Genomic DNA, 206,778 nt, shown 5'->3' with positions numbered 1-206,778 from the left:
CCGGCCTGGCTCGTCCCTTCCTGAGCGGCACACGGCTCCGCCACCGCTTCTGCTGGCCGGTGCCGACTTCCTCCCATCCCCAGCAGCTCGTGGGAAACAGCCGCGTGCTGCTCTGGATGGGACGGACCCAGCCGGGTCAGCACTGGCCAGGAAAAGCAGCATGCAGCTGAAGCCGCCCTTCAACTGTCCTCACCATGTCTCCCGCCGCGCTGCCCCTGCTGGGCTCCAGGATCCCCCACCAGGTTGGGGGCCGCCCAGGTGAGGTTTCTCGCAGCTCCGTGCCCGGCGTGGGGCTGGGCCAGAGAAGAGTCCGGCGCAGTCAGGCGAGGAGCGGAAGCCCGCGGCCCCGGGGACGTGCTGCTCACGGAGTGTTGGTTCAGCACCAAGAGGTGCCCTAACCCCTCGGGCCAAATCCTGCTCCGTTTACAGGCGTGGGGCCTGAGTGCCTCTGCGGGCCCTTGCACGGACTCTGGGCTCCACGTGCCTGGCCGTGGTTCCCTTCTGCGCCGGCCCCGGCGGCTCCTCCTTGCCTCCCTGTGCCGGAATGCCCAGGCATTTGCGTGGCGCCAGGTGTGGCCCCGAAACTTTAGCTAACGGAAAACTATGGCTAGCTGTGGTTTGACGGGGGGCGGGCCCTCCCCAATAGTCTCTAGTAGTGAGAAAGCTTCTTCAGGGGGCAGAGACCCACCAGACCCTGCGACCCCTCCTTGACATTGGAGGTGTATAGCAAAGGGGAGAAGAGTTCCTGGCAGGAAAGGTGGTGGAGTGAAATAGATGTTTCCCTGGAAGGCTTTGATATATGTTGTTGGGTAAAATGAATTAATTGTAGTGGGATGGCTTCCCTCCACTGGGGATGCTCAGACATTGCACAACCAGAAATAATGCTAATGTCTTCACTGGGACTCTAAAGCACAGGGCAACTGGACTGATGGACTGTGACATTAACGGCTCTGTGACGCTTGCATATTATCTGAGAACTCCAGCTTACTTGCTGCAATCCAGGAAATGAGTAATTTAGAGAGACAGTTTTGAAGTGGTTAGACCCATTTCATTGTCACTTCCTGCAACTTCATTGGTGTCAAAGGTCATGTGACATCACTTCCTGATGTGATACCACTTCCTGTGAGGTCTTTGAATATGGCTCACCAGCCTACTGGGTGATAAAAAGTTTGTGATCTGGCCCCACATTCAAGAAGGTTGTACATCCCTGTATTAGGCTGACAAGATTTTTGCAAAAAAAAAAAATTCTTTAATTGCAAAGCTTTTGGGCACAAACACCCTTCATCAGGCATCGGAGAAAAGATTGTCAAAGTTCTCCTGGGTAGAAATGAAAGTTTGTATTTCTAGTTCATTAATGCTAGTAAGGATTTTTATCCTGGAATTACTAGGAAGTAGGAAGGAAATGAGGTCCTTCTGAAAGATAGATGCCAAATTCAGATACATCTCTGATAAAAGATAAGATATTAACATGGAAAGTTATTAGAGCTGCATGACTGCCACAAGATCCTGCTGAGGAACCTGCTGCCTGACAGCAGCGGCCAGGTCGTGCTGCGCCTCCACCTGCGCCGCCTCCTGTTTTGGGGAATTGAGTAGTCCTATCTAATGCATGCCATCGTGCTAGTCAGGGATCCGGGTTGTAGCTGTATGGGTCAGAGGAAAAGGCAATCAAGACGTGTGGTAGACATGGTATCTTTTATTAGACCAACACAATTTTTGCAAAAAAAATTCTTTAATTTCAAAGCTTTCAGGCACAAACACTCTTCGTCAGGCATCAGAGAAAAGATTGTCAAAGTTCTCCTGGGTAGAAATAAAAGTTTGTATTTCTAGTTCATTAATGCTAGTAAGGATTTTTATTCTGGAATTACTAGGAAGTAGGAAGGAAATGATGTCCTTTTGAAAGATAGGTGCCAAATTCAGATAGATCTCTGATAAAGATAAAATATCAACATGGAAAATTATCAGAAAAAGTCACCCGACTAAGTAGTCACAACAATATTATGACCAAAAAAAAGTCTTTGGGAAGGAAGACTCCTAGTTACGCAAGTTGCTGCCTTTGCCTATCAAGATTTAAATTCCACTGACTGGTTTCTCTCTGTAGGAAGCCGTGTCTTTTGATGGGAAGGTGGAACTAAAGGGATCTTGGATTTTTAGTCCATCTGAGCTATTAAATCTTCATACGCTTAGGGTCAAATCAAAAACAGTGAAGTGCCTAACATCCTTTGGAAATAAATGAAAATGAGGTACCTAAAAAGGACCCATGTAGTTTAAAACCTCCTAGGGATCTGAGCCTGAGCTTCTCCATATATATCAGCTCAAATGAAATCCTGGGTAAAAAGTATGGTTTTATACTGAAAACCAGATGCTCCCTTTGAATTGTGTAAATCATGTGCATGAAGGATTTCTTAAAAGGGCCAGTATTGTTGTTGAATAAGGCATTTATTAGACTTTTCTCCTATCAGGAATATTGTTTGCTACATCCGAAAGATGATGTGGAAAAGGAGTAGCATAAGGTGACGACAGCTAAAACAGGGTTCATGGATGGGAAGTATACTATTCAGGTGGCAGCAGAAAACAATAGAAGAAACTTGGAAGAGAGAAGTTTGTGACATGGGGAGGTTTTCAAGCTCTGGACAGTTTCATAATGTGTAAAAACCACAAGAAAGGGGGAAAACGACAAGAAGAAGTTTCATGTAAATAGTTATAAATACTACATCAGTTACTGCTTAATACAGAAACCTAAAGACAGGTATAAATATATACAAGAGATACCTGGGTTTCCATTACACTAGGGAATTCCTACTTGTGCCACTTCAGATGAACAGATGTTTAGTAGAAATGTAGTCACTGATATTTTAGCAGCTCTGGCACATTTGCCACTTTAATTTAACTTGGTAACTAATGACAGCTCTTAGTGTTTAGATAATATCAGTTCACTTCTCCCAGCGGTAGCAGCAACAGGAAGCTTTTTCTCAAATTTCCTAAGGTAGATTTTTAGGTTTAATGGCTGGGGGAGAAGAATTAAGAGTACGGTGAAAAATGCTAAAGTAGATTTAGGATAAAAACAAATGAAAGACATGAGGGAAGAGGCATGATGGATCAAGCTGGGTTTTTCTTTTTCTGATCTTATTTCTCATGAGAAACATCCAAAATAGGTAACTGGAAAATCAAATTGGATAAGCATCTCAGACATTGATAGCAACCTCTTGTGGCAAAATACAAATAGCACAATGAAAAAATAATGTCATAATTCTTGTGGCTATTAGCATGGAGAACTTACACATGACATGATGAAAGTTATGAATAGCATCAATCTAGCTGTTAGAATTTGGGTAGAAGGGTATTTCTGAGATTCACTTATAAAAGTTATTTTGCTTGCTATGAATTCTCCAGTCTAGCCAATTATTAGTTCAAATAACTTGCTTCTTATTGTGGAGAAGTCACCACTTTCATTCTTATACTTGTATAGCCATTTATGCCCATAAAAACTTAATTGTTCATCACTGCCACCAGTATAAAATGAGGAAACAATTCAGTTTGGTAACACTTTACAAAGGGAACACATTTAAATGACTGTATAAACATATAGGGTGCATTTGCACATCGCCCTATGTAACAACTCACTATGTCACTGTAGGGATCGCGTGTGTCTACAAGTGATCATGGTGACGTAGCAGTAAAATTTACCTGTGTGCTGCACGCGTGGTGCAGTAACTGCCTATACTGCCAAAAGGAAGTGTTAAAGCATAGCGCTGTAGGAACATTGCCAAACAGTGATGTGTAGATGCACCTATATGGCAGTAGAAAATTAAGCCTGGAAAGCGTTAGTATTAAAAGGACTCTTTTGAGTTGGAGTGCATATGCAATAGGGGTGTGCGAAACGGGCTGTATTCAATTTGGATTTGGCCCAAATCGGGGACAGTGATTCAGTTAGTTGATTCAGATCACTGTCCCTGATTCGATTCGGCTGAATCCAAATCTGAAGATTTGATACTGATTGAGAGAATCAGCTATTTGGCCACAGACATAGCTTTAAATGTTTCTTCTACATACCTCGAGGTACCAGGCGCAGCTTGTGAACACTGCAGTGCTGGGGCAGATGGAGCATCCCACAGGAGCATGGGGAGGGCCCCCTCCGCGTGTTCAGCAGCAAACCCAGAAGTGGACCAAAAGTACTTCTGGGTACCTCTCTAAATCGATTCAGAGAGATTAAAGGGTCTTCTGATTTGATTGAGCTCTGGAGATTCGGCCACCAAATTGGGCCAAATCTGAATACAGCCCCAACGTGCAAGTCTTTCTCAGTAACAATTCATTATAAAACAAAGACTGGATCATCAACTATGGAAGAAAAACATGACCAAACAAATTCTGCCAAGTTAAAATTCTTAAACATCTGAGGCCTTATTTACTTCTGAAATTACTCTCAAATGGATTTAAATTATTTTTAAGAACCTCAGTAAAAAAAGCACAGAACTTGTTCTTCTCTTGAATGTTTTGATCCAAAAAACAAACAAGCAGGGCTAACAGGTTTAAGTTCCTGTCCCTTAAACTTAATGTAGAATTTTTATCAGCTAATTTAATTATTTCTCTTTCATCAAATTATGCTTGGAAATCAAAAGTCTGAAGGACGAGTAGAAACAAGTTAGTGCTCTTTTCCAATCTAAATACTTTTATTACAAGAATGTTACAATTGCCTGTACATATCACTTGTTAGACCAGGGGTGTCCAAACTTTTTTAATGTGGAGCCGGATCATGAACTTTTTATCATCCAGCGGGCCAGCGAGCCATATTCAAAGATGTCGCAGGAAGTGGTATCATATCAGGAAGTGATGTCATGTGACCTTTGACACCAGTGAAGTTGCAGGGGTTGACATGGTGCTGGTTGACATGGCATGCATGCCCAGGTTGACATGGTGCTACAGGAGCCGCTTGGCTACAACCGGGTTGACCTGGTGCTAGAGAAGCTGTGGGGCCAGGCCAGGGTTAACCTGGGGCACGCCTGGCCTGCCGGTGCCATGCCCGGGTTGACATGGTACTGCAGGACCTGCCTGGGCAGAACTGGGTTGGCACCAGCCAGGAAAAGCAGCATGCACCTGAAGCTGGTTTCCCACGTGCTGCTGGGGACGGGAGGAGGCCAGCCAGGTTTGCACTGGCCAGCAGAAGTGGCGGTGGAGCCGTGCGCTGCTTGGGATTGTCCGGTCATGTCCCAAGTGGCACACAGCTCCGCCGCCACTTCTGCTAGTCGGTGCAGAGCCACAGCGCCCGGAGGGAGACTGTCCAGGGGAGCAGGTGCCACCTTGCTGTGGGGCAGGGCAGGGCAGCGGGGCTGGCTTGAAGCGAGCGGGTAAGGAGGCAGGCACGGGCCGGCAGTGCCAGCAGCCGCTGCTTGGCGTCCCGCATGGGGCCGCTCCTGTGGGGGTAAGCAGCTCCCCTCCCCTCACTGCTGGCTGTGGCCCGCGAGCTGGCCTTGCCCGCCTTGCCACTGCCACGGCTCTGCGCTCTGCGTCAGCGGCTCCGCACTCCGTGCTGCCACTCCTGCTGCCGCAGCTCCGTGCTCCGCAGCAGCAGCAGCAGCTCTACACCGCTGCTGCAGGCCAGATAAAATGGCTTGGCAGGCTGCATGGCGGCCTGTGGGTCATATGTTGGACAAGCCTGTGTTAGACAATATTTGCAGTGTCTACTTATTAGAACAAGATGTGGGAACAAATTCATTAGATTTTACACTGAGAATTTCTGAAGCAAATATAATCTTAAATATTCCTGGGCAAGAGGTTGCTTAATACATGCCCCACTTAGAATTGAATTTGAAGGTAGTGTTCCCCAGATATCACATGGAGACATTTTAATATCAGTTTTTTCCCCACCCCCGGTTGATTAATACAGACTTTATACACATTATATTATGCTTGAGGATTTACAAATTATTTTTCATGTTATAGTAGCTTTTACAAGAAAAGAAAATAGAAAAACACTTTTAGATGGGCTATTTCGGCAACAGGTTAGCCCATGGTCTTTCTAGGTATTATAAAGCTAGTTGCAGTAACAGATGGATCCAATATTTTATAAAATCCTCAGGAGAGATAAAATAATCTACCAGTGAAAAGTCTCAATTTCTTCAAATTTTTCCATGTATGAGGACATTTTACCAGGCAGAAGATTTATCTTTACCATATATTAAATGAAAATATTGATTCTAACTACTCTTTTCTGGAATCATTGTCAAATATATGATTTGTTTGTCTAATAGCAAATGCATTTCTTCAATCAGGAGCAAGTTGGTAGCTCTGTTAAAAATACTGAAAAAACTTCTTTATTCTGTTAGAAATATTAATTCCCAGGTTATGTTATTACTATTAAGAGTTGTGGATCTGTTTTCTTAACAAAACTGTATGTCACATAACTAAATCAAACTACTCACAGTTTGAAAGATGTTAAATTACAGAGGTCAGCAAAAGCATCCTTCCAATTAGGAGGTAGACTGTTTTTAGTACATCTCAGTGTTCTTGACAGTTAATCCTACATACAGTGATTGCTTTCCCCAAAACAGCCTCTCTTATTGGCTTTTTAATAGGCTGCTAGAGTGTTTGAATTGAAGTAATTACAGGTTAATGTGCCGTGGTAAAATAAATGTCTCAGAAACTATATAGTTTTATCATAATGGTTGAATAAAAGTCATGTCTTCAGAACTTAGTGCACTATTATTACTTAATAGTTCAGAAAATGTATGCATTTTTCTTGCTTAAAGACACAAATATAAATGCCTACGTCTTACAGATAAAGATTAATAAACTATGTTACTACTTCTGATTATTTGAAGCTTGTTGTATTCACGAGGCTTGATCACGAGGACTGTTAAGATTTTTGTATAAACATAGAAATTTTAATATCTCATTTTATAAAACGTTCAATTTTTGATGGATCCACATTCTGGGCCCACTCCAGTGAAGACATGTGTGTGTAAGTTTAACCATTGGACTTATTCCTGCGAGTAACATTTTGAACATGGGTCAATCTTTGCAGGATTGGACATTGCTGTAATAAAATGCTTTATTCTGGAGATTTTTTTTTTTTTTTTGTATAATCATAGAATAATAGAAAAGTAGGGCCAGAAGTGACTACAATAGTTCAGGTAGGCCTCTTGCTCTGAGGGAGAAACAAGTAAACAGTCCATCAGTGACAACATTTTTTCTAACCTCTTATAAGTCCTCCAAGATATTAACTTCCATATGCATTTTAGATAATCTGCTCCACTACTTATCTGTCTTCATACTTACAATATTTTTATTGTATCTAACCCTAAGTCTCCCTTCCTGAAAGTTAAGCCAGTTCCTTTTTATCCTATCCTTAGTGGACATGGAGAACGGTAAATCAGTCTTTTTAATAACTTTTGAAATACTTGAAGACTCTTATTATGTAGCCCCTCAGTCTTCCCTTTTCTTGACAGAACACTGTTTCTTTCATCCTTTCCTCATAGGTCATATTCTCTTACCTCTTATTATCTTTGTTGTTCTTACCTGGCTCTAATTTATCAACATCTTTCAAGTGTGGTACCAAAGTTACACACTGTACTCTAGCTAAGACATCACCAGGGCCAAATAGAACAGGTATTTAACTCCCATGTTACATATATGACAGTCCTACCAATACATCTCAGAATATTTCCCTTTTTTTTTTTTTTTTTTTTTGCAACACCAGCACATTAGGGACTTGATAGTCAATTTGTGGTCCACAAGACCCAGCAAATCTTTTTTTTTTTTGCAGCACTACTATCTAGTCACTTACTCCATATTTTGTATTTAACCATTTGTTTTTATTTTTCTATATTACTTTGTTGCATGTATCTGTGTTGTGCTTGGATCTGGCTTCAAATTTATCATCCAAAGGTCAATGGTGTTTGGGCCCACCTCTAGTGATAATATCAGCATGCTAAGAAATTGTTTAGTATTGAGTACCTGATAGACCATTGCGATCAAGCCCACTTATGTCACAGTGGTATTGTAAAGCCAGCAGGTCTGATCAAATTGGGTTTTGCTCATCTAAAATAAAGGCTGTCCAAAGCTGCATGTGCAGGATTTTGCCACATTTTCAGGTAGGGTGAAATTATTCAAAGCAATAATATTTAGAATGAGAAAGCTGATTCTTGAGACTCTGGTGATGGACAAGTAGCAGCCAGTTGACATTTAAATGGGTATAAATAAGCATAACATTTTTCATTCTCTCTATCCTTGTTATAGGGGACCTTCCTGATATTTGTGCTCACGCGGGACATCATCCCTCCTTGGACTTGTCTGCCATGCCTTGATGGGAGAAAGTAATGAAAGTACCAAAAGAAAGAAAATCAGTGACTCATGTGGGATGATAAGTGCACAATGTACTGGCCTCCATTGCTGGGCTCCAACACCCCTTATATCCTGTCAACGCCTGACCAATCCATATTCTGGAGATCTGTCTATTCCTATATCTCCAAGTTCCTCGCAACAGGGCCATCAGTAGTCCTTAGGGGTCTAAAGAGGCATCTGCCACCCCTGATTCTCCTCTCAGAGTCTCTTATTCCTCCTGTAGTCTCTCCAGGTAGCAGGGTCACAGACACCATGAGGACCCTCTGTATCCTGCTTCCCACTGGTTGTCCAGCCCCAGTACCTTCTCTCTGTCATTCGGCTACCTTGTGGCCATATGGCTGTGTTGCCGCAGGTTCCACAGCCGTCTCAGTCCATAGAGCTCTACCTTCATGTAGACTGTCCCAACCCTCTTGGTTGCCCTGAGGTCCTCTTTCTGGGGGCTCTTACCTTCTATGTTGTTACCTTTTTATAGGTCCTTCCAGCCACATGGACCAGTCAGGGATGTCTCCAGCACCGCTGGTTTCAGATGCCTTTAAAACAGCCCTCCGCAGGATGATGTCAGTTAGCTGCGCATCTATCTCTAATGAGTAAGCTCACCACATTTCTTCTTCCAAACAGAGCCCTATTACACTCCTCTGTCATCAGACAGCCACATACAGGGAATCGTTCTAAAAGCTGTGGACACTTTAAATGATTTCTTCTTTGCTTTCTGAGAATTTTTCTATTTTCTAAGGTACTTTTACAATTATACACAGTTGCAAAATAACTTTAAAAAATAAACAATCATTTGTTAAAACTGGAGGGAAAAGTGTAGCTGGCTGCAAGTTGCAAATTGAGTAGGATTGTTACATGAAGCTATTACACACACACCACTTTGTGGCAGTTTGATTAATCTGCGTCTCACTTAGATTCCCCATTAATGATGAGTAACTTCCTTTCCTTCATGAGCTGTTTTTGCAGCATTTTCCTTCTCATTGCTTTACTAAACAAAGCTTGCTGAGCTGGAGAGTAATTTGACTGTACTTGTATATCTTTGAATAGATCTAGGCCATAAATATTTCTGGTTCTCATCTTTGTGGGGGACCACTATTAAAAAGAAAGGACTGAATGCCTAAACAGCCTTTAGGGGTTTAGGTTGTAGCCGTGTTGGTCTAAGGATATAGGCAGACAAGGTTCCTTGGGTGAATTTGATATCAAATTCACCCAAGGAACCTTGTCTGCCTAAACAGCCTTTAAAAATTCTGGCTAGCTTGAGGCATAAGAATATAAAACTTTAGTGAGAGTACTGTTATTACAGTCCAGTTCCATTTCAAAGTTCCTTGTTCTCCAAGGGGAGGTAGTTTAATAAACACAAAAAGAAGTAGACAAAGAGAGGACAGCTCAAATATATTTATTTGCTTACACATCTGCATAGTCAAAAATGCAAACAAACTCATGCTTGTTAAAGAATTCAGTGAATTCTTTAAGCAGCCAACCTACATGTTTATCCCACAAATGCAAAATGCCTATACCAGGGGTGCTCAACCACCAGTTGGTGGGCCATATTCAGTGTGCAGAGCCATATAATTTGGCCCATGTAATTTGGCCTGTGGGTGCAAAAATTTGGCAGTTGGGGCGCACTGGCAATTATCACTGCCACCAGTCCCCCACATCCAAATTTCCCAGCCCCACATGTCTGCACATTGGGCCTTGGCTGGGCTAGCACCTCACCTCAGATCTGGCCCATGGACAGGATAAGGCTCGTGGACGGATCTGACACTGCTCATCCAGCCTGCAAGCCAAAAATGTTAGGCACCACTGACTTACACAATGTCCCGTAAGTGCCAAAAGCTCCAACTAAATCTGACACAGCTTCTTCCAAAAATTCTAAATATACTTATGCATTTTCAATTCAAAAAATGTTGCAGAATGGAGGCAATTACAATTGTAGGATCAGTGGAAAACAAATTTACTTTAATACATTAACTCTGGTGATCAAATGAATCACCAGAGTTATTAGTTAATTAATCACCAAAATCAGGCAAGTTATTCTTGGGCACTGTGTAAGCAAATAAATGTATGAGAGTTGTCACTCTCTTTGTGTTTATTAAGCTATTTCCCCTTCTTGGAAAACAAGGACATTTGAAATAGAGTACTGTTATTACAGTCTACTTCCCACTAAAGTTTTATATCCTCATGCCTTAAGCTACCCAGAATTTTTAAAGGCTGCTCAGGCACTCAATCCTTTCTTTTTAATAGTGGTCCCTCACAAAGTTATTCTTTTTTAATGTTAAAAATGAAACCTCCATTTTTTAAATTTGTCTGAATCTGCTGTCTAGGCTTCATAAGGCCTACCTTGTTATTGTAGAGTGAGGATATAGTTCAGCGAGGAGTACTTGACAACAACTTGCTATTTAGAATTCTGACAACTATGACTGGCAGACATACTATAGGGTGATGAAGCAGCGTGTTTAAGCCAGTAAGCTTACTGTAATTCAGGGAGTAATTTGATTAATGTGTAGTGCTCCAAGGAATTGCAATCATGATCCGCTTAGACTCAGGTCCATGGATCAGATCTTAATCCAGTAGTCTCCAACCTTTTTAAGTAGGAGATTATCTTTGGCATTGAAAAGCAATTCAAGATCTACCGTGTGTCACCACTTCCCCCCGCCTAGCAGGTAAATCTGTGGGGAGGGAGGAGGGGGGGCAGATGGAGAAAAAAATATTTGGGGTCGCACCTCCCCAGCAGGTGAATCCCATCCAGCCAGGGCCCCACTTAACTTACCCCTGCTCCTGCCTTTGCGGCATTGCCCCTCACTGTGATGGCCTCGATCTAGCTCCTGCCCCTTCTCTCCCCTCCCCCCCCCCCGATTGATCTGCTGGGCTGGGGCACACATGTGCATACATACAGCCCCCCTATCCCAACCTTGGATTGACTTCAAGAGGCTCCAAGATCTACCAGTGGATTGGTGACCGCTGTCTTAAGCATATACTTGAGCTTCCTTTCTGTCCATGGCCAGATGGCCAGCAGATTGCTTTGGCGTACACCTAGTAACATGAGTCAAGCTGGCATGCCTAGTCCATAAATTACTGCTTTTCACAGGCTTACACCTTAGTCTACATATTCTGTATGTCATGCTAGCAAGTAGTTAGTACATATTCATTAGCATTCTCTAGATCCTTCAACATATGATGAAAAACACACACTGCTGTGTCTTTCCTCCATAAAGATACTGAAGTAGATTAAAATATTTTAAGGGGGGGGGGGGGTCACTTTTCACACAACTGAAAATCTACTTTGAGTGGAACCTGGTAGGTGTTAAACTTGGCACAGCAACCCACTCAGTGGTTAGAAGAAAATGCATCAGATTGGAAGTACTTAATCTAACATTGGGTTTAAGAGCAAGGTTCAGTTACCAATTTAATGACATAGAAACAAGAAAATTGTCTGCAAATAAATAGCAATTTTGGTTCTAGCAACGATACCCATTACATACAGTAGCACTAAAAGTCAACCATTAAAATGTCCGTCAGCCCTCTATTGTTTTTTTATGGTTTTCTATGCATACCATACTTGATTTGCAACACACATTTGCAAGGACACGAAAGAACTGCAACTTGTGAAGTAACTAACCATTCAGAGGAGGTCAAAGTACTGAAAATAAAATATGTCTATTTTGGGAATCACAGAGTTATTGGTTAAAACATATCATTAACAAATCAGTTTGAAAGCTATACTTTAACTCAGCAAAAATAAAGAAGGAATCTCCAAACAAACTACCATAAAACAAACCAAACTCATAGGCCATAATTCAGGACCAGAGAAAATGAGACAGGGAAGAAATATTAACCCTCAGGGTCTTAAGATAAGTATTCCCCTTATATTCAAGTAAATACAGTACATTTTGTACATGCAAACAGAATAAAGTCCAAAGCAGTACTACATGCATTCAATGCATTTAAAGGATTAGCTTCTAAAAGCTGAAAATAATCATGAGCTAAAACAGCTCTTATTTGAAAAATATATATATATTTTCAAAAAGGTGAATGACGACTATAAACTCTTTAAGAATATTTTATTAAATTCCCCCAAATCCACTAAATCCTATAATTGAGAGAGAAGGTTACATAGTTTTAAAACAAAACAAAACAAAACAAAACAACCCCCCAAAACTGGAGACCGTGTTAATGAATTTGTGTGTGTTGTTTGTTTTGCTGGGAAACCACTGTTTCTCACAGAGGAACCACGGCAATACTGTCAAGCAGCAAAAACTCGTCCTAATGCAGACAACCACACTTGTAAGTACCTCAGAGAAAATGAGGACGCTCTAGTATCTAAAGCGATTGAGAGAATTAATGGAAATGTGTCTAGTTTGATTTTTGACAAATCCCCTGATGTGTCGGATTGCCCGATTCTTGGCCTTTTGTTTTAGTTTTTTGATTTTAAAGCCAAAAAACCTGCATTGTTTTGTGCAGATGTGACATTCATCCCATTTACTGGCAGCCCAAGCATCCAAGCAGCAGTAAATGCAATGTTAGAGATGTACCAACTGACTTGGGAAAATGTGGCCACCTCTAACACAGAGTCTGTCTCCTCTATGGCTAAGTTTTCACAGGAGATAAAACTCAATCACAGACTGGAGCTATTGCGAGTTATTTGTCCTGCTCATTTAATTCTTGTTGCACTATCACCAGCCACAACTATTGAAGAAATGAGAGAGACAAAATCTTTTGTTGTTGGATTTGGGGCTGTTTTCAAACATGCAAACAAGCTGAAGGCTTTGTTTTATCAAGTGAGAGACTACTGCAAACTTGACTGCCCATTACCAACTCCTGTTGTGCCACGTTGGTGGATGAGTTTCTGCCTGGCTGCATGTCATGTAAATAAGGCATGGACTGTGGTAATGCGTATTTTGGATCACCCTGAGTTTGTTGGTGCTAAAGCAGAAACTGAAGGAACAGGCAAATAATCTCAGTGACTGCCAGTTTCTGCGCACCAAGGTCATGTTCGCTGTTGAGAACTTGAATTCACTGTCTGAAATGCGAAAAGCACTGGAATTCTCCCATGCTGCCACCAACATGACATTTTCTAATACAGAAGTTCACCGTGTACTGACAACAAAAATATCATCCGAATTGAACACAAAAGCTGCAACAGAAACATACGGCGAGAAAACACAATTGTTTCTCGAAATCCTTTCAACCTTGGAACATGAAAAAAAAACCAAAAAAAGCTTTCAAAGACTTCAGCACTGTTCGCTGCAAAAAATGGCAGGCAACTGTAATTTGAACCCCAAAGTGTTTCTTTTTGGAATGTCATTGAGGTGTTGAGCCCCTTTCTCAAGGTGAATTTTGCAGCAGACTATAACCACTATGCCACAGCGTTTCAACCATTTGCCACCAAAGATGAAATTTCTCATCTTAAAAGTGAATACACTACCCACATAAACATGCCTATCCCTGAAAGTGTGGAGCTGGATGTGCTGCCTTTTTGGAATACCCACCAAGACACACTTCCCAACTTTACTAAAGTTGCACGACGAGCTCTGAGTGTACTCCCCTGATCAGTGGATGCAGAACGCTTATTTTCAAAACTGGACTACAGCCAAGAGAGCAAGAGGCTCAACATGAGTGAGGATACACTCAAGAAAACCATGCAAACCTATGCAAACCAGGGTTTCTAAAAAAAAATATTAGTTTTGAAGGGACACAAAAATTACATTTGCATATAAAAAGTTTAGCCTAATCTTACTGTTCTTTTTCTAATAATTCAAAATCAGTTTATGAAAACCTAAATTTTTACACACACAAAAATTTAAGAAAAATAAATATTGTTGGACACAAGTTGGACTTTATTTTTCTTTTTTAAAATCCTTGTTCATGGATACTACCATAGGGAGTTATGACAGAAGGATGGTGGTAACTTCTGGAGAGTACAACTATTTCTTGCTGTAATATAAACGTAGAAACCATTTAAACACGTATGAATTGTCAGAATACTAAAAAATATACAGGTTTCCCTCAATTTATGTGGGTTCTGTGTGGGTTTGAACTGAAAAACGGGTGTAGATCAGTAAAAACTGAATGACTTAAAAAACCCAAACAAACCAGGGAATTAGTGAAAAATCAGTTAAAACTGAGAATGTGGAACACTACTTATGAGGAAAGACTGAGGGAACTGGGCTTATTTAGTCTAAAGAAGAGGAGACTGAGAAGGGACTTAATAGCAGCATTCGACTACCTGAAGGGGGGTTACGAAGAGGATGGAGCCAGACTGTTCTCAGTGGTGGCAGATGACAGAGCAAGGAGCAATGGTCTCAAGTTGCAGCAGGGAAGGTTAGGTTAGATATGAGGGAGAATTTTCTCAGTAGGAGGGTAGTAAAACACTGGAACAGGTTACCCAGAGACATGATGGAACCTCCATCCTCGGAGGTTTTCAAAACCTGGCTAGACAAAGCTTTGGCTGGGATGATCTAGTTGGGGAAGGTCCTGCTTTGAGCAGGGGGTTGGACTAGATCAGTGATTCTTAACCTTTTTTGTACCAGGACATATTTTTAAACATTGATGGCCAGTTGCCCCTCATTCCCAACCGACTGGCCCCCACCCCCAGGCCCTAGCCCCCCAGTATGTGGGGCAGGGTGTGGGTGTGTGGGGCTTGGGGGCCCCCAAACAGCCCCTTGCAGGCTGGAAATCTAACAGCCTGCAAGGGAAAAAGCCAGTTTCCCACATTTTTTTCCTTTAAAGTAGAATCCATTTTTAAAGTTTGTTTGTGACCCTTTCACATATTCTTGTGACCCACTTTTGGGTCGTGACCCATGGGTTGAGAAATGCTGGACTAGATGACCTCCGGAGGTTCCTTCCAACCCTAACTTTCTATGATTCTATGCTCCATGCCAGAATTAGAGCTGGAGCTGTTATCGTGTGTGCCATGCCAGAGCCAGATGTTGCTGCTATGACACGAGATGTGTTCACGTCAGGAGTTCCAGCTCTAGTATGGGACACGCTGCAGGAGCTGGAGCTGCTGCTGTGTGCACCAAAGGGGGCCAGAGCTACTGCCACCCACCTGCATCAGGCTGGAGCTGGAGCTGGAGCTGTTGTCATGCCTTAGGCTGAATTTGCCCTTGAAGAAGCTCTGCAGTCCAGATCTAACCTGGGGCAGGGGATGAATTTGACACCCCTGCTGCAATGCATTCCTATTAAAGTTGCTGTATGACATACTGGATGCGTCTACACGAGATGCTTTACTGTGCACTAGAGCTAACACAGTAAGCATCTGTGTCTACATGTGCAAATGTTTACTGCACAGTAATTGGCTCTAATCGTGAGTAAATTTGCTGCCTGCAAATACAAGTAGCATATTTATTTGTGATTAGTAAATGTGCAGTAGTGCATGTGTAGACCTCTGACTGGGAGCAAATGTGCTCCCGAGCAGCAAGGAGCAGGAGATTGCTCCCTGCCCCGGAAGCTGTCTGCTACCAGGGTGGGCTCCACCACCAGAGTCTGGGTAGGAACAATGACCCCCTTCAAGCAATTGCAGGGCCAGGGTTGGGAGATCCTTATCTTCCAGCCAGAGCCCCATTGTTGTGGGAACAAAGCTGGGAGATCCTTATCTCCCAGTGACAGCTCTGCTGTTGTGGGGTCAGTACTGGGAGATCCTCATCTCCCAGTCTGAGTCCAGCAGTTGCAGAGCTGGTGCTGGGAGATCCTGATCTCCCAGCCTAAGCCCTGCAGTTGAAGGGCCAGTGCTGGGAGATCCCTATCCTAATCTCCAAGCACCTAATCCCAGCATCTTTATTCTAATGTCCCAGCACCTGCCCTGCAACTGCAAGACTGGTGCTGAGAGATAAGGATCTCCCAGCCCTAGTGCTGCAACTGCAGGGCTTGTGCTGGGAGGTTAATTAAAGATCTCTCAGTGCTGGCCCCATCACTGCAGAGCTGGCACTAGGAGATGAGGAGCAATACTCAGGGGCCAAGAAACAGCTGTCTCCTGGCAGAGGCTGGGGCGTTGCTCTCCTTGGCTGCCGCAGGGGCTGGTTTGCAGGGCCGCAGGGAGTGGGAGTAGTCTGATGATAGGAGAAGCGAATCTGCTTCCATGTCCCTGCATATGCAGATGCTTGCCCAGGAAAGTGTACTCTTGAGTAGTTTACTTGAGAGTAAATTGCTCCCACATTATTCAAAGGTATTAGACACATCCACTGAGACATACTGATAGTGGGTCTCACATCTCAATGTTGAGTTGTTTGGTTCTGACAACTAGCCAGTACTTCAAGCGCTTTCAGACAGTAGAAAAAAATGTGTGATGATCTTTTGCCTCAAAAAATGTAACAATTTATTAAAAATAGAAATCTGGAAGCAAGGATGCAAAGCAAGTTAAACTTTCCCACTGGCACCTTAAATTTCTGCTACTCAGTATTAAAAGGTTTCCATAGAAACTGTCATGCAGTGTGACTGTGCTACTTTTGAGATATAAAAACACTTTATAAACGTGTCACAGTGAATTCTACACATCTTTCTTGTTTTCATGGAAAAGAAAGCATCCACTCTCCAGTTATCCCTGTTTTCCAGCTGACATCACAACTGTAATACATTTTAGCTTATACTTTCAGAAACGCTTTTGTTAGCATGGCTGTAATCTAAATAAATAAAACAGAAATGTTATTTTGCATAATGGGATCATATCATTGCTTCTTTTGTTTATATCATTTTGGGACGATATGAATGGACCTGACAGAACATATCAAACAATTATCTGTCTGGCACTTCTGAACATGCACTGGTCACAGCTCCAGTGATATGGGCGTCACAACAGTCCCAGGTATGCATTATGACATAGACCCGGGTGCTTAACTGCAGGCCAGATCTGGCTATGGGGCCAGGTCATCCAGCCTGTAGGGCTCCCTATGGGTCTGAAAATATGTACAGAAATAAAGTCTACTATTTATTGCATATGTAGGCTGGGATTTTCAAAGATGAAGAAGGAAAGGTGGTCCAGTGATTCATGCACTTTTCTTGAATTCAGGAGACCAAGTCCCTCTACCAGACTTCTAAAGTGAAGTCTCCAAGTCACTTAGAGCAAGGTCCACAAAGGCACTTGAAGTGTGTGTTATGACATTGGGTATCAGTGCTACTAAGACTTCACAGTCTTGAATTAGCTACCTAAGTTCCATATACAACACATGGAGGTGTGCAAAAAAGTCAAGATTTGTAGGGCCAGAAATGAGAAAGAAGGGACACAACTGTTTCAGCATTTTACCCAATGAGGTGGCTGCTGCCTTTTCCATGGAGCCCTGTTAATTTGAATTAGATGTGGTCTGAGTCCATCTAACAAATCAGGCCCCTCAGGCAGCTTAGGAACACCTAAGTTTTAGGATCCTGATTGGGCTGCTGAGTTTCTCAGCCAAGGCAAGCTATAATAGAACCATCTTACCACAGCATAAGTATACATACACAACTGTGAGGCATGCAAATATTACGGTATTGAGGGCCCATACATATACAAGACAGGACAGCCACCTAGGAGTTAAGCATTCAACAGCTATTGAATGTCAATGAGATTTCAGTGCCTAACTCTGGCGCTTTGAAGTTTCCAGCCATAGGTAGTGCAGTTGAATATAATTGCCTGGAGATGGAACAAAATCTCAACCAAAAGTACTTGTTGGCAGTCCCTCGAGGTCAAAGATGAAGTTTATCAGGCTTGATTGGTCCTCAGGTGACTGAGGAGCCCAATTTTGGATGCACATTTTTCGGCAGTGGAGGAATGTTGTTGTGTGGGGGAGTGGTATTTGCATCCTTAGGTTGGTCTCCTCCCTCCTCCGCCGCTGCCATTCCGCCTTGGTATCAAGTCGTTGGGTCTTGAAGTGGCATGTGCCTTGGTGGACCAGGTGGCATCACACCGAACGGTCAGCAGCTTGCTCCTCCCAGTCATTGGTGTCGATGCCTCCATGCTTGAAGACGACCTTGAGTGTGTTTTTGTACTGTTTCCTTTGGCTGCCATTTGGGCATTGGCCAACAGAGTTGGGAGAAAAGAATCTGGCGAGGGAGGCGGTTCTCAGAGATCCAGATACAGTGGCCCATCCATCGGAGTTGATTTCTCAAGAACAAGGCTTCGATGCTGGTGGATGATCCTTCATGGATCGTGCTGGTCCGGCTGTCCTCCCATTTGATCACCAGGATTCGATGCAAGCACTGCTGCTGAAAGCTCTCAAGAGTCTTAATGTAGCGTCAGTAGACGGTCCAGGCTTCACTGCAGTAGAAGAGGGTGGTCAGCACGACAGCCTTATAAACGAGGACCTTTGTCGACTTCTGAAGATCTCTGTTTTCAAAGACATATTGTCACAGCTTGAAGAAGTTGGCACTGGTGCAGTTGACCCGATGCTGGACTACTTCATCGATGGCAGCCTGTTGAGGGCGGTGGCTGCTGAGATATAGAAAGTGCTCCAAGAGTACTAGTCTGCTAATGGCAGTTAATATTGCATAAAAGCTTTATGCCCATGTACAGTCTGATTCCCTTTTTCCCTTACCTTAATCAAGATACTTTCTGCCTTTGCATTAGATTTTTCTAATTTGATAATGTCTTGGCATTGTCATTGTATCATCTTCAACAGTTTCAACACTGAGAAATCTTCTCTCCATAATCATTTTACCTTTCTTCCTACAGTCACTGACCTCACTATGAGCGATAACACTAAAGACTGCTTTTTTGTAAGTACTTTGTGAATCCTCTTCTGTTCTCATTTTCAAGGTGGGGGAGGGGGGGTATAGATAAACATTTTATAGTAAGCCATTAAATGTTACAAGGCATATCATAACTTACCTTTCTCCCCCAATCACGTTATTATGAAAGCTTTAATTTCAACAAATAAAAAAAAAAAAATCTTCCTTGATCTATTTTGAAGCTATATATTCTGAACACACAAACAACTTCTTTGACCCTAGGCAGACTAACAGGCTTCTGTGCAAAAGCTATTATCATACAATGGCCACAGAAATCAATACACCTTACTCAGTTAAAATTACTGAAAGCATCGAGGTAATTTAATATCCATGAGCACAAATAAAACAAAGCTCATAATATCTTTAGTACTGAGCAGGCTTTCAAGTTTAATTTTCATGGAAGAATGAAAAAAAATATAACAAGTCTGACTGAACTGACATTCTCATTAAAGGAAAGCAAACAAAAGGCAGGGGGTTTGCTGGTAACAGCTAAGATCCAGTGGGATCCAGGGAACTAATTTGGCTTGAACCAATAGCTCATTGCCTGGCCTTCCTCCCTCAGTCAGCAGCTTAACTGGGTAACTGTGGAGATGACACAGCAGCAATCCTTGTAACAAGTAAAAGGCTGTAGCTCAGCTTTTCTGGGTAAATTTTATCCGGAAAAGATATTTTGTTAAATATCCCCAATTCCATTCCTTTATTTATTAGAATTTTTTTAAGTAGTAGTTAAGAAGAGTCTTCTACTGAATAGATTGACCAGCAGGTTATTTCCCCCTGGGCCAGCACCACTTTAATCTCTGCGAGAAGTCTGGATTTGGAACTGAACACCTGCACAGTCTGCAGAACATGAAGCTGTGCATCCTCTCTTGGTACTATAAAATAAAGCTGTGAAGACATAGCCATCTAAACCAGTTAAAGTAAGAATGAGAAAAGCTAACCATCATTACCTCCCTTTCTGGAAAGGTCAGTTTAAAGGTTGGGACACAGGACTGGGCATTGTATAGATCAGGGGTAGCCAACCTCTGGCATGCAACAGAAAGCAGAGCAGCAGATCAAGCAGGGGAAGGGGATCAGAGTGGCACTCAGGGAGGATGCAGGGCTAATTTGTGGCATGCCTGCCAAAAATTTAGCCCCCACTGGTATAGATACTTTTTCTTCTACTCCTGTATGTAAATCTAGGACAAAATGCATGTGAGAGCACTAAAAATCACCATTCATCTGGGAAGGATGACAGACACCATACAACTGCTTTGATTGCCAGTTGTGATGTGCAGTCTGAAGACAGGCTTGGAGACTTTTCTATATTACCATTATGCATAACGGTCGTCCCACCTGTTGGTTGCCTGGCTGTAAGATAGCTATAGATCTAGAAACTCGCATAATGAAGAGTTAAAAGTCTGACAAAATATCTTCATCTTCAAGGTATCCAACAGCAAAACCTTCAGCTGTTCCCATTATTGCAAGCAGACATAAAGTGTCTGTAAACCTGGGAATTCACAATATTATGCTTTGGAATAAAAGAAGAGACAGGGAGTGAAGTCCATACACCTTGACCCTTTACAGCAGAGCAGTTTTAAGGTTCAGTGCTAAGGGTTTTAAATTAAGCGGCTAACAAAAGGTCTGAGCAAAAGACATATGTCAACCAGTACTTCCTGAATGGGGCTTAGATATATTTCTGGCAGAAGTGAATTTCAGAGACTAGGGCCTGCTATTGAGAGCACATTGCTAACACCCTGATGAGAACAGCAAGCAGAAAATTGACCCATTTTCCTTTGTGTTATATGCATTTATACACAACACTTTCTAATAAAATAATTAAGATTTAGCTTTTTTCATTATTGTTATAAAAGGCTGCACTAAGTACATTAAAACGACTAAGCATTGATTTCTAGTTCATAAATATGCATTACAAGATTAACAGATAAGTCCATATCACATGTAAATAATTGTTTAATTAGGGTTCTACTTAATCTGTTTCCCATAGCAAACATGGCCCAGACAGGGGGATAAAAAGGTGCTATACCACATTAGAGCCTCTACTAAATGAGCGTTCTACAGTATGTATTCTTTGGTACATAAACTAGTAAAATGCAGTTTAACTCCTGGTTCTTACAATAGTCTCTTTAAGGGACCTTTCCTTTTGAGTTATATTATGTGAAATATGTTAAATTCAGTTTTTTTTACATTCAGATTCACCTAAACAAGTGAAATCTCTTAAATTAGAACCTAAAATCCTACATTTTAGTTAATGTAATGAGAGATTTGTAAGTACAGATTAGGCAACTAACGATAAGTAACTGAAGTATTGTGCTCGATATACAATACAAACTTTTAATAAATCAGGTAGAGTTTTATTTATTTCAATCTTCACCTTTGAAGGAAGGGCTGCTATGTTTATGCTTAAAAATTCTTGGCTATTTGTGCTTTGTTTTGTCTAATAGTATTTTTCTCTCCCACAGGCAAATATCAAAAGAGTAGTTTGCCTATTGCCTAAAAACCAGGTTTACTTTGATTCAAACTAAACAATTCTAGCAAGTTAGTTAGCAAGAAATCCTAGTCCAAGGGCCTTGTCACACATACACTCAGTGTACATCTACATCTACTTGAGATGCTACTGCACAATACCAATGAGCTACTGCACAGCAGCACTGGCAGGTGCTGTGACATGCTGCGACTGTGCAGTAGTAACAAGCTACTGTGCAGTAGCATCTGAACACGTGCAACAGTGGTACTGCGCAGTAATGTTACTGTGCAGTCACTTAGTACTTGCATATGCAAGCACTAAATGACTGTGTAGCAACAGCTGCACAGTCTGCTGCTCATGTAGATGTGGTCAGTATGTGTTAAATCTGTGCAGTATTGAAGTTTGAATAGGTTCTGAGCAGTTGCATAATAACGTTTACTATGATTTCTGACATGCACAGCTCCCTGTTCATTAGTGTCTGCCCCAGCACCACACCAGTCTTGTATTGGTTTCAGTATGGTGCTGGGACTGACTATCAGCTGCTTATCAGTTTTGGCCCCAGGACCTAAGCCCCTTCTGTGAGGGGAAAATATCAGAATTGAGCCTGGGGTGGGCTGTAGTACTAAAATGACATTGGGGTGTGCTGATTGAGCTCAGAGGGAAGTGTGTGTGTGTGTGTGTGGGGGGGGGAGGGGGGGGCAAGTGGGGCTGCAAAAAACAGCCCATTTCCTTGCTGTTATCACTTATAATTTGCAGTCCCCCAAAGTACCCATTCAAATTACTCATATTAATTTCCATGGAACAGTCTGGCAATAGCTGAGCATGTTAATATGATCTGGAGATACTTCTCATGCAAAAAATCCTACATTTGCTATAATACAATCGCACTTAGCATGTGTTTTACTGTTTGAACACGTGGACACTCATGTTTTAAGTGCAGTTAACATGTTCTAAGTGCAATGTGCAACACGGCCCCAAGACATTTTGCATTTCAAAAAGAGCAAGCAAACTGCTAGCATTAACTTCCTAAGAAAAGAAATGGAACATCAAAGGAGCAGGCTCTTCAGTGAAAAATTTTTTTAAAACCCACATCAATGGTTTGCAACCAAACTTTTAATTGTGGTAGCATATAGGATAAAGATGCTGGTCCAGGCAGGCTGCCAGCATGGATGAACTTTTCCATGAGTTTTAACTTTTGAAACAATTAGAGAAAGAAGTTCTTTAAATAATTTAAAAAACAACATTTACAAGAGCTTTGAGTTGTATCTACAGATTAGGTCCATAAGAATTGCTGACAGAACCATGGGAATTAGAAATAGGGCTTGCTTATCAAGGAGTTGATATCATTTTTCTTTGTAGTGCCCATTCAGCCACAGTAAGAAGCAACTGAAACAGAATAACTTCAATCCAGCCAAAATTAATCCACAGAACTATACTTTATATACAGTTTATTTCACTAGAGATTGTAATTTTATACATAGTATAAAGGGGTATCCTGATATCACACGTATAGTTACTTTACTGTACTGTTTAAGAACCAATTTTTTTTTTTTTTACATAATACAGTATTAAGTACCCTATTAATTAAAACAGTATTTAGCGATCTTTAAAAAAACTACAAATAAATGGATGTTTATCATATGCACAGTGCAAGAACGTTTTTATAACATTTTAATCACAAAATGTGAATCTAAAATACAACACTGTGATTTAAAACTAATTTAAAATTATGATGCCCCATGTGGTATCAGAAAGACTTGATTAATCCCTCTATGAATCACCAAGCAGTGTTAAATTCCAGATAAACAGCAGCAACTAATAATTAAAATTTTAAAAGATATTTCCCAGAATATCCTGAATTTTACAAAACACAGTTTGTGCTTTTTTGTTCTATTTTTGCCAATGTTCTTAGGAGAAAAAAATGGGACATACTGAATCTTTAAATTCTCTGATAGTAAACACTATTTAAACCCTGTCTTCCTTCCATGAAGGGAATCTAAGAGTGGTCACAAGTGTCAATACAGGAAGACAAAGTGAGAATCATCAGCGCTTTTTTGGGAAGCAAAGGATCCCTCTTCTTCATATTCTAAAAAAATTTGTATCACAAATCAGCTTGCAAAATTTACACAAAACAATTGTGAAAAAGCAAATGTAAACAAGTCAGAAATGGTGTCTTCATTTTCCCTTTTTTTTTTGCGAAGTGGGGCTGTGGATGATTATCCGTTAATGAGAAACAAATGTCTTTCTTGGAAAAACCACTTCCATCACACAGAACGTATGCTGCACTTGTCGATAATTGCTAACGTGTTTTGCCCTTCCCCCCCCCCGAAGTTCACAAATGCTTCAAGTTCAATAAATAGTAGAAAAATAATCCTTTACTTAAAAATCTTGAGATGCATTGTTCCAGATCCCATACAGCAATTGTCAGAGCAGCGTACTTTCTAAAAATGAAACAGAAACCAACATAAAAAAACCCTTTATTTCTGTATCCAGCACTTCCTTTGTCTCTGGCTGCACAGATTTCTCCTCTTCCAGTTAAGGAAAGCAAAACATCTCCAGCTTCTTTGAGCTCTCTTTTCTCTTGGCTCGGCTTAACAGGGTTTCCAAAGCTTCAGTTACTGTGTAAACGTTTACCCCTGTTTTTGGAGGCCTAGCATGCCTCCTGCTCCATTTTATTAAATGTTATGGCAGGTCCATTCATCAAGCTCGTTTCCCTTCCATTTCAAAGCCAACCTTAATTTTTGTAATGTGTAAAGGTTTTACATGGAATAGTTCACTCAGAAAGGTGGTTAAACTGCTCCTGGCAAAGAGCACGAGCCCAACGCTGCCCATTTCTGCATGGATTCATTGTTCACAAACTCTTTCTTTTGTTCTTTCTCCGCAAAGAATGAAGTTCATTAGCATTCTGCATCCACAGTGTGTACTGTGACTGCAGCCTGTAAGTGATGGCTGTGATGAAGAGTAGGGTGGTGCAACCTGTAGTGGTGAAACTTGTGACTTAGAAGTGCAGCTGTTTGGGGCGGTGTGTCCAGGTCTAAATCTTCATCATGATTGCCAACATCAACACCAGCTGATAATGGGTCGTTGTTACATGGAGGGTTTTCACTGTCTTCCTGAGGACTCATGGTGCTGTAGCCTAGAAAACAACACAAATAAAGACAAACTAGGTAGGTCAAAAGATCCAATATTATTAGCTTGTACACATACCAACTTGCACTGGAAGCAAGAATGTGGTCAGAATAAAAGTTCTAGGTTAAAGATTTTGTATAATTTTAGAATAACTCCTCCTTCCCTGTTGCCATCCATTGCTCTTCACATGCTCTTGTGGTGTATTAAGAACCTGACTTTGAAATATCTGCCATACCGGACATTAAAACCAAATAAACCAACCAGCTCTTATGCATGTGGACAGTGTTTTCTAGATCAATGCTGTTGGCATTGTTTTAAATTACCAAAGAAACAAGAAACATGGTTTCCGAGAGAAAAAGATCCTGAAATATTATTTGGACTTTGAAAACAGAGAAAAGAAAAAAAAAACAAAAAAACCAGCAAGGCAAAATTTGGGCTGCACTGTCTCTTTAAATTATATAGGATTCCCATTCCTGACTACAGCTTTCTTTGTAAGGCCAGCAACTATTTCATCTATATTGCAGTCCTGTCTTTTTAGTTTGTGAAGGGACAGCAATGCAACACTTCTGCAGAATCCAGTGCTGGCATCAGTCGCTCTTTAGTTACAGACAGCTCTACTCAGATTTGTGAACAGTCAAACCCATCTACTGGTGCACAGCTGAATAGAAACTTCTGGCTGCTGAATATCTGCCTATGCATACACACTGTTAAAGAGTTAGATCTGTTGGGTTCTTAAGAAAACTCTCCAGATTGGTTTATGTCAAATCTTACAGACCTTTTCTCAGGGGAGATCAGCTATAAAGAAGTGACACAGTGTGCCCAGGTCCTCCGCAGCTGGAAATCTCTGAGAAGCGCTGCAATAAATCTATCTAAAAAACCCTATAGGCAACTTGGTAACACCTGCATCTGAAGAAACATATTGCCTGACTGTACCTAAGTTCCCTGGCACATGTTCATTTATTTAAAGGTGTGATGGGATGTAATGGAATTTAATGGAAAGACATGAGATTTTGGGATCAGATCCCTGTAGCACAATTCAACAGCAAATAGGTAGAGCCCTTTTCTCCCCAGCACCACCTGGGGTGACGAGGAACAATGGTCATAAGCTGATGGAGAATAGGTTTAGGTTGGAGATCAAAAGGCAATAATTTACAGTTAGGGTGGCCAAAATCTGGAACCAACTTCCGAGAGAAATGGTCCTCGCCCCTACCTTGGGCAAATTCAAGAGGAGGTTGGACGATCATCTGTCTGGGGTCTTGTGAACCCAGCATTCATTCCTGCCTGTGGCAGGGGTCAGGCTAGATGATCTGTTCAGGTCCCTCCTGATCCTAGCTACTATGAAACTATGAAACTAGGGCTGAATCCAAAGCAAATACTAGCCGCTTCACACAAGCCACTGGCTGGTACAGGGGGAGCCCGAGCTCCCCTTGCACTGGCAAGTTGAAAGCCAGGTGCCCATAGCCTGGCTGAACTCAAGTGGTCTCCAGACCCCGACTGACAATCAGTGATTGTTGGTCCCAGCCCTGGGACTGCACTGGTTCAAGTCTTGAGCTGGCTCTGCTTATATCCTGCCACACGTTCAATGTAAGGCACAATGGAAACAAGCCACAAAAAACACACACATCTTTTGTGTGCCTGGTTTCCTGTTTTGTCATGCCATTAATTCCTTGAATGTGAGGTAGGGCTACTATTTATGGCACAATTAACAGGTTAATCACATCTTAATTGTAACATCTGCCAGGGGGCTCAAAATAACATAGATTTGGTCTAACAAGAAAGGAAGGCAATCAAAATCCATCCCGTCTCATCTGGACCCTGAAGAGGCTGCACATATCATGCAGCTATTTTAATTTAGAATACAAGGAGTGCATTTTCTCTCCGTTCATGTCATTTCCTGAGCTTCATACACTGTAATTACAAGAATAAAAACAAAGCCAAGACAGAAACAGCACTTCACTTCTCTGCTACACAAGGACGTTATGTTTTGTTACCTATCAGTTGGGCTTATGTCTTAGTCTTGACACTAACTAGCTGCTGAGCTAATTAAAGGAGTACAGAGTTTAACACTATTGATTTAATGGGCAGTTTGCTAATCATTACCCAGCTGCTTTCTGGCCTTTCATTTCTTCTACATGAATTTTCTCTTATACTTTTCAGAGAAGAGGTATCAAATTATATGGAAAACACAAGGTGATCAAAGTGCTCTGCTTGGGAGTGGATGCATGACATGTTTATCTTCAATTTACTCTAGTGTCAACTCACATGGGTGTCTGAGGTGGACCAGTGCTCCATAAGCAGGTACCCTGCAGTAAGGTTTATGATGATGCCTTGCCACTAGGTGGTAAAGGAGCCAGTAGTAGTATCTTTGTACTGAGCAAAACTACCTCAGAATGGTATTGCATAGGCCATAGTGGGTGGGCACAAACCTGGTACGCCAATTTAATAGTCACTGCTGTGTAGTTACTACTCCCTGTCTAAACAGAAGCTTTATGCTAAAATGGAGCAATTTACACCAATGTAAAGCTGCATATCATGTGATAGCTGCATATCATGTGCTGGCCTGGCCCCCACCCCACTCCGTCCCATGTCCCTGCCGCACCATCTCCTGTCCGACCACTTTTGGAGCACTCCGATTGCTTGTTTCAGTCAGTCAATCAATCGGAGTGAGAATAAAGCGTTATAATATTAGAAATAATATACCTCTGTATGCATTCAGCAGTTCTTTAATATCTTAAATGACTTTATGAGCATTAAGCAACTTCAACTTGACAGTCCTATGACCAGATATGACTAGTCCCATTATAAAGATGAAGACACAGAGGCTCAGTGCATTTACGTGTGAGTAGCAGATTTGGATCTAGACCTGCAGGATTGTGGGGGATATACAGAAGATCTCTATGGGGCAGCTGGGAAGGAGAGCTAGTGACCAGAGCTGGGAGCAAGACTGAACCTGGAGCCATGCCGCAGGGCCCTGTTCTCTGGCATCAGAGGCAGCTGTACTCCATTCCTATTCTCTTTCCCAGCAATTCCAGATAGACACGTATCCCTTTATCCAAGTGTGTTCATTTTTTGTGATTATTTTTAACTAAACTAACCACTGCTGCAAGTGAACAGTCATAATTCACAAATAGCAAAGAAAGAAACGTGTTTGTTTCTTTGGAACAGTTAGCAGAGGGGGAGCCCACAGAATCTGAGACCAGAGAACTGGGCTTTTCAGCACTGCTGAGAAGCAGCAGGCACCACAGACCATGCAATCCTTCAGCTGGGTGCTCTACTGATGAACTCTACTTTCTATCTCTGCTGCCTCCCTCTTATCGATAACTCCTCCTCTTAGCTAAGTGGAGACTCCCAGTCTGATAAATTCCCTCTGGTCAGTCAGATTCAAGCTCTACTGCTGAGGCACTGCTGCAAGCCCCATACCTACACTCCCTCTCCTCTTGGCCCAACCCTTATTAAAAGAGACAGTGGGAAACTCTGTAGTGAAGGTACCCTGGAAACAGACTTAGGACTTTCACATCCAGAGAGATGACTACAACTGAGACAAGTTAGCTTAGAGAGGAGATAAATATAAAGCATAATGTTAAGGTGCTGAATGCTATAGGGGATGTCATGTGTAATATGAGAACAATCAAGTCAAAAGGCATCATCACATTTAACCCTGATAAAGGGAGCATGCTTTTTCTTTTTAAAGAAACACAAGGCATAATGAACCTAAAGACTTCATTCCCAACAAGTCCATCATGGGGTCACGAGTTTGGTAAATTTCCAAAGAGAAAAAAGATGAGACATGTAGATGGATAATAAAAACATCCACAGTAACATTAGTTGAGATACTAAAAGAAGAGCATCATTGATTGGTGGTTTCTGCACTCAAGAAAGCATCACCTAGCTAAAGAGAAGATATTGTTTATACATCAGTCTCGCTGAGAAAGTGTTGACCAAGAGTTTTAGAAAATGACCAGGGGCTTGGGGTACCTCAATTTTTAAGTTCTCAACCGAAGACATCTACCAGGGCCCTTACTGCTAAGGAAGTATTGAATCCCTGCCTCAGAAAAAAAACCAGGCCTCATCAGAAATGTCTCCAGTTGGAGATCAATACTCATTTTTCAATCAGTGCATCTTACAGGCAGAGAAAGACAAGGAGAGGAGACTGTACAGACCTCTGAAGGAGACAAGAAGTCTGGTTACTCCTGTTTGTGACAAAGCCATTGCTGTCTAAAAGTAATATGCAATTTCAAGGATTGGGCAGGTGGTTATCCTGCTACCAGTGTAGAGCCGGGTGTTGGGCAGGGGAATTTCTAAGAGTGTAAGAAATGAAACAACAAAATCAGACTGAGGCTGAGGACACAGGAGTGCAGTTTCTTGGGAACGCTCTAGTTGCCCCAAGAAGAAAAGAAATTGTGACCAAAGGATGCAGCCCCTTAAATCAATGTATATCTGCTCTAATCCAGTAAGTTTTACAGTGGTTCCAAGCCAGAGGAGTTACTTTCAAGGATAGCTGTTTATTTGTGTGCAGGTGCTGTAAAGTGGTTACCCTCAGGCTTCTGCCTAGAGGTTTCTGTCTCAGGACAACTTTGCTCACGTAGCCATGGCCTCAGTAACATAATAGGTGTGATTTAAAACATGCAACAATGACATTCAGTTCCAGCTGACACTGCTGGCAGACAGCCCTGTCTACCCTTGTCTTAACTTACACTGAGCCTTCCTCACAGGTCAATAACATGAAGACTTAAAAATTGTTGGTCTCTGGATGTTCACCCAAGCCCACTATTTTTCATGGTGGAAAGAGATGACAAAATTCCCTGATGACCTGAAAAGGGTTAACAACAGAAATATGGGAAGGAACTAAATGTCACCATCCTAAACCCATTTACTCTATGTATAATAAATGATGATCATCTGTTTAAAGCTGACAGACACATCAAACGTCCTCTGTCACAGCAGCATGTGCTGAATGCCCAACAGAAAGGCTAAGAGAGCATCAGATACATTACAGCTTAATCCATGCTTAGTTTAGCCCAGCCACTTTCAGCACCTATTACTAGAGTGGAGATGGAGTTTTATAACAAGATGTGCAGGTCACCTTTCAGAAAAGAAAGTAGTTGAAAATGCTCACTTCATAGGGCAAGGAATGCACTCTGTTGGCGTGAAAGTGAAATTTATCATCCCTTCTCTGAACGGGTTGGAGAAGCTGTCAGGGCTGGCTAGGGGCAAAATGGTGCAGTAAACGGGGTAACATTGCTGTCTGGTTGAATTCCAGGCAGTCAGTCACCCAACAAAGCTAATCCTGTCCAAGAATGAGATTCAGAGAACAAGGCATTAAGCAAAACAGTTCATGTTAAAGTACTGCTCTTACAAAAATAGCTTTGTTGCTGGACAGTGTCATGTGCTGAGAGGTGTCAAAATTGTTTAACTCTGAAGCAATAAGGAGCAAAGTTTTTTTGGTGGCCTTATCTGCGACTTGCCAAACAACCGAATTCAGTTGAGCAAGTGCAATCACCAAGAAGGGGGAGAGAGGGTGGTGCAGAGTCTTACCATGATCGCTCTCTGTTCCTGATCGCCCCCAGTACCGACGTCTGCGCTCTGGGCTGTGCGCGTGTCGCTCAATTACTGCTGCTATAAACCGAGTGTTGCTGACTAGGAGAGAGAAGGAAACAAGGCTTGTTTTAAACAGAGCATTTCTAAGTTATATTCATGGAGCAATTCAATAGCAAGGAAGCAGCAGGTTCTGTGAGCTGTGGCTGAATTCTTATAGGAATTGCCAACTTCCAAAACATAGAAGATGGGGTCAGATAAAGGCTTGCTAAGGACAGCAGGTCATGGTCTAAGCGCTGTGAGCAGAGATTGACCACGATGAACATATTAACCTCTTCATCTCCTTTGAGAAGTAAACATTACACAGGGTTCCAAAATATGGAGACCCAGGACACATTTGCATCCTGCTCAGTTTCAAAATGAAAAGCAGGGAGGGCTCATCTGAGCTAGAAGAGTAGCAGTGGCTGCCAAGTGCCAAATTCGCATGCAGAACTGGTTCTTGAAGTCAGCAGGGTGGGCAGATTTGGGGTCTTGATTCCATCCACTACAAAGTTAGGGCTACATGGGAAATTCTGCTCTGGATTCAGACTTTCACTTCTCTATGAGCCCAAAGGCAGGTGGGCCCATCACTGTACAGTAGTATCACACACAGGACAGCCATGACTGTATAGTGAAGACTGGCAATCAGTTTCACGATTTCCTGAGTTCTTACTGAACTGAAACTTGGAATTAAAGGGCCAAACAGTGCTTGCCCTTTGCAAGGCTGCTCAGTGCTAGGAGCTTTTCATACCCTGTCAGTCAGTGACACTCTTTGGCTCTCCTTCAGCTGTTCCCATAACTAGCTGGTCATGGAGGGAGAAATCTTACTGTACTGTAACCGACAGAACAAGCAAGAAGCTCCCACTATGCACCAGGGAGATCTGAGAGGCAGCAGGTCTTGTGCCTAACAAGAACTGAAGGGCCAAAACCAGTAATTTTGGGGGATGGGACTGAAAAGACACTGGGAGTTACAATCTACATCAGTCAACTCTTTGGACTTGTTATTTTTGTTTACTAAACTGGTAAGAGAGCTCCAAGATCCTTTATGCGCTTGCAGTTCAAACATAAGCAGAAGGATGCAAGACACTCACCAACCCTCAGCCTAATACTGGCAACAATTTACAGTTATTCAACTCGGCACTTACTGATTCCTCTGTCTTCATGGCTGTCATCATCTCTCTCATCCCTATCATTTTCCAGGTTGGACATACGCACTGACATTTCTACACACCATTACAAACAGAAAAATGCAACTGTTAAGAGAAAAATTTTGGATCGACTTATTAAAGACTGTCAACCTGGTGGCATCCTGCATTATGATGCTGGAGAGCCATGCTCGGGGAAGGGGCCGGGGGACTTCCTGCTTCTGAGTCAGATGGGGATGAGGTGCTCCCTGCAGATGATACACTGAGGTATCCTAGAAATGAGCTGGCTGTGAAAGAGTCAGAGCACAGGGATGCACAAAGAGGTGGTGAATGTGCTCAAAACAAGACAGCATGGTCTGGTGGAACGGGCACTAGTCTGCAGTGTGACTAAAACAACAAATCTGTTCTCCTTCCCTTTCCTGTATATGTGTAAGTTGCCACACTTGTGAATGGCCCACAGAGTGCAAGTGGGAATCCAGGGAGAAATAACACATCCAAGCAGCAGCCCAGGAGAAAGAAACTGTTTCTTGCTGGACAACAATCTATTTTTAAAAACATTCAGGACAGCATGCAGCTGGATCTGCCACTTCTGAGTGAGCAACCCCATATTCACAGCTCCTGGGGGAAATGTTTTACAATTGTCACTCCAGGTTTTCCCCAGGAAACAGAAGGCTTAGCTCTGAATCCAGCAGAGGGCAGTGGTACTCAAGCACACCAGACACTGTTATTACAAAGCTGATTTATACAAAGCCAATAGCAGGACTGGGGTAAAGAGCATCAGGCTGGGAGTCAGAGTTCCCAAAGCACAAAAGCAGTAAAGTGGTTTCTGACTACAAGCAGGAGAGTATATGAAATGCAAGGATTTTTAGCCTTGGTGTTTATTCCACCCGCAAGAGTGATTAGCTTACCCTGTGCAGCAAGAGGTGACATGTGCTGGTGACTCCTCCGATGGATCTGGTGGCGATATGCATACACTGCCAGAACTAGCACCATAATGCACCCCATAATACCTCCAGCTACTGGACCGACCGGTGCACTTTTTATCATGTTCAACGTTATCACCTCATCTCCTGAATAAAAAAAAAAAAGGCAAATGAATACCCTGCAGAAAACTTCAGACCAGCATTCTACAAATTAAAACAAACTCAAGGCTTTCTCGAGGCCTCAGAAGCACATCTGTGCAAATATGAAATGAATCCAGTTTCAGAAGGGGTACTCCTTAATGACAACGTGTCGAGTTCCCTGGGCCATATGTGGAGGCAGTTGAACATAAAGCCACCCACATCCACCCTCCCTCCTTTGCCGCCCTAAGCACTTCATGCTTCTTGGTTTACCACAGGAACGTTGGTATGTTGGGGGATTGGACAGATGCTGAAGCAAAGCATTTACCAATTGCGAAGTACCTGTTAGTGACACCACTTCTGTACTTTAACTTAACAAAGAATGAAAAATATCTGTGGCACAAATATGAAGCACATGGCTTGAAAGAAGCACACACATGGACAGAACGTACTACCAAATACTGGTTGTGTAATGGATAAATACAAATCCTCTGTAAAACCCCAGAATTACCTATTGCTCCCATATCATCCACATAGGGGCTTTTTGCTCCCACAATGCCACCAAAGCATTCTTTTTGAGGTGCGCAGTAAGGTTTATCCAGGTGGGTTTTTCCATCACTGTCCACCACACACCACTCGCAGTCCAAGACACCAAAGCAATCTCTGAAAATTGACAAACAAGGATAGCTTTACCATAAACAGAAATATATTTTTGTTTGGCTACATTTCAGTCCATATTTCATCGCAGTCACTAGCCAACTGAAAACTGAAATCATCCTTAAATCCTCATGGCTGGTGTCCAAATGGAAAAAAACTGTCCAAAAAATTTAGATGGCAGATCAATCATATGAGGAAGCAGTGTCTCTGTCATTCGCTGACCCACTCTCCTCTCTCTCTGTAAAACAAAGGGACTGCAGACTGCCTACAGCTCTTCAGTTGGGGTGTGTTTCAGCATGGAGGAGTCCCCACCTAAGTCCTGTCCCTTTGGGTCAGGGCCTAGGGGGAAATGGTTGGGAAAAGAGCACTCTGGTTAAGTCTAGCTGGTGGACAATTGCTTAGAGACCACTGCTAACTGGCACAAATTAGAGCAACCACCAAGCTGTTCTAAAGCAGCTAGGGCTAGAGTGGACACACAATCACAGTGGTTTTAGCTGGCTCCTTGCTGGCCCTGTATTTGTACTCCACAGAAACAGAGTGCAACAGAGATGCTGCCTCAAACTTTGCCAGTCACAACTTGATCCATCAAGCCTACTGCACTCACAGCATGGATTGTTGAATGATACGCAGCTTATTTTTAGCTGACAAAAATCTGCTGGACTGGATAAGCAGTACCTAACTCCCTTGTTTCGATGATTGTTCTTGTTCTAGTGCACCTCACTTCTCAAGGAGTACAGACAAACATCCAGGCACTGTCCCTCTGGTTGCATTCATGGTCCTCTAACTAGCAAATGTTTCTCACTTATATTGATGCATCCACTTAGCCTTAATGAACCAAACAGATACTGAGATCTCAAGTTTGCTGCAGGACAGCACAATAGCACTGCAGCCATGATACCAGGCCAAGATGTTATGACATATATTCATTTAGTATCCAGGGAAAATTTATCTGTATTTAAATAAATAGCAGCTCCTATTAATTTCAAGCACTGCACATATTTTCAGAGCTAAGAAACACTGCACTTTACCCGCTCTCCATTCTCTGGTTGCACCGAGTGTTAATACATTGTGGAAGAGCATCCTGCAGGCTAGGATCAATTGCTGTGAAAGTCATTGGTTCTTGATGGACTTCACAGCTAGGATTCCTGTATTGGAGGGAAAATTTGAGATTGTGTCACCAACAGAAGACAGCAACAAAAAATGAACTGTGCAAAGTACAATTCAGTTGCTAAATTACTGTAATAAATTATGGTATATTTTACCCTGCAACACACAAGGTAACATGAGCAAACTGTTGACGTTAGAAAATGTAATAAAGATAATGTTGCTATGGTCTCAGAAGTGACATTTGTTCTCACCTGCTCTCTGCGTTGGTAAGGTTGCCAGTACATTCATTGACCTCTAGAGGGCACTCACAAGGGCATTCACATTCATTTTGTTCCATTCTTTAGAAAAAAGAAAAAAATGCTGAACAGGTCAGTATAAACCAGGTCTGAGCTCTGATCCGGCATACTGCTGGAGTAGTGCAGCTGAGCATTGGGAGCTCAGCAGCCAGGAGGAAATCCTTCCTTCCCTCCATCCCTCAGAAGTAAATCCTGTGCCCCTATTCTGTGCTGAAACTGAGGGGAAATATGCCAGCTGGATCTGTAGATCCACTTCTCTACTCCTGGATACATTTGCCCCTTTCCCCACAGATGCTAAATAGCAGAGAACATGTCCCAGAGGTTCAGACATGATATGCAAGAGCCTTCTCCTTCTGGGCAATGGAATCATGCTGATGTTACTGTTGTCTGGTCCTCCTGCAATGGGGAAACACAGGAACACCAGCCTGGAACGGGCTGTCATGTCCAGTTCTCTAATATTGGAAGCAATTCTTTATCAAGAATCCTAACAATAACCATCCACACCAAAGCCCTCCACCACCACCGTAAACACCACCACCACCGTAAAGCACATTATGAAAACAAAGCCAAAAACATTCTACAATGCACTAGAGGTAAAAAGCAGGGGAGACCAGAGCACGGCCAATGCCCAGACACTGCAATGGCAGAGAAGACCTTTAGTTAACGTGTGCGCTCAGAGGATAAGGATGCAAGCGGAGGATTCAATTTTTGCCCCTAGGGGACAATCTATGTTATTTCACATTAAAAAGCATTAATAAACCATAGGGCTTGAGGCAAAGAGCCTGATCCTGCCAGCATTCAACCCTGCCCCAGATAAGCAATCCCATTCCGTTTAGTGGAATTTAGGGCCTTGCTACATGTTAAAATTAAGGCCAGACAGAAACCAGCTATAGAGTTGTCACATGTTCTGGCTCTTTTTATAGCTGGATAGATATTTTATCATGTGATAATTACTTTGCATGTGTGGCTGGTCTAAATTAATTGTGCAATTAACCAGTTAATTGTGCGATAATTACTTTGCAGTTGTGGCTGGTCTTACTTTGCATGTATGGCCAGTCTAAATTTATTGCGTGATTGACCAGTTAATTGTGTAATAAAAGTAATGTGTAGCTGGGCCTTACTCACACACAATAAGTGCATCTACACATGTGCCTAACTCAGGAGGTGAGCAATTAGCTCCACAATAGTGTGTCATTGTTTATGCAGCATACATGCACCTGTATTAGGGCACAGTAAATTAATTAACTCTGCTGTAGGATAGTATTGTCTGGAACAAGTACTATCTTAGGGCAGAGTCATTTTGTGCGCTGAAACCCACGTGCTGTGACCGGGGCCTGAGGGTGATACAGTGCAGGGACTGCCTGCTACCTGGGCTCCCCCACTGTAGCACCCTCATGCCCTAGCCAGTCCCTCCATCACCTGACACTTCCAGTCAGAGCCCAGGGCTGACCCCTGAGCCCCCTGCCAGCCTGGATCTGTTCTGCCCCAACTCAAACAGCTGTGGTCCTAGGTTCACATGTATACACTACACCTGGGAGCAGCTGACTGGCACAAACTGCACCAGAGTTTAGTGAGCTGTGCTAACTGCATGTGTAGATGCACCCCCTAAAACTTGCATTCCTTAGTATGAGGCCAAAGGAAACACTGTAAAATGACAAAGAACAGACTATGTGTATGTATGGTAAGGGGGAAAGGGGATGAGAGGAGCGCTCAAACTATCAAAAGACTTTGATGACATTTTGAAAACATGGAAAAGTACTTTAAAAGAGTGAGCACCATGAGGAAAAAGCCTGATAAGCCCACAAGCCTGTATACAAAAGATGTACAACTCTGCCTGTTTTAAATAACATAATTTGATTAATTCAGCTAGTGTATCTGTTGTACTATGGCCTTAGGTTTGGACTGCAGCTATGAAGCTTTTCCTATAAATGACCAGTGTTCTTGAGCTTCATTTGAAATATATAACACAAAAAGATTGCTTGTACCAGTCAGTTTATTTCAAATCACTTGCTTACCTGTGACAGTTCAGACACAGCCTGTCTACCATACTACAGGCACAGAAAGCAAGCGAGTCGCATGTTTCATTGACTATTCCAACAAAGGTATTGGTTCCAGGTATTCTTGTCAGTCTGTATTTAGAACAGTGGCTGCCATGCACAAGGTTTGTCAGATCACCCTAGGGAAAAGCAAGTCACGTCAGAGATATGGCAAGGAACATATTTCCTGGTGAGCTGAAGTCATTCCTGCTTCCCAAACAGTTGTACTGAAGCACAAAACGGAAACAATCTGAAGGAACATGAACATAGGGTGCTTTTCTTCTGATACTGGGTATATAAATTAGCCTGTGCTTGTTTTCAAGAAGAGCAAAACTGATTATATACTGGTTGACAAAGCACTTTCCATGTATTCATCTTATATGATGTGATACAATGGCCTCTAGTGTAATATCCTGCCTGACTGCTGACTATTCTTCATCCAAATAATTCAAATAAATCTGTTCTCCCCACTCCTTTCTCCATGATGCCAGCTATTTGTAACCTTCACAAAGAGACTCAGTTCTGGCTGGAAAGCATCATCACAACTTGCAGAAAACTTGCTGGCTTGTGTACTATAAAAATATCCTCCAGCTGTGGTCTATTTTGTAGGCTAAGACAATCCTGATCCTGACTCTCACAACGTAATCAAAATTTGCATTCTGTCTTCCACATTCTCATTTGCTGCAAATATGGTTTTGTCTTTTGCATCTTGACTGTGAGCAAAACACTAAAATTGATTGACCTTGGCTCAGCTTTCAAACGATTTCTTGACGCTTATGTTAATAATCATCAAAAAGTGCGTTTAAATAGCAGTACTCTATCAGAGCATGTATTATTTTACATTATTCTACAGTGACCTTGTCATGATGGATTGTTTGCAGTCAGCATTCAATACACAGCAACAGACAATAGCTCTTCTGAATACTGGCTGAGAATCTTTGGCAAGACTGAGAATGGGGAAGACTCATATATGACATGGTATAACCACATTCACTCAGAATCAAAGAACTGAATTTGACAAATTTGCACTACGTGAGTCTTGTCATATTTGCTGTCATATGCGTTCTCTATTTTACCACCTGAACTTCTAGCTAGAGAGGAGATACATTTGGAAACTCTATAAATGTGAAGGGTAAGGCAAAAGTCCCATCTTTATCCCATAAGTTTGACAAGGGTGAGGATTGGCAACTGGATGTCAGGTAACAAGGTTTACTGCAGAAGAGTCCAAACTTTTTTTTTTTAATTGTTCAATAAGGACAGGAAATACAAACTTCCCCTGTTCTAGATACTTGGCTAGACTGCACCACTACCGCTCTCTTTTGGCAAGTTCCACTGTTTATAATCACTTAGATTTCAATGGACTCCTTACGCAAATAAGGTTTGCACAATCTAGCCTGCTTATTTTAGGTCTCTATAGGCTAACATGGTTCACTCTTCAGAAAGAGTTTACTTGGTATCGCTGTTGTTGTTCAAACCGAAAGTACTTAAAAAAAACAACACTTACCACAAGGCTGGTATTAAATTTATAAAACCGCTGAACTGTTCTGTCACTGAAACTGTTGCAAAGGTTTTTCTTCACAAAGTTTGGGTGATTCAAAATGTCATTTGCTACCAATGGTTCCTGAAAGTAAAAAACAAAACAAAACACATCATAATTATATCAGTACATTTCAAAGAACCAGAACTAGAAACAACAGAAGTAGAAAGAGGAGCAGAAGTCGAACCTTGTGTGTGATATGCTGCTGTTCTACTGGAGCATGACCTTTAGGATCAATAAGGGTTGGGTGTGCCACAAGATATCCTCTATCTTCCATGATAAAGCATCTAGACAAGCACAATATATTAATTATTAATAGATTTCTCCATATTGTAGAGGCAAAATATGGTCTAGAATTTAGAACTGTAAGCAACCAAAAACAAAAATACAACAAAACACCACTTCTGGCCAATTAAAAACAACTTCCTGCCCATTGAAACAATCTTTAAAAGACTATATCAGTATTTCCCTGAAGTTTGGAAACCAGACACTTTTGCAACACTGTGCTTATACCAAGATCTTGAAGGCTGAAATGAGTAGAAACAAAAGTGCATCGTCAGATCCAAGAGGAATATAAATATAAAAAAGAAGCATAATGTAGTAAGCAAAAATAAATAAATAAAAATAAAAAGTAAGCACACAGTGGTTTAGCAAAACACAGAGTGGACAGTAAAACCAAGTTTTTTAAGCTTACTGACCTAAAATATAGGTAAGGAAAGGCTAGGGTATGGACATGTGCACATCTGGAGCCATTTCAAAAGGAGAGTGTTTGAAAAGGGCAGCAGCTGTTACATTCTCACCCTTCCTTACCTGTGGCCAAGCCTGGAAGGATATAAATGTAGTAAAAAAACTGCTCCAGCTTTAACCCTATAATATGAAGCAGTGTTATAGTTGGAGCAGTTTTGCTACATTCATATAGTGGGAGGCTTGGCCCTGGTAACAGTTACAATGTAACAGCTGCTGCCCTTTTGAAATGGGTCCCAATGCAAGTGTGGATGAGCAATTACTTAGGCTGAAGGGCCACTTAAGGAGTTTCGGTGAGCTGTTGCAGGCTGGAAGAGGAGTGGGGATGTTGCTGGCTCAGTGCAGTGGGAGGGGTGGGGGGCTGTAATTGATCCTATCTGGCTCTGAGCCCATCTGCCCTGCATCCACTGCCAGGGGCGCCAGATGAAGTGGGGAGGGTCTCCACAGAGACCAGCCTGGGACCCCCACGAGCAGAGCATGCTTGGCCAGGTGGATGGGATGGGGACACAGGCAGGCAGGAAGTGGCGTCCAGGAACAGGATGGGCCAGGATCACAGGGTGGTGACACCAAGGGGCCGGCGCCCAGGTAAAAGCTATGATTTGCTCCCTGCACGTTCAAGATGGTTCTGTGAGCAGGGATGTGTGGTGAGAGGATCATGGCTCTGCCCAGGGCCCTGGCCCTGCACTGTCACCATCCCATAATCCCAGCAGACCAGCGCCTATTTGCAGGGACAAGCAGGGAGCAGATTACGGTTCTGCCCTGGGCCCTGGCTGCCTGTCATCATGGCCCTACGATCCTGGCCCCAGCCCTGCCCACCTATTCTGTTCCTGGATGCCACTCCCCACTCGTCTGTGGCCCCATCCCATCTGCCTGGCCAAGTGTGTCCTGCCCGTGGGGGTTCCCAGCTCGTCTCCATAGAGACCCTGCCCACTCCATCCAGCACCCCTGGTAATGGGTGCAGGGCGGACTGGCAGTGACAGCTGGGCAGAATGAGTTACCGCTGCAGGGAAGCTGAGTCTGGATACTACGTCGCGCCCACCGTGTGCCCGGCAGAACCAACTGCGCATGCCGTTGCCTTGGTTACTCTCCACAGCAGGTGCAGGTGGGGCTGAGGGACCTGCCGCAGGTTGGACAGAATCTCTTGGTGGGCCAGACTTGGCCCAGGGGCCATATTCTGCCCACCCCAGTCCATACTCAATAGTAGTTACGTGTATATATTGCTGTTGTCCAAGAGACACTACCTCCCCTACTGCTGAGCCTCTAAATTCGTTTTAAATGGGGGGAAAATAACTTCTACTCGATATGAATTCTTAATCAGCTCTTATTCCCTCATCACATCCCCTCCTATTTCCTGATCTTCCGTTAACTTCCTGCCTGACCTCACGGAAATAATGTCACCTCTGTGCCTCAGCCTTCCTATCCATAAAATGGTGAGATGTGAAGCTTAACTTTATGCCTGTAAATTCTTTCAGACCAGCTGCTAAATGGGCAAAGTACCTCAATCTCTCACTCTGTAGTGTCACCTTCCCTTCACGCTCTTTTTCACCCATCCACCATTTCATCCCCTTCTCTTACATTTTACTAAACCCCTCTCCCCATAGCTGAAAGAGATGCTGCTCTTAGGCTTTCAGAAGACTAAGTCCACTTCTTCCTGCACGGCCTGTTCTGTGTCTTCGTTAACCAGCAGTCCCCGTGCTCAATGTGCCTCTCTCTCCTTTTCTGTTACCATAGACACAGACAGCAGCGCTAGGGGGAAGGCAAAGGAGCAGGCATTACAGAGGGCTTAGTCTGTGCAAAGATCAAGAGAATCTGTGGCCACAGAGGGGAAATTGGAAGAGGTTAATGTAGGCCACTTAATGCTCCTGAAGAACTCAGCAGGGGTAGAGCTCAAGTCTCCAGGCTCAGCATGGCTCTGGCTGGGTCCTGCAGCTGTACAGACTTCCCCTGCCTTCTGCCGGGGGCTAAAAGATTCTCATGACTGTTTAGAGTGCCTGTGTCATGTCAATGAAATAAGAACAACACGTATGTAAGATTAAAGAACCTGCACTGGAAAACTGGTGGGGCTGCACCTTTATATTCATGAAAGAACCACAAGAAGTTTCAAGAGATTTTCTTCCTGCCTAACTTCTGGTTTTTGCATTAGACATTCAGGTCTTGCCTGCTCTGGTTCCCCTGGAAAATGCTATAGACAGCTGGAAAACTAGTGGGCTTATGATCAAAAATACCATGGAATTAACTTTGATTGACTGCCAATGCAAAATGAAATGAAATATTCAGGCTGTTTAGGGCATTATTTTGTTTAGTCTGGGTTTGTCAAGTGCCTGACAAACATTGGAAGATGTATTCTTAACAAAATAATAAAAAGAAATTCAAGAGCCTAGCACCCTCATTTAAAGGCAAGGAAAGCATTTGTTCCTGTTCCTACAACAGGCAGTTCCAAAAACACCAGGTTTGACACACCTAATATTTTAAAGGCAAAAATAAAAAGAACAAGCACCCCACTCATTTTATTATTAGAACAAAGACAAAAGAAAGGAGAGGGGGAGAAAGCACACATCCATTTTTCCAAACTTCAAGGTCCTTTTTGAATGTTAAAACCACTTTATCTAGCCCTTGCATCCATAATACAGAGGCTTTTTTGCTGTGAGAATCTTCAGTAAAGGCTGAGAGAACAGTGAAACATTCAGATTTATGTAGGTCAAGTTAAAATTAAGCATCAAGTGTAAGACCAGGCACTTTACAATACCAGTATTAACTTATTTTATATGACAAATGAAACAAAGGAGCATTTAACAGTTATGCCTCCAATCAATTACAGAGATTATACCATTTCACACAAACAAACTTTATTCTTTCATCCTGTCAGTATCACCAGTATCCAAAAATACTCCAGGATAAGAAGAAATAAAGGAAAGAATGGAAGCTGTGTTAATTTAATATGGATTTATGTCCAAGGATACATATGGATTAAGCCTATATAACACAAATAACAATGAATTACTTTCCCTTTTTATATTTTACTGATTTCTCATTCAACAGACTAATATTTTATGTTGGGTACCAAGAGTCCAGAGGAAAATGAATTCAAATTGTAATCCATTAAAGTAAACAAGCTCAATTAAAATCAATACAATAATGTTTAAAGTAGAGGTATATTGGTGCCGTATTGGATCAGCATTGATACAAGGAAAATTAACATTATCAGCTATCAGCTTCTTTGGCCTGTGTAGCCAATAATGTATCGATAAATACAATATGCCTTCTGGCCAGGGCCCCTGGACGCCATTTGCGTGAGCATAGTTGAATGTGGCTAGGAATGCAGCCTGACAGTGTACAGAGCAGTGCCCTGCAGGTAAGTCTGTGGAGAGGAAGGGGTGTGGGGGAGGGAAGTGGCATGAGGGGAGTGCAGTTCAAGGCCCCAACAGTAAGGGAAGGAGTGGGGCAGAGGCAGGGGGTGCTGCCCAGCCAGGGTGGTGAATGGGATGCTGGGGCAAGGAGCCGGATGAAGCTGTAGGCAGCTCATCTGGAGGGTGCAGGGAGGGGGGGTTGCACCTCCTGCTGCTGGAGGGGCTGGGGATGCGGCGTGGCCAGTGCGCAACTCCCAGGGCAAAAGGCAGCAGGGAAGACAGCAGCCTGTATCCACCCTCATCCCACTCAGCTCTGCTCCTAAAAGCATCTCCTGCACTTAAAAATGGTGGCAGCAGTACTTGAACTAAAGTTCATTTGACAAGCTTTAGTTCAAGTACCGCTGCTGCCATTTTTAAGCACCAGAATGCTGATCCCATGGACGATCCACCTGCGCCTCTGTCCCACTCCCCTGATGTCCCATTCACCACCCTGGTAGTGCCCCCAGCCTCAGCTCCAACTCCTGTCCCTGCCGCCCTCCTTTCTTCCCTCACCATGGGGGCCTCGATCTACCCCCCACCCCCCAAACCCCCTCCCCTCCATAGACTTACCTGCAGGGCACTGCTTTGCATGCTCCTGGGCTGTGCTCCTGTAAATCCGTTATCAAATTGGTACCAGCCAATATGCCTGGTGAATAATTGGCTATCGGTGCTGGCCAAGAAAATCTCTATTGACGCACCCCTAGTTTAAAGACATACTATATTAAAGAAAAGACTAAAGCCAATACAGTAACCCAATGCTTACCTTATTTTGTTGCCTCCATCCTGGTTACAAACTGGTAGCAGGTCCATTAGAACCTTATAGAAGTATCTCAGAGTAAAGTCAATGCCCATCACCGCCACAGAATGCCCTGAAGACATCTGTGCGCTACAAAGGAAAAAAGAAGAACCAGTAAACTCTGAGGGCAATGTTAGCAATAACTATATACCCTTTACATTGCTGAGTACAGTAGAGGGGAAGTGAGGCCTGGAATCCAACCCCTTCAACCTATGAACAACACCAATTCAGATCAGTCACCCAGCAACAAAGTACAGCTCATACCGCATGTGGCTTTGTCAAGTCTAGGACATTTGTTTATTTAATCATTTATTTATTAGATTTATTTGCTGCCCTCCCTAACAAAGGCTCAGGTCACCTTACACCAAGAGAGCAAAACATCTTACAAAACAAAGAACAAGCAAAAGAACAAAGCAAAACAGTTAAACTTATAAAAGCAAGTAGACTATTACAACTGAAGCATAAAATAATATCTCATCTTAGCCTTGCTTACTAAACCACCATCCAAACAGAAAGGTCTTACAGCACTTCCAGAAGATGTCCAGGCTCACGCTCACATGTTCCAAAGCACCAAGAATGACCTCCTGCACGTTTTCACTAAGGGGGCTTGGGCAGCGCTACCTGCTGGAGGTTGTTCTCAGCTGAGCGCAGGAATCATAACAGGCCATAAGGGAGAAGGTGGTTCCTTAGTTCTTTGCTGGAAAGCCAAAGGCTTACGCTTTGTGATGAAGTAATTTAGGCATGGAGCCAAAGCCAGTAGTTATTCATTTTCATTAATGTAGAACAATGGGAGTTAGGGTTAAAAACTCTGTAAAACAAGGAACAAAAACTCCCTTGCATCATTCTTCACAGTCCTTAGCCCCTCTTTGGCAGCTACAGGGTGAACCCAGCTGCTTTCAAGAGGATGTAGATTAAAGTACCAGAATCTTTTCAGGTTCTGGGGAACCGGGTGGCCTTCAGCCTTCTTATGAAAATTATTTCTTGGGTTTTTTAACCCTTTAATGAGAAGAAAGGGAATATAAACCCATGTAGAGAATTCATTAAACCTCAGTTAACCACAGAGTGGTCATTTCGTAGTCTGAATAACAATCTCTATATATCTACATCATTTTTTCCTCACCCAAAGCCTTGTCTTTATTACAAATCTAGTTTAAGTCTTCACAGTGTAATCTCTTCTAGTGTAAAGAGAGGTTGCCCTCCTCTGGTCAGGACTGATATTTATTCCTTCAAATGGAAAGGGAATTACAGGGCAGTGGTGTCTTCAGGTGCATTTTTCTACCTTTCACTCTCTCTTTACTCTGTTATGCAATTCTTCAAACCTCTCTTGTGCAAAGGACATTTCACATCTCTGAAAATAATAGCCTAGGCACAAACTCATCAGGGTCTGGTCTACACTGAAAAATTACCCTGCTAGAAGTAGCACAGTATTAAACATGCGGAAGTAAAAGCTGTCAAATTAAACATCCTGTCAGTTGCTCATAGTTACCCTTAAGGTGAGACTTCAGGTTAAACACAACCAGCTGATCTGAAGATAAACATGACAAGTCCTCTCTACATTTGCATATAAAACCATGCTCATTAACACATGGTTGGACACAATGACATTTCCAAATGTAGACAAGTCGCAGTTTGGCACAGTCATGACTATTTAAATTTAGGAAGAAAGCAGGTTCTTCAGGTTTTGAGGAAGGTTGAGAGGAGGAGCAGCAGCAGGAGCAAGAGCTGCTGTGAATTATAATATCCTGTCCGTACAGGGAGGTCTGCTGGTGTCCCTATTTCACTCAGCAGCTCAAGACTACGCATATTGTTACCTTAGCAACTGACACATCAAAGACCTACCAAACGCAATCTTCGGGTGGATGTGCTGAAATCTTTCCACACCAGTGCTAGGAAGGCAAAGAGCTCTTTTTCCTCAACCATTTGTTTTCAATATTCTACCATGCTGTTTCTCCCTGCAACTATTTAATATTCCCAAGAGTCCTTGGGGCAGAGTCACAGTTTTGGGGTTTGGTTAGAAAGTTCAGAGAAAACCAAAACACTGTCTCAGGGACCCGGTGTATTTACAGGGCTCATGTTTTGCCCAAGGAGCACAAGCCAGAGGAGGCTCTAGCCATGTTCCTATTATGCAACTGAGGGGCCTGAAAGTTTCAAACAAAACTATGTCAATGGGACATCACTGATTATTTGAAAGTGCCTAGTTCTGGCACATTATCGGGGTAGCTCAAAGGGACTTTAAATGTCCTGTGTAAAGGCTCTCCAGCTAGGATACAAACCCTCCCAGGCAGGATTTTACCATTATGGACCAGATTTCCATAATGATTAGTGAGTGTAAACAGCCCAACTACTTTCAAGAGCCTGATCAGCCACAATGTGGTTGTCTGTAAGGAACAGGACTAGAGTGGTTTCACCCAGTCCCATTTCCCCATCTCCAACTCTTCCAGCCACTGTCTGCCTTGGCAGAGAAGCCTCTTCAGACCAACGTGAGGATGTAACAAGAGTGAGCAATACCCCGCCTCAAGGCAACCATACCACCAGTATGCTCTCATGCAACAGGGTATGTGGACTCCAGTTTCCCATGGAAAACACACCATGGCTAAGAACAGACAATCTAAAAGCCAGAGGCTGAATTGATTCAACCTTCGCGGGTCAGTCTAACCTGCACAGATTGAACCAATAAGCAAGTGAACAGACATTCACTTTTGAAACCAGAAAGGCAGCCAGACCCCTTCAGTGGCCCATACCAGTAGCTGGGGGGCAATACAGCATGCCTCCCAGCTTTCCGGCCACCACCAAAAGAATCCAAATGCAGCCAAGCAGGACTTATTCTTGATTGGCTGCCCACCACATGCCCCCGCAAACCCTTGCATGCCCCTCCCCCGCCATGCCAAGAGGAGAACAATCCCTCTATCCTGGGGCTGGCTGGGGTCCTCAGCTTCAGAGAGCATTCTCCATTAGCTCTGGTGCAGAGAAGGGATTCCCCACCTTGTTAACAGACTTAATATTAGACTTTAGGGTAGGGGAGAAAAAAAACCCCTGCACCAGACTCCCACCTGGGTGCTGCCCCATGCACATGAGAGGAGGGTGCGGGGGAGAGGGGGAAAGCCCAAAGAGGGAGCTTTACTGCCCATTTCTGCCTGGAGCCAGGAGCAATTCCCCTAGCCATGTCCCCTGATCCTGGCTTACTCAGGGAGGAGGGGGTGGGCCGGGGTCTGCCTGTGGGGGAGGAAGACGGGGCAGGGTGTGGGTCTGCCTGGCAGAGGCAGTGACGGGGGGTGGGAAGCCCTTGGAAGCTTCCCCCCACCTTGAGCAGGGTGTGCGTAGCCAGGTCCCAGCCCAACTGGCTGACTATGAAGAGGGTGGGGGAAGGTTAAAATCCCACCCTGGCCCACACTGACCCCAGCTGGGGTCTGCCTGGTGGGGGAGGGAGGAAGAGGGCAAGGATGGGAAGCCTTTGGAGGCTTTTCCCCCCCTCCTCACTTGAGCAGAGTGGGAGCGTGGCCAAGCCCTGGCCTAACCAGGCCAGCTGAGTATGACAGGAGGGGAATGGAGGGGAGGCTAAACCCCCACCCTGGCCTGCACTGACCTCAGCCAGGGTCTGCCTGCCAGGGGTGAGGAGTGGGGGCAGGAAGCCTTCAGAGGCTTTCCTCTGCTCCCTGTTCAAGCTTCTCCCCCCCCCCCCCCCCCCAGGCTGGGTTTGGTCCGGGCCAGGGTGGGGGTTTAACCTCACCCCCTACTCGCATCATACTCAGCCAGCTTGGGCGCCCCAGGGCCTGGCCATGGCCTCCTCTGCTTGAGTGGAGGGGGGAAAGCCTCTGAGGGCTTCCTGCCCCCTCAGGTAGTCCCCAGCTGGAGTCAGTGCAGGCCAGGGAGGGGGTTACACCTGCCCCTTCCACCATACTCAACTAGCTGGTCCAGGGCCTGGTCACGCCTCTACTCTCTGCTCAAGCAGGGGGCAGGGGAAAGCCTCTGAGGGGTTCCCACCATCCCCTGGTGCCAGGTAGACCCTACTGGGGTCCAGTGCTAGGTTTTCCCCCCCTCCCCACACCCTTCTCTGCCAGTTGGAGCAGTGACATTGCTCTGGCTGGGAGCAGAGGGGCAGGGCAGACACTGCTCTTCTGCAGCAGACAGCACAGCACGGCTGAGGGATGCAAAGCATCCTGCGATGCTGGGACACAGAGTTAACTTGAGTTGGGAGAGGACTTGGGACCGAAGTTCCATACATGGGTTTGATCTAAATCAGTTAAGGCTGATACTACATCCAACCAGGTTTATCTTAAACCCGTTTTGACCATTTTGAAAGCAGTTTACGTGCAATGAACTTGTGTTTTGTTACACGTTTACACTGGTTTCTGATCACAAACTGGTTTATGTGTAACTTCTATATGGGAGAACATGCCCATTTAAATTAATAGCATTTTGATTCCCCCCCCTCTTTTTTTTTTTTTTTTTTTTAATAAAAAGTTTTATCTGTGAAGACGAGTAAAAATGTCAATGCCTAAATCCTGGAGACAATGATGTTAGCACAGCTGGGATGCAAAATGTAGTGGTTTCTTTGCTTGCACTGCAGATGCTGACCACCTGGAAACTTTTTATCCATACAAAAAAGCAGATTCATCAGCTCTACTGAATTATAAAGCCTGTTTGCACAAAATCCACCTGTCTGTATTCAGGTTCTTCTACAGCACATGCACCCGGGCCTGAAGTTTTGAAACAAGGCGAGTACTGTGTCCTGCACAGAATTCCACTGGTGCATAAAGCATACATTTGAGTTTGGGGCCGGGGGTGCAAAAATCTGTGGAAGCATGAGCAAATATCCAAAAACAACTGAGAATTCAACGTGAGCAAAAAAAAAAATGTTATTTGCATTCTCAAAAATGTTAGCCTGGACAATGAAAATCAGCTGGCTGGTTTCACTTTTATAAGTCTCTTGGCAATTGCGCTTCCTGGTAATGTGATCCTATACTATTTGAGGCTCAAACACAGAGAGGACCACTGGAACAAGGGACCAAGCAAACAACTGTTTTAAAATGTAACATTTGTGGCTTGCTAATTTTTTTAAACTCAGAATTTGGGGGCCTAATATATATGATGTTATTCTTTTGATCCAGCAGCATTCAGATGAGCAGTGAGAACAGCATCTATTTAAGTGCTCCTTAAAACAATCCAAATTCTTTTTGCTAGACACAAATAAGAATTTTGATAAATCTCAGTAAGCTGCCAACAGATTTCCATCCTCAGAAAAGACACTACACTCTTCAATGAGTTCCTTTGTGAAAAGCTCCACATAGTTATGCAGTTCAGCCTTATACTCCATTCAAGAAAGGTGGGCAGATGTTTTGTAGTGGAAAATAAGAAGTCTGCATATTTTTGTAGGAGGATTTAGAGCATCCCTTGACTTTGTAGTGCTTAGACACAGCAGTGTCCCTAGCGTCCCAGCTCAGAGCTGGCCTTTTGAACTGTGTTTCAGTTTGCCAGACTGAGGCTAGAAACCACATTCTTAAAGCTGGGAAGTTAGCTGGAGCGTGCACAGCAGGGAGCTGGCCAATGAAAATGTTGGAACAGATTCCTCATACAAACCAAAATGAGCAGCTAATATTTCTGAAATATTACAGTGTCTGTAACAGGAAAATTTAGTAGGTGTTTTACAGGCAGCATGCTGTACAAATGAAAACCAAGCCCTTTAAACACTGTCTGTCCTAATCTGATGGAATCTCTCCATTTGGTTGGATGTCTGCCCTGAAGACAAATTTTTTAAGCCATATGGTCTCTGAATAAAGGATTATTTCAATATTTGAATAGCTTTATTAAGGGAGGGGGAAAAAGAATAAATACCTTATTCTTTTCAGAGGCTCCTGACGGTAACAGAAGTACACATGCAACAATGAATTTCAGCTATAGAAACTATACTAAGAGTAAGTGAAATGCATTCTGAACATTTTCCCTGCATGGGAAGGGCTGCATTAGAAATCACTGAAGATTCATCAAGAAAATAATATGCTACTTCTTCCTACGTTGGGATGGCATCTCCCTAACTATGGGTAGCATTCTTATTTCACAAAAGGTGCTTCTGTTATGGGCTTCCTATCTAGTTGCTATTTCTTCCAATATTAATATAAATTCTTCTGCAAAAAAAGGAGAAACTTAAGTTTTCAATGGCATGGACCAGGGGCTCTCAAATTTCCTCACAGCATGAAAAGCACTTTAGTAAATAGTGTCTTCTGGAGTTAACTTCCCCATTTGCAATTGTGGAGATATTTTTATCCAGTGCTGAGAGGGAAAAGTTAACAGTCACTTACTCAAGAAAAGGAGTTTCTGGAAATTGTCTTACCAGACATTTACCGTTAACACGTCCTTAACATCACTTGATTTGTGTCCACATAGAAACAAATTATTTGGACACCCTTTTTCATGTCATTTTTCTCTTCATCTTTGTTCAGCAGTCTACCCCTCCTGACACCCTTTTTCTTTTCCTATAGTACAGACTTTCTTGTAGAAACAGGTAGAAATGAGAAGCCAGCACCAAGGACTTGGCTTCCTGGAGACCCTAGCAGATGCTCCATAAAATGAAGTTTGGGTATTATAGCAGAGACAAGGGGTGTCCAGATAATGTGTGCAGCATTGCCCACCCACAGAACACTTGAAATAAAATGACAAAGGAAGTTAAGAATGTAAGTTACAATGACCTGGAAAAATAGTGGAATTGAAGCAACTGAAGGAAAAGAAGAATGTTCTTAACCATGGGGCATTTAAAGATCTTCAGTGACACAAGCCATCTAACAGGTACATTACACTGGCACATTTGTATGAAATCTAGTTGCTCTTTTGCCCTTGACCCACAATATAATGCATAAGCTCCATGACAAACTGGCTGTAACATTTACTATGAGCACTAACAAATCTCCTCCCACGTATAAAGCAGAAGAATGTATATAGCCATATCCTGGTATCCAGGTGATGGGTCATTCATGCCGAAATGTCCTTCCCAAACTTACTTGCTTTCTTGAATATGGGCGGACAATTGAACACACTCTAGAACAGGGGTGGGCAATTATTTGGGCCCGTGGGCCACATAGGGAGTTTTGGTGAGCTATCGTGGGCTGGGTCAGCACCCTTCCCCACCCCCAGCTCACCAAAGCTCCCTAAGTGGCCCTCACGCGTGGCTGGGAGGGACATCCACGAACAGGATGGGCAGGTGAGACTGGGATCACAAGGCAGGATCATGGGGTGGTGACAGCGTGGGGCCAGGGCAGAGCTGTGATTTGCTGCCTGCACTAATCTGCGACTAGGGTACGAATTATGGGGGAGCTTGTAGGGGCTGAGCCCTCCTGTAAGATTTGAAAATCATAACTGGGAGGGGGGGGTAGTCTTGATCAGATTGCTCCTTCCAATGCACCAGTTTATTTTTTTTTCTGCAGACCTCCCGCAAGAGTCAAAGTATAATTGAACCCTCCCTGTGACAGGCACCAGTTCTGTGAGAATGGGGACGTGGGGAGCAGATCATAGCTCAGTCCTGGGCCTTGGCCCGATGCTGTCACTGCCCCAAGATCCTGGCCACCCACAACCCCATCCCATCTGTCCGGCTGCACACCCTGCCCATGGAGCTCCCACGATTGCAGGATGGTGACAGTGTGGGGCCAGAACCAAGGTCAGGGCTGGGGCCGGGGCCCTGATCCGCTGCCCACGCACCCCTGCCCCACACTGTCATCATCACCCTTTGATCCTGGGATCTTCATGAAGACTGGCTGCGACCCACGCGGGCAGGGTGGACAGCCAGGCAGATGGGATGGGTCCACAGGCAGATAGGCAGCTGTGTCCGGGGCCAGGTCTGGGATCTTGGGGCAGTGATAGCCTAGGACTGAGGCCCAGGGCAGAACTGCAATCCACTCTCTGCATGCTCCTTCCTGCAGAACCTGCGCCCATCACAGGGCCATGTGGGAGTGGAGCACGGGTCTGCCCTGGCCCGAGCCCCAAAAAAGCAAGCAGAAAAACAGCATACAACAAATGACAGAGAGATTTCCAAGTCCAAATCAAGGGGAAATAAATGTAACTAACACACATTGAATGAATAGAACAAAAAGACAGGTTGATTTACTTTGCATCCTCGTCTAAAGTCTGGTGGCGTAACAAACACTAACAATGGTGATGGAAGCTGCTTGATGAAAAAAAGGCGCTTCCCCCACCATTTCATCCACATTTCGTGTACATCAACACTCCAGTCAATCACCCAGCAACATGTTCACACCCTAGAGCCTTTGTGCAAGTTGCTCTTTTTACTTAGGTCCTGATATGCCCCAAGAAGGCAAATCTATGCCACTTCACATAAGAATGGATTTTTCACATCCAGAGCTTTGATGAAAGAAATATTTCCACTGCTTTTACGCAAGTTCCTTCCAATTGATTGGCAGCTCTGCTGGAGCAAGCACTATGGTTCCTTAAATGCGTGGCCTAGCTTCACAGATTGCAGTAGACTATGACATCTTTAAAAGTCAATTTAGAGTATTTTGTATTGACAGAAGGCTGTGATTTACCTGGAAGAATGAACTGTGTGGCTGATTGTAACAACATAACCAGCTCCTCCAACATCTAAGTAGGGGCCAGTGAAAGTAATAAGGCCTGGATTAGCTACTGCATGCAAGTACCTAGAAGAGACCAAAATAAATGTAATGCATTAGTGACAAAGTGATATCAAATGGGAAAAACTATGGCTCTAATTCTGCAAAGACTTTGATATGGGCTTAACTTTACCCACTGTAAACAGTGCTGTAAAGCAGTTCACAATGACTAAAAGTAAGCAAATGCAGAATCAAAGCCCAGTACAGTCTACTGACCAATACTCCTGTTTCTCAACATGAGCAATCACATTAAGATATTCTGTATAAAATGGTCATATTTTACTGTTAAAACCATTTCAGAGTATTGTAGTCCTATTTTATTTTGAATAGCGATTGACTTAAAACAAGCTGAGTCTCATATTGTTGAACAAAAAGTGCCTACATTCACTGCACAGAAAATTCTAGAGTAAGCACTTCTGCAACCATAACTCCACCTGTGCAAACTTATAAAGTTGTTTGAAAATGGTGAGCAGTATGTACTTGAAGGCTGCTATCAACTTAGTCACCCACACACAAATCCAGATTTCCTCCCTACTGTTGTTGTAAGTAGTGTCTATCAGTACTTTAACTACAAACATTTTCTATCTTTCCAATTAATTTATTTGCACACAATTGTGTAGGCAATTTCACTGGTTTCTGTTTTGCATCTTCTTTTATTACTAGCGTGAGCTTCCCCAACCAAAAGGAGGGAATAGGAGAGGGAAAACAATAGGAAAATGTGAATATAAACCCCATGAAAACTGGCAGGCATATCCAAAGAAGGTGTAAAAAAACTACCCTGAAATCCTTTTTTTTTTGGATCTGAAGATGACAGTCCTGAGTATTAACATCTAGAGAGGAGTGGTGGCAGTGAGGGCTGATCCATGTATGCATACATACACATATATATTTTTTTAAATAAAAGGGGGAAAAGGTTGAATAACATTACTTTGTAATCCAGACTCAAAACACATCTATCCAATTATGAAAAAAGCAAAATTACAGCAAAATTATTCCTAGTATCTGACAGCAAAAATGTAAACAGTTGAACTGGAGAGAGAGGAAAAAGTCTTGAAGGAAGGTGAGAACACAGATCAAAAGCTATGTTAATTATTTTTCAGGGAGATGAGGAGTGGAAGAGCTCCTGAAGTGGCAAAGCCACAAGTGATTTAGAGCCTGAGTGATTTAGCCAGAGGGTAGGAATCCTAAATTTGCTTACATACCCCACTCTCTTACTTGCTTGCTGCAGCACCGCCTGGCTGGCTAATTTAACAAACAAAACACATTCACACCTCTCATGGGTCAGCATTTAATCTGTAATGTATACAAGCATTTTCCTAAATCATATGCTAGTGCATAATAATGACTAGCTGCAATTAAGCCAGCAAATTCCCATTTGGAATTACATCAGGAAATCCATTGTAAACAAATGCCACTGTGTAAAATATTAACAACAAAGAATACTATAAGGGCTGTAATTAATATTTAGAGACAAATAAATTAAACCGTAATGGGTCAAAAGGGTACAACATGGACAGTGGTGTTTATTTGTATATATTTAATATTCATGTGTGCTGAACAGAGAGGTGTAAAACAGAGGCTGTCACCTCAAAAAAAAAGAAGTTGAACTTGTCGCCAATTTAGGTCCGGGTTAAATATACTAAACACTATGTATTTTACTGACCCCATAAGCATATTCTTTATCTTGCCTTAACAAATATGGTCTTTACATGAATCCTATACAAAGTATTTTCTCTTGTGTAATATCATCACCCTCCACGATTTTCCAAACCTTTGATAATGGAACCCTAAAACTCACCATTGTCTCCTAGTGGGATCAAATGCTTTGTCCATGAGAGAACCAGGATAAATTCTGAGCACCCCATTGGGCGTTGCTATGTAACGGCGGACAATGTAACTGTTCAAGCTACTCATTTCCATTTGTGTCATCCATTCATCTGTGACGTGACTGGTAGCCATTACTTCATTTCTGACAGAGAACTGCAAAACAAAGACAAACCTAGCAGGGTTCCTTTAAGGCTTGCCTGAAAAGATAATAAGCTGCTTGCAGGGTTTCCTAAAGACCTATCAGAGATAATCTAAACCCAATTACTTGTTTAAAATCTTCTCACACCAGATGGATCTAGCAAATTCCAAGTAAAGAAAAAGCTTATTATAATGAAATATTGCTGTCATTATCTGCACAGCTTTTAACATTTGCTTTTAACTGCAGGTGAATATAAATACTGCTCCATTTAAAACAAACCCAAGTTTTCTCATTTAAATGCAAAAAAGCACAAAGGTATCCCCCTCCAACTCGGTGTTTATTACAATTCTGATTTTCATATTGTTCATTCTAACAATAGTTTGTAAATGTTATTCCTGAGGAAAGGGGGCCTCTAGTTTCTGAGCCTCTTCCCCTCTGCATTTCTGTACCAGCCTTGAAGTCCCCATCCACCCAGCTGAGAAGGGGATAGGATTACTTTTCAAGCTAGTTAACATGGCTTTTCTAGGCTAGAATCATTCCTATTGTGGCTCTCAGCACCAAAAGAATGAGATGAAAATCTTAACGTCCCACATGCTTAACGCTCCTATGCCCCAAGAGACCAGTCCAAAGGACATATATGAAATTAGACTAGCATGGTAACCAATATAGAGAAAGTAATCCAAATAAATTGCATACTTTAAGTCCAGGATTAGCAATAAGCCGGGTGTTGTCACTGAGGTATGCTGTGTAGTGTTCCACCATCCGTTTCGTCTCAGGTTGGCTCAGATGTTCATAAGGAGAAGAAAAGCTACCAGCAGATAGCATGACTGTAGGACTTTCTAAAATAACAAAATGCTATATGACTAAAGACAAAGCACAATGTTCAATGCACAGTAAATTTTAAAGCATCTTGGAACACTATCTGATCTGAAATCCTGGCTCAGTCTATGGACAATGCCAGATGTTTAGAAGGAAACAATACCTGACAGAGGTATACTGACAGTGTTACAATACTACAGTTATTTTCTTCCTATTCCCAGCTGATGATCCATTCATGACCTAAAGCATGAGGATTATCATCCCAGTATGAGAGTACTTTTGAGCACAGATCATTGTTCCACATTCTTCATTGAAACGCTTCTTAAGAAGTACAAATGCCACAAAAAGGCAGGTGAAAAGTGTCTAAGTCCTACTCAAAGTCTCAATACCCTCTGAAATTTTTTTAGGGTATAAAAACTAGGCCACAATTCCACAGGACGAGGCACCAAGCACTATACTACTCCTAACATGCAAACTAGCTCATTCAGAGCTAGCTTAGGTATCCCTGACACAACACTGCTCTGTGCCCAAAAAGTAGACATACTTTTTGTTGTCCCCTACCCCAGGGAAGAACGAGAGTTGGGAGGAAAAACTAGGAGTTTAACGGTTTGGTGTTAGATGGGACAATACAGAAGCATAGGAAAATGCTATGTTCTTTAAGATCATTAGTACAGGGAGAGATACAAAAACAGAAGTCTGACAAAACTGATGGAAGGAGTCTGCTGACAGCTGTGGTTGGGGGTTGATCACAAGCAATTAGAATACTCTGGCAGGTGTTTTTCCAGTGAACAAAACCTGGGATATTAAAGATGAACAGAAAAGTAGATCGTGCAAGGCCCGTAAAGCTGATTACCGTGTCTTTTCTTGTACACTTTATAAGGAAAAAGAGATTATGGCAATTTATTTTGTTTTTTCTCTGCGTACAATGGTCCCCCATAAGGAAGAAATTCCCAGTACCTTTCTGAGCAATGAAAAAGTTCTCTCCTTCCCCAAATCACTGCATAGCTAGCAGCCATATCTACCTCAATTATTACTTAAATTTCTGTAGTATTTTCATTTACCAGAGTAGTCTGAGCCACTTATATTTTTGTTTTCATGGAGTTTTTCTTTTGCCTCCGTCTTAATTGTTTCTGCTATATGCTAATAAGAGATAACTGAAACTGGATGCTACATTGAAGATGAGGACTTTTTTTTTAATTAATGACAATAACAGTTTCCATCTCATCTTACTCTTCCACAACATGACCCAAGATCTTATTTGCTGTTTCCTGCGGCATTCAATGAACAGGTGTCGTTGCTGAATTGTCCTCCGTGAAACCTACCCATTTTGTCATGTAGGATTAAAATTAATTCACAATTCTGTTTCGCATTAGTATAAAATGTAGAGAAGGATCAATTTGAAAGACAAAAATGTCCTTCTTAAAAAGATTCTAAATTGTTCTCGCTCTTTCTACATATTAAAACTTTTTATTATAATCCGATTCTGAGGCCAACTTCTCTTTCTATAACATCTGCTCAACTACTGACAGCAGGGTTGATTAAAATAATTTTAAACCACAGAAAAGAGACACATATCCTTTTTGGGGGCAACATGCCACTGAACTCAGAATTTTATTTAGGTTCAAAAGGTCTGGAAACTCTCACATGAAAAAGAATTTAAAGATTATTAAAATTCTGATTTCCATCAGTTTTAGCTTCTGACTGCTTCGCATGGAATGATGCTATTAAATATTTATGGCTGTGAAAAATCTGCATAAATCCAATGTCAACAGGATATAGCATGACTGGCAAGAACTTTGTTGTTTTCATGTTCTCACTAATGATTTGCTCGAAAGCAACAGAATGAAAATAAATTTTAAATTAGATTTGACATTTTTAGTTCCTACTTGCCCTCTATTCTGAAAACTAAACTGCATAACTTTCTCTAGCATATACATACTAACATGAGCACGCCAAATAAAATTAATGGGAGTACTTATGAAAATACCCCCCAATGTAAGGGTTCCAGTTTAGAGAAGCATGTAAAGGTACAAAAAAGTAACGTCAGGTAAGAGACTTCCCTCAAAACAAGTCGTTCACAAGAAACAAAAACATTTTAATAGGATTTTAGTGGAAAATGTTTGCATTTCTTCCTCAGCTATATGAAAATATATGTAATCTGAATATGAACAGCGGGATTTCTTACCTAATGTTGCCAGCTGCTTGAAGTGCAGACAGGCATTGGGCTGGCCCAGCAGATCCAGGCGATGATACAGCAGCTTGCTACTAGGGACAGTGTTGAGATTCTTGAGCTGCTTAACTGGTATTTCTGGCTGAATCACCACTACACACAGAATGAAGGATGTGTCCTGAACCTCAAAAATGAGAATAAGACAACAAAGTTAGACTAAGAACTAATCTTGATTTATTTCTTATTCCCTACAAATTTTCTCTTTCTTCTTCAATTTTCTCTCGTTTCCCCTACTCTGGAACCTGGCACCCCACTAATCCATACTCTCAAGTAGCCTATTCTGTCTTCCTAAAATTAATCACCTCTACAGTTTCCTCACAATTAGTGAGCAAGGACATAATCCTCAACAGGGAATTGTGTGGGCAAGCTCTACATGAGTACAAGGTCTAAAAACAGCAGTGGCTCTGTTCACACATGTACTTTGATCAATTATCCCCACTTTATTAAAGCTATCGATCTAGGCATAAAAGATTTCTTCAAAGTGGAAGCTCAGCTTAGATCTTCTGTTTTCAGTTTTTTAAATATATCAATAGTTTTGGTTTTTTCTCTCAATTTGCACAGACTTCTAATGCTCTTACGTAGATACTGATAATGGACTAGAACGTTATTTCCAGTTAGGAAAATTCTGTCAAACTAAACAAATAATACTGTGACAATATCATTACTACCACATGTCTATATTGAATGTGTTACTTGCTTGGCTGGTTTGCATCCTGCTAAAGTGTATCAGGTTAAGAAAATGTGGGACTAGTGTAACTAAGCTATTCGACTACCTAACATACAACCTTTCAACATTGCAAAATTTATTTCTGTTACATGATGATAGGTTTGATCTCTTAAAGTCGCTCAGCATAATCTCTTAGGTTAGATTTAAATTGATACAGTGAAATGATCCATAAGTACCTGTTAAGTTTGTTGATACAACGTAGTTAGCCAATTATTCTTGGCAGCAGCAAAATCTGCTTGGATAATATTTAGTTGTAAATGTCATGTTATTCTCTTGGTCAAGATAAGCATTAAGATTTGTTCACAAATAAGTCAGAAAGCAAGGAGCTGCTAAAATCTTTTATTTGCCTGCTACTGCGTAAAAGAACTGCTCTTTCTTTATGGTAATGATACTGGTCTACCAAATCCTTTCACTAAATATGATCTGTTTAGTGATTACAGCAGAATTAAAAAGGTACAAACCTCCATTCCATTTGAATTGATTTTACTCTGGAAAGTCTAATGATTAGAAATTCTTCTAGATTATACACAGATTTTTCAGGCCCTGAGGCTTGTACGTGGAAATATTTTTCTTTAGTTGATGTTGAGAGAGTTTTACAAATTATTGCACTCTTTTTGTGTAGATCACAAAATATTTATGGGACAAAGTTCCAAATGTTAAAATAAAATACACAGGGACAGGTGGTTGTGTGTCATGTTCTGTGTTTTACACTACAGGTGCATGTCTTATCCAGATGCAACACAGGGAACATTTATATAACAAACTATCATTTGAGAAAAAATTCAAATGGTCAAATTCTTAAATGGTTAGACTGCAAGTAATGTCATTAACAGTTCTTTCTGGCTAGGGAAACAAGTTTCACATAAACTGGTTTAAGTGATCAGAAACTGGTTTAAACCCATAACAGAACATACATTCAGTGCACATAAACCAGTTTCAAAATGACTGAAACTGGTTTAAGATAAACCTGGTTGAATCAGACTTAACTGATTTAGGTCAAACCGGTTTATGCAACTTCTGTCCCAGACCCTGGTTTAAGTTAAATCTGAGTCCTCCAGTATCCCAGAATACTCTGCAGCCCTAGGGTGGGCTGGGCAGTCTGTTCCAGCCAAGCAGGGTTGGCCCTGCCCCTATTCCCCCTAACTGGGGCATTATCACTGCTCCAGCTGACTGAGAAAAGGGTGAGGATGGGAAACCCTGCTCTGGAGTGCTGCTGGGTCTGCCTGGCAAGGGGGCAGCAGACCTTGTTAGGTGCCCCAGCCCCCTACCCCTTGTTGCTCCAGCGGCAGGAGTGAGGGTGGGGCCAGACCCCAATAGCTTGAGGGGAAGTGGGGATTTAATCCCTGCATTGTGGGGGGGGGGGGGGGGGCGCGATGGTGACAACAGTGTGGGCACCAATAGGCTCTGCGCATGCACCCGGGGCCACGCACCCAGAGCTGCAGCAGCCAGACACCAGGGGCCCAGCCCTGCAGCCTAGGGGTGTAGGCAGCTACTGGCCCATGACAACTTGCCCAGAGCACACAGCGCCACTGCAAGCAGGTGGGTGGCAGGCGCCTCGCTTCTGCCCATCACAATGGTTCCCTCCACCACCACCACCACTGGGAGAGAGAGGGGTGGGCTGCCACGGGACAGTCGCTGCTTATTCCCCTGGGCCACATGGCTGGGCCTAACTGGGCTGTGGCAGTCTATTAGCTCCCCCTGCCACTACCCAAGCCGCTGGCCCACAGAAGCCCAGCCAAGAGCTCCTCCCAGTGCACTGCAGTCCAGGAGCATAGGCAGCAACTAATCCATGGCAACCCGACTCTCCCTCTCCTGCCGGCAGCGGAGAGAACCATTGTGGCATGCGGAGATGAGGCACCTGTCACCCGCTGGCTGCCTGAAACAGTCACTGCCACGGAACAGTCACTACAGCCCACCTGCTGCCATGGCCCCTGTGTAGGGCTGGAGGAGACGGGCACCGCCCCCCCACCCCCTAGGGCCACCCCAGCCCGGGCCATGCTGCAGCGGGAGGCAGTGGTGAGTCAGGCTGTAACCATGGCTCCCCCCCCACCTGCGGCCAGGTCACATTGGCCCTCCCTGCAGCCGGCTGGCCACTCCTCGGAGGGACTTGGCCCAGGGCACTGTGTTGGTGCCCCCACCACTGCTGCCTGCAATGAGGGGATCAGCCCCCCACACTTCCCTCAGGCTACTGGCATCTGGCCACTGCAGCCCCAGGTGCATGAGTGGAGCCTATAAGTGCTTGCATTGGCCCTCCTGCAATGGAGGAAATTAAGGCCCTGCTTCTGCTCAGGCCACCAGGGTCTGGGCCCACCCCTGCTCCTGCTACCTGCCAGCGAGAGAGCGGGGCTGGGGACCCCTGACAGGGGCTGCTTCCTCACTCCCTCTCCAGGTGCACACTGGCTGGGGTCCCTGCAGACCAGGGTGGGAGTTTAAACCCCTCCCCAATCATACTCAGGCCTGCCTGGGCTTGGCCGCCTCCACCCCAGCTTAGTTTTCCTCCAGCCAAGGACTACTCTAGCACCCCCCAGCTTGTGGCCTGAGCCACTGCAGGCATGTGCCTGCATTTCCGGAGTAAAAAACGAATATCTATTCACTTGCAAATTGATTCAATCTATGCAGGTTAGACTAACCTGCAAAACTGAATCAATTCAGGCTCTGGGTTTTGGAATGTCTGTCCCTAGCCTACACGTTTATCTAAAAGGTTGTAGGCAATATAGCACAGGATAGGATAAAGTCAGCATTTAAAATGATATCTAATCACCAGCAAAGAAAAAGATTCAATTAATGGCTGGTTTAAAAAGAGTGCAATAAAAAATAAAGCTATTTCTTTCCTATGTATTTTCATTAGTACCAGAATATTAATAATAAATTAAGAGTCAAACAGTATGTTTTAAGGATATATTTTTATCTTGGGTCTCTGGCTGATTTATGTTTAGTTACTTAAGCTTTGCTCTTGTTTATAATTTGACCTACAGGCAAGCATATATCTTCTTTCTTTGGGAAAATACATGGTATAATCATTGAGTGTTTATACCTGTATATAACATATAATGCACATGCATTATATGTATATGTATTTACTAGTACATATACCCTCCCCCTCATACACATGCTCATCCATGTGCGGCTCTGCGGATTACACTATAATACCTTTGAAACTGCAATTTCAATGGAATGCCAAATTCTTTACAGCAATAAGAGAAGCATTCATACTGTTTCAGTATAATTAAAATTCAAATTACTCCAGCTTCAATACATTAACATACATTAAAACTATATGCCACCATTCACACGCAAAATCTCTGTCACTTACCATTTTCCAGGCATAACTGACATTGTAGGCTTCTTTCCCAATTTCTCTCAGTTTGTTTACATGCCAAGACAGTGAGGAGTTCACTGGGACTGTAATAATCTGACTGCCCAAAGGGAGGCTATGTTGGCAACAAACAACATCCAACATTTTATTAAATATCAGAAAAAACTTGGGAGTCAAATAAATCCTCCTACTGCTTTTACATAAAATGTGATTACTTGTAAGAGAGCTGGCTAAAAGTCTGCTTTTAATTAGGTAAGAACAGAGGCATTCATCTATTTTTCCTCTTGGCATAATATTGCACAGTTTAAGCAAAAACTGGCTTTTTCAGTACAAATGAAGAAGATGAAATGACTTGGCCCTTACATTTTTATTAAAAAAGATGCATGGAAATATTGGTCATAGTTTATCCCATCCTGACTACATGTTTCTCTTGGAACGGTACTATTTTTCTCTCAATTTAAAAAGTAAAGAGTTAGCACATTTAAAATTAGTTCTAAAGTACAGAACCAGAAGGGTTTAAATTTACAGAACTGCTCATACACATTACACTGTACCCCAAGCCATTCCATTTCACTTAGCTAGTTGGGAACAGTGAAGTCCCTGCACATTGGGAGTCCTGTCTAGTTCAATATCACGCCTGCTCTTAAGAAGAGAGCAAAGCAGAAGAGCTGAAATGAGAACACAAGTACAGTATGCATTGGCACTCCTGTGAGACCATAGAGAATGTGGAGAGGGATACCAGTTGAGAAGCAGACTTCTGTATTTCTTTCCATGATTACAGGAACCCTAAGGTATTAACTGTACAATAAATGTAATAAAGTCCCATCACTATTAATCAGTTCGGCAAGGACTCAGCCAGTCAGACTGCAGAAACTCCTTCCCTTCATCATGATAAGAAACATGCTCACACCTGTTGTGCCTACCTTCCAAATGAATGATGTAAACAAACAAGTATGTGTGTGCACGTGCATGCAGAAGCTGCGGACAAGCAGAGGTGGGGGCTAGGAGGCTGCTGTGGGTCCGATTCGGGCCTGACCCAGGCTCAAGGCCAGAGTCTGAGCTGCAGCAGCTGCCTGCCCCCTACTCTGCTTTGTACACAAAACTAAGATGAGGGGGTTCCCCCCCATGCTGATTAAGGGAGGGGAAACTGTTACAGATTCGAGGAAATATGGTAACATAGCAAGCTTCCAAGATGACATATAACCTACTAGATCCAGCTAATAGTGATACTATTGTACAGCACCCTGTAATAAAGGATCTCAGTATTCCAGGGTGCCACGGCTCCCTGGTTGAGAATCACTGTCATAGAGGATCAGACTGAGCACTCATGGGGTTGGAAAGAGGGGTGGTGACTTGACTCACATGAACAGAGACATCCAAACTAGGCAAGATGTGAATACTACAAGGGGCACCATCATAACCTGAGGTGTGAGTCAATGAAGGGGGAAATGGGGATCACAAGAGGCCATAAGGTTACATGTTTTTCTGATAGAAGAATGGCAGGGAAGGGGAGTAACTTCTGTGGGGCTGCTACTTCTCACTCAGCCTTGGTGGATGAGCAGAGATTCCCCCCTCATTCCCAAAGCACTGGCTTCCATAGTGGGGCCAGCATGCCAAGGCTAGTATATGCACCAGAAATAGGACTAGCCCAGAATACCCTCCCTCTGGAACAAAGGTGAAAATCTGATCCCTGGTCTGCTCAGTGCAGCCTGGTCTGCTCAATCCCTTGCTCAGGCAAAGCCACCATCTAACCCAGGGGCGGGCAATTATTTTGGGTGGAGGGCCGCTTACGGAGTTTTGGCAAGCTGTTGAGGGCTCCATGGGTAGCCCCACTCCTCCACCCCCCCCGACAGGTGCCCTGCCCCCAAGTTGCCATCTTGGGACCACAAGTCCCGTCCCTAACCTCTGACCTTTGCCACCGGACATCCCTCCCTTTGTCCCTGGAAGTATTCCTTTGTGGAAGAGCGGGGAAAAAGATTACATACTAAAAATCAAACACCCATAATAATATATTTCAATTTATTATTGGTCTGCTCTCCGTTGCCACAGCTGCTCTGTTGGGCGGCGGTGATGTGGCAGAGAGGCAGGACTGCCTGGCGCAGGCTATGAGCAGCTGCAGCAGGGAGCACTGACTACTGGGAGGGGGAGCAGCCGCTTTTCCTCCGTGCTGAGCACCAGCTCGCTCCCCGCTGCCGCTGCTCAGTCTAGACAGGCAAGCGTGGTGCACGTTACAAGTTAACCTTCCTTCTTAGGAAGCTTTGGATAGTCATTCAAACATAGTCTCTTCCAGAAAACCAAGAAAATATTTCTAAGCTCTCCAAACTCTATTTGTTAAATGCACAAAGACCTGTAAGCCAAAAATTCCCCAGTTTAATCCCAACACAGATTTTTTTCTACAGCCTTGGGCTTATCATCTAACATCTCTTTCCTCAATTCCCATTTACAGATGGGGATCAGGATACTGACAGACTGCACAGAAGGTGTGTGGAAACAAAGGTTGTTTGGTTGTTTTTGAAACAGATCTTTGAAGATGACAGGCTCTATATTAGTCGTATGTAATGCAATTATTTTTAATTAGGACATTCTGAATTTGAAGCTTAGAAATAACAGTAGAATACAGACCGAGATTCAACGATAAAAAATGCAAGCTAGTACAGTAAAAGCTTTATTATCTAGCATGAGTTGGGTAAGGGGGGTGCCAGTTATCTAAAATTTCTCGTTATCTGAGGCAGGGGTTTTCGGCTGAATGTGGAGTGGGGGTGGCGGCAGCTGCAAGCAGAACGGAGCCAGTGCAGGGGGGCGAGTAGTGCCAGTGGCTGCCACCTGCAAGCTTCCTCACCCCCGTGTCTGGCCGACTGGGAACTCCAATTAATAGGGTATTCTGGTTACTAGAATGCCAGTTAACACAGCTTTTACTGTACATTCAGCAGGGAATAACGCAAAGTGCAAATAGCTAGTGGAAGGCAGAATACTTGGGAGCACTAACTCTGAAAGGGATGCAGATGGACAGCAAAGCACACCTGGGTTAACAACATGATAGGTCAAAGACAGATCATCTGTCTCTAGATCAGGTACTGTTGCATCTAATTCAACTTCTAAAGAACTTGAGCAAAGGAAGGGTAAAACTGCACATGCAAAAGTTATTTCATCATGAAGCAAGGAAGAGAGAGCTCCTTGCCATAGGTTTGACTTAACTCTCAAGTCAACAGAAAGATTTCCACTGACTTCAGTGGACTGTGAGGCAGGCCCTCCTATACAGTTTGGTGCAGTCCTACTGGAAATAAAACAGGGCTTCAGTTCTTGGCACCTCACTATTCAAAAGATAACAAATAGCTAGAGAATATGGAAGAAATTACAACAGAGCCATGGCATAGAAATCTAGAGAGACTGAGAAAATATTTCTAGTATCAAATAGACATGTGGTATTATAATGGCTAAGTGGTTTGGGACAGTATTGTAAATAGCTACAAACCCTGAGAAGGCAAGGAACTACTGAGGGTTACTAATAATTCTGATGGAAACAGAGAAAAGGACAATCCAGACTGAATCCCTAGGTAAACTTCCTGATCATGAGCAACACTGGATAAGAAGAGTCTCTCAAGGGAACATGTAGAAATTGCTGCTTGGCATATTAAAGATGGAATGGATAAAATGGTAGAAAAAGCTGTCCTGTATAAACAAAAAGATGGGACTTTGATTCTGATTGGATTTCTGGATACTAAAACCACTAAATACAGGAAGAGTAATTCAAGAATGTAACTCCTTTTAATGTTTTGCAAAAATGCTTTTGGCTTCTGCAAACTCTTATTGTAAGCAACAACTTGAGCCTCACTTCCTTACCTAAGGATGTTTTGGCGGACCAATTCAAATTTGGGAATGTTCTCATAATGTATGATGTCTGTGTGAAGTGGTGGTTCGGACAGCAAATAAGGCCTTGTAAGGGATGGATGCATAAGCGTGTACCCTAAAACAAGCAGAAATGGGGTTTTAGTGCAAACGTTCATTCAGGAAATGCTAAATGTAGATAAAACAAGGACAAGAATTGTGGCTGCATATGTGAGAGTTCTGTTCAATTAAAAAATCATCATACAAAGTAAACATATTATCGTGTAATAAGTCAGATTAGTGCCAACAGATCTTTAAAATTTTAAGAGCTTAGTAATTTAACTGAAAACAAACCATGACTCAGTGATACAGGCTATAAGAGAAGCACTGGAGATTGCAGGAAAAAATGTAAAGAACTATAAAAACATTTTTTTCTTCTTTCAAATGTTAGTTTTGCTTTTTTTAGCCTACAGTGTGAAAAATCTATTTCAACAATAGGAAACATTCTATATCAAGACTGATCTATAGATCTATAATAATTATAATTCCAAACTATATATCCATTTACATTTTCAGTTTGGCTGGCAATTACCATTAGACAATCAAACAACTGTTGCTAATCTTTTAATAATCTACATCATTCACTGTTACTGTCATCCTACCTTCTATGCTTATAAATCAGGATCAGAATTAAGAGTTGGTTTCCTATTTCAGTGGAACAGAAAGATAGCATATTTATATACAGTATTTGAATCACAAAATTACCTTTGTTATCAATGAGAAATGTGTATGAGGCCAAAGAATCTTGGTAATAGGTGACATCCTCCAAGATATATGCAAGGTTAACATCCACGCCAACAATCCCTAGCAGCAGGTTTCCGAAGTAACATGGTTTACTTACAGTCATTATCAGACCTTAGTATAAGAGGAATAATGCAGTAAATTAGCAATAAACAAACAAAGTCTCCACTTAATTAGTAATACAGAACACAGAGCATGTGCTAAGTGAAAACTGGATCAGGTTTACCTCAATGACAAGACAACCCTTCCATCCATCTAGCAAGGTTAATTTTCCAAGTCATACACTGCACCAGGATGGAGGGTTTTTTTTGCAAAAACAGATCCCAAGACTTAGAAATAAAATTTAAGACCAGGCCTGTAGGTGGGCATCTCTTCAGAACGCACAATTTTAAGTATTTTACTGATAATACTTATTTTTCTACTTTATTCAAAACTTGCAAGTTAAGGCCTTATGGCATTTTTCTCCTTAGGACAGACAAATATGGTGTCCCAGTAAAGTGCTTGATTCAAGAAGCACTGCCAGTGATAGACACCATATGCTGGCAGAGCTGTCCCTAGGGCATAGCTAATTAGGGCAACTTTCCTGGGCCCCATGTTTTGGGGGGCCCAGGGAGCCAGGTAGAGCCATGGGGCTGGCCTGGAGTTAGCAGCTCAGCCCCGTGCCGCAGAAGCAGCATGGGGACCCCCCCCCTTTGTGGGGGTACCACGGACTCATGCACTGTTAAGGGGGGCCCCCCACACAGGCTGATTTGCCCCTGGCCCTGCACCCCCCTAGGGTCGGTTCTATATGCTGGCAATATCTGCAGCACATAATTAACCAACAGCATTGAAGCTAATACAAGTATTGACATCTCTCACTGACACCGCTGTGCAGCTACATTTTGTACCTGCTGCTGCTAGCATAAAACTGTAGACGCATTCCATAGGATATAAGCAGCTGATGGAAAATTGAGAAGGGGCAGCTGAAAATGCATTTAGATTTTCCTCCTGATCATTAAATGAGTCACTTTCTACCAAGGCTGCACCGATAGAGATTTTTTGGGTTGATACCGATGGCTGATTTTTAATGAGCCACATTGGCCAATACCAGTCTGATTGCCGATAGCAGCCAGGCAACATGGAGAGCAGCGTCCAGCTGGTAAGTCTCTTACGGGGGAAGAAGCAAGGGGGGGAGGGACAGGGCATGGGCATGCAGATCAAGGCCCTCGCAGTGAGGGAGAGATAGGAGTTGGGGCAGAGGCAGGTGTTGCACAGCCAGGGCAGAGTAGAGTGCAGGATGGAGCCACGAGTGGCTCATCCGGGGGGGGGCAGCTTCTGCCACTATGCCCACCCCAGGTGGGCATAGGGAGCATGTGCCCTGGATCTGTGCGTAGGGCAAAGGCAGGCTGCCACTGTGGGCTGGGGCCAGGGTGATGCCAGGCTCTTCCCAGCTCAGGGGTTGGGCAGGGCTGTGCTCGGGGTGGGTGGCAGCGGCACTGGGAGTGGGGCTATGGGTGCGGGGGGGGCGGTGCCTTCAGCCACCCCCAAATTTGCTGTAAGCCTCCTCAATCCCCCCTCCCAGCACTGCTGCCCACCACCCCAAAAGCAGCCCCAGCCTAACCCCCATGCTGGGAAGAGCCTGGTGCTGTCCCTGGCCCCAGCTGAGGGCAGATTCAGGGGCACATGCCACCCTGTGCTCTCCTGGGGTGCGTGCAGCAGCGGGAGCCACCCCCTCCGCCACACACCTGGCCAAGCTGTTCATGGCTCTGTTCTGTGCCCCACCCCAGCTGTGTAGTGCCTGCCCCTGCCCTAGCTCCACTCTCTCCCTCACCACTGGTGCTTCAATCTGCTTTCCCAATGCCCTTTCCCTCCCCCCACCCCTTCCCCCAGACTTACCAGCCAGTCCCAGCTGCTTTCCTTGCTGCTGGGCTGTGTTCCTGGCTGCCTGCATGCTGCACTGCAGCTGTGCATGCATGGGGCATTTATTGGCCACATTATCAGCCACATCAGCCAAAAAAAGCTGATTGCCAACACTGTCAATTTTTTATATCAGTGCCAATCCGATATGGTACTGATGTATTGGTACACCTCTACTTTCTACATTTCTCATGGTGATGTAAGCAGGTCCATCTACCATATTCTCTTCTCTATTTTTCTTTTCTGGTACATGATTAGACAGCCATAATTAAACGCCTTAGACCACTGATCGGTATTAATATGAAGATGCAACGGAATCTAATTACAATCCCAACAACTGAGCCTCTTGCCATGCCACAGGTGAGTGGCAGAAGGCACAATTTTGGGATGGAGGATGAGATCCAAATTGCACCATACTTGCCAGTGCAGAGGGAGCCCAGGATCATTATTCTTGTGTGCATAACAATCAGCTGATTGTCAGCTGGCTCTAGGAATCCATAGGGCTGGTTCAAGCCCCTATATGGTCTTTGGAGCTGGCCAACAATCAAATGACAACTGGCCAACTGGGAATGCGCCATGGCTTGAGCCCTAGAACACTCCCAATCATCTACTGATTGGGAGCACTCCAGGACCAGCCCCACCCTGGTGATAATGGACAGTAGGAACACCATGCAGGAAGTTATGGTCCTGTTTCTTTTAGTACAAAGAGGGATGGCTCATCTTTTCACCATCAGAAAGGCACTTTCCTCCTCCAGTACTATGCCATACCAACACCTGTGGTCTAGTTACACGGCCAGCTCAGGCCATGAGCAAGTGACTGATGGGCTTGCTAGAATGCAGTGACACTGTGGCTATTGTTTTAGCCCCAAAATCTAATCCTCAAACTTAGTGCAGTTTCCTACACAAACCCAAATTACAGAGGCCAGATGTGGAGGTGTCCATGAAAGAATTTTCCTCTTGAAACTATAGCCTAAATTCATTCCATGTCATATTACCCATACTTTCCATAACAGATGTTAAAATTTTATGTGTGATCCCTGCACAAAGGGATTCACTTTGCAGTTGCCTTAAGGGCAGACCTAAAAACACCTGCTTGTAAGTCAGGTATAAATCCAGTGTAGACAGAGGCGGGGAAGATAACCTCTGTTTTACCCCACTCTGTTTCAGGTTTTTCTAAGCACTCACCATCTCCCATTTCATCTGAGAAGGGCAGACTGAAGACGGCTTCATCAATCATTCGGTTGGGGAGGTTAGTGTAAAATCGACCAACTGTGGTTTCCAGGTTACTCAGCTGGTTTAAAACCATCATGCTCCCCTTGATCACAGGCAAGGCAATTCGATCAGGTACTCCATACTTCACAGAGTTCTGCTCTGCCAGATCTCGGAGAAATGCCAGTTCTTTTAAACCGGTCACTCCCTCTGAAAGAGATATGCTGCATCCATTACGGAGAAGAAAGGAATGAATTTATTTTCAATTGAGGCTCCCATCTTATTACAAATTAACACACTACAAAATGCAGCAAAACTGCAGTTCAGCACGTTGCAGTGTTGGTTTGATTTGTAAGTAGTTTTATCATCTCCCAAATGGGAAACATTCTTATATGTGGGGAATAGCCTATGGAATCCAAGGGCCAAAACTCATTAATAATTCCCCAGACAGAAAAGCATGCTTAATTGGATTTAATAAGCCTGCAATACTCAAGAAAAGGGCTTTCATCTTTCCTTAATGCAGCAAAAATTTCTTACCATTCATAAGTGCGTAAGTGAGAATCATTACTGAGTTATTGAGGAAACTATTTTCTTCATTGATGACACGCAGAGTAGCCTTTTTATCATCCTCTGAGGAATCTTTTGAAGTAATCCCAGCCGAGAGGTAAATTATGACCATATCTGTATCTAAGCAGGAACACACATGACAAAGTACATTAGATTGCAATTTACTCAAGACAGTAATGCTGTAAAAACCCTTATGCAAGTAAAAATGATGAATGTTATCGACAGCTTTATTTCAAGAGTTGCAAGCATCTGCACTGACTAAAAAAAACACTCATTTTGTGGTACCTTTTAGCAGCCCTTCCATACTTTCAAGTCACAACATTTTAACTACAAATTTTATGCTCTCATTAGTTTTCCACTGTGGACAGGCAAAGGCTGTCCCCTAGTCACAATGAGTTGGTCAGAACCTGAAAAGGAAGTCTTCATTCTCAACCCTCTTGTGTCCCTGTGCTGGAGCAGTGTGAGTTTAGCCTATGGCTTAAAACACTATAGCTCGCTCTCTCTCTTTTTTTTCAAACTTGCTAGCAAGGGTAGTGAGAGAGTCTTAAGTTTGCATGAGGGTTCTGTGCTGCAGCTTAAGCTTTACAATTTTCTACAGGCAGTTCTCTCATACAATTCTTTCTTTCCTACACTAGCAATGAGGGAGGAGATATTTTACCTCTGTTAAGAGCCCTGAATTCTCTTCCAGTGTTCTGGCTCTAAATTTTCTCCAGCTGTGCATCTTGCTGTGCACTACTTATCTACTTAGAACTTCCTGCCATCCAGACATCAGGGGATTTCAGTGACAGAGATGTACAGATATCATTTGCAAAGTACCCTGCAATCCTTTGGGATGAAGGATACGGTATGAATATGAAGTAATTACTGAGATGCTGGTTGGCACCACTACAGCAAGCAGTGACAGAGGGCTGGGAAATACATAAGTGTTAATCTTTTCAACAAAACTCTCATCTTGCACACTAGGAAAGTCTCTATAATTTCTTCCATTATGAATTTATTTTTCTGAGTGTGAATGGCTTCTCTTGACATACCCACAAGTCCTGTCAGGGGCATGTCAGGAGAAGCCAACTATAAAACTGTTTACAAGAAAACGGCAGCGCATTATACATCCTCTTCACAAACTGCTGTGCTTCAGCCCTGCGAGTTCTGAGGTTTGCTACCCACATACATAATTTTAAAATTCTTTCATTTTCATATAAAGAGTCTTAAAATGAAAGTGTGCATGCACTGAACTCAAAGCTTAAATTTTTCCACTGTCTTACAGAGCAGCATTTCTCAAGCCATGGGTTACGACCCAAAAGTGGGTCACATGAATGTATCAAAAGGATCATGAACAAACTTTAAAAACTGATTCTTCTCTAAGGGAGAAAAATGTGGGAAACAGTGGCTTTTCCCTTGCAGGCTGGCACAGTTCCAGCCTGTGAGGGGCTGCTTGGAGCCCCCTCATGCCCCATGCACTGCCCCCATCCCCAGTGCCCCACACACGAGGGGGCTGGGGCCTCAGGGTGGGGGGCAGCAGTTGGCAGTGAGCGACACTGGGTCAGGACTGGCCACTGATGCTTACAAATGGGTCCTGGTACATAAAAGGTTGAGAACCGCTGTTATAGAGGAAAGCAAGCGCACTGAACTTGAAACTTCAAGTAATGGGCCCTTAACGTGTCTGTGCTCTAAAAGCCAACAACAAAAGTTGCATATGAAAGTGAAATAAAAATTCGCCCCAAGGGATGACAACTAGGTCGAACGGTCATAAACTACTACAAGACCGTTTCAGGCTGGACATAAGGAAGAATTTCTTTACTGTCCGAGCCCCCAAGGTCTGGAAGAGCCTGCCACCGGAGGTGGTTCAAGCACCTACATTGAACACCTTCAAGAGCAAACTGGATGCTTATCTTGCTGGGATCCTATGACCCCAGCTGACTTCCTGCCCTTTGGGCAGGGGGCTGGACTCGATGATCTTCTGAAGTCCCTTCCAGCCCTAATGTCTATGAAATCTATGAAAAAATGCAGTTTCACATTGCAGTGGGGTATACTAGTGTATTCTATTCCTAACATGCAAAGAATGCTAAGCATGAAATAGGTACTAAGATGCAGTAAAAATCTATGGCCAATAATCTTGGAATAAGTACTGATGCCTAAGTCTTATACCAGCCAACTTCAGCTGCATTAGATTTATTACAAGTAGGGGTACATTGGTAAAGATCTTTAGGGCCAATACTGATGGCCGATACTGATGGCCAATTACTGACCAGCTGATTGCTGATATGCAGCCCTGCAGCTTGGACAGCAGTGTCCGACTGGTAAGTCTGTGGGAGGGGGAAGGGGCATGGGGGTGCAGATCGAGGCCCTCATGGTGAAGGAGGGAGTGTGGCTGGGGCAGGGGCAGATGCTGCCCAACCGGGGTGAAACAGGGCACAGGATGGAGCTGCAGGCAGCTTATTTGTGGACAGTGGGGGGGAAGGGAGGGGGTCTTCTACCACTGCGTGCACCCTGGAGGAGGTATGGGGGCACATGCCCCCCAGATCTGTGTGCAGGGCAAGGGCAGGCTGCCCACTGTGCGTTCGGGGCTGGGGCTGTGCCAGGCTGGGCAGGGGCTGTGCTCAGGCTGGGTGGGGTGGGTGGTGGTGACAGTGTTTGGAGGGGGGCTACAGCCACCCCAAAATTCACTATAACCCCCTTCCAGTGCCACCACTACCCACTCCAAGAACAGCCCCCTGCTGGGAAGAGGTTGCCGCAGGCACAACCCCAGCCTCGAGCACATGGCCTCTCCTCATTCTGTGCACGGATCTGGGGCGCACGTGCCCCCCTATACCTCCATCAGGAATGTGCACAGCAGTGGGAGCTACCCCTAACCCCCAGATGAGCCACCCACAGCTCTGTCCCACACCCTGCCCCACCATGGCTAGGCAGCACCTGTCCCTATCCCTGCCCCAGCCCCACTCCCTCCCTCACCGTGGAGGCCTCATTCTGCCTCCCCCAAGCCCCTTCCCCCCCCACAGACTTACCAGCCAGATGCTGCTCTCCAAGCTGCTTGGCTGCACTCCTGACCACACGTGTGCTGCAGCTGCACGCATGCACATGGCATTTATCGGCAACATTATCGGCCAGATCAGCCAAAAAAAAACCAACTGCTGATAATATTGATTTTCCTTTTATTGGTGCTGATATGATATGGTACCTCTAATTATGAGGACACTACCTTTTTAACAGTTTGCCAGAAGAAGCTGAAGACCTGCTCTTGACAGCACCCTATGTTTCAGTGAACAAAACAAAGATAGGAGCTATTGTATATGTTAGGTCTGTAGTTCAAAAGTCAACAAAGCTCAGAGTAGCAAAAATGTAGATCCCTCTTTTCACAAATCTAAAAGAATATAATGTGTCACCTACTTCAATTTTTGTATTTTGGATGCATTTGCTAGTCTAACCGTAGTGTGTAGTTATTTCTTTTCTTTTTAATTAAAAAAGTAATAATTTGGAATACCGTTTCACACGGCTCAATTCAAGCAGGTTTTCTCTGATGAGTAAAAATTCAGTTAGGACACCACCATATTTGATATTCTATCAATTGCAGTTACTATGAATAATTCTGATGAGGGATATTGATCACTTCCAAAGAAATTGGGATAACTGGAGTACATGCATGTATGAATGTGTATTTCACTTATCAGTCAATGAAATGGTTGTGCTAATGATTACCATTAGAATGGGTCCCCTTCTAAGGAATAATTCAGAGATCTGATTACCATAATTAAATAATACAGTTAACAAGGAAGAACAGTGAGCTGGACAAGTAAATGAAAATATAATGAACAATTTTCAGCAGCCACTAATGTATGGCTTTCAAATCCAACACATGCTTTTTAATTAAAAACTACATAATATATTTAAGTTCAAGGTACTGCAGTCCCCTGGTCTCTGTCAGAGCAAACAATTCAGATAAAAAGGAACTATGCAAGCTCAAGAAATAATAAAAAGGACTGTACAATAACAGACTTACTTCCTTGGAGTTTTGTGCCATTGTTTGTGTTTCGTATCAACTGAAATGCCTTTTGAAATCCTACCGCATGCTGGGTAGGGCTGTCAGATGACTTTATACTGCTAACGAAGGTGGACATCTTCCTTTTTGTCTCACTAGTGGCAGGAGACAGAAATGTCTTATAGCACTGATCCAGTGAGCAGGTTCTTACTGTGTCTGCCACGGTTAACACAGAGATCTTAAAAGAGAAGAAACTATATTGGATTACCTTGCCATTTATAATTCTTTACATACCAATATAGCGCACAAAATGATAGGCCAACAGAAGAGTTTCTGTGGATTTAAAATTCAATTGTTAAAAAAATAAATGGTAGAGGCATAAATCCATCAAATTTGAAAAGGATTAGACTTATGGTGAGCAAGGAAAAAAAAAAGAGTCTTTGGTCTTTGTTTCTCAGATGAAGTCAGCTTCATTCAGTTCACACATAAGAGCTACCATACTGTCTGAGGCATAAAATTTAAGCAAGCTCTGGATATCTCGACATAAAATCTGCAGAGAGCATTTTTAACCAACCTCTGCTGCTTACAGAAAAATGAAGTGCTTGAGGAAGATGATAAAACTAGGGAATTTAATGGGCAAAGCACTGTTTTTTAAAAATGTTTTTGACAACGAGCCAAATCCATCACTACCTTTTATTCTACAGATGAATTAAGGCATCTAGTAATAATACTTGCACAATTAAATGTATCCAAGAGATACAGTCTATTAAATGAGTGGCATGCTTTAATCTGAGCTTTGATTGATGATGAAATAGTGACAGAATAAAGACACTGCTATACACACTACTGTGAAAGCAGCACCTGTGAAACAGATTGTAAAACCATTAAAAGATAATACAGTAATAACATTGTTGTTTTAACTTAGAAGAATAAACATTTTCTCTACAAGTATACCCAGATTCAGCAATATTACTTAAAACATATGTTTAATTTTAAGTACACGTTCAAGTGTTTTACTAAATAGGAATCACAGAACATTTTATAGAACATTTTGAAATTAGTTACATGTGCAACACTTCACTAAGGAAGTAATATTATTTCCACATTACAGATTATAAGAGTAAGTCAGTAGCTTTCAAATTATTTATACTGGGATCCTCTGTCAAAAAAAACGTACTTCATAATCCCACCCCTTTACAATTATCTGCAATTAATACATCAGTGGGAAAGATTTGAGATGCTGCTGAAAGGGTCTAGTAACACTTCTTGTGGCTGCAACCTCTAGGTTGAGAAATATTTGGTTAAGTAACTTCACTAAGGTCACAAAGAGGCAGAAATACCTTTCCAAACCCCTGAAACCCAGTCCTATCCTTCAACCTTCCTGTTCTTCTGTCCAGGATTTCTGGAAGCCTTATAAAATTTAGTTAGGTTTTACAGCATCTCTGCAAGGCAGTGAAGTAGATTTCCTCCATTTTACTAACTATACAGTGGGCTCAGGGGATATGGACTCAAAAGGAACTGCCTGAGGCCCCGCAGGTTGTCATTGGTGGTCATGGTCACTAGACAAATCTCCTAAATTCTGGCCCCATAGTAAACCTTCTGCATCACTATATGCCCTGTTAGAAAAAAGGATTCTAAGGGCTCCCCCAAAAGTTGACATATAAGCAGGGATTCAGGTTTTCCATTTCCCATGGAAAAACGGAGTAAAATGCCAATTCCCCCCTTACCGAAGTAAAACTCAGACCCATGAATTTTGCAGTTTCACAACAAGTCCTCCACAGGCTGGTAGAGTTCCAGCCTGCAGGGGGCTGGGAGGGTCAGGCAGGGGGCGCCATGTACATGTATATGCACACGGCCCCAGGGAGCCTGGAGAGCAGCTCCCGCAGGTAAGTTGGGTGGGGGGGGCAGGACTGAGGCATCCATAGGAAGGGGAGGGAGGGAGCTGGTCAGGGCAGGGCTGGGGCTGCCCAGCCTGGCAGTGTATGGAGCTTGGGGCCCAGGGCCACAATGTGCGGCCACAGGACCCCAGCGGGGAGTGGGATGGGGCCGTGGGAGGCTCATCCGGGGGGGGTGGGGGAGGGGGCCAGCTCCCTGCCACTCCGTGCACTCCTAGGGGACAGGGAGGACCTGTGCTCCCCAGAGGCGGGCTGCCTGTTGCAGGCTCAGGCTTGTGTCCTGTGGCACTGCCCTGGGGCCTCCACAGCTTGGCGGGCAGGACCCAGCACTGCAGGGCAGAGTGGGGCCACATAGGAAAGCTGCTTGCTGCTGCGAGCTTTGCACTGCCCTGGTGACATGTCCCCTGCATGCATGGCACCAGTAGGGGTGGCAGTCTGAAGTTGCGAATCTCACTGGTGCCACGCAGGCAGGGGATGCATCGCCAGGCCAGCACAGAGCTCGCAGCAGCAAACAGCTTTCCTGTGTGGCCCCTGCTGTTCCCTGAAGCATCAGGTTGTACCTTCTGGGCTACAGAGGCCATGGGGGAGGGCGGCAGGGTGGGAGCCCAAGCTCCACAAACAGATATGAGGATCATGGGTCCCCCGACCCCCTCAGGAGTACACACAGCAGCAGGAAGTCGCCCCCCCGCCCAAGCCCATAGCAGGCAGGCAGCAGGGCAGGGAGCCGGGCTCCGCTCCACTGCAGCAGGCACTGCCTCCTGCCAGGGGCAAAGGGATGTGGACCCAGGTCTCTGGCCCTATAGCCCTGGTAGCTGGGGGCCTCTCTGGCAGGGCTGGGGGAGCAGGGACTGAGAGAGGGGGAGTGAGGGGCACAAGCAGGGTTGGGAGGGTTGTAGGGGGCCTTTCATTTTAACTTCCAGATTTTGGAGTTTTTATCAGCGAATTTACGATTTCTTATCGGGGAAAACCAGGATCCCTACATATGAGTAATTCAGAAATATGTTTATTTTAGACAAATGCAAAAATGAGAAGGTAAGCACAAAACTGAAGTTGGTTAAAACCTAGAAAGAAACACATACTCATCATTTAAGAGTAATTTTACCTTATCGTGTTCATCTATAGAACTCAGAATCACTTGCGCAGCATCCTTGGCAATCTGAAGCTGTGTCTCTGTGACTGAGGCCCCATGGTCCACAATGACAACTATGTGCTTAGACTGGGGTCTGACCGTAGAGACGTAGACAGGCCTGAAATGGCAAACACCCATTAGGCACTATAATGATCACTCCTCTTATAATTTCCACAGCAGTTTAAAACTGAGAATATCTAAGGGGACTGAAGGCGAGTGGGTAGTAGTTGCCTGGCTTCAAGAAATACTCAAGAACTAACACAGTGAATTTATGAATAGGATAGCAAGTTTGAAAAGGGCAATACTGTTACGAGGTTCAGAAACAATGTGAGCAAGTCCCTTCCCCAAAGAGTTTAGAAATAATGCTTCAAATCCTGCAAGCATTTACTCTCACATTTTTCTCTTGCAGGGAAGTAATTCCATTAAAATCAATGGGCATAGTTATCTGAATAAAATTAAACACATTGAAGGGTGAGGAGGATTGGTGCCTTAATTTGGATGTGATACAAGACAACAAAGGAAGTGACAGAGGAAGAACAAGGTTGCAATAATATCACACAGTGACTGTTGACACATGCACTTCCTGAACATTTGCAGCTTGCAATTTAATTTTTATTAATTTTTAAATTTTGTTAATTCCCAGTGGTATGGTTTAAACACCTGCTATAGTATAACCCACTCACAGAAGATCCTAGAAATTGTAGAATAAGCCATGCTGCCAACACAGTGCCTAGAATATTTAGATCAAATGCTAAAAATTATGCACCTGAATATACCAGAGGGGCTCCCAATTTAAATAAAAAAGGCTGGATCTTTAGAGAAACTAAGCACTCACAACTCTTGTGGACTCTAATGGGATCTGTGGGTGCCCAGTACCTCTTACTAGAATGTTTAACTGTACATAATATTGCTTGAGTTTAGAACCCGACTTGGAACATTTGGTTTTAGCTATCGTCAGAAATCAACTGTAGGCAGCGAGTAACCCATGTTATGGAAGCATCATTAGTGGCAGTGTTTAGGGTTATTGTGTATAACTGTTATAGCTAACAAAGATCCTGAAAACAATGAGTAAGAGTGACAAGATGCCACTGCCTCATGATGAGCAACCAACACAAAGAATCTTATCTATAGGGAGAGGTAAGTGCAATATTGGATATTTGCTAGTTACATGACAAGTAAAAACCCGTGGAAGCTGTGTATAATTGCATTAGCACAGTAGGTTTGGTTTATCATTGTGAGACAAAGAATCCTGCCAAGACAGGCTTTTCTATTAATGTAATGGAATGTATTTCACACAGGTCATGCTCCACAAGTCTTTCTTATGTGTGCATTTTAAAACTGCATTGTCAAATATTGTCTAAGCTTGGTAAAGGCATTTTGCGTTTCCATGTGTATATTAGTCAACATCAAAATGTACTTCCCAGCGAAGCAGTGTTCAGAGGTAGTTAAATACTGAGAGGTATGCCCAAAAGATTTAACAAGCTGTCTTTCAAGGTTTTGAAGCTGGAACAAATTAGAAGGATCTTGGGTAAGGAAGTAAAAATAAACAGAATCCTGGCTCCTGTTTAGCTGAGACACAAAACTATTATAGTCTAAGCAGAAGTTATTGGACCTATATTTTATTAAAAAGTCCTACACAAAAATCTAGTAGGGGTGGAAGAAATGGAGACTATTTTACACAAGAAATCGAAAGCAAACAGTTTGCAAAGATCAGTTCTTAACTGTAAAACACCCAGAAGCTTTACACTAGAATTAATACTTGCACTTAAAGAGTACATGTGATCCTCAAAGTACTTAAACAGTAACTAATTAATCTACCTAATATGCCCTAGGAGGTAATTACTGGACAAAAAAAAATCTAATTTATACACAGAGAAGCCGAGGCAGAGATTAAGTGATCTGCATATCACAAAGGGATTTAGTGTCAGCATGGGGATTAGAGTCCTTTAACACACCTTTTTAAGGCTGCAGAATGTTTAAATCAAGCCCTGACTCTGATAAGCATAACATGGGCATAACACACCTACATAAATTAAGTTGCTCAATGTTGACAGGTAACCAAAAAACATTTTTCAAACTCTATGCCTGTGACTACATTAAATACAGCTGAATGAATGAGGATGTCCTCCAAGAGATTTACCATCTAGCAGGGTTAGCTAATACAGAACTAGAAGCAGTCAGACCACTGGATTTTCTCAAAAGATGTCACCAGCAGGTGTTGCCTCTCCTTATACAAGGCTGGCAAGAAAAGTTGACCTATATAGGTACTTATATATGCAACCTATATATTAATTAAAACATCACATTATTAGTAATGGTAGATCTACACTGTAGCACAAGTCAAGATATGCAAGTTAGCTTTAAACTATTTACCTTGGGTACTAATTACTACGGTGTTACAGCAGCTTGGATCAAAATCCAAGCTAGGCACTTAAGTATTTACTTGGCTTCTCAGATGGGTTTTACAATAGCTGAGTAGTTTAATCCTAGCTTAGGTAAATCTACATGAGCTACAGCCAGATCTTTCACTACTGTGCAGGCATACTCCTAGGAAATTACGGTCCCCATTCAGGCAAAACTTCCTATTGCTATGGGTGGGGATTTTTTTCCAAGTATGAATCATAGGGCTGGAAGGGACCCCGAAGGATCATCAGGTCCAGCCCCCTGCATGAGCAGGAAAGACAGGTGGGGGTCAGACAACCCCAGTCAGGTGACTGTCCAGTCTTCTCTTGAAGACCTCTAGGGCAGATGATTGCACCACCTCTGGGGGGAGCTTGTTCCAGAGTCTGGACACACTAGTTGTAAAGAAGTTTTTCCTAATGTTCAGCTTGAAACTATCTTCCAGGAGTTTGTGGCCATGGTGAACACTTGTTCACTCAGCCCCTGACGTACGCCTCTGATATAGTGGTAAGCCACAATGAGGTCCCCTCTAAGCATACTTTTCCTTAGGTTTTAGAGTCCAAGATCCCTCAGCCTCTCCTCGTATAGCTTGCTGTGCAAGTCCCTGATCTTACGGGTGGCCCTTCTCTAGACCCTCTTGAGCGTTAGCACATCCTTGTTGAAGTGTGGTGCCCAGAACTGGACACAATACCCAGCTGCGGCCACACCAAGTAAAGCGGGAAAATCACTTCTTTGGATTTACTGGAGATGCATTGATTGATGCATGCCAGAGTTTTATTAACCCTAGCTAACATTGGACCTCTGGGTCCACTCAGTTTTCCAACCATCTATTAAGTTTTCTCAGCTTGAACCAGCATTACTAAAGTTTCCTAGTTATTAATGTATTTTAGGTGAGAATGCCTGTATGTGATTTCATTTTATCTTAAAATTCTTCCAAGTGAAATTTCTACCAAAAATTTGATTAACCTCAAAAACCAGAAGTCCTAAAGATCTTTTTATAAACATCCTCACTTAGCTAAACAAATGCTAGATTGGGAACAGTACTTCAGGGTTATCCTTTTAGTTTCCCGTCTATCAAAACACAGAAAGAGAAAAATCATACCTGCTGCGGTGCTCATAGCTGCCTTTACACCGGAACTTGTGTGCAGGAAAAACAGTGAAAATACCTTCTTCTGAACTAAAATACTGCCACTTAATTCCAGGGTTAGATTTCAAGTTGTCAGCAAGAACTACAGAACAAAAAGAAAAATGAATGGGATTACAAAGAATAGGCAATACGGGGTATACCTGGCTTATTCGAAAACCCGTATTTGATTGCACCATAATAAGAATCAATGTTAGCAAGAATATAAAGAAGCATATTAGGAAGTTAATGTTTTCTGTGTCACGGTAATACATTCTTCAACTGAGGATTTGACTCTTATGGGGGAAAATTACCCCACAACTACTACAGAAAGGTTTCTTGCTTCTCCTTGAAGCTGCCTTTGGTGCTGGCCACCATTAGAGACAGGATATTGGTCCAGAGTCAGACTTGAGTCTAATCTAGCAAAGCAATTCCTAGGTTCCTGGACAAGATTAGTAATCTGGAAATCATGTGCACAGAAGGTTCAAGTTCTTGGCTATGCATTCTCCAACTCATAGCAAATGTTCAAGGTCCTTATTTCAGATTTATACATCATTTTAAGAGAGTTTCAAAGTGATCTGGAGCACAAATTCTGATGACTTTTCCACTCAACTCCTTAGGCACTTTTAAAAATCTTCCCTTTAGACAATTTGCAACTTAATAGCTATGCAGTATTAGAGGCTGGACTATACATTAGCAGTTAGTAGATGTGACAAATCTTATACTATAAGCCACCAGAAATAAAGCAAAGTTCTGAGGTGCAGGGGAAACCTCAACTGTATGATGTTTTGGTGAAAAAAAAGACACCCAATTAGAATTTTCTTGTTATTTGAGAAATTCTTATCATCATATATGCTCCTGACTTAAGTAACAAAATCCAGGCCATTCAACTTAGTCACGTCCTTAGTGACCTTTCAACATTTTTTCTGTAGAGAAAAACAGTTTTTCCTGCCCATTGTTTCATTGCCATGAACTCCTGACTCTAATATACAATGGATTGACATAACAGACTATAACCGTGCCTCTGGCCTACATGGACATTTCCTTAATACCTGCACATTCACATACAATTAAGAAACTGTTCTTTGATTTACTGTGTCAACACAGCTTTACCTAGAGAAGGTCATGCAGTTGTAAAGTATTCTGTTTTTTCTCCACTCAAAACCTGCTTTAAAGTTATCCTTTTCAAACATCCTAAATATTAGGGTAACACCTCCAGCAGGAAACCAGCTGGAGGGTGAGCCCAAACAGTGAAGAAGGAGGTTCAAGTCTATGATTTATACAAGTTTACATGTATTACTTATGCAGTGCATTCTACTCTTTTAGAAAAGATCCCTTTATTGTACTCAGTGGCCACTCATGAACATGCTGTAGCATTCTTTACATCTATATAGTCCCAATAAGTAGCTAATAGACAGTCCTTGATGACACCACAGCCTGATGTACTCTTATCATTTATTTTATATTTTGTAGGTCTAAAAAAATATATATGCATACATACACATATACACATACATATATACATACACATACATATAAAGGAAAATGTGGTTCTTTTCATTATCAGCTTAAACATACCTGGACCTATAAAAGTACCTGAAAGGGTACAAGAAGCTTTCTAGATCCCTCTTCCCAAATCTTTGTGCAGGAGATGGATATTAGTGGTGGCCCATGTACTCTGCTGACCATAAGGATCGCTGCAAGTTTCCAGCTATTACAATGCTATGAGGAACAGATTTGTAGCTTTGCAGCCCTGGCCCGCCCAGCAAAGACAGCAAGTTGCCAAGGGAAAACAAGTCATACCTTGTCAAATAGCAATGCAGTGACCACCCTCCCAAGATACTATGGTGCCAGAACCTCCTACCCTGGCCTGTGGTTTTACCACTGCTATGAGCTTTGACATTTGTGTTCCCAATTTATGAATCTATTAATTTAATTTTTCATATATAGGGCCTTGTTTTTGCTTCAAATCATAATATTAATTATAATAATTGTACGTGTCACTTTTCTAGCCTCTTTTATTAAAAGCCCTCACAAAGCTCTCTGGTACATGGCCATGCTGCTCATTTTACAGATAAAAAGGTGAGGAATGCAGCAGGTAGATGACTCATCCAAGTTCACTCCAAGAGTCAGCATTAGAGCCTTTTGGGGACTAGATCACCAACCCTACTCCAATTCTTCAATAAAGACCACTCATTCCCTAGCCTGCAATCACCACTTCATTAGGACAGACAGGACTTCAACAAAGTTTCAATTTATGAAGGGAGATTTAAGCTTTGAACTGGAATTTAATCCTGGAAAAGAAACAGCTGCTGGACACTACAGAAAAAGTCATCAAGAGACCTGTATGAAACATACACATTTACGTATAATAAATGCCATTAGTGAAACAGCCTTGGCTCAGTGAGAAACACAGATAATCTAGCCAGCCCATGATAGGAGTGTTTATAGAAATAAACCATATAGTCATGGGTATCTAACGATTGATACTAAATTAACATTACTGGGCAGAAAGGACAGGAATCTGTACTCAGTGCACTGAATTCAGGGCACTAGATTTAGATTCTCAAGATCTCGCTACCTACAGCAGAACACAGTAAAACCAGGAACTCGAAAGAAATGCAACCCCGAGACAGACACAGAACATTTGGCTTTTTTGCTTTCTAGTCATGTGGAGCTTTCCTGGCTGACAGGTAGTATGTGCATCTCCACTGTTAACAAAGGGACTGACATACAATGAAGGAAGTGACAGACATGAAGCACAATTGCTAGGTTTCTTCTACCGATGACATCAGACAACTGCAGGCCTGTTGAGTCTCTTGAGGGAAGAGGAAACCCACTAACAACTTACAGGAGAGGGGGACCAGTCACTCACTGGCACCAGAGTCTCAGATTCCCTGGAGGTCAGGGCAGTGGCAGGATTCAATTCTACTTGGGTCAAACTGGCAGCTCCACTTGCCATAAATTGAAAAAGAAACCAAACCTCCCCTTAGCATTTTGCCCAAATGAAGGAACTATATCAGCCTAATATGTCTATTATATAAAATATAATATAATGCATTATATGCAATGTACATGTGTCTACTATGAACATGGAATGCATTATATATAGTATACAGAAAACACGAAACAGATTTCTCTGCCTGTGTCCTTTGATTATTACACTTGAAAGAATTTTTTTTGGGGGGGGGAAGTGGGAGAACTGATTTACCTTTACCATTTATGGAGAATTTACTTTTTGCACTTCCCTCAGGATGGACACTGAAAATAGACTATTCAAGCTCATTTTCTGGTTTTCCTTCATTATCAGAATACTGCACTATTTGGGTTGGAATCACTGCAGGGGAATATTTCAAGTGTCAACCAGATGCCATCCTTCAAATACCTGAGTGGAGCACGGTTACTTTAAGTACACCATCCTTAACAGCTTAGCACTGTCTTGAGTTTCCCAGACAGGGCTGAGACTATATGGGCTCTCCTTCACTGGTCATCTCATGCAGTTATGCCATGCAGCCATTAATTTTTATCACTATATCATCATCATTATTATTACTAATGATCATCAGCTGCATGTCAGTAATGCCTAGAGGCCCCAACTAAAATCAAGGATCTATTATGCTGGACACTATAGAGATATATAGCAAAAGACTACTGTTGCTCTGAAGAGATTAGAGTCTAAATGGACGATACAGAAAAAGGACTGGAGAGAAAACAAAGAGAGGTAATGCAAGATGCTCAGTTCCACATTAGGACGATGGCAGAACTGGGAATAGAACTCAGGTCTCCTGCCTCCAGGTCCAAAGCCAACCCCTTTCCCCATCCCCACATTCTCCAGCTCCTCCAAACAGTGATTTATCTTTCACATAGTATTCATTTTCCTCCTGCATTACACTAGAATTTGGCCTTCCTTCTCTCTGCTTCTTCCAGAAGCTGAGCTCAGCTTGGATACTCAAGATGATTGTCCCAAATGTAAAATCAATCATCACAGCTCAGGGACTCCACATTGTCAAGGGAAGAGGGTCACGATACTGAAATTCACTTGCCATGAAAATCAACAAAACTTGTGGATGCTGCTTCTTCCATTTAAGTTGCCCAAGGATTAGACAGACTGTGGGGAGAAGGGGATTGTTTTTTTACACCCTGACATGATGCCAGTTTAGTGGCATTGTGGTAAATGGGCCACATAACTTAAAAGAAAAAATTACCGGTTGACAATGTTCTGATAGCATGGAAAGTGTAGGCAAGGCATCAATTTTTCTTAACATTTGTGTAAGGCACTTCCTCTGTGATGAGAGCTGTTTCTGAGAAGAAGGAATCCTAAGTAATCTGAAATATGACAGCATGGCCACACTTCTAAAAGACAAGTTTCATGACATTTGACATTTTTGTTTAAGTTCCAGTTTCTGGGTCATGTTATTGGGAAAGAATCTTGGTTTCCATTAAAACAAAAAAGAAAAAACAAACCCAGCAATAAAATCACCCCCAAACCACAGAGAGAATTTCTAGTGGCCTTAGTTGTTGAGAAAAGTTTAAAAACATGAACTCTAAAGGCTCAAAAGCAAAAAGGCAACCGCAAACCCATTTTTTTTTTTGGTTTATTTTAATGTAATCATTTTAAAAACAGAATTCTCTTTTTGTGAAGCCTGACTCACAATTTTCAGACACCCAAGATTGTCAGTACTGAAATTGTCTGGCAAAATCCTGGTTACATGAAGAGATGATATGCACACACACAAACCAGCATAATGTTCTGTACCTGCTCTCTATATTAAAAGGTAGGAAGTTACTCTCTCTCCTTTTTTGACTCTTCCTCATTATTTCAATTTTGCAATTTATCATCAGCTTTCCTGCCTGGCAGCAGGCTTTTCAGTCCCAGATATGGGCTGCCTGAGAGAGCTGCCTAGCTGTATCATTTAGTGCTTGCAGCTCAGAAAGTTAACAAAACCTCCAGCAAGCATTTTACTGTTTGCCTGTGGCACAGGTGTGGAATAACTGATGGAAGACCTGAGAAAGTGGTCTTTTACTTTTTTTGGTATTGCAATGAAGTGAAAATATTATAGTTTATTTGAAAATATTATTGGCTCATCTGGGTGTTCATGTCATACACAGAGCAGGAAGCTGCAAATGTTGGAGATTATAATTTGAATTTTCCCTGTGTAGGTTTGGGATTTTACAAATTTGGAAGGGAAGGGAGGGGGGCAGGGATTTCAAAAGAGTGATTAAATTGGGAACTCTGCAAATGACACTACTAATCTCTTGTTCATATAAAAAGGCTGAAACTTCACCAGAACAGAAACTAAGGGCGTGTCTAGATGAGCCCGGCTGGGTGGTATGTGGCACCGCAAACATGTCTGCAGTGCCACATACCGCACAGTCATCTGTTCTCTGTGCTGCAAGGGCACACTGCCCGGGAGTACACTGCTCCAGTTTTCTTTCCTGTGGTTGTTTTTTGACCCCTGGATAGAAAGTAAAAAAAAAAGAGGGGGGGGAACCCCCCAGAGCACTGCATACATGGGCAGCGTGCACAGCTGAAAAGCAGAGCCGGGCTGCGCAGAGCCTGTGGCAGGATTGCTGCAGCTGCAGCCCCAGGAGGCCCCCAGGACCCCAGGTAAGGCTACTGGGGCCAGCCCAGTGCTGGCCCCAGCCTCCCCCACTACCATCCCCTCCCCGGTAACTTGCCGCATGCCAAAGTGCATGTGGCATGGGCGTTCCTCAATGACAAGTAGCTGTGGCGCAAGGTTTGGGAACCAAACACCTCCGCTCGCCTGGACGTGGCCTAAAGCATTTTAAAAACCTCTCTGAAAGTTATCAGTGCAGAATCTGCGATTTAACCACTCACTTAAAGCTGACAAAGCAACTTGAACAGCTTTATTCCCAGCTTCCCCCACCCCGTATTAGAAGTAAAATAAGCATACAACATTTTAGAAAAAGTTTCTAGCTGCTGCATGGACGTTATCCTCTTTGTTTTCCTAAGGAGTGGTTTTTGGGGGGTTTGTTTTTGTTTTAAATATCACTTCTCTCCTGGGAAAACAAAAACATTTAGGTTCCTAATAAACCGATTGTTCTTAACCCTCAAACATATTATCAAACATATTATTTGCAGCCTCAATGTCCTCACTTGCTGTTCTTCCTTTTCAAAAAGTTCTGACAGTTTATTTCCTTCAGCTAGCATGTTAGTTCAATGCTGCTTTCCCCAGGGGCTGCCAATTTTATCATAACCATTGCTTATTTTTCTATGACCACAGCACACAATCTGCTGTCAGATAAGCAAGGACTACTTCAGCTGAAAAAATAAAGCTACTTTTTCCCTTCCTTCAGGTGCACTCTTATTTTCCGTCAGCTCAAGCTGAAAGAATCCCCTACAGAGACTTCCTACTTTCTTGTCGTCTCCTGTGAATTCTAAGAGATACTCTTTTTAGACTCTTTCTTACTCACCCCAAACCTTTTAATCTCTAAAATGTCTGCCTGTACTTTAGTATCCTTTTGCATCTCCAGCAAAACCAGTCTTGGGACAGGGGATACGAGCACAGGAACATGACAAGACATATTGCAAGGTGACTTGCTTGCCACCCTTCTACCTTAAGGACGCATTTTTCAAACGTATTTCAGTTCCAAGATTACAAGCTAGCAGGAGCTGGCAGGAGACTGAGCAACGGTTTTCTCTAGAAACATTATTTTCAGTGCCTCTGTAAACCTGGCCAAAACAGCAGCCTACAAAGAATTCCCCTCTTTCAGTATAAGATGCGTTTTCTCTTTCCTTTTTCATTTGTTGGTCAGGTCCAGTTTTGCAAAGGACACTTTCAGTTCTTCTCTCTATAGTATAAATAATATATAATTTATATGCATATGTCTAAAGTGACTGATTCCATCTCCTATTAAATATGAAAACAAAACTGAAATAAACCATGCCACCAATGGCCTGGACTTTACTATCTACAGCCAAGATGTGGTAGAAGCTTCGCACTCAGGTTATAGACACTAAATGTGCAGGAACTTTTGGTACAATTCCTTAATCCTGCTCTAAACATCAAAAAACGTTTAAAAGGACTAAAGCTGGCCTTCAATATGTTAGCTTTTTAGAATATAATGTGGTATTTTTCTGGTTCCAAGATGGAAAAACCCCTTGCTGAAAATAATACTTCTGGGGGCAAGGGGAGGGACTTCTGGGGGCAAAGGTCAGGGGTGGCTGACCTTAATTAGAGCAGCTCTGAGAGCTTCTCTGATTAAAGTGTTACGGCACAGTGTCTTGTGCATCAGTGCCCCCATGCTTCATAATGCAGCAGGGCTGCTTTTTAACTAAAGCTCATTGAGCGGCACCTTCACTGCCATTTTAAAACTCGGGGATGCTGATAGACAAAACATGGAGGCCAGCTGGATTGTGCTAATTATTAGCACACTCCAGCAGACTCAATTAATCCAGTCTGCTCTGACACACTCTAATTATAGCATGTCGTAGCAGCATCCTGGCAAAACTACAAGTACCCCATGTCAGCAGTTTGGGTTAAACTTACCCCCACAGCAAAGAGAATGGGCAAGGCATTCCACGCTTATGCTGATATAGAGTATAAGGGAGGCAAATGTGAATGGCTGCAAAGAGGGCCATTCTCTAAATTCTGTAAAGGAAGATCACTGCAATTCTGAATAGGCTACGGCAGTGATGTTGAACCTCTGGGCATATCATCCAGCCTTCCTATGAAAATTTGGCAACAGGGGAGCAGTGACAGTGTTAGTTGCCATTCCCCTGCTTCCAAATTTCAGGACCCAGGGGGAGCCCCTAGGGCCTGATGACATGGTCCAGTGTGCTAGATCATGGTGGCACATGGCTGGGCCAGTGCATGGGGACATTCTATGACCAGATCCAAGTGTGCAGGGCTTGGCTGGCTCACAGCAAGATCTTAGCCATGGACTGACCCCATGCTGGATTTGGCCAACAGACCAACCCTGCACATGGGATCTAGCCCATGGACCAACTCTGCACCACTCATCTGGTCTGGGGGCTAAGGCAGAAAGGTATTAGAGGGCTTGGGGAAGGCGCAGGTTGTGGAAGTTTCACTGGATCACCACTTAGGTGTGCATGAGTACAGCTTAAGGATATACATACTACTGGTGGTAGTTCCTGTGGTAGACACTCATCATGTGTCGCTGAAAGACTAGAGCTTGACCCCTTTATTATTTTCAGGGGCAATGGTCAAAAGGAAGAAAGAAAGAAAAATATTCTCAATGCTTTTTATTAATTGTACACTAAGCATTGGTAGAGAGAAAGAAAATTCATGCCAACAGCTTTCTTTTTTTTCCCCCAACTACCAAAATGAAGGTGTGTAGGTTCATTGTTGTAATTTTAGTGAAAATTTAAAACAACAACAGAAATATTCATGGGATGTTTTTAAAAAATAACCAAGAATCACTTTGGAATTTTTTATAAAATTTGCTTCCCTTTTCTCACTCAGCAATCCTGTCCAGCACTTACATCTGCTGTCTATATCCTGGATTCTCTATAGCAGCAGCTGTGTTATAGCTCTCAGCCTTGCCAGGAGTCTGTGGTATGGATTCCAGTCCCTTCCAGCACCTAGAAATTTCCCACTCTAATCCCATTTACTTAGGCTACATTTGGCATGGGCCAAGATTAATATTTTAAGATCCAAGGTTCAGGTTGAAACAATAGGGTATAACTTTATATTTTGCTCATGGCTTCTACAAACCAGGCTACTGAAACTGGGAAACTACGATTTAAAAAACAGAACTAAACTAAATGCAATGCCCAAGGGGATTTTTTCTTAAACTGAATGGCAAGTTTGGGGCCCCAACTATAGCAGGCCACTGCACTCAAAATGCATAACCTGAATTCTGGGAGTTCTTGGGGACTTCAGTTCCCAGAAGTATCCTAGAATTTAGAAACAGTGGCAAGGGAAGTCAAGGGCAAGGGAAGCAACAGAATCCCAGAGTAACCTCACTCATCTCAGGGGTTTTCTGCCCTAGAAAATTAATTCAAATGAAAGGTCAGGGATCAGTTCAAAGTGCAATTAATATTTCTTACTGTGGAAGCTTTTATTCTGGAATAACTCCCCCCCACCCCCGGCACTTCTATTCCAGAATTCAGCCTTAAAATGTAGATCATTCAAGGAAGGGATGCCACAGAACTAAAATCACTGCAGGTGACACAGAGGGGGCCAGGAAAAGGAGATTACAAAGTAATCAAGAGATGGGGGACTCTAACAAAGTGCCCTCAAACACTTGTAGCCACAACTAGAGATCTACAAGAGATAAGAGTTGACAATGCGGTGTTCTGACATCACTTGCTATCACACTGATCCATTGCATCTCCCTGACTCTTAGCTATCCTTTTCCTCATCCCGTACTTTCCCAGCACAAGCAGCCAGGAGCAGCGTGTGGGAGGGGAGAAGCAGGGCAGAGTGGCCCTTTATAGATGAAGTCGTGTGAGAGGAGAGTTAAGGAAGGAACTGAATCTTAGGCAAAGAGTGTCTCAGTTGGGGAAATGGGTTGGGTAGACATCCGGAGACGGACATTATTTGTTTATTCAGAGAACTACAGGTTGAAGTCCTCTATCCTTAAAACAGGGACAGTTCAGCCAGTGGAAGGGCAAGCTGTTCAACAATGCCCTACCAGATAGCTAACAAGCTTCAGTTCAAAGGAATCAAGCCCAGGGATTCAAGTCAATTCATATCTATTCTTGGACTTCCTACTGAGTTTAACAATAAGGTTGCCAGTTAGCAAGCAACAAACTATAGAAATGGTGTTAGTTTTGGGGATTCAGGCTCTTGTCCATTGGGAATTAGACTGATGCTGACTCAATTCCCACAGTCCACCACACAGGTACTTGGGACGGGATAATTTCACAAGTGCTTGAACTGTATATGAACTAGCAAGCTATAGATGTCTCCATGTCTCCTTTTGAATTCTTTTTTTTTGCTGCTATTTCTTTTATTTCAGTATATATACACCTATATGCTCATCTATCTATCAAGCTATTTATTAAAATGAACAAAAATAGCAGCAGCAAAAATAATTGAAAAGGAGATATATATACCAGAGACAGCAGGGTCTGAGTTTCTGCCATTAGTCTAAAAAGCATTGTGTGTATCAAACATCTTAACAGTCAGTTTTCTCTAGAAGCAATTCCAATCACACTGTTCTCAGAAGGATTAGTTGTGGCAAAAGATGATTTCTATGCTAAATCTTCTGAATGCAAAAGCTACAAAACACAAAGAGACTTTTCTCAGACAACGTTCTGTGGGTAAATGGGATACCTTTTATTAGACCAACTAAATAGTTGGGAAAGTTGTTCTTTGTAAGCTTTCAGCCACAAACACCGTTCTTCAGGCATAGGGAGTCTGCTGGTGTTATGTGTTCTCCATGATGGAATAGCAGCCAATATGCAAAATGCAGGTCTGGGGTTATCAGATGGCAGGCAGGATAACCCCAGGATAGGATATTTTTGTCTTTGAATGCACACCGAAAATCTATCATTCTGGTATACAGCTGTTCTTTGGTTTCCCCTATTACCTGTGGGGGCATAGCTCTCACAAGACAACCACTCTCTCTCCGATCTCTCAGTTCTGATCCTTAAAGGGAATTTACAAAACACCTTTCGCAGATAAGCTTACAAACTTCACTTCATAAATCTACTGGATACAATCCCCCCCCCCCCAAAAAAAAACCAAAACAAAACAAAACAAAAAAACACAGACTAAATATAGACATTGGATTTATGGCACATTATGACTGGCCTGCCATCTGATAACCCCAGACCTGCATTTTGCATATTGGCTGCTATTCCATCATGGAGAACATATAACACCAGCAGCCTTTCCTGATGCTGAAAAAGGGTGTTTGTGGCCAAAAGCTTGCAAAGAACAACTTTTCCAACTATTTAGTTGGTTTAGTAAAAGATATCACATTTACCCAAAGAACCTTGTCTGGGAAAAGTATTTTGTGTTTTGCCCTGAATTCCATGTTGATTATTGCTCAACATACCCTTTTTTCACATTTACCTCAAGCTTTCTTCATGCTGCCCCAGTCGCTTTTAACAGCCCCCTAGTTCACGCACAGCAAAGAACTCCCACCAAAATAAATTCTTTGGGAGCAATCCAGTGGAAACAGTCTGCATTCACTTTACTGAAGCACCTCTCCATTCATACTGTATCCCTCATCCTTTCTTCTCCTACCTGAATGTGAAATGGTCATAAATAGAGAAGAGTATGTGACTTAAAATTCTTTCCGTTTAATAATCTATGGTAAATAATAGTTTTTTTTCAGAGAATTGTTACTAGATATCATCTTCCCTGCATATTGTAATGTGTACTAATAAGCATCTCTTAAAATGAAGTGTTTGGCCTACGACTGCTAGCTTTTAACGTGCATGGAGGTAAGTAGCTTTCCATTCCAATTCTGGTGAGGCAGCACAGATTAGAATCCCTAGCCTCTGCGAGCCAGTATTTGTGTTGTGTATGGTAACAACTGCTCTCTGTGTAGACACTTCTGGGCAGCCTTCATTTTCCTAGCAAGCTGAAAATTTTGAGTGGACAAAGTTAGGGCATCCCTATCCCTATCCATCACAGGAGTAGTGATGCACATAGAGAGGATAAGAAGGAAAAAAAACAAGCTTCATTTTACAACCAGTCCAAAATTTCAGAGCATTTATTATGACCACAAAAATGAAATATCTAGTGGCAAGGGAAACCTTTGAAAGGGATGCACAGTCAGAAGAAGTTCTAGGCCAAAACATGGCCTTCCTTCATCATACTTGTCAGAATATGTTCAAAGTTTAAGTAGCTGCAGGGGATAAAGGAACCTACTACTTCAATGGTGAGACTATGAAAAAAATTACTCTAACAGGACCCATGAGAATTACCATTGTGTACTTCAACTGGTTCTGCATTGGTAATAAATGAACAGCACCTGGGCTAAACTGAAACATATAGCCAAAATATGAAGTCTTCTTATGAGTTACAATCTTGAGCAATCAGAAGCAGTTAAGATTCACAAACTAATGACATTTTATTCCTTTTTAAAAATTAAAATCCCTGTATCATTTTGAGTGAAAAAGATGCTAAAAAGAAAACCTTGCTGCATGAATGGACCAAAGGCTAAATTTTCCAGGGCTAAGTCACATGCCTTAGGTTGCAAGCGTATTTCCATATCTAAAGTGTGTCAAGAAAATGGGTCAACTCTCAAGATAGAAATTCATTACAAGTCAAAAAGAGGAAATATTTTAGGATGTCCCTGTACTTTGGAGTTAATGCAGATCATTGCAAAAGCAGCTTCGCATTAGCTGAAGTCCACTAAGATGATGAGAAAGGCATTTCAGTTTGGCCCCATCAATAGCTGACATTGCTGGTGCAAGAGCAGACAGGGCTAGGACAAAGCAATATGGGAAAAGGTGAGAAAGAGATAGCCCCCCCCCCCAAAACACAACAAAATTATACGTGGTATACTGGAATAAATTGTCATGACACTCTTATAATTCAAAAGTACTTAGAGTAAGGACATTACTTGAGGTATCATACCTTTCAATTGTAACATCTCAAATTAAGAACTGCATGACAGTTTCAGAGAGAAATACAAATTTGTTGCTATGATATTCTACACTAACCTAAACCAATGGAAAAAACAATAGATGCAAATAAAAATGATTCTATTACTAACCAGAGTTTAAATCACGTCCAGGATTGAAGGCTCTGCTATTAACAGTAGTAGACAGTCTATCGCAGCTAATAGTTCTGGAAACATTAGTGTTAAAATTCCCATCAAACCTGAAATGACAAATAACAAGATTAGAAAAACTAAAGTTAACTTTATTTATTAAACTGATATATCTCATGCAAGTAAGAATTTCCAGTCTATGGTTCTAGGGAAGACTTGCCATCTTGTAAACACAGAACAAGTTCTCTTTGCATTTTAAGGTCACAAGAAAGAAAATTTTCAAAGCACAAAGCTTAGTGAGATAAAACTCCTGTCCTTGGGGCTATAACCTGCTCTCTCCTCCTGTGTTTTATATTTTAATTTTATTCCCTGTGATATGCAAATAATTATGGAATCTAGAGTTGGAAAAGGCTAAATTCATCTGCAGACCAGTGCATGACTGTCCCCCAGCAGAGTATTTAGGAGGGCACTGTCCAGTCCAGTAATCCAGTTTTGAGAGACTGAAATGCAAAAAAGGTCCTTTCTGGGAGAATTGTCTATAGACTTGTAGGCCACACTATGAAGAGCTTTTTCCAGCTATTCAGCTCCTTGGCCTGATTTCATCCCATTGTTCTGTTATACACCTTTTAAATAGTTTGAATATTTGCTGCCTTGAAATACTGCATTTGTATGTGGTTCTCTCTGTGCTTCTTTGGAAGACTCTCTGAGCAGATACAGTTGCAAATCTCCTTTTTAGAGGAAGGACTGAAGGCTTCCACTGCAGTCAGAATATGAAATCTGTCGGAAGTATATTTTATTCCATTTTTATCAATTAAAAAGTTTAAAATGGTAACGGAACCTCTTTTTAGATACCAAAATATAAACCAAGCCCTTTTACAACTACTGCATCTCTTTATAAACTCAAGTCATAGAACGTTTTTGATCTTGGTTTTTAAATGGCATATATGTTTGTTCATAAACATGTTTCCTACGTGCAGTACTTAACTAGCAGTACTTCTAAGCACCAGGAATATAATCCAATAAAAGGAAACCTGGTTATTAGATCCACAAGTGTAAGAAAAAAGAAGCAACTGGTGTCATCTTACTTGCTAACATTTACTGACCACAGTCACATTTTTAAACATCAGGGGGAGTCTCAAAAGAGGAGCTTCCTAGACTGTCTTGAACAAAAGCTGGTGGAAAGCAAGCTTGTGAAGAAATTACAGCAGTGACAGTCTCTTCAACATCATCACATATTATCAACATCTTTACATCTGAAAATCCATTGACCAGTATTTTTGTTCTAACGTCAATGGAAAAAATAAGAAATCTTCCCATGTTTTATACAATATCCAGCATCTCATTCCAATTCTTTACTTTCAGCCCAAATTCAGTGAAGGACTTTAGCACCTGCTTAACTTCAAGCATATGCTTATATCTCAGAGACTACAACAGGGGTGGGGACTACTTAACTGCTTCAAGGTAAGTACATCTACAGACTCACTTTGTTAAATCATGACTTAGAATAGTAAGAGATAAACTGATTAAAACAAGTGGATGAGGGAGTGGGAGTTGAAAAGCAAATTGCTGAGCATTTTGTGTGCATTGTCATAAAAAACTAAAACAGTAAATATGGGCTTTGGGCAAGCACTATTTTCTGGGTTTTTGTCCTTGTTCTATGCTTTACAATGTTAAGCACAGTGACTTGGGTTTCCCAGTCACTACCCCAAACACAAGCACTAAATACATTTCCAAACAACCTCAGTTAGAAAACCAAATAATGTGAAAAGAAAATTAATGCCACAGACACATGAAAGGGATACCACAGGGAAAACCCAGGGGCAGCAGAGCTGTGCCACATGATATAACCCTGTGAATCAAGATAAAGTTGTGAAACTACAGCAGTTCCAGTCCAAGTTAACTTTTTCCTGAGACTTCTCTTTTTTGTGCACTGTTGCCAAGCTAAAAATGTTTTCTTTTTACTAACAACCAAACCATTTTACTTTGGTTCTTGCTGATCTATGTTTTAAATAATGAAAATGTAATTCTTCTACCAGGCCCTGCCCCACTGCAAGGCCCCAGTTAGAAGGACTGGATTCAAATTTAGGCATTTAACACCAAGCATAGTGAAAAAATAGTTTGGTTATCAATAACATTTCCAGTAAAAAAAAAAAAAAAAAAAGTTGCTTGTGGCAACACTGTTGATTTAAAAAATGGTTTTACATCGTGCTGTTCCCATCCCAGGGGTTCCCTCCTCATCCCCACACACTCATGCCCCAAGCCAGCCCCTCCGCAGCACAGAATTGGGTCAGAGCAGCCCCAGTAAGATAGGCTGACCCCACCAGACCCCTTAACAGCCAGGGCTGCTCCGACCAGGCTCAACATGCTGTGGTCCCTGGTGCACGTGCAAACACAGTGCCCAGGAGCAATAAACTCTGGTGTGATATGTACTGCAGTTTATTGCTGCCTGCTAATAGCATGTGTAGATGCACCTCATGTTACTCATACACGTCAACTTCTGCATGTTACCCAACTTTTGCAAGTGTCAATGGAGGCCTGGATGTGGGCTCTGGCCAAAAGTGAAAGCACCAAAGGTCTTCGCTTCTGTATAGCCCAACCTACATCAGCAACAAGTTGTGTACCACCCATCACCTTAGGAAGCTTTTTTTGTGATAGTGTAGGCAGCCGCAGAGGGAGCTCAAAAGCGTCCTCTTCCTGCAGAACTATATAAGCACTAGGGCTGTGTGAAGCTTCAGTAGCCCGTTCGATTCGGAGGAGATTCGGACTGATTCAGTGATCAAAACTCCAAATCCAAATCGAATCAGGAGACCAATTACAAGCTCCAAATAGGAAGCCTCCAAATGGATTCGGAAAAGATTCGGCACCGCTTCGGAGATTTGGCTATAGACTAAACAGGAAGCATTCCTCACCATGCTGGACACAGCTGCCTCCAGCTGGTAAGTCTGTTGTGGTGGGCAGAGGGGGAAGGGAAGGGGCGTGGGGGAGGGAGGGATTGATGCTGGGGCTGGGACAAGCTGCCCAGCTGGGGCAGGGGACACAGAACTTGGGGAGGGGGGCGGGGGGACATGGCAGCGCTTGGAGCGGGAACTCTGTCCTGCTGCTGCTTGCTCAGCCAGGGTGGGGGGAGAGGTAGGATGTGGAGGTGGCTTGCTCTAGGTGGAACGGGGCAAGTGGCTGCAGGGTATAGCCCACCTCTTGCCCAGCCGGGGCTGGGGGGGCAGGGCGGAGGCACAGGATGCAGGCGCTACCACCACTTGCCTAGCCAGAGCGGGGGGGAAGGGGGGGGGGGGTCAGCATCCAGGCATGGCAGCACTGGGAGCAGGGGCTATGCCCTGCTGCCACTTGCCCCCTTCCGCCTGGAGCAAGTCACTCCTGCATTATCCTGTCCCCCACCCGCCTCCACCCCAGCTGGGTAAGTGGCAGCAGAGAATAACCCCTGCTCCTAGTGCTGCCGTGCCCACATCAGCGCTGGGAGTGGGGGCTCTGTCCTGCTGCCGCTTGCCCAGCTGCGGGGGGGAGAAGCGATGCAGGTGTGGCTCACTCTGGGCACAACGGGGCAAGTGGCAGCAGGGCATAGCCTCTGCTCCCAGTGCTGCTGTGTCTGCATCCCGATCCTGCCCCCCCCCCCACTCTGGGCAAGCAGCAGCAGTGCTTGCATCCCACACACCTCCAACCCAGCTGAGCATGTGACGGGCTATGCCCTGCTGCCACTTGCCCCCTCCCACCCAGAGTGAGCCATCACTGCATCCTGCCCACTCCCCCTGCCGCCCCAGCTGGACAAGCAGCAGCAGGGCACAGCCCCAGCTCCCAGCTCCAATTGCTGCCGTGCCTGCATCCCCCCCCGGCCCCTTCCCCAAGTCCCATGTCCCCTGACCCAGCTGGGCAGCTTGCCCCAACCCCAATCCCTTGCTCCCCCACGTCCCTTCCCTCCGCACTCCACAACAGACTTACCAGCTGGAGACAGCTGCGTCCACTGTGGTGAGGACTCCTGCCCGTTTAGTCTATGGCCGAACCTCCAAAGCGGCACCAAATCTTCCGATCCGATTCGGCCAAATCGTAACAGGACAGTGATTTGAATCTCTGAATGGAATCCCTGTCCTCCGAATCAGCCGAATCCAAAGCGAATGCTTGCCACTTCACACAGGCCTAATAAGCTCTATGGGAACAATGTTCTGACTTAAAAAAAACAAACTTTTCCCATTTTCACCAAATTGGTATGTTCTACCAGCGGATGCTTAGAACTGCTGCAGCGCAGGCTGATCGACAAACCCACTGAACAGGGCTTCCTCTCATACTCACCCATTAACATAACATTTTATCTGACCTAAGTGGAGTTGATTTTAGCACTTACTGAAGGGATTAAATGTTTGTTATTTGTCAAGAATAAAACATACCCCCAACCAAAGCTATAGCACTTACTTGCCTCACAAATATAGAATGATTTTCCTGAAAAACAAGAACCCCCCCCAAACAAAACAACCCCCCCCAAAAAAAACACCTGATAGTAAATTCCTTGATAAGTCTCTGAGATATGAATTTGAAAATTATTTTTCTTTTAAGAAATATTTATCACAGGACATCAGACAGTTATTGGTCCTGTTACCATGCTAATTTCATACTAGTATTATAACCCTATTATATTAATGTTATGATCCCAATAGTGAAATGGCACAAAATCATCTTTACAGATAAACAAAACTTACCATAATCTTAAAAAAGGCTACATTTGAAGAACTAAAGCTGCTATTAAACTTAATTTAACACTTAAAATTTTTGTGATACAGCAATCATTAACAAGTAAGCTAAATTTTTTACAACTGTTTTATCTTCCCTGTCCAACGAAGCACCATAAAGAAATAAGTTTTAAAAAATAACTAATTACTTTTTAAAAGTTTAATTAAATCTGTTACAGAAAATAATGCGTTCATAGCATTATTACTGTAAGGCATTACGACACATTAGTTGGAGTGCTTGAGTATTTTCATACCACAACATCCTTGGACTTTAACTCTCAATGTTTAAGTCTGTAATGACTGTTTGGGGACTTTTAAAAACCTAGGACTTTTAGCCTAAAACTATTTATATTTAACCTTAATCTTAGCTCCATCTTAATGTACATTCACACCTATTTACAATCCTGCTGGCCTTTTTCAATGCCTTTAAGCACCCCACCCCTCTCTCTTACACACATGCATACACATACGCACGCGTGCACCCCCCCCAATGCTCACTGTACCTCTGAAATTATCACCTTTTGAATTACCTGCCAGAGAAGTAATAAATAACCTGATTTAAAATGTCAAGGTACATCAGTACATTTCTTCCTAGCGCACTTAAAAGCTGACAGACTGAATCCTGGACCTGCCAACCAGGATAAGATGGGATACGAACAACATGTCCAATTTTGATACCCCCTCTGGGAAAGATGATAACAAAAGGTATTATCTTCAATTAGCTTTCTCCTCTACTTTCCTCCTTCAAATGAATTGCATCCCATCCCCACACCTTCCTCCCTTCCTGCTGTGACAGAGGAGGAGCTTCAACTTTGAAGAAAGTGCCATATGTCACAGGAGTTGGGTGTTTCAGCAGTTACACTGCGTATTTTCATAGCAGCTTTCACTTGAGTATATCACCGTGCTTTAATATAAATAAATCAACAAATTCAGCCACAAATTTCTAAGTAGTGGGTAAATATTTTTGCATTTACTTTACCATGGGGTAAAACCGAGGCACAGAAGAATAGCATGTAGATATTTCAGAGTAGTGGCATAACTAGGGTGGGGTGACCAGGGCAGATGTGTGTGGAAAACCAGCTGCTACTACAGCTACACAGAAGAAGTGGCAATGGCAGCAACCGGAAGTCACTGCTGTCCCAGCGTGTCACCGCTGCTCTGGACACCGTCTCCGTTTCAGAGCTGGGAACAGAATCCAGGAGTTCCACCTATCATCCCTGGAGCAACACTGGACCACTGATCCTATTTTTGTTGGCATAGCCAAGCAGTTCAGATAGGAGGGAATTTAAAAATAAAAGCATATATAACATCAAAACAATTTGCAAACTATGAAGAGTAAAACAAACATGATGTGACAGTAGCTCAGACAAAATTATTATATTAATTGCTCATTAGGGTTAGACTGTGAACTGTGCCTTGAATCTATTTTTACTTGCAGTTCATACTCAGATCTTTTCCTCCACACTTTTCAACTGGGATTTACATTGAAAAGTTTATGTAAAATCAGGTTAGCATTCCCCACCCCTGCCCCCAAAATAGCCTAACACACACATATTTCAGTATTTGTAGTATGTGTTCATCATTTCTATTTGTACATACACGCTAGAGGATTTGCTGCGAGTTTCTTCCTTACATCTTTAATCTGCTTTAATTAAGGACGTTGCTAAATAATTTAGCACTGTTTCTCTGAACTAAGGCTTTTTTTTAAATTTCTGGATTTTTGAATGCTTGGCTTCTTAAACATGAGTTTGGCAATAATACTAGATTTTTGCATTTCTTATGTAGAATTTACTTATAAATAAATAAATGCATGTTGTAACTTATAACTTCCCTACTGAAAAGGTACAATCTGCATAAACATTTTACTTGGAAGCAATTATAAATCCTGCAAGTTACATTTGCAAGCAAGTATTGATTGCAACTTCCTATGGGTACAAATAAGCAAGATATCTTCCATTTTTACAGGCTGAAAACCAGGTCACAGACTAATGGAGTAAAACAGAGTACAGATTGAGGTGTCTTGACATGGTGCTTGGAATCTTACAGGTAACAATGCTGAAATCTATACTTATAAGACTCCTCCAGAATCTGCACCAGAAAAAATCCCCTATATATTTGGTTGCAATTAGTTATTGCATTTACTTACCAAAGATCAAAACACTGCCTGAAATTCAGTTTCAAGAGAAGTAACATTCACCCCCATCTCCCTTTTTTTTTTTTTTTTTTTTTATATATGTATATAAAAACCCTTCCCTTCTGGATTCACTTTAATGAACAACTGATCGAAACTGCATCCCGAGGGAGAAAACAGAACTGTGACTCCCACTTTGATCTCTTCCCCATGGAGAAATTCACTCCCTGCCTAGCTTGCAAGATGTTCATTTGATTGACGTTTGCTCTGATGTGCAAACTGCTTTGAACTTCAGACATTTAATTCCCATCAGGCTGCAGTCATTTTTATTCTCCTTCAACAGGATTTACAAGCAGGAGATCAGCAAATGTAGAAGATAAAATAAATTTGCAGAAGCTTTGAATCTTACATCAAAACAGTGTTCAAGTGAGCTCCAATTGGATTTCATTCGGCCCCAATTCACAGTGTAAATCAACTACTTTTGTGCAGTTTCAGTGTAGGAAAAAATACAAGGGAATATATATATATATAAAAATCTGAGAGATGTCTATTGGGGTTTTATTATTGTACTAAGAGTCATTTCTTTTCCTATACTCTGTTTAAAATTCTAGTAAGGGTTGTTTTGGCAGGTAAATACAGCAATGTAATTAATTTATTTAAAATGTGAATCTTATTCAAAATTCTCAAACTACCATATTCTACTGATATTTATCTATATACTTTTAAACCTAGCTGGATACCAATATTTAAATGTGGTTGGGGTAAATACTGGTTTTGTTTTCTGGTTTTTTAAATTTAAATGAAAATGATTTAACAGAAAAATCTACTGAACGCATCTCTTTAGGCACGTCTACACGTGCCCTATATGGCACCGTTGTTACTGTGCCATCATTTAGTACTTTCCTTTTGGAAGTCCTAAATGATGGCACAGTGACACCCCTTACTGCACCATGCTTGCAGCACATGGTTATTTTTAGCCCCTACATCGCCATAGCAACGCACTATATTGAAGATGTGCGTTGCTACAGCAACGTAGTGGTAGCGTCAGGTTTTTTGCCCGCAGATGCTAAACCCCTGTAGCACGCTGCCACGGTGGTATAGTGTCACGTGTAGGCATGCCCTTTACATAGCAAGGTTTTAAGCACGTGCCTAACTTTAAGCACATGAATAGTTCCACCGGCTATAATCACTGTCTGAAAGAACAAATGTTCTCTCCTCTCGGCACACTTACTGCTCAGCTGAGCGGGGCCCGCTCTGCTCCTCACCGCGCCGGCACCCCCGCGGGGAGGGAGAGCGCAGCCCCCAAGGCAAGGCGGGGGTGGGGATGGGGGCTGGGGCAGAGCTGGGCACAGTGTGGGATCCACTGGCTTTGGGGAACTGCTCTGCTCCCCAGCCCCTTCGGGCGAGCTTCACCCCGAACCCCGCCAGCTTCACCCTCAGGCAAAGGGGACTTGACTGTTCTTCCCATTAACAAACAGCTGAGAAGTACCGTGCAGGCCGAGAAGGTCTCCGAGGGCACGGGCTGGCAGGGCAGGGCTGAGGCGCAGGATTTAAAGGAGGGATTGAGTTTTAAGATTAAGAAGAGGAATCTCATCCCCAGGGGAAGAACTGGAGCCACTGAACAGAAAAGACTTGGTTCAGGGCAAGGGGAAGGTTCTCAGCTTTGGTGCAGAAACTAGAGGGAGGGAGGACTGGTAGGTCTGAGATGCTCACCAGCAATGTCCCCTCTAAGGCGTAGCGATCAAGGTTCCCTCTCAGAGGCAAGACTGAAGTGGTGCGCTCATGGATCGCTACACCTTAGAGGGAACATTGATAAGGACGTGCGTACAAATGTTCTTCCTTGCATTTTATTTATATTATTTGAATGTATATAAATAAAATGTGAGGAAGAACTTTTGCACGTGCGTGCGCGCACACACACACACGATAAATTATCTGACTAAAGTGCTTGGAAGAAATATTGCAATTCTACAGTGTTTATACGGATGCCAACTACTATAGCAACCCCCCTCTAACCCAAAGCACAGGCACGTTTCCCCGACAAAGTAAAAGATACGTTTCACAAGAGCCAGTTCTTAACTGCCTGGTACAGTTTATGAACAGATTCAAGTTAAATCTAGAGATGCCTTCTAGATAAATCTTCTAGATTCCTGAAAGACCCACAGCCATGTTTGTAATCTGGTTGCCTCCAAGTAACGCATCCAGCCTAAATTCCATTTAGTAAGATCCAGCCCATTCTCTTTGGTAAGTGGAGCTCTTGAAATATTCGAGCAATACATTTTACTCTAACTGAATGCGATTCCCCTTATCTCCCTCTTAACTCCTCGCGAGAGAAAGGATAAACAAAGAAAAGAGCCTGATAAAACCGAACTGCATTAGCAAATATTTAACCATCTGTTTAAAAAAGAGGGGAAAAACAGACCACTTCTGAAAGCAGTATCAGAGTCACAAAATAAATGATCTTTAAAAATAGGTTTGTCAGTTTACTTATTTAAACGGTTATAAAAATGGCCGTAATGCAAAGTTGTCAAGTAATATGTTTCCCTGATAAGTATTTCTCCATTCGATCTTTTCACAAATTGAGGCAGATAAAAGCATTCCTTACACTGTTATCAGCAGCCCTGACTAACGCACAAAAATACACCTCAAGCACCCCTGAATTGTATGTAAACAATACCAACTAAACAGAGGACAGCTCCATATTCTTAGCAACAGTGACACTGAACAAATACCATTACAGAACAGCTGAAGTAACTGTCTTTTGGAGATCCGTAAAATAAATGTATAGAAAAACTAGTACAGAAATCTATTTGTGTCTTGCAGGTAGAGAAACAAGGGTGCCTGTTTGTGCCCCCAGTGCATTGTGCATGTTGTGCACACATGCACATAATTCTCCTGCTGTCAAAGAGGATCCCAGGGGACATTTACAGTCTGGCATCAACAGGAAGTGGCTCAGGGTAGGAGTTTAAAGCAGGGTGGTGGGGTGAGAAGAGGGTGAATCAAATCCAAGACCAGGCAAGAGAATATTTCATTTCTATTTCAAAGGAAATCTAATCTCTTTCTTTTTTATTCTTTTTTTTTTTTGACTGACTGGAGGAAACTCTGGAAAAGGAGGTTCTGTCTTTAAGGCAAGTCAGCAGCAGCAGAACTACAGCCTTCATGCATTTATGCCCTTGTCTTTCTGATACAAAGGTTGCTGCAGCGGTGTAGGTGTGGCTTTGCAATTCTCAGACTGGACTATTGCACTGTACTCTATGGCCCAATTCAGTAAGGTACCTGAACACCTGCCAGTGGGACTGCACATTACTTAAGGAACATATTGAAATAAGGCATAGAGAAGTCTGGCTACCTTTAAAGACAAGGCAGAAAGCAAAGCAGGGCAGCACCATACAAACTACTCATTCAGAGAGGCATGAGCTTTCACCCTGCCTGGTCTTCTGCTTATCTTCAGACTAACACAGCTAACTACCTCTAAGACATCTAACTACCTCTCTGAAAAGACAAGGTAAAAGAAAATCAGTTGGTACAAAGCAAAGCTGTTCCTATTGGACTCAATTCTGCAAGGAGGAGTGTTGGTCTCTCACAGGAGACCCAAAGTATAGCTGGCCACTGTTCGGACTTGAACTTTTGCTCAAACTTTTGGTCCCATGGGCCAGAAGAATGGTATGGGGCTGGTCTGAGGGCCAAATCAAGCCCTGGGCATCAAGATCAGGCCCTATGCTACCTTCGCTTGGCCCCACACGCCCAGATCAGACGTGGGGGGCCTGCCCCTGCCCAGCCTGGGTTATCTGTCCCTGTGGCATGGTGCCACCCCTGCCCAGTCCCACACACCAGGATCTGGCCCTGCACACCTGATCTGGTAGCAGGTAAGTGGCACCATCACCAAATATCCAGACCTGTGGGGGGCTCCTTGAGCTGAATGGCATGACGCCAAGAGCCAGATCAGACTCATGGGCTGAGGACCCCTGGACTAGACTGCTTTTAATAATCCTTGCAGGCTTTCAGAGTTTATGGACATGCAGTTTTCTGTTTCTGAGAGGCGGCATATGCAGAGTGAGCTTCTCTCAGTAGGGTGCAGCTGGAAGCCTTAATTAAGCAGTACAGACATATCCCTAAGGTATCCAGAACAGGCCTCTTCCTTACCTGTGCCTTTCACATGGCACAACTCTGCTCCTCTGTAGACTGCACTACCTTCCACTTTCTTCCCAAGCAGAATTCCTGGCCCTAGTGACATCAGTGACAAAGCGCCTTCCACTTCAGTGAGGCCAGAGTTGACTAAAATGATTTCTAAGGCAGTGGTTTTCAACCTGTGTGCACAGACCCCTGGGGGTCTGCAGACTATGTCTAAAGGGGTTTGTGAAAGATGACTACGATCAAGCAAAAGTATGTGAATACCCACACACAGAATTCAAAGGGGTCCACACCTTCATTTGAAATTTCCAAAGGGTCTGCACCACCATCTGATGTTTTTTAGGGGTCTGCAAATAAAAAAAAGGTTGAAAAGCACTGTTCTAAGCTATAAAGGCAGGATACAGACATGGCATCGAACTTAAATTTAGATGCCTAAACTTCTGAAAAGTCTCTTACATCTACATGTGTTTAGCATCCTGTGAGATGCTTCCATTGAAAGCCCCTACAACAACAACGGCTCAAAAGGCCCGATTGCAAAGAGAAGTCTATCTATTCCTATTCATTTCCCTAATTGGTCCACAGAAAGGTTTTGTTGATTTTCACAGCTCATGGCTTTTGCTAAGACTCAAGTGGTGGATTAAGAGAGTTGTGATTGTGTTTGTGCACATACACATGCACAGCACTATTACATTAACATTTGTCAGTATGCTTGTTTTGTTAAATTTAATAATGCTTTATGCAAGGGGCAAGGATTTTGGGGGATGATATCTTCTATAGACAAGCCTCAGCCCTGAAGAAGAATGTTTTGCATTTGAAAGCCTGTCTAACTTTATCTCAACCATGCAGTTGCACCAATAAGATATCACCCCCCAAAAATCCTTGCCTCTCACATAGGGCTCCTATACACATGCAGTGAGGCTAGTCCAATGCACTGTAATTACAGCGCGTCATTGCAGATTTGATAATCTAGTCCAGGGGTGCTCAGCCCATGATTAGTCTAGTCTGCTGGACCATGATAATTACCACGCTCCAGCAGACTCCAACATCATGTGCATCAGCATCCCTGCACTGAAAAATGGTGGCGGGGGCACTTTGACTAAAGTTTGTTCAACAAGCTTTAGTTAAAATGTCCCCACTGCCATTTTTAGCATGGGGACACTGATACACATGATGCTCCGGGTGCTTTAAATTAGAGAGGAACCTAGGGCCACTCTAATTAAAGTGCTCCCCGCACTCCTCTCAAGCACGTATATAAAATGCCCAGAATTCCTTCATCACCATGGCTAAAGCACCACTCTGATACTACCATAATCACACATTATAAAATTCTATATGTTCAAAGACTCAGATTAGCCTTCTCTTATGCCAAATACAACACAACTCACTTCATACATGATGTAAATGTTAAATCATACAGATGTGCACACAGAGGTTATGAAGAGGATGGAGACGGATTATTATCTGTGGCTGCAAGGGACAGGACTAGGAGCAATGGCCTCAAATTACAGCAAGGAAAATTTAGGTTGGACATTAGGAAGAACTTGCTCATTCTGAGCCTCATTAAGCAATGGAACAAGTTGCCCCAAACATGATTCTGCCTTGAGGAGGGGGTTGGACTAGAAGACCTCGAGTAGTCCATTCCTTACCTACTGTTCTATGATAATATCTCTTTGGGTAGTAAATGCGCCTTCAAAAACACCAAACATATAAAAGGATATCAAGTGGACATACACACTGAGTGCTAGAGAGTCTATAAACAGCTAAATCAAAACCCCAACAGAAATGTATTTTTTCAGAAAAAATGTAAAGTAAAAGCTATCATAATTTGAAGAATATGCCCCCTTCACTGTTCACCTGAAGGATATTAGTAAGGGTATTGGGCCCAAACTGACAACTGAGGAAGAGGAAGTTACCAGACATAACTACATAGCTACAAATCACAGAAGGAATACAGGGAGGGATTGGCATTCAAATTATGGGATGTACCCCCAGAGGGAGGAAACAGAAATCAAAGGAAACAACAGTAGCATTGTTAATGTCCCTTATTCACCTCAATAAAGCCAAGAAGTGAGCTCTGCTTTATGTTACCATATTTACCCAAATCCAAGACAACTTTAAATTCAAAGTGGCCCCCCAATTATCAGATGCAGGACAGGGGGAGGGGGAGCAGGAGCTGCAAGGGGCAGGGTTCAGGGCTGGAGCTATAGCAGCCACCTGTTCCCCATCCCCACTACACTGTACTTGAATCTAAGATGAGAGGTTTTTTCCCCACATCAAATGGGGTGGAGGACCTAGCCTTGGATTTGAGTAAATACAGGTTTTTTTCTAATTTGTGAAATCTGTTAAAAGGTACATGCCCAGGTCTCAGGGAACCCATTCATCACTTAAAATTAAATAAACTTCTCAAAAGAAAGGACACAAACAGAAAACACCTCACCAGCCACTCTCTCAGAGGAAACTACCATAGGCATCTCAGCTACCCCCGGCTACTATACGACAGTGTAAGGAGACAGGGAGTTTGCAAATAGATCCAAGAATACTTAAATGGCTTGTGCTAATTACAACCCTCCTCTCTAACCAATGGCCAGCTAAACCATACTTTGAAACCTCAGGCTTAAATAGAATACATGACCTGCTGGGAGGCCCTTGCAGTGTCAGGCTACTGGAATCATGTAAGTGCAGATTAATTTGCCACAAACCCCAAACCCCCCCTCTGTTGGCCTGCTGTGGAACCGTGTTCCATGGTGTGAAGTAGATGCAGAAACAACCCGTGTTACCTCTTCCACATATAGTGAAACTGCTGCTTCTATTGAAACTTGGTCCATACTTAAGCAAGCCAGAAGATCTGGTCCTATAGGATAGTGAAACATTTAGAATACTGTAGATGTAGTTGCTTTTTTTAAGATGATTATAGTATTGGAGAAGTTCAGTGGACAGCAATCAGACTTATCCCAGGCCTCAGAGTATTTAGTTCTGCAGTGCAGAACCAGCCAAATAAACCTAATTTATATTTGGAAAAAAGACCATTTAGAGTGATGAACTCTTCAAATACTGGCATGGGATACAGGTGCATAACACTTAAAAGAACCTAATGCCATCATATTCCAAAACTTTTTTTTTTGTAGATATCACCACAGCTACTAGTCAATCTTCTCTCCCAGTGCTCAGGGAAGATCTTTCACGTGAGTTTTTCTCAAGGGATTATCTGTCTAGCATAAAAGATGGTGGTTATCACAGACAGTCAATAAAATAGTGGACCTGGCTATTCAAATAGCACTTATCTGACAAAGTGCTGAGCACCCAGTTGCTCTTTACTGACTTAAAGAGAATGCATGGGATGCTTGGAAGTTCTGAAGACAGCCTAAACATGGCTTTGGGAGCCTACTTTAGGGCAACAACTTTGGAAAATCCTCTATGTTTGGTGTTAGTAGACAGATTCATAGATGTGTCAGAAGGGACCTCAACAGATCATCCAGTCTGACCCCCTGCTTAGGCAGGAAAGAGTGCTGGGGTCAGAGGACCCCAGCCAGGTGCCTATCCAGCTTTCTCTTAAAGACCCCCAAGGTAGGGGAGAGCACTACCTCCCTTGGAAGCCCATTCCAAATTTTGGCCACCCTTACCATGAAGAAGTTTTTCCTGACGTCTAGCCTAAATGTGCTCTCTGTCAGTTTGTGACCATTGTTCCTTGTTACCCCAAGAGGCGCCCTGGTGAACAGAGCATCTCCTTGCTGCATTCCTCTAATGAATTTGTAGGCAGCCACAAGATCACCTCTCAGCCTTCTCTTGAGGAGGCTGAAGAGGTCCAGGTCCCTCAGTCTCTTCTCATAGGACTTGTCCTGTAAGCCCCTAACCATATAAGTGGCCCTCCTCTGGGCCCTCTCTAGTCTATCAACATCCTTCTTGAAGTACAGCGCCCAAAACTGGACGCAGTACTCCAACTGTGGTCTGACCAATACCATATAGAGGGGAAATATCACCTCCTTGGTGGTACCTGTCATGCATTAGCAGATGCATAATAAAGCAGTTAGCTTTGCTGATGATTTCATCACACTGACGACTCATGTTCATCTTGGAGTCCACTATGATTCTGAGATCCCTTTCCACTTCTGTGTTGCTAAGAGGGTCACTTTCCAGCCAGTAGGTGTCCGGGATATTTTTGCACCCTAAGTGCAGCACTCTGCACTTGTCCTGTTGTACTGCATCCTATTGTGTACTGCCCACTTTTCTACCCTGTCCAGGTCTGCCTGCAATTGTTCCCTACCCTTGGAGTGTTCACTTCACCCCACAATTTAGTATCGTCCACAAACTTGGACAGAGTACACTTCACACCCACACCCAAGTCACTGATGAAGATATTGAAAAGTACAGGTCCAAGGACTAAACTCTGCAGGACCCCACTACCCACATCCTTCCAGGTCAATACCAACCCGTCTACTACTACACCACAATTGGCTAAGCCAATTTGCCACACACTGGACTGTGTAACATCTGTCACACCCTCTTAATTTATTTATGAGAATGGGATGAGATACCATATCGAAGGCCTTGCTAAAGTTCAAGAAAATTACATTACAATTTTAGGAAGAACTTCTTCACAGTTCGAGTGGCCAAGGTCTGGAACGGGCTCCCAAGGGAGGTGGTGGTCTCCCCTACCCTGGGGGTCTTCAAGAGGAGGTTAGACGAGTATCTAGCTGGGGTCATTTAGACCCAGCACTCTTTCCTGCTTATGCAGGGGGTCGGACTTGATGATCTATTGAGGTCCCTTCCAACCCTAACATCTATGAATCTATGAATCTACATCCACCTCTACTCCTGTGTCTAAGCATTTTGTGACCACCTCAGAAAACAAAACCAGATTGGTCAGGCATGGACTACCTGCTACAAAACCATGCTGGTTTCCCTGCTGCATTATTTTTCCCACTGGACTCCCACAAATACGATCCTTCATAATCTTTTCAAAGACCTTTCCAAGGATGGAGGTGAGACTGACTGGCCTATAATTACATGGACCCTCCTTCCTCCCCTTCTTGACAACAGGGACCACACTGGCCCTTTTCCAGTCCTCCGGGACCTGAGCTGAGAGTCACGAGCGCTCAAACAGCCGTGCCAGTGGTTCTGCTATGACACCAGTCAAGTCCTTCAGTACTCTCGGATGCAGCTCATCCGGGCCTGCTGACTTGAACAAATCTGGTCCATTCAAGTGACTCTGCACCAAGTCAGCATTGACAGTTGGTAGGCTGGTGTCCTTCTGATGCCCATCTAAGAACCCATTAGGAGACTTATCTTCAGCCCTATTCAGGAACACTGAGGCAAAAAAACTCATTGAATAGCTCAGCCTTGTCCCCCCAGTCTGCACTAATTGCTCCTTCTTGTTCAGTAGGGGTCCTATGCTGCCCTGAGCCTTCCTTTTACTCTCTACATACCTAAAAGACTTTTTGTTGTCTTTAATTTGTGTTTCCAGTCTCAGCTCTGTAGTTGATTTGGCCTTTCTAACTGCCTCCCTGCAAGTGTGGGCCAAGTAGGTATACTCCTCCTTGGCAGCTTCCCCCTGCTTCCACCGCCTATATGCCTTCTTTTTTGCCCTTAGGCTCTCCTGGATTTCCCTGTTTAGCCAAGGAAGTTTTTTGGCTCCTTTGCCCCTTTTCCCTTGTATTGGGATCGTCTCCTTCTGCGTCCAAAGGATCGCTTCCTTTAGGTAAGGCAGAGTCCTTTCAGACTACCTGGGCCACCTCTATCTGAACTTACAGAAGAAGCCACTAGCGCTTCGCTTCAAAGCATGTGCTGGATTTCAAGTACTACACTGTATGAATTCCTCTGCTTCTGGAAAACCACTGTACATCTGATGCACTAGCAACTCTTCCAGTTTTAGACTCCTTCTTTCCCACCCCCCCATTATAGCTAGACTTTTCTGTTTTTAAACATTGTGACAATGGAACCACAAATGCAAAACAGTTCTACCTAAAACAGAGAAGCACAAAGGATGGAGAAGAAAACTAAAAGTATGTAGATTATGCTATGTGGCTCTGATTCAGCATTCTTTTTAGCAAAGCATGTAAGCATGTGCTCAATTTTAAGTATGCAATTATTCCAGTAACATCAGTGCACGCTTAAATGTTTAGCAAAACAGGGATGAGTGTAGCCACATATTTAAATCCTTTCCTGGGAGTAACTACTACCAAAACTCAAAAAAAAAAAAAACCCTGTTAATGATAGCCTCCCTTGTTGAGTGGATTTTCTATTTAGTATTAATAGAATCCAAAATAAAAATGTTCTATTTTCTATTTGGTATTAAAATAGAATCCAAAATAAAAAATATTCCACTGAACACACTTCTGATGAGAGGATTAGAGAACACACATGATAGATGTTAGTTATACTGCTTAATGCAAACCTGGGAAGTCCTTCAGTGGAATGCATACTGTGGAGCATGGTTTAATAACCTAAAGAATAGCCAGGCCGCTGATTCTGAAGTCCAAGAAACAGGGTTATGTGCTCATCATTCCAATGTAGCCGCTTCTAACAAACTGCATTTTGAGTTCTGTCCTAAAATCCAGATGTTTTAATGTGCTCATTGGTGTAGTTGCTGATGTTCTGCTAAATATCAACAGCTGTCAGCTACATTAAGAACACAAGTTTTGGGGGGAGAGTCGGATGGGGGGGGGGGAGGGGAAAGAGGGGGAGAAGAAGTGGCGAGAGACACCAGGAGGGAAAAAATGTTCCTCGCACATGTATAAGAATTTGCATTACTATGATTTCTCAATGAATAATAAAAATTAAAAACTATTTGTCAATGTCTTGGAAAGAGGCTTGTACTAGTTTTCAATGAGCGCTATCTCAATGTAAATCCACAAAATTAGTAAACAGAGGTCTGGTTTAAGAAATGATTATAGAACCAACTGCTCATACCAAACTTCAGTGCACTCTATAATAAAGTTATTCCCTTGGACCCTGCACGATAACACCTCTGTCTCCAGAATTACATAATAGCAAAAAACTACATATTGTATTACCTGGCATCTCTCACTACCCAATTAAAAGCTTAAATCCAGAACTTATTTTACACCTTTTCCCTCTAAACCAATGTTCAGAATTTTCCAGCCATATCCCAACACATACGTTCTGTCACATTTTAATCTTTTGGTCAAAACCCCATCCTTCTCCTCTGTGCACAAATGCTAAGCTCTTTTTAATGAAATCTTTTCCCATTAACCACATTTTTCCTCACAATAGCCTGACACGAATACTTTGTTTAAACTTCCCAAAAAACAGGCAAAACTCCATGGCACTGAAATGGCAAAACAGACACAAATTTTTGGAGGAGAATTTGGTGCAAAATCTGCTATAAAAAGTACCTAAATAATTTGGATTCTGCTTGCTTACAGAGCTAAACAGCCATGCTTCCTCCTACTGTTGTGTAATAATCCAGTTTTTCTGATACTCTCTTCAACCCAAGTCAGGATGCTTGGGTTCCCCTTCTCCCATAGGTAAAAAAAAGTTCGAAGTGACACCATATGGAATCTTACGGGTTGATGACCTAAAAATAAATGACAACTACAGTGAAGGAGGTTTCCTTGAGCTTGGTGAAGTGTTTAGACCAGTGGTTCTCTATCTTCTTACTCAAGGCGCCCCTTGCAAAGTGCCAGTTTCTTAGTTTTCACTTGTTTTTCTGACTACAGAACAATGATAAAGCAATTCTTCTGTTGCAAAGAACTCAGAAAGACCACAACAGGTCAGAATGGTTTTAACATCCTGGATTCTTATTTGAAAACTCTAGGTTTATCTTGTGAATAACATTTGCACACCTAACAGTGCTAAACACTGCTGCACCACCCTTGAATGGCACCCTGCACCACCCTTGAAAGGATCTCAAATCACCCTAGACGGTTATACAAGATGATCAGGAAAATAAGAGAAATAGACATAAAATAAGTTTTCTATGTAAAAAAGGCCTGATATACTCAATTTTCTTTATAGCAGTGCTGATCTGATATCAGACCGACATATCAATGCACCTCTAGACAGTACCATATTTTCTTGTACACAGCATGCATCTTGTTCCAAAAAATAGATGCTGGAAATTGGAGTGTGCATTATATGTGAGAAATACAGAAGGAGCAGTTTCTGCTGTTTACCACAGAAAAGTTAAAGCAAAATCTGCTAGGACCCCTAGGGAGTAGGACGATGAGCAGGCTTGGCTCCCTACCTGCTGCTACTCAGTTACTTATTACAAGGAAAGATCTTTTTAGTTCATTTTGCCTTTCAAAAACAAGGTGCATATCTTATACTGTGCAACACCGTATGCAAGAAAAGATCACAGCAATGCTTACTCTCGCCAAGTACTAAAACAGGCTACCTGACAAAGAAGAAATTGTAGCTGCTCTCATTTAATAGATGACATACAGAAAAGTGCCAGTTACAATACAAATGCTTTGCAACTTACAAAACAGAGGGAAGCTGGTGGGGGAGGGGGAGAAAGCTTTAAGTATATACAAATGGTCGAATTATTACCAGCACAAAATGGTAATGCAGAACACACGGAAATCAGTGTTAGCTCAGTTCTAACACCACGGCTTCTCCCAGTGAGCTAGCCAATCAAGACAAAACAGCACTATTGTCACAAAAGCTTATATGCTAACCTTAACACTTACGGCTGCTTTACATTTAAAAGTCATCAAAAGTAGCATAAATTTCTGATTGTGGATTTTGTGGATTTGAATCTTCTCACAACTGTACTGTTATTACCAAGTTCAAAAATACAAAGTCCAGATAAAGCAGTAGGATGGAGCTATGACTGAAATACCTGCTTATACAAAAGATATCAGGATAAAGATTTTGAATAATGGATGCCTAATGTTAAGCTCCCAAGTACCTACTCAGGCATTTGAACGGGTCCTTATTTTTATAGTTCAGTGGGAAATTATGGCTAATCAGCACTTCTGAAAAATCAGGCCACTTATGATCTTAACATGAAAATGAACTGAAATTTGAAAATTTTAGGCCAGGACCATTACCTGGATAGAGATACAAATCTTAAATCACCAATGCTGTTCTTATTCTTGGAAGTGAAGGCATTCTCCTCCTCCAGCCTTCTGCAAAAAAGTAACACCTAGTACTGCATTACCCAGCTTAGCTTCTTCCTTTTAATGAAAGGATTCTGCCTGACAAAGCAAATAACCAAATTCTGATCGCAGAGCACAGAACTAGATCCCAGACTCACGTTTTAGGTACTAGTTAGCACACTGGATTGTGGAGGTGAGCTGCCTTCCTGACGCTCCAAGCAGACAGCTTGAAACAAGTCTCTGACAAATGTGAACTTTCTCGCCTGCCTGCTCATCACACAGAGGTGCTAACTAAGACCCAGCAATGGCCCATTAAATGTCAATTTGACATGATATTCTTCTGTTAGTAGAAGAACGTTAACAGCAGATGAGGTGGGAAAAGGAAGCCAAGCCCACAGACTGGAACTGGGAGGGTCTGCACGCAAAGGAATGCAGAAGAATTAAAGGAAGAGGGGTGCAGGCAAGAAGTAGGGAAGGAAAAAAAGGGAGAAAAAAACTAAATGTTAATATCCCAGAAATCAATAAGTGAATATTTCATTCCAGTGAAGCATGCTAAATTTGACTTAAAGCAGTACGGGCCTAACTTTTGGCAGACATGCCACAAATTAGCTCAGCACCCTCCACCAGTGCCGCTTTGACCCCCTTCCCTTGCTTTCTGCTCTCAGCCCTGTGCTTCTTACCTGCTCTACTTTCTGCTTCCTTCACTGTGCTCCAATGCCTGATGTTCTGCTTTACTATCTGCCCACTCTGCTACATACCACACTCAGAGGCTGCCCATGTCACTTGTGTTACCTGTGCCACAGGTTGGTTACCCCTGACTTAAAGCATTTAAAACGTAGCAATACTAATGAAACAATGCTTGGTTTTTTAAATAGGTCATGTTTTCTATTCCTTCTTTCTATAACCTTCCATTGCCATTTGTGGAAAGATCTTGGTAGACCTGGGGAATTATAGGTTTATACAGACATTTGGGGAGTTTAGGTCAAATTAAAAATGGCCACCTAATCTAAATTAACTCGGGAGAGGAGTGGGACTAGCAGGGGCAGGGCTTGGCAGAATTGGGGGAAAGCAGGCTTGGGGTGGAAACTGGGGAGGCTCCAGGAGGGGCTATTATAATAGGAACAGGGGCTATTTTCAGCCCCCACCAACCTCCCCCACCCCCAGACAAATGAAACTCCCACGCCATCCCACCCACCCCTCCCCCAACCCTGACTTACTTCTATCAGCTCCCAGCTCCAGTGAAGGCTGGTAAAATCTGCACGGAGAGGCTTGCAGGGGAAGGGGGGGGGGGAAGGGGGCTTTGCTGGTCTATGGGGGGGCGTAAAAATAGTCCAGTGTCTTAGGGTGGGGGGAGGTTAGGAAAAGTACAGCCTGGACTTGGGGCCAGCAGCTGGGCTTTTCCAGCCCCAGGGATGTGCTGGGAACTGTTCAGAAATTCAATCAGATTGGTTTTGCCAGACCCGATCTAAGTCAGACTGCCTCAGAGGCAGGGTTAGCTTGGATTGGATCGGCCAGTTTTACACCAATCTAAACTTTCTGAACTTCTGTCATTCACAGTTAGGTCAATCTAAGTGTAAGGTCCAGACTTGGACCTTACACTTAGATTGGGTGGCCATTTGTACATGATCTAATTAACCTGAACATCTGTATGTACTCTATGTATTCCATTTATCCTGTCCTTAGATAATAATTAAACATCTAATTTGGTCTTCTTCATAAATTGGATGAGCCTGATGAAACAATAGCAAACAACCAACTGGGAATTACCTAACAAATTCAGTATTATTTTGCCCATTAATCAGTTGGAGAGATTGCATTTCGACTCTCAGGAGATTCTCTTGAAACAAGACCCCCTCACCACTACCTTCTGTATTTTACGAGCATGGTTCCTACCAATTTTCTTAATCTGTGAAGAATTCCTGTATTAAAACCATTCCCGGTCCTGTGTTTTCAGCTTCCAAGTTACTTCTAAGTTGCTTTATTGAAAAAAAATGTGGAGTAAAAGTAATACTTAGGAAAGGTGCCAGATTACCAGTATTGATGACTGAAGTCTTTAAAACAAAACCGAACTAAACTTTAACCCTCTGAAACATGCACAATGAAGCTACAAGTTGCCCTCCCATGTTTTGCCCCCTGCTGAGCATTTATATTACTGTTGATTGGTAGCTCTTATCACTAGGAGTTGAGAGGGGAGCAAATTCTCTGTTCTCCTTTAATTCTTGATCTTTTGTCCTGAAGCTGCCAAAAAAAAGGTCAATTAGCTCCAGTATTAGTATTCTGATGTGGGCATCCTGTCTACTCTGAGCTGGCTTGAGACTAACAAATTTACTACATCCAGACCACTGAATTGGGAGCGAACAGTTGTTTGCAGCCATCTGAGACTTAACTCCATTAAGGTTTTGACCAGTCAAAATAAATACAAACAAGTCGCATTTCTCCCCAGTTCTGAAACCGTGCCATAGTTGTGGGTTATATTGTATCTGGACATTTAAGTACAGCAAGTAATTTATATTTTGTTGCAGTGCTTCTTTTCCTCTATATAATAAACGTGAGTTTGTTACTTCTACATGTGTGGGCCCGGAGCAGTCCGAGGCCCTTTTTTCGCGCGGGGGGCTGTGGCCAGCAGCCCGGACACGCCGGGTCGGGGAAGGCAGGTGGCATGCTAGAATTAGGCATGGCGCTTAATGGTTGATTTAAGATTGTTTACTTACACCGTAGATGGTCGCAGTGCAGGCTGGAAAACTTCCAGGAAAACTTCACTTAAGTCCCAGTTTAAGGACTCGGACAGAGCTCTGGATTCACTCACACGAAGTTTGCTAGGCTCCGTGGAACTTTTGTGCGCAGGGAAGGGTACGTCGAGGGATCGTTCGGCGACGGGGAGAGGCGAGAGGCTGATCAGACCCCTATAGCCTTCTTGATATACACACTGGGTCCAATAGGCTCCGCAGCGCTTAGAGATCTTCACGAGACGTGAAGTCTCCTCCTCCTGATGTTCGTGGAGTCCTCCAACTTGGGTGGAAACCACTCAAGCCTCTTATACGGCTAGCAAGCCAATCGCTAGCCGCCACGTAGGAATAATTTAGAACTGACCAATAGTGGGGCACAAATTTAAATACAAATGGTGGGAACTCCTTGCAACGTGCATCTCCTTTCTGCAGCTAAGAAATGCACCCTGCAAAGAAAGCTACAAAGGGCGGGAAATAATTCAGCAGTGCCAAAGCACACACAAACAAAAATCACACCCTTGGGTTGTGACATTACAGAGATAAAGACTCACTGTCCTTAAGAGCAGAATCTGTTTACAAATACAGCTTGCAGAACTTGGTCAACACATTTCATCTCAACCCTACCCTTCCCTTCCTAAAAGGCTACTTAATTCAGTCTGGGTTTTTAAATGGAAGAATTCTCAGCTGCACTTTCTGACAAACAAAGACCCATCTCCCTCATCACTAGTAACCACACACATGGAAGATCAGACTCCAATAAAAGCAACCACCGAACTCATTGAGGAAAAAGGTTATGCTGTTACTGGAAACTAAAACTGCCTAATACAAGTGGAAAAACAAACAGGCTTGGTAACTCCATTATGCCATACTAGCAAAGATGACTTTCCAGACTTTCAAAAAATTCGTATTTGAACAACACAAAACCAGTAACACTCACTCACCAAAAAATGTTTCCATTTTTACCCAAATAATGCATCAGTTCTCAGCAAGTCCAATCTAACATTGTAACATTTTAAAAATACTTCCTAAAAGTTTAGTAAGTGGTAAGTTTAGCAAGTTTGGCAAGTTTCATTAATGTCATGCATACAATTAAGGGTAACAACAACAATAGCAACAACAACAACATTATCACTATTATGATTTTTACCTTTGTACAAGGGCTAGCACAATGGGATTCTGGCACCTACAAGCAAACAAACAAGAGCCAGGATAGGACTTGTCTTTCCCCCTTTCCCAGTGCACACAATTCTTGCAGGTAACACCCAGTTGCATTAAAAAAGCACTTTCATCCTAACCAATTGCTTTTTCCTTCTCTACAACATAACTGAAAGTACAAGTAGCCTTAGCATGCAATACTTACTCCATCATAGAGGGTGGAATAGTACAGCAGTCTTGGATTGCAGTCAAGGGCGAGGTCAGATGAGCCGTATATGATGCTTCCACTACCTGTTTGTTACGATTCACCACATCCAAGTAGCGGTTAAACTTCTCACGGATTTTTTTTGCTAGCTGGAAACAAAATTAAAAACCACTGAAAATTAAGTCAAAGATACTTTGTATTGTTCTTCTGCCATACTTATGAACAAGGATCCTAGTTTTCTGATTTAAAATCCACATTTTTCCATGATTAAAATGGAAACCACTATCTAGAGCTATCTCTAGATAGTGATGTTCCATTTAATCATGGAAAAATGTGAATTTGGGGTTACTTTTTTTTTTAACCGAAAATTGGGGATTTTTTTTAAATCAGAGAAAACCAGGATCCTTGATAATGAACCTGATTAAAAGAAACGTGTCCTTATTAAAATGACACTTTTTATCTTTATTAAAGATTAAAATTCTAGGCCTTCATGATATCACTTCATTTTCACAGTGTAGGAAGGATGAGCATCATATCAAGTCAAATAACTGACAAACTGACCAAGAAAGCCGTCCATTTAATATGATGAAATATATCCCCAGTTGTACAACCTTTACCCAACATTGTCACTTTTCATACATGTATTTCATTACATCCAACTCTCTATTAAGGCAGCAAACATCTTAGGAATTGGTTGAAGCTCTTAGTAGTGCTACTTCACTTCCACCCTAGTCAAATAATTCAATTTGTTCTGAGAAGGACAAACAAGGACATGATGGAAATCAAAGTAAGTAGGCCAAAAGTATAAAACATGAGCATGGGCACCTAAATCCATGCAAGAAACCCAATTTACAGAGATGTCAAACACCCAGAAAGCAAATCAATTTCAGGGTCCTCTGGGACTTGCCTGGGGTGTTTGTGTATGTTGGGAGTTGGAGGAGCAGGATCCACCCTCTTACTGAATGAAGGTGTTCAACTTTAGACACTCTAGGTCTAGGTATTCTTTCAAATTTAATAAACAATAAAGCAATGAAATACAGCAAACAATATTACCAGAAAAAATAGGATTTGCAAGAAACAGGTACTGGGCTTTTTGCTTCAGTATACCCTAGGTAGAGAAATGACTTGACAAAACCACTAAAAAAAGCTGTACACCAAGAAATGCAATTGGTTGCTTTAGATACCCAAGACTGACAAATGCCTTTCCTAACTATTATTAACAGGACTTTTCATCATGATTTACTTCTTTATGTGAATAATGAGACCCATACTGATAACAGCAGTTACTTTGCCTCCATTGTTCCCATCAAATACTACAACTCAATTACAGGTCTCCAAGGAGCATAGTTTTTAACAGAATGCTGTTCAAATGAAATGAGTGGTTGAATTATAACTAATTGGTTTTGTAGAATGATTTATTACTAACACACCAGAGAACTATTAATGACCTTCTCCAAGTTATACATCTAACACTATTAAAGTGCTCTCAATTGTTGGGTAGTAGCAGAGGAGGTACTCACTTTTTCTATTTCTTTCTTTTTGTCTGTGCCCTTCAACACATTAAATGTAACATCCAAAATACCTGATCCCCTTAAGCTTTGTGACAATTCAAACAAGACAACATTTAAAAATTCAGTGTTTAAATTTCATGTCACAATACTTTGGTCTCAAGCCTGGGCAACTGAAGTGGCTTTAGTCAGCAAGTTCTGTAGAAACCAGACCTTTGAATCGACACACCATAACCTTCAGTTCCATATTAAAAGTTATGGGGAGTAGAGAGAGCTTGAGTCTGCTGATAAAAAAGAACCATGAGAGTTTCATTAACAGTAACAAAATTAATACAAACCACATGTAAAGAACAGTTACATAAGGGCACTTCTTTAGAATCATTTCTAGTTGGAGGAATAGTGTATGTAGTGCGGTTTCTGGTACAGAATTTACCTTTGTTTTGTTTTGCTGTTCCAGATTATGTAGCAAGAAACCCATGCCCATATGGCTTCTCTCTCTCCTTGCATCCAAAGTCTACAGATCTGAGAAACCTGTCTGCAGAACTGTCTTTATTAAAGGTGTGTGAAGCGGAAAGTATTCGATTCGGATTCAGCCTGATTAGGGGGACAGTGATTTGATTCACTGATTCAGATCATTGTCCTGATCCGATTTGGCTGAATCTGAAGATTCGATTCCGATTCGGAGAATCAGCGATTTGGCCATAGATACAGCTTTATGTTTTTTGTATGTACATCGAGGTACCAGGCTCGTGAATGCTGAGATGGTAGGTCAGATGGAGTGTCCCACGGGAGTGTTGGGGGGGGGGGTTCCCCCATGCACTTGGCGGCAGACTGACCTCTTCCCGCCTCCGCGATCAGCCGTGGGGGAACCCTGAGTGCCCCAGACCCAAGAGGCACCAGTTGCCAAGCTGGGGAGCAGTCCCCCACACACTCCTCAGGGGACCTGGAAGCGGACCAGAAGTACTCATGGGTCACTTCTGGATCTGTTGCCAAGCGCACGGGGGACCCCCCTGCCCATGCTCCTGTGGCATGCTCCATCTGCCCCACCATCTTAGCATTCACAAGCTGTGCCTGATACCTCGAGGTACGTAGAAAAAAACCCAAAAAACCCTGTGTCTATGGCCAAATAGTCGAATCTCTCTGAATCGATTTGGAGACTTCCGATTCGATTCAGAAAGATTAATGGGTCTCCTGATTTGATTCGGATTTGGAGATTTGGCTGCCAAATTGAGCCAAATCTCCTCCAAATTGAATCAGCGATCGAATCTTCGCACAGCCCTCGTCTTTACCTCCAAACATACAGATCCCATGGAGAAGCTGGGATTCAGTTACACTCAGTCCTTACATAGCCACTGCCATCAGAGCATCTCAAAATGATTCTCACTCATCATACTTTGAAGCTATCCAACATCCACTTTAGTGAAGAAGCAGCAGCAAGCCTATTTTACGGATGAAAAGCTGGAGACGTGTATAGGAATCGCCCAATTCTCACAGAAAAGTGTCCTTGAACCGTCTTCTGAAGTGATGGGGCATTATGGAGCATGAGATAGACTGGGAAATCTAGAGAGGCCTGGAGCCAGATGGGTTTAGGGAGGAAAATAATAGTATAGAAATCCAGATCAGGCTCAAAACCTTCCAGTTTCCAAGGAGAATGAGGGCAAGAACTGTGCGAAGAGCAAAGTCTGCTGTAAAGAACTAAAGAATACCCAGCATTTATCATAGTCTGTGCCCCTTTCATTCCAATACAGAAAACATGCCAATGGCAAAACATTTGAGAAAAAAGGATAACAATGACACAGATGGGAAATTATTATAGTGCTGTTTGCTCAGTTTCAATTACTGAAAGATGCTACAGCATGGACCTGGCAAAAGAAACTCACTTGCAAAAACCTTGTGAAAAGGAGATTTGTGGAGGAGCCTATGCTAAGTCTTTCCTGCTGAATAGATGGCATGCTCCATATACACCACCACTTCCTGTACACAGTAAAGTAAAAATGTATATTGATTGTGCCATCTTTCTATCTGCCATTCACACAAAGACACTATCAGGTCATAAGGGGAGGACAAAAGCAACCAAGAACACATTTTAAAAAACAGTTGCTTACACAATATAATGTTTACACATTATTTTTTTATTCAAAACATCAGCAGGTTACTAAGTGCACTAAAAGATAATACTAACTTCCCACTGATAAGCTTATGTAAGCAATGTTAACAAGCTCTGGATAACTGTCGCAGGCAAGCGACAGGTTAAACCCAAACTTTTATCTCTCAATTATTTGAGAATTTCAAAATTAATTTTAGATTAAGTCTAACAAAGCTACATTGATATTTCTTCCATTATGAGCTTCAGTAGAAAGTAAAGCTGCTTAAGAACCCAGTTACTAATTACCCCAATCCCTCATGATTGAACAGGAACTCAAATAGCAGTTGCTCCTGCTCCCAGTAGCATATATCATATATATTTACACAAATACTGTACAATCTGTATTAAAAGAAAATCTTTAAGTCTGCCAAGTCTGACACAAAATTTTGGAGACACCAGAATTGAAGTCACTTGTTCACCCTTCAGCTCCCTTATATATACACACATTATGACCGAAGGCTAGTTTTTCCCCAAAGCCGCTGCCTGAATCCATGCACAGGGTGCACCTCATTTACTGCAGAATTTGGAAATTGTATAGACAATGAAGCATGGACTACAGGAAAAGAAAGGAACATAGCTGAATGGCTGCACTGGAAAACCATATTCCCACTTTTCTTCTAGCACACAGGATGCACCTACGAAGCACAATATAGTACTGTGTAGATATACCTAAATTAGCTCTGGTACCATCAATGTATTAGCATGGTGCCCAGCCCTAGTCAATATATCCTGTTTTTCAGTGCCATATTAACATGGCTATGCTGCTTCCAGTATTCAAGCTAACTCTGCACAGTACTGAATTATGCTACCTAAATATACCCAGTGAATGATGCTAAGCAAGTCATCTAAACTGCACATCTCAAATACATGATCTGGAGTAGAAACCTAGTCTCAACCAGGCACAGAAAGAACCTGAATCTCCCGTATGTCAGTCCTGTGACAGCCAGAACCAGAGGGATTAACAAGCAATAAATATGTGCTTCTTGGAGGCATTTGGTATTTTGCCTAATAGGCAATATTAGCTAATATAAAGCTTGTAAGTTCGTAACCCACAAATGTAACTTGTCTGTCATAAGTTTAACCAAAATAAAACTAACTGTTTGTGGAACTGACTGGGCCCCAAAGGCGAAGCTGTAGCTGCAAGATTAGCTGATTTAACGGTTTTTAAGGGTTCGGCCTTGATGATAAAGGGTTCAGCCTTGACGATAAAAACTGGATCCAACCACCTGGTACATCCAACACATTCCAAGAAAGGTCACCTCAAGAAAGCATATTCAGAAAAACCTAAAAGGGTTGGGTTTAGTGATGTCAATTCCAAACCTAAAGGTGCTGCATTGTAATTTGCTTATTGGATAAACCCGAGTCTGGGTAGTAACCTTTTATGATAATTTTTAACACCTTTCTATCCCATAGGGTAACAGCTATAGGGCAAGATTGTGAGTGGCTCTAAAGCCAACAGATTAGCATAAGACTAGGTATAAAAAGCGTGTGCGTCAGGGGACCAGCAGGAAGGAGGGAACAGTACGGGCATTACTGTTTCGAGCCTGGACTCTGAACTCCCGGTGCGAGTGAGGATTGGATCCTAATTAAGGGATCTTTCCTGGTAATCCCTCCGACGGCATCGATCGGGGATGCCTGACTTCGCTGGAATCACTTGGCGCGCACCTGGCATCGAGGGACTATCGATAAATTGCTAATCCATGTCTGTCTATCTGTTGTTTTGAACAGCCCAGTGGCTGATACCCTTGCAGTGCCCAGTTGGCCTGAGACAGAATTGATCCATCTATCTGTTGTTATTGTTTACTATTAACCCTTTAATACTGCATTATCTGCTTATCACATTTATGTTTCTGTTAACTGTTGTGTGTAAGCTATAATAAATTTGCCTTTGCTTCAATCCCAACTCTGCCTCCTTGATCCCGAACCAAACAGCCCAGTGGCTGATACAGTTGCAGCACCCAGTCAGCCTGCAACTAAACTGATACACTCACAGTGCCCAGCTGGCCTGTGACACAGCCCCACAAATGAACTGGATCCAGGATTAGATGTGCGTGCGTGTGCACACACAGCCTACTTGATCCTTCTCAAAAAAGAAAAAAAAAGTTTGTTTCTTGTTCCAATGCAGAACAAATATAGTTTTCAAAACCTTGAACAGTTGCCATGAAATGGAAATTGATGCTCTCGGGTGACAGTCATTGTCACCATTTTAGTCTATTTCTTTCAGACAGCCAACATGTGTATAATTTAGTTACCAGGCAGGTTAGACAACACCACCTGTTTCTATAACAGTGTTACCCATGTGTAATGCATTTCAGTTGGCACTACCTCTACTGACAACGTTTCATCACCACATCAGTGATTTTCTCTTTAATTTTCCTAGAGATATTTTGCTTATTTGCATATTTCCCCAGAGGCTTTTTAAAGCTCCTTTTACCTCTAAGATTTACATCTCTGAAGTTTTCTTTTGGGGGGGGACGAAAGGAAAGGAAAGCTACAGAACACATTTAATTTATGGCTGTATCTTAAAGGCTAAGGGATTTTTAATGTTATAAAGACTCTATTCAAATTATGCATCAGTGAACTTGACAAGCGTGGATGCTATAACAGAATTACAGTACGGGATTAACAGATAAGCTTCTAGGAAAGTTTCACTTGTACGTTGAAAAGTTCAACTAAGATTTACTTTTCAAATTCCTTTTGCAAGTCATAAGAATTTAGCACAACACACACTCTCACACATGCTCCGTGTGACCTTAAAGATACGTAAGGGGTCCAGGAAGCCTCGTGCTCTACAATAGCTTCCCCTATCCAGTTCATTCTCAAAGGACTCACTGTTGCTCTCCATACCCAGAACAGTACACTGGAGAGCTGTCTCTGAGTAAGAACTTCAAAATCAAAACCACCACGGATTATTTATAAATGGATGTTATTAAAGACTCAAGTGAGCCTCAGTCTCCGTACGACAGAGATAATGCACGCTTTACTAACTGATTTAAGATTCAACACCTGTCCCTTCACACAACTAACTGTTTGTTCAAGAGATACTTCAGGATTTCCATCTCTCAGTACTGGTAATTACAGCCCAACACTCACTCTAGGAAAGCTATTTCTAGTGGTTCAAGAGATGCCTACACCCATCCCCTTGAAATCTCTCTGGGAATAACCTAAAATGAAACCATTAAAGATAGTGTCTTTTACCAGAGAATCTCAATGTCCCCTACAAACATTCTATCCTGGTACTCTTGGGAATATATCCCCCGTCATAGCTATAAAGACCGAGCAAGGTACAATGTCATAGTTAATTATAATACCCAAATATTCAACTTCCACTAGACAAGACAGAAATTTCATTCTTACTCAAATCCCCAAATTAAGACAATATGAAGGACAGCCATAGCCTTCAGACTGACATTATACCAATCTCTAATTAAAGGGCAGAGGGCTGTGTACTACACACTTATCAGTAGTTATCCTTTTACCAAATCAATAAAGAAAAATGGTATCACTTGGACCATTATTAATTAGGGCTGACAAGCTAAACACCTTTCACTTTGCAGAGCATACAGAATATGTGTTCTGTTGCTCAGTAAGGAAAGTCCATAATCCAATAATTTCACCAATAATTCTTTTAATTTATGCTTCTCCCTTTTCTTAAAATAAAGGCTTTGTCTAGTGGGGGGGGGGAGGGGAGGGGAGGAAGAAGGAAGGGAATCGACCTGCCATTGCAAAATTCTATCTAACATGTATTTGAATGAATGGCATGTGCTGTTGTAAAAGACAAAAAAAATGCACAGATCTGAGGCTTTTTTTCTACCGGCAGTCCCATGAAAAACAGCTTGGGTATTAAAGGAAGACCTGGATCTTTTAGCACAGATAAGGGATCTCTAACGAAAGGTCCCTATTGCTTTTAAAAACATCAGTATGGAAAGAGACATTTGGTTTCATCCACGTTTGCTGGTTTGTTTGTTTTCAGCTGGGTAAGGTCAGAAACTGACTGACAGCATTTAAAGGCCAGATCATGTGGACATGCAACCTTCATACAAGGCACCAAAAGAAAATGGATGGCATCTAACAATACAGTTCTATTTACTGAGGGGATGTGGTTTTATGAGTTATGTGATCTGTCCTACATCAGTGATAGTAGCATTCATTTATTTAATCTCTTTCACTGACACGGCATTTAAGGCCAAAAGGGACTATTATGTTAATGTAGTCTAACCTACTGCATAATACAAGTCACAATCTCAGCCATAAATTTCCAAATCCAGCCCATTCCTTCTGGCTGAACTACAGCAGATCTTTTAGAGAAATGCCTATTCTAAATTTAAAGATTTGCAGTGAGGAGGAATGCTTTATTTCTTGTCTCATTAGTGCGACTGCAAAGCTGCTCTTTAATATAATTAATAGCATGCTTGCATCAAGTATTCACCCTGGGGGAAAAGCCAAAGTATCAAGTACATGATTAGTGTCTGTAAAAGGGTGCTTGTCTTATAATTGGGTGGAGGAAGGGAGAAACACAGGTCTAGATAAGTGCAACTATCCCATGGCTCACGAAGCTAGAATGTAAATTTATCTGTACAAGCATGTAAATTTACCTGTAAAGGAAACCTTGGAGAAGTTAGCAAGCAGCCAGAGACATTTTGAAAGGGAAGCCCTAACTGTATTGTTTGGCAACTGATAGAGAAAGAGGAAGCCAAAGAGGCTGGCCCTGGAGCAGCCTTAGAGAAGGAGTTTTATATTCCAATAGGATAACTACTATCCTCCTGAGAATCTAAAGGGTTATGAAAGCCAAATAGCTGCAGGTAAAAGAAGCAAATGAAAGACTAGTAGTGATGAAGGAACTCCCAGATGTAAGGCCCAGAACTGCCAGGCTCTAGTTGGGATGCTGCGCAAGAACCTACTCACAAAGAATCCATAATCTAAAAAGCCAACGAAGAAAGCATAAACTAGCAATAACCTGGGATTTTTATTTGGTGGGTATGTGTTATTTTATTATCTTTTGTCTCACACTAGCCAACATGACCTAAACTGGACGTTGGATCTCTGAATAAAAACAAACAAAAAAAAACAAAAAATCCACCCAAAAACCTAGTTTGCTCAAGGTCCAGGCGAGTCGCTCAGTATCCAAGTTGCTTTTGTTGGGGGCAGCACATCATTTGTGTCCTTTACCAAATTTTTCAAACTAAGGCTCATATTCTGTATTTTCACACTGTAAATGTATTTGGAATGTAATGTGGGAAGCAAAGCACAAACCCCCTGCTGATTTTCATGAAATGTGAAGTCAAAAAAGGCTCAGAGAGATAACTGTGCTACAAATCTGAATCCATCAGTGCCATTTATTCCTTATTTCTGCCCTCTCTTGAAAAAATGCTGGATGTTATTAAGACAATACCTCATTCAGGTATGAGATGGTTCTCTCATTCAAATGAGAGAAACCAAAGTATTTAAATACAAGCACAACAATTTAATTATGTCTCCCTCAGTAACTATTTTGTATGTTCCCTTGCCAAGCTGTATCTGATACCCTTTCTTAACTCACAGCTGGATTTAGGAAGGCTACTCCTGCCCTATCTGATGACAGGTTGGATTGCAAACAGAAGATTTGGGGAATGTCTGCTATCTATCAGCTGTTAGTTTCCACAGAATACAATGCTAGCACCTTCCCAAGAGCTTAGTGCGATGGTAGGTCTGACATAGCAGCTTGTTTATACAACAGTGACACTTCCTGACCCCTCTCAGAAGTCGACTGATGCAAGTTGCTACCTGTAAAAATGCTAAACTACTGCTACTTCAATAATGCATGCAAGGAGAATGCCTGTATCCATTACCTCTGCAACATGTCCTAGGAAATCCTTCGCAACCAGGTGTACAATTGGTAATTTACAAATGTGCTTTGTGTAATTTACAGTTACGTATTTAATACAGCTTTTTTCCTACTTTATAGGAAAAAGCACAAAAAGCTCCTTCTAGCTGTGCAAGATCACAATTTCACTAAATATCGTAACTATAAATGCCATGAAATTCATGGAATTTGCCAAACTTTGAAACCAAAAATCAACAGCAGTGTAAAGCCTATTTCACCCTAGCATTCCCAATGGGCAATCACCACCCAGATTAGTTTCTAGGTGGAAGCTAAAATTATAGGAGAATAGGGAGGAAGGAATGTGTTTCACATCAACCTGAAACATTTTTTCTTCGGTTTTCTCAGATCAATTTGTTTTTTGTTTTATCTGAAAGGAAAAGGTTTTGCTTCATTTCATAGGTTTTATTTTATCTTTACACAAACTTATATTTTTTTTGTATAATGAAAATTTAAAAATAATTGTCCAAAATGTCAGAATGTTTCATGCTGAAAAATCTGAAATATTTTATTTGTTTTGACAAATTTCCTGAAAATGTTGAAATAAAAAGTTCTAACTCTTCTCAACCCAATTTATCGGGTCATTCAGGGCAGGGAGAGGATGAATTAAAAAAAAAAAGAAAAGAGGATTTGTATTTGGATGGGGCAATGCAAATGCAGAACACCTTATTACCCCCACCTCCAAACGGTGCAAGCAATACAAGCAACCCAGCTCCTCTCTGCCATGCAAGCAGCACAGCCTCCTGCCTGGCTATGGGAACACAGCCATGAAGTATAGGCAGCCTGGCTCTCCAACTGTCACACCACTTCCAGGTGCCAAGGCAAGAAGCAGGAGCTGGAGGACTGAGAAGCCTAGAGACCGTGGATGCCATAGCAGCAGGAGCCATGGAGGGGAGAGGTAGCTGAGCAGGAGCCTGGGCGCTGTATGTTAACCCCTTGGAGGGTGGATGGCAGGCTGCAGGCCACCAGTTGGACAGCTTTATCCTAATCCACACAGTGGCACTTGTACTATCGAGTAGGAGAGTGTCCAAACAGGAAATAGGAGCAGAATAGCTGTTACGCTTTTAATTCAAACCTTAACTATATTTCACTAACTTCTCTAAGAATACTTCATGCAGACAAGATCATACATTAAACTAATTAAACAAATCTCAGTTAAAACTATACCACCTTCCACCTTGGATTCTAGATTTTCATTCTCTTTAACTTCTTAAAATTTGAATATACTCACCTCACTTATCCCAAATCCACTTATCTGCCACACTGCCTGTATAAATTGCTATACAAACCACTCATTTCAGAACTTCTTACCACCTTCTTTTGATTCAAACTTCCTTTACAGGGATGTCACTCAGACTACATCCCTCAATTACTATGTATATACTTGGTCTGTTTTCAAAGAGGAACAGGTGGTATAAAATTACTTTCAAAGGTACAGACATCTCTATATTTTAAGAACACAAATGGTGCAAAGTTTTAAACTTAAACCACTCTTTGTGTGGCATGAGGAAAGCTGAGCATATTAACTGTTGGCCCTGAAGGCCAACAGCTGTAGCTTTTCACTTTCTCAATTTGTTGTAAGTCATTATTTACTCAGTTCATTTTTTTAATAACAATTCAATGGCCTGCCAGAAAAATTCCCAGTTGACTTAAAACTGTAATTAATTGCCTTAGGGTATCACTTGGTAAGAAAATGTTAATGAATGACAAAAACTGAATGAGGGATAGAGGATTTAATTTGCTTACATTTTGTATGCATGTGTTCAAGATGATCTAGTTGGATGTATTGCTCGTGCTCCTAAAATTCCAGTTATACTCCTTGCAATTCATTACAACTAAAAGATCTAGTTATTAACAAAATAGAAGTGCTTAATTTTTCTTCTATCCACTTCAATGCTGAGCTTTTAACACACAGTAATTCTTCTCTATTGGGTCTCATTTTTCATCTCTGACAGTTAAGAATTCATCACACTACCTACAGTGTTTAGACATTTACTTATATCTACTTAGAGTTAATGTGCACATCCGTGACCAGGGTATAAGCAAATGCCTAGGGTTTTTTTATTATTATTTTTTTTTTAGTGAAGGCTTTAAAGAAGTTCCAACTGAGAGTCTGAATTTTTCCAAAATGGGATTTACTTTCAAAAGCCATCTGATATGCATAATTTGTCCTGCATGCCTTTTTTGTTGTTTGCAAACCACCCAGAAATGGTTGTGAAAAATTATTACTCTACGTTTAAATTAAAGCTAGTGACCCTTTCTTTAAAAATGTCAAGACAGTTTAAGATCTAAATCTTAAAAGCTACGTTGACAATTGCCCCATTTTGGTCATAGTGCACCACTAACCATGTTTACATAGAAAAGGTCTCCTTACATTGGCTTTTACAATAAACCAAATTCTTTTTGTTACTCTAAAAAACATGGCATATATGTTCAAAGTAACTAATTATTCTTAATTGCTTTCAAATTTTGGATGCTCAATTTAAGACACCTTGTGGCTTGAATCTCAGAGGAATGAAAGCTGAGCAGCTTCTGAAAAAAGGGAAGCCCTAATATGGTATCCTAACTCGGGTACCTAAAAACAGTGCAAAACAAAGCTCCTTCTCTCTTTTTCATAAACTTGGTCTGTATAAAATCTTAAACTTTTTCTTTATTTTAACTGGATGAAACAGCATCATCTAACTTTTCTGGATTTTGAACAGATGGTCACTTTCCTGTAACCATTCAGTAATGCCAAAAATAGATCACTCTGCTTTTACAGACACTTTATGAAAGAAAAATGACCTATACACTGCATTTCATAAAACATTCCTATTCCTGCTATTGTACCTCCATCATATTAAAATACCCTAAATTTCAATCCACATCTATTTAATTTCACCTCTTTAAATGCATTATTCTGTTCTAACATCCATATTATTTTACAAAAAACTACCTGCCATCATATGTACATTGGAAGGATAGATAGTTTTTCTCATCTTCCCTCCCCCTCCCACCTTCAATGGGAGGAAAGCAAATGTTTCTCATTCTCCCCCCCTCCAACTTTGGGCAGCTTACACAACAAATTAATCCCACTGCCTTCAAGGAAATTGTTGGGGTAATATGATTGGCAGCATTCCTAACAAGTCTAGACAATTAACGATGCAGACAGTTGCTACTCATTACATTAGGTTTAATATCATTACAAGAGATTTTTTTGCATAGAATAAATATGACTGAACCTTTCTATGTGCCCCCAATGACAAATATTTTCATTTTCTTGTACTATTATGGAACAGTAGCAAGAACTTTTGCATTCTGGATGCTTGCATAATATATGGGTACATGATAGGAATGGATGCAGTTAAGCCAAGTACCCTGCATTTCCAATTAAAAAAAGAAGACAATACACCTTGGTGCTTACAATACCACTGAGTTAACTACACTAGAAAATGTCCTTGGGTCTTGCTTAGGTATTATTTTGTTTCCTCCACAGTTTCCATGGTTTCTCTGGCAATGCTGCTGAGTATTAGTGCAATTAAATTTTAGAAAGAGAAATAGTCAGGTGGCTTAGGATAGAAAATTATAGTTTTACTTAGAACAAATGGATTTTCTAAGTTCTAATATTAACAAAAAGGGTTTTATTTTACCTTATTTTATTTACTTTACAATACATTTCACTGAAGAAAAGCAGGAAAATAAATCACAACTAGGGAACTAGGCAACAATGAGGTTTAGTTTAGACAAATGCATGATAATGTGCTAGAAAAATCTGGAGTAGTCAAACATATAAGTGGGTTCTCAATTATCTGGAACCACTTCAGTTAAAACCCACCCTGCACTTAGCACACTATATAACAAGGAACAGCTCAAAGCCCTACATTCTGTACTCAAAAATTCATAAAAAATCAGCACTAATATTAGGGAAAAGAGAATAGTACTTAAAATAATATAATGGCCTTCACATCAAATGATAGCATATTCACTATCCTCATTACTGAGCTCACTTCTGATCCTTTCAACACAAAAAGGGTAAAGCCATAGCAGTCTAGTGAATATGAGGGAAATTGTTAGAGGCATGAAAAGTCTTATGTACAATTTAGTTGAGGGCCAAAAACTGAGAGAGAGCATTGGTGATATGCAAAGTGTATAGAATACACTTTTTACAAGTAGTAAAAAGAAAGCCCACCTATCATATTGACCCCATCTTACATTACAAGAATAGCTGGATTCTCCATTTAAAGGAAGGGCAAATATCCACCAACAAAAATGGAATTCTGTTTCTATAATATTCATTTAATTTTTGGAGCCAACTGCTATGAAATATTGCGGCAAAGAGATTAATATATTTAATGAAAAGATAGATGTTCATAATTGTTGATCAGGCTCGAACAAATATAATCCAACCCTTGAGTGATGGAGGCCAGAAAAAAATCCCTATAGAGCATGTTGTATTATATAATATACTTTTCAAAGTGTGGGGGTTTTAATCTGGAAGTCAATTTGTAATCCTGGATCACTAATCATGCTGGCATAAAAACCGTGTGCCAATATATTATCCCACCTTAAATTTTAGCTCAAACATAAAAGAGGGTTCTTACAATTGAGTACCTTTAAAAGTGCCTAACAATTCTAGGATTAGTCTTTTTATTTTGTCTTCTGCATAGCATCTCTACTCCCCTCAATGAGTAGCAATATCTAATTGGGAGGAGGCATCAAGTGGGGTTCCTCAGGGGTCTGTTCTAAATCCGGTATTGTTTAATACAGGGGGTGTCAACTGGGGGTATGTGTAGCCCCGGGGGTACTTGAGAAGGCCTTTGGGGGTACATGTGTACAGGCAGAACAGAACGCCGCCACACACCATCCCGTGCTGCCGCACAGGCACCACCCAGCCGGCGAGACGTGGGGGGCAGAGAAAGCTCGCATGCAGTGGCTGCTGCTGCCCTGCATTGAGCTGTGCACTCCCCCCTCCCCCCTTAATGATTTGGATGATGGGATTGGGCACACACTTGGCAAATTTTCAGATGATACCACACTGGGTGGTGTTACAGATACTCTGGAGGTTAGGACTTAGATCCAGAATGAACTGAATAGGAGAAATGGTCAGCAATCAGTCAGATGAGATTCAACAAGGACAAGTGCAAAGTCCTGCATATGGGTACAGCATAACTGCATGCAAAAATGCAGACTAGGAAATGACTGACTAGGCTGCAATAGTGCAGATAATGACCTGGGAGTTACAGTAGACCATAAACTGAACATGTGCAGTATGTTCTTATTGAAAAGAAAGCCCAGAGCATACTGGGTAGTATTAACAGGACTGTTACTTGCAAATCAAGGGAAGTGATTCTGCAGCTCTATTTAGTGCTGGTGAGACTGGAGTACTGGTGAGACCTGGAGCACTGTGTCTAGTTTTGGGGTCCTCACTTCAAGGATGTGGACAGATTGAAAAGAGTTAGCACAGAGTAAAAAATGAGTTGGGACCTGAGAAGCACAACTTATAAGGAAAGGCTGAAAGAACTACAGTTATTTCATCTAGAGAGAAGATTGAGGGGAGAATTTGATAACAGTCTTCCAATACCTGAAGGGCGATTATAGAGAACATGGAGATGGCCTTGTCTCAGTGGCTGTAAGGGACAGCACTAAAAGCAATGGCCTCAAATTGAAGTAGAGGAAATTTAGGCTGGAGATTAGGAGGAACTTTCTGACTATGAGGATGGTCAAGTATTGGAACAGGCTATCTAGAGAAACTGTGGAATCTCCATCCTTCAATGTTTTCAAAACATTGAAAACATTTCCAGTCCATCTACCTCAGAGATCTCTCCAGTCTCGCATCCTGACCTTGTGGGTCAACATATAGAGAGTATCTCCTCTTCAGATGGTAAAGGAAAGAAGACTAAATCAGAGTTTGAATCAAAAGTTTCAACAACTGAGAAAAGTGCAGATGAGCAGAAATCTGCTTTGAATGCTTCAGATAACTTAAAACGGGAGAAAGATTATAAAGCAGGAGAAGTTGACCCAAAGGATCCAGGAGACATTCCAACATTTGATGAATGGAAGAAGCAAGTTATGGAAGTAGAAAAAGAAAAGAGTCAGTCAATGCACCCATCTTCTAATGGTGGACAGCATTCCACAAAAAAGGTCCAGAAAAACAGAAATAATTATGCCTCAGGAGAGTGTGGTGCAAAAATACTTGCAGCAAATCCAGAAGCAAAGAGTACATCAGCTATTCTAATGGAAAACATGGATCTCTACATGCTGAATCCCTGTAGTACTAAAATCTGGTTTGTTATTGAGCTCTGTGAACCAATTCAAGTAAAGCAACTTGACATTGCAAATCATGAATTATTCTCCTCTACTCCTAAAGATTTTATGGTATATATTAGTGACAGGTACCCGACGAGTAAGTGGACTGGGAGCCGCACTTCAAGAGGGATGCGGATAACCTGGAGAGGGTCCAGAGAAGGGCCACTCGTATGGTCAAGGGCCTGCAGACCAAGCCCTACGAGGAGAGACTAGAGAAACTGGACCTTTTCAGCCTCCGCAAGAGGAGGTTGAGAGGCAACCTTGTGGCTGCCTTTAAGTTCATCACAGGGGCACAGAAGGGAATTGGTGAGTTTTTATTCACCAAGGTGCCCCTGGGGGTTACAAGAAATAATGGCCACAAGCTAGCAGAGAGCAGATTTTGACTGGACATTAGGAAGAACTTCTTCACAGTTTGAGTGGCCAAGGTCTGGAACGGGCTCCCAAGGGAGGTGGTGCTCTCCCCTACCCTGGGGGTCTTCAAGAGGAGGTTAGATAAGCATCTGGCTGGGGTCATCTAGACCCAGCACTCTTTCCTGCCTATGCAGGGGGTCGGACTCGATGATCTATTGAGGTCCCTTCTGACCCTAACATCTATGAATCTATGAAACTATGAATTCTTGGAAATTTTCAAGAGCAGGTTGAATAGACACTTGGCTAAGGTGGTTAGTCATGGCTGAACCTGCCTTGAGCTGGGCCTGGTCCCTTCCAACCCTACTTTCCTAGGATCCTGTGGTCCTAGAATACCATAACCCTATCCAAAGCTAATGCATTTCTTTTTAACCAGAGAAGAACTTGAAAATTAATTTCAAAGCCAAACTTGCCTAGAGTTTACTGACCGTAGCCAGAATTTCAAGTGGCCTCATCTCTTTAACTTTTTCCCCTGGAGAGCAATTCATGGCCAATTGTTTTTTGTAGTTTAAAACTAATATTACTTGGAATGTTAATTTGCTTATCTGCATACCAAATGCAAATGAATAAGCTTATGCACAGTAGTCAAATGCTCCTGAAAGAGTACAACGTTGGTTCAGACACCAAGTTAAAAATTACTTGCAAGCTTTGAAGGCAATTAATTCTTCCTCTGGGAAAACTCTGTTCTGAGCCAGTTTTGTTTTTTGCTGAACATTAAAACTAGTTTGATGGAGGTCATGTTGCTGCTGAAGGTCAAGTCAGTCAGTCAATGTCTTTAACTGGAATCAAAAGCCAGGTCTTTATAAGGCAAGGCTTGTCACTAACAAAATGGATCACATGCAGCATGAAGATGGACTTGCGAGAATGAACAAATTAAAAGCATTAGTTAGAAATTTAGTATTTTTTAATTAATCTGATTTTTAATATAAACATACAGTAACTGTTTAATACCCCTTAATGGATTAAAAAATATATAATCATTGTGGTTTATTTCTATTTTTAACATTTACATTCAACTGAAGATTGGATGTTATAGTTTTACCACAAACATATTTTCAAATATATTCTTTTAAAGAAATTGATTAGCATTTGAAAGCTGCTATCAGCTGTGACCTAACTATATACTTGCACATAAAGTATATGAATTTTGGCTGAGATTAAACATGAAAGCCCATAAATTTGCAATGTTGTATACACAATGCCAATGTGTTGGTGATCAGTCAACATACACCTAAAGTAAAAATAATTTAAAAGGACGCTGTCAATTTTAAAAAATGCATCATCAAGAACTGCACCTGTCTCTGAGTTCTGCCTGTACCAGAAAAGATTTTTCTCTCGTTTCTGTGAAAAAACCCCCAAATAAAGAATAAAGGAAACTTTCTTCCCATTCAGGAGAAAGGGAGACTGCCAAATAAACAAAACAATTGAAATATTCTCTCTTTTCAGTAGTTGTTTCCTTAAGTGTTGTATGCAGAACTAGGGAGTAAAACTAATTCAGACCAAACTGAGATTTTAAAATTAACTGTGTCTCTTTAAAATGCTATCCAAGAAGTGGGACTGGCTAGGTAAGGGATTTTCTTGCATTCTACTATTGCTTACCTGTTGAACTTCACTTTCTCCATTTGAGATTTTTTCTGTGTACACAAAGGAGTTGAATATCCGCTGTAATAAAATCAGAAATGGCGTGTGAGAAACACTGAATACAACAGATGTTAATACAGTTCTGAAAAATTAAAATCTGCAGACACAAAAATACTACATATTTTATTTTATGACAGGGATTTTTTTTTTAGTTTAAAAAACCTGTCAATTCCAGCTCAAGGACACCAAGATTATGCAAGTAAAATACTTGATTCTATAGTTAAATTAACCAATATTTATATACTAAAAAAAGATAAATATAGGACATTAGTTGCAGGGTATCTGCCATTTTATTCAACTATTTATTCATATAATTTTAAAAGGCTATGCTTCATATTTAAAATCTATTGCCCTTGAACAAAAAAGTTGTTTACTGATTCTAAACACTAACGTTATAAACCCTTTTTAAAAATATTCCTTTTCCATGTTTGCCTCCATAGCCAGGTTTATATCTTATTTCTAATTCTCCAGCTGCACAAGTTTTACTTGTATGCAGCAGCTCCTCAATAGTGATTACCGATTAGAACATGGGTCTCTTTATTTGGAAAGCAAGAGAAGAACTTGCTTCGTATGCATAAGCTGTTGAAGCCTGCCAGACAGGAACTGGGACTCAGGCTGAATGCCCATGTATCAGAAGATGCTAATACAAACGCACCTGCCTTCCCTTCTTAAAGTCTTTCTCTTAAATTCATATATGTTTGGGTCAGAAGGGACCTTAGCAGATCGAGTCTGACCCCCTGCCCTGGGCAAGAAAGAGCGCTGGGGTCACACGACCCCAGCCAGGTGCATGCCCAGCCTCCTCATAAAGACTGCCAAGGTAGTGGAGAGCACCACCTCCCTTGAAAGCCCATTCCAGATCTTGGCCAACCTTACCGTGAAGAAGTTCTTCCTGATGTCTAACCTAAATCTGCTCTCTGTCAGTTTGTGGCCATTGTTCCTAGTTACTCCAAGTGGGGTGGGGAGAAGAAAGCGAGCATGAGTACCTTCAGGATAATACCAAATTATTTACAGCAGATACATGCTGGAAGGGATTCTTAGGAACACTGAGTTAAGATTCTGTCATTAAAGTTAAAATAAGGCTGGGAATGTCCTTTTCCACATGAGAGGGTTCATCTTTTTTCTGGGGATCCCTAGTGAGGCAGTTGTACTGCTAGTACAACTCTGACATTCAAGAGAGAACTGATAAACAGCCCCCACCACAGACAGCTTATTCCTGGGGTATCAAAATATCTCAGATGAGCAGAATTTTGCTTTTGCAATGGAACAGATTGCACTGACTAGTAGGTATTTACAGAGTGTCCCTAGGGAGGATAGTCCCAACCTTACCTAGAAGTTTCTCCATTTCAAACAGGAAGTTGAATACTGAACTATGCTACCCATATACTCACTAGGAACAAAGAATAAGTCATTCTAGTAATGTACAGCTTCAGTGGTTTAGGTATCCAATGATATTAGCTCATTTTATTTGGTTATGGGAATAGAGTTCAGTTTTACTGTGAAAATTAATTAATAGTTTTCCAAGCCCTTTGTCTTGCCCCAATCCTTGGCTATCACAGAAAGAATTCCTGATGTGCTGGATGTATTACATCACGGAAAACTTAGGGCAGGTGAGAATATTTTTAGCAGCTCTTTCTCTCCTTTTAGCACTTTCACCCGCAAACACCCAACTTCAAGATGCATCACAGGACAAAAAAAAGGCCAATCATCAGAAGTGCTAGAGAGGCACAGGGTGTTGGGGGCAGAATCCGTTTGAAATTGAAAGGGCCAGCATTTGGCAGTTAAATAAATATTGCTTCAAGCTGTTAAGATGACAGAAAAGACTTCAAAAATAATTTGATTTTCAGGCAGATAAGTGTTTTTCACAACCTATCTAGCAACGTGCCTGCAAATGTTTAAGTCAAGTTATATATTTATAGCACTTTCTCTGGAAAAAAAGAAACCAAAATTATTATTGAGGGATTTTTCTGCCCATTAAAGTGATTCACCCTGCAGGGTTACATAAATACTATGTAACATGTTAATGCCCCACAGTTTATATAGGACATTTCCCTTTTTTTAAAGGAACCTCTAGTAATGCTATGGTACAACATACAACCATTTAACTCTTCTTAGAGGCTATATCCAGGATTCCAACTGAAACTCTTGCTTTTCCATAATTTTGTCCCTGAGAAGAAGAGGTACGCAGCAGCCCGCACAATCTAAACAAGCTACGTACTAAGAACTACTGGCTCCGGAGACACTTTACCAGTGCAGCCTGGATGTCATTTACCAGATGCAACACACAGGGAAGAGAAAGAGAACCACTGAGGATGAAAGTGTTAAAATGTCAATGCACAAAAAGAAAAATAATAAAACAAAAACAGAGTGAAATCCTGATCCCACTGAAGTCAATGAGAGCTTGACCACAGACTACAAAGGAGCTAAGTTTTCATTCAGGGACTGGATGGCACTTTCAACAGCACAGAGAGCAATACACAGCCATGCAGTGCAAGTACTACTTGATCAAACCTGGTACATGACAGAAGTATTCAGAGATACTCTTGCGAGTCTTTCACTTCAAGATGGAGGCCTCCACACTCAACCCAATGCACTGGGGGTGCACCGACAGAGATTTTGGGGGCTGATACTGATAGCTTATATTTAAGGAGGCATATCAGCCAACACCGATCCGATATCTGATCAGCCCCAGCTGAACCCCCTGCCACCACCCAAGCGCTGGGAAAAGCCGGGGCTGTTGTGGGTGGTAGCACAGGACTAGGAGCAGGGCTGGGTGAAATTTGGGGTGGCTGCAGCCTCCTCCAGTGCCTCCGGAGCCTGCTCTGGCCCAGCCCCCGGCAAGAAAAGCCCTGCGCAGCACCAGCTCCATCACACAGGGCAGCCCGCTGCCCCACAGTTCTGGGGGCACATGCTCCCCCCACCCTCCCGGAGTGCAAGCAGCAGCAGGAGCTGCCCCCACCTCACGAGCCACATCTCTGTCCTGTGCCCCCCTACCTAGGCTGGGCAGAGCCTGCCCCCTCTCTCACCATGGGGGTGTTGATCTACCCCAGCACACCTCTTCCCTCCCCCCTCCCCTTCCACCACTCCAGACTTACCAGCTGGAGGCAGCTCTCCACACTGCCGGCTTTGCTCCATGCTGCACTGTGGCTACATGCAGCATGAGCATTTATCGGCCAAATTATCGGCCCCATTGGGCCGATATGCAATATAGACAATTTTCTTTATATCGGTACCGATCTGATATCGGACTGATGTATTGGTGGACCTCTACAATGTACTACATCAAATCAGACCCCCCAGTTTGGATCTTCTGAATTTTAGCAATAGAAGCCACAATCACAGAAAGAAACTCAAAACTCAAATCAAAACAAGGGTGCAAGAAGACATTGTTCACAACTACATGAGTTTTCCTGGCAAGGGTTTCACTGATTTGATTTTAGTAAGACAATCTGCCAATATAACCAGCAAAGCCACTCTGGGAAATCCTGCAGTTTGTTCTGCTCAGCTTATGACCATCACTTTCCCCTATCCCTTTCCCTCCTGAGGACTTTAGGAATTTCAGAAATTTGAACTCTTAATTCTAAAGCAGCATTTAGAAGGGCAGCAGTAAATCTCCTCAGTTTACAAGTCCCAGAGAGCCCAGAAGGATAAAAAGGCAAAATGCAACTACTCTTAAAAGCTTTACATGCAGACTTCCTCTTCTTTCCAGACCTCTGTTAAAGCTCTGCACAGGTACTTAATCTACAAACACAGGGCTGGGGGTGGGGGTTGTTGTTTGTTGCCTTTTAGATGAGAAGCTAATTTAACATCAGAGGAAAAAAAACATTAAAGGGTGTCATTTTGAAGCAAAATGTTTAAAATGAGTTTTTCCCCCACATAGCATTTAATCTGTAGCCATCAAAAGACACAACAAGGAAACAGTCTGTTAGCTAGTGAGAATGGAGCTTTCTGTCTCTAATACAAAGCTGACCCTTCCCCTGTGCCTTTAAACACAGCTTTGTTTATGAACTTTCAAAATAATGAGAGAGTACATTACGAACAGTTACAAAAGTCATTCTACTTGTAGCAATATATATTTGGCCACTGAAATAGATTGAATTTATTTTGGTTGATCCATTTTAGCCAAGTTCTTTATAACATTTTCAGGCATAGAATCTTCCAGTTTTTAATAAAAAAAAATCTGGTAAAAAGTAAAACTCTATTAGCTAAATAGTTATTTTCAGCAATGAATCCAAATAAATAATCCACATTAAATTAGGACTGCACCAACTGAAGAAAGGAGTAATAAAATCACCGAGTAAGCCACAAATCTGGTCCCCTGACCCTTCCCTCAGGCTACATATTAATTGCTCTTCCAGTACCCCAGCAATAGTCTCTTACTTGGATATCTGATTCTATTCGATATGCCTATACGGAATTTTCATCTAGATCAAAAATATTCCCCTTTTCACACCAGGAAAATTTCAGTCCTTGCAAAAAAAAAAATAAAAAAATCTAAGTAAATATTTTCAAATTATTTTCTACTTTTCTTATTTAACATGTACAAACAAACTCAGTATCTTCAGACTGTGCTATGCAATTTACGTAACAGAAAATAAATAGCCTTGATTTCTCAAATCCAAACAAAGACTGAAAAGTAAATTTCAATTCCAGAAACTAGCAGAAATAGTTTAAATATTTAAAGAGAGCTCAGCTCAGTGTGGTTTGCACAATGCATTAGCATCTGCACTTTATTCTCCCCACCCCTTGCTGTTTAATTGAGTCTGCTTAACAGATGGCAGCAGACTCCGAGCTCACTTGAACAGGAACAATTACACAAGTGTTTAATGAGATGGTCATTCAAGATTATTTGCCGTAACCCATCACTACTCACCCCAATAACACAGGAACACAGGCACTGCCACAATAAATGAGGCTGGAGGGCCATCTACTCCAGTACTCTCTCTACAGCAGTGGCCAGCAATTTGTTCCCCACTCACCAAGAAGGTCTCATGCTAAATTGTAATCACTACAGAACATCTTAAACCCTGAAAGATGGGATTTTATCTGCCTTTCAAAACTTTTTGTTGGCATTAATTCTTGTAGTTCTTGATAATCTTGTTTTCCATATAAAATCCAATTGTCTCTGAATCTTTCCCATTTGTATGCAAAAGTGTGTTCTTGTCTCAGTTTTAGATTTGCAATCTTTCAATTCAAATGGCCTTGTTCTTCTGTCATATGGCCAGATGGGTAAAAGCTCCACATCTACCTGCTTTCCACTCTTCACTGTTTTATATATATTTAACATGTTCCTCCTTTAGCCATCTCCTTTTAAGGTAAACAATCCTAGTCATACATAATCTATACCTTCACCTTAATCTTCCTGTTCATACTTCTTCAGCCCACCTCTAATTCTGTCCAGTCTTGACCAAAGGTTGTATAGATTTATTGGCAGCTATTATTTAAAAGTTACAACAGAACATTATTGGGTTGTTCTGTACAAATGTGCATCACATACTTATTAGAGCAGGCAGAAAAGACTTAGGGCAATTACCTCTCACTGAAAACTGATTTCAGCAATAAGAAAAAAGAGATTCATAATTAATCTACACAACTCATTAAAACCAGGATTCTTTTGTTTCATTCAAGCTTCTCAGTTTTGTTTTACAATTAACAATGTTTAGTTTACCTATTTGGCTATTATTTGCGTGTTCTTGACTGCAGGATTGGATGGTTTTTCATTAAAATTTTTAAAATCATTTTGGCTTGGTTAGTGATTTTGATGGCAAAAATAAAATCTTTAGGTAAAAAGAGTTTTGTATGAATTAAAACATTTCTAAAAGTTAAGACTGTACTTTTCTAAAAGTCTGTGTTCCAAAAACCGCTAGTTTGATTAAATTAAAACTAACCAAACATAACTCTTCTATAGCACTTAGGAACAGCATTTGGGTTTTGTGAGGGTCTCATTTTTCTAAATGGCTAACCCAGTAGCAGCTGGAACAGGGGTGAGCAATTATTTGGGCCTGTGGGCCACACAGGGAGTTTTGGGCCAGGTCAGAACCCCTCTCTCCTCCTCTGTCCCACCATGCAACAGCTTAACAAACCTCCCTATGTGGGATGGTTTGGTAAGCTGGCAGGCAGGGAGCTGGTGTGGGCACAGGCGGGCAGCAGCTTCAGTAGGGCTGCCACCAGTGCCACTTCCAGGCCACCCTTCTAACCTGATTAGGGGCTGAAGTTACTGCCTGGCTTTGGTGGCCCAGGCACCAAGGCAGCAGTGGCAGCTGAAGAGAAGCTGCTCCTGCCCACCGGGGAAAAGTGGGACCTGGAAGTGACTGCAGCTGCCTCCCTCTCATCGCTGCTGAGACCTTCTTGCTGCAGCCACGCACAGCCTATAGGCTCTCTCCCCCACTGCCACCACCAGTGCCACTTCCAGGCTGCTCTGGGCCCCCACATCCAGCAGGAAGGAGCCGCAGGACAGCCCCAGCCCAGGCTCCAGGCAGCCGCAGTGAGCGGGACGCAGCCATGCCTGCTCCTAGGTCCCATTTTTTCCCTGGCACCCGACAGCAGCTTCTGTCCAGCCCTTGGCTGAGCATACAGCCCCAGCCCTAGCTCACCCCATGGAGGGGGTAGTAAGGGTCCCTGCAGCACCCGCTCCAGACCCACTTGCCACAACCACGACGAGGTGCAGCAGTGGTGGCCAGACAGAAGTTGCTGCTGGGGGCGGGAAAAAAAAATAGGACCTGGCTGCAGGCACGGTCACCTCCCCCTTGCCGAGCTCTTCTCACCGTTGCTACCTGGATCCCGCGCCAGGTTGCTCTGTGCCTCCTCCCTGTTGCCACTGCTGCTCATCGTGGGTGGGTCCAGAGCAGGCTCTTTAGGACCCCCACCCCCATGTGCTCAGGGCCTGCCCGCACGGGTCCCAGCCAGTCTCCGCGGGGCTGGGGCTGCCAGGAAATGGAGTCTGGCCACAGAGCTGTCCCAGCTTTACTGTGAGCCTGGGGGTGGCAGGATGTGCCATGGGCCTGACAGTGCAGGCCAGGCGGGACCCACCATGGGCCAGACAAAGTCCCTCCACAGGCTCTGACCCACAAACCATATTTTGCCCATATCTGAGCTAGAAGGACTAGACCCTGCCTCTTGAGCTACTAAATGGATCACAGCCCAGGGTTGATGGGCTCTTAACAACCTAGCCCAGTGAGGAGAGAGAAAGCTGTGTTTTAATGGGTTTGCCAGATGAATACTGGAGGTAATGAGTGTGTTTATCACGGAGACCTGTTCCCCACCTGGAAGGAAGGGATAAAGTTTCTTACTAAACAGAATAGGAAGTAGATTTTTTTTTGGGGGGGGGGGGGGGCCAATGGTACCCAATTCGTATGAGCTTGGCAATAAGTCAAACAAGATCATGAGGCTTCACACACAGAAAATTTTAAGCTGAAGTAGTTTGGTTTCAAACTTGGGGAATGCCTCCAAACTGACTTAGAATATAAACTAAAATGTAAGCTTGTAAGATTGTTTCTTCAGCTCCTTAAGATGAAAGCGAACCCAGCAGCACAACATGTTGCAGTGAGAAAATACTTCAAACAATATATCTATAGATAGACATATATCTATATAGATAGATAGCTCTATCGATATATATAATATGATCGCTAATATTGTATTACCAAGAAAAATATAGACTTGAACTGTTAATCAGAGCAGCCAACCATATATGTACATCAGTTTTGCTAACTACGATTAGAAATGGCAGATTAGAAATCAATCCAGCTTCCAAATTTAATCGAATATTTTATATTACAGTTAATATATTTACTGCAAAGGACTGCCAGAAAAAAATATTATTTGTAACATTTGCACAACATGAGGGATTGTAAATGAAGTACAGCTGATTTAACAGCTGCAGTACAAGGCATTTGAAAAAAAAAAATCTTCATTGTTCCTATAGGGAACTGGAAACAAAGCACTTACAAGATTATAAGTGATAACGGCTGTCTTAGATCCACAAGTAAAACACTTCACAAGCAAGCCACATCTCTAAACTAGATATTTCTGCAAAAACTTGCCAGCTCTTGCTACCATTGGTCTGCTACATTTGGAATAGCAATGGAAGGCTGGAATAAACAACTGGATACTGGGAACAGCAATGGAGGGAACGCTAGCATAGAAAAGGGCTGCAAGTGGCTGCTGGCATTTTAATAACATCTGTATGAGACAGAACCATTGGGTAGACAAATCCTGGAGACAATGTTCCAAATAACTTGGGAGAGCAGTATTTGCTATGTTTTAGAAACCAAATGTGGGTAAAATCATTGGGTATTTGTATACATTCTTGCACCGCAGTGCCAAGTGCTTTTAAAAGTGCCCGGTGCTGTGGCGTGCACATTTCTATAAATGGCGAAATGCGCATCAGCACTGAGAAAATGGCAGCAGCATGCTTTTGAACTAAAACACATCAAAGGTGTTTTTAGTTCAAAAGCATGCCACCACCATTTTCTGAGTGCTGATGTGCATTTTGCCATTTAAACAAATGTATGACGCAGCACCGGGCACGTCAGCTCATGTGCGGAGCACACTCGATTAACCGAGTCAACTCCAATGCACCATATCTCCGGCATGCTCCCACTGGTTTTGAAGTGCCTGCTTCCAGCTTTCATGAACTGCCACCAACAATCTTAGATTTGGCATATGTACACGAATTTCAGAAGTGGCCTGTTTTGCCATATATTAGATGTTGATTACCATAAGATTAAATGAGCCCAATATTAGAAAGGCCCATTAATAAACAGAAATAGCAAAACTACCAAATACAAAACAGCATAAACTAAACAGCAGTGAGGTGCTTTTTAAAATTCAGCAGTAACCAAATATAGCCAGATTCCTGTTATGAAGGACAAACACTCTAAAAAGCAGTAGGCAAATACAAACAATAAATCTGTTTTTTAAGGCTTGCAAAAATGTTTCAATTCAGTGGTGTATAGAGCTTATTTCTACAGTGCCTGTAGCCATACTATCTTGTATTTTAAGTCAAATGCCTAATGTGTACTTCTGAGGAGACAGGGGCAAACACAGTTCATGTCCCAAAGAACTTACAATATCTCCTTTAGATGCCTAAACAAATAGGAATTAGACCTGGGGCAGAGGAGAGGGGGAATCAGGAAGAAAGGAATGTGGGTTACTGTGATACAATTTTACAGACACTTAATTCAGACACATGTACTTGATGGTAGTTCAGGTAGGGCTTCCTTTTTTAAAAAAAATGTATACGTATATATAAATATTTAAATAAATAGGTACAAAAGTAATGCTTAAAAGTCTGTTCATGGAGTACCTATGCTAAAATTTGCAGTAGTTTCAAAATAGGCAAACTGGATTAATTCTAGATGAACTAAGTCTATGGGTACCCCATACTACAAAGTCAGTGTTTTCAAATTTGTCCATCACTTCCATGTGCTCAGGGAGAGCAGGGCCTGACAGTAACAAATGGGGGAAAGAGGCTGCAAATAGAACAGGTTGCGGGGTCAGAGGATAAGGGGGCACCTGTGTGCCCCCCAGATTTATTTTCCCCTTCTGTAGCAGCAGGAAGGAAATAAATTCAAGGCAAACCTCCAATAATTAGATTCTATACCTTGAAAAGTATAACAAATTTATCAACTTTCCATATATAGAATCTGATCATTGGAGTTTTGCCATATATTCAGATTCATCTTATATTTGGGTAAATATGGTAATTCCCTTGACATTAATAGGACTATTTGTGTGTTTAAAATTGCACACATGCTTCCACATTGTGCTGGGAAGAAAAGAAAGTCAGTCAAAAATCTAGTTCTGAAATTATGAGAGGTAAGGGTACACAGTTGTGAAGAGATTTGCCATCTTTGCTTGAATCTTTACTGGTAATTCAGCTATTTTCAGGGTAGCTAGATTAAGCGGGTCTATAAAACAGCTATGTTATCTGAAACAGAAAAGACAATCCTTATTTTACTGGGAGTAATGAGGACAGTCATGACCCGTACTGACTCTCCATCAGAAAACTTCTTGGGTGAAATCTTGACTTTCACTGAAGTCAATAGAAATTTTACCTTTCACCTCATGTGGGGACGATACTACACCTTCTGCCTCTTAACCAATGATTGTACATCATTCAGAGAGAACTTCATGACTTAGGTCTCTGAATTATTTTTCAGTTTGAGTAGTTACCCTATTTCAATCAGACGTAAATATATATGGGATTAAAATGGTAAGAAAACAGTCTTTTTGCTGTGGGGAGTCAGTGGTGAGAGAGAGAGAGAAGAGAAGCTAAGCAAATTGCTGAGAAGAAGCCCCACTGCTTCCCGCAAACAGCAAGTCTTCACAACAGTTCTTAGGGAAAAAAAATATTGCAGGAGGGCAGGCCAGAAATCCTGCTCTCCTTGCCTCTCACGGGACTATACTAGAGTAGTTGAGACTCATTATCTTGCTGTGAATCCCGATGCCTGAATTTGAGCCTCGCTGACTGTGTGTCAAAGGACACCACCCAGCTGTAAACGTTTCTTCAAACCGGCAACTCAAAGGCGGCCACATGCAATGCTAGCTATATTCTTACCTTGCAAGTAGCTGGTTACAAAAACTAGCATGTCTTAACCACGTTAGTCCGGCATACTAGGACAGGCTTGGGACATATTCAACAACTTAATTTTTTTGGATCTAATCTCTTAGCTCATTCTCTGATTTGTCCATCTGAGCCTACCAAATTAGCTTTGGCCATCCCCATAACAAAACTGCTACAGTCCTGGTTGCAAGGACAGATTTGTAGGCCTTCCATGTGCCATTATTCACTGCCCAGTCAGGTTCAAATTCTCTGCTGATCAGATCATCCATTTGGACAGGTCATCCAACATGACATTTAGCTGTTCCGAGAGACGGATCTTGAAGTCCAGAGCTGTGCTGGAGCCACGAACCAAGCATATAGTTTCTGCCAATGAAGTTCTGAACTGACAAAAACCCTGTTGTTTTAAAATAAATAAGTATGGTACTGCTATTCTTTGGCACGAGGCCTGAAAAAGGCAAATTTGTAAAAAAAATAAATATGAAAGTGTGTCTGGTCACATTAAAGCAGTTTATTTTCAGACCAGACTGTAGTTAAATAAACTTTACAAATTAGGGTTCAGTTATGATACTTGAATTTCATTTTGAAATTGTATTCTTCTTCGCTAACCTTCTTAGGCCATTTTGTTTTGTTGTTGCTTGGCTTTATGCAGACTCTGTCTTCTACTCCTGGAGATGCTACACTTCAACAATGGGTGAAATTGTTATATTATTTCTTGTCTAACTGGAAGAAATGTTATCATGAAAAAAAAAAAAAAAAGACTAAAAACCATGACAGTTTGCTCACTGCAGAGGCTAACACTATATAAAAGTTCTGGATTTTCTGTGATTAAAAAGTAACAGTATTTGCACATTCTTTCATTTTGCATGCTAGTTAAAGACTATCAAACTGTGTTTCTATAAACCCGTGGCTCTCAAATGGGGCATTACAAGAACCTACCCAGGGTACTTCGATGGCAGGACGAAATTGCCCAACATATCCTAGAGGCAGCATGTCTGACTATGTTACATTATGCAGGCAGGCACGCCACTGCTGCTTCAGTCACTTCTCGCTTCTGGCCATGAGCTGAACCTAGAAGAGCTAAAACAGAAGTGGCGTGCCTGCCTACATAATGTAATACAGTCAGACGTGCTGCCTGTGCTGTGTCTCCTTCTCAGTTGGGCTCCATGTGCTCCTGAAAACAAGGTGCATAGGGCAATTTCTCCCTGCAGTGGCAGCAGCCTGGAGACAGATGCTGCTGCCACGAGGCAGAACTACCCTGCATGCCTATGTTCAGAAGGCACATTGGAGCCAAACTGTGAAGAGCTGCAGCAGAAACAGCTCCTTCTCTACATAATGTAATACAGGCAGGAGCACCTTTCTGCTATAGCTGTTTCACAGCTTGGCTCTGACGTGCCGCCTGAAAACGGGGATGCACAGGACAGTTCCATCTGCCTCCTGTGCCTGCTTCCAGGAGACACCATGCAGTGTCAAACTGGAAAGGGCTACGGCACGAGCGTGTGTTCCTGCCACAGCTGCTTCCTGATCTAGCTCTGCAGGAAATGTGAGGAGCAGATCCACCTGGCTACAGCAGCAATGGGGCGAGTGTAATATAACACAAGGATCTAATAAATTAATAACTAATTGACCATTAACAATATAATTATGTTAAGAATATAACATTCATAATCTATTTATATTAGATCTTTAAATGGGGTGCTGCAAATTTTAAAAGCTGTGGAGGAGTGTCTGGAGTCTAAAAAGGTTGGGAACCACTGCTATAAATGCATATAATTTAGAATTCCTTGGCTTTCACTATGTTTTTAAGTGTAACTACTGCATCAGCAGGTTTTTAGCATGCAGAGCTGATACTTATTTCCACCCTTAATTGTGGATTAGTTAAGGTTACCCATGTTTAATATAATAACCGTTTGTCTTTGATATTTATAAATGCATGATCACTGTAGCATCTGAGCATAATACAGGCTGTTTATAAATGACCAGAGGGTAACGGTATTCATCTATCCAACAATCTGGCCACATTCTGAGAAAGGTTAGAAGAGATGCTACCAGCTATACTATACTACCTACATGAAATCATCAACTGATAATGACTAGTTAGCAAACTTCTGAGTATTGTTGCTGCTTTATAAACTATTCTTGTAGGAGTGGAACAAACCATTTAAAATAATCAGCCTTTGCACATTATATGGTACATCCTTAGGCTTGTAAACCATGGGCATAAGGTTGAAAAGGTCTTCCCAGGCCACCTATCTTGGTCCCTTGCTTTTGCAAGCAATCATGTTTTCCAAAAAGATCCATTCTAGCCACAAAGCACCCTATAAACAAACAGCATTACTACTTCCCACAGGTAAAGAGCATAGGAGGAAAGGGGGTGGCCAGAAATTAGTTAGATTAAAATATGTTCATCTGATCCTAGAAGAGGATCATGCCCCACATAATAGAGGAGGATTAAGAGTTAAGAAGAGGAATGTGCCCCACATAATAGAGGAGGATTAAAAGTTAAGATTCATATTGGGTCCTAGTAGCATCAATATTTAGGTTCATCCTGATCTCCAGTGGCAGAAAACTCTATGACAGGATTTATAATCTGTCCAATATAATTAGGATGCAGGATATACTGGGATATAAAAGACAGCTCTTTGTTTCAAATGTTATATTCAGAACCACAAAGTAGTAATTAGGTAGGACACAGTGAAAGCAAACACTCAATCTAGAGTATGATATTTCTAGCTACATCCTCTTGGAAAACAGCAGGCAGTTTCAGTATGAAAAAAGTAAACTGAAAACTGCCAAAAATGCAATCAATGTACTGAAGATTTGTTCTTTTTTTTTTATTTTTTTTTAAAGGGGGAGTGGGGGGGAGAAAAGAAAAGAAAAGAAAATTAGTTCCACATGCTAAAAAGATTCAACATTTACCCAATGTAATTTGACTCAAGTTATACTCATGACAATGTGCACGGGCCTATTTCAGAAAAGGAAAGTTATGTTACCTAACCTTAAAATGCAAAACAGATGGTGGAAATAAACCCCATCTACTCATTAGGATTTTTTTCCACCTTACTTCCCCCCTGTTCAAGTCTACAAAATTTCAGTTCTAAAGTATGCATTGGATTTTTTCATATTTATAGTACACTTAAAATGGATTCGTTTTTCTTTAGGGTGCTTTGCTAGGGTCTACTGCATCTAGTTATACCACATCAAATACAGGAAATTTTCAACTGAAATCTGAGTTTTGAGTGTGGGATATTCTATTCTGAATGCTAAAAACACAAATTTAATCTCTGCATTTTCTTCCATTTCCCAGGGTTATATTAGAAGTTTCTAATAGTTTTGGAACTTGGTGGTCCAGAATCCACACTGCAATCATTACCCGATAGCTAAAATCAGGCCAGTAGTGATCAAAAAACATTCTAGTTATCACTTTCCTTGACAGTCTCGGAAAAGACAAAGGCCTGATTGAAGTGCTAAGAATAAATTATACTTTTTCATCTACAGATGCTGTTCCTTCAGGAGTTGAGTCACTTTGGCAGAGCAATATGAAAAAGTATGCACTGTTACTTGTGCATTCTAAGATTCAATAGATTGGTTACAGAATTCAAGTGCATTTCTTTAAATTTTCTATCAAATAAAAAATAAATAATTTACTATAAATACATCAGTGCTTGTCTGCATTTGCTTTGTTTTGATTTCTTGTAGCAAGGGTCAAAACCAAGGCCCAAGCAGACAGTGAAATCTTAAACCTGTTTGAGTTTTTCCAAGTTTATCCTCTCTCAGGAACCAATCATCTTATGCCCAAGAATTGAGAAGCTCTTTTCCCTTCCATCTCCCATTCTAAAGAGAACCTGCTCTTAAAGCACTTATCTGGACTGGAATATTAGTTGGTAAATTAGGTTGGTTTTCACATAAGGGAATATTCTATTACAGTAGGAGATTTCTGGGTTGTGTTGCTTTTTAAAGTTAACTGCAAAGATGATTAGCTGGAAGAGGGGGAAAAAAAGTGGGATCTCATACAGAAAATTGATACCTCCAATCGTGTATACTTCCTGCATGTCAGAAGAGCTTGATTTCCTTTGTGGTATGGCTGCTATGCTGCTCTACTTCAGTCATGAGGTAACACTCAGCAAATAGGGCAATTGCAGATATCATTTTATAAAACAATTCCATCTAGGCCTGCAGAGCTTTACTCTGAAGCCAAGAAACCCAAGATGCTTGATGTTGGGACCCAATCTGTTCAGCACAATCAAGGGTAGAAGCCATTAAATTTCCAGCAAGCTGCCTGTAGTCCATAAATACTAAAACTAAGTGACATTTTAAGTAAAAATGTACTTGAAATAGAGAAAAATAAATGACAAGCTTAAACATAGGAATTTATAAATCATAAATCACTATCTTGATCTTCTGTCTGTAAAATGAATGGGATGATGATAATGTAATTACATAAGTGATCTCCTTAAAATTCCAAGTATATCATTTTTCAGGATCTCACAGCAAGAACCAGCATCATACATAACAAATACCATAGTAACAGGCTTCTCTTATAACCATTATACAGAACCACTTGTAATAATTTTTAACAATAACTGTCAAACCACCTTGACTTAAAGCTGGTAATTCAGTATTTGAAAGTATACAAAACAATTTGCTTTTTATTTTTACAAACAATAACCAATAACATTATTTTCAAATGGAATAAGAAAAAGAGTAACAACTTAGAGAAAGTACCAAGGTTCATAATTCTCAGAAAAGTATAAGAATTTTTAAAATATATGCCCAGTAAGGTGCCTCACTGGTATTGTCTTCTTTAGCTATATCCCTCTGCCAACCAGTGTATTTGAAGAATTTAGGAATTCTGCAATAATGAATTCAAACTAGAAATAGAAGTCATATACAGTCTGATACAAAGTTAGACTAAGACAATGAAAAGATGAAAACTTTCTATTAATTGATCATTGCCTTCAAAACAGGACTTCACTTAAAATTGTTTTTCAAATACAACTATCTCCACAATCAAGCATCCAGCTTCGAAAGAAGGGTTGATTCCAATTATCTGGAAAACTGGATTCTATGCCTGGTCCTGAGAGTGCAAGCATGTGATTTCCCAGCCATAAAATGGAGCTTGTGATTTGCATCCAATGTTAGAAAGTGTTTTGAGATGTTTCCATGAACAATTCTGCATGTTGTAAAATAGCAAGAATTCTCACTGAAATCCATAACCTCAGTTTCTTGGATCTAGATTTGCTAATTTCCACTCCTCTTTCTTTGACAGCTTGTTCTGGCAGTCCTATTCACATAGATGATGTTCCAGAAAAATCCAGTTTGACAGAGGAAGATGCATTAAAATATCTGCCAGTCCTTGGTTTATCTTTCTGAACTATGGCAAAAAAAAAAGGAAATCACTGACTACCTTATATACTAGAAATATGCCCTCCCTGCAAAAATGAAGAGTCTCAAAAATTATGTTCAGGCCAATCTACTTCATTGGGGCTCAAAAATGATTAAGAAGGTAAAAAACTGTACTGGAATGGAAAACATGCGTCTTTGCCTTAACAGACTGGCTGCCTGGAAGAGCAAGGCAGAGGAAGCCAAAACACAGGAAGAGGAGTAAGCTCGGCTGCACTGATAACACACTCCCTCTGGTCTACAGGAGCCTGGTCCTGTTCCCTGCTCACTTGGTTCTGTTTCCTTTGTGGTAGGTTGTAGCCCTGTCACTAGCACTACCCCTCTGTCCCATACCCAGGTAATGGTTGTTTCTAGCAGGGAAAAAGGAAAAGAACTGGTTATGTTCTTCATTTGGAACAGTCATCACTTGGCCCATTTCAAAGACTGGTCTGGTAAGATACAAGGATGCTGTCTGGTCAAAGAACACTATCATTTAAAAGAAAGTGGTGAAAGATTAACTTAAAGGGTTATTTTAAAGGGATTTACTTGCACAGTTTAATTTTCAGTGCCACTTTCAAAAATAAAAAATGAGCTAACAGTGTAGATCAGAGGTTCTCAAACTGTGGCCCGTAAGCTCCATTCAGGTGGTCCGCAGAAAGGCTGCGGACCCATTGAGAATATCCATACTTGTAAGGTAAGACTACTGATATTAAAATATGAGCTGTGTGCTTTGATATGTAGAACAAAAAAAAGTTTATTAAGCGGTCCGCAAAGACCCTCAGCAATTTTCAAGTGGTCCATGAAAAAAAAAAAAAAATTTGAGAACCACTGATGTAGACTATCTGCTGTTTTCCATGTTCTGTAAGAAACAGCCTCTCACATCACATAGGCACTAATGAAAATAGGAAAATTACTATGATCCAGGACTGAAATCATCTTCTTCTACTCTTTAGTTCCAAGGAGGAAGATGAAATCACTGCAGCAAGAAAGCACACTAACAGATTATTTATCAACAAGCTACAAGATAAATCTACATTTCCCACCCCCTATCTCACTCAACCTCTCTTAAGTCAGCAACACTGCCCACCATTAGCAGACACAGAACAGCAGAAAAAATGTTGTACCCTGAACTAAAAAATGCAGTGCAGCAGCAACAATGCTCTCGACTCAAAAAAGAAAGAAAACGACTCCTCGTAGAACAGTAAACCAGGGACATTTAAGGAAGGTTATTTTCTGTCCCTGAGAAAAAAAATAGTGCTTTTGTTCTCTCCAGAAGAGACTGCTCTGTAACTCCCCCAAGAATATGCCACAATCCCAAAGTGAAAGGCCTCCCCCTTATTGGAAACAGATAGGTTAGTCTCCACGACTGTTTCATCCTTGTCCTCTAAAAGAGTTAAAAGTCCAGTACTGAGTTCCAGCCTCATGGAAAAACTAAACTTGCTTAATCAATTAAAGTTAGCCAATTATCAGTTTTTCCTGTGTGTGCCTTTTTTTTTTTTTTTTTTTTTTAGAACCCAGGTAGTACAACCTACAAACGGCGAATGTAATCATTTGGAAAGAAAAGGACCATTAAATATGGGGGTGGGGACAGGAAGAGTCTGAACTCAGCTCTTGCAACATTTCGCAGCAAGGCATGGATGGGGCGAGTATTCTTTCACCTGTTAAAAGAAAAAGTGAGAACCATAGAAAGACAAGTCCCAGTCATTCCTTCCATGGGGGGAACAGTGCTAACCAAGACTAGTTACAAATTGAAATCTATATTTAGAAAGAGAAGGGTGGGAGGGATGAGAAATAAAACTATTCTGGACTTAAGGATAAATAAGATAAAATTCTTCAAGGAAAAAGGAAGCTAATCTAGAGAAGAACTCCCTGTTTTGTCCCTCTGAATGCTAATAAGGGAGCCTGAGCTCAGAGTGCTCTGTGGCAGACCATTTATTAGAAGAAGTTCCCAACTATAACCATCTAACAACAATACAAATCTTCCCATCCTTTGACTCCACCTTCTGGAGTATAAAACTGCAGAATGACGTTAAAAAACCCCACGTACATCCCTTCTTTGACACCGCATTGTTTTACAAACCGAACAGCCTGCGAAACAAGGGTGTAGCTGGTAAGCTCTTGACTGAGGGTTTATAGGAAATGAGGACGTTTGGTGGAACTGCAGACAGATGAGCTAAGTCAAAGCACCCAAAGAGACGCGAGTGGGCGGTCTGTCACACTGGCAGGATCCGGATTTGCCTGGCAGTGAAAGAAGAGGCAGTATTAAAACATCTGCTTCTTAATTTTTGACAGAAAAAAAGATATATTTAAAGGATCAGATGACTCTTCTTAACCCCCTTTTCTGGGGAAAAATTCTTGATTGGACCAGTACACATACTGATGTGAATCTATTTTGCATGCATACATCTCTGCATATACAAATGAGAAAGACAAGAAAGTTGAGCTAAGCTGGTTGAACAACATTGAGGTAAATCTTTATGGGAAGGGATGTACATAGATTAGGACAGCAGCATATTTCACTAGTATGTGTTTATAGCTGATGGATTTAAAGGGACACCATGAAATTGAGAGGGCCAGTTTTAAGAGGTAAAAGAGTATCCTCAGGTAGCTCATCTGATTTTAAAGTTCCCTGAAAACTTCTATCATACAATCCTATTGTCCTTTTTAAAAACTGTTTTTCGCTCCCCTGCTGATTTGTGGAAGTCCCACATGAATAGCAATGGAAGCTGACTGATGGGAACAAACAGTGAAATTAGATGTCAAACAACATGATGTCAAATGCACAATATAACCAAACTGAAAAGAAAGAAAAATACATTTTCTCCAACACTGCAGTTAATTGAAATATCAGATTTTATTTATAAAACAGTACATAAATATTTTCACACAGAATTTTAAAGTGAAAAGTATACCTTTATGAAAAGCTGTACTATTCTTACTAAATTATAGTAAACCTGGTATTATGGGAGAAACTAATCTGATTGATCCATCACTGCCTATTACAAGCAACTTGAACGATAACTAATTTTTATTTTTGCCTTTGAAATTTCTTTCCCCTTCCCTTATTACTTTCTTCTGGTTCTCTTTCTCTGCATTGTTTATTTTTTTTTCACTTTAAGTCCTGGTTTCATATTGTGACAGTTAAAATCTTTGAAATAAAAAATACTTCTGCTTTCTTCCTCCTCAAAACCTACTTCCCTTGCTTAATAGTTTAAAGCAAGTTGCTTCTCCCTTCTGTATCAGTATAGGAGAGAGAATTATTAGAAGTAATTAAAAGTAACAAAGCATATTTCTCAAATGGACTATAGATTATTCATGCTACTATAAATTCTGCACGCCTCAGTCAAAATAAGGCCTCCATTATTCTCAGGTTGGAGAGAAACACAGTAAAAGACAATCTCAGAAAAGTTTATAGTCTCAAGAGGCAGTGGCTTCATATACCGGAATATTTGAATGTGTAGAGTTCTCCCAGGTTTCTTCTCCAGATACAGGTTCTTTGTGTAAATGTGGTATCTTTTATTAAACCAACTAAATAGGTGGAAAAACTGTTCTTTACAAGCTTTTGGGAACAACTGCAAAAAACAATTTTTTCAATTATGTAGTTGGTCTAATAAAAGATATCACATCTACCCAAAGTACTTTGTCTGCCTATGTCCTTAGACCAACACAGATACAACCAACAACTCTTGTCCAGGCAGAGAAACCTACCCAGAGTTGTATACACAGATACTCAAATACTGAGGCCATGAAGAACAGAAGGCTGGCAGTGGTGATACCATGCAGCCAGGGGTGGCCCCCATGCACACATATCAGTCGGCTCTGCAGGCTCCCTTAGTTTGCCTAGCAACAGATGGCACCAGTGCATAGGGCAGCCCTGATTGGCTGCCCCAGGCTGCCCATGGTCAGCCTGCGTTTACCAGCAGCATAATGCGGAGATTGTGTGGGGGCATGTTCTACTCTCTGCTGAAGCAACACTGTCAAGTGACTAACACACTGTCTCCTTTGGAGGACAGGGGAAGGACAGGAGATGCTGGAAGACTATGTTATTGTCTAAGAAAAGCCACAGCATGTACAGCCATTCACTCTCCCGGGAAAAAAAACTCTCCCATCAGTGATTTAACCCTGGTTGATCCCAGAGTACTTTTCTCCTGGAGTGGCCATTTTTGCTTTGTCAGAAAAGCCTGAACATTTCTACGCTCATGGTCTCTCCTGAGAAAGCAGAAACTGAATGTCAGTAGAAGGCCATACCAGGCAACAGCTGAGGAAAAGGAGCACCATTGTCCCCATTACATAGATGGCAAATTGATGTGGAAAGAAATAAAGTGATTTGCTCAATATCACCCAAGGAATCTGTGAAAGGTTTGCCAAGTACCAGCCCAGTAACAAAATCTCAAGATCTTACTTCTCTTTTAATCTTTTTCTTCATTTGTGCCCACACTTTTATGCTTTAAGTCCTCCCTTCCTAAGCAGTTTTAAGTTAGACTGTCAAGTTTCCACAGTATAATACATTTTGTATACCTATGGTTCAGAGCATGTATTTATTATATTAAAATTTGTGTCCCATTACAGGCTAATTATACTGCCATTTGCAGGCTAATCTGCTTAACATGGCTTGGTCAAGAGAACACAGATTTCCTTTTTCTTGCTAACTCAGACAGGATGAAGTAAGGACTCTAATTCACCCACAAGTTGTACAGCCTTCCCTCTTCGCCTGAGATTCATTGCAATCCTACAGTCTTCCACAACCAGGTGGGCCTTTGCAACTGTCCTAACTGCAGCCAGAAGTCCTTCCCCCTTTCATCCAATTTCCAAATCCCTTACTCAAGGTAAGAACAAAAAAAGACTCAGAAGAACACTGAATATAACACTTGTTTATGCAGGAGAAGCCTTCAGAGGAATGGATACCCTCCTTACAGAGTCCAAGGAAAGATCTCCAAACATTCAATAGGTTGCAGCTATATGCATCAGGTCTAGTACCCAGGTACATTATAACCTCACCTGAGGCTGCTGGTTCTGCTCCTTCTAATTTTTATTATAATTAATAAATGGTGGTGATGATTTGCATTACCCTAATGCCTTGCCATGGTCCAGAACCCCACTGTGCTAGGCCTTATGCGCACATAGAAGGACCTGGTCTACTGGAGCCATGGCCATGACCTAGGCTAGAAGAAAACATCAATGGATGAGCTTGGCAAAGCTTTCTTTTGGAAGGCCCCCATTCTTTTTCACTAGTGCCTGAACATACAGGCATCAGAGTAACTACAGAGCAATTAAAGCTACGCTTCCATAAGAAAGTATCCCAGTAAACAGAATGGGTGAAGAGGGTAAATATTCCCATCTCGTCTTATCTCACCTTCACCCTAAGGTTCCTCCTTCTAAGTTACCCTCCTTTTCTAAGGTGCTTTTCAACCGGACTCTGCTTTGGCCAACCCAATGTCTATGCTATTTCAAACTGAACTAGAGAAAGACAAATACTGTACCTCATTCACCAGTGAACTGATTTTCTTTGGCAAATTATATTCCTATTCACTAGCACAGGCTCTCCACTCTACTAGGATTCATTAACAGTAGAAGAACGGATATACACATCTAGCTTGCTTTTAACCAAGTTGTCATTGTAGGCATACTAAGACGACAGAGACACCATGAAGTCCTCCATACATTGTGTTGAGTGATTTGAGGTATCTAGAATGATTTATTTCACTAAGCATATTTAGCTGCCTCTGAAGTGTTCTTCATGGGCCATTTTACTCATTTTCCTTCTTTCTAGTCATATTTTAAAGAAGCAATACCAACATTTTTAAAAAGCTGTAAATATTATTTTTAATAGGCTGTTTTGATGATTCAAAGTAATTTTAGTAGTGCCTTCAAAATGCTAACCATTAATACTAAAAGACAGGGAAACATTCAGCACAAGATTTAAGCAATTATATATTCACATGCATACATACACATGCACAAAATGAAAAAACTCTGGCACGATTTCATTCCGTAAAACTGGCACCGCTCTTAAAAAAACAAATAGCAGCTGCATTATTTCATAACAGAAACCAATAGTGTCAATCTCTCTATAAGATATCTCCACTGAAATTATTATATTCACTTTCCTTTTAGATATTAAACAGTGACCAACTGTGCTGAATCTCAATTTAAAAATCACAGGCTGCACACATTAGATGAGCTGCTGAGTGTTGTCAAGATGAATTTGTTTTTCATCTCTGCATTTGAAAATCAACACTAGGAACAAACTAAAAGTTGAAATCTTACTAACCTAGTTTTAGAAAAAGGAATTCAACTTCAATAAAAACAGAATGCCAAAAAATAGCTCAAGCAAATATTTCAAATATCTGAGAAGGACACATCAGATTACATGCCTCAGGATAACTACTCTCAATACTGGATTTGCTGGTTTCCACACATGCATTGCCATCTCAGAGCCAATGGGACAGTTTATTTTTTATTCTTTTCAAAATACTAGAAACTAAATCCTCATCATGTGGATCAAATTTCCTGTGGTTTAATATTATTTAAAGCCATTCCTTCTCAGCTTCATTTCAACAAAAAAAATACTGTTAGGACCACCTCAGTTTTAATATTATTTATCCCCAGAAGCTCCAGGAAAGAATGAGAAAGAGACTAGGAGATATTAACTCAATTGGTTTTAAGCAATAGTTTATACACATACATACATACATACATACAAGGCCTTTATATTTCTAAGAACCTGCATAAGCTATCATTTACATTACAAAAAAACCCTATAAAAACCAAACTGCCTAACTCAAGTATAATAATTCAAACAATCAGCAAGTTAAAAGATAAAATACTGGCAGCCTTTGTAAACTTTGTAGGAAACAAGCATTTACATTATTGAAACTAAGCCAACATTCATTCTATTATTTAAGAAGAAAGTTATAAAGTCCTAAATCTTCCACAGCTTACAAATATGTATGCCATTAATTGTACTACTCTTCACACCAACCACCCACCTTGCTTTTCAGCAGCAGCATTGTACCTATGCATATGTTGCGGTAGTACAAACTATGCATGATACTAGTCCTAAACCAAAAAGTTCATGACTTACCATACAGTTCATTGGGCTGGGTCCCAGCAGAATCAACAGCATTTAAAATCATGGTGACTCCATAGCTCAACCCTGTTCAGTATGTGCGTGTAATCCAGATACCCACCAAAACAGAGCCATGTGCTATCCACCCATAACTGGAACCAGGTATTCTTGTCATGAATCCTGGGATCCTCCAAAAATGTATATGCAGATGAAGCACTGGGCAACCTGGTCCAGCTCCACCACATGGAGGGTGGGGGGGACACTAATCATATGCAACAGGCTGAGAGAGGAAGCAACATAGGGATTGTGGGTGAACTATTTGGGACCCCCTTTGGTGATGTTTGCCAGACATGTAAGGCTGGTGAAGAAACAGGAGTCACTGGAAACAGGAAAGAAAGGAGCAACTCAGCTGTGGAAATTAAGAGAAAGCTGAAATGCATTCAGTGTAGTGGTTCTCCAGGACTGCTAAAAGAGTCAGCCCTGAGGGCGGCGAGTACAATGGGCAATACCACAGATCTTATTTAGGTGGTGCTGTAGCAACCCAATTTTGTCAGAGGTCTCCATCAGTTTGTTTGTCCAATATGGGTCTCATGATTTATAGTCATACTCAGTTTTGACTGCATTCAACCAGCTTAACAGTTGGTTTCTATTACTGAGCACGTGCTGCTTTTGGCAGTGGTTTACTGATAGACAATGTATTTTATGAGGTTTCCTGATATGTGAATGTAAGTCAAGGAACTGTTTTCCCTATTCTGACTTGGGGGTTGGGGTTGAAAACTTCATCTTATATTCAAGTATAGTTCTTTGGACAGAAATGCATAAATAAATATCCAGCTTTCAAGGATCCACTCTACTGAGAACATTGTTAGGAGGTATATCTTAAATAGCCATTTCATCCCAGCTGTCAAGAATACAGAAATGGTTTTCAGGGGCCCAACCTGCAAAATCTAAAAGGGTGGAGCTTTATGTCTGCAAAGTCCCATCCAGGCCTTGCAGGATGGAACCTTTAATCTTTATCCTTCAAATTATTAATTTACACTTCAGAAGACACATAACTATATAGTGCAAGCCTATAGATGGAAAAAGAATGTAGAAATTGAATCAAGAAGCATTTGAAACTCCTAATCCTTCACTTGCTGAGATGTATGAACAGCAATTGGTCAGGCATTACTTACCACATGGCAGTATGGTGTAAATATGGTTTGTGTGGTGCTGTGGATGTTTATTTCTTGACATCTAGGAATCATTTGGAATTTCTTAACTATGTTAGTACCTAGGCCCCCTCACTTCCCACAGCAGTACAGTCTCAACCCAAAAGCTCTTGGAAAGACTAGACCAGACATTGACAAACTATGGCCCATGGGCCAAATCCAGGCTGTGGAACCATTGCAGCTGGCCCACGGACATGGGGCTTCTGAGGTGTTCGGCAGTGTTGGCTTCCTTTGTGCCCCAGCAAGGAGAAGCAGCGGCAGTGAGCCCCCTGTGCCATGGCAAGGAGAAGTGGCAGTGGGGGCCAGGTCCTAGAGCCCACTTGACTGTCCATATCTAACCCAAGCTGAGTCATTTTGGCCCGCAGCCTGAAAAGACTGCCAACTCCTAGACTACACCCTTGATATCAGTTATGTTAGCAGTTCCCAAATCTTGTGGGTTTATGCCCTTGTATGGGAAAGCTGGGCACTCTCATGCTCCTCATATATCATCTGCTGCTGTCTTCAATTCTCTTGTACTCTCCAGTTCTCTTGTACTCTCCTTACCTCAGCCTCAAAATCAATGGCTTAAAAGTAACCCCCCGTACGCTCCTGGGATCCTTCATACCAAAGCCCCATTTTGCATAATGTACAAGGAAGACTGCTACAACGGTGCAAAACCCAAGCAACTTCCTTCCCATATACTGTCAACTGGAAGATCAGGGACAATCATAAACCAAGTGAGGTTACAGAGAAACAGCTTTTCCAAAGTAAGAAATTTACGAAGGAAATATTAATAATTCTACCTTCTATGGTGTCGCTGCCAATTGACATTATAGTACCCACTTAAAAGGCCAGCAATGGATCCCCATGTGTACAGACACTACTAAAATAATAACAAGGTGCAGAACATTTGTTTTAAACTTAAAACAAAAACCAAAAAAAGGGGAGGGTGCAGTCATTTTCCATTGTTTTTCAAATATTTATTTTAAACTACTTTCATCAAAAATATCTATATTCTCTAAAACGAGCTCTGCTACTTTTGGTAAATGAGTATAACTAAAGCAATTTGCTATTTCAGACCGAAAAGAACTGTTTGACCATCTGACTGGGTTTTTTTTTAAATCCTCAATTCACTTTTAACTTTGCCTAATTAGATAAATTAAAATAAAGAAGAATTTTTGAACCTCTAGAGAAATGACTGCTAAAATTTACTTAAAATAAACCTCTGCTGTGATGTACTTCAGAAGATCCTATTTGTATTAACTTGGTTATTTAAGGAATACCCATGCGAATCATCCGGATGGTGTCATCTTCATTAAAAATAATTAAGATTCCCTAGGTAGACATTCATACTTGAAATTATAAAATCTCCATGTTTCAGAGAACTGCAAGGTTTCCTAACATTCATTCATATTTAATTTTGGAGGATGCTTCACTGCACATAAAATATTTATTAATCAAAAGGTTTTGAAATTACAATGCTAAATGTCAGCTTCTTCCTCAAAATAGTTTTCATTTTATTTTGAGCAAATTATTCAGATGTTCACTTGCAAAGAATAAGTTTTATCTAATACTGAAATAAAAGGATAACAATATGCAACTTACACCTGTACCTCACAGCACTATATAAAGAAAATTGATTTAAAAAAGGAACTATCTTTTACTTAAATTCCAAAAAATATTATATAGGTAGCATTGAACATATATGGTTAAAAATGATTCTGCTAGGAGCTCAGGCTGTGCTGCATTCATTTAGAATTATGCACTGAAAATTAATTCATGACAAACAATAACATAAGAGAAAAGGGCTGGGAGAGGCTAAATTATGCAAGCAGGATTAAAATTATTTGACACTATCTTGACATGCAGCAACCTTGCTGCATCTGAAGACTATTTCATTCACATATTTGGGTCAATTAGAAAAAAGTAAGTGTACCAGGCATTTGGGCCTGGAAATAATCAGGTTCTAGGTACTTCTCAATAAAATCATTTGTTGCTTCAAGTGCAAGGTCAAATTGTTTGGTTGCACATGCTGCACACCTGACAACAAAGAAGGGACCTGAAGAGCATAACTGCTGTGCCCTAATTCTGCCTCTTCCACAGTTTGTCAACCTGACATCTTTTAGGTCCATTGTATCCCTGTGTATGGTACAAAACTGCATTATGGCAAGCTGGCTCAAGCGTGACAGGCAACAGTTGAGCCACACTAGCCATCATGTTTATGTTTACATAGTGCACTAGATCCATATCCAAGAATCCCCAGGCCTGCTAATCACCAGGTCTCCCATAATGGCCCATTTCTGGACTGGATGCAGAATGCAGTGGACACCATGCATACAGTCCACAGGCCAGATTTGGCCTTTAGAGCTGTTCTATCCAGTAGGGGTGTGCGAAATGGGCCATATTTGGATTCGGCCTGAATTGGGGACAGTGATTCGATATGTTGATTCAGATCACTGTCCTGATTCAATTTGCCCAAATCCAATGATTCGATCGCTGATTTGGAGAATCAGCAATTCGGCCATAGACGCAGCTTTAAAAGCTTTTTCTAAATACTTCGAGGTACCAAGTGTGGCTCGTGACCGCTACAATGGTGGGGTGGATGGAGCATCCCAAAGGAGTGCAGGGCCCCCCCCCGTGTGCTCGGCGGTGAACCCAGAAGTGGACCGGAAGCCGCACCCCAACGGCACCCCTGGGGCTCAGCAATCAGCCATGGGGGAACCACAGGTGCCCAGGAGGCACCAGTCACTGAGCCAGGGGGCAGGGGGTCCCCCTGCATGCTCCCCGGCAGACCCGTAAGTGGACTGGAAGTGCTTCTGGTCCACTTCCGGGTCCGCTGCCGAGCATGCTGGGGACCCCCCGGCGCTCCCGTGGGATGCTCCATCCACCCCAGCATCTCAGCATTCATGAGCCACCTGATACCTTGAGGTATGTAGAAAAAAAACATTTAAAGCTGTGTCTCTGTCCGAATCATCAAATCTTTCCAAATCTCTCTGAAGTGATTCGGAGGGTTCCGATTCGATTCAGAGAGATTAAAGGGTCTCCCGATTTGATTCGGATTCAGAGATTTGGCCACCAAATCAGTCCGAATCTCCGCCGAATCAAATCAGTGACCGAAGCTTCACACCGCCCTACTATCCAGTCCTCCAGACTACTAGCAGGCCACAGAAAGTTCAGAGAGAATGGCTGGGGTCATAGCCTGTCACAGAATCTGGCACCTTCTGGCCCCAGTGGACATGGCAATCAGTGGCAGAACGGCTAGCAAGGGCTGATACTGCTCCAGCAGCCTCCTGGCCACATCAACTGTTGCCACTGCCACTCCCCTACCTCCATGGCCACCAGTCCCCGACACTTGCATCATGCTGAAGCTGCCACCGTGGCACAGGATACGTGGCAATGAGCTCTGGCATGGGGGCACAGCAGGGTCACCACCATGTGCCTGGGTCAGAGCCAGAGCTGCTGCTGCCCTCACCACCACATGGTCCCAGTCAAAAGATGGAACTGCTTCCTCATGCCCATAGTCTGGATCTAGTTTGGGGCACAAGGAAAATTTGACACTCCTGCTTTAGTACATAGGACCCAATTCTCAGATATTGAACATCTGTGATGGTTGTAAAAAGGTACATAGTAGCCACATCTATATGAGGTGCTGATTGTGCACTTGTTACTGCACAGTCATTTAGTACTTGTATAAGTAACCTGAGTTACTGCACAGTAGCGCCATCAAACAGCTTTTTTGTGATGCTACTATGCAGTAGACCTGAGGAGTACTGCACAGTAGTGTTGCATCATGGTTGCTGCCACATGACGCTACTGTGCAGCAAACTCAGGCTACCGTGAAGTCAGCATCTTGTGTAGACACAGCCAGGGTCTCTGAAAAATCAGACCAAATATATCTATTTGAAAACTGTATTTTTCTTTTTGCACCATCTCTTTGCTCCTTCAGGGCTGCAGTATAATCAGATGTTTTAGGAAAGGAAGGTGAACAGCACTGGAAGAGGCCCCATCAGTGAATGAAGTACTAAATTAGCTACCCTCAGGTCTGTCAGTAGGCAAGAGCAGACATAGCCAACAATCTATACCTTCAAAACCCTTAAGGAAGGAGTATGCAGGATCACTGAGGCTGCTTGCAGATGTGAAAAAAAACAAACTGCACTTTAAATTCAGTGCGCTCCCATGCTCAGAAGAGACAGTGAATTATTTCAACTTGGCTCTGAAGGTTATTTTAACCCAGCTCTGCAGCATTTGTATAGATGGGGTGCTGCGTTATTTCAACTCAGCTCTGCAGCATTTGTATAGATAGGGCGCTGCGTTATTTCAACTCAGCTCTGCAGCATTTGTATAGATAGGGCGCTGCGTTATTTCAACTCAGCTCTGCAGCATTTGTATAGATAGGGTGCTTTAGTGGGCCTTTTTGCCACTTATTTAATAACTGATTGAATCAGCTTTAGATAAAATCACCAAAAAGCCCTGGTGAAGCACCTGATCTATACAGATGCACTAGAGCTGGGCTGAAGTAACGTACTGCTGCTTCTGGTAAAGTGTGTTTTGTTTAGTTTTTCCCATGTCTGCAAGCAGCCCGAGTGCCTGACAGAGAGGACTAAAGGCATAGCGATTATCCTAACACTTGTTCTATGCATTCAGCCCATAATAATGCAGTGTGTCACAATGTGAACTAACTAAATCAAGCTGAGTTTCCACTGGTCTACGAGGTGCAAATGTACTCCGTCTTCTGCCTAATGTCAGACAAACACAATTAACTACCTATTTCCACCATGTACAAGGACATTGCACTTAGCCTTGCTCAGGCAATGTGATATGCTTCAGTGTAGACACTTGTGCACGGCCATGAAAACCTGCGTGTGCAGATCAAGCAGAGAAGGGGACTATGGTGACAACATGCTGCAGACAAGCCTTACAGGCTGAGGCCAAGCGGTGTGGAGCCTCTGGGAAAGTGTGCATCCCATGTGTTTTAGTACACATCTCCACTAGGCTCTGGCCAAGGCTCCGTAGAAATAGGAAGGACAGGAAAGGAAGGAATACTAAGGGAGAGATACTTCTGCAGAGTTCAAGTGTTGTCATTTTTAGTACAGGGGGACCTAATAGTGTTCCAAGTTTTAGGCTGCCCAACACTTTGGAGTATCAAAGATAGTAGCCTGGTTTTGCTATGTAACTTCATTTTCCTTTACTTTAGGTTTTTAGAGGTAATCATTGCCACTCTGGACTGGAAATCCCATGCACACTACAAAGCTTATGCACAGATACTTAAATATTGTGATCCACTTTTACACTGAAGGAAGTGCAGAGTTCAGATGCTGAAAAAAATTAAACGAATGAATATCACTGCAGACACACTGCTGAATAGAAGTTGGTTAATGTTACAGCAGCACAAAGCAATGAGAATTCCTGATTCCATACAGTTACTATACAGGAGTCTTCACTGTCTGCAAGTCGGAAGATGGGAGCAAAATGCGTTCTTCTAACACTAAAATCCCAATAGTGTCCTTTTTAAAAAAAACAAACACACACAAAAACAGACTCATAATTCTCACAATCTAGCTGGCTCTGCCTCCCTATTCTAACATGTAGTAAGCACCTTGCCTTCGAAAGCATTCTTGGTTACAGGTCCATTTACAGTGTAGTTATTGACAGGGAATTGTTTAGAGACATTCAAAGTGAATGTTAAAAGGTTACCATTACCACTATATTGATGAAGAATAATGGACTGAGGAAAGAGCTGCAGCAATAAGGAGCAACTGAAAAAGGGGGTTTTCTTCATTAAGATGAAGTAATGCTTTTATGCTTAAGTTAGGCTGTAAAAGAAAAGAGGCTCCCATTAAAGCACTCAGTCTAGTTGGGAAAGCAAAGGATTTTAGGGAAGGAAGTCCACGATGTTCTTAACAGCAGTCTGTAGAGAAACACTGTCCTTCACAGTCTCTCATCTCATGTACTTTCCCAGTTCTTTGGTCAGAAATCTCCAGGGCTTGTAAAAGAGCTGGCACACACACTTACAGCATACCAACACCTCTTTGATGCAACTTTTTTGTTTCCCACAATCTCAAATTTCATTTAAAAAGTAAGTTTATAGCTGTTATGCATGCAAAGAAACACATGTATCATGTGCATGCCAAATTTATACCCCAAGATTAAAACGAATGGAACTGTGAAAAGAATTCTGCAACCTTGGAGTGGTGCAGCTTGGACTGCTCTCTTACTGCCACTACTCCTTCCTCCCTTTTTCCACTTTCCTTCTTTTTATCAAAACAAGGATACAATCATAATCTGCGGTCCAGATTTTTTAAAGTCAGATTTCAGTCTAGAGCCGATCTCCCTTCCTCCTCCCCAACAATTTTTAAATAATCACACCAGAGCTAACACTATGGGTTCTGGTATTTTAGCCCACAAATCTGGGAACTGCAGGAAGAATGTACTGTATATTCTTACGAGGTGCTGCATCTCTTTGTCCACTTCCAGACTTTTACACACACAAGTTTTACTTTCCAAGAAAAATTCCTGTGGGAATGATAGAAATTTTCCTGAGTGTTAAATAACATCATTGATCCTCACATTCATCCTCAATTAAATTTCAGAGCTAAATTTTTGGTTTACCAGTTCTTATTTTCAATGTTTAATTACATTTATGTTGAAGGTTTAAATGCAAGTCAATGATACATTTTCCACTTATAGGAGATGCTAGTAATTTCTACATTTGAAACCTCCAGCAGAATGTCAAATATATCCATTATCTAATAAAATATCCAAGGAGAAAAGACACCAGTCAGGTACTCTATCCACATGTTCTGAATTATGAGATGGTAACCTTCACACTAAATTATGAAAAACTGGAATATTAGGCAAATCCTTCATAGCTATTTCACAGATGTCCAAGTAAGAGTCAAGCATAGCATCTAAAGAACAGTGATAATTGCAAAAGTTTAAGCAGTTTAGAAAGCTAGTATTTGATCAACACAGCAATCACTTGTTGCCTATGCTAATTCAATATTTCTTCATACATTTGCATTCAATTTCTGCTCATTCACAACCAAAAGCCATTATTCATATTATAAAAGTGATCTGGAAGGCTGATGTCTTGCAGCAAGCTGCTCCTCTATTCAGGCAAAGCAGCAAGGACACAGAGGTTTTCTTCAAAGCGTGCAAAATCAGAGCAAAACCTTTACAATCCTTTTCAACGTCCAGGCTCCATTTGCATGACAAAGTTTAACAATTACGAGGACTTGGTATTTTTGTATTTCATTATACTGGTAATACCAAGAATGAAGCATAGAATAATTTCCAGATGGTGTCCTGTTTTATATTGGTTTTTCAGTTGTGCATTGTTCTCAAAGCTTCAGTTGTTTGATTCTAGAGTTCTAACAATGCTCCGAGAGCCCTCTTTTTCAAAACAAAATAAACCACATCCTTTCCCCACCTTCCTTTCATTTCACTTCATATATGAGTTCACCATCACCCTCTCAAAAACTTAAGGAAGGTTCTTGGCAACAGTCTTCACCTCTACGATGTGAAACAATGACTGAAAATTAACTACGAGAGACTGAATTGTTGAATCTTTGCTTTTCATTTGCAAAAGAAATTAGTTATTTTGAAATCTATTCAACTAAACAAGTAATTTCAGCTATTAAGCATCTCGCTGGGATTTCCTTTGCCAACTTTTGAGGTTTTACAGCTATTATAATTTTTCTCCTTATCATAATGATTGTTTCCTCTTTGGCTTCTTTTGGCGTTACAAAATGCACAAAGCAAAATTGGGTGGAAAAACAGGATCTTATTCCAAATTTATAGCATTTTTGCAGCAAGAGGTAAAATAAAAACTAATATCATTTTCATTTTTCAAATTTGCAAAACGCTTTTCACTTAGAAAGGTGAGCAATTTTTTTTTTTTTCCATTTGAACCTCTAAATGAGACTGGAAGATTGGTGGAACTAATAGTTTCAAGATTACATTTGTAAGAAAAAAAAAATCGGATGCAAGAGAGCTCACAGATTAACACAAAATACACGTCAAACACTTATGTCTCTAGTAGACCTGGGATGTATACAGTAAATCTCCGTAAGCTAGACTTTTGCATCTGACAAATATGCCTTCAAAAAGAAGCTTCCAACTGCTATAACATGGGTTTCTGTGGCAGGGGCCTTGGAAGTTCCCTGCTATGTCCATAGACCAACACGGCTATGTATAGGAGCCAAAAATCCTCCTATAAAAAGAAGCTATGCACCTGAGCGAGACAAAGGGACAATTGTTCATCTGAATTGATCTTCAAAGTCCTACTTTTGTTCTTTTGCCATTCTCTTTTATATCAGTACAAACTACTTGCATTTACCGAAAATACTACTTAGTTTGAGATTTTTTTTTTTTATTGGAACAGTATATTATCCGATGACCTCTTATATTTGAGCACAATATTCAGAAATCCAAATGCATTTATCATATATTATAGTACATGGGTGCACATGCGTGCGTATACATCTGTTTGTATTTATGGGGTGCATATATACACACCAAACTGAGGAGTCTGTACAACGTCTATAGAGAGAGTCAAGGTTGTGTTGAGGTTTGCATCTAAAAAAAGGATTAAAATCCCATTGTCTCACACTTTAACTGAACTGAATTACCAAATTTACCAATTACCCTTCAGAAGGCAAATTCTCTTTGATTTTTAACTTATTCATTACTATTCACAGAGGAAACATTAAAAATGCTCCCTGTAAAAAAACGTTTCCTTTTGTTCCTTTAGCTGAAAGATTTCTCTCACACATGCATGCACACAGATAGATAGATAGATAGATATAGCAAGAGAGGTCTCTGTCTCTATATATATGCTGTAATCTACACCTCAGGCACAAGCCACTGCTTGTGTCCTACTTACACAAATACTAGGTAAATACATAACTTCCTTAACTGCATACATAACACAATGCCAATACCAACTTGTTTCCTCACTACTGCAATACACCCTATGTGGGAAGTTGTAGCTGGTGCAGAATGCGGCCGCCTGCCTTTTGATCAGGGGTGGGTCGCCAAAAGCACATTGCTGTGGTGCTCCAGAGGCTTCACTGGCTTCCATTAGCTTTCTGAGTGCAATTCAAGGTGCTGGTTTTGATCTATATGGCCCTAAACAGGCTGGGCCCTATGCACATAAGGGCATTTATACATATACTTTTTTTCCAGCCAGAGATCCGCCGCTTCAGAGCAGACTTGATTAACTGAGTCTGCTCCACATGCGAGCTGAGGCGAACTGCACTGCGCCACGCGCAGTTGTATAAGCGGCAAAATGCGCATCAGCGTGCAGAAAATGACAACTGTGCACTTTTGAACTAAAGCACCTCCTAGGTGTTTTTTTTCAAAACCATTTCTTACCTTTTCAGTACCCCTAATACTACACAGCACTGACAGTGCTGTGTGCTTTAGGAGCGCTGCTTATATTATTTGGATAAATGCATATTTCTAGTGAGGCATATTCCTAATAAGTGCATATTTCTTTTAAGTTCTGGGGCTGGACAGGTAACGGGATACATTTTATTCCTCTTAATTTAACAATGGTGGGCTATAGAAGATTAGCCAACAAAAAACTAGAGGCTCCGAGTCCTTTGACTACTTAGGTCTCTGTGAATGTTGCTAGCCTGCTTCACCAGCTGTAATTTGCACCTACCCCTGACAAGACCCAAAGAGGAAGGAGGTTGGATCAGCTCTTGGAAATTAAGGATAATCTGAAGCCATCATAAAATGTCTTAACCACTGTGTTTCCTACCAGATGTAGACGTCAAACAACTTCTATGCCAGACTCTCCTTTACTCTAAATGTAATACATATAAATTACACACACACGCACACACACACACACACACACACAAAATGGGTGCTGAAATGAGAGTAAATAATCAGCAGCTACATTAAGGGCCATTTACATTACTGGCGTGGTGACAAAGCCTTAAGATAAATGAAAACTGGGTCCCTACTGCCTCCCTAAAGCTTAGTTTCACCCATCTAAATCAAATCTTGCTCTTGTTCTCTGTACTACTCTTTTGGCAGCTTCCTGAACTGTCACATTTATGGGGAACAGTTTATTTTACTACAAAGCTATTGCTCCACCTACCCTAAAAATAAGCTAAAAATTGCAGGAAAGCTTCTATAGTTTTCAGTGCTAACTAAGCATTTTATAGAAAAAAAATTCTCTGCACAAAAAAACCCCCTAAACCTTGAATCTTCCAGCTTGTCCTTCGAGCTCAAGCAACAGCTACATAATGAACCAGTTGCTTTTAAATGCTCGTAGAACTTCCTCTAGGAACATTTTTCAGCCTTCCCAACCTTCCCCCCAGTCAAATTCAAGATGAATCTCATTTTCACTTTACTGTCTGAGCATGCACTAGAAATAGCAGTTTGCTGGGCACAGCTGAAGGAACACTTAATATCACTCTTTAAAAGAAAAGCGAATCCTAGTATTGATCTGAAAGGCCAAATACAAAACTGTGTTTTCTAATCAACAACACCATATTTAAAAACCAGCTCGCAGAGTATTACAAAGTTGTGGTATAGGATACAAAAATTCAAAATCATTTTCTGAGCATCAATATGAAAACCAGTTCTGAACTCAGCAACACAGACTAAGCACATGCATACTAAGGGCAGACTAAAATTCTATGTTAGTTGTCTTATGAATAATGCTAGACTCAGCTTTGTAGCATATTTTCCTAAGAATGCTTGGCCAGACATTTTTATGCATACAGAACGGGACTGAATGCATTAGAAATAGATAGAATACTATCTATTCTATAGAATCATAGAAGTAGGGTCAGAAGGGACCTTGTAGATCTTCAAGTCCAACCCCCTTCCTGGGCAGGAAGAAAACTGGGCTTAAGTGATCCCAGCCAGGTAGGCATCAAGCCACTTCTTAAAGACCCCCAGGGTAGGAGCCAGCACCACTTCCCTTGGAAGTTGGTTCCAGATCCTAGCCGCCCTAACTGTGAAGTAGTTCTTACAGATGTCTAATCTAAACCTACTCTCCAACAACTTGTGGCCGTTATTCCTTGTTATCCCGGGGGGCGCTAGGGGAAACAAGGTCTCTCCCAAACCCTTCTGGCCTTCCCTATTGAGTTTATAGACGGTGACCAGGCCCCCTATATCTATACTCATATATATTACCTACAAAGGATACTATTATAGCCTACAAAGGAAATAGATTTTTAAATACGTGGTTACACACAGGCTTTTTTGAGATGAAGTTAACCCTCACCCTGCTGGTCTTTCCCTAACCTAATGAAGCTGAGTAACAATAAGCCAAGCCAAAAGAATGTGAGGACACACATGGTGCATTCTGCATAAAGAAGGTGTTCTCACTGAACCTACCTACAAGCAGAAAGCTTGCAGCAGCTAGGGGCTGAATCTGCATGTTCAGAAATGTAACAGAGTGCAGAAGGTTTCACTAACAATGGAGTTTGTGTTTTTAACTCTGTAAGTTTTCACGTAAAAACGGAACGCCACTGCACACATCATTTTACTCCTCAGCCTGCCTGCTTCATTACATGGAACATGCCTAACTAGACACTTCCTTGATCTCTATATCCTGCCTTCTGCTGTGCTATTTTTCCACCATGTGGCCTCTATACCTGAATCCACTTTCTTGACCCTATCTGCCATGTTATTACTTCCTATTCAAAATATAAAAACCATACACAGCAATAAAAAGGAGGGTTTTTTGCAATGGTTATAATAACAATCTCCCTTGGCAAAGTAAGGGACAAAGGAAAACTTACATAAACCTCAAGACAACTTTTTATTCACCAGCAGCAGCAACTGACCATGTCTTCCCCTTCCCCAGTCTTTGCTACCAGCCTTTGTTACACCTTCACTTCACCTACTGCGCGATTCTGGAAACCGCATACAAAGAACCTGTGTTTAGGTTTAGTAGATGTAGACATTGCATTGGAGTTCCACTGCACCTGAAAATCTCCTGCATTTTTTAAATCTAAAGTCTTCCCAGAGCTGTGCCCCCAAACCCTATGATGCCCTGATAGCCAACATCAGCTCCACCTTTTGCTAGTCTCACTCAGAATCATTTGAGCCACTAGATTTCCCTGGTGGGGAGTGGAGAATCCAAGGCTACAACAGCAACAAGTTTCCATGTCTACCTTCCCCTACACCATCCCCACAAAACCATATGTAGTCTGGCCCTTCTAGAAAAAGTGCTGTGAGGTAATGACAGAGTTAAATGTTCAAAAAGCATCTAAAGCCCCACTGAGCTTCATAAAAGCAGATGCATATTGTCATGACCCAAAGGTCTGATTTTTTTTGTGCGCGCTTCGGCACTAAGAATTATCCCCGTAGGTATACCACTTCGTTACACGGAGGAGTTCTGCTGCGCAGAGAACCCGCGTGCAGGGAAGTGTTCCCGCCACTTTGCAGTGATCTTTGCAGGATGCATTTCCTTTGCAGCACAGAAATGCACGGTGCAAAGGTTTCCCACTCGTCGTATGCAAATTTGTGCCCCGCAATTGGCTAGTTCTAAATTATTCACACGTGGCGGCTAGCGATTGGCCTGCTAGCCGTATAAGAGGCTTGAGCAGTTTCCGCCCAAGCCGAAGAGGACTCCGCATCCATCTTGTGGGGACTCTGGGTGTGCGCGGCAGGGTAATAGAAACCCTGCGTGTCGCTCAGAGGAGTTTGGCGGCCTGATCCGCCGCCCACCTCTTCCCGTCTTCGAACGGAGCCTACTATAAGACGTAACGACGAGTTTAATGCGCGCTTGTCCTGGACATCCGGAGTTTGTCGTGTTCTGTCTGCGTGGAGCCTTGCAACCTCCACGTGTGTTCGTGTTTTTTGTTGTAACCGCAACTCAAGCAAGTTCTCAGCCTACACCACGACCATCTCGAGGTAAGTAAAATAATCTTAAAATCAACCGTTACGTGTCTGTGCCTAATTCTAGCTTGGCGCCTGCCCTCTCCGATCCGGCCTGCCCGGGCTGCTGGCCACAGCCCGCATGCAGAGCGACGTAAGCGACCCGGGGTCAGACCCGGCACGCACACATATGAACGCCTTTATCCTTCAATTTAATTTAATCCAAGTTTCCTTTAAAAATGGGACTTGGGGACCTAATTCATATTTTTAAACACCTTATTAAAATTTTACCCATAGTCTTAACTGTCTGGAAAGCACTATCACACACTCTTATGGCACTGTAAAAATAATATCAGATGTGAAGATTTTCTGTAGTAATGCACATTGTTATTAAAAATCTACTTATTAGGCCCAAGTCTATTCCCCAGCATACACAACAGATAGAAGGAAAGCATATAAGATGATTCCTCATATAACTATAGTAAAATCAGCCATTCTAAAGGAACATTTCAGACTTTGCAAATATTAAATGGGAATCTGGTTATTTATCAGACTAAAATTAGTTCCCTTCTGCTAACAAGAAGCAATTGGGGAAGCAAAGGAAGAGGGAACAATAGACCAAATAAGAACTGCAAAGTAGTTCTTACCAGTTTCATGCATCTTCACCTTGGAATACATGTTTAGCATTAGCATATACTGGATGCATAAGTGGAATATAATACCATAAGAAACATATTTTTCCCAATTCTAAAATTATGTAAACTCCTTCCTATCCCTCAAATGCTTGCAAATTATTTAATAACATAAAACATGCTCTGACAAAATATATAGAAATACTCCCATACTTCAGTAGCTTCATCACTGTATGACACTTGGAAAAGGGGTAGAGAACCCACCAGGACTACTGTACCAGACAATATTTTAAAACATAGAAGACCAGCCACTCATCCATTAACATAGAGGGGATTAGCATGTTGTTTTAATTTCTGTACATCACTCCAGACCACCTGCATTCCCAGAGTGTCAGATTGCAGGCCTTTCTTCATACATTAATTTTACATTATCCTCTTTCGGAGGCAGCCAGGGAGCTAACAAGCAGTCCCTGAGGCTCAGTCTGAAAAGAAAAACTGGCACGTACTCAGCTGCTGCCTAATAAAATCTTCATACAAGGCAGCAGCATAGTCAACCAATACTAGGAGCCAAGGTAGTTTTACATTTTTCTTTTTATTTTAGTTAGTTGCTTCCTTACACATTCAAAGGATAACGAACATACAAACTTTTTATTTTTATTGTTTAATAAAGGGCTTATGTCAAAATCCAATTAGCCTGAATGGAGCTGCATCAACATAGATGGGTATAATCTGTATAAGAAAATCAGAAAGAGACCAGGATATAGAGGGCCAAACATTACATAATGACAAGTTTTTTTACAGGTCCAAGCTACAACTCAACAATGAAGAGGGTGGCAGGAACATCACTTGTATCATTATCATTACCCAAGGAATACTGTCGACCACAAGGACTATGAAGAAGTTCAAGGAAAAGCTCTGTATTCTTGGAAGAGGAGGGAATGCTACATTGTCAGGTAATATAGGCCAACTTGAAACAAGTTGACTAGGATGAAATAATACCCTGGTACAGATCCAACCATCCTGAAGAAAAAAGCATTCTAGATATCTTTCTTTCTGCTAAGGAAGAGCAGTTTAAGACTATAAAAATAAAAACCAAAGCTTAAACCACCAGCGACACTGTGTTATTTGAGTTCTAAATTAGAGTTTTAATTAGCTCACAAAATGTAGCAATATGAAAAGTTAAACTTATTTTTTCCATTTTATAGGAGGCAGGGTTCGTGGTAAAGAATGTGGAGTGTCCATAATAAACCTCCATTTCAATGAAATACAAAGAACAGCTTTTGAAAATGAGTTATACATGCTTTATTACCTAAAGACCTACAAAAAACTAGAACTCTTGGTTCCAAAATTATATCTTTTATTAGATCAACTGGGAAATCGCAAGCAAACTGTCCTTTACTTCAAGCTTTCAGGATCAAAGTCCCTTCATCAGGCTCTGGGAAAAGTATAAGATGGTACAAGATGATAAAAAGTCCCCATACAGAAATAAACTTCATTTTTGCGCAGAAGGAGCTGAAGATGGAAGGCTGTCCCTCTGGGTCTATGAGAGTGTCTCAAGGATAATTTCAAAACAAAAATAGCAACTGCATTGTCTTGACATCACTTGAAAAAGTAAAACAAAACCATGTATGTGCATGCACACACACACACACACACACACATATACAGGTAAAGACTATTCAATTGATATGCTTGGAAATTACACCTGTTGAATTCCCAGCTTTCCTTAGAACTGTGTGTGTCATGTATTTTCAGGCTCTGCCATTTCCTTGCCCATCAAATCAAAAATAGATGCTAGACATTAGATAGCAAAATCTTTTTTAAAAAAATTGAAAAGAATATAATCAATTTCAGCAAGAATGTGTTTTAACCCTAGGACAGAGTTTATTCACACATTATGGTACAGCTAGAAGTCAACCCACATCCAAAGTTGAAACAGCCAATATATCCTTTTAAAGGTTTCCTGTAAGAAATAAAATGAATGAAATAAACTGGGCACTATGGTAAGCAGAACACTGGGGAAAAAATACCTTTACATCTTGTGCTAACTTAGAGCTATTGACTACTACAAGTTTGTGAAAAGTAAATTTCACATCATACCATTGGGAATAAGATCCCATCTTGCCTCTCCTTTATTACATTAATATTCCTAAGACCAAGAAGCAGCAGTTTTTAGCTCTGGTGCAAACAATTACATATAAAGCAGGTGGTATTCAAAGCATAGCATCTTCAATCATTTGAAGATTTTTCAGAAAAATTCAGCTCCCAAACTCATGCTTAAGGCAATTTAAAATGCAGGCGCTCTCGATAGCAGGAGAACAAATAAGAACTGGATACTGAATATCTCCCCTTTGGGTACTCCTTTGGTTTAAAAATGAATCTAAGAAGTTTATTTCAGATTTATGTAGGTTCTTAGTTGAAAATTATTTCCAAGGCTCAAAAAGGATTAAGTAAAAAAATAGCTTTTTCAAGAAGAGTGAAATGATGGGATGAGGGTCCAAACTTCTGGTCCAACTTTTACATAATTGCTCCTGCTATATGAGACCCAGTCGGTTCTGGGTATTTTACTTACCCCTAATCATCCTATACGAAAGGCATCATTCTAAAAGGTCTCTTTATGTGAACCCAAGATCTCTTTAACCCTCTAGGGTTTACAGGAGGGTTTTATCATGAGAGAGGCTCTTTCAGATTTACTGAGGTAGATCCCTAAGTGGAATCAACTGGCAAAAGTGATCTCACCAGCATTATGCTGGTTCATACTAACTGGCTGCATCTACACAAGATGCTTACTGAGCAGTAGCTTGTTACTACTGCACAGTAACATTGCCGGACACCTACTGCACAGTAGCAGGTGTGCAGCCCCCCATAGCCTGCTCCCGGCACTGCCGCTGCCTGACCCGAGCACAGCCCCAGCCCAACTGCTGTGCCAGGAGGAGCCCAGCACCACCCCCAAGCCCCAGCCTGAAGCTGCAACCTGCCCTCACGCCACACACAAATCCAGGGATCACATGCCCTGCATGCCTCTTCCAGAGGCGCACGCAGAGGCAGGAGCCACTGCACTCCCTCCAGATGAGCTGCTTGTGGCTCCATCCTACACCCCAATCTGGCTGTGCAGCGCCTGCCCTGTCCCAGCCCCACTCCCTCCCTCACTATGGTGGCCTCGATGTGTCACCCTATGCCCTTTCCCTCCCCCATGCCCCTTCTCCCCCAACAGACTTACCAGCCAGATGCTGCTCTCCTAGCCGGCGGGCTGGCTGCGTGCATGCTGCGGCTGCGTGTGCAAGCAGCATTTATCAGCAACATTATTGGACACATCAGCCAGAAATGCTGATTGCCAATAACGTCAATATTCCATTTATCGGTGCCAGTACAATATAGACCAATGTATTGGTGCACCTCTAGGGGCAATCAAGTTATTGGGAGGGGAAACAAATGGAAGCCAGCTTTTTTTCCCCTCCTGGTGACTTATTTCCATAAGTTCTAGTACCAATCTTCAGTAAGATAAAAGTTATATTAGTGGGAGTTCCCAAAGTAGGAAAAATAAGGATTGGAGGAAGAATAAATGCTACATCAAGGGCACAAATACAGTATTCTTGATTTACAGATGTTGGTACCTGATGTAATGGCAGAAGCATTATCAACTACTCTTTCCCCATCAACAGCAACCAGCCAGAGGAAGCCTGGTATTCTGCATTCTATACACTTGGTTTAAATTGTCTAAAGATCTAGAATTACATTTAATCTGCCTTACTGTCCTTGAATGATGTAGTTAGTCATGAAAAGCCCTCCTGTTACGGATTTCACGTTATTGCAAACATGTTCTTAACCACAATTTGGAAGGTTCATGGCCACCAGAGAAGGACTGCATTTATATCCAGATTCTAATCAGAATCCTCACTATCCACATAGTAGAAATCACTCATTTTAATCTGCACTTTCACTCGAGGATAAGTTTTGGTGTTATTTTTTGTACTAGAACATTTTCAGTAAACGTAATCAGAGAAGGAGCAATTCAATGATCAAAACTGAAGAAATGCATAAGCTTTCAATCTAAGCGAACTACATTTAAATAAGTTATAGTATCTGAAAAGAAGCAAACTGCTTTCTGTGGTGTATTAGGCACATCAGTCATACATTTTTCTAAAGAAAAATATATTGATTAGAAAGATAAGGGATTCTGGAAAAACAGCTATGCATGCAGCCATTTTCTCTTCATTTGCCTAAAAAAAGAATCACATAAAATAAGAACCGTTTGCATAAAATAAAATTATTTGTCTAAGTCCAATTTCACATGTGTATTAGTTAATACCTCGTCCTCTGCAGATATTTCAATTGGAATACAAATATACGAATTTCCTCAAAAAGCAATCTCAGTGCTTCCACTGATTTCAGATTTTTCTTTACTACAAGCTTTATACAAGCACTACTAGGTTTCCTTGTCCTTGGAGTGTTTTATCTGGGGATTATATATCTGCACCAAAACACAGCTGTTCTGCTTTTTTCTCCTTTATTTTTTCACATTAAAAATCTCCCTCTATCAGCCACCCAATTAGTTGCTCACTATCAAAAGACTGCTTTGGCCTTTCATCTTCTTGAAAACTGGATATGAGTGACAGGGTGTCATGGAAACTGTATCTCAGGTCATTTCCTGTTTCAATTTTTAGCCACCAAAAAACCTCCAGTTTTATCAGATGGAAATTAATGAATACTTGTTATGCCAGTCTGAAGAGCATGGAACAACAGCCACAACAACAACAACAAATCATCATTTCCTTTCTTCGTATAGTACACTCTAACACCTGGTGAAGCAGAGGGCTTGGCAAAGGGGGGGGAAGCAAGGGAGTTCAATACATACACTGTTCCAGAACCATCCCACAACAATTAACCAAATCAGAGAAATCAGTGATTCTAAAGCAAGAGTGGGGTTATAAACGGAGAGCAGGGGAAGGAGGTTTTTGTCATCTCTTTTGTTTATGGATTCCTCACTTTTGTCCATATCCAAGTATAATTTCTCCTTTCAATAATTTGGTCCTAACAACCTGCTACGCTAGATAGCATACATTCCTCCTTATAATTGGGGGTGCAGATAGAACAATTCATGTCCTACGTAATTTACGTATTTTCTTTTCTTCTTGATATACAAGAAGAAAGCAGGATAGAAAAGTAGTAGGATAGAAAGTATTTGAGTATCTAAAATACTCAAATATCATAGCACTAGCACCTTTAAAAACTCAGTATTTGTACAGTTTCGCTAATAAGCTTACAGAAGCACTACCTGATCATGACTGCGCAATGAACAGTCATTTTTCCTTTCCATGTTTTATTTAGATAAGCAGATTTTCCCCAACAGCTTTGCTAGGTCTTGACTGATTAATTGTTTTGCAAGCATATTCATTTAAACCATGATCTGGTTACATGTCAAATCCATGTCTTGAAAAGGGGCTCTCTTCAAATTTGCAACATTTAGGTTAAATCATAAGCACTGTAACTTCCTTCAAATTTCTGTCCAACATTATGCCTGAGGTCATAGTTTGACAAAACAGGAAAAGGATTTCTAAATGCAATATTTTAGCTAACTCCTTTACTTTTAATAACAAACAGTATTTTGAAGTCAGCAAAGGGAAGAAGGCCAATATTTTAAGTGGTTGCTTACCTAAATCCATGTTTAGGATTATAAATGGGCTGATTTTGGAGGTGCTAAGCCCCCATAATTCCCATTGAAATTAGTGAAAACCTAGGTTTATTACAAAACAAAAGACCAAGGTAGCAAATTTATCTAGTTTTCTCATTTGTTTGCTTTGTACATTTGACAGCACTACAACTGAATCATAAAAAAGTAGGGCTAGAAGCACCCTCATAAGGTCACTAGTCCAAGCCCTGCTCGAGGCATGGTCACCCTGAATTAAGCCAGCCCAGCCAAGTGTTTGTCTAACCTGCTCTTAGAAACTTCCAAAAATGGAGACTCCACCACCACTCTGGACAGCCTGTTTTAATTCTGAACCACCCTCATAGCGAGAAAGTTCCTCATAATCCCAACCTAAATTTCTCTTACTGAAATTTAAGACCTTTGCCCCTTCTCCTGCCCCTGCAGCTACGGAGAAAAGCTTTGTTATCATCCTCTTTATAACCAGTCTCCTTTAAGTCCGTTTCCTACATTTGCATGGGGGAAGGAAAAGTTATTTAAAAATAAACAAACAAGCAAGAAAATATTATCAAGTCACAACACAAATTTGGAGGGCGATTAACATCTGGGGCTACCTCTGCTCTAACTAACTCCTTTAAAATAAAATAAACGTTTCAAGTAGCCCTTCCTTTTTCAAGAACAGCTGCAGGTTTTGTTATGTTCAGTTATCAGAAATAATTTACTAGAAGAAAAAATAAAAGACTAAGACAGGTTTTGCACATATGTAAAAGATCCTGAATGTAAAAGGTGTCCAGATCTTACATGTCCCACGTGAGCTCTGAAGCCCATTCACATGAAACTCTGCAGGAACAGGCCTCCCCCAAAAACAAGAGGAAGGCTAGAGATGCTAATACTGTAATAACACAATAACAGTAAGTGATTTTCACCTCTCAATTTTCTACCTGTTATTGGGACAAGGAACTGCAAGGTAAAATGCTGCTCAATTCTCTGTCAATTGGTGCCACCCTGCCTTACCTTCTACCTATCCCAATTTAAAAAAGGAAACAGTCTTTTGACAACGTAGGACATTCTTTACACACAGCAGCCCAAGAAATGTGCATGCTTGTTAAAATATCTGAACAAACTAAGGACATTTTCTCATCATCAGGGTCAGAAATTATTTCAAAAGGAGCAGTGAACTAATCTTGGCACTAAGTGTTGAGAGAAAAGCAAAGAATAGACCCAAACAGGGAGCCAAATAGATGGGTTGGTTGAGACTGCCAGAAATATTTTGATTAAATCCCAGAAAACACATTTTTACTATCAGAACAGTAAAACAATTGAACAAGCTACCCAGGGGAATTGTAAAACTCCACCTTTTGAAAGCTGTCAAAAACCTGGGTAAGTATTTGTCTGGGATGGTTCACAAATAGCACCTCTTGCATTTGTGCCAATGGCTGGACTACATAACCCTGGAGATCCCTTCCAACCCAAATGATTCTGTGATTTTGCAGCCTCAGTAAGCTGATTTGATTTCATCCAGAAAGAAAAGAAAACAAATGAATAGGAAGAAAATGCCTAGAAGGCACATCTTACTAAGAAAAAAAAAAAAGTGTTTTCCCCATGGAAAATGCATGATATAATTAGAAATGTCTGCTAATCTTTGGCTGCAAGGGTGGCTGCCTACTACCACTTACCATATCCCAGTGACCAACATGAGCTACAAAAAACAGCACAAATATTCCGATTTAGATAATGGGGGTGAGATTTTGCAGCGAAGCCAGTTTGGGGTTATGGTTTGGGGGGGGGGGGGGGTTGTGGGTGGGCAGGTGTTTCTTTTTGGGAAACAAACAAAAAACTAGTGGTGTGAATCTTTACCAAAACCCCCCAAATAATACAATTCAGATATGCTAATCAGGTGACTGCCTGGAAGCTTTATTAACAGTATGTTAAAACATGAAAGCTACAGCCTTTAGGCAGATGAAGCCTGAGTGCCCCATCTAAAATCACTGCCTGTGTTCATCAAAAATGTGTCTGTACCCTCAGAACCTCCTCTCAATGTAAAGTGTATGCAACATCTTGCTTTCCAAGGCACTCTCAAGCAGGGCTTATACCGGTAATCAGTGTTTTTCCATCCTGTTCAATTTCAATCATTTTTATTTCTAGTACACTCTTGAAAAACTAATGAAGGGAGTTCAGGGAAAGGATGGTATTTTTGTGGGGGGACACAAAGGACTAGTTTACTAATATCCATATCCGTAGAGCAGCTAATTTCTGAGTCAAACAGCCCTGTGGATTGCAGCCCCTGGTTTCATTTTCAAGATGGAAACCTCCTACCATGGTTTTTGAAACTCAAAATGCACTGCTTCAGATAAATAAAAACAGGATCTACACTCACAGTTCAGAGGCATTTAAAGCTGACAAACCACTGAGATATCATCCTTAAAAAACACAAAATTCGCATTGCAAATAATGAAAGCAACACATAATCAATCGTTTGTGGACTTTTAATTGCCTTGCTGGATTTTCTTCCATTTTGATAAACAAACAAAAAAAAGAGGCATGTATGTTAAATGTGTCAAATTTGCACATTACTTTGAAATATCAAGTCTCCACAATGTGCTTGGTTAAAACCAAAGCCCTTTCATCTTGGTGCTAAAGGGAAAAACAGATGAACTCTTCCCCCTTCTCTCGAGGAGAATTTGGTTAAGCCTTCTGGACTATGACCACCACTTCTGTGAGGAGGACAACTGCCTCTGGGGAGACCTTTTTCCCTAAAACGAGCATAAAAAGGATGTGTATCTGGAACGTGATCAATTTGAAGGAATGATCACAGATATTCTACATGGGGATCATCCAACATCATGGTGACTCAACTACTTCTGTGTAGGAAGTAAGCAGACTAGTTAGGCATATAGGAAGAAAAGAGCTGGAAGGCTTCTCACAGAAAATTTTTCATGTACTTGGTAGACATGGAACACAAATTCCTCATTAGGAGCCTGGACATCAGTTCAGCATCTTGGCTGATCCTGAGACAACAACAGCTTTTAGCTTTGGAGGCGTATGAAAGGAACTCCCTCCTTCCCCACATCCTCCTCAGAGATCCACATTTACTATAAAAGCATGGCAGTTCCCTGTACAACAAATTTTATTCTAACATCTACATTTTTTTTAAATTACTACAGCTTTCCCTCTGAGTTTATACCCACCTGGTTTTCTTTGTCATTGCTCACCTTACCTGTACCACCTGTAGCTCTCCAACCTTGCCTGCTTTGCTGCAACCTGAAGAGTCTCAACGCCCGTGAGGGCCTACTCTTGCTTGTGGCCTGCCATTGCTTCCAACTGACCGCAGCTCTGCTGGAAACTGGAACCTACAGATCTACCCCAACTGCAAGCTCAAGTGTGAGAAGTAGTTGGAAATTCATAAAACATTACAATTTCAGTAAAAATGAGCCTTGATACAAAGAGGCAGAGACTAGATCAGTTCAAACAAAAATTATTCTTAATGCAGTCTGTCTGCATCTGCTATCTGTTAAAACAGATTCCCAGTGCTTCCAATGTAATGTATTAAGCTCCAAATTGTAATTAACAGGCCAAAGCAGGCGTGTTGGAAATCAGGTTATACCAGTAAATGAAAGAATGAGGGGATAGGGCTCCACCCACACACCACCCCTGCTGGTGATTACAGAGAGATTTCATGGACCAAAATAGTGGAAGAAACTCTCTAGAAAGGTCAGAAGCCTGGCTGGCTTCTGCATAGTTCCAGAGACTGTCTCACATTGCAGAGCCTCAGTTATTGTGCTCATCCAGTCAGCAGAAAAGCACCTGTCCCTCAGTTGCCCAGCCACCTGGTATTCTATGGACATCAGCAAAAAGGAGTATTTTCCTTTACCGTTCACCTCTTCTCCCCTTTATATCCAACCCTTCTCTCCCCCACTACAGAAGAATGCTTGACAATATCCTCTCTGCAGTAAAGGGATTCTGATAAGTTTTGATTAAGACCTGATCAAAATGCTTTCTGCACCCATGTTGATTCTGTCTCTAATTTACTCTAATCAATACTTTTCCAAAATCTGGAATAAATTTTATGCTGTGCTTACTCTGGGTCTAAGCAGGCTGAGGTTTCTGTACATCAGATCTTGAAGTGTATTTAGTTGTTTAATGTTGTATTGTGATAGGGTCATTTTAAGATTTTTGATCTGCTGAGCCCCTGCATTTCATCAAAACTAGCACAAGAGTTCCTCCCTCATTTCAGGAGCTTACACAGACCTGCTGCCTTATAAGTAGAACTACTAAGGGAAAAGGACCAAAACTTTCAAGCAGCTCAGGAGTCCAAACCCATCAGTTTTTCTATGAGAGGGTACTTGGTCAAAAATCCTCATTCATAGGGGATCTGCCAAGAGGAGGTATCCACTCCAGCAGTTCATTTCTTTCAAGAAATGAGATTTTTAGGGGAAAGCTTTTCTTTCCAGTTGATAATAGCCAGATCTAAAGAGCACTTCATGCACCAAAGCTTATCTAACATCTCTCCCAAATAGATCATTGGCCCATTAAAAGATACTGCCAAAAAACCTTAGCTACTTAAGTATTTCCTGGGACATCACAACTATAACACCACTTTGTTCCTCCCCAGATAGTTTATAGATAGGAAGTAGCTAGTATTATTTTGACAGAAGCTGAAGAAGCTCTCAAACAAAGAATTTACTCTCTCAAGATCTAGAGAGAAGTAGCATTAGTCTAAAGCTAGGAAGAAGTGTGGCACCTTCTAGACGAACTTTTCAGAGAGTAATGAGCTTTTACAGGACAGATTTTAGTTTGCCAAGTCCTATCTATCTATCTATGCTATCTTAGCATCTGATAACGTTGGCCTCAGAGTACAAAATCTCAGCGTGAAGGCAGAGCAGTTACAGACTATCTCATGAGAGTAAGAAGAATGGCAAACAAGACGTATAGTACTTAGAAACCTTCCTTTTATTTGGTATCCAAGTTTGATGTTCACATGGTGATAAGTAGAGGTGACCATGGCTTTTTTGTTTTTAAGCATACCTGTTCACAAACTAGGGTGGACTGTGATAGTAATTAAAATGGCTATTGCTTCAACTCTAAAATGTTAACTCGCTGCCACTTAAGGAAATGCATTTAAATATATATGGTGATTTTACAAATGCAAAAATGAATCAGTATGAACAGGATTACTAGATTACATTCTAAAATTAAAGTAATTAGCAAAAACTTTTGTTTAGATAAAATAGGGAGTTGATCATGATGCTTAACATCTCATTTTGCTTTTAAAGAATAAAACTTGCTCAAGATGTTGTAGGAAGTGTTATCCCCCCTTTGAAAATATCTCCAAACAGTGTTTTACCCCTTCTAATATTCATCAAGTAAGTTTAACATCTCAAATAGAACATTTTTTTTCAGTAGAGAAACAGATTGATCATTAGGTGATTGGGGAAACAAAACATATACATTTCTGGCTATGGAGAGGGGAGAGTGGAAAGGAAATGTCCATTATTTGCCATAGCTTCTTAAACAACTTAAAAACAGGTTTGTCGGTTCATAATAAAGATACCCACAGCTTCACTACACTGTAATTTAAGAAAAAGAATCTTTTCCATGTCAAGGAACCATGATATACCACAAGTATAAAAAATGTCACCCAATAAACAGGTGAGATAGTAAACAAGAAACGAAAGAGGAAAAATTAAATAGCTCTTAAATATCAGTAAAGATTGCCATCAGAGACCAATTTCCTATTTTTCCTACCAAAACTAAGACTACATAGGTTGAGAAAAATTGACTGGGATGAGAAACAGCTACTGTCCTCAGAGAGAGCCACTTTCACTGCAGGGACAGCATAAACCTCATTGTAAATGCAAAGCCCCAGTTGGGGGTAGCAAGAACTAAAAGTGTTAAATGCTTGGATCATGAGTGCCAATACCAATCATCCCTGCATTCCAAAGCGGCTGATGCCCCCTCCCCCTCTGCCATTTCTTCCCCCTATTATTCTCCACTCAGGCTTAAAGCGAGAAGGTCTTTTCCTCTGCCATTCTGTGTCACTGAGACTTGGGAAGCTCCACAGGAATTGCAGGGAGATCCAAAAATGCACAATAGCTTCCTTCCACAAAGCATTCTTTCGTCTGTGTGTATTAAATACGTCCTGTTAATACACATACTTTTTTTTATAAAGAGATTATTAAGTGAAGATTCAGTCACCAACTCAACCACACAATAAGATTCCTAAATTGATTACTAGAAACATAAAACAAAATAAAACAGGGATTAAAATTAGCAGCAGGGGGTGTTTCAGAGCCAAGACAATACTTTGCCACTACTTTTTAGAAGCAATCAAATAGGTGTTCTACCTAAAAATGCATCGTAGCAGCAACTCACACTTTACATTTTTATTTGCATAGGGGTAGCCTCTGAGAGATCTAGACCTGGATCTCATTGTGCAAGGCACTATACAAACACAAAACAAAAAAAGACAATTCCTGCCCCAAAGGGTAGGTCTGCACCCTGCAGGACATACCCAGGTCTAAGTCCTTGGGTATAGGGAGATGTACCTTGAAGAGGTTCTGGCATGAAGCTGCTCAAAACTAGTTATGTTGTGCAGAGGCTCACATTACACAAAGCTGATCAGTTAACGCTTGGATGATGATGGGAGATCTCCATCAGACTGGCTCTGGGTGATCACTGAACACCTCCCTGCAAGAGATGTGCAAGCAGACTTCTTAAGCCCACCTGTGAATACCCATGCTGCAGAACTACGCATGTCTCTTTACTAGGTAGTTGTGCCCTTACTGGAACTGCAACTAACTGAATTAGTGTATATATTTCTAAGAAGTGTACCCCAGGGGACCTGGTTCCTTCCTAATTTGAGCACTCTAGAAACTAGTTCACAATTTGTTGTGGGAGAACTTGTCTTTCCTTCCTCGGGCCATATGTTAATGTGGTCTTAACCCCCTAACGTGTCTAACTGTTTATGCGTACACATTCATCAATGCACTTTAGGTAATGCACATTAGATTTAGTACCGTCATTGTGACTTACTAAAAAAAGGCATATTAGCCTATGTTAACGTACATTAACTGAAGAGCACTTTTTGTGATGCTTGAATGCACCATAAAATGGGCTAATGCACATTAAAGCACACGGGTAGCCACGCCACTGAGACACTTACTGTACTGCACATTTCTTGTCCCGATCTATTCCAACCTGTGTCAAAACATGGATCCAACACACGAGGGAATCTGTTCCTAACTACAGACGCACTGTTACTGCAGCATGATATGGAGAGGTTATAGTGGAGGGCACTGTAATTTTTTAACTTGGGAAGGTCACAGAGAGAAGTTCATTCATGCTGGGTGATGTCATGTCAGAGTAGAGGTTACTACAGTTACTACAGACTGCCCATGTGCAAGCTAACCATGCTTGCATGAAGCAACAGGCATAGATCAGTGGAACAGCATCTTCACTTTACTGGGCTGGCCAGCCAAAAATTTTAGGCCTTCTGCAGCATGAGGAAACTAAATCTAGTGGAGCTGTGTGAGCAAACTACCCGTCCTTCAGGGCCAACCCACACAAAGGAGGGAGGCTGCACCAGTCCAAATGTGAGTAGCTATTGCTACATGGGCATCAGCTGGCTACTTGAGATTCCTGCAGATCAACTAACCCGTATGGCGTAGGCAAGACAACTGTCAGAGCTGTGGTTATGGAGTTTTTGAGGTGATTAATACTGCTTATCATCATGAGCTTCCCAAACTGCTGTGCAGCCACTGATGGCACTTGTGTGCCTTTCATCTGCCTACCACACAAAGAACATGAATACATCAACCACAAATTATATTTGTTATCATAGTTATGCAGGCCTTGGTTGACCATAATGACGGGTTTACAAGTAATGGCCTGGCAAGGTGCATGATACCAAAACACCAAGATCTCACACTGACCTATGTGGACAAGCAAGAACATGACTTCCCCTAGATGGCTGTCAATGGGATGTTTGTGCCCCCTTTTTATATTAGGGAATGCTGTTTCTCATCTACTACCACAGCTTATGAAACCAACCCACGACATTCCTTTTCCTCTGGCAGAGGAAGGTTTCATTTCATACTCTGCAGCTGTGCATGTGATAGTCTGAAAGAAAAATGGCACTTCCTACAGAAGTGTTTGTCAGGTATCTTACTGTGGTGTTGTCCTGCACATCTGCAGAAACAAAGGTGAAAATGTTTGCCCACCGTGAGCTTAGGACACTGATGGTTTACAGGCGAGATACAGGAAACATGAAAGTGCTCCTGTTGCGACTGAGAAGGCTCCAGCAACTATGGAAAAAAAAGGTGCCTTGTATGCCTATATCGTGCTTATATCATGAGATGTGCATGACGACATGCAACGCAATGCTGAGTGCTCTTGTAGTATATGTAGCTTGCTGGCTCTCTCTCTCTCCCTCTCCTGTGTGTGATATTTTATCAAACCCTTTGAGTTCAGCTTTCTGAATTTTTTTTTTTCAAAGTGTTCATGATCTGTCACATTGTAGCTAACATATTAAAACCAAGCATTAAAATAAACAGTCTTTCAGAAACCACTGCAACCATCCAAACAGTAGAGTTAAAACAAACAGTGCAAATGCAAGCCATACCGTACCATTACAGTTCACAATTGCACTGAAGCAAACCAAGATTGTCAGAAGTGAACATATTCTCCCTATCGCTGGTGTACAGGGTTATAGTGAATGGGAGGGAGTGGTACATAGCCCATCCAATCCCTGAACTACTGAAAGAATGCAGGATGTGCTGGTTTAGGGAAATCAGCAGGCACTGATCCTGGTCCAGGGGCCATAATCTGAGGGTCATTAGGGTAGGTAAGTAGCTACTTGAGGAGTACCTTCAGCAGTGCTCATTCTTGCTCTGACTGAGCCTCAAAGCAGGAAAAACGACTCTGACTTTCCCCATTCTTTTCTCCCCTGCTCTTTTCTTCTCTGGTACACCAGATATTCCTAAGGTTGCTATGACTTTCAAACTGCAGGTCATTTCTGAGTCGTTATTTTCTCCATGTTCATCTTAGGTTCTCTGACTCGGACAGTGTTTTTTGGGCGGCTGCCTCATGTAAGAGCAATTGGGGAGCAAGAGTCCTTCCAAGGCAATGAAAGTGTGTATTATTTTTACCAATTTGGTAGGCCCCTCTCCTGTCTTCAGACATTGATTGACTTCCTCAGAAATGTCACTATCTAGATTGGTAGTATACATACTAGCTATCATGAGTTAACTATTTTTAAAAAATTGTATGTATGTACATACATTTTTGAGATGAGGGAGTTCAGAAAATCAAACCCAGAGTCAGTTGACAGTACAGGCAGTCCTCGATTTATGTTTCGAGTTACAACGTTTTCCACTTGCAACATTTATAAATTGACGCCTGTTTCAACTTTCTGACGTCGGTTTTTACTTTACAACGCTTGATCTGACTCCAAGCCATGCCAGCGAACAAGTCTGCTGCGTCACCCATCTCCCTAGAGAGCATCTGTCCAAACTTCCTTGGACACTTTCTTTAAGAAAGCAGACAAGACTCCAGAGAAACCTGCAGCCAAGACTCCTGAGAAGACCCCAGCCAAGAACCCTTCAAAAAGTCCAACCAAGAGCCCTTCAAAATGGCCAGCAAAGTCTCCTCAAAGAAGTCCTTCTAAACCAATATGATTGCTATTTACAATATAACTACATTAATGTAGCTATATTACTCATCTATATTTGACTGAGTATACAATGCTGGGTTATTTTTGGTGAAAATAGGGTATCAAGCCTTGATTCAGGAACCAATCCCTCATTTATAACATTGTTTCCTATGGGAAAATTGTTTCAGAGTTACAATGTTTCGACTTAAGACGTGGTTTTCAGGAACCAATTGTGTTGTAAGTCTGAGGACCGCCTGTATTGGCTTTAACATTATTTCAGGCTGGGAAGGATGTTAATCAGACATGGAAGATGGAACAGCTTTTCTAAGTCTCGCAATAAAATTTCACATATCTGTCCATGCAAAGGAGATCCTCTATTGGTTGCCGACTACACAGCATGTCAAAGACTGGTCAGAAGAAAGGAAGGTCAGAAGACTACCCTGGCTTAGGTACCTCCTGAAGATAGGCACCTCCTCATTACCAGTAAACACTCTGCACTGGCCCGTGCAACTGATGCTTCAATCTGTACCTGCAGATGGACACGCAAACAAGGCCTGGTTCAAAGCACACAAACCAGCACAGAGAGTCATGGGGTTGGGCTAGACACAAGATAAAAGCCTGGGGTAAGCCTGCATACCCAGAGATCATACTATCTAAGTAAAGCAGACATGGTTAGCTTGGCTAGAGGCAGCAACAGATTTCATTAGTTTTGCAAATGATCTAAAAATAGCACAACTGCTCTCCTCTTAAAAATACTGCTGCTGCATCCTCCTATTCTAGTTACTATTTTTCTCTTGAAGGGGAACCAACCTTTAGCCCGAACGCTTCCCATTGATGCTATGACTGGGGAACACAACAGATTCACTAAGTCTTACTCTTTAAACAAGTATCAAGAATTGCATACTCACTTGATAAATCCCTTTCTACCAAAATATAACATTTAGTTTTTGCTACTTTTCCCAAAAGATGCCCCTTCAACTCTATTCCCTCAAAAGAAATTAAGGTGCCTATAAGTTACTTAATGCTGTAGTATAAACAGAATGTTGTTTTTAACTGATATTTTTAGAGAACTATATTCTTGGATATATATGGAAAAGCTATATTTGGAAATTTGAGGTTATGGTTACTGGAATATATTTTTGATACTTGTAGTTAACAAGTTACCGAGTAAATAAGTATGAGGAAAAAACTCTGCCAAAATTAGTATCATGTTCCAGAAAAATGGTAGGGCAGAGTTTCTTGCGACTATTTTAAAACGCATTAAACTCTGAAGACTTTTTTTTCCCCCACAGAGAAACCAGCCACAAGTAATCCACATTGAACTATTCTTTATCATCTGCATAACATTTATGTTCAGGATATTTTAACTCTAAGCATACTGTACTATAGTAGTTTTGCCATCTGTAGATCTTCAATTAACAATTGAAACTCAACTGAATTATTTTTCTGAAGCCCTACTTTCCCACCAGCTACTGTTCCAGTAGTGACTTCCTAAGTGACCAGTGTAGCGAGCTCAACAGTTTCCACAGTGGTGCAGAGTCTGACTGTCAGCTGACCGATTCTAAAAATCCCATATTGTTAATAAATAAAAATATGAAGTGGGATAGTCATTAATATCATATGATTAAAATCACTTCTGGGCCCGTCTTTCATGGCAACTAATGACTAACTAACTAGGTTAAGAGCCAGAGGCCAAAAGATACTCACAAGAGAACAGGATGTAATATCAGTCTCCTAGGTCACCAAGTCCAACCCCCTGCTATTGCTGGCAGGGGACAACATATAACCCTCTTTATAATCTTAGCCACTGGCCATCTGACAAAACACTCTTTGTTGTTATTGTTTAATTGTAAATTTAGAAAGAAGATGGTAATTTGTAGGTCTCCCGACTACATCAGATTGAAGCAGCAGCCAGCAACTATGCATATTTTTTCTCTTAAACCCCTGGTGAATGCAGCCATGGAGGAGATGCAGTACTCATCATGCAGTAACTCAGATTTAGCACTTCAAACAAATATTTACACAAAATAAATAAGGAAGGAAGCCATAAAAAGTGGCCTTTTCCCTATTTGATTTTAATAATAATGTTGCAGACATACAAAAAGCAGCAGGAATTTGAGACTTTGTTCCCAAAATATACTCACTTTTTAAAAATAATAAATGCAAGGGAAAAATAAAATCCTGAACAAATTTTGTTTTCATATATCTATAGCAAAAAGAATGAAAATTTCCATTTACTTGTAAACTCACCCATTTTTATGGATACAGAACCAGAAGAATGGAAATCTCAAAAAAAACATTGAGACTGCCAGTCTCAAGGAACAATGGTATGACAGCGACTGAGTGAGGGTATTATCTAGATTTAAATGAACAATTAATGTTACTCAGACCAGATACTGAAATGATGTAGGACCATGGATGGACAGTAGTACTTTGCTAACTTCTAAGGGGACTGAACTCTTGCTACATGAAGGATCTATGCAGTTAAATAGGGGAAAGGGAAAATATTATTTTTAAAAAATGAGAAAACTTGTTTTGACACTGATAGCAATCAAAAGCAATTCCTCTGAAATCAATGCTGCTAACTGGTGTTAAGTTCAATTAGAAACACCTTCTCCTCAGCTTATTGAGCCAATTTCAATTTAAATTTGGAAAGAGCAGAGGGCTACAGAGCTGATAATAAGAAACTGAAATATAGCAGATACAATGCTTCTAATATGAAGAAGATTAATCAAGAATACCAAGGCAGCTGATGAAGGGCCATAAATTAGGCATGGCTTGTTTTCAGCCGCTTCTTGAAATGCATGCCCTCCTGGTTGGATGTGGTTCTTTTTGTAAAGAAATTAATGAATGCCAGACTTTAGGTTTTAAGAAGTTTTACATTTTTTTAAAATGGAAAAACAAAATTCTTAATTAGCAAGTCATAGAGAATGAGTTTTAAAAACAATTTGAAATTGTTTTAAATCTGGAGATAAAAATTAAAAAAGCTGTTTCCTAAAAAATAAAACAAAAAAACACAACACAAATTACAGTAAAATCCCTGTTATCCAGCACAAGTAAGGAATGGGGGGCAGGAAGGGGGCAGGTATCTAAAAATGCAGGTTACCCGAAGCTGGCAGTGGCTACAGCGCAGGGTGGTGGGTGGCGGCTCTGTATGAGCTCCCCCCTGCATCCGGCCACCCAGAAATTCCAGTTACTCAAATGCTCTGTAACAGGGATTTTACTGCAGTATAATTGTTCATTTTTCTTTATTTCCTCAACGCTGGGAAATGTTTTTACAATTCTCTCTCAGATTAAAAAAGGGTAGTTTATTTCCTAAATTACATAGAAAAGCCTATATTAAACTGCAATTCTCAATTGTGTCCTCCATTTATATATGTTTAGATACTCAGTGGTAGTGAGACAATTTTTTCCAACCCTTCCAGTTAAGAATTTTAATATTCAATTTGCACTTTCAACCTTAATTCCTGTGTAACGTTACCTTTTAAAGAAAAATCAAGGCTACTTATAAGTAATGCACAGCAATTATGTGCATCTGGCTACAAGATACATTCTAATTTTAATCTGCCAGACCAAAAACTTCAGCATTTATGGTTTAAAAACAGAAGCATAACCCATTGGCTTACAATTTGACAAATTGACAGTCAAGTGTTTATTTCGGTGTTCCTGTCTGAACCAGAGTATAATTTTCTCTGTAAATTTTCTGTTGTTCAACTCCACCAGCCCAGACTGAGGGAATAATTCCCACATCCCACCTGTCAGTCATAAGGGGAGCCATAGGGGGAAAAATGAATTAAAAAGCATTAAATGACTATTGTTAGAAGAATCACACATTCTTTGGTTAAAAGAAATTCTCAAGGAGACTATCTAATCCATAGCTGCATGAGTGCATGTGGGACAAAAGATCTCTTCCAACAGGACAGTTTCAACCTATTTGGCCTGGTTTTCTTGTATTTCTTTAACTGGAATAAGCCTGGAAACATAACTTTCAAACTATTGTTCAAATACAAAGTTTTAAAGTAATATAAAACCAAAAAGGGAATAGTTCATTCTCCATCTGTGCAGAGGGGCTGGGATTAGATGATCCTTGAAGTCCCTTCCAACCCTCTAACATTTTATCTACAAAACGCTGGTTTGGCACCTAGGCTAAGAACAGACACTTAAAAACCCCGAGGCTGAATCAATTCAATCTTTGCAAGTTCATCTAAACTGTGTACATTGAACTGATAAGCAAGGGAACAGACATTCACTTTTGATGCCGAAAATGCAGCCACATGCCTACAGTGGCCCAGACCAGAAGCTGGGGTGGCACTAGAGCACACTTCTCTGCATGGAGGGAGCAGACAGCTTGGGTCAAGGCTAGCTCACCAACCCTGCAATGGGGTGTGTATGGGGGAGGTGCAAAGCATTCTGGGATACTGGAGGATTGTTGAGTTAACTCAAACCTGGAGGGGACAGAAGTTCAATAAACCAATTTAACCTGAATCAGTTAAGTCTGATACTATATCCATCCAGGTTTATCTCAAACTGGTTTCAGCCATTTTGAAAATAGTTTATGTGCACTGAACTTCTGTTGTATTACAGATTTGAACCGGTTTCTGATCATTTATATTGGTTTATGTGTAATTTCTATCCCTAGCCCTATTAAGATTGATGGATTGAATTCTGCGGGGGTTGGAAGGAACTCAGATTCTTAGGACACATGACCAAAGGCTTAAGGAAGTCACAATAACAGTATATGATTCGCTGAGCTCAGGTGGCCTTTCCCCACTTTGTTCTGCAATTCTTGAAAAGGAGGAAAAAAAAATGATCAGAAGTTTGAATGATTCTTTTTCCTGCAGGTGGTACTGAGCTCTCAAAAAAAACCAAAACAAAAAACAAAACAAAAAAAAATCAACAGACAATATCCTTGTGTATTCTGGGTAAAGACAAGTCACAAGGACAATCAACTGGCTCAGTATCCTTGAAGAAGAGAAGTAAATTTTCTGAAGCAATGAAAGAGGTGTAAGTATCCACTTAACTAGGGTAAGAGCATGCGCACAAGGCAATTGCTGCAGAGCAGGTAGCCTGTGGTAAAGCCCCATCTCCGTTTTACTGCACAATATGCCTTTTATTGCATCTAGCCATAAATCTAGTTGTCAGAAGAGAGAAACCAGACTAAGGAGTCTCACAGGGACTAAACTACAAATTCAATATCAAGCCTAAATTCTAGTATGGAAGACTGGTACTTCAATTTGAAGGGAGGTGGCTCGAACAAAACTGAACACACCACTCCCTTTGAAAGTTACTTTGTGCTCTCAACCCATAGAGAGCTTGCACCTGTAACTGTGCTCAAAACTAAGCCTTTTCCAGACCATTCTGAAAATTATTGTTTTCACCACTGTTAGTGAATCATTCTTCTGTCACCCTTGTGAAACAGAGTGGTATTAGCATCCTCATTTTTCAGATCGGGAAAAATGAAGACTGATTGTGGACAAGTGAAAGAAAATCTGTAACAGAACTAAGAACTGAATCCAGATCTCCTGATTACCAGTCCAGGATGTCAGGCCTCTGCTCTTTCCAATAAATTACCTGCTTCCTCTTTCACCAATAGAAAGTCGTATCCCATATGCTATATTACAAAGCAAGATAGCTTTTGTGCTAGTCTGAAGCAGTCCTAGATGATATGTGACAGTAGCCCTCAGTCTCATTCTCCATACTGGTCTTCCCACCAGCCAAATGGAAATTGAACACCATCACATCTCTATTTACATCCAGCCCACTTCATCTGGGACAGAGGTGGCAGAATGATAAGGTGTTCTGCTCCAGAGAAGAAAGTGCAAGCCCTACTCTGAACTTGTGTCAAGAGTTGCCATGAGTTGACCAACATGTAAATAGGTACTTAACCATTTGTATTGGGAAGTCAAAGGCAGCTGGATGTAAAGCTGGCCACATCATTCCCATACATGCCACAAGCTACTGAAATTAGTGTGCCTAAAACATACTAGCCCAAATGACTGTTAAATGTGGAGGACCTCTGACTTCATCTATCCACGTGAAGGAATGGTGAAATTCCAGAACTGAGTTCTTTAAAACTCCCACATACAATACAACAGATTGGTGGCTCTCAATCTTCCCAGACTCAAGGCATCCCTCTTCCAGCTCAAGGCACCCTTCAGAACATGCCAACTCTTATTAGTTTTCACTCATTTTTGACTACAGAAAAGTAATACAGCAACATTTCTCTTGCAAAGAACTCAGAAAGACCGCAATAGGTCAAAATGCTTTTAAAACAGTGAATTCCTATTTGAAATCTCTGGGTTAATTTTGTGACTCATGTTTGCCCACCTCCCATGGCACACTTGAAAGGACCTCAGGGCACCCCAAGGTGCTATGCCACTGCAATAAATGCTTTTGTGAAAGCTGTGACTGAGGGGCTAGAGAAACCTCAGCTACAGAGCACCTTTTAGATAACAGAGCAGGGGTGGGCCGCAGGCTGTATCCAGCTCACCAATTGATCCTATGCGGCCCGGCAGCCGCTGGGAGCCTGAGGAGGGAGGGCTATGCTCGGTACTGTTCTGCTCTGCCACAGCTGGGGCCAGGCCAGGATGTGCAGACTCCTCCACAATCCCCCTACCCTACCTGGCTTCCTATTGGCTCTGCATAATCCTAGCACTGCAGTCACTGGGAGCCAAGCCCACATGGAGATGGGGTATGATGCAGCATGCTAAGTAGATATCCTGCCCACTGTGATGAGCTGCTGCCACTGCAGTGCCAATAGTCCGTGCTGGCTGCAGGGGGGTTTGACTTGATTTTCCTGGCGTGGAGCAGCAGCGGCTCAATGCAGCAAGTGGGGAGGTAGGGTGGCTATTCAGCACGCTGCATTGCACTCTACCCTGTGCAGGCCCAGCTGCCAGTGGCCATGGTGCCAGGACTGCACAGCTACAGTGCCAACAGGAATCCCGGCGTCGGGGGAAGGGACTGGATGAGGGGAGCAGAGGTGTCTGTGCACTGCATGTCCTGGTCCAGCCCCAGCTGCAGCAGAGTGGAGCATAGGTGACTGGTAGGGGGTGCATGGGGGTGCACACACACCCCCAACAACCAACACTGATGCATATCAAACTGTCTGCTTTCTCTCTTGCCTCTCCCTAGAGCTGGTGGTTTAAAGCCCAGATTTACTTCATTCAAAGACTCCTAATTATTGATATTTCAGCAATGCTGTGCCCTTTGCACCATGCCAACATCTCCCCAGTTTTGTTCCGTATAATGTCAGAGAGAAAAAAGTAGGTCAGTAGGAAACACTTCAAATGTTTCACTTAATGGAGGTAGAGGAAAGAGCTAAACAGAAGGTAAAGGAGCCTAGAAAGCACCTTTTGACATTTCTGTATCGCTGTCTATGGTCATGCTCTCAAACCAGATTATAATCTACCAATCCCTGATCAGTTCCAAGGATAAAGAAACAGGGAACCAACTGCTCAAAAGAGTTATGTTAGTCTATTTAAACGAAATTCTTATTGAGGTTGTGTCAAGAATTCGCCCTATCCAAGCAAAGCTTTAAAATGAACAAAGGTTGGAACACATTCTCTTCCAGATGGTACTTGGAAGATATATTGGTTTCCATAGTTCCAGTTTAACCCTATAAAAAATAGTCATTACCATCTGCTGTATGGCAGAATAGTCATGTCTTAACTCCATCTGAAAAAAAGATGGTGAGAACATGGACAACATCACATCAATCTAGACATAAAACTAGTACAGCAAAATTAAGCAAAAGGAAGTCAGTGTTATTCTAAAAACATGAGACAAAGGCCAGCTTCTATTTTGTCCACAGCAAATTCAAAGGATAAAGCCAGATGCTATGACAAATCTGTTGTCTTCAGAAAAGCTCTTGAGATTTTGAATTTGAAGGAATTTTAGAGAACAGGATTGCCAGTTAGGTTTTTTAATCCTCAGTAATGTTCCAGAAAGGTGAAGGAGAAGAAATGCAGGAACCCTACCAAAACAAAAGAGAAAGAGCATCTGCTAAACATTTTCAGTCTCTACAAACCTCTTCTAGAACTTCCAGATGCATCTGTTTTAAAACCCTTTCCTCTGGCCTAAAACTCATTCGTGATTGTTACTCAGCCAGCTAACAATTCCTATTATGTTTCATATGTACGTGGGAAGGATGGGAAGGGCGGAAAAAAAAATCCAAACAAAACAAATGCATGCATATGCGCATCCATGAGCATGTGCGTGCACACCACACACACGTCTGGTTTCTCTCTAAAAGTAACTATGACTTGCAGTAGACTGGTTACAGCTCTAAAATGTCATGGTCAAAGGGAGAGCAAAGGCTGAGCATTTAAAGAAAGAAAGGAACCCCACTGGAAATAAGGAGGGTTACAGGCTACTTCTGCTTCACATCTATGGAAGCCATAAAGCTCTTCTGGCACATCTGAAAAATGATTTATTTAAACAGTGTATCATACTGTGTGCTGCCACTGCTGACTTGCACCACTCATAATCGATGTTCCCCCCCCCCAAAAATCAACTTAAACTTCTTCAAAACAATATGTATAATCTAGTGCCAGTAACTGTAATCTGTGTCATGAGAGAGGCCTTTAATTATTAACTCCTCAGACTAAGGGTCCTGAGAAGCAGAACATAGCAGAGGTGGCAGGGATGAGGGGGGAAGAGAAGGGGAGAGGAGGTTCTCACTACTGAAGCATTTCTTCCTAACCAGTAACAGATCTCTCTGCTTTAACTCAAGTAACTCACAACAGGACAGTAAAGGGCAGACCTGGTCAAAAATTTTCCATCAAAACTGTGACAGAAAATTGCTTTTGCAGTTTAACTTTTTTAATAAAAATGATCCACTCTCCTTGGAAAAGTCAACTTTTCATTAAAAAATATCCAGGCTATCCTGGGCAGAAAGAAGGGGGATCTCATTCACGCTCCTAAACAACTCAGTATTTTTCAACATTCTGTTGGAAAGCTCCCAGCCAGGTCTAGTTAAGAGCCCCAAAGCAGTGTTAAATGTTGTCTGGACCACGCATGCTTTTCATGCTTTGGGAGCTTATGGTTGTAGAAAGCATTTATCCTCTCCTCCAAAAAGGAGATGAGCAGATTCTTTTAGGATAGCTGTTAAAGTTTTAATTCAAGCTTTTTTTACGATTCTCTCATGCACACAATTATAAAAGGTATTTCTTGCTACAGACACTGATAAGATCTGGTAAGTATCACCTTACTTTTACAGATTCAGTTTTTAAGCTTTGTTTGTGACTTCAGTAATATCATACATTTTCAACTACTACCACCACCACCACAGAAGAGTGCTAGGACAATCAATAACGAGGAAGTTATAGTTACCAAGAGTCGTGTGTTATGAGGTTTCCACACTGCATAATAAACTTTGCTTTTATTAAGCAAAGAACGATGCAATCCATCAGAAAAACAGAACTGCCATTTAGTTACTATCTTATAAGGCAGAATTGATAACACATTAAATGAAATTTTATACATCAAAGATATTTTTATTGTATTGTTTATTATGCTTCCTATGAGAGAGAGACTTAAAGAAAGACTTCAGAAAGACTTAAAACAAGACTTTTTTGTAATTTAAAGACACACCAGATGTATTTACATGGGACTGGATCCTATGTTCGTAGATGGCAATGGCAAAGTTCCCATTAACTTTCATGGTACTGAATCAGGGACATTAAATGGCACACTCTCCTCACTATAATGCTTCTCTTCATGCATCACTTTAAGTTCAAAATGAAAGACAGATGTATGTTTCAGTTACTATATGTTTCACTTAGATTATGAAACAAACTGAAAAGCCCTATACGAAGGCTTTAAAGAGGGGACGTAAATTATGGGGCAATCCCACTAAGCTAAGGGAAAATACACTATTCTGTGAAAACGTAATGCATTTATTCATGCACAAATCCAGATACATTCTACAATTAAAGTTATTTCTTTACATAGAACACTTGCACTGGATAAGATCAGAATATTTAAAAATATCCTGTTTGAAACTTTTTTCCCCAAATGCACTAACTGATGATACAATTGGCCTTCCTTGCCAGCCCCAAACATTGTAAATTGTGCTTTTTTAATTGATGTGCAAAATGTAAATGTTAATTTCTTTCCTACCAATGCCAGGTCAGGCTGATGGAACCACTGCCATTTCCTTGTTGTACTGCAGAGAACATTAGGTTCTTGCCAGTCCTCCTCTACTGAATTAAGCTAAGAAAAAAAGTTGGCTAACACATACTGTATTTACTTTGTGCACTTCCTTAACATATGTCTTATCAGCCCTGCCACAGCCGAGAGATTCCAAATTGCTTTATGACATACTTGGATTTCCTCCCGTTAATAAATTCCTCCTTTCCCCCTCCCATGACTGGCAGGGTTCTTCAACACAGCAGTAAAGTGGGACAGCTAATTATCTACCAATCCACCTTGCTGCACCACATTTGGCAACTTTTATCTGCACAGGACAGCTGCATTCTCTGTGTTTGAAGTGAAATGTCAGTCTCCACTAATGCAACAAGACTTACATCACTAATGATGTCTCGACACTTTGAAGAAACAACTCAAAGCCTAATTAAAAATTCAGATTCATTCTCCTAAAGATTGACGATTTCAACTGCCCTTCCACCAGGACCTCACTATATCTTTTTGAAATGTTTCATGCAAAAAAGAAAAAAACAAGTGGGATGAAAAACTGCTGCAGTCTTAGGCTTTCACAGAGCCTGTAAAAAGATTGTTATGGCTGGATCCAAACCAAGGCATAATCATGTAAAACAGATGAGATTTTACTCCACTGGTTTCTACTCATAATTACTATTATAATGTAGACTTCGACGTTAAATAAAACGGCTCATAAACCATTTATCTGCCTCCTCGTTTTAATGTTTATTTTGTTCTGTTGCTGTTTCTTGAACTGCAAGCAACCTAAAACCAAAAGAACAGATGCTTGTATGTACCTATTCTGTTATTATGTGGTAAACTGCATACAAAATTTGAAGTCCTACCTGATCTATTTACACACTTTGCAAATAACAGGTCCTGATTTAAGATCAGACTGATCACTGATTTATAGCTTCTCCCATTGTGCTCATTACTTTTTTTGATTTGAGAACTTTATGAACTTTCAGGTTCACCCTGCAAATATTTTGATCCCTATTTCAGAAAGGGAAAACTGTGGCACAGATTGCCCGAGTGCTATGCTGGAAAAGTTTGTGGACACGTGAGAAACAGAACCTGTCTCAGCCAAGCGCTCATTTCAATACAAGCAAGTCCGTTCTTTGGATACCTAACTCCTTCTGTGAAGACTAATGGGCAAGGATTACCAATTATGATTACACCTCTATGAAAATAAAGACTGAATCAGAATACCAACAACAGCTGTCATTTCATCTGCCCACACAAACTGACCAGGCAGTGACAGCATTTCCACATCTGTGCGTCCTTCTGGTATATCTCACATCCTGCTTTCACTGAAACATGCGAGGCCAAACATACCACTAGTAGAACAAGTGTGCAAATCAAGATGGAGGAGACTGTATGCCAGAAATTCATTGATAGAGTTCATCTGAGCAAGTATCAATATTTAAAACAAAGAAACTGTTGATGCTTCCTTAGCCTGACAAAGGGTTTTTCAACCCGAAAGCTTGTTAAGAATTTTTTTTCCAACTATTTAAGTTGATCTAATCAAAGATATCAGGTTCACCCAAAGAACCCTGTCTGCCTGTGTCCTTAGATCAATGTGGCTACAACCTATACCCCAAGAAACAGTGTTGTAATTCAGCTCATAAAAATGTATTTTTTTAAACATTTGAATCTTAGCATCATAGATAATTAGGGTTGGAAGGGACCTCAGGAGGCCATCTATTTCAACCCCCTGCTCAAAGTAGGCCCAGCCCCAACTAGATCATCCCAGCCAAGGCTTTATCTAGCCAGGTCTTAAAAATCTCTAAGGATGGAGATTCCTCAACCCCTCTGGGTAGCCTGTTTCAGTGCTTTACTACCCCTAGTGAGTGAATTTTACTAATATCTAATCTAAACTTCTCTTGCTGCAACTTGAGAACATCATTCCTTGTTCTGTCACCTACCACCACTGAGAGCATAACTCAAAATTATTTTGGCAGGAGGGACACTTAATGAGTTTTGATGTCCACTTGAGGGCCACATTTCTCTCTCTGCCCCAGCTTGCCATCCTCACCCCACCCAAAGCTGCAGCACACTCCAAATCCCACCCTGCCCAGAGCTGCAGCACGTCCTGATCCCCACCCTGATCGAAACCTGCCAGCCGTGCCCATAGCTTATGCTAGCACCCGCTAAGCTCCCCGCAGATGCTGGTATCAGTTGTGGACACAGCTAACAGTTTCAGGGTGGGGATGTGGAGCGTTCCCTCCCCACCCCACCTGGAACCTACCAGCCGCATCTGCAGCTTATGCCAGCACCCACCTGGTATAACAGAAGCAGCCCCAGGCGGGCGCTGGCATCAGCTGTGAACACGGCCAGCAGGTTCCAGTTGGGAACTGGGGTATCCACCTGGGTCTACAGCTGATGCCACCATATCAGCGCTGGGCAAAAGCAGTCCCAACCACCTGCCCAGTGTGGTGAAAACAGCCCTGCCCACCCAGCACCACGCATCGGTCGGAGCCGCCAGATTCCATGAGTTTGCAGCTGCCTGCCCACAGGCCGGGTACAATCAGTTGGCAGGCCAGATCCAGCCTGTAGGCTGTATTTTGCCCACTCGCAGTCTAGCCCCATCCTCTCTGTAACCACACTTCAGGTAGCTGAAGGCTACTATCAAATCCCACCTCAGTCTTCTCTTCTCCAGACTAAATAAGCCCAGTTTTCTCAGCCTCTCCTCAGAAGTCATATGCCCCAGCCCCCTAACCATTTTAATTGCCCTCCACTGAACTCTCCAATTTATTCACATCCTTGCTGTAGTGGGGGGCCCAAAACTGGACACAATACTCCAGATGTGGCCTCAACAATGCCAAATAGAGAAGAATCACTTCCCTCAGTCTTCTAGTAATGCTCCTACTAATGCAGCCAAGTATGATGTTAGCCTTCTTTGCAAGAAGGGCATGCTGCTGGCTCATATTCAGCTTCTTGTTCACGTAACCCCCAAGTCCGTTTCTGAAGAGCTGCTGCCCAGCCAGTTGGTCCCCAGCCTGTACTGGTGCATAGGATTGTTCCACACCTAAGTGCAGGACTTTGCACTTGTGCTTATTGAACCTCATGAGATTCGTTTTGGTCCTCCAGTTTGTCTACATCTGTCTGAATCCTAGCCCTACCTTCCAACCTATCTACTACTCCCCCCAGCTTGGTAGTAGTCATGAGTCATTCTGGGTATAAGGAGATCATTTTTCTTCAGACTTACAAAATTGTAAGTAATTGTAATTGTGGATGACAGAGGAAAGAGAAAGGGAGGACTGTGCTCCTCTGACAGACTAAGCGTGAAAGCTCAAAACAGATCCATCGTCAAAATTTTCAAAACCCTTTGAATCTATGACTTTTTTCTGCTCCTAAATGGTTATGAAATTATATACATTCCTTGAATTACAAAGTCCTTGCATAGAAGTTTTCCTTGTCAGAGTGTTCATTAATCCTCTCAACACTTTTTAAACCTATGTATACACCTCCATTTATAGGTGGGGAGTCTGAGAGAGAAAGCTTGCCAAATGCCACCAAAAAAGACCTATTTGGAACTCCCGTCTCCCAGCACCACTGCCGCCATGCCCGAGCGTAGCCCCAGCCCAGCCCCCCACTGGGAAGAGCACGGCACTGCCCCCAGTCTCAGCCTGCAGCAGAAGCCCACCCTCACCCCGATCCGTGCCCCCCCATGGCTTCCCCTGGGGGGCACGTAGCAGTGGGAGCCACCACCTGGATGCTCCGCTCACGGCTGTTCCGCACTCAGCCCCAGCCCCACTCCCTCCCTAACCGCAGGGGCCTTGATCTGCCCTCTTGACCTCCTTTCCTCTCCCCAACCCTTCCCCTCAACAGACTTACCAGCTGGATGCTGCTCTCCAAGCTGTCAGGTTGGTCGCACATGTGCTGCAGCTGCGCATACATACAGCATTTAACTGGCAACTTTATCAGCCAAAAAGCCAATTGCCGATAATGTCAATTTTCTTTTACTGGTGCTGATACGATATAGGCCAATGTATCAATGCACCTCTAGTAATTAATTAGTGTGGTAATCGAGTCTGCTTCAACACACTGCAATTACAGCACGTTGGAACAGCCTTCCGCGCTCATGTACAGTCACCCAAAGGGCTAGATTTTCTGAGGACATAGCTTCCACAAACCTATGGAGTCAAGTCAACAGCTAATTTGGCCCAGAGCATTATCAAAGCCAAATAAACATACTTGAAAAAGATGCGTTTTTCCCTATGATCACTCGCAGTTACAGGTATCTTTGATGCCAAAAAGTAATTCATAAAAACTTTTCAACGACACTGCTGCCTGAAAACTTTGGGTATGTTACTGTTAATGGTGACAACCTTTAAGTCAAAAGGGCTTGACAGAAACCACTGTGTAAAGTACATTAAAAAATAACAAAACGCTCCTTCTAGCCAACTAGACCCTATCTTCATTTGCTTGTTCTGTTTGTGTATTGGAATTTATACGTACATAAATGGACTACAGGGCAATTTAGTTTCACAACAGTATAGCACACCATCATAAAAACCCAAGCTTCTAGCCCTGCCCTTTGTTCAGACGCTTCTGGGACTGTCATACTCATGACAGCATACTCGGTCATTTGGGAAAGCAAGGAGAGGACTAGGGAATGGAACATGTTGCTGCACAATCTCCTCCAGCCAATTTGTGGGTAGCACTATAGGACTGGAGATAGTCTTGTATGGACTCATTGCACTCTCCATGTTAAATACAATACAGCTGTATTAAAATTATATTCTTAGTCATGGGCCTATAAAAATAAATACATGCAAGATTAAGGTCCTGTGTTTCAGGGCACATACATTTCTAATTTATGGTGCAAGAGCTACAATTAATAGGTACAATAGGTGAAATTAAAGAGCTGCATGCAGTGTATTTATTTAATTGCTTATGAAGGCATAATAAACCATGGAATCATATGAGGTACTGAACCCATTCTTTTCTTAAAATATAGTCTTTACAAATAACAAAGAAACACATAACAGAAGCACATTTATTCATTTTATTTGAAATGAATAATACAAATTAAAATGTAGTATTTTACTGCTCTCTGATCTATTCAGCAAATGCTGTACCTCACACAAGAAACCCCATAGCTATATAATCCTTAGCCCTCACTGCATTATTATTTATGGCATACTATTTTATACGGTTTCAAATTGATTTCAGGTTAGATTTTAAGCAACATATACACAGCAACAATCATGAGGTAAAGCATAAGAATTAATAAAGATCAGATATTGCACTGTCACACCCCATGTAAGCACCTGTAAATAAGTGCCAAAATGTTGCAAGTAATGTCCTACCATCCTCATGTTTGGTACAGCAACTGGTATTACGCTTACTAAGTGCATGCAACTCGGTCTTTTCACCAATAAATATGTAAATGAGAATCCATTAAAAACAATAAGCTTTCCTACTGATGCTCAGTAGACAGGTATCTCAGCAGCAATATGAAGAAAAAAAAAAGATCACAGAAATTAGACAGCTTCAAGGAGAAGTTTTGTTAGCCCACACAAAAATATTAGCCCACTGCTCCAATCAGAAACTATTTTATTTTCTGCCTTATGATTTATGTACCATAACCCTTTCATGGGCTTCTCAGGCTCTGTATTCTCCTGGTTTTCCTCTTACTTTCTTAACATCTCTGCTAGAGGCTCTCATCTACCTCACCTCCCCTATACTTTTGGAGGTCCCATCTTCAATTTTCTTATTTTCTAACACCTCTTCCCCCCAACTCAAATGCCCCAAATCAACCTCTCATCTTCTATTTACACATTTCCATCTGCTTGTCTGATACTGCACCCTGGCATTTAAGGGATCTCTTACCACTCTGACCCCCAGTGACTGGAATGATCGTTTCCAAGGCCTCTCACTGCTACCTCCCACCTCAGTGACTGTTAACACCACCTCCATCCTTCCCGTCACCAGAAGTAGCAACTAGATACCCAGACAGTTGCTGCTGACTCCCTGACTCTTGTGTCTCCTTCCTTCACATTTCAGATTTTTGACAAATACAGTGGCTGCTCCCTCTGTATAATCTCTTCAAACAAATTCCCATAACCTCCCTCTCCATCTCAACCGACCAGATACACCTACTTATCCCCCTCCTGTCTCCTGCCATTTTTAAATGTCTCCACTGGTTTCAACTCTTTCCCTTTTTGACTCCCTCTCCTGCTGTCTCCCATCTCCTTCGCTCTGCCCAAGCACTAAACCAAGCCACTCCTTTTTGCTTCCTTCACTGGGGCCTGATTTTGAGCTCTCTTTCAAGCTTCAAGGTACAGAAAAAGCTCTCGCTCTTCTTCCACAATCCCATTAAAGAGTACTTGTTCTTGGCTGTACTCTGGTTACAGTGAACCCCATTGCATCCATATTTCACCCACCTTTGCCCACAGGCACCTCTTTCAGCCAACACTTCTCTACGTACCATGCACGAACAGCACGGAGTAAACCACATAAAGTCTGCACTGATTGCATGGACTCCTTTTTAAGGTATTAGCTTACCAATTTTCAACTCTTTAAAATTTGCAACGAATCAGATACTACACTGATGTGTATCATAATATTTTTGTTCTACTGAAGAGGTCAACAAAGAAGCTTCTAAAATCATGGGAGGTTTGTTTTCAACAGCTTTAATCAAAAGCAGCTGTAACAATGTAATTGGAGGGGGAAGGCTTCCCTTTAAATTGCTGGGTTTTACAACAGCCAAAATATTGAGAACATGAAAAAAGGATTCATAATGGAAACTCTGAAAAACCTTCATCTACTAGCTTTGCGACGCTAATAACTTTTGGCCTCAGACTATCCAAGTCATAATAAATGCACTGTGTTTACTAGTGGTATTTTGCAGAGCCATTCGCTGCCATCAACATGTTTTCTGGAGCCAGGAACGAGGTACAATTGTTATGGAAGTGTCCTGCCTCGGCTTACGAACAGCGAAGTGCTGATGTGGGAAATAACTCAAAATACGGTCTCTTAAAAAAATAAAAAAGAAAAGAGACAAACAAAGGGATGCTTTGAAGCTGACAGCATTAGTCAGAAGTGTGTTTGTTTTTTGCCTCTTTTTATATACTGAGGAAATAGGCACAGAAACATCATTATACTAATTTAATTTTTTACTAGAGAGAGGCTCCAGCACTCACCGATCTACCACACGCACAACTTACAAGGGAAAAAGATAGGTGCTGTAGAACTGTAGATGGAAAAAGTGACTTTCTTGTTTTTCCCTTAGTTCAATATATCAATAACCCACCTTATTAAGTGAAGCCATTTAAATACACGACAAGAGACAACACGGTATTTTTCCCCGCACAAAGCACAGCCCTAGGAGGCCGGCCAACACAATGATGTTTCAAAGGTGGGAGAATGAAGCCAGTTCGGGAGCAGATAAAGGGGCCATTTGGGCACAGACCCCTGCTGATTTCATGAAAGTGTCTCCTTTTCCATTGCAAAGCTTTTAAAACTGCATTTGTTTGTTGCTGACCATACCTTGGATCGTAAAGCCTTTGGGATCCGATTTCACTTTTTTTAGGGGGGGGGGGGGTTAGGGTTAGGGCTGGGACTTGTAGTGGATACTTGCAACGCAGCTATTAGCGTCCTCTGCAAGTGCAATCAAGGATGACAGAAATCACAGCCACTGAGCTACCACAAAGGCAAGGACAAAAATAATGGCTTTCTTACCCGAGGCAGGGGGTCGGACTCGATGACCTACGGCGGTCCCCTCCGACCCCAACATCTCCGGACCCCTGAACCCTCGAGCAGGAGCGAGGGCGGGAGCGGGGATGGAGGAGGACAGTCCCTCTGACAGACCGCCTGCACCCTCTTGCCTCGCCGCACCATTGTTGCGCCCGCTCCTCTCGGGAGCCCGTGGTGGCTCGGGACCGTCCCTAGGAAGGGCTGGATGCGACCCTGGAGCGAGCTGGCACAGCACCAGACCTCGGTCAAGCAGCCCACCCACCCCAAACCTCCCGGGGAAGGAAAGCGGGAGGTGCCGCCTGGCAAGAAAAGTTGCGAGGCTGGGGCGAGCCGGGCGGGCGGCTCCCGGTCCCTCCCGCCGTACCTGCATGGTGACGACCCCCAGCTCCTCCGCCGCCAGCCGCCGCATCTGCGTGGCCACAACTTGCGCCTCGTCCAGGATGGAAAACTCCGCCTCGGCCGCGCTCAGCCGCCACAGCAGTGCCAGCCACACGAGCCACGGCGGCCCGCGCCCGCCCGCCCGCGCCCGCGCCATCGCCGCCCCGGCCCTGCAAACTTTCCCGGCCGCCTCCCACAGTCCCGCCGCGGCCCGGGCCTCCATGGGCGCAGCGCTCCGGCGGCGGACGAAGGAGGGAGGGCGGCAAACTGCGCCGGGAGGAGGAGGAGCGGGGAGGAGGCGTCTGTGCACCGCGCTGCGTGCGGCCTCGGGGGCGGGGAAGGGGCGGCCCGGCCCGGCCCCCGCTCCTGCCCGGGCGCCCCGGCTGCGCCCCCCGCGCACGCGCCGCCGCCTGCAAACTTCTCCGGTGCGGGGTTTGCGCTGCGTTTGGCGGCGGCCGCGGAGCGGTTCTTGGGGGAAACACAGAAAACAAACTTTTCTGTTCCCGGGTGGAAGAGCCTGGGGGTGCCCCGGCCTCGGACTGTCCTCTGCCAGGCGGGCGCGGGGGGAGCTCGCTCCTCGGCTCCTTCGGGTCCCTTCCTGACGGCCTTTCACAGGTGTTAACCACCCTCCTCCTCCTTCTTCCTCCTGTTTCCTCCTCCTTCTCCCTTCTTTTCTTTCTTCTTCTTTTCCCTTCTTTCTCCTCCTCCTTCTGCCTTTTCTTCTTTCTTCTTCCTCCTCCTCCTCTTCTTTCTTCTTCCTCCTCCTCCTCCTTCTCCCTTCTCTTCTTTCTTCTTCTTTTCCCTTCTTTCTCCTCCTCCTTCTGCCTTTTCTTCTTTCTTCTTCCTCCTCCTCCTCTTCTTTCTTCTTCCTCCTCCTCCTCCTTCTCCCTTCTCTTCTTTCTTCTTCTTTTCCCTTCTTTCTCCTCCTCCTTCTGCCTTTTCTTCTTTCTTCTTCCTCCTCCTCCTCTTCTTTCTTCTTCCTCCTCCTCCTCCTCCCTTCTCTTCTTTTTCTTTTCCCTTCTTTCTCCTCCTCCTTCTGCCTTTTCTTCTTTCTTCTTCCTCCTCCTCCTCCTCCTCCTTTCTCTTCTTTCCTCCTCCTCCTCCTCCTCCTTCTGCCTTTTCTTCTTCCTCCTCCTCCTTCTCCCTTTTCTTCTTCTTCCTTCTTTTCTTCTTCTGCCATGGACTCGGGGATGTACTTGGTGCCAGCCGGGTTGCTCTGAGACAAAAAGAAATGCAAAACTGTGGAGCTCTTGGTTCAGTGATGATACTTTTTGTTTGACCAACTAGGCAAGCACCAAAACAAAATATCTTTTTTCTGCAGGTTGTCCAACTGCAGCCTGACAAAGGGTTTTTAAACCCAAAAACTTGCTAAGAATTTTTTTTTCCAACTATTTAAGTTGGTCTAATCAAAGATTCCCCCCGAAGAACCTTGCTTTTTCCTACAAGCTTTTGGGCTCAAACGCCC

General features: G+C 41.9%; 1 protein-coding gene across 2 annotated transcripts; it reads right to left on the bottom strand.

The window, feature by feature from the left end:
- Positions 1-22,910: 22,910 nt before the first annotated feature.
- Positions 22,911-206,381, bottom strand: CACHD1 (cache domain containing 1). Of its 2 annotated transcripts, XM_006272603.4 has the most exons (27): positions 205,300-206,381; positions 134,056-134,118; positions 116,250-116,398; positions 92,113-92,219; positions 79,429-79,555; positions 75,900-76,044; positions 72,924-73,140; positions 68,900-69,049; positions 68,339-68,572; positions 65,222-65,371; positions 64,472-64,595; positions 60,629-60,746; positions 56,544-56,712; positions 54,236-54,378; positions 53,372-53,553; positions 51,490-51,600; positions 42,929-43,051; positions 38,223-38,322; positions 38,003-38,119; positions 36,478-36,638; positions 34,418-34,504; positions 34,088-34,204; positions 32,914-33,065; positions 32,250-32,411; positions 31,342-31,419; positions 30,158-30,259; positions 22,911-24,629 (listed from the first exon to the last, which is right to left on the bottom strand). In XM_006272603.4, exons 1-27 carry the CDS (start codon positions 205,534-205,536, stop codon positions 24,391-24,393), a joined length of 3,864 nt encoding a protein of 1,287 aa, XP_006272665.4. In that variant the 5' UTR covers positions 205,537-206,381; the 3' UTR covers positions 22,911-24,390. The 2 variants fall into 2 exon arrangements, with proteins under 2 accessions (XP_006272665.4, XP_019344667.2); XM_019489122.2 differs by lacking the exon at positions 31,342-31,419 and having other exon boundaries at positions 205,300-205,640.
- Between the last annotated feature and the right edge of the window lie 397 nt (positions 206,382-206,778).

Source organism: Alligator mississippiensis, chromosome 5, assembly GCF_030867095.1.
Source record: "Alligator mississippiensis isolate rAllMis1 chromosome 5, rAllMis1, whole genome shotgun sequence".
Lineage (NCBI taxonomy): Eukaryota > Metazoa > Chordata > Crocodylia > Alligatoridae > Alligator > Alligator mississippiensis.
This window is presented reverse-complemented; position numbering and strand designations above follow the sequence as displayed.

What these genes read in the sequence shown, in the direction of transcription:
- CACHD1 (XM_006272603.4), bottom strand. Translation starts at nt 205,536, where the DNA reads ATGGAGGCCCGGGCCGCGGCGGGACTGTGGGAGGCGGCCGGGAAAGTT. An exon ending in CACACAGTTCATTCTTCCAG is followed by an intron (nt 43,052 to 51,489) that starts GTAAATCACAGC and finishes TTTCCTTTGTAG; the next exon opens with CGCACAGATGTCTTCAGGGC. An exon ending in AGCAGCATATCACACACAAG is followed by an intron (nt 38,120 to 38,222) that starts GTTCGACTTCTG and finishes TTTTACTTTCAG; the next exon opens with GAACCATTGGTAGCAAATGA.